Consider the following 287,196-nt stretch of genomic DNA (forward strand, 5'->3'; position numbering starts at 1 on the left):
CCTTGTGTTGGTTCAGTGAGCTGCTGGACTGTGCAGCTGGGGTGTGAATGCAAGAGAAGGCTGCGGGGAGGAGAGATCTGGGGATGCCCCGGGAGATCCAGGGGTCTCTGCCGTGTGGTGGTGATAGGGAGTCTGATACCTTTGGTGTGGTGAGAGAACCACTGGCATCCCGGGGGTGGGGGGAGGAGGAGCTGTGCAATGTGATGCCCAGGAGTGGGGGCAGGAATAAGGGGGCACCATGGGGGGCATCTGTGCAGTGTGATGCCACAAGGAGCCTGTGCGAGCTGAGGACGAGGTTGGGCAGGGGGACCAGGGGGTCAGAGCAGTACATGAGGCTCTGCCCTGTTGGAGGGGGCAAGACCATGAGCAGAGTCCCGTGTGCCCCTGCCATGTCCCCAGGGCTGGCCAAGGGTCGTCTAGGCCTCAGTGACCCTGACCCGACAGCAGTTTCTCATCCAGGGCTGACTCTGCTCCGGAAACGCCCAGCCCTGAGCTGCACTTCGTGGCTGGGGAGCGGCTGGTGCCAGAGCCTGCAAGGACGAGGTGTGGCTCTGCTCTGGGTCATGGGCACCAAGGGCGGCTTTACCAGCCAAGAGCAGGGAGTGAGTCCACCGTGCTGGAAGGTGAAACCCTCACCGCTCCAGCGTCTGGTCCGTCGAGGCCATCCGAGCCAGGGCACCACGGTGGAGCTCTCAGCATAAGGGATGCACGCGGCGGGGTGGTCGGGCATGCACTGGGTGGTGGAGTTGGCAGGAATTCTCTGCTGCCAGTTCCAGGGAAACCACAGCAGAGCTGAGCTCTGTGGTCCTTACATGCTGTGCAGCAAGCCCGGCCCTTGGAGCCCTGTCACGCTTCCTTGCCCAGAGTCCCATAAGGAGTCTGGGAGCGTCAGCAGCTGTTTCTTGGCAGGAGGCTGCAGGCCAGGTCTTGGCATCTCCATAGAGGAGGATCTGCTTTGCCGCCAAGGCTGCGCGTGCTGGCCCAGGGGGTCTGAGGGCTCCCCTCTTCCGGCCCTGTTGGAAGGAGGGACTGATTTGGATGTGTGTGTGTCTGTGGGGTCTCTGTGCTGTGGTTTGGCAGTGATTTGGCAGGGCGAGTGTACAGACACAGCCAGGCAGCAGGGACTAGTTAACTTGCCCCAAGCTTTCAGCAAGCGATCAGGGAGAGATTGGGGGATGGGGGAGTGGGGAGAGAGGGGAAAATGGAGGGCAGAGAAAAGAGACTGGGGAAGGGAAGACAGGGAGGTGAGGAGATGAATAGAGGTGGGTGAGAAATGGGTATGGGAGAGGGAGTGAAAAAGGGGGGTGGGGAAGATTGCACAAAGAGAAAGAACGAGAGAGAGAGAGGAAAGAAGAGAGATCAGGAAATCATGAGGAAGAAGAGAGGAGAGGAAAACAGAGCAGCTGAGCGAGGGGGGAGAAGGCCCTGAGGGTTATCTTATGCCTTCCGCTCCCAAGGATTGCGAGGCCCTTTGCAGACTGAGCTCCAAATGCATCCACTGCTTGGGTGAAGCATATAATAGTCTACTGCAACATGACCCAAAAGGTTTGGCCAGGAAGTGATCTTTTCCCATTGAAACTACTGGGAGAATTCTTTGAAGTGGGCCCAATGTTGCTTGAGTTGGAACTGGGGCTAGGACCTGGGGGGAGGCGGTGGGGCCGGGGGGTTGACTGGATAAATGCCAAGGAATCTTCGATGATCACAAGTGCTCTGGCCTTTGGGCTCATATCTCTGAAGAGAGGTGGTGAGAGGGGAGAGGAATGGGATGGGGTCAGAAAAGTAGAGCAGGGGGAAGAGACAGGGACAAAAATGCAGGCTCTGTCCCTTGCCAGCTGTCTGTTCAGCTCTGGTGAAGAAATGAGAAATGGTGGGAGGGGAGTTGAAACAGAGAAATGAGAGGCCGTTGTGCCAGCAGTGTCAACCCATTGCATGAGCTTTTACCTCTGACTGTAGCTTAGGGGGGTCTCTCCCTCTGAAGGGTGTTAGGCACCGAAACAGAGGGGTGGCCATCAGCTCCCCCAGAATCATCATTCCCTGGAGAGAGGGTAGGTGGCAGCATAGCAGATCCCCGTGGCCATCCCCCCAGCCTCTGCAGGGCTCTCTTTCCTTTGGCTGACTGCGTGTGCTACGAAGCAGCCTGCGGCCTTGGCCCTGCCGCACTGTCGGTCGTGCCGGGGGAAGCTGCCCATTGCACTGTGGGTAAATTGTACTGCTGTGGAGGAAATCCAGGCGGTGGGACGTAAAAGCAGCAGCCTTGGGGTGTGCTCTCTCTGCTGCAGTCCCAGCTGGCAGGCCGGGCGCGGAGCATGTGCCCAGTCCCCTGGGAGAGAGGCTGTTAGGGGAAGCGTCCTTTGTCACCACGGTGCTGCAAGGAACGAAGCTACTCCTAGCCCCAAAGGAGACTGATTTCCCCTCCTTGGCAGCTCTGTCTTGCCAGCTGCATCAGGAGATCTAGCCAGAAGGCTGTGGTGTGCAGAGTACGGAGGAGGCTGATCTGCCAGCTTCGGCCTGCTCTCTCCCTCCAGGACTGGTGGGGATGTGTCGAACTTGGCTGCATAATGGGCTGTGGAGAACACTTCGGCACTGGCCAAAGGGGATGGACTTGGATGCCCTAATAGGTCTCATCCACCTGTAACTTCCCCACTGCTCTGCCCAGCCTGAAGGCAAGGCCTGTGCCTTTCTCATCTTCCCAGACTCCGCCCCTAGGCTTCTGGGGCAAGCCCTGAACTAATTGGATTCAATTAGCACCACCCCCCCACATACACTCTCCCCTGCGGTAATTGATTGCATGCAGGCCCTCCCTGCGGTAATTGATGGCATGCAGGCCCTCCCGTGCTCCTTTTTCCAGCTCTGACAGCTGGTGAAAGTGCTTCCCTGCTCCTCCAGTCCTGAAAGGATGCAGATGAGAGCTGGGATCCCAGCAGCCCTGGCACCCCATGATGGGGAATGAATCCTGGATGAGTGGGCAGGTAGCTGGACTGCCAAAGGGGCTCTGGGCAGGTTTCAGAGGGCTTGGCTCTGAGGTTTGGGCTGTCTCTAATGTAAATGAAAACCATTATAATAACTCTTTGCCCTAGAGCACCTGCCATCTTAGGGCCTCTAAGCCCTTTACTGATGTTAATGAACGAGACTTGAGGCTGGTATTATTGATCCCCCTTTCATGAGTGGGGAAACTGAGGCACAGAGGTGACTGAGGCCTCACAAAGAGTCAGGAGCAGAACTGAGGATAAATCCCAGGAGTCCCAATCCCCTGTCTTTACCACATGGATCATTTTAAAACAGGGGTGAACCCAGCACTTCGGTATCTCAGAAACCCTTCCCAAGGTGAGATCTCAGAGATGGTCCAGATCTCGTCTCGTCTCCTCCATACTGCTTAGAGCATTCCCAACTCAGTGACTGGGGAATGCCTAGAACAGACGGGAGGGAAAGGGTCACCGATGTTGCTATGCCAGTATAGCACCCGGTGTAGACATTCGTTCAGTTTAGGAAAGGCCTTTTTCAGTACAGCTTCAGCCATTTTCCAAGCCACGCAAGCTATAGCAGAAAGAGGCCACTTATACCAGAATGAGACAGTTCACCCAGGTTATACAGGGATGTCCTTAGGCGTATGCAGCATATACGGCTGTGTAGGGCACCCGCAAATTTGGGGCACCACTGGGACCGTAGGTGCCCACTTCTCATCTTGCCAGGGGGTGCTCCCACACACCCAGCACGTGCTGCAGTCTCCTTACTAGGCAGAGCTGTTTTCACAGAGCCAAATGCGCTGGCATAGGGGCACCAGTTTAATAATACTGCATAGGGTCCCATAAATCCTCAGGACGGCCCTGAGGTTACACCTGTATAACTGTAAACTATCAATGCTGCAGTAGAACCTCTGTAGTTCAGACACTTACCACAGAGGGGTTCTTCCATCCCGGTAGTAAATCTACCTCTCCAAGAGGCGGCACCAAGGTCGACAAAAGAATTCTTCCTACAACCTAGTGGTGTCTATGTCTGGGCTTCGGTCAGTTTAACTGCATCACATGGTGTGAATTTTTTCCCAGCATTAAGCAAACTCTGTAGTGTAGACCAGTCTTGTAGGACCATTCCTAGGGCCACTTCCCGTCCCTCTGGCAATGTGAAGGTTCCTTAAAGTGGGCAAGAATTACAGAGACACCCATTGAAAGTGGCAGCAGTGTAAATGAGAATGAGCCCTGTAGTGTGTTACCTCCATGCTGCATTGGGATAAATAACTGCCAAGCTGCAGGTTTCAGAGTAACAGCCGTGTTAATCTGTATTCGCAAAAAGAAAAGGAGTCCTTGTGGCACCTTAGAGACTAACCAATTTATTTGAGCATAAGCTTTCGTGAGCTGTAGCTCACGAAAGCTTATGCTCAAATAAATTGGTTAGTCTCTAAGGTGCCACAAATCCTCCTTTTCTTTTTGCCAAGCTGCAGAGCACCGGGGGCTTGAACTTCTGAACAGATGGCCTAATTTTCAGAGGCTGCATGCACTCCACTGCCTCACTGAAGTCTCAGCCTCTCTAATGATTGGGCCGTGTTTATTCTGGTGCCCAGCTGGGGCTGCGGGTATCTGATGTTAAAAAGCTTATGTTTGACTCCCTCACAGAATGGGACCATGTATGCTACCTGCCCATCCTTACCATGCGATTCAAGGACATACCCCCAATTATAAATCATTATCAAAACGTTTCAGATCTGAGTTCCTAGCTAGGACATTGGAGCTGATTAAAACAGGAAGGAAATCTAAACTTTACTTTCCCTGGCAATGCTGTTTGTTTAGTATTTGCACTTCACCAGGTTGGTGGTTGAAACTAAGCTGGTTAGTTTCTTACTATGTTTTGAATCAGTTTCACTTTGGATTTCTCCTACACTAGCACAAGACTGCAGCTGTGTTCGGTTTTCTAGCCTTGTTGGGGAAGTTTTTGCTACCAGAAGAATATATTCAATGTCATGAGAGGGGGGGAACATCCTCAAATATGAGGTTTTTTTTCATATTAAGGTTTGTAAATATCTGCATACTCAATGCCTGCAAGAAACTAAATGACTCAGTCATCTACTGGTTTGTTTCATTTTCTGGTGAGTGGTTTTTGTAGAGGAAAGGCTGACTGTTTGGAAGGATGGACATATGGATGCTGGAATAGAAGCAAGGGATTATTAAATTGAGAGATGAGGTGGCCAAATGGTGGAATGTTGACAAAGAGAAAGGGATTTAAGGAGTGGGTAATTTATAATGCTTGGGGGGGGAAAGGCAATGTTGCCAGCTGTTAGGTTTTTATGCGAGTCTTGTTGTATGTGGTGTTTTTTCTTAGAGCTTCAGATCCTGGAGTCATAGGGTTACGAGAGAATCTCAGTTTTCATCTAAATTTTAAAAAAGTAAGTTTCTAGCCCTGGGCTGTGGAGTAAAGCTTGAAAATGTGATCTGTGTGCGCTTGGAAGGCAAAGAAAAAGACCCCAACTTTTTTGTAGTTCTCGTGATTTTTAACTCAATCTCGTGATGTTGCTCACGATTTTTGAACACTTGGGGTTGGCGGTGGTGGAAATGTAACAAGATGTGCCCCTATGAACAACTTGACCACAGTGTGTATGTCGTATCCGGTTCCCCAGGCCCTTCCCCTGCCTTGTTCTTTGTACTCCAAGCTGTATGCTCTTTGGGGGAGAGGGTCTCTCCACCTCTGTTTGTAAAATGCCTCCTTAGCACATTGACTTCAGCTGAAGTGGTGAGTTGTCAGCACCTGTGAAAACTACCCAGGCCCCACGTATCTCGTATTGGGCACCCCAAAATGGAGGCATCCCCGGCCAGAGGCTCCTTTTGGAAAATGGTGGCTCTAGTCACTTGCACAAGATGATGAGAGTCAATGGCAAAGCTGGGCTAGCGGAAGGATGGTCCAGTGGTTAGGGCCCTAGCCAGCCACTTGGAAGACCTACGTTCAATTCCCTGCTCTGCCACAGATGTCCTGGATGACCTCAGGCAAGTCACTTAGTGTCTCTGTGACTCAGTTTCCCAGTTGTAAAATGGAGATAACAGCCTGGCCCTGCCTCACAGGGCCCAAGGCCAGAAAGAATGTGAGGTGGCCAGAAAGAATGTGAGGTGTTCAGAGACTGCAGTGAGGGGGGCCATACTAAATAGCTTAGACAGAAGCTTTCCCCTTTCTTTGATACCCGCACGGTGCTGCTCCCTGAGCGAGCGGGATAGCCACCTGTTGCTAGGATGGGTGAGTGTCAAACCCAACCCAGACAGACAAGCTAGTGGACGGAGCAGCATTAGCTATCTTTTTGTTGCCCCTTAGTATAGCGCTTGGGGCTGAATTAGCAGCCCGGGAGTGATCCACAAGACAGGGACAGCATGGGCGCTGGCAATAAAACCTGCTTCCTGCAAGCCACTAGATCCCTGACCTGGCCGCACCCGTTCTAGGCATGAGTGGGTAGGTCAGGCCTTGGGATCCTTTCAGTCTCTTGGCAGCCATGGTCAGCACAGGATGAGCTTCCAGGGGGAAATCGGCCCACACCTCCTCCCTCTCCCTCCTCCCCCCACCCCCCAGGCTCATTGTTTTTACCCTGCTGTCTCCTTCCTTTTCGAGGAAGAAATGTGTCCTCTTGGGCCTGCGGGAGGGAAGGCAGGCTGCTGCCGGGTTGCGGGTTGGCTGATGGGCCAACACTGGAGGAGAGCAGGGAAGAAATCTGCCTTTCCTCGCACTCCTCCCCCCGCCAAGGACCGAATCCGTCTGCCGTGTAACTGTGCAGGATTCCGTGGCGCCCCCGCGGGGCCTGACTAACCCCGCTGCCTCTGCCAGCTCGGTAGGGGAGAGAGCACAGAAGCCGCAGAGAATTCAATCCCAGAGAGCGGCAGCTGCTGGGGAAGTCCTTGGGAAGGCGGGTCTCCCCCATCTCTTGCTCTGTGGCAGTCCCTCGCCTTGCAAGGAGCTGGGTGGAGCCCTGCCTGTATAAAACTTCCCAGTAGACGCCTTGGAGCCAGCCGCTGGTGGCAGGCGGGCTGGGGAAGGCTGCACGAGCGCATATTGGCCAGCTGGGCTCTTCGCAGCCGTCTCTCCCTGGACGGCGTTGCGGGGGGGGTCGGCAAGGAATCCCATTGAGTTCCAGGCCAGGGGGGCCTCGAAAGGAAGAGCCCAGCAGCACGTGAGCATGGAGCGGAGCTGCCTCTCCCAGCTCCTGGCAAGCTGGTGGCTCTTTTGGAATCTCTTCGCCAGCTGCCAAGGCACCAAGGGGAGCGTGCCCAGACTCCGCCTGTCTTATAAAGGTAATTCGCAGGGGTGGTGTCGGCATGATGGTCCCAGGATATTAGAGAGACGAGGTGGGCCAGGCACTCTCTTCCCCAGGTCCGAAGAAGAGCGCCATGTAAGCTCGACAGCTTGTCTCTCTCACCAGCAGAGGTTGGTTCAATATGGGATATTACCCCCCCCCCCCGCCTTGTCTCCCTTGCAAAGGTAATACTGCTTACGGAGCTGTATTGAGGGGAGCTGCTGCATGCTCTCTCTCTGGGGATGGTGGTGAGGATCTAAAGCTGAAAGGCGGGCTGCCGCCTGGCTCTCCTCCCACTTTTGACTTGGCACTTGCTGGCTTCATGTGCTTATGCCTGGGTCTCAACAAGTGCTGGGGCATGCGCTGACCTGATCGGAGCGATCTCCAGCGCCTTGGGGATAGGGAGGAGGTGTTGGTGGATGGGGAGGGGGGGATTTCGGGCTCCTGCAGGAAATAATGCCAGCTGGATGTGGGGATGGGTTTGTGCGGCAATGAAGGTGCAGGGAGGTGATAATGAACAACTGGGCAGGTGTGAGGTGGTGTGGGTTTGAGCAAGGGTGTACATTTCACTGTGGTGTCCCCTGGCTCTCCTAACCCCATCTCAGCCCAATTACACTGAGATCTTTTGAGGGCAGAGTGGGAGTGTTGGCAATTAACTCCTTCACTCCTCCCTCTGGGTGTACACTGTATGCCTGACAAATTAGCCCCCTCGACCCTGTGGTTGTACCGGTGTGTGCACTGCATGCGTGTATTCAAACTCTCGGCGCCCCGTGGAACTGCAGAGCATCCTGTGGGAGTCTGACACATGGCACTTACTGGGTTAGTTACAGCGGGGTGTGTGTGTATGTGTGTTGGGGAGTGTTAAGATTTATAAATGGTCTGCCCTGTTTGCCCTCACTGCCCCCGGGGGTCTGCTGCCCCTCTTGTGGTTGGAATGGGAACAAGAAGCGAGTTCCTGCAATGACTGAGGGGTGGTGAACCCTTCCCCGACATGCTGGGAAATGTCATTCTCTCATTTCGTAGCGGTGGGCAGTGGCTCAAACAGGGCGGGCAGTGGCCCCACCTGCCTCCAGGCACTGTCAGGCTTTGCTTGCCCCCAGACTGCACAGGGGTCTATCTCAATGGCTAACCTAGCAGCCATAGGCCAACTGAGATTGTAGCCATCTGTGGGGAGAGTGTCTGCTACCCTGCACGTCTGTGTTACCTGTGAGACTCCCTCTCTCTGGTGTGCCCTGCTGGGATGGAATGGTGCCCGGGTCAGGATTAATGCCTAAATGAAGGGATCCTGATTTGAAACGATCCCCCAACCTGGCTAACATGAGTGCTACCAGCCTTGGTCCCTCGTCCTTCTTCATCCCCAGGGTGAGACTATGCATGTGGTGGGTCCCTGGGGGACCCACAGTGCAGTGATCAGTTTGCAAGGCTGCATGCAGCTGCAGCTAATGGGACCGTGGGTAACTGGAGGATTTGGGGCTGTTCCTGTCCTGCATGGGTGCGGGAACACCTTGAAATTGAGAGCAGGAGCTTGGTGTAAAAGGGGAGCTGACGGCTTTCAGGGCATGTCTGTACTGCATGCAGCACTTGTAGATACTCCAGCTAGCTTTGATCCAGCTTGCTCCAGTAACAATAGCAGTGAAGCTGTGGCCACGGAGTATGTACCCAGTGTCTTGGGCTGTGCTGGCGGCTTCACTGCTATTGTTACTCAAGCTAACTTTGATCTTGATCAAAGTTAGCTGGGCTATATCTCCATGTGCTGCAGTCTTGCCTCCCATTGAAGTGTGGACACATATCCTCTGTGCCCTGTCTGCAGCCAGCACCCCCTTGTGACCAGTGTCTGGTACTGCAGCCAGAGCAACCTGGTTCTCTCAGCATTCTGCCCAGAGAAGGCTCTTTCTAAAGCACGCGCTGTGTGCCAGCCCCACTCCAGAAGGAGCAGGAGGAATGTTGCTCACTGGACTGGCAGGTGCGAGCGACCTTCCTGGAGCTTCTTGCCCCAGCGCTGGGTACGTGTGAGAATGGCATGCAAGGCTGGCACCTTGTTGTTAGCCAGCATTCCCCTGTATCGCCCGATGCTTCCCTGGGATGTGCAGCGGCTTGATTCACACCCCTTGTGCGACACTGGGAAACTGCCAAGGGTGGGCTCTCTCTGGCCATCAGAGATGCTTCTTCCTTTTGCTGCAGCTGGAAACACCTCAAGAATGGCCTTTGCCATGGAGTTCTGCAGGCTTGTGTTGATTGGATCTAGGAGCTGGACAGAGGCAAAACAGCTGGGGTTGGAGTTGCAGCTGGAGGGTTAGGCTGGCTTTTATTTTTCCCCTTTTCTGGGCCTGCTCCTAGTAAGTCAAACTCCCATTGACTCTGGTATGAGCAGACACAGGCTTGGGGTCGTGGGCACTTGGGTGCATGTGGTACCGCTGAAGAGGCACTGTCTGTGGCCAGCGCCGATGGGGGACTCTGGTTGGGGACTGCAGATCAAATTGCATTAGATGGGAGATTTCTGATATTGTGGCTAGCCAATATAGTCCCTCCCTCCTGGCCTCCCAACCCTCAAAAAGACAGGGAGGGTGGGGATTCGGGAAAGTCCAGCTGGGAGAGTGGTGGAAACAGAAGAGCTGGCTCGAGTCTCTTGCGGGTTTGCTGCACACTGCCCCAGAGGACGGATGTCAGGGTGGCTGTGACCCAAGTCGCTGTGGATCTGGTGGCTAACAGCCCACAGAGCTGGGGAAAGTGATTCTGCTGTTTACAGCAACTTGCTTCCTTGTAGATCTGGACTCGGTGGGGAGGCTGACTTGGCCTTTGGCTCAGAGCTCCTCTGTCCAGGGTGGAATGTCAAGGCTCTCTCTCCTTAGGTGGCCACTTGTATAGATGTGAGCTACAGGTGGAAGAAGGAGAGGTTCCCCTGAAAACCATGAATGGCTCAGTTTGTGGGGGGAGGGGGGGGAAGGATGTGGAACTGCTCAGGGGTGGCTGCCATGCTCTGCTCCTCTGAATCCCAGTGGCAGTAAAGCACTAAGCCAGGAACATTGCCTTACTCCATATACTGGGCCATGCATACCTGGTCTGGGGTAGGCCAGGGGAGGTGGAGACCAGAATTATCCTACTCTGAACCTAGTCCCATACCTGCTACTTGCTTAGGGAGTGGGGAGGGAAATGGAGCGCATGGAGACCCCTGTTCTGGGAAGCTGTCCTACTGGGACTCAAAGAACTGAGGGTGTTGAACTGGTTCCTGCTGTTTGAGCAGGGGACGTTGTTACCGTGCACATGGCAGCTGCCATGCTAGGCAGACCCATGTCCTGGCTGACACCAGCCAGAGTCTGGGTCTTGTGCAGTACTGTCCCATGGGAGGACAGCTCTTCCTGAGCCTGGCTGTTAAACAGCGTATGTCCTTAAGCCTGAGAAATCAGAGCAGTGTGGCCTAGTGGATGGAGCACTGAACTGGGATGCAGGAGCCCTGAGTTCTGTTTCTGGCTCTGTCACTGGCATGCTGTGTCTCTGTCACTGGCGTGCTTTGGCTAAGTCACATGACCTCCCTGTGCCTCAGTTTCCCATCTGTAAAATGGGGATAATGAGTCTGACCTCCTTTGTGAAGTGCTGAGAGATCTGCTGATGAAAAGTGCTAGATGTGAGCTAGGGATTATAATTGTATCTGAGCAACTTTATTTGCTGGGTAACATTTTCAAAAAGTGCCTGAATGCATGAGTCATCTTGAAAATGAGACCTATGCTCCTAAGTCACTTGAAAATGATACCCATTTCTTAGGCATAGGAGCATCTTCTCCTTTACTGCAGCTTAACTCAATAATTTCCTGCAGCTGTGAGTTCCACAAGTTAAATGTGTTGCATTTAAAAACAATCTTTTTCTCCCTCCCCCTTTAAATGTACTACCTTTGAAATGTATCTAGTTACTAATTAACATTACCTTTGAAATGTATCCCTAATTAACCTTCCTGTACTGGTCCCCGCCCCAGAGAATTTGCAGTCTAAAAGACAAATCATCTGGCACTGAAGGGGATCTATGATAGAAGGATGTAGGCAATTCTTAGCCATTCAGGAGCAGCAATCTCAGCTCCCCACCTGCCAAATGATTATCAGCTGGCAGCTTTCTCTGTGGATCAAGGCAGAGGGGAGTTTCCAGGGGGGCCTTGAAGGAGGATAAGTTGATGGCTTTCAGGATTTTTGCCTGGGAGCTTTTCCCACACAGAAGGGTAGGTGGGAGTAATGGGCTGGCTTTCTCTGTGCTGCCTTCGTCATTGCTTTATGAGGAGTGCTGCGTGGGGAAATCTGCCAGGGTGACCGTGAGAATCTCCTGCTTAAAAAATAAACTCCAGCGCGGAACGATTAGCTGTTTAAAAATAGACTACAAGGGAAAGGAAGCTGGGAGGGTTAGAGGTGCGAGGGAGGCCGCAGTGGCGTCCTAGGCAGACTGGAGGTGAGGCTGTTTTGGCTTCGCTGCTTTGAAGGAAGGCAAATCAAACAGCCCCTTTAGTGTGGAAAGTGACACATTGTGGTCTGTGCAGCACGTCTTGCTGTGGGATCCTGCCCAGACTTCCCTGCTGCTCGGCACTTCAGGGGTGCGCCCCATGGCTCCCGCCACCCCTATTCGCCACCCCGCTTGGGGGTGTTTCTGGTTCCACATAGAGGTGAAAGGCAGGTGGCTCCAGAGCTCAGAGGTCTGGCTACCTTCCAGGGGAAGGCTGCTGTGCGGGGTACATGCTAAAGGGTGGAGGTGAGCAGGGCTGTCAGCCAGTGGGAGACAAAGCAGGTTTATGTCAGGGATGGGGCAGGGGAGGCTCTGGGAGGGAGTGCCCGGCAGTGTGTATGGGGGGGGATGCTGGCTGGTAGCTACAAAGGGCAGGAAGCGTTTGAGCCTCTCCTTTCTAGGGGCAGTTGAACTCTCCTCTCCTACTTGGCTGTGAACATGTTGGGCCAGTCTTAACCCTGGTGTAACTGCTGAAGTCAGAGGAGTTACCCCAGGGCTGGAGCTGGCTCATGTGCAATGAGGTTGAACACGAGCCACCTTGCTTCCCCATCCCCAAGGGGCTAATCCACTCAGCTGTGAGCCAGCCAAATAGTTCCTGAACTTGAGCGTGTTGTCAGGCCATCCTACTGCAGAGAGTTCCCACCGTATCTCCTGCTTCCAGCAGGGAGCCATGCCATTGTACAGGATGGACACACGGACACTGCTGGGCATGCTGGCCCAACGCTGCATGGTTCCCAGATCTCAGCCACTCACCTGGGGCCGAACTCTTGGTTACACCCGTTGGCTTTAAGGAGCCTGCACTGGTGTGAGTGGGAGGGGAATGTGGCTCTGGGGAATGAGGAGGCTGCAAGGTAGCACCCTGCCTTTCTCTCTGGAGTGGGGTTCATGGGACTTAGGGGACTCGCGTAGGGATAAATGGGTGTGACCCTCCGAATGAGGGGCTCCGGTCCCAGAGCTGATGGGCTGTTCCTGAACACGTGGCAGATCGACTGAGCTCGGTTTCTCTCGCTGGGGCTGCCTGGACTGTCTCTCAGCCTCGCTCCAGGTGCTTTGGCTCTTTTGCATCTTGTGCCCCGGGCTGCTTCAAGGACAGAGAGCCAAGCAGCCAAAGCACAGGCCAGCGCACCCGGGGTTGGTTCTCATGGGATTTCAGGCTGGTGCTGTTGACAATCCTGCCCCAGAGCAGCTGTCGCTGATAAATGCTCCCAGGGGATGGAGCTGGCCTAAGCCAGTTAGAAGATCCACTGGGAGAGGACAAAGTGTGAGCCCAGTGAGAGGAGAACCATCAGAACTGGGCACCACTGTCCACCTGGGGTGGACTGAGTGCAGCACCTGTGTGGTGGGGACCTGAATTGGATTTCCATTTCCTACTGGAGAGGACTCTGTGTAGGGAGAAAACGAGCTGGAATCCTGTGCCCGCCTGGAGTGGACTCTGGATACATCCCGTAAGAGGAGGGGAAGAACCTGGACTGGATTCCTGTGATCGCTTGCAAAGGAATGTGGCTCCTGGCCCTTCCCACCGGCCTGTGGTTGCTAGCGCAACGATGTATCCCCTTGATTTATGTGCACAACATGCTGCAGCTCGTCAGTCAGAAACAGACCCACAAAAAACAAACTGTCCTTGATTTGATGCCCGCAGAGCCTGGGAACCTCCCGCTTGGCAAAGACCCCAGCAGGGCAGCTCCCAGAGCCCGGCACCTCCTGGATGGGGAGGGTGCTGCAGAAATGTGCAGGGGAGTTTGGAAGAGTGTTGCACTGGAAATTCCAAGGGCTGTATCCCTGTGCTTTGTAATTGCAAGCAGCATGCCACTAGGAAGAGAGCAGCGCCTACGGAGCACAAATGCTCTTTGGCCTGGGGGGGGGCGAACCTCTCGCCTGGACCCAGTGCAGCTGGCAAAAGAAGGAGACTCTTGGGCAGGGTGGCATGAACCAGCTTGCTTCAGCACCATCCTCACTTCCCCACCCACCCTGGCAGGAAATACTGGAGCGGGTTTGGAGCCCTGCAATTATTGGTGCTTTGGACGCCTTTCCTCCTGCCTGGGGATGTGCTCGGAGCTTTCCTGCAGCTCTCCGCAGGGAGCCGTTGGTTGTGAAGCAGGACGGCTGTTGCTGTCGCCAGCTGTGCGTACACATGTTGTATTGTGCCTGCTTGTCCCCTGGCTGGTTGAAGTGGGGCCCCCTGTAGTGCTATGCTCACTGGCGACCCCTGCTGGGGAGGGCAGAGCGGATCAGCTGTAGGCCTGCTCCATCGCAGCTCTCAGTGGCTAAACAGCCCCTCGACTCCCAGTCTATTATGTGGGCCATATTGCCTCCTCCCCATGGCTGCAGTGACCCCTGCTGGCAAGCGTTACCAACAGTGGGCCCTCTCCATTGCTGAACTCGGCTAATCCACCACTCTGGTCCACCTGGGTCTAAAACAGATCCGATGGGATTTATTTCCCCTTTCTTCCCTATGTTCCCCACCCCCTCTCTTTTCCCAGCTGCCCAAGCACGTTGCTCAGCCCCTGAATCTCTTTGCTTTGCAATGATGACATTAGAGAATCCAGAAGTGAACCAGAACAACTCTAGTACTGCAGTGAGGGTTGAGATTCACTGTTTAACAGTTGGTTTTTCTAGACACTCTCAAATCCCCACCCTGATGTAGATTGCTCTGCAGATTGCCTTGCCTAGTCATGGCCCTGCCAAAGGGTGCTCTTCATTGCCTCAGCTATGCAAGCCGCTCCGTTGCCAGTTGGACACGTTTGTCCATTGGAACAGCCAATTGCTGGCCCGGCCAGGATTAATCTGTACAGCTGAGCTGTGATTTTTGAGAAGCACTAATTAATGGAGCCTTCTAGTTCCCCTTGGGAAGTGGGTCAATATCATTCATGTTACCCTGGAGGAGCTGCCGTGCAGGGTGGGGAGGTGACTTGCCTGGAGTCCTGCAGCAAGTCTGGCAGACAGGAAGAGATCCCAGGAGTCCTGAGTCTCAGTGCCTGGCTGGAAACATTTTCTGTAGTTAAAAGAAACTCCCATCAGGGCTGCTCTCCTGCTATTTAGGGAAGCAGCATAACTCCAGTGGCTGGCAATAGGGGGAATATAGTCTCTTCTGTGGCTAGCTGGGAGTTTCCTGCTAGGAGGCTGTGATTGGCTGGAACAGGGAGCCAGAGTAGCCTTTTCGAAGAACAGAGCCCATTGTGCAACAATCAGAGGTGATGCCAAAGCCTGCTGGAGTGCCTGGAGCCTGAATCTGGCTGGCTAGGGGGAGGGAAGGAAGCTGTCCCAGCCCTTGGTGCTGTGGGAGCAGTTAGTTCTCCCTGGTTCATGGGCTGCATGGAACAAAGCATTCACTGCACCTTCTCACTCCTCCCTGCAGCTTCCTTCCTGGGGGGGTGTGCCCAGTGCCAGGGCACCACCAGCTGTGTGGCTGGGAAGGTCCTGCTCCTCCCCCACCTTCTCAAGGTGCCCCTACATGTTTACAGCAGGTTCATAGGGCTGGCTGGGTGCTGAGCTGCCGCTTCCTCTGGAGAGCGATAGGCTGTTGCCTCCGTGGGAAAGATGGCTGAGATTCTCAGAGCTGATGGATTCGTGCACCCCACTGAAATTTACAGGAGCTGGGCAGCGAAATCCTTCAGGCAGCATGTGCTTTCAGCATGTCAGCCTGTGCTTTCCCCCTCTGTGCCACCAGCCTTTATAGCGAGAGGCAGCATGGGCGGACCCAGGAATCCTGGGCCTCTTGCCACTCGCTTGCTGTGTAATCCTGGGTCTGAGACTGCATGGCCTACAGGAGCCAGCCCTGGCCTTGGAATCAGGAGAGCCTGAGTTCTAGTCCAGGGTTGGTTACTGACAAACTCTGCCCTGGTGCGAGCCATTTCTCCTCCCATCCTTTGCCTGTTTTTTAGGGGCCCTCCAGGTGCTACCGTAATTAGTAATGTAGTACGGTGCCTCTGTTTCCCCACCAGTGAAGTGATGAGAGCAACGCTCCCCGTGCGGATGTGAGCTTGACTTAGTTAACAACTGGAAAGCACTCAAAATGTAGAAGACCAGCTCCTCGGCTGGAGTAAATTAAGGGCTGATTGGAGATTTACGCCATCAAATGCTACACAGTGACACTGCTCTTGTTCCAACCTGTGCGTCTTGTCGTCCTGCAATAATTCAGCCAAAACCTGGGGTCCAATCCTGTGGTTCCTGCTTTGTCCTCCCCAGGCAAAGCTCCCATCAGCCCATGGGAGTTGTAGCTGAGTATGGGCTGCAGGCTTGGGCATGTAGTTATGAGGTGGTGAAGTCAGGGAATTCCAAGGGAAAGGCACTGTAGTAATGAAAACTCTGCGTGTATGCATTATTGTAGAGGGTTGAATTACATGGGGATCCCAATGATCTGCTGCTTGTATCATGCCAGCAGAGAACTGGCCAGTCAGGGCAGAGATCTGGCTAGGAGAAAGGGGTTGGCACCTAGGCACTCCCTGCTGTCAAAGTTTCTCTCTGGAGGGGGCAGACTGACGAAGTGCATGGCTTACAGGGCCCCGTGTCCCAGTACCTTAATACTGCGTCACTCCTATAGAAGGATCTCAAAGCCTAGCAGTGTCAGTACCATTATCTTCGTTTTACAGATGGGGAAACTGAAGCATGGAGGTGCCATGACCTGCCCAAGGTCACCCAGAGAGGGCATAATAGAGCCTGGACTTAAACTCACGTTTATTGACTCCCTCTTCCATGCTGTGATTGCATCCCGTATTGCCACAGACTTGGCAAGCGGGCTCTGGCTTTGTGTTCTTTTCAGGATCAAGAGGGGCCAGAGGCTGGTTCCCAGTGAGGGAGGTACTGGGAGTGCGTGTGGTGTGAATGATGTTCCCGTGGCTGGGACTGGCAAAGGGAACATCCCTCTCACCCCATGAACCTGCCATAGCTGTCCTGAGTCCTCACTGCTTCTGTCACTAGTACATGATGGGACTAAAAGGAGAGTCTTCTCACTTCCCCCAGAGTTCCATTACTGGGTTTACAATAGCCAAGTCAAACTGATAACCTGGGTATTTCTGGAGAGGAAAGAAACTCCAGGTTATTAGCAGTTCGGTGGCGTGGCCGGGGGCCTTCCCTTTGATCCCCTGCCTTCTGGAGAAAACCGGGCACGTGCTGCTCTCTGACCAGCCAGACATGAAATGAGGCTTTGTGCTCTAAAAGCAAAGAGAGGGAGCATGGGTAAGGCACAGGCCTGGGAGGCAGAGGACTGGCTACTCTTCTGGCTCAGTTGCTAACTGGTGTTATGACTCTGAGCAAGCCACGTTGCCTTCATGTTCCTTAGTTTCCCCATCTGTGTTGATATGGCCCTGTCACATGGGGTGGGGGGTGGAGCTTAATTACGAATGTTGTTAAAAGTGCTTTGAGATTCTCCAATGGAAGGCGCGAGAGACCAGCTAGGCGTTAGCATCTGCTCTGCCATTCCTCTCCTCCCCAGCAGGGCTTTGATGTTCATTTAAAGTGCAGTCCTGGGTTGTCATGCTCGGTGTCTCCTGGGGGCTCCAGAGCACATGTGTTCAGTTAAAATTTAATGATACCTTTATTTCCCCCAGCCCCTTGGCTCCACCCTTCACCCTGGGATCTGAAAGTCAAGCTGGGTTCATTTCTTCTCCTGCAACATCCCCAGTAATAAAAGATTTTTAGACTAAATGCTGCCTCAGTGACACCCATGTGACATCTGTTGGTTTGGGTACTGTGCAAAACCCACCCAAGACTCTTGCTGATGCACAAGCTGGACTAGGCTAGGGCAGGCTAACAGGTGTAAGTGTGTCATTGGGAGTCCCACTGTTGACATGCTGGTTTTCACTCAAGTCCCTTTCCAGGGTAGAGCCTGCCGGAGGACCAAGCCAGGGGAGGAAGGTTTCTCCTCCCTTGTCATGGAGGTGGGGATGCTTTGATGCCAATCCCTCTCCCTTCTACCAGTGGAAGCCAGGAACGACTCCAGGGAAGAGAGGTGCGGGGTGGTGGGGTGGAGCAAGGAATGAGGTGCTGCAGAGCCAGCTTCACGAGAAGAAGGTTGCAGTGCTCTGGGTGGGGGAGTGTGTGGGTGATCTCGAGCCGCTGTAGCCCTGCGATGCGTGGGGATCACAGAATCACTTGGCCTGTCAGTGTTCCCAAGGGCTGGGTTTTGTCTGGGGGGTGTCTTTGATGAGTGACTGTTCCCAAAAGTGAAATGGTTGAGAGAGGAGCTCCAGGGGAAGGACCAGAGAGACAGGGAGGGAGATGCTCAGGCTGCATCACACGGGCTCCGAATCTATGCCCCACTTCCCTGCAGTTTCCCATCCATCCTGCCAGCAGCAGCCTGCTCCATCCCGCTCACGGCCCTGCTGTTAGACAAAACAGAGGCTGTGTCAGGAGAGCTGGGCTCCTGTCACTTCTCCAAATACCGTGCAGACAAAATAACGGGGGGAGGGCTGGAAGAGGGGGGAGCATGTCAAAAGGCAAGGTGAATGGCTGGAGAAGCTGTTTGTGTTGGCTCGGCACTGTGGGATCTCTTCGCTAGCAGTGCTGGGCAATGCAGTTACGGGGTTGAGGGAAGGGCTCTTGACACAGAGTCCTGGCTCTTCCCCCTGGCTTGGTATGTGGGGGCGGTAAAGAGGGGAGTGTTAAGGGAGTTAACTCTGGAGGTCTTCTCTGTCCTGGGGGATCTGAACAGCCCTGCAAATCAATGGGAAGAAATTCACTGTGGAGCCAGTATGGTGCTGCTTCTCCCATCCCCCCATCCTGTGCATACCATAGGTGAATACTTTACAACCCCATCCCCCCCCCCCCCAAATTGCCACCCAATACTGTACCTCTCCCATCCCCCCAGCTGGCAGTACATTGTTCTGCTCAGACCTCTCCTAGGTGCAGCCCCAGGCCAGGGCGGTGGGAAGTGAAGTACGGCAGTGCCATGCCTCCTCTCCCCTGATGAGGTGGTCTGAGGGAGCATGCCCAAATATGAAGAGGGGGCCTGAACCAGAACTTTTGAGCTAAGTTTGGGGACAATTGGCTCCAAATCCAAATGTCGGTCTTTGTGTCTAACTCTAGATGGCATCTCCAGCAACACAGCTCCCCAGCACGCCCCTGCCGCAGCCCAGCACTGCCTCCCTCCAGAGTGGTGTCTTTGTGCGATGGATCACACTGTGTCTTGCCTCCTGCAGCACGACTCCCTCTAGACCTTGTACGATTATTATGATGGAGAGGGACTGATACCCTTTGGGTATGGCACCTTTCGAGCCGGACCTAATCCACAGAGTCCAAGATTCCAGCTAGAGTCTGGGGTGTGGAGGGTGGTAGGTCTGAGGTGTCCCTGCCGTGAGGGTGAGCACGCCTGGGTGGATCCTCCCACTGTGGGTCACGAGAGGAGCTTTGGTTGTAGCTGATCATACCGAGGGGAAATCCATGGCTCCCCTGGAAGTTGGGGAGAAGCCCAGACTCCCTGAGGAGGTCCTCGGTCTCAGGCAGGGAGCAGGTCCCTCTCCCTTCACTCCACCCCTTTGCTCATCGCAGATGCACTGGAGGATTAATGCGAATATAAAAGCTCCCAGCCTGTGGAGGAATTTGCCGGTGGAAAGTTTTCTGAAACAATACAAGAGTGAAGGGCCTTGCCAATGTTGTTCTGAGATGGGAAAATATTATTGCTGTTTTAATAACAGAAAAACACCAGGGCCCCTTCCAGGGGGCTGGAGGAACCAGAAGACCTCTGAGGCCAGGTCCATAGTGGGGAAGGGCTTGGCAGGGCAGCCAGGTATGATGGTGCAGTGGGGAAAAGCAGCAAGGTGAGTTGGGTAGCTGGGGGAACCTTGAGAACTGGCAACTAGTTAGCCAGTGACCACACATGTAAGGCCCAGTCCTGCCTCTGTTGAACTCGATGGAGTTTTGTTGCACCAGGTGCCCAGCATGGATGTGACTTTGGGGCTGGATTTTTCCCTGGGGGAATGGCTCGTATCTGAATGTGTGTAGGAGAGTGCGTGCGGCCCGTGGGTCTGCCCATTGGGCATCGGTGTTGATGCTGCGCGTCCAGCCAGTGGCTGGATAGTGGATTCCCACCCCTGTCCTAGGCGGCAGCATGGCTTGCTGTATGCGTGCATCCTGTTGATTTGCACAGCCAAGTTCCTGCCCTGGGAATCTCCTGGCCAGGAGCTGTGCCAGTCTCTGTGGCTCTTTGAAGACCTGTCAGCAACCACAGGGAGGGAAATCCTGTTGGGCTGAGGAAATTGCAGGGCTATAACTGTGCCCTTTGCAACAAATGGAAAAGCAAATCTAAGCTGGGAGTCTAGCGCTGCTTTGAGATTCAGCACGATGTTGGGCAAGCCTGCAGCTGTTCGTCCCTGCCCCTGTCAGCAGGTGGTGCTGTGCCAAAGAGGAAGCAAAGACCCCTGCTCTGGTGGGGTTAGGTTTCAGGCACCTGCAGAACTCCGCGACTGGACCAGAAGAGTGCGGCGTGTTGGCCAGGCTATCTGTAGTCGACGGAGCCAGCACCTGGCTCTGGGGATGCTAGGGTAGTTCGCTTTCGCTGCCCAGGCCGTATCCCTGGAAGAGAGCACGTCCATCCAGGGCGCATCTGAGGAGGAGGCGGTGGCGTGGGTGGTGTAGAGAAGAAGGGGCCCGTGTGTGATCAGACGGGGCAAGCAGAAGGACTCAAGTAGTCCTTGTGAGAAGGGGAAGGATGCTGGTTTGGAAGGGAGCAGAGTGTTATGTTTTCCATGCATAACACAGCAGCCGTCTGCGAGCCTTTCAGCTTGAAGCACTACTATTCTGTACCGCGGTACTATAACCAGGGCTCCATGCTGCCAAGTGCTGCACAAACCCATCCCTGGCCCAGAGAACTCACACCCTAAATAGGAAGAGGAAAGAGAAGCAACTTACCAGCAGGCCAGGGGAAAGTTGGGACTAGAAACCCAGGTTTCCTGAGTTGCTGGCTGGTGCACTACACACTAGACCAGGTTGCCTCTCCATAAAATACCATTTAGTTTAGGTTAAGGGAAAGACCAAAGAAGTCTCCTTAAGAGAGCACAGTGTGTGTGTCTCCTCCATAGAACGTGCTGCATTAGCTCAGCACCAACATATGGTAAAGAAGTGTAAAGGTATAATGCTGAGATCTTCCTGGCTCCCTCCATCCATCACTGTGGGAAACTTCCTGGCTGAGTGACAGAAACTCCACAGCTGGCATTACACGGAGAATGGGGGGAGGGTGCATCTGTGGTGGCAAGTGGATTTGGCCTCCATTGGCTGATGTCCCTGGTTGTTCGGTACTGAGGTTGGGTAGTGAAGCATATAACTCTAAGCTTGCTTTGTGTGGCTGCACTGTAGGGGTATCTGAACAGCCCTGGCTGGACCCTCGTTCTTGTGTTGCGTACTCAAGCACAGAGCGGGTGTGATCACCACAGGAGCGTTCAGCACCTACTCTGCACGGGTGTAAATGGCTGTGCGGGGGGGGGGGGGGAAGAGCAACAAGGATCAGAGCCCAGGTTGGAACTAGAAATTGTAGGGGCTCCAGCAACGGGGGAGGGGAGAGAGCCAACTGTTTTCCTTCTCCGGCTGGGTCTGGGTTGAAGTTTGGCTGCAGATCTAGGGGTGGGGTGTTGAGTGATGGGATCCCTGATTCCCCAGCACAACTGGCTCCCAAACATGGGATCCAAAGAGGCTTCAGAGGCTGGGCCTGAGCTGCAGCGTTACCGATGGCTTGGTGGGTAGGATCTGCCAACGTGCAGAGAGGGGCCAGCCATGTAGCTCTGATCCACAGCCAAAACTCCCCCTGGGCTGGTGGTCTGAGCATGACCAGGAAGGAACCTACCAGCAACTCATCCCCCACCCCTTTCATATATGCATGTCCTGACCTCCATGGGAATGAGAAGGGAGAGCAGGGGTCTGTCTGCCTTATACAGCAGCTGCACTAAGATCCCGGCTCGGCTCCCCTGCCCTCCCCGATAATCCTCAAACAGGGACTCTGTGGCAGAGGAGACAGGAGCAGGGGAGGGCGTGGGCAGGCTGGGGCCAGGTGTGGGTGCTTAAAACCAGCTGTCCGGGAAAGGACAACAGTGCGAGGGTTGTGCCCTGGAGACATCTCTGCGGGTTTCCTTTCCTGGCACTGGGCATTGCCAGAGTGACGGGCTAGGTCTCTAATAGAGGATTTGGGGCTAATGTGCTCCATCTCTCGCTTGACATGATACCCAGAGGGCAGAACCTGTGAATGGGACTTCCCCTCTCTGCTGGGAGGGAGGTGCTGGGTGTGCGTGTGAGTGCGTGTACATTGGTATCTTCCTCTTGCATCCACTTTGATTTCTTTTTAAATTAATGCTACCTTTTGTAATTACTTGTCCGACAGCATTTGTGTTAGGGTCTGCATGGTGGTGTGTTTGTGTCTGCTTATGCCTGTGCATTGGCTGTGTGTCTTTGGATTTCTGCCTGTGTGTTGGCGTTTGTGTTCTCTGTTTCTCTGGTGTGCAGACTGGTTTTGTGGTTTGGTATGTGTAGGTAAATACTGTGTGTGTGTGTGTGTGTGTGTGTGTGTTTCTCAGCAATGTGTGGTGGTAAGCAGCTAGCCAGGGGTATGTGTGGATGAGTGAGTGCATTGCTGTGTGTGTGCGTTGGTGTGCACGTTGGCTTTGTATAGTCGTAGGGGTGTGTGTGCGTGTGTACTGGAGGCTTGCCCAATTTGCAAGCCCCAACTAACCCTTCCCTGGCTCCGCTGCAGCAGAGCCGATGCCCTGGAGGGAGGCAAGTCAGTTTCCTGCTAGGGCATCAGTGTGGGGAGATGCATACATAAGGGCACAGGTTCTGCTTTGGTTTTTCCCCTGTCTGGGATGAAAGGCCCGGAGCATCTCTCCATAGGCTCAGCTGTTTTCCTATCCTCCTCATCCCTGTACCTTGGCCTCATCTGTCTGACCAGTTGTAGAATCTTCCCTGTCTTTGATTGACTGACTGGACCAAGAGAGGGAATCCATTACAGCAAAAGCAACCGTTTATACAAATGAACCTAGAGCAACATGATTCCAGCTGCCAGACCATCCTCCCAACCCTCTCCCTGAACCTCAGGGGTCAGATGCTGCAGAGGCCATTAGGAGAGGGACAGGCAGGAATGGGGGGCAAAGCTGGGGAGCAGGTCTGTGTTACAGATGCCCTTGGAGTAGAAATTCTTTCCAAGACTGCCAGGCTCTCATGGGTGAGAGACGCTTCAACCCTGGTACCTGAGGCTTCTGCTTGGTGCTAATCCAGCCATACTACATCAGCTGGAAGTAGAATAATAACCACAGGGTTAGCTTTGACATCTGTCCCCAGAGGCTGCTGGGAGCCTTCCCCAAATAGAATAAAACATGGTTACAGTACTAGCAGCAGCATGCCCCAAATCTCTCCCCAGGGCCAGCACAGGGAGAGGAAGCTGCTCTGTGCTAATGACACACACGTCTTGCACTCAAGGGATGTGCAGAGGACAGTGATGGTGAGTGCGTCCCAGCGCCTCCCTGAGATCCTCATCTTCTGCCCTGACATTAGCTGGGTCCACCCAAAGTTTGTTGAATTCTGTCTGAGTTTAGTGAACCCCTTTCTTCCTGAACGGCATGGGGAGAATCGGGCAGCTGGGGTGGGAGCATAGGGCTCAACAGAAGCAGGGGAGGTGGAGGGTGGGGCTGGAGGAGTGAGGTGGGTGCATGGAGGGATGTGGGACGCTGAGCTGGCAGAAGAGCAGGGAGTCAGCCCCTCCCATGGTGGGAGGGAGATGAGGGGCTGGGAGCTGGCAGGAGGAGCCTGTGGGGAGAGGCAGGTGAAGGAGGCTGGAGCACATGCCTGTGGGATGATGGTGTGACGGTTTTCCCCCTAGGGTGCCACCTGGAACTGGGGTACCACTGAGACTGCCTGACTGACCAGCCTGGGCTCCCTCTCACACTGTGTCACTGTGACAAGTTGTTAAGCTCTCCAAGCTTGCTCTCTCACCAGCACACACGCAGGTAGGGACACACCTAGCTGCAGCTTCACACAGATGCTGAGAACAGTTCTGCATGGAAAGGCTCAGCTAAAGTACCTCCAAGTTGCTAAGGCACCCCCCCACACACACTTCTGGAGTGTAACTCCAAAATTATACCGCCTTGTGCTGCACAGGGAACTGTACAGCGTAAACTCATGAAATTTGCCCCCTCCCTCAATGTGGAGGCAGATATGCAACAGCTTTCTGTCCCCAGTTAGGATTTCCACACACTGGTTTTAGACAAAACAAAAACAAGTTTATTAACTACAAAGGATAGATTGTAAGTGATTATAAGGGGTAGCAAACAGATCAAAGCAGATTACCGTAGTAAATAAACAAAACCGCAAACAGATCTTAACACACTGGATGGGTAGGATATGAATTAGCAGATTCTCACCCTGAGTGATAAACAGGCTGGCAGATTCTTAAGGCACAGGCTGCCTTGGCTCTGCATCTTGGTTTTCCAGGTTTTCATACACAGGCTAAAAATCCCTCTAGCCTGGGACTATCACTTCCCCCAGTTCAGTCCTTGTTCCTCAGGTGTTTCCAGGTGTGTTGTTGTAGGGAGAGTGAGGTACCATCATGATGGCATTTCCCCTTTTACAACTTCTTCCCACTTGCTGGAAAGCTCTTTTGCTGTGCCCTGGGTCAAACAGTTCCCATGGTGTAGTGCTATCTCTGAGAGGTTTCTATTGTACACAGTTCCTGGGGTAACGCTTGTGTGCATTTCCTCAATAAGCCATTAACATTAGGGGTTGAACTAGATGACCTCCTGAGGTCCCTTCCAACCCTGATATTCTATGATTGTTTGTTTGGCCTTTTTACTGTTGTACCTGAAAGGCTGCTTGTGGGTGTTTTCAACCTCCCAGCACACATACATAGCCAAACTTCATAACTTTCTTTACGACGATAGCACATACAATCCAACGAGCTATCCATGTCTAGTAGATCAAGACTTTTAGAATGATACCTTACAAGGCATACTTTGTACAAAACACATCCTAATTACATGACTGGTGAATATTGGGGTGCCAGAGTGTTACAGATGGTTTCGGAAATCTGGACACCCTTTGCTCTGGGAATTGAAAAGTCAATTTATTTTCCCATTTTTGCCTCTCTCACACCTCTTCTCTTCTCCATCTCCCCTCTTCCTTGCTGTCCTCCTCCTGCAGCTTTGTCCACACTAAAAGCTAAAAGTCCTGAGATGGGGCCTGCTGACCTTGCAACACCTTGCATCTGTACACAACAGCCAGCTTAAGTGGGTGCAATGGGGCCTGGGCTGTGGTCTTCAGTTGGGCTGCGGTGGGAAGTCACAAGCATTGCTGTGGCACTGGGTCGCCTGGTTCTCCTAACCCTGTCCTGCTACATCCGTTAGCATGCGATCCAGCAGCCTGCGGGGTCTGGAGTAAGCACTGCAGGTGTCCAAGAGAACAGCCTTGCAAGGGCCTCAGTGCATGCAGACACCACAACTGCTCTGTTAGAAGGAATGCAGCTTTGTGGGCGCCTTGGACCATCTCAAGGACAAGGTAGCCAGCTGGCCAGTTCACTCACTGCTGTGGCCTCCTGGGTTGATGTCACCACACTTTCCATTCTAACCCTTCTAAATCCTTCTGCCACTTCCCCTCTCTCCACGGGACCCGTCTCTCTTGGCCTTTCCTCTTTCTTTCCAGCAGTCTCCTTGCTGCCCTGCCTCCCATCTGCCCTTGTTGGAGGGATGTGGGTTGTGGTCCCTGTACGGGGTGTCTGGCTGGGTTATAAATGGCTCTGTGTCTCTTGCAGGATTGGGTGACTTTGCCCCCCTTGGCGGGGCCAAGACGGCTTCTCCTGAGAAATAATTACACAACCCAGTGCAAATAAGCAAAGAGTCAGCTGGAAATAAATGACACAGCTAAAGAAAACAAGCCAGGGGGAACGCTGGGCTCTGCAAATAAACCTCATCAAAGGGAGAAGGGGGAGACAAAGAGGGGGGCTGAAAGGGGCAGGGCTGAACGAGAAGAGAATGAGGGGGTGGGAGGGAAGCTGGAGAGTCTACTTATATTGGGGCCTGGGGCACCTCTGAGGCCCACACTGGAGTGCAGGGCCCATAGTGCCTGACTGTTGTCAGGCCTGTGAGGGATATATGGTGACTCTCAGCTGTTCCCTGGCTCCCTCCTCTCAGAGTGCTCCAGCATGGAGGCATACCATGGCCTCTGATGGGACATAAGGTGCAGTAACCCCCCAAACATCTGCCAGTCCTCCAGAGCCAGCACTGAGTCCTGTGCCAGTGTGCTAAGGGCTGGGGTGTCACCCCCTTGGCTCTCACCCCAGGGAGAGTCTGTGCGGGTAGGACAGGGCCGTAACCCACGTTGGACTGGCAGGCTGCGGCGATCCCATTGGTGTGTAGCATGTTTGAATGGCCATCTCCCCATTATATTCTAATCGTTGTCTGACAGGCACAGGCAGGGGGTCGCCCTGCCTTATAGGGTCTGGCAAAGAAGCGTGAAATATCAGCCCTTTTACTGGAATTAAAACGTGGAGACTATAAAACCCGTACCAGATATGCGGTGGAGAGGGGCCATTACCGGGGGGCGCTCTTAGGGAGTGGGAATGTTAATGGGAAGAGTTGGAGTGAGTGGAGGGAGACGGGGGAGGACTGCTAGTTCTCCCCCCACCCTGCTACCCAGCCTGGAGGCGCTCATTCGCCAAGGGATGCAGCCAGTGTGGAGATTTGGGCATTGGGGTGGGATTGGCAGGAGAGAGCTTCGGGGACAGGGCTCCAGTCCACCACTCTCCCCAGCTTAGACTGCACCAGCAGTGGGGATGAACCTTCGTATGGTCCCAGGGCAGCAGACTCCTCCCTTGTTTCTCTGTAGTTGGCCACCAGAGGCAGAGAAAGTAGTTATGTCTGATCAAGATGCATGCACTGTTCCGTCTCGTTGGCTTCAGGGCTATGGCAGCGGGCGTTGATTGATGTCCATGGCTCGCACCTGCCCAGTGACTCAGTGGGTTTTACAGCCCCTCTGATGGTGTGGAGGAGCACTGAATGGTTTTCCAGTCACGCCCCAGTGCTAACTACCCTTTTAAACACCTGGGGGCATTGCACATTATTTCCCCCTTTCCCTACAAACTACCCAGAGGCCCTTATGTTGCATGCTCCATTGATGGGCTGCAGAAGATTCATCTAAAAATAACACAAGGTGCGGTTGAGTTATAGGGACCCTTCAAAAGCAGCTGAAAGCCATAAAATTCCCTAACTTAAAACAGACAAAGCCAGGCTAAATCCCTCCAAATTTGGTTATAGACGAGCAGGCATTGCTCGTGGACTAATATTCATTACTCTTTCCCCCTCATGCCTCTTTAAGCACCTAACTCCCATTGGAATAGAAAACTCTCAGAAGAAGGGCCAAGGAGCCCTGACCCAGCCATGTTCTAAACCTCCTGACAATGAGGATTAGAATGGAAGTTTTGTGTCCTCAACACAAACAACCTTACTGCTTGTAATTAACACCAAGCCGGTTTCCTTGATTCCAGCCCCTAGCGTCCCTCAGAGCCGAATGACTGGCAGTATGGGTCACTCCACATCATGAATTATGTGGATATCATCACCCTGGCAGCGTGGGTATTTCTGCGCAAACAAGCCAGCAGACTGGAGTGGTACATGGCCCACGATGCTGATCTCTAGTTTTCTGGAGCCACACCATTAGAACGCCACTGATTTCGAAGGAGTTCTCCCTGGTCTGCACCAGTGTGAACTGAGATCAGAATCTGGGCCCAGGTTGCTAGTCAGAGCCCCAGTGTGCAGAGTTAGGCCATGCAAATGGTAAATAATGAGACAGAGAAATTAACCAAACACACTCAAAGCTTTGAGGTCCCATCTGGTGAAGAAGTTCAGGCCAGTTTTGATTGTATTTTACCTACTTTGCCTGTCCCGGCTAGCACCATATTCTCCCTCCTCTTTCCTTCCCCATCCTCGCTTGCTCTAATTGATGCCCTGTTTCACTCCTGATTCAGATCAGAGATCCTGCTATAGCAGGGAAAATAATCTCGCTGGGAAATCATTGAACTTGGAAGTTGGGGTGGGAAAGGGCAGCTGTTCTCAGAATTGCACAAAACCACAACTGGGGAGAGGCAGAGCCACCGGGGGACTTCAGGGTAAGAGACCATAGCACTGGATCTGGGCAGTAGTTGGGTGTAAATTTAACATTCAGTTGGTGGAATCCTAAGTTGTCAGGGCTGCTTAGAAAATAGACATTGAGTGCAGGAAACAATGGAGCTTTATCCTCCTGGGTTTCCTCGTGTCCATCTCAATGATCATTACTGTGGAAAATCCTAGTTTCTCCTCCTGATCCAATAGTTCCAGCTGCCCCAGGGGAAACAGGCGACCAGGATCCCAAGCAAAGGCAGGGGAGGGAGCTGTCTCTGGCCCAGTGTCCTTGTCAGCCAGCATCAGTGGAACAACCCCAGGACTTGATGACAAATTACCCCCATCTCCCCTCGCCATGCTGGGAGCTCAGTGTCACTGCGGTGAATTACGGCCTCCTGCGCTCAGGGCAGGGTCTCAGTACCGGGCAGACAGTCCCCCTCGGGGGCCTGCCTGGGAGTTGTCCACTCCAGACTCCTATTTTACCATCACTATGGAGTGGAACTAATGCTTTACAGGGCTGCCGTGAACCTGGCTGGTGCTCACTGCACACTGAGGCCCCGAATTACCTTATTTCTCTCGCCCCGGCCTCTGCCCACTAATGCTGTGACTGTACTAGGCTTTCATGCTGAACATTTCTCTTGGGCTGCTTTGGTTGGGGGGTGTCAGCAGTGGGGGGAGGCCCTAGTGTAGACAAAAACTAGTTTAACCACCTTGCTGTCCCACCCTCTTTGCAGTAAGCTTAGCTGATATGGTGATTACAATGCCTCCTGCACCCTGTCTACACTAGTGCTCTGCTCCCACTGCTGGGAGCAGCAGTGGGCCCTGCGTTGTCACCCTCTTCCTGAAGCCAGAAGAGGTGATGGGAGGGTCACTCTGATTTCCCCACCCAGCAAGTGGTGAAGTGTTTGATCCAGGAGAGGAGGTGCTTGGCTTTGCTAAGGGAGGACAGCTGGGTGCAGGGCCAGACATAAGTCCGTCAGTGCTTTGAGATCCCATGGCAAACGCCATGCAAGGCTTGGTACGCTGGCAAAAGAGCCTTCAGCAGTCCTGATTCAGCTGCGTTTTTCTCAGCGCTACAAGGTGCTGGTTCCACATGCACTCACCGTTATCCTGGAGGGTTTCCTCTCCTTTGAGTCACTGGGAGCCATAGGACAGACCCCGCCACTGTCACCCTGGAACCTGAGAAATGGCAGCCTCTCAGGGTATGTGTTATGGGGATGGGGCATCCAGCTGACAGCCCTGCTGGGCACATATCGTTTTTTATTATTGCTGAGAACGGCCAAGCTTGCTTCAGGGACAACCAGCACAGGTCCTGGATGCAAACGGGCCAGTTTATCAATCCACCTCCCTCTCTAAGGGCACCCTGCCCACATCTCCAAGCCATACACAAAGGAGCCATTCATGCTTCCCTTTGACATCAGAGTGGGTGAGAGGGATTAACAAACTGGAGGTGGATTTGGCAAAGGCCTGGTTTCACAGCCCTTCTCCGTTCTCCTCCTTTATCCAGGAGGATTTTCAGTGGCTGAGCGCCCTGAGAAGGGGGTGTGTGTGTGTGTATCAGTTACACAGCTGGGGATAAAGGGCTTAGTGGTCAGTTTATACAGAATTATTACTGCGGGGGACAGCACTGTTAAACAAGAAGGAACCATTTTTAAGAGCTGCTGATGCCTGGAGAATGCCGAAACTCTCCTCTTTGGAGGCACTTCTGCTGGGAAAGCTGATATTTTCACTCCTGTTCTTCCCTCTTCATTGCCCAGAACTGGGATCTTTGTCTCTTTAGGGTTAACCTGCTCCTGCTGCTTATTCCCCAGGCCAATGTCATCATCCACTGCTGGTGACAACACAGCTTGTTGCTGTGGAGACGTCACAGCTGGAGGTTGCTCCAGTTGCTCAATGAACTTCTGAGGCGTAAAGCTCACATAGGTTAGAGATGAAGAAATCCTGTCTTATGGCCTCACCTGATGGAATCATGTGATATGGGGCTCTCGCTTTTAAAATTAAGGTAAGCTCCTAGCCTCCAGGTATGGAGAAAAGCTTGCAAATGCCAACCTTAAATGCTCAAACACCAGAAGGCAAATGAAAGGTCCCACTGCTTCATTCCAGGTATAATTCACCCCTATGCTGATTGTATAAACAATGCGTATGCATCTCTTTAATTCCTAAAATACGTGAAAGTGATGCCGAGGCCTCAGAGGGAATTTCACCCTCAGTGCACTGGCTGGGTGATATGCAGAGAAGGAGGCAGGGCATGAAATGAATGAGACAGGGTCCTGTGGCTCATGGCCTTATCTTTGTACTTGCTATTGCCACAGGATAAATATGGAGCAAATCTGAAGTTACCTTAATGTGAGCATATATGGGCCCTCAGGGCTACGCTGGGTGACTCAGGGTTGTGTAGTGAATGCACCAGTCAATAGCTGCCTCATTCACTACACTGTGCAACCTGTGTAGTGAATGTGGCAGGGGCCCTGGGGAAAAAATAGTATGAGATTGTGTAGTTGAAGACTTTCTTGTAATGCATACGTACAAAGGGCAAAGCTAAGGTTGCATATAGACAACCTGAATTCTGGCATTTCTTGACTTCTTGCATGATTCACTTTAAAACTTTAATGTTCTTTTAAAACAGCTGTTGGCATGGAATTTAGATTGGACTGGATGAGATAGATAACAGCAGAGGTCAGGCTAGCTTTAGTCCTTGTCCAAAGCTAGCGCTGGCTAGGTGAAAAGAGAAAAATCAAGAAGAGACTTGGGTACAGCTGGATCTCAGGTTAACGGGGACCTTTAATTGATGCCCTTAGATGTGGTATTAAAAGAAAGAATTGGGGATTTGCTGAACACGTCTAGGTTGGCTGGAAGCCTCCAGAGAACTGATGCACTACTGCCAATGGCTGTAACTCCCCAGGAAAATCCTCTACTGATAGTGTGGTTCTCAGTCATGGATCCTCCCCAACTCCCCCGTCAGCTGGTGGTGAACTAGTGTGGATGGGACTGAACCATTGCCAGCATGGTCACAGAGAGTGTGGGGGAACCTGGATGGACTCTTCTGAACCTCTCTCTGCTCCGGTTGCTCTAAACTCCTGTGTGGGAACTCGGAGAGGCCTTTTGCTGGGCATTATGACCTCAGAGACTCTTAATGTGAAGTTCCTCCCCAGATAGAACAGCCCTGCCGGCTCCCTTCCCAAGGTGCTGGCGCAGGAAGGTGGCCTGTAGCTGCTCCTGTGTGCCTGTGTCCTGAGCTGACCAGGAATAACTGAGGATCAAGGAGAGAGTGGCTGGAAACTAGCACCTCTGTCTCCTGAGCCCGGGGCCTGGTGCCAAGATCCTGCTCTCTCAGTTTATCTAGTTGTAAATGTACACACCACACGGCGGAGACAGGCCTCCGATAAGTCTCCCTGCCCCCGCCCCGAGCTGTGATTCTGTGAAGGTCACTTGGCGTCACAATCTGCACCCCTTTCTTCACCTCCACCCCCGTTCAGAACAGGCATGCCGCCGTAACACATGTGCTCTTCAGCTGCCAGGACCTGTCCCTCCAATCCCCTTCCTGCAGTGGGGTGCACTTGGTGGCAGAAGAATGACAGGAAAACTCCAGGGAGCAGGACATGGTCTGTCCCAGGCAGTATCAGCGTGGCATAGTGGTGATGCCAACTGAGCTTTCCATTGATGTGCTACATGTCAGTCTTGCCCTGCCTTCTCTGACTCCTCTACTCAACCTCTCCCTGTTCTCTCCAGCTGCTCTTCCCCCTTCCTTCTCCCAGCTCCCCACATCTGCTTCTTACCCATCATTCCTTCCCACCCTGCCCCTTATTCCAAAGGATGGAGTGTACAGAGACCGTAAGCCATGTATTCATGGTGAGTTCACCCGGTCCTTCACCCATCATGCCGAACGCAGCCTGTTCCCCTTCCTGTGTCCTGGAGGGAATAAGGACTAGCAGAGGACTGGAAAATCGCCATCTGAGTGTGGATTCCCTCAGAGGTGCTGCCAGCTTGCTGTAAAGCCACTGGACCAAAGGAACAGAACGAGAGGAAGGGCGGGGTCAGGAGGAAGACCTTCAAGTCTCCCGGGAGCACCTCTGCTCCATTCCCATTCATTGGTTACTTCTGTGCTTCAGGTTCCCGCACAGGTTATTGTGTACAGCTGGCGTTCTGAATGCCCTCTAGCCGGCGTCCCAGTTGCTGTACTTCTTGCTACCGGAAATGCCTGGTCAACTAGGATCCTTAATGGGAAGCTGGCTGGGTCTGTCTTTGGCAAGTGGCTCGTTCGTGGCAAACCTCAAGTCTCTGTCTTTCCTTCCGCAGTCCGAATCCCCGGGTTGTTATAATACACCACAGGCTCCAGATGCCTAATCTTAGGATGCTGGTTTTTTCACTCATTATGCAAAAGGAATGCACTGGGGAGCCCATGCCAGGCAGCAAGGCAGAACAGAACACAGCAAGGCCTTCTCCCTCCCCTCCATCCCCCAGCTGCTCCAATGGGGGCACAAGAATGCCCCATCGGGACTGCTGAGCTCTAGCTGGGGACAGGAGCATTCACTTTTATTGCGTTGTAGTTTTGTGTGAGCGAGGATCTGTTCAGTGAACATGTCTGCATATACGCAGAGAGGTTCTCCATCTAATCTGTCTTTAAACGGAGCTCAGGCATGTCTCATCTGATCCCCAACTTGTATGTTAGTTACTTCCCTTGACTGGCACACGCATGGTAGTGCCATGGCAATAGAAGATGCCATGCGCGTGTCTAAGGAGGTGGCAGATCCTGGGGGGTGGTGTGGTGTTATCCTGACCTGGAGGGCGAGGGACTGAGGAGTAGTTCCTCCCAGGAGGAGTCAGGGCTGGGGGCACATTCATAGGGCATGCCAGTGCTCTGGGTCACTAGGAGGTGCTGCAAGGGGCAGGATTTATGGCCCTGGTAAGGTTAATATGTAAATGTGCACAGCACAGATGCCCTGCATGTGTAGCTGGGAGTTGTGCGTGTAGGGTTGTGAGTGAATTGTATCCTCTTGCCTGGCGTATGGGAGCAGCGTGGGGCTGGCAGCAGCGGGCAGGTGGGTTTATACTGAGTGGGCAATTCCTTTCTCCATTCCCCCCGCCCCAGGCAGCCCATTACCCCTCTCTCGATGCATTGTCATCTTCTCCCCCTCGCAATGGTCTCCTCACACTCCTGGCCTGCAGAGCCTCTTCCCAGCAGCCCCTGGGGTTGTCCTGTGCTCTGGGCTGTCTGCAGAGGGGAGTTTAATTGCTGATGCGCTGACAGACTCTTTACAGGACATTTATCTTCAGAGCTTTTATCAGCAGTAAATTTCTCTCCTGTCCTCACTCCCGGCTGACGATGGCTCCGTCCAGCTCCTCCTGCTAAGTGCGGTGAGCACTCCCAGCTGCACCGAGGGCCTGGTGCTCTGGGCTGGGTCTGAAACTAACAAAGGGTGAACCCCAAAGGGTCGGGAGAACCCTCAAGGGCAGGGTCTTATGTGAAACTCTTAGGGCTGCAAACAGGCTGGCCATGCCTTTGACATGGCTTTCTACTGATCCCAGTCCTGGCAGGAGCTGGACCCAAATGGCTCAAGTTGGAGTTTTGGGGTCGAGGCTCAGATCAGTTTTCACTTGATCCAACTCGGTTCACCTATCCCAGTCAGGGATGCCCTGGCAAGAGAAGACATCTGGGTCTCTAGCTGCAGTGCAGCAATGACCAATGGCAGCAGCATAAAGAGACCTTAAAGTGGGCAGAAACAGCCCTGGAAACGGAGTAGAGCTGGGGTGGGGGCAGTCTACACTGGCCCCCTCCCAGCCTCCAGCACAGGTGGCAAATTGGGGGCATGCCAAGGGTATGGCCTGAATGCATTACACTACGTCTGTTCTCTACTATTTAGGGCACACAGTGGGCCAGGGGAAACAGAGGGTAAGTTAGACCAGCCCTGAGGCTGTCGTACTTGGCTATAATGGAGCTTCCCGGGGGTAAGTGAGCCGGGCATGATTGATTGTGCTGGTTTTGCAGACAGGTTAGAGTTGGGGATCTGTGCTGTGTCCCACCTTCCCTGCCCCTCATGTGCTGTGACATCACAAGTAGATTCTCCTTGTTCTCTGCCTTCAGATCTTTTGGCTGCTAACCGCTCAAAGCTGTTCCTCGGCCACCGGGGCTTCCCAGACTTCCGCTCCCTGTATCTGGACGAATACCGCGACCGGCTCTTCGTCGGGGGAAAAGATACACTCTACTCTCTGTGGCTGGATCAGCCCGGCATGGATGCCAAGGAGGTAACACCCAATCTCTCTGCACCTATGCGGGTGAGCAGGGCAGCGTCGTTCCACACAGCACACATAATGCATGTGGCGCAGGGCTGGGCTGGTGTGGACGGGCCAGGCGCAGTGGCCCAAGACTGGGCCAGGGATCGGGACTGAGGTGCACTGGCAGAGCTGTGGGGAGGCTAGAACTGGAATAGGATGGGGCGGGCAGGTCAGGAGTAGTGCCAGGGATCTTCCAGGAGCACTGGACCCCAGGCAGAGCTCATTAAAGAGGGGCCGGAAACATCGCACTTAATGGAATTTGGGGGCACGTATGGGAAAGCGTGCAGCCTGCAGGGGGCTGGCCTGCAATGAACTGTAATCAGCAGCATGGAAGCACAGGCTGGCGATCAATGGAACCCTTAGGACAAATTAGCCCATTCGATGACGGGGCCAAAGGTAAAATCTGTGCAGGTGGGGACGGAAAACAAGAAAGTGGGGACATTGGGGCAGGCAGTTCTGAGATGCCATGGTGAAATCCTGGCCCCAGTGAAGCCAATGGAAGCTTTGCCCTTGACTTCAGTGGGCCCAGGATTGCACCCCGCCAGACTTTCAGTCTGTGCTGGAGGCACAGCAGGATGGTGGCTGGTTGCCCCGCTTTGTGCCTGGGTTTTGATGGCTATCCAGGGGGTCTCCTGCCCACATGAGCATCCCCTGTCTCCTGTCACTGCTCCCATTGGTTTAGGTTGGGTCCAGTAGTTGTTTAGGGCTGTGGTTTTCCAAAGCGCTCAGCCTTGGCCTAGCTTGGCTCCTGTCGGATTCCAAGGTAAAACTCTTTGACGTCAGTGTGAGCAGAGTTAAGTTACTTTGAAAAACCCACCCTCAATGCGCAGTGATGCGCCAGTTCTTCCCAAACGCTCCCTTTGCTACCGAGTGCGTGCCCTGCCTCCCACGCTGCAGATTTCCCTACGCTGAGGAGGGGCCCCCAACTCCAGTCTCTGAAATGCCCCAGACTTTACAGCGTGGGCTCATTGCTTTTAATGCACAACGGATCCCTCTCCCATATGGCTCTGTGGCACTGCTTCCCTTGATGCTCTGTCCCTACTGAGCTTTGACTGGCATGTTGGCTTAGATCCCCACATAGCCCGCTGAGTGTAAGCTGGATCAAAGGGTCTTTCATCTGTTCTCCCCAGGTTCTCCCCCAGAGGGGAGCAGGGGGCTTGTGCCCCAGCCCAGTCCCATCTCTTCCCCTGGATTAGATCCTTGGACCATAACCACACTATATGCCTCCCCCCTCTGTCCCCAAACCCCCTCTTGAAGACCTGCTGACAGGAGTGTGGTGAGGCCTATCAGCCAGCATGCTCTCCTCTGGATGGGGAGACCGGAGAAAACCTCCCCATCAGTCAGCGTACGAGTTCCCCTCCCCACTCCCGTAAGAAACAGAGCGAGAGGGAGGGTCCCCAAGGGAAGTCAGTGTAATTGGATCTCATTTCCTCCTCTTCCTGTGAGCCCGGGGCCTGACACAGATTGAATTATGAGCCATAGGCGTCTGACATTGGCAACCCAGCTACGTCCACTCTTTTCAACCACGTTATGAGAATAAATAAATAGACGCTACCTTATCGCAGTGACTCCCTCGCAGCTAAGTGGGCTGAAGGCATTTTTGGACGGAAGCAGGATTGTTTTAACAGCCCAGGGGCCGAGGTCTCTGCTAATAGACATAAAATAACGTTGTTAACTGAGACCTCTGCTCCCACCCTCTCTGTGCCCCACCGGGCTCTCACCTGATGAGTTCTGATCCGTCCCTCTCTCAGCCGATGAGCAGATGAGGTCCTTATTTACTGCCTTCTGTATATATATCTCCACCGTAGGGGGATGTATTGCTCTCTCCTTTTCATGCATATGGCTCTGCACCTCCAGATCCAGGCCAGGCATGGAGGCTAATGTGACACAATGCAGAGAGACAGGCTATTCCAGCCCTTTTAGAAGCCAGGGGTGCTGCCAGTTTCACAAGAGAGACTGTTCTCATGAGATTTCCAGCTCCTGCCTGCAGACCAAAGAGACCAAAGAGCTGGGATAGTGGGTGGATAATCAGCTGAGCCTTTGGGTTTATGATCCAAATTGAACCCTTCCCTAGGGACTGACAAGAGCCGGTGCCCAGTTGGGAAGTTTGGCTCCTGATTGGATCCGTGTATGAACTGCCCTGGAGTCCAGGGATGCTTGGTTTTGGAGGTTCTGTTACAGCCCGCTCTAGGGAGAGATCTGAACTGGGTACCGGAGGTCCAGATTTGGGGTCTGGACTTCTCCGCAGCCAACAAGGGGTCAAGCAGGCCTGGTGTTACAATCAATGCTGACCCCTGGCGTACTCCTCTGTCTACAGAGTGGTGATGCAACCAGTTGGCTTGATGACCGCTCTCGCTGTGGTCATCAGGCATAACTGAGCCAATTCTCCTCTGGCTCCTAGGGGCACAGAAGGAGGCCAGTGTGGGGGCGGAACCCCCCGAACCTGACTTTTGGGGCATGGGGATGAGTAGTGCCATCCTTCTCGGTACAGACTGAGGTCCGTCAGCAGAGCAGTATGCTGGGGCAGGGAGATCAGTGAGTAAGCATGGAGCAAATCCCTCCTTCGCCCCAGAGGAAGATGACGCACATGGGTAAGAGATGGAGCCTGTTGACGGGACAATCTGATCGGAAGCCCATGGAGACAGAGACCCATCAGTGCAGTGCTTGCTAGTGTAATCTTCAGGCTGGTGTCCATTTGTGATGCAGCCTGACCGTCAGAGGCTGGGGTTGCCAGGCCCTTGTCCAGAGGCTAAGCACATGCCTGGTCCACAGAGTGCCTGGTCATTGCTGATCCAGGTATCGGGATCCTCTAGCTCCTTCCAAAGCTGGTCTACTCCAAACTAGTGCCACGGAATGACACCACAGGCAGGCAGCAGGGAAGGAGAGGCAGTGCTTTGCATTTCAGGGGCTCAGAGGGGCAGTTTGAAGGGGAGAAGTTGGTGGCAGCAATGCAATCGCTGTGCCAGGGAGAAACCCCACCCCTGCCAGGTGCTGTGCGCGTTCCTGCAAGGAGACCCGGGAGTCTGGATGCCCTGCCAGGCAGGGCTAACTCCCCTCTACTGTGCTCGAGCTCATCTGCCACATAGAATCACATGGCAGGCCATCAGCCCAATCTGGACACCCCTCTCTGCTCCCAAGGGCTGCATCTGAATCCCTGAGCCCACAGGAAATGGCAGGGTGGGTAGGGAAGATGGCTCGGACTAGAGACCGGCAGAGAGATCGAGGCCCTTAGCCTCACATTGAAAGGTGTTGTGTCTTGGCCTGGTAACTTGGCCTGGCCATTCCCACTTCCCCTGGGGCGCGTGGGCTTCTCCTGACCCAACAGCTTTCCTTGCCTCTCCTACAGCAGGGCTGTTAGCACAGGGGATTCCTGCCTGAGGACAGTGACTGCAGCCGCTCGGAAACCCTGTCAGGCCAAGCTGAGAGCTGGAGCGGCCCCCGCAGCCCTGCCTCACTGACTGTGTGCAGCAGAGAAGGGAAATTCAGTGTCTCTGTAATGACACCGAGAAAAGGTCAAGGGCTTGTGTCCCCTGCCTGCCCTCTATCTGAGCGGTGGAGGCGCCCACGAGGGTGCCAGCAGGCCTGGCAGGAGGAGGATGTGCTCTTGTACACAGTCTGCCTCACCCATCAGGCACCCACCTTGTCACACACACATGCCCTCTCTCTGGCTCACCGGTACGTGCACATCAGTAACACGCAGACCCTGCAAGGAAAGACACGCCACCCCCTACCCACACTGACATGTTCCCACCACGCACAAAGCCTCCGTTCGGACGCATACAGCCCTTTGCCGCAGATGCAGGGTTCTGATGCAAACACACAGGCGGGGGCGCTCGGAGCACACGATTCATACAGTCACCCCTCACCTTAAGATGCTCACGCTTCATGCCCAGGCCCCGCTCACACACCCCCGCCCCCCGCAAACCTATATGTCAGAGACACACACTGACACTTTCCTGTGGCTCAGACTGGCCCTTTCTGGAATGGCAGTAAGGCACAGCGGTTAGCAATGAGACTGGGGAGCTAGGACTCCTGGGTTCTATGCCCAGATCTGTCACTGACTTGCTGTGGGGCTTTTGGCACATGTGTAAAACAGGAGCAGTGGTGCCCTACTTTGGATAACAAGCTCGGTGTAAATGGAGAGCGTTGCTGTTATTACGGCAGTGAATTGTTCTACTGAAGCGCCAAACCAGGCTAATATTCCAGGTGGTTTAATTATCTCTTAGCATTCTGTGGGCAGGACACTCAACTGGGCCTTGAAAAACCTGGCACTGTTCCACTGGGGGACCTGGGATGAGTCACAGCCCCACCTCGTGCCTCAGTTTCCCCACATGTCGACAGGGGAGTAATGAAACTGACTCATCTTTGTAAATCGGTCTTTCCATTTTTTGAGCCCAACAGATGAAACACACCATGTACGGGGCTCTCTAAGTGGCTCAGCCTTCTCGGTTCAGCTGGTGTCTTTGCCAGCTGTAACTTTGGCTTTATTTGGACAAATAGCAAAAGATAAATCATGCTGTGTGTCTCTAACTCTAGACCTGTGGCTGTGAGGGGGTGAGACCTCCCCCGGGGAGATGGGAAGATCAGCAGGGACTCTCATCTTTTTTAAGAACAAGTCTCTTATTTATCCAGATTCCTCTGCCAAGCAGCATCAGTGAGGTTACTGTAAGAGACACTTTCAAAGCCCTCAGTGGCTAGGATAACTATCTGCTAGAGTTACAGACAAAGAGTGATTCTAGTTACACCAGTGTAAATCTGGGGTCCTTCCACTGAAGCCAGGCTTACACTTGTGGAAGTGAAAGCAAATTCTGACCAAAAATTGGGGAAGAAGGGGCTGGGATCCCAAAATTAGACTAGCAGGGGGGGCTGCAGGTCGGGATTAGGGTGCACTGGGGAGGGAACCCTGCCCACCCTCTGCCTGTGTTACTTCCACCTGCAGCCCGCTCTATTAATGCTTAACGTTTACGAGCAGTGAGACACTTCCATCAGCTGTCAGGGAAGATTAAGATGTGAAGAGCTTTTGTGTCCAGATACGCTGCCCCAATCCAGAAATCAGAGCCATCTGAAGGAGGCTAAATGCCCTGACATCCGAACATCCCTGATTGTTCTAGGGCGACTGCTTAGAGGAAGTGGATTCCCAAGGGGCACTGCTCCCCAAAACTTCCCCTCATCCCAGTTCCCTCAGTCCCCCCTTGCTTGTGTCCCCAGAGTGACTTGGCCTCAGGTTCCTGTCTTCTGTTTCAGATTTCCTGGCCGCCTCTCCCTGGACAGAAGGAGGAGTGTTTTCAGAAGGGAAAGGACCCAACGGTAAGTTGCTCTGCTCCTCCTAAAATCTCCTGATGGAGTCGCTCTGGATTTCACCTTGGCTGCGCTGACTTATTTTTCCACACGCTTCTAGCTGTCAAAGAAGGCCGATAAAGGGGTTATTTATGCCTCTCCCTTGGCCCCCTTCTTCCATAACACTCCATCCCTGGAAACGGGAGGGAGTGTTATGTCCTGTTCTGGGCCCTTTTCCTGCATCCTTGGCTTCCCAGCTGACAAGGCCCATATCCTGAGTGGGCCCCAGCAGATCTCGGCTCCTGTTTGGCCCCTTCAACTCTGCCTGGTCACTAAACAATGATTGGGCCGCCCTAGCAGGATTCTCCTTGTGTGTGATAGCCCCTCTTGTCCTTCCTGAGCAGCTACTGCTTCTGGGGCGGAGTCCCTCTGTTATGTGTCTGACTGCAGACTATAACAAGCAGTTGACAACTAGGCCTCGTCCTGGGTTTGTGAAGTTGAAGAGGCAGTGGCTGTTTCTATATTTGGGGCTGTGGTTCCCCTTCCCATCGGTAGGGGACGTGTCTGGGGGATAGTGCATAGAACCTGGATGGTGTAGTCACAGCTCACCCTGTGTGACCTCGAACAAGTCACTTTTCCTTTCTGGGCTCACATCTAGGTTCTTATATGGCCCCTGTCACTGTCGCATCTGGGCTCTTCACCAACATTAATGGATTGATCCTCACAAAGCCCCTTTGAGGCAGGAAAAGATTATTATCCCCATGTTACAGATGGGGAAACGGAGGCATAGAGAGACTAAGTGACTGGCTCAGGGTCATACAAGGAGCCTGGAACTGAACTCTAATCTCCCGAATCCCAGTCCAGGGCTTTAACTACAGAACTGGCAGCAGAACAGTTTGGAATTGTGTACATGGAAAGCACTTTGCTTAGTGTGAATGCAGAGCAGAAGCCAGTCTTTGGATGTGTCTACACTGCAGTCGGGAGATCTGATTGCAGCCTGTGTAAATATACCTGAGCTAGCTTTGAGCTCACACATGCTGCAGTCACTTCCTGAATACAGTGTGGGCACACCGTTTGAACTGTTAGCTTTCTTCACCGTCCATACATGCATTACACACTGCAATATCCCATAGCATGAGCTGGGACATTCTCAGCTGTGGGTAGTTTTGGTGTCTCCCCATCAGAACAGCTGTGCATGAGATGGTGAGTGGTCTTGGCTGGGGAGATTGGGGCAGGGTGTAGTACTGAACCAGCACAGGGAGTGGACTAAATCTCCTCTCACCTGCTGAACCCTGAGGAGTGATGCGCATCGCATGCTTAAATCTTGATCCAAAGGCCATTGAGGTCAATAGGAGCCTTTCCATTGGCTTCAGTGGCCTTTGGCTCCTGGCCATAAGGAGCAGTACATGGTCCTTAGTGAGCAGCAAGAAGCTGGTGGGAAAGGCTGAATTCTTTATTGGAGGGTGTTTGGCAGATTTCAGTTCCCTGATTCCCTGACTCTTCCCCCTGCTTCTTACAAATGGTTGTTTTAAAACCACGATTTGAGACCCTAGAGGGAGTGAGGGGGCAAGAGAACCCCTTGTTGATAGTCCATCCCAAAGTTAATTGCTCCCAGGAGTGGCTGTCACTCAGTTCGGCCTTCACATGTTTATTTTGCAAGCTCTCACCAGTGGATCCAGGCCCTGGGGCGGCCCTTCTCCGTTCCCCTAGCCCTTGCTATTTGAGAGACTTTTTCTGAGGAAAAATAAACAGCAGAGAGGCTGAGAAACCAACAGTTGGACTACAAAAGGGCGGCTCAGCATCTGTGTACTCAGTAGAGTAGGGAGATCGGGGCTCCTGCCATCTTGGAGTGGAGCATGTGGGGGTGGCAGTGAGTTCTGACATTGGCTTCATGGAATTCACCAGCCACTAGCGGCTCCAGATAAGCCAGGCTCATCCGACCTGACTGCTGCTTGTATGCGTGGAGTTAAAAATATTTTCATCTTCCCAGTGATGCTCATGCTGGGAGTGGGTGAGTCAGGTTTTTTGTGTTAAAACTATCATCATTGCCTTGGATTTGTTGTTTGTGTGGGATTAACTCTTTCCACTAGCTTCACAGGCAGGCACATCAAAGGCCTGCTGCTGCTCCCCTCTTGCGTTTGCCCAGGATTTACACATGTTTATCCATTTCCCCTGTATTCCCTACTCACCAATCCACAGTTCATGTTTGCTTTTTGCTGCTGCAGTTTCCTTATGGTTTTGTTCTTCTCATCAACTTCTGGCTGCTTTTCTCCCTGTTCGGCAGAGGTTCTGGGGCTGAAACAGAACCCGGTCTCGTCTGGGATCTGCTGCTGGTAACAAGAAGAAGCGAGGCTCAGAAAGGCTGGAGGGTCGGTTCTGAGAATCTCTCCGAGTTTCAGATCCATATCCAAATGATCTGAGGTCTCCCTTCTCTTTCCTTCACCAACCCTGTCCTTCTCCCTCCAAAGGCTAATCCTTCAGCCCTTTTGCCTTTGTTTTGATTAACCAATACCCTCTCCCCAACAAGCATGGATTCCAACCCTAACGGAACCCCAGAACTAGTACATTATAAAGATACAAGCTGGTTCAGATGAGATTGAAGGATTTCAGCCAAAGTGGCAGTCCTGTATGGGTTTGGGAATGGGCTACTTACCCACATGTAATAGAAGGTTCTGATTGGTTCAGCTGGAGATTAGAACTGAGGTCTCAGTTGGTTCTTGTGTTTTAGAAACTGGCCTGCCCAGCTGATACACTGCGTGGGCTGTTTTCCGATTGAACAGTGTTCCCAAGCTATTGTCCAGTAGGTATATTGATTTCCAGGTTTCTTCATGCTCACAGACTGAATGGGTTCAGAGATGAGCACGCCTTTGTACAAGTTGTTGGATTGTGATACCTTTATTTCCCAAGTTAAAAAACAACTGTAGGCCAGATCCTCAGCTGATTTACATCAGCTATCTCTATTGAACTCATCAGAGCCGTATGACCATTCCCTTCAGCGGAAGATCTGATCAAAGCCTCTTCCGGTGGGTTAGTGCAACAGCAATTGACCAATCAGAACAGTCTAAGGAATGGCAATCAGCCATTAAGAATGAAGAGGTTGTGTCAATATATGGTAACCAAGTAGTTAGAAATGCGGCGGGGGAATCCTGGTTCCAGTGACTTTAATGGGAGTTTTGCCAATGGCTTTGATGTGGGTCAGGATTTCACCTGTAGAGTCTTATTCTCCTGGACTGCTATGCATCATTGCTCTCTTGCCATCATTTTCTTGCTGCTGGTTGATTTGTCTGTCCAGAAGTCTCTAAGCTTCCAGAGGACAGAAAAATACAAGCAGATGACTGGTGGGAGTTACTTACCAGCCATTTTAGGGTCTTTCTCTCCTGCCCATTGGGTAGCAAGGAAGAGAGGCCTCAAAAACAGGGACGGTGGGAGCAGAACAAGTGACTTTTGTTCTAAATGCTGCTGCTGTTGAGTTTCCACACCTGCCAGCAGAGCCCTCTTGCCCGAGAAGAGCGTGTAGCTCATGCCACACTGAAGCAAGACGAGCAGCCGCAGAGGGCCTCTCTCCAAACGCCGTAATTCAGCCAAAAGAAAACAGACATTCATCACAGCCGACAGGTTTAGACGGAGTCCTTAGAACGCCTTCTTCCCCCGGCAAAGCACTCGGCGTCACAGGCTGCGGGGATGAGGCGAGAGCTCCAGAGGCAGCCTGCTTTCTTTAAGTGAATATAAACAGTTGTAGGAAAGGTCCCAGCCTTTAAGTCTGAGGGCCTCTCTTTATCCACAGGGTGGTCAAACTACTCCGCAAGGCCCCTCAGCCTGAAGGGGGCCAGTCCCAGAGCTGGGAGAGGAGCCTTCATAGCCTGTTCGCCCCATGTCAATTTTAATGGGGCTCCTGTGAAGTGGACCCCTCCCTGCTAGGAACTGGACTGACCCCACCAACCCATTCCACACAGGTCAGAACAGTGATCTAAAGGTACAAAGGGTCCACATGCTATTACCCAACCTATCTCCCAGGTTGAGAGGAACATAGAGTGGTCTCCTATGATTGCTGAATAACTGAGAATCACAGGAGCTGAATGTATTGCATGGCACCACCTCCACCGAAGGGTGGAAAAGCTGAGGTTTCCAGCACGTGAATCAGGTGTCCAGCTGTGCTCACAATCACGGGAAGGCGATGCAGCTAAACAGCCAGCATTTGTGATAGCCTGGCCCTAGCACTGTATCTCAAAGCTTTACAAACCATGGGGCTGGAGACCTGAAACTCCCAGGCTTAGCCCAGGCTGGATATGGCCCTATATCAGTGTTCTGGTAGGAATCACTTGACTCACTGTTGAAGCGACTGGCATCCGTAGTGCTTTATGCAGTGAGAATTTAAGGTTTGGAACAGAGATACAGATGGAAACGGGCTGTCAGCATTCTTCCAAATTGTATTCCGTTCCTCTAGCAATAAGGAAGTTTCTGTCTATTTCCCTAGGACATGAAGGTAGATTTTCTCTCTTAATCAAGGTTACTTGAGATGACCTCTTATTTCAGGAAAATATTTTGAATTTCTTTTAAGAAGAATAACCTTTGGTACTGCGCTTCTAGGACCTAATTCAAACAGAAGCCGTTTTGTCACCAACCCAGCTCTGCTGTCTCAAGGAAATGGCTCACCATGCATAAACCTGACATCTGAAGGAAATCTAATCCCATCCTATTTCTTTTTGCTGTGCATCTGTGATGGCTGCTATCTTGGCCGACGTACTGGGGGATTGAACTGGGGACCTTGGGGGCTAAAAGCATAAGCTGCTACAGGTTGAGCTAAAGAGCCCATGCCTTGTGGTTGTGGGCTGTAACAGCTCATATCCTCTGTGGATTGGCAAAGAGGGGGACTTGTAACATGCTCACCTGTGGGCTACCTGTCCTTCATATGTAAGGATCATAAAATGTTTCAGGGCTGATCAGGCTGGGCTTGCAAACAGAGATACTGATGGGGCTGCCTCTCCTTTCACTTCCACCCAAGTGAGCCGGAGTGTCCCAGCTGCACTGGATACCAGAATTGCACTGGTGAAGATGAGTGGAGAACCAGCCTCATTATGGCCTAACTCAGAAATCCATGGGAGTGTTCGCGCTGACTCCAGTGGGCTAGGTTAACACAGAGTGCTGCTGAATATCTCTGCTCCAGGATGAGGAGTGCAGTATGTGGAGCTGGAGAAAGAGACCAGGGAGGATGACTGATCTCTGCCGTGTGAAGCAGCACAGCTGGTTCCTTCTGAGCCACGCCGGATGGATAGAATCTTGGAGCCCGACAGAGGATGCTCGGACAGTCTCTCTGGTCTCTCTGTGCTTATCAGCCAAGAGATCGCTGCTCCGGAAAAGGGAGCAATTAATCCAGGGCAGTCTCAAAAGGCCGTTTATCATCCTGCCCCACATTACTAGCCAGCCTCCCCTTTAAATGACTAATTCATCCAGAAGACAGCTGTGCGTGTCTGTCTGTCCGTCTCCTTCACTTCCTGCCATTGTTCCCCCATTCCCCTTGTCCAGAAAGCAGGAGGAAATGCTGTGCCGACAAAGTCGTGTGTCTGCAACAGGTGGATGGCACCGGCCTTCGGCAGAGGATAAATGGTGCTTTCCAGGCAGTGGCCTGAGAATTTCCTCCATGAGTTTTCAGATCATTCAGCAAGGACAGACAGGTGGATGAAGAGTGAGCTGGGAAACTTACCATGGTGCTTTTCAGACTGTAGCAAAGGGCTTGGCCTCACAGAGGTATGATCTGACCAGCCAGAGCATGATACAGAGCTTGCTGTTATGGAGTAGGGGAAAGTCTGTTCCCCTCCTTTTCATGCTCTTGGGCATTACGGCAGGCTCTGCATTGCACTTGAGAATAACAGGGTTGCCTGCTCCTTTAAGGGCCAGGGGGCCCAGGCCCCCTGGCCCTGTTGGATCATCAGGCCTAGCTGGGAAGGGGGTCAGATGATCCCCATAAAAGGGCTGAGAAAACTATAGGAAGCCAGTAGGTTCCTGTGGCAGATCCTGACACAGGGCTAAGCAGTGCAGGGAAGGGGAGAGGCCTCTGGGTCCCTGTAGCCTGCTTGGCTTGGGAGTGTTTTGTCTGAAGAATAAAGGAAGGAAGGGCTTGGGAGACTCTGGGTGCAGAGTCAGGTTTTCCTGGGCTGGGGAGACAGGCCAGTAGCCTGCACCTACCTACACAGGTCACCCCTCGCAGTAAGGCCCATGTGCTGCGATGGAAAATGGTGTCCTGAGGTCATGAACTGCAGCTGCCCCAACAGAGTGGGAAGTGTTGCAGGGTAAGCAGTGATCTCCGTATCCCCACAACTCCAGAGCACTGGGTGGAGACCCATCCATGTTCACTGCCCCTCCCCGGTAATGAAGCTAGGGAGCAATCCAGCATCACTCATGCTGGAAGGGAGGTGCTCAGGCTAAGAACCCAGGGGTGTCCTGAAATGCCGCAGGGGGTAGATATTGGATCCCTTACCAATAGAGATGATTTTTGACATGCGGGGGCCAGATCTTCAGCCTGGCCAGCTTGGCACAGCTCCTGGACTTGTGCTGAATTATACCAGCTGAGCATCAGGTCCACAATCCTGGAGCTTGTACCACCCTCCTGGGCCAGCTGCCCTGGGCATACAGGCCCAGGACCCAGGCTCTTGCTCCTGGGTACTGCTGAGCAAGAATGCTGGATTTAGGCCTGTCTCCTTGGGCCCGCCAGCAGAATGCACTGTCTGCAGCTCCGCTGGACTAATACAGGAAGCCCCCGCACAAAGCAATATGAAGACCTCACTTCCTGGCCTGAGATACTACAATGGGTTGGGGGATGACATGAACTCTCTGCGGGGGAAGGAGTCGCTTGGACTGGAGTGGTGGAGAATGGGATACGTGCCAAGCAGCCAGGAAGGGGACGAGCGCCAATACAGGAACCTGCCTCTCCAAGCAATGACAGCGCTGTGGCATGGGGATCCCGTGACTGCATGATGGGGCGCCTGGGGAAGGAATCATTTGACTTGAGGAGCTGGTGCAGGGGTTTGCCCCCTGGGAGTTATATTGTTCTGTTAGGCAGGAGCAGGGACCTTGAACGGTCTCACTCCCTGCAGTGTGGCAGTTGAACTGCCCTCCCACCTTCACAGCTGTGAGTGAGCACGTATTGCTTCCTGCTATTGTGCCCGAGGACAAGGGACTGGGTTTATGCTGCCTGCCCTGCCCCAGCCGAGGGGGAGCGGCTGGAAAATCCCAGTGTGATGGGAGCTTTCCAAGAGCTGTTAGGATGATTTTGGGGGCGGGGGGGCAAGGAGGAGCTTGGAGCTGTAATATTTCATGGACGTAATGCACTGGGACTCATTTGGTTCTTCCCCCTGCTCTGTAGAAACAAAGGGCAAGTGCACAGCTGCAGAAAGCAGCACCAATGTCTTGCGCTGTCAACTCGCCGGCCAGCTGTTTCCCAAATAGGGCTGGTTGGGACGTTTTTGCTGAGACTGATCGGCTTCCATGAAATGAGAAAGACTCTTGTTCTGTAAGTTGCGGGGTTGTGTGGGAGACCCAGCTGATTTGGGGTGATGTGGGATGAAGAACTCTGCCCTGAATCAGCAGAGCAGGGACTTGAACCCGGGTCTGCCACATCCCGGGCCAGGGGTCATGAAACTGCATTGTCGTCCCCTGGTCTGCTCGGTTCGCAAGCAACGTGTCCGCGCGTGTGCTCATCTGAGGGTCCTGTGGCAGGGCGTGTGCAGCATTGCCGCCTCCAAGTGTTCAAAACCCCAGATACCATGCAATTGCCTTAAAAAACATGAGGGGTTTTTTCATATTCTTCTGATTCTTCGGTCTGTATGGGTCACATTTTCTCTGCAACCAGGAGGGCTAGAAACTGACTCTGCTTGTTTAGTGTTAACCTCATGACTCCAGGAACTGGGGGCTTCAAGAAAAGCACCGGATAGGGCAAGATGCGCAAGTGTAGCCTTTGGGTATAGCTGTTTGCTAGGGAAGGCATAGGTACAAGTCAAGGCAGTAATGCAATGAGACTGCAAGTCTCAGAGCTTGAAAGATAATAGCTTAGCCAAACCAATCAAGGCCTGAAAAGCTGGAGTACAAGCAGCTAACCAACAGTAACCCTAGATCATACGATATCACAAGACAGAACGCTGTAGTGACTAAACAGCTGACAGGTAGCCACAGATACAACTTTAGAACCGCTTGCAGTGTCTTCAGTTAGGAACATCAACAGATGTCTGACCGCAAGAATGTCATGGCAACGAGTTGATGCTTCTGCTAAGAAGCTTAAGGTAAATGGGCTAGGAACCTATGGCAGGAGGGCACCCCAGCATTCAGAGGGTGAGGAAATGGAGATAAGGAAAAGGCATCCCTACTTGAATATGCATTAGGCATTGTAGAAGCTGTAACGCGGCCTGCGTGCCTTGGGAGATGCTAGGAGGATGACCATTGGAGGTGGTGACAGGGAAGATGCGGCCGCTGAGGAGGAAGAGAATGCCTACCATGTCAGATTGTTCTGCAAGGGCTGATGTGAGTCTCTGGATGCTCGGACGCTCATTCTGCATTCTCTCTAGCTACCTTGCTGGCTTGGAGTGTTTGTAACTTGGCTAACTGTAGTAAGAAAACTATTACACATAGAGAAGGTTTTTCCTGAGTGTGAGTGTTGCAAGCGTGCACGTCGGGGTTCCCAGCTTAATAGGGATTCTGACCTTGGGACGACAACCTCCCAAACCTCAGTGTCCACCGGATATTCTTCAGTAATCAACATAAGGAACTCGCAATCAGCCGATCAGGCAACCCAATAAAATCACACAAGTTGGCCACACCGTGTGGGGTAGGGTGTGGACTAGACAAGCTAATTAAGGTGGTGACTTACAAGGTGTTTGTTGTAGCAACTATCCATTGCTAAGGAACCCGCTGCACCATCACACACAGTCAGAGGAATATTACGCCGCTTGGCAAAGAGGAAGGCGGTGCTGAGTCCTTCCCATGCGCTGACAGATCCGCTTGGTCAAACAGCCTCACTCCCTACTGTCTCTCTTCCAGACGGAATGTGCCAACTATGTCCGAGCACTTCACCCCTTCAACCGAACTCACCTGCTGGCCTGCGGGACAGGAGCCTTCCACCCTGTATGCGCCTTCATTGACGTGGGACATCGTGGCGAGGTAAGGCAGCGCCCCGGGACAGCCGGCCTGAGTCCTGCAGAGCGAATCCTGCGGGAGCCCCTGTGATGAGAGCTGGTGCCAGACCGTGCCACTGATCACTGGCAAAGACTGTAGGGAAATCCCAGCACTTAGAGCAGCTGCCCTGGGGTTATTGGTGCCGCGTGGCCATGGCAGGATTGTGAGAAGGGCCTGGACTGGAGAATGTTCAGCTCTACATCAGGGGCCTGTCTCTTGGCCTGATCCAGCCTCTGCAATGTCCTGGGAAGGGCTGGAGTGGGGATATGTTCTGCTGGGCCATGAGGCTGATTCCAGCTGCAATGCCAGATTCCCCTCCAACCCCAAGTCCGGCCTAACTCTCTTTATGCTTCATGGAGGCACAGGCCCCACAGCACTAGGTACAATGGCAGGGGAGAGAAATGGGGAAGAAGCAGATTGAAAAGGAGCCAGGAATGGGAAGGAAGGAGGAAAAGACAATCCTGAACTGTTGGGGCGGGAGAAGGGGGAGAAGAGGCAGATGGCCAAAATGTAGCATGAGTGGGTGAACCCCGCAAGGGTGTTGGTGGGTGGCACCTGCCCTGCTTGGAGCAAACCACCTGAACGGCAGAGGGATGAGCAGATGGTATAAGGCCACTCTGCACTGCGGGGGGAATCCGTGCACAGCACTGGTCCCACACAACGCCAGCCTCCTGCCCAGCAAGGGGAGCCGCTCCATGCAAACAACCCACCATCCGCCCCAGGGAAGACCCAGGAACCTCCGCTGCCCCATGGAGAGTGATCAGCACGTCTCCCTACCCCACCTCTGAACAAGGCTGAATTGCCGCATGGATCCACCCACCTTGCTCCCACCCCCTCGCCCTGGCCAGCTCTGTACATGACATTTCTTTCCATGCCCAGGATCCCTGCTCTTAATCAGCATGGCCTCCCTATGACCCCCTTCTTCCACACAAGCTTTGAGCCTCTTGTATTGAGTGTGGAGGAGAAAGAGCCCTTTCAGCATAGCCATCTATGGTCTAGAGCCTGGGATGGTCCTGTCCCTGCGTCCCCTCCCAGAGTCACACCAGGCAGTGGAACACAATTGGGGCCCTGTTCCTGGTGCTGCAGAACCCCTGCAGACATTCGGCAGGGCCCTGCTCCGTAGCGTGGCTGTGCTTGGGTGGGGGCATGGAGCCACGGCTGCCTAGCTGAGATCCAGGCTGCGTGAAGGGCCTGCTGTGTGCCACCAAGTCAGGGGAGAGGCAGACAGGAGATGCCAAAAACTGCACAGCATGTCAGCTGTGCAAGGGCGATGGGGTGGGGACAGAACTGCAAGCCTCCCCACTTGCACCAGCCTGGTTATTCAAACTTTCTGTGACCTGGGCCGGGAATCCAAGCTTTCCATACATCAATATGCCATAGACAGGGACCCAGGGAGAGGGGTAAATAGGACTCTGGACACCTGAGGTCAGATCCTAAGCCGGTGTCAATTGGCAGAGTTCCATAGCAGAGCTGATGGATGCCAGCTAGGGATCTGGCCCTCAGCGCGTGAGCTGTTTCAGTCTCCCATGGCCCCAGTGCCAAGGGGCCAGGCTCACGGCAGGAGGATTTTGTTCTAAAGCAGCAGTTCTCAAACTGTGGGTTGGGACCCCATTTTAATGGGGTCGCCAGGGCTGGCGTTAGACTTGCTGGGGCCCGGGGCCCAAGCCCAAGCCCCACTACCCTGGGCCCAAGCCTGAGCCCCACCACCCCAGGGCCAAAGCCCAAGCCTGAGGACTTCAGCCCTTGGTGGCGGGGCTCAGGGTTACAGGCCCCTGGCCTGGGGCTGAAGCCCTTGGCTATGGCTTTGGACACCCCACCTGGAGTAGTGGGGCTTGGGCTTTGGCTTTGGTCCCCCTGCCCAGGGCAGGCTCAGGCTTCAGTCCCCCATCCTGGGATCATGTAGTAATTTTTGTTGTCAGAAAGGGGTCACGGAGCAATGAAGTTTGAGGACTCCTGTTCTAAAGGACCGTGGTTTTCTTTTGGCAGAGTTTTCTCTGCGTTTTATTCTAGACCAATTCTCCTGCTGAGATGAAGCTGTGCCTTTCCTGTGGCTCTTCCTCACATCTCATTGAAAATGACTAAACTCTAAGGAGGACGGCCAGAAAGGCTTTAGCTGCAGAGCCCCCCCGCCACTCCCCCCCCCCCCCCGAGCTGTGTTGGGAGGAGGGGCACCCCGAGATTCTGGAACGCAGCGCTGTCAGATGCCCAGCATCCTCTGATGCCATGTGGGGATGTTGGGAGATGTAGAATGCCCAGGCTACAAGGGCCAAGACCACTTCTCCAGCTGCCCAGAACTAGACCCATGGGGCCACATTCAGAGCAGAGTCATAGTAAGTCTGTGTTGGTGTCGCACACACCTTATCCCATCCCTTCCAGTGTGTATCTTATTCCTACGTAGATGAGCTGCAGGCTCCAAGCCACTGACCACCGTGTTACAAGCACCCCCCTAGGCATCGCTTCTGGACTCCAGCCTAGATCTCTGACCCAGCTTGTGTTCTAGTCAGCCTGGTGGCATCTCTGTGTTGCCTCACCCTGTATTGTGTATCCTTCCTCTTCCCAGCATGTGTTCAGCTTGGATCCCACGAGTGTGCAGAATGGGCGGGGCAAGTGTCCACATGAGCCCAACAGGGCCTTTGCAAGCACCTTCACTGGTAAGTGTCCTGCTGGGTCAGCAAAAGACTTGGCCCTCCACAACTGACCATTGCTTAGGGTTGAGCTGCCCTGATAGAAACCCTCATAACCCCAAGATCTCAGGTCAGTTGGGTCCCCGCTGCTAAAGCATAGACTGAAGAGAAATTATTATGGAAGATCATCAACTGCAGCCATATTAGGGACAGTGGAATTCGACAGCTGCCAGCCTCGACGAGACATGGCACTCTTGGACAGCACAGTTGGGCCTAGAGTAATTTATAACCAGTTAGAAATCTACTTCGGGATTCTTCCCTGGCTAGAGCCAACATCTGAAGTCCACATTTCCAGTGGCTCCATTCCAGGTGAGCACAGAAATCCAGATCAGGGTCTTTCCCCTCTCGGGGACTCTAACCTGAGTCAGGCCATAGACTTCCCACAGCATATATATAGCTCAATCCCTTTGCAAGGGTGCTGCCCTCTTTTTCCAGGATGGGTTTGCAGTCCACAGGGCCATGCTGTAGGGTTTTATTTTCTCTGTGGGGCTGTTTTCCCAGGAGGGGAGCTGTACACAGGCCTCACTGCAGACTTCCTGGGCCGGGACTCGGTGATCTTCCGCAGCATGGGGGCCCGCTCATCTCTACGCACTGAGATGGATCAGCGCCTGCTGAATGGTAAAAGCACATTCTCTGACTTTGCCTAGGGGGGAAGCACTTCGGCAAAACCCCTAGAGCTTGAAGTCCCAGCTAATTGGTATTAAATGAAGCAAATTGCAGCCACCTTCCTCTTTAATACAACTCCTGGATACCACCCACCCCACCATGCAGTGCTCACTGTAGGTCCATGCAGAAGGCCACAGTATGCATGACCAGGCTGGAGGGGCATTGGTCTGGGAGATGGCAAATGGGAAGGGAGGGTGTGGCTTGGGTAGTGGCAAATGGGAGGGGAGGCATGGCAGGAAGCTGCCCAATGGTGAATTTAGGAGGGCAGAACTGGCCCACGGTACAGTGGCCTGCTAAGATGTGGCCCATATTATGGCAAGTTTGAGAACTCCTGACTGAAGGGGATGCTCCGTCTGACAGGACTGGCTGTTGGCTTCCTGTTTGCTTCGGCAGCCAGGACCTGGGGGTCTACAGGCAGCTATGCTCGCAGTGGAGATTCTACCAGGGACTGCACCATTTGGAGCAGTGCTGGGCTGGATGCTGTCCTTCATGTTTCTTCCACGTATATTCTAGCTCTGCTCTGGGCTTTCTCTCACGCAGATCCAAAGTTTGTGGCCGCCTACTTGATCCCAGACAATGACGACCGGGACAATGACAAGGTCTATTTCTTCTTCACAGAGAAAGCAGTGGAGTCAGATGGCAAAGGCCGTGCCATCTTCAGCCGTGTTGGGCGAATCTGTGTGGTGAGGTCATGGGAGGGAATGTGTGGTAACATTGGAGTGACTGTTCTGATGAGTTTTGGGTGGTGGGACCCCCCGGTAGCATTACTGTATCTTTGGGGGTTAATGGGGGGAGCTATGGGGGAATTTCCTCACTCCTATTTGCCCCCATCCTCCTGTAAATAGCTTTGTTCTGAAAACAAATATTGGGTAAAGTTTTCAAAGGTGCCCAGTGGGGCAGTCAGAAATTTTTTGGTAAAACTGTTTTTCAGTGGAAAATGAGGATTTTGACCTGATGCGATTTTTCAGTCACTTTCCATGGAAAACCATTTTTCATCAAACTCAACCCCCCAAAACCAAAATATTTCACTTCAGAAATGCTGCCACGATCCCCCATGGGAGCTGTAATTCAAGTCCCTCATGCCCCCATTCTCCTCTATGGACCAGGTGTCTCAGCCAGACTTCATTTCCCATGATGCCCTGCTTCCCCCCCAACAAGCAAGACCATGATGCATCTTGGGAGATGTTGCCTTATTAGGGAACGTGGCCTCTAGAAGAGAATAGAAGCATAAGGCATCTGAACTACAACTCCCATGAGACACCACAGTGACATTTCAGAATCAAAATGCTTTCATTTATAGCCAAAATATTTCAGGGGTTTGGTTGGTTGTTTTTTTGCTGAAAATTTGAAATTTTCCACAAAAAAGGGTCCCCATTTGCTAACTAGGTCAGCCACAAAGCAGCAGTGCCTGGAACACTGGGGTCTGGTTCTGGGCTACACCTTCAGCAGGCTTCAGCTTCTGGGGAAGTTTTATGACCCCTTTGCACGTTCTGGGTTTTAGACTGCTCCAGGGGCCGAAACAGCCCACAGCATAAGTGTGAGCAGCTCCTGGCCATTCTAATTTATGGCTGCCCATCCTTGACTGCCCATGGGCTATATGCAATCCTGAACGTCTATAGCACTCCATGTTCTGGAAGGGGACAACGTAGGCAGCCCTACACTGGGCCTGGGCTGGGGGAACACTCCTCTGGTATTAGCAAAATGCTTGGTGCAAACATTTCTGGGTAGATTTTTCAAGAGAGCTCAACTCCCATAACTGTCAGGGCTTTGCTTGGTCCAGCCTCCAATGTCCAAAGAGCTGGAGTTCACACCACTTCCTGCAGGAGCTGGCGAGATCTCACCACTGGGAAATTTCTTCCAGAGAGCCAACCAGAATCCTCTCTCCATGGCCCTCATTAGTCTTGAACCTTAACAGCCCTGTGAGGCATGGCTATTATCCCCATTTTACAGATGAGCAACTGAGGCCTAGAGATGAAGTGACTTGCCTAAGGTTGCACAGGAAGTCTGTAGCAGAGCTGGGAATTGAACCCAGGTCTCCTAAATTCCTAACCACCAAAGTGGCAGGTCTTGAGCAGCTGATCCAAAGCCCACAGCACCTCCTCCTTGATTTCAATGGGCTTTGGCTCTGGCTCTTCCAGACTTAACTGTGAAATCAAAGCTGCTTTGTCCTTCCGTTTGGGTTTCAGGAGTGAGATGAACAAAGTCACCTGTAGTGTTTTCTAAACACTTCAGTCAAGGCCTCACACTCCAGATTGCCTGGTGCTTGAGTGTCACGGAAATCTCTCAAGGCTGCGAATGACTCTTTTCCAGCCAAGGCTAGGAAAATTCTGCTTCATGACTCTCTTTAATATGGTTGGCACAAAAATCCCACTTAAGCCTTTGATGAGAAAGATGGGGATTGAAGTTGACATTTCAAGTGGAAACTCTCCAGTTTCCTGGCCATTTTTTCTACATCCCCTTTTCTTTTGTTCTTTATAAATCAGAGACCCTGAGCCTCTTCCTGGCCCCTGTCTTGCTTCACTGTGATCCCATCCTTCGCACCAATCATGATTTTGTCTCCCAGATTTCAATTAATTCATCATATCTCAAATTTAAACTACAGTGACTTTAATTGGGTCGGAACAGCAACAGCAAGCATGATGAAGGGCCAGATTCTGACATTCCTACTGCGTGAAGTCTTACTTGGTCTGTTCAATGGGACTGTGTGACTAGGTACGTCCTGGGTGGCACCATATGGCCCGAGTTGGTGCAGTGAGAGGGTCCTTGTTGACTGCAACTAGCCAGAGCCATCCCGGACGTCATTCTCCATCTACTGCAGCTTGTTTTGCCTGGTGGCTCAGCTGTGCCGGTTCTGAATCCCACTCCATCTCAGGTAGCCTGCGTGTCAGGGCTGTGGGCCACTTCAGCACTCTTTTGGACTCTACCTGGAGTGGGCGCTCCAGACCTGGAGGCCACAGTGAGCCCATACGCCATCATGACAATTTGGAAAGTTCCACTCACAGCTCTGTGGTGTGAAGTCCTGCTCTTCTTTTGATGTACTGTGGTGACTGGCGCAAAGGATTTGGGTCATCTCTGAGGAGGTCTGGTCATGAGTGGATGAGAATTAGAGTTGGTTGGGAACTTTCAGACAAACGTGTTTGTTGTTTTTGGAAAATGTTGATTCCTTGAAACTGAAGCTGTTTACGAGAGTCTGCTTTCAGGAGAAACGCCTGATTCAAAATTTTTATTTTATTTTTTTTTTAATTGTTGAAATGTCCCATTTTTGACCATTTCTAAATGAGAAATTTTATCTTCTGATTTTGAAACAACTTTGCATATTGAAATTTGTGTTAATTTATACTAAAAAAAGTTTAAAGCATTTTAAGAAGGTTGAATTTGAAATGAAATGGTCCAAATGAAGCATTTTGATTGACCCGCTCTCCTGATCTGAAATTTTTTTTTGGATTATCGGTTCATGAAAATTTATGAGATTGTGACCTTTTGTCCTCTTTCAGGACAGGAAACAATTTTGAGTTTATTCATATTGTGATCCTATGCTCAGTAGAGCTGGTTAGGAATGGTTTTCCCATCCTGTGAGAGTTTGAGATTTTGAGTCTCTTCTTTATACTCGTCTCTTGTTTTTTGCCCAGTGGCTCAGCTGTGCTGGTTCTGAGTCCCACTCCGTCTCAGGTAGCCTGCGTGTCAGAGCTGTGGGCCACTTCCATGTGAGGATCTGCAGATTCCATCCTGGGTCACAGTTTGCTTAGTCCCTAGGGAATGCAGCTTGTGTTCTGAAAGTGGCAACATTTCAGCTCGTGACCTCTATCTGCCCTCCAGATATTGTGACTGTTCACAAATTTAACCCTGGTGAAAATCTTCTATTTTCATGGTAACACTTTTCCCAGCACTTTTTGGTGTGGGGGGAGGGGGAGATGGGACAGATTTCTTCCTTGATGTGGGATTAAGATATTTTGGGAGCTGTGTGAAAACTTCCAGGTGGACATTATGGTTTCCTTCTTCCATTGCTGGTGGAGAGAATTGTGGACAGTCCTGCTCTGGATGTGGCAGAAGGAAATAAAAGCTAGAAGATCAGGCACTTCCAGCCAGGGGCTTCCTACTTGCATATGCAGAGATGAATGCACGTTCCATCTCAGTGGAGGCCCCGTCACTGAATGCATATTAGCTGTGCGATCCGCTGAGCTGTAACACACACGGAGCGTGACCGCGGTCTCCCTCCCTGCCCTCCACATGGAACATTGAAGTTCAACTGTCCCTCTCCCTTCCCTCGCCCCCCACCTCTGGAATCACAGCGTGCTGTTTGGATAGGCTTGCTCGAGTGGTTCAGGGTAAGGAAGATGTCAAGCCATACAGCTCTCTACCCCATGGGGCTGCCCACCTGTAGCATTCACAGCTGCAGTGACATAGCAAAATTAACATATAGATGGATGCATTTCACTGCTGCATGTCACCAGGCCTCCTGGCCACTAGCCTCCATGCAACATCTGGGATGAAGACGGGCCAAACCTCGAACCACTTATCCACACTCTCATGGATCCAAGCCACCAAGACTTGACCAACGGAGTTTCACAATACTAAACTCATCCTTGGCTTTGCCAGTCCCTGCTGGTAAGTGATTCTCAGTCCCAGGGGCCATCCCCCTGTGCTATCCACATACTTGCTTTGGGGTCAGCTCTGTGGGCTGTGATTAGTCTTGTATCCTGCCGTGATCAGTGTTGGAAGCACCTTGTTGAAGAGGAGCTGGAATTTCTGAGCTCTCTGCGCTCACCGGCCCCGGAGGGATGAAATCTGCCCTCCCCTTCCTTTCCAACCTTTGGAAGTCTGTTAATAATCAGAACAGGAGTACTTGTGGCACCTTAGAGACTAACAAATTTATTTGAGCATAAGCTTTCACTGAATGCATCCGATGAAGTGAGCTGTAGCTCACGAAAGCTTATGCTCAAATAAATTTATTAGTCTCTAAGGTGCCACAAGTACTCCTTTTCTTTTTGCGAATACAGACTAACATGGCTGCTACTCTGAAACCTGTTAGTAATCAGGGGCTGGAGCAGATTGTGGGCTCTGAGGAAGGCATCGTGATGGAATTGCTACAGCACCTGGAAGGCGGTGGCTCAATTCCCGGCCCTGTCATTCACAAGCACAAGTTAGCAGGCCCCAGAGATCCTGGGGAGGCGAAGAGAAACATCTGTCGGCCAGCAGCATCAGCAGTCGCTCAGTGTGGAAGCAGCTGCTTTGGAACAGGCTGTGGGCAGCATGAACCGGAGGAGAGGATGGCAGCTCTCCATCCAAACAGAGCAACGCTGTTGGCTGCAAATTCTCTGCTCCTGCTCTAACCCCAGAAATAAACACTGAGGCACGGGAACAAAGAGGTTATTTATTGGACTGATCAATCCCTGCTTGGAGTGGGATTCTTTGTTTGGGCAAGAGGCTGGAGTGGGGACAAGAACTGACTGACCATATATTTCCTACGATGCCTCAGACACACGGAAAATACGCATGCACGTGTGCCAAAGGTCATCCACATTGGTTAACAAATTGGCCTAGTGGGTTAGTGCACTGACCTTGCCCTGCAGACCTGGGGCTCAGTGCTGGGCTAACATTCAATGCAGCTGAGTGTGGGGTGAAGTAAATGTGTCTCTGAGCTACGTCTCAGCCTCCTCAAATGCTAGGGCAGAACTGGCTCCTGGCACAAGTTAGAGGTGCCCCACAGCTGCTCTAACTTACCTGGCTAGCCAGATGATGGATTGTTCCTATTTTAGGTTCTTACAGAACTCCTATTTCCATGATATCTACAACTGGCTACCCCATCTTGGGCCGTGAGGGATTCCTGTACAGGGGAATCCCCAGCTACCCTCTGAGTGCAGCTTCGAGTCCCCTTTGCATAGCTGGAGCGTCACAAAGAGGATTTAGCCTGGGCCGAGGGTTTGACCTTTCTATGTAAACCCAGTTGAGGTCACTGGTGAAATTACTTGGTTGGCCAATTCTCAGTTTGTCTGGTCATTAGATTGGCTGTGCACAGGACAGGCCTGGGGTCAGATTTCCAGGAGGTGAGGTTTGCAGGTCAGGCTGGAGAGGCTTTGGCAGAGCTGTGTGGGGGAGCCAGGGCTGGAATAGCAGGGGGGCTGCAGGTCAGGCTGGAGGGGCATCAGCAGAGCGACGTGAGAGTCCAGCACTCGAATAGCAGGGGGGATGCAGGTCGGGCTGGAGAGGCATCATCAGAGCTGTGTGGGGGAGCCAGGGCTGGAATAGCAGGGGGCTGCAGGTCAGGCTGGAGGGGCATCAGCAGAGCGGCAGGAATAGCAGGGGGGCTGCAGGTCAGGCTGGAGAGGCATTGGCAGAGCTGTGTGAGAGCCCAGCACTGGAATAGCAGGGGGGATGCAGGCCGGGCTGGAGAGGCATCATCAGAGCTGTGTGGGGGAGCCAGGGCTGGAATAGCAGGGGGGATGCAGGTCGGGCTGGAGGGGCATTGGCAGAGCTGTGTGCGGGAGCCAGGGTTAGAATAGCAGGGGGGCTGCAGGGCAGGTTTGAAGTACACTGGCAGAATGGTATAGGGTCTTAGGTCAGAATAGGCAGGGCCTGCATGTAAGGATAGGGGTATGGGTTCAGTTTGCCCAGTGCTGTGTGCATCACCCAGAGTCAGGATTACTAGCCCTGCATTTACATAAACCCCACATGCCCCAGAGGTACAAAGCTCACGCCTCTGCTTGTGCCCAGTGGCAACATGCTGTCTTGGACAGGGAGCTGGCCCGAGGGGTGGCCTGACAGGGGATCCCAGCAACAATCTCGGGGTGCTGCATCAGGGGCCGCATGCTGCGCTTGGTGAGGGGAATGTCCATTGGGCACAGGCCAACGGATAAACTCAGGCCAGGCTGGGATTCGTGAAGGGCAAGAAGTCGGAGCAGGGCCTAGAACCTGTATCTTCTGCTTCCATACATCAGCCCTTTCCTTAGGCAACAGGCACTTCCCTTCTAACTCGGTCAAGCAGGCTAGGCAGAGGTGGTTTAAGGAATGCCTAGTTCCCTAACAGGGAAAGATCAGAACTCCGGCTGAATGCAAGGTCTGCGCATTGCCCCATTGATGTTCATTTCTCTTTGCATTGGGTATGTTTATAACCATTAATGGAAAGACTCCAGGGAGGGCCAGATTCTGATCTCAGCTCTACTTGTGTCAATCCAGAGCTGCTCCATTAAGTGATTCTGGTTTTACAGCTGTTACCAATAACTGCTTCTGTTCCTTTCCAAGGAATAGGAAGCTTCTTCCATTGGTGCTGTATTCCTGTGTGTCTCAGCCAAGGCAAGGGGTTGTGGAAGGCTTTGGCCTGGAAAAGGAGAAAGGATGGTGTGGGGGTTAAAACGCCAGACTGGGAATTGGCCTGTATGGAATCAGTTCCTAGATCTGCCACTGACCCATTGTGTGATCTTGGGCAAGTCACTTAGGATCACATTTTTGCCTCAAACTATCTGAGGCTTCATTTCTGGGGCCCTGACTTTAGAAATATGCAGCCAAAGTGGTCACTGATTTTGAGTGCTCCATGGATCTCAGATTGGTCCTCCTTTCCCCCAGGCAATAGTGGTCTTCTTGGGCCCTGATTATAGTCACTTGACTGATCTGGGAAGGGATCATAGCTGGGGGTGGAGCAGTGTTTCCCTGGCCTGAAGTGCAATAATCCCATCTGAGCTGAAGGTCAAGCAGTATGCTCCATCTGCCACTGTCTCCTGTCAAGGTACCATGATCTTGTCCCCTCTGGAGAAACTAGCTCTGTGGCTGCTCATGTGGCTCAAACCTCCTAAGCTCATGGTCTCTAAGCTAACCTTTTATCAGGCTGCTTCCAAATGTGTGCAGTGATGTCCCTTCTCCTTCCAGAATGATGCAGGGGGCCAGCGGGTGCTGGTCAACAAATGGAGCACCTTCAACAAAGCCCGGCTGGTGTGCTCTGTTCCAGGGCCTGATGGGATAGACACCTACTTCGATGAACTGGGTAAGAGGAGCAACTGCCCATACGCTCTCTGGCTGTGAGGCTCTGGGATCGGGGCTGTCTGTCTGGGGGAGGGATAGCTCAGTGGTTTGAGCATTGGCCTACTAAACCCAGGGTTGTGAGTTCAATCCTTGAGGGGGCCATTTAGGGATCTGGGGCAAATATTGGGGATTGGTCCTGCTTTGGAGCAGGGGGTTCGACTAGATGACCTCCTGAAGACCCTTCCAACCCTGATATTCTATGATACGTGTGTGGCTAGGGGACTGGCCACTTGGCAGCGGTGGGTGGAAGGAGAAAGCCTTGAATGTTCAGTCTGTGCTAGAAGTTGGGCTTAAGTGCTCTGCTGAATCAGGATGGGCTGCTGACCTGGGGCCTCTGGGGACAAGAACAAGATCCAGCTGTTTGCCTCTGGGATGCCATGGAGTCCAGAGATGCTCTCCAGCTTGGCCTTCGTCTCTTTGGGAGAATCTTGGCGGGGGGCTTGCCTCACTCTATCCAACCCCCAGCAGGTGGAGATGGAGCGGAGGGGAAATTATTGATTGGAACTGGCTGAGGGATAGTTGTATCCCTTGGGATGTGACTCTTGACAAGCCAGCAGAATGCTGAGAGCATCAAGGAGTAGATGGATGTGAGGTGGGGTGCTGTGGAAGGGGGTAGTTTGATATACAGGGTGACCAGCCTTCTCTTCCATAGAGGACATCTTCTTACTGAGGACCAAAGATGGGAAGAGCCCTGAGATCTATGCCCTCTTCAGCACCATCAGGTAACAACTCACAGCTCCTCTCACTTTCTATAATGAACAAAAGGCCTTCTCCCGTCACTCGAAAATTAACATCAGCCATTCCAACACCATCCTTAACTTTGACCCCACCCCTTTTCCCCATACTGCTCAGTATTATTATTGTTTATTATTTACATTGTGGTAGGGCCAAGAGGATCCCAGCCCAGTGGGCTAGGCGCTGAACAGAGTGGCAAAAGAAAGTCCCTGCTCCAAAATGCATATAATCTAAGTGAGAAGAGATAGTTTGTCTAGTAACTATATAATGGTAGAAGAGGTCAGCTGCATAAGGATGATGAATAATGCAAATGCACTGGGTTGGTTTTGGTGTAAATATGTATAAATAGCCGTATACATAGCTGTAGCTGGTATAAATAGCCGTAGCTCCTGGAGGTCCTACAGATAGATATGTTGTAGTTATGGATCAATATTAGATACCAAATACGGTCCTTGGTGCAGTGTCTGCATAATCTGAGACTCAAAATGAACAGTGCTGGGCCGATCCATGTACAACAGACCTTCAAGGTGGTGATTTATATAATTCGGAGCAAGACAGAGACAGTTAAAATATTAATACCTGACGTCTCAAAGCAAATCTTTCAGTCTTTTAAAGCAGTCTTTGTGTAATCTGAAAATGACAATACTATGTCTCTTGGTTGCTAGGCCTTGGGGTCAGAGATAAGGTTGTTATTGGGCTGTCTAATGTGAACATTCCCATTCCTAGATTTGGGTTTGTGTAAAGGCACTTGATTTCTTTAGCTCGTTACTTTAATTAACCTTTTTCAGCCTTTTTAATAGCTAGGATTCATTTATTTTAACCTGTAACTTTCATGATATTTATTGTTTTGAATGTTTATACTTTTTACGGTGGCCGCCTTAGTTTGAATTCAGCACGTTGTCTTCTGGGGATTTGTACTGTGATCTGATCATTCTGACTCTCTGAGCAGTCAGATACAAATTCCGAGCTGATCAGGAGTGGAAGGCCGAGTCCCATCTCGTTGGGCGGGTTGTTGCCCGTGGATTTGCAGTTAGCTTTTGGATTTGGTGTCTGGTTTGGTAATTTTATCCCTCCTCAATACACCCATTACATGGGTCCCCAGCACTGTTAATAGGAAGGGTTTGCTAGCCCTGTGTGTGTGAGTAGCTAACAATGGATCCTCACCCTGGACCAATTCCTCTCATTTCAGCAACGTCTTCCAAGGCTTTGCCATCTGTGTGTACCGCATGGCAGACATCTGGGAAGTTTTCAATGGGCCCTTTGCCCATAAGGATGGCCCGGATCACCAGTGGGCAGCATATGAGGGCAAGGTGCCCTACCCCAGGCCAGGAGTTGTAAGTGGGTCACACCCTTGTTTTTGAAGGTGTCTGGAGAAGACTCCTAAAATGATCTTTTCAGAATGCTAATGATACACATGGTCACTCCAAGGCCCGGTATTTCCATTATTAATCCCATCTCGCTTCACCCTCTGGGCCAAGGCTGGTTAGTTTTCCCATCTGGTGGTGGTGGGCTGCCATTTGGCATCAGGAAGGGGTGGTGGCTGTGCCTTGGCACGAACTTCCCAGCAGTTATTTCTCCTGGGTCTTTCAGGGACCATCGTTAGAGTCCGTTTCGGGAGGTGGGACCCACTTTGGGATTTAATTGAGGCAAATGAACTATACCCAGGCAGATCAGTGTCTATGGCATGTTTTCCCATTCAGTATAACAACCCTTCCTGAGGTTTCGCCCCCCACACCAAGCAGGCCTGTGTCTGAGGTTGGACAGGGGAGGAGGAGATAACACAGGGGAGCTAATGGGAATGAGCCTTCCACCTTGGCTGTCAACAGGACAGATCTGAGCTTGAGAAGGACGTAGAAACCCAGACTGCATCAGGGAGTAGAGATTCCCAAGGCACCTTGTTAAGGCCGAGCAGGTGTCTCACAACCACTGGGATGGAGAGGCTGTAGGTGGGATCTCCTAGTGTCATGGCACAGGGGAGCAGAGCAGGAATGCCAGGCTGAAATGCTGTCTCTTCTGCCTCTTGCAGTGTCCCAGCAAAACCACTAACCAGCCCAGCCGGCAGTACAGCTCCACCAAGGACTACCCCGACGAGGTCCTGCACTTCGCCCGTGCTCACCCACTTATGTATAGGCCCGTGTACCCGCTGCACCGTCGTCCTGTGCTGGTGAAGACCAACCTGCAGCACCGGCTGCGGCAGATTGTGGTGGACCGGGTGGACGCTGAGGACGGGCAGTATGATGTCATGTTTCTCGGGACAGGTGAGCTGGTGCCAACAGGAGAACCCCCCACGGTCTCAGCAAGGCCTGCTAGATCTCCCTTCGCTCCCTCCCCTGGCTCTCCACTTCTGGGCTGTCCTCCCTGGTCAGTTCAGCTGCAGCTCACAGCAGAGTCTTTCAAAATACCATGTTGATTATGGTGCTGTCAGTCTGTCTAGACCAGGCCTGCCAACATTGCTAACCGCAGTGCAGCTGAACATGCACTAGCTGTTAGGTATCTGAGTAGAATAGACCAGCTGTCCCAGTTACAGGGTTAGCTGCATCTTTAACCCCTCCTCAGTCTCTCCCAAGTGCTCCCTTTCCAGTGACAAGCCCTATGTCTCCACTTCTCTCAGGCTGGAATCCCATGATCCCCCCCACTCTCAGACTGTGGCCCCCAACAGCAGCACCCTTGCTGACCAACCTTGGTGTCCCTGCAGGTCCAGCTGTCTTTGACACTCATAAGAGCCTTCCCTAAGGGAACTCTCACCAATCCGTGGATGCAGTGACTCTAAGCACCTTCTTCCAAATGTTTATTGCATAGGAACATAGGATTCCCAAAGAAAAGGGTTACAACAACAAAAGGCTTACATGCATATGTCTGACTTAACCTTAGCATTTCTCTCAATGCTTGGCCAGGCTAGCGTTGCCAATTTTGGTTGGATGGATTCCTGAAGGTTTCATCACATGATGTAATCTTTAATTAAAGATCAATCTTTTAATTCTTGGAGACTCCAGGACAATCCTGGAGGGTTGGCAACCCTAGACCCAGACCCAGCTGCTTCCAGGCACTCACTGCCTCTGGGGGGCTGGTTTTCAGTCTGCTTCCCTGTAAATACTGCCTCTGTGTTCCCTGCCTCCCCTGAGCTTCAGGGAGGGTGTCTCTTTAAAACTGGGCAGGCCCCTGTTGTATTGATATTGATCTGAAAGGCCTAAAGAATTAATTAAAAGTGTTTATAAATTCTGTCACTATCCGACATTAAAGTGGTCATAGGCGGGTTCGGGATTGTTTTTAAACAGAGCCCTTGGTTTTACTTGGTTACTAGGCAAACACCCAAAACCATTTATTCAAATGAAAAGTTTATTGATTAAACACAAGAAAGAGCACAAAGTTAAAACAAGCCCTGATCTTGAAACTACGGCTGAGTGATTATGCAAAACAAACTTAATCAGACCGTCTCAAAGTAGCTCTCCTTTTGAAGTCAAAATATCAGACTCTGATTTTCAGAACAACCTTTCTCTGATGAAAAGGAAAAGGTTCATTTTACTCTGAAGCCTGATGTGGCCATTCCCTTATTCTATTCTTCACAGACAGACGGACACAAGGTAGAGGAAAGACAGGATAGAAAATATGGGTGAAGTATGGCTTTGGTTGAAGATTCAGAACACTGGACCACTGGTTAGTTATGAGTGGGTTGTTTGGCTGGCAAGTTGATTGTGACACCTGCTGCTTGGATCCTCGTTAGTTATGATCTGGTTCAGGGCCATCATCTGGTTGGATCCTTTTTCCTTAGACAGGGCAGGCTTGGGTGGATACTGTTTAGTTGGTTTCAGGATTCAATGAAAAGCCAAGAGAGGAGGAAAGATATAGTTAGGCACGATGTAACACAACAAGGCAGGGAGGCAGAACAGGATCTTACATGTCTCTGGGATGCTGGCAGTTAGATAGCCACACTGACAGGCTGAGGACTGGATGTCATGAGAATGTGATGACTTTCAGCACTCACCGGTGAAAACAAAGTTCCTTAAACAAGAGCAAGGCCAGCCAGCCTTCCATCCAGGAAGTTGCAGTGCTGGCAGGTTTGGGGATGAACTGAGGGAAGAAGATGAGATGAGGCGAGCCGGTCAATGGTTTCCCCAGGAATTGAAATTAGTGGGGGTGTTCGAATTTACAGGGGGGTGTCAGGGCCGATGAGGAGTGAGACTGTGTGGGTGAAGGTGAACTGTATGGAACCATAGCAAAAACTGAAAAATGTTTCATGACCATTTTATTACATTTAACTCATGTTTTAAAATCATCACACAAATTAAAGTTGGCTACATCCTTCTTGGTTTCTTGTTATAATTTTGCACAACTCTGTTAATGAACTTCTTGAATGCAATACGTTCATCTTTGGTGGCTTCTTGTGTGTCTGGTATTTCCATTCCTTCACTTGATATGCTCATTAGTTCATTCACATGATCAGGAAGAAGGCGACTTCTTTCAGAACACAAAATTCTATTCAATGAAGAAAAAGAACGCTTAGCTGTAGCTGTCGTGACTGGGAGTAGCAAGAGATGAATTCCTACTTCTTTCATCCCAGGAAACAAAGCAAAAAGATCGGGTTGAGCCCCCCCCCCCTCCCCGCATTCAAGTGATTCGTAGCCCAACCCCAGCCCAAATCACTTGGGCAACACAGCTCTGTTTGCTGGATACCTGGGTAGATTAAGTGTGAATGTAAATGCAACCTGGTCCTGAAGACTTTCCCCCCAGCCCCCAGCTCATCACTAGCTGCCAGGGAGAGCTCATTTAGATTTTGCTTACAAATCATCATTTGAAATTATTAGGTTGGCCAACATCACTGAAATGAATGCACTGACATTGGCATAAAAAACAACAGCTGTATAAGGAAGCTAGTCTATGTTCATACTTTTCAAATCTATTATACTTTTTCAGATACACATATTTTATCATACACTGTATATGCTTTTAAAGTGTGTATTAATGTTTCAATTTCAATTCAAATTTCCAAACAGTCACTAAATTGGCAATACTGCATGTAACTAGTTCACAAAACTGGGGTGGGGAGGGTTAGGGAAATTCAGGGGGCATGTAGGGAAATCACTGGCTAGGATGCAAGGTGGGAAGGGGAGGAGAAGAGAACTGAAAATGTTTTTATCAAAGTCACTCCTGAAGAAACCCAAAAAGGACAAAAATGGGAGACTTAGTACATCCCCCCCCCTTGTTATTTTGTCCACTAATTAGGCCTAAGGTCTGTCACACTGGTTTTGGTCCATTAACTTCTTGCTGCACATCTTCTGTTTTACCAAACATGAGTTCAACAGTCCTTGAATCATATCAGCAAGTCCTTTTTGTTTGCACTAATCCAACTTCTGTGTCTGGTTGGCTAGCACTTGTTTATAATATTCATTTATTGAAAACAGCCTAATTTTCAGGGTTAATTTCCAAGTAAGCAAAAATGATAGGTGGTGATCACTTCTGAACTTTCACTCATGTTTTGTGGTTGACTTTACAGTAGGGGCACATTTTGTAGGCCCAATAGTCACAACACTCCTTTGTTCTCTGTCTCCCCTCACGGGGCCCCGTCCCCTTGTCATACGCATCCTGTGAGCTCACCGGGGCAAGGGGGCCATCAAAGAGAACACCCCCATCATTGTCTTGTAAGTCTCAGCTGGCTAGCTGAATGCATTGTGCTCTTTTCCTGGGACACGTGAGCGACTGCTTGTTGATGCCCCCTCCATGAGAAATAAACAGATCTTCATGCTAGTCATACAAATGATACCGATCTCTCCCATGCTTTTCACAGCCGGCCCTGAGAAATGGAACAGCCACTGGCTCTCTCTACCAGCTGCAGCGTGGAGCACTGTATGCTGGAGCCAGGACCTGCTGTGATGGGCACTTGCTGTGTTCGGAGCGCCACTCATGTGGGTGGAAATTATCTCTGTTATCAGGCAAATTTTGGAGCCAAGCCCAATTTGTTGTTAATAATATTTCTGCGAGGCAAGATAGCAGCCATTGTGGATAGCCCAGCTGACCCTCCGTGCTTCTAAGAGCAGCCCCTGAAGATGCAGCCCGTTGAATCACACAGTGGTACTGCTAGGAATGAGCGCAGCATGGTCTAGCGTTTACAGAAAGAGATTGGGAGCTGGATTCTATTCTTGGCTCTGCCTCTCGCCTGCTGGGGAGTCGCTTGGCCTCCCTGTTCCTCAGCTCACCACATCTGCAAAGCTCTTTGAGATTTGTAGGAGAAAGGGCCTGTAGCAGTGCCTGATATGATTGTTTGTGAGAGTCATTGTCCAGCTGGCTGGGAGGGACCCCTTCCAACATCCTACCAGGGAAAACCAGTGATCGCCTCCTGATGAGTCCAGGCCCTGACATTCATGGTGATCTTGGCCCTGGATGCAAACTGATGGTGAAGAGCTTAGCCTTGTATGCAGGTTGTGCACAAAACAGGCGTGTCACAGCAGGAATTGTCTCCATCTGCCCCCCCCCCCCGAGCGATGGCTGGGATGCCGAGGTGAAGGTCTTTTTTGTCAATGCTCTTGCTCTATTCCCATCCAGATGCTGGCTCAGTACTGAAGGTCATAGCCCTTCAGAAAGGAAACTTGGCCACAGCCGAAGAAGTCATTCTGGAGGAGCTGCAGGTTTTTAAGGTGCGATAAATGGCCGCATGTGTGTGAATGATAGCGGTGTGTGTGCATACAGGCATCTTTGCATGTTTGCGCATGTCTGAGTGTGGCACGTATAGGAGTGTGTCTGTGCAATCAGTGACATGCACATAGTATGCATGGACAATCCGTGTAAACTACGTTACCACCTGTGCTGACACGTGGGTGGGACCGTTTCATACGTGGCACCTGGTGCATGAGTGAGCCTGTGTGTACGACTGTTGTATGTGCAGTGTGTGGCATATTGCCTTCTGTTTGGGGAAGTGTGTGTGCATGTGAGCTGTGTGTGCGACCGTCTCCAGTGCATGCCATGGGCTGGGATCTCCTCTCATGCTGGCGTAGATAAAGGATTCAGCGAACTCAGTGCTGGGCTAGTGGTGAAAGTGAGAGGAGAATCCGGTCTGATCTGGGTGGGCTGCTGGGGGAAGGGGCTGGCTCCATTCTTCTGGGAAGTTTTAGTGAAGATGTGTTAGCCCTTGGGAAGCAATAAATGCCATAGATGATGATGGGGTGGTGGGGGGTGGGCAGGGAGCTGAATAAACCTATAAGGATGAAGATGCTACAGACCAAATGTGAAGTTTTTGGAGATGGGGGGCAGGTCGTTTCTGTGCCGTGTCCTAGCTGAGGGCTGTCTCTTCCTCCCCCAGGCTCCCACACCCATTACCGAGATGGAAATCTCTGTCAAACGAGTGAGTAGTGGCTTCTCGGTGGGACAAATGTCGGGCAGAACCCAGCCTGGTTAGCAGGTGTGCTCGACATAGATGGACACACAGGGGTTGTGCAGAGAGCGGAGAGATGCTGGGGGCAGATGAGGGGGTGTGTGTGTGCCCATATAAACTCCAGGAAACCATAACAGCGTCCGGCTTGGACTAGACCAAGCAGGAAGCATCAGTGCATGACGATCGGCAGATGCTTCATGGCTGTGGCAGCAACAGCTCTGGGGACCACAGTGTGAGGAGCATGGTGTTAAGCTATCCTGTCTATCGCAGCAGCCAGTGCAGGATGTCTCCAGGCAATCACTCAATGGGGCTTCCTCCAGATGCCTTGGAAGACCGTTCCCCAGCTTAATGGAAACTCTCCTGATATTCATCCCAAACTTTTGGTTGCCCCTCTTGCCGCTTCCCTCCTAGTCCCACCCTCTTTGCCCACCCAGTGGAAATTCCTCTCCTTCAGGAGTGTTTATTTCTATCTGGACACGAACTCTGGAGTTGATGAGCAGGGAGCATCATCCTTCCATCCATGTGTTCTTTGATGGATCTGCCTGGCTGGTTACTACCCTCCATACGCAGCCCTGTTGATACAATTCCGTCCTGCCCTGCCCCCCCTGCTGCTCCAGTCCTGGGCCCCCATCCCAAAGCTACACCAATGCACCTCCCTCCTTCTCTACAGCTTCCAGCCTCGGGCTCCCCACGCAGCTCTGCCAATGCCCTTGCAGCACTAGGCTAGTCTAGGCCTCGCTTTCCCGTGGCACCTCAGTCTTTGTAATAACAAACCTTTCCGATCCAGTCTTGAAGCCAAAGCAGGCAGAATGGTGCCAGCCCGCACGGCGGGTGTTGATGTGGGTACCCAGTCTCAGAGACTAGGCTTATATGGCCCCAAGCAGGCTTTGAACCCTGGCTCCTGCTGGGGAGGGGAGAGTGCCCCAACCCCACTGCTCTGCCCAGCCCCCGTTTGCCATGGGATCATCCTGGAGATCTGGGCTCTAGGTGGAGAACAGCCTGTTACTGGTTACCAGCCTGTTCCCATTTACTCCCACAGCAAATGCTCTACGTGGGCTCCCGAGTGGGGGTGGCCCAGGTGAAGCTGCACCAGTGCGAGACCTACGGCACGGCCTGTGCCGAGTGCTGCCTGGCCCGGGACCCCTACTGCGCCTGGGACGGCCTCTCCTGCGCCAGGTACCAAGCGCCGAGCAAGCGCCGGTTCCGCCGCCAGGACATCCGGACCGGGAACCCCGTGCACCGGTGCCTGGATCAGAACCTGACTGGTAAGGCGGCCCACGTGCTCCGCTCGTGTTCCAGCCCACGCGTGACTGAGAGGGGCCAGCTTCTCACTCAGCAGCCCAGTGGCTGGGTGCAAATAGGCCTAGAGGGGCCAGCCGGCGGCTAGGCATCCAGGACTCTCCTGCCCACACGGATGGTCCACTGGTGTCATGGCAATGCCTGGGCCGAGTGGGGTTGTCCTCCCATGTAGCTGGGCTCCTGAGCTGAACAGCACCTTCCTCCAGGCGGTGTTTTTGCCCCAGCAAGCTTTCCATGTGTGCTGCGCAGGGAGGTCACTCATGCAGCACCCGGGCCCAGCTCAGACATCCTGCACACACATGCCAGTCCGAGGCACTGAGCGTGGGCCCTGTGGTCACAAATGAAGATTCTCTTAACCAGCTGTCCCTGTGATGTCATGCCACATGGTGATGGGGGCCAGAGGCGCCAATCAGGGGGACAAGCCACCCCTGCCCCACAGAGCAAATCCAGCCAAACACGCCCTGCCAGCACTGCATGGGGTCATCGGGGACTTTCCAGATGCTCTGGGCCCAAGGCCAGAAGACCTCACCTGAGCGGAGTCAGGGCTGTCCCCCAGGGGGTGGGCTGGCGGCTGGCACTGGCTGCCCGCTCCATGGGGTGCACTGAGCAAACGTCTGTGTTCCAACAGTGGATGATTTCGACAGCGCTGAGGAGAAGGTGGTGTATGGGACGGAGCACAACGGCACCTTCCTGGAGTGCATCCCCAAGTCGCCCCAGGCCACCGTGCAGTGGTTCCTTTGGAGACCCCATGACAAGCGAAGGGATGAGGTGAGGCGTGCTTCCCCCGCATGATTCCCCCCCCCACCCCAGTCTGCCTCCTGTGCCGGAGCACCCCGCCCACATACCCAGCATGGTGCCCCTTACCCATTGCCAAAAGCTTCCCGTCCAAGGAGCAGAGTCCTCCCCACCCCTCCTCTTGGCCTCCCAGTCGATGAGCTGCCCCTTGCCCAGGGCGCAATGCCCCTGCAGCTGTCGTCTGCCCTCCGCGTTCTCTTACGGTCCATGCTCGGGGCTGGGAGGCGCTGGAGCGTTGGCTGAGTGGGTTTCTACCACTCTCTACACGCTGAGCAGCTACTCGCTGTCTGATGAGGCAGCCTGCAGCGGCCTCCTCAGTGAACGTTCGATTAGCTCTGGGCCTGGGGCAGGACTCGCCTGATGCCATGAGAGCAGGTAGAAGATGGCCCCGTCAGCAGTGGATTGCAGGGGGCAGGAAGGAGCAGCTGTGCCCAAGGAAAGCAGATGCAGGCAGAGATGCAGGAGAGCCGGTTCCCTCGGCAGGGTAGCCCCATGGAGCTGGCGCGGGGGAGCCAGCATGGGCGGCGGGTATAATAGACTGCCACGGGATGCTGGGTTGGGGCTGCTCCGGCCGGGGCTCGCATCGGTCAGCCAGCTGGGGCCAGCCTGGGGCTCCTCTGGCAGAGGGGGTGGGGGGGGAGCCTCAGGGTTCTAGCTGGCCAGGGGCTTCTCCGACCACAGGATGGGGCTCGGGGCTCAGGGCTCCCGCTGCACGGGGCAGGGCCTCGTGTGGAAGGGACAGGGCCGCAGGGCTAGCCTTCCCGAAGGTGGGGTACACCCACCACCCATGGGAGCCAGTTGTTCTCTGGGGACCTCTCTCCACAGGCCACCCCAAGGAGGGTTTTCTGGCTCTGATTGCTCCACTGGTGACAGTGGCAGGGATATTTTTCAGGCATCCCTTGCTCCATGTGGGGAGGTGCACACAGCCCCCCCAGGGCCAGATCATCCTGGGGCTGCCCCTCTGACACGGTTGGCCCCTGCTGTCTGATGATCAGCCCCGTCTGGCTCGCTCCAGGCCAGCCAAGGCTCTCGCACTGCTTCCCCACTGACCGGCATCCCCGAGTGCTTCCCACATGTGCCCCCTCTTTGCTCCCTCCGCCTGCTCAGCCCTCCTCCTGGACGTTCCTGAGACCCTCACCATGGAGGCGGGATCCCAGTGCTCCACTGAGGCTGTGTGTGGGCTGAGCCCCACTCTGCCCCAGCTCCCGCTGCAGCTGGCCAACCAGTGGAAACCTGCCAGCGCTGCTGTAATGGAGGTGGGGAGGGTGGGAGACTGATTAGAGTGCAAGCTTGGGGGGAACGTCTGGAAGTCACAGAAGCCATCAGGTTCCCTTTGACTGGGGGCAGGGCTTCAGGGGACCTGTGGTTGGAGCCGGCCTGGCGGGAGATGGGATATGGGATCACGTGGCTCGGTGGTCGGAGCCGGCAAGGCGGGAGGTAGGATGTGGGATTACGGGGCTCAACGGTCGGAGCTGGCGAGGCGAGAGGTGGGATGACGTGGGTTGGAGCCAGCGAGGCGAGAGGTGGGATGACGTGGCTTGGCGGTCGGAGCCAGCGGGGTGGGATGTGGGATGACATGGCTCGGCGGTTGGAGCCGGCGAGGTGGGAGGTGGGATTACGCGGCTCGGTGGTCGGAGCCAGCCCAGCAGTCCCTATGTTCCTACGTTTAACTGCCGTGTGGTCGCTTGCAGGTGAAGACGGACGAGCGGATCCTGAAGACGGAGCAGGGGCTGCTGTTCCGGAGGCTGTACCGCCCGGATGCCGGCACCTATTACTGCAAGAGCCTGGAGCATGGCTTCACCCAGACTGTCACCAAGGTCACGCTGGAGGTGATTGAGAGCCAGCAGCTGGAGCACATCTTCCAGCGGGATCACGAGGACGAGTCCCCTCGCCCACCCTGCCTGGTGCCGGAGCCACGCCTGCCGCCGGGGCACAGGGCCTGGTTCAAGGACATCATGCACCTGATCGGCTACGCCAATCTGCACCAGGTGGAGGAGTACTGTGAGCGCGTGTGGTGTGGTGACCGGCAGCGCCGCAAGGCCAAGTCTCCCAAGAGCAAAAATGCGCTTAGCGGTATGGATGCTGGCAAGAAAGGGAGGGCCAAGCTGCACGAGAGGAACCGGATGCCCAGGCAGGCCGTGGCCACATAGAGACCAAAGGGAGGGGGGCGAACATGAGGGGGGAAATGGGAGAGAGGAGGGACCATCCTGGAACAATCCCCTCTCTGAAAGGGAGAATCCACCCAGCTAGGAACAGCGTCCAGGCTGCCCTAACAATAGGATCTGCCAAGCCAGGAGCTGTCTCGCCACATGGCTGAGTCTAGAGACATTCACCGTTGGAGGCACGGGGCATCTCTTGATTCCAGCACTGGAGACGGCTTGGGGAGCTCCGTTTCCCACCCCACCCCAGCATCTCTCCCAATTGGGAAAGTCTTGTTTCCGGCCAGGCTGCAGGTACATTGAATGATCACGGTGGGGCTCTCCACAACCCTCAGCGCAGCCCCGGAAGGATGTGATGTTCTGTAGGAGTCTGCCAGTTCGAGGGGGCGATACAGAGCAGAAGGGCCAATGGAGAGGCTGGTAAGCAGGAGCAGGCTGCATCCCGGATGGGAGAGAAGGAAAAGCCCACCACATCCACAGCATTGGGATGGCTCGGTGGGTTCGGTGTGGAGCTGGGGTAGCCAGGTTGAGTACCCCGGAGAATGAGAGAAGAGCCAATTCCTGTACACGCAGCTGGGGCCATGACCAGTTGTTCAGTAGGATACTGTCTGCCTCCTCTGGCCATCTCCCATGGCACTGTGGGAGTTGGGGTAGGAGGAGTGAGTCCCATCAGAGCTTCGCCCAGTTATGGACAGAACTGTCACCAGGGTGGAGTTGAACGTTATTTGCCTCCCACAGGAACCCTGCTGTCTCCCCCCACCCTGGCACTGGCCATAGTCAGAAAGGGGGCCAGTTAGTCGCTTTGCATGTGGCCTCAGGCTCTGTCAGGAATGCCATTGGTTACAGAACGAACCTCAATGTTCACCCGGCCGCGGACTCCCCCGCTCGCTCGGCATCATGGCAACATTCACCTCTCCATGGACTCCCCAGCCCGCCCAGCGTCGTGGCAACGTTCACCCGCTCGGCGTCCTGGCAGGGTTCACACATTCGAGGAATGCTGCAGCATTCACCCACCTACAGCACATTCAGGAATGAGGGCGTCTTCACTGATGCCGTGATCTAGAGCTTAAAGGCTCCGTCTCTCCCTGCAGATCCCCAAGCTAGGCGATCCCCTCTGCAGACCCGTTATCCACTGACTGCTGGTGAAATCCATCAGTTTTCTGAACAAATAAACCAACCCATTGCTGTGGAAGTGCAGACAGGGAGTCACTTGCCTCTTTGTGTCCACTGAGTGGGGTTGGCTGCGGTGATGAACGTTGTCTCGGTGAGCAATGCCTGAAATTGTTTGCTTCCAAAACACAGTTCGAGCTGTGGAACTGAAGCTGGTGGAGTTTTTCCAACTCCTGCTAGAGCAATGCATATTTCCAGTGACTAGGCAGTAAAAGTCAAAGTGTCAGGATTTGATCCCTCTTATGTATTTATTGATTTATTGGGGGCTTCCCCTGCAGGATTAATCCTTTAGAGCTCTCTGTAGTCTCCTCCCAAATCAGACTGCTTGACCTCAAACCCATCACAGATACAGCCTCAAAGAGAAAGGCCAGCGTAATGGCTGATAGGTATTGTAATGATCTGGCTAGTACAGACTGCTGGCTGCCTTTTGCTAGTTGGGAATCATAGGATCAGATCTCTGCTGCAGCTGAGGATCCACTCAACCTGACCTGGCCACTTCAAGAGACCACCAGGGAGCCAGTTGTAGTAACCTGATTTTCCGCTTGGCCCTGGTGCCAGTTACAGCAGTCTAGGGGCTGCTCTGAGTTACACCCTCTGACAACCCTTTCAGAGGGACTGTCGGCCAGTCAAGAATAGCCAGAGCGCAGTAGCACTTCAACCACATGTCTACGCTGGGGAGGGGTGGCATAAGAACTGGCTATGCTGGCTTTACACCACTTGTGAACTCCCTTTTGCCAGGCCAGACACAATAGGTATGAGAACAGAAGAGACTCTGTCTTGAATTGTGTGTCATAGGCCCTATATAGCTGGGTGCTAATGGAGATTCTCCGGGAGTGCAATGGCAGGGGAGCCTGAAGTATGAAAACTCTGTTCCCAAAGCCAAGCTGTGCTGCAGCGGGATAGCAGTGCAGCCCTGCTGTGACATGAGTTTGTGGCTGAGCTGAGAACTGACTCACCCAGAAGAAATGCGCTCTTGCCCTGTTTTCTAAGGCCAGGTTGTGCATCCTGCCTGCCAGCACCTAGGACCTTCCTCCATGGGTGCTGGTAGGGGAGTCACTGGTGTATGCACTGCCCAGGGTGCCTGAGCAAGGAAGGGCGTCCTGATCTGGCCTGGGGCATCCACCGGCCTGCCCCATTGCCCAGAACAGCTGTGTCGTGGAGCGTTGTTCGTTCTCTGCTGAGCCATGCACCAACCACCTCCCCCATACTCTTGGCTTCCAGGTTCTTGTGCCCTCTCTCGGGTCCATCCAGGAGGTGGGGCTCTGTGTTAGCTTGCCCTGGCTGGGCAGCTGTGGGGAAGGGAAGCCTTTATGCTATTTAGCTGAATGGTGTTGTCTGTGCCTGTCCTGTCCCAAGGTTAGTGCTCTCCAACCGTGCAGAGAGGCCGTGCTCTAGCCCCACTCTGAGGGCTTCCATCAGTGTAAAATATTTGCTTCACCCAAGGTGCCCCGGGAGAGTGGGAGTGGGGAAAAAGCAAAGTGCTGGTGCTGGTCAAACTGGTTCCTGGTTAAACACAGCGAGCCAGCTGCCAGGTGGGTCTGATCTGCATGTTCCAAAGCACCAATGCCACAGAGGAAAATGTGAGCAGCTGGGGAGGAGGATGGGCAATGCAAGTTCCACAGAATGAGGGCTGGATTCTCCTCTCTGTTACACCAGGCTAGCCCTACTGTGCTGTAGGGGTTGGACTCTAGCACTGAGAGTCCTAGTGCCCACTCTGCCCCTGACTCATTGTGTGACCTCAGGGGAGTCACTCCTGGAGTTGCTCTGGGCCGCAGGGTCCCCATCTGTAAAATGAAACTGACCTACCCCCCAGATGATTGCTGGGCTAAATTCCTTTAGGTGCTTAGACCTACTGGGATGGAAGGGTCGGAAAACCCTGAGCTAGGGGCTGCTTTGCAGAGCACTGTAATAAATACCATAGTATATTTATCTGACACGCCCTGTGATGAGGAACTCCCTTCTGCCAGATCAGTGATCTTTGCCACTTCCTCTGAGTAACTGGCTAGCCTTCATCTAGGGCTTTGAGGACAGGCCCTGCAGCCTGAGTCGGGGGGAGGAGAGAGAGTCCAACAATCAGCGCTTTCCTGCAGCTGGCTTGGGTGCAGCTACGGGGCATTTATTTTTGGAAAGTGGCTATAATGTGCAAAGTGAGCAGGAAAGGGAGTAAAACAACAAACAATCCAATACCGGGCGGGCATGGGGCTGGAAGCCAGCAGCCAATGGTAGCGAGCAGCCTGCAGTGCTAAGGGGCCTGAGTCCTTGACAGAGTTGTTGTTATCTGTATTGTGGTAGGACCCCAGAGTCCCAGTCATGGACCAGGACCCCATGGTGCTAGGTGCTGTACAAACACAACCAAAAGGAGAACCCTGCTCCAGAAAGCTTCTAATCAAAGTCAAGTGCATGTAAAACCAACCAATCAGAACACACTCCTCAGTCCCACAGCTGTGCAAATTCACAGCTATATACAGTGTAGGCTGTCTAACGCCACCCCCCCTCATTACCATAAGCCCACCCAGGGGAGGTGATTAGTTTATAAATAGCCTCTCCTCCATTATGGCTGGAAGGACAGGCCGGTTGTGATACGGAAGGCAGCCTTGGCCCAGGTAAGCTCACCCAAAGGAAGGGAGTTGGGAGCGGATGAGAAGGGCGCTGACCAGTTGGGGAGCGGGCATACTTCTACCATTGACCTTGCCCCCCCCAGCCTTGAAAGCAAGGGGAAGGAAAAAGGGGATAAGGAAACCAGGTAAAACCTTTATCTGGGGAAATGCAAGCCTCCCCGTCCCCAGGTGTAAAGTGCATTAGTAGTATAATGAATCTAGGCACATAACAGCTATCACTGTGGCCTTTTGGACTTAGATGGTAACAGACCCCTGCCATGGAGCTAAGGGAGAATCTCTGTTAGCTGTGTGGGGCCTATGACACACAGCTGAGCAGTTCTTATTCTGTCCCTCAGAGGCCACCTGGTGGCTGAACTGGTTTTCAGCCATGCTCAGAAATCTGCAGGGACACAGGCATTCCCTACAGCAGTGGTCCCTGAACTGTGAAGCATGTCCCCCAGGGGGCATGAAGGAACATCCAGGGGGGTGCAGCAGGGCCCAAACCAGCCCCCATGGGGAGGGAGCATCCCCCCCCCCAGCCCCATTCTGCCCCCAGCTCTGCTCCCGGCCGCTGGCCTCACTCCTGACTGCATCGCGGCTGCTGGCCTTCCCTCTCTCAGCCCCCAGCTATGGTTCCGCTCCTGGCCCCAGCCCTCCTTTCCCCTCCCCCTCCCCGGCCGTGACGCTGTTCCTGGCCCAGGTGGGGGGAAGGGGGGTACAGACACATTTCATTACTGTCCCTACAGCGAGGGCTGGAGAATAGATCTTACCCATTGTCTTCCGCTCATCCCGTTTCCCGAGAGCTGTGATGTCCATAGCTGCCCTTGGGTACAGCTCAGGATGGGAAGTGGCTGGGGAGCGTGTGGGCACCAGTCCCATAGCTTCCCCTTCCCTGTTTGTTAGCTCCTTCCCTCCTCTGCACCTGAACACAAGGAGAGAAACTGACCCTGCTCCCGCTCCTCAGGAGTGAAATCCTGACTGTAACTGCTGCCACTTCCTGTCTCATATGCCAACCTCCTGGAGTGCCTCCCAAGGGTTCCATATGCCATGTATTGCTGATCTTTGGAACTCACTGCCACAGGAGGACATCAGGGTCAAGGGGTGGCATTTCCAAAGGGCCTGGACGATTCATACTTGGAGGTGTGCAATTTAAGCTGAGAAGTGGAGGCTTAATCTCCTGCAGGGCTAGGAAAGGGTGCCACCCACACGTGCCATTACACACATGGCAGGGTCCATCGTGAAGAGAGTGCTCTCATGTGCCTTCCCCTGATGCATTGGCTGTGGCTCTTGGAAGAGCCAGAGTGCCGGACTGCAGGGCAATTCTTGGTGTCCCCATCAAGCTTTCAGGTGACTTTCAGCAGCGTGAGGCCACTTTCCGCTCATGGGGCCCAGCTCCCCCATGTTCCATATCTGAGCTGATGCTGCAGCTTCCTCCAGCTCAAATAGGCAGAAAATCCCATTGCGGGTTTCATTAGCAGGGAGAGGCTGCAGGGCTGGGAGCCAGAACCAGTGGAAATCTGACTCCCACTGTCCCATCTCTCCTGACTTGTCCCATGTGATTCTCCCCCCCTCCCCCGCCGGCCACCTCCTTTGCTCTCCTTTCTCATTCTTTCTTCCAACTCACCCTCCTCCTTCTTCCTCACCCATTCCCCAGGTGCTGCTTGTATGTATCCACACTGCACAATATTGTGTTGCGTGTGATGAGCTCCCAGTTGGTGGCCTCCCGATTCCCATTACAGCAGCAGCTGAAACTCCTCCGTGATGCTGAAGTTGTGTCAAAATCTCCTCCTCCTCCTGGCACGGTCTTGTCTCTGCGGCTGGGACCCTACAAGAACGCGCGCTCTGGCTTCACGTTAGCCCTTGGGCTCCCGTTTGGAAATGGCTCCCGCCCCTCTGGCCGGAGTTGTTGAGACTGGGCCATGCCTCGCTGTGGGTCCCACCTCCTGCCTGGCCCTTGTGCCCTGAGTCAGATGGGCTGGCAGGGAGAGGTGGTCCCTGCTTGCAGATCACTGCACATCAGAATGCCCCCAGGGCATCCCGAAGGTGCCAGGTGTGCTCATGTGCACCTGCTCAACCGTGACGCGGCTGCTGCCCCAAACTGGTGGCTGCTGAGCTGGTAGGATAGTGAGGGAACCCTGAGCTCCGGGTCGGGGTGAGGATCCAGTACTCCCTCTGCTCAGGGGACAGCTCCGAGCACCTCTGGGCAGGGGAGAGGCCCAGGGCCCACCGCCATTCGTGCTCCAGCTGGCCACGGTGCACTGGAGTGAGGCAGGGTGACTGTGGGCTGTGCAGCGTTGGATTCTTGGACACCAGGCCTGACACCCCGAAGGGAGGCTGATCCGGGTCTGTGTCTGTATTTTACAGCCAGGAGTGGCTCAGAGCCCACTGTCTCCCAGATGTTCCCCCCACCCCTTGCATACAGATACGCGACCCCACTTGGGCTCAGCTCCACAGTCCATATTCCAGACCTACAGGGTGTGCGGGGAGGGGGCTTGGCTGCAGAATGTGCCCATGCTGTTTCCCCTGGAAGCAAAGGCACCCTCTAGTGCCATCCCTGGCAGCTCGGGGTGGGGGTGTAAAGAGGCTGGGCAATGGTTAAACCTTTCCCAAGTTCGTGGCTGTAGAGGGGGAACCAGGGGCGGGGGCAGGGCTGAGCAGAGAGAAGCCAAAGGGGGAGATGGGAGGGAAATTCAACACATTTCCTCTGCTCGCCTGCATGCCACCCTCTGCTCCAGACGAGCACTGGGCTGTCCAAGGGAACCTCTGGAATAGAAGTGCCCATGGCAATTCAGTGGGCAGTGGGGGCTCAGCAGCCTGCGGTGCCCCATCCCAGCCCTAGGCCAGGGTAGTACTTCCCAGCCAGGAAGCAGTGACCCCCATGAAAGCCCCGGTTAGCTGGCGTCACCAATCTGCTCCTTCTCGCCTCCCTCTGGTCGTCTGCTGCAGCTTCGCTCAGGCCTCGTCGGTGGAGTGCTCCGGCCCGGGACCCGCTGCAAAGAATTCCGGGGGATTGGTCACCCCCGTGTCTGAATGCAGCAAGGGGAGGGAGGCCGGCCCCCGTTCCCTTGCTCAGGGACTTGTTGGCGAATCCGGCATGGAAAGCTTTGCAGCTCACCGGCAGCTGGGCCCCCAGCCCCACCCCAGGAAGCCAGGTGAGATGCAGCTGCCTGGAGCCGTTTCTCCAGCGCCCAGGCAGAGGGGAAATTGGTTCGTGGAGCCAGCAGCAGCTCCTTTTCCGCGGGGCCAGCATGATCTCACTGGCTGAGTAAACTCCCCAAGGCGGATAAGGATCTCACTCCTTCCTGCAGCCCCTGACCCCACACAATAGTGTGAACCACAGGCCCTGCTGGGAAGGACTTTGTTAAAAGAGAGAGAGCGGAAAGGAATCACATGCCAAAGTCACGGCTGGGCTGAGCCTAAACCAACCAGGGGCTGGCGATAAACCCCAGCCAGCTGGGGTGGGTGTCTGCAAACCACTGCCACGCAGGGCAGCACAATGGGGAATTGTTCCCTGTTTGCTGGAGTTTCCTCGCCCCAGGATGCAGGAGGATCCTTCTAGGCTGGAACAAAACTGCACGTGCAGTGCCGGGAGGGGCGGTTCTTGTTTGGCAGCCGTCCTTTCATGTTTGTCGGGGAGAGAGGAAGTGATCATTGGCTTGGGGTGGCCTGGCGCACAGACCAAAGCTTCATTCTCCCCTGGGCAATGCTAAATAGCCGATCTTTGCCATATCGCCTCCCTCGAAATATACAAAGCCTCTGCTGTGTGCTGCTCTGGGGGTGGAGAGCTAGCTCAACTAGCTAAGCAGGGATTCCCTTTGTTCCAGGGGGTCCCTGGCTGGCAGGGAGCCAACATAGCAGTCCATCTGAGGATGCCTTGGTCTAGGTGGCAGGGCTGGGTTACCTCTGTGCTCCGGCTATGCTCAGCTGCTGGAATGGAGCCGTGGGGGCTGGGGCTGTAGTGTTCGTGTTTATAATGGGGACCGGATCAGACAAGATCTCAGCTGGTGCTAGCCTCTCAGTCCAGCCAGCCCTGCCTCCCCACCCCAAGCTGTGCTCTATGGACCGACCAGCTCAGTGCTCGGTCCATAAAGCAGCACCCTCCACGCTGATCTGGGGGGCAGCTGTCTATCTTGGAGATTAGCAACAGGCCCGAGAAGTGACACTCGGGACTGGGTTCAATGAGGAATCCCAACACCTCTGAGGTTCACGTCTTTTCAGACGTTGGACTCTGCTTCTGAGCCATCTTACAAAGAGGACCCTCAACTGGGCAGTTTGAGCTGGCCTTCCCGAAAGGTCCAGCCCACTCGTACTACAGCGTTCGCTCTTTGGGGTCTGCAGAGGTTCTGGGCCAATGTCTCTCCCCAGTTTCAGCTGCGGACACTGGTGGAGTTGCAGAGGATAACAGAAGGCAGGACTTGTTCTGTGATGGCTAGAGATCGCAGGGCAAAGTCCATGCCCACTGCATCACCTAGCAGTCACGTTGTTTTCAGCTCATCCTTTCCAAGTGTGCATGTCCCACTCCAAGCCGAAGGCCAGTCTGGGTACCTCCTTGCCAGAGAAATGCTGACACAAGGAGAAGGCTCCGTGAAGAACAAAAAAAAAAAAAAGATCGGGGATATTGAACGGGCTGATTTGCAAGGAGAGGTGAGAGTGAAATACGTGTCGCTTGGCTGAGAGTTGACTAGAGGGAGGGGGGGAAAAGATGCCTGACTACAAATGTTTGATGGGTGTAAACAACAAGGAGGGGAACAAGTTATTTAGGGTGGGGCCAGGGTGTAACTGTGACCAATGGAGAAAAACAAAACCCAGTCTGAACCCCTCAGGCACTACAGGGTTAATATCACATTGATATCTGGTGGCATCTGAGCAAGGGAGCAATTTCTTCACCAAGCAAGAACGTTATTGCAGAGCCTACCTGCTACATGGGAATGGAATTGCTGACAACGCTCCCTGTTGTCAGGTCACAAAAGATTTCTCCTGAAAGAGGGAGAATAAGGGGGAATGCTTCAGCCCCTTCTCAAAGGCCTTCAGAGGCAGTGGGATGACACCCAGTGGCATCACGGGGAGTTGGATCAGGCCCTATGTCTTCTCTTGGAGCTTCAGTGGGTTTTTCTGGCCTTGCAATCTACGACTCTATGAATCTTTCTGTTTTGTGACATTAGGAGGAAATTGCGGTAGACGCTCAGACCATGGTACCCCCACTGGGATGTACTGGGATGGTGTGCAGCTTCTCTAGGGAAGGGGCGACCACCCCCTTGCTTGGAACATTTCAAATCAGGCTCAAAGAAGTACTCACGTCACAGAGTTTAAAGCCAGAAGGGACCACTAGATCATCTGGTCCAAACTCTCAACCCAAATGAAATGTTAATTTCATGTCAACCAAAATATTTCAACTGACCCAAAACTAAACTTTTTCATTTTGCTAAAAAAATCCAATTTGTTTTTTGCTTGTTTGAGGTCGGCCCAAAATTATGATTTTTTTTCTCAGTTCAGCCACCAAACTGAAAACCTGAGCCCATGAATACCATGACCTAAAAGGGTATTAGCAGGTTTTATTTCCATGGGGCAAAGCAAACACAGCCAAGGAGCTCCTGGCAATCTCCCTGCTCATTAAAAGCAAGCACCAGGCAAACACGGGGAAAATGCCACCCAGGAGCTTGTTTGCTTGAGCTTTAATTAAGCTGACAGGCTAATTCAGCCTAGGGGGGAAGTAAGAGGAAAGAATTGTTGGTGACTGCCTAGCCCTTCCTGCAAGGGGATCTGCCCAGGCAAGCTACATACCTCCCTCCCTCCCTCCCAGTTTTGTGTGGTGTTGGGGAAGCACTAGGGGGTGCTGTGCAGGGAGGAATGAGGGGTTTCTGGGTGCCAGAGGCAGAGCCAAACTGGGTCCTGCCTTCCCACTCTACCCCCTCTTCCCTCTGCTGCTAAGACCTGAGCTCAATGAACTGGGGATCAGGCCCCAACTCCCAGCACCTCCTGCAGTGGGAACCCAGCAGAGTGGGGAGGATCTGCAGTGCTGCTCCAGGCACTGGGCAGCGCTGGCAGCTGAGTGGGGCCCCTCCAGCCTAGCAGGGAGTCTCCTTTCGCCCAAGCAGGAGCAGCAGCCTATGGCTTTAGAACGGATGGGTCTGAGCCCCCGTGTCCTTGGAACTCTGGCAGAGAGAGAGAAGGGGGTGAGTGAGAGAGGCCCCTGCTAAAGCAGCAGCCAGGGCAGCAACAGCCTGTCAGGATTAGCTTGGTGCCCATTCCCAGCAAAGCTGGCAAATGGCCATCTCCAGCCAAGGCCTGGTTGTGTTGAGTAGCCCAGCCTGCTCCACACAGCCATGGGGTGGTTTCAGTCCAGCAGGTGTGACTCACCAGGCAGCCAGCAGCTTAAGGGATACTTTCCCCCAGCTTATTCATTTGCCAGTGCCAAACCTCCAGCTCAGGACAACACCGAGGAATGCAGCACATTAGCCCCCTGTCACGGCCGCAATCCTGCAGTCAGAGCTGTACAGGTGGACTCATGCACCCATAATAACAAGAGTGGTCTTGGACGCAGCCCCCACACTTTCTGCATTCCTGCTTCCCAGGCCCCATGGCCGGGACTGAAGGCCTCTGGAAAGTGCACTGGGCATGGGCAGAGAGCATTCCTAGCTTGGTTAGTAGGAGGGAGGTGTGAGGGGGTGGCGGTAGCCAGGAGTGCTGAGCACAGCCCATGCAATGAAAACACCTCTGGACACACTGGTTTGATGGGCCATTCCTGGAGAGGAAGGGGAGGGCTTTCTCTTCCAGCTGCTACCAGTGACCTTACCAAGTGGGATTCCTCCAGATGGCCCAGATCTCCCCTCGCTGACCCTGGCTTATGAGCAAGGGGCTGAAGGGGAGGGCAGTGGAACACTCCCCCACACATGCTGATGTAATAAACAGACAATTTATCATTGTGGCAGCTCCTGTCCCAACAGAGCCCTCAGGTGGCTAGCACACAGGAAAGGCTTGTGGGCGGGTTTCCCACAGCACAAGAAGCAAGTTGGAAAGAACATAGGCTGTGCTATACTAGTGTGTTGTATGAGCGGCCAATGCCAGCTGCTACAGGAGGTGCAAAGCCCTCGTTATGCCTCTGATTGTGCAGGACTAGGCTCTGGGAAGTGCATTTGCTTCCTGACCTCAGCTGACCATCAGCATGTGCCCCGAAGCATGAGGATGGCTAGCAAAGCGTAGAACTCCTGTGTTTACTGCTGGGGTTTCCAATGTGTTGCCTTCCTGAGAAAGGGTTCAAATCAGAGATCCCCTGCCCCCTTTGGTGATGGTGATCCATGAGAATTTAGCAGCATGTAAAGAAAGGGGTGTGTGAGGGAGATTGGCATGGGGAACAAGGGAAAAGCCATGCAGAAATCCGAATGATTTCTCCCTTCTCTGGCAGACTGGGGAGGACATTCTTGCAACAAGCTGACCAGACCTATCCGTGGGAGGTAGGAGGGTGGAATGGTGGTAAGCGAGGGCCACTGTACATGGCAGTGCTGTGATGTATTCATCAATGCACTAGCCTTTCTCTCCCTAGACCTGGGTAAGGCCGTTAGTGACATGACTTCAATGGGCTGGGCTAAGTCCACCGCAGCGGTTTTCCATGTTACAGAACCACAGGCTGTTTCTGCTTAAGAGAAGCCTGGGATAGGTGGGGGACTACAGGTTGGGATGGAGGGGCATTGGCAGAGCTGAGTGTAGAGCCCAGGACGGGAATAGCAGGGGGCTACAGGCTGGCACTGAGGGCACTGGCAGAGTTGGCACGCAGGCAATCTTCCCTAGCACCTGCTTACACTCCCCTGATCTGCCAGCACTTTCAGTCTTGCGAGAAACTGATTGAAATTGACTTATCATAGAGCCACAGGGAAAACGCAGCCTGAAGAAACCAGGAGCCACAGGGTTTGCCAGCAACATTAGCCCTGTAACCAGAGCCTTTGGCCATAGAGGGAGGCAGCTCTCAGAGCTAGTCTGGTCACAGAATGGGTCTCTCCAGGCACTGCCTGCCTGCCGCATTGGCTCCTGGGCCGAGCTGTCACTCACCTTTGAGCACAACTCTTGTAAAGCTCCCCCTAGCTTTTTAATCCCTCCAAAGTCTCCTCTGGGTTTGTCTCGAGCAACTGCTCCAGTGCAAGGCTTGCTGTCCTCCCAGCACCTGCTATTCTCACAGCAGGCTTCTTCCAGTTTACTTTGAAAGAGAAATCCTTTTAAACTTCTAGCTCCAAGGTCTGTGCTGGTGATGGGCTACTTCTGCAACGACAGAGTGAAAAGGCCATTTCCCCAAGATGTGCAATAAACGTGTGGGCCTGACCTTTTTCCTAGTTGTATAACGGGTGTGTTCAGAGTCCCCTAGTGTTGTACAACGGGTGTGCTCAGGGTCTCCGGGTGTCGTAGGGCGGGTGTGCTCAGGGTCCGGTGGTGTCCTAGGGCGGGTGTGCTCAGGGCTGTAGGGGGTTGACAGCAAGCCTTTAAATTGTCCCTGGGGTGATGGTGCCATCGTGTGGTCGTTTGAAAGATGGGTGCTTTCTTGGAACACCCTCCGTCTCTATTCTTTCCTCGGCTCCCTCGCCAATACTCCCGAGGTCAGATGCTCCTCTCGTGGCCTGGGCAGCGATGAGCGTCCCCCGGCTTTAACCGCCTGCCAGCGCCCAGGTTCCAGTTCTCAGCCCCCGTCTGCCCGGCGGAGATCGGGGCCCGATTTTCAGAAGGGCCGGGCTCCCATTCAGGTACGCGGCGGGGGTTGGGATGGCAAACTGGCAAGCGCCGTGCCCAGCCCTGGCCGTCAGCGCCGCGGTGGGAGCTGCTGGGCACCGCGCTCCGAAGCCTGCGCGTTCCCAGGGCCCGATTTTCAGAAGCTAGGTGCGGGCGCAGGGCAAGGGGCGAGCGCGCCGCGCAGCGGGACATCGGGCTCCTGGGGGGATGGACCGGGGCAGGCTGGCCCCGGGAACCCACACCATGGGCTGGCGGGGTGACCCCCGCCTTCTCCGCGCCTCCCGGTGGGGGACCCGCCGCCAGCGCCATGCGCCCGGAGATGGGGGCCTGGCGAAGCCCCTGCACCCCGGGGACTTATCTCACGCTGCCGTCGGCCTGACAGCCGCGGCCGGGACTTATCTCCCCCCACTTCCTCTCTCCGGACGCCTGCGCCGTGGGTCGCGCCGCGATGACGCACAGGGCTGGGGGGCGTGGCCGGAGGCGGATGGGCGTGTGGGGCCCGAACGTCCGGGCAGCGGAGGGGGGGAGGGGCTGGACATGGCGCTGGCTGCGGCCCGGCCCGGGGGACGATGAATAAGGGCTGGTTGGAGCTGGAGAGCGACCCCGGTGAGGCGCGGGAGGGCCGGGCAGGACTATGGGGGGAGCACAGGGGTCGTGGGGATCCATGGGGGCGGGGGCTTGAGGGGCTCGCCAAGGGGAGGGCCGGTGGCGAAGGGCAGGGGGTGGGGGATGAGCAGCTTTCCCCCAGGCGGGGCAGGAGCCCGGCAGACAGGTAAAGAAAAGGGCCGAGGCCCCCCGAGTGCCTGGGCCCCTCTCTGGTTAGCCCCTAGGTCCTGGCCTCCCACCCGCAGGTTGCAGGCTGGTGCACGTCCCTGGGCGTCGCTGGTAGACTCCAGCTCTCTCCAGCTGGTAGGACCAGCTCTCTGGGGGGTCCAGAAAATAGCTCCGAGCCAAGGCTGCGAGATGGGCTCCCAGAAATGGAGGGTTGGCGTGGGACCAGGATTCAAAACCCCAGGAGTGTACTGAAACGGTCACTTTAACTTTTAGTTGATCCAGGCATCTTTAGGTGGCTCAGGACGGTAGGTGGATGAGCGAGCCGTCAGGCTGCGAACACTGAGGGCATTCCCCACTGTTCTGTGTTGTGATAAAATTATACCAGCGCTTAGGTCAGTGTAATTTATGTCACTCAGGGGGTGGTTTATTCACACCCCCGAGCGACAAAAGTTATGCCAGCATAATTGTCCATGTAGACATGGTCTAAGGGATGGTATCCTTTCAATTTATCATCATCACGTATTGCATCAGCTGCATGATTACTTTGCTGTGACTCAACACTATTCTTCCTCCCCACTGAGGATTCTTGGGAAGATGGAGAGGGAACTTGGGGTCTTCAGGCCATTTGCTTTGAGTTATGTGCCCTGTACTGGTAGCTTCCCCTTCAGAACTTCTAATCTAAAAAGCTCCTGCCCCTGGATGCTGAAGTAACTGCTGAATGCATGAAGTGAAATGAAAGTGATTTTAGAGGGTGCAGATAAATCAGAAGCAAAATGTATGAAGTCAAGACTAGCCTCATCTGCCTACATTGAGCCCTCGCATTGGACTACATGTTCTTGAAGAACAGCCTGGGAGACGTAACGTATCCAGTGTTGTGGCACAAAAGATGGTCAGACTAGCTGATTTGGTGGTCTGCTATGGCTGTAAATTCTATGCGTACGTCTACACTGCAGCTGGGAGGTGTAATTCAGACTGCTGCGTGACTGCGGCAGCACCAGTGGCGGCTTGGGCTAGCTGCCTAAATACAATCCCTTCGAGGTTTTAGGTACGTACTCGACTGGCTAGCCCGTGTGGGTATGTCTAGCTGAGCTGGGAATTACCCTGCCCAGCTGCAGTGTAGACATACTCTTAGGGCTTGTCTACACTGGCAGTTACCAGCACTGTAACTTACTCACTCAGGGGTGTGAAAAAACACCCCCCTGAGCTCAGCAAATTGAAGCGCTGTAAAGTGCCAGTGTAAACAGTGCCCCAGCGCTGGGAGCTACGCCCCTCGTGGAGGTGTTTTTTTTTAGAGCTCTGGGAGAGCTCTCTCTCAGCACTGCGCTGCGACTGCAAAAGACCCATTAAAGCTCTGCCAATGTAGACTAGCCCTTAGAGTCTATGAGGAGAAAGGCCTCCCCGTGTGCTCCAGGGCTTGCGTTCCTCAGGGCTGAGTTACAGAAACTGGGGAATTCTTAGCTCAGTTTTGTTCTTATAGTTGTGTCTGCAGCCCTGAGCGCTGTTTATATATAGACCAAAGACCCCCTAAGTCCTGGCTCCTGTCCTGTCCTGTTGTTGGACAGAGACATGCAAATATTGCCCTGCAAATAAACCTGAGGCTGTGGTGTGGAGTTCATCTTTTATATTGTGTGCTCAGATGAGCTTTGTTATAGTTGATATGCCATAACTTTTATCTCTTGTGGTTTCAAGGAGAGAATCCTTTTATTAGGCTAGGACATCGTATTAATGTATGTACTACAGTTCTATTACTTTTTGGTCCTTGAATCGTTCTTGTAGTTCTTCTCTGAATTCTTTCCAGTTTTTCAACATCCTTTTAAAGTATGGACACCAGAACAGAACATAGTAGTCCATGAATGGTCTCTTTGATGTCATATAGAGATGCAGTAACACCTCCCTACATCTACTTCATATTCCCCCTGCTTAAACACCTGAGGTTCACGTTAGCCTCCTTAGCTACAGCATCACACTGGCAACTCATGTTTGATTGGCTGTTTACCATACCCCATAGTCTTGGTGTCATGGAATTCCAGGATATAGTCTCTCATCTTGTACACGTGGGAAACAAGTTTTCTAGCAGCTGGACCTAGCCTATGGTACTCATTCCCACAAGATATAAGAATGAAGACACGTCTCATAGCTCTCGGATTTAACTGGCAAACTCATTTCTTTGACCTAGCTTTCCCGTAATAAGTTATTCTTCTATTTTCATACAAATATAAATAAATAAAATATCCTATAAATGAATTAAACTCCTAGAGAGAGAGATGATTTCTCTTTTTAAATGCTTGGGAGGCTCCTACCATGATGGAATCATATTACTTCCTAGATAGTTTGGTGGCAGTAGTGGGTCAATACCTTGACATGTAGGTGCCCTCTCCACCACCAGGGCTGAGCAGGAAGATCAGGTGGGGAAGAAGGTCTCCTAAAAATGCTAAACCCCAGATATTTTAAAAATCTCTATTCAGGCAGCATGAGCCAGGAAGCCACTCAGGTAAGAACTAAGGGGCAGTGTCTAGGTCAGGAGGAAAGTTGTAGTGAAAACAATTAAGGCTTGTTATGGTGCATTTTATTACAGTTCCAAACTTATAGTTTCCTTCAAAATTTGCCATGGGAGCCCTACAGCACTAGTCAGAGGTAAGGGGCAGAAGATTTTCTGTCTGCCTTCTATGTAGCCGCATGAACTTCTCAGCCAGAAGTAATCTCTCTGTTTTGTTCCTCTTCAGGTCTCTTCACCCTGTTAGTAGAGGATTTTGGTGAGTACAAGAGCTTTTCTGCAAGATTGGTTTCATCTCTGACATGGGCTCTGGCTCCCTTCTGCTGGTCTCGTCACACTGATTCCTGCTCTCATTTTTTGTAGGAGTTAAAGGGGTGCAGGTTGAGGAGATCTATGATCTACAAAGCAAATGCCAGGGGTAAGTTACTGATTCAGCAGCATGACTTGCTGAAGTAGATTTAATCAAGCAAAAACTTCTCAGGGCACGTCTACACAGAGTAGTAACACAGACCATGGGGGTGTGATTTCTAAAGGCACTGATATGTTGGCATTAATTGGTTTTGTAGACCCTACTGCGCACTAAAAGTTACCTGTTTCACATTAATGCAGTGCTGTTCAGTATGAAGTTAATATGTACTAGGGAGCTTTTAGTTCGCACCAGATGTTAGTGTGTTTTAGGAATCACATCCCCGTAGTCCACCTGTAGACATGCCCTGAGAGTCTGGGAGTTCCCCTCGAGCAGTTCTGAAGGGCCTGCTTGTCACTATCGGATTTCTACAGCGGTTCATGTCCTAGACACTTAACAGAGAAGTTCTCAAAAGTATTTGGTCAGACTTGGGAGGTAGGATGTGTGATCAGTCTTCCTGCTTGGTCAGGAGGACGTGGAAGGAGGAGGAGTGAGTTAACCCATGGCAGTGCTGTGGAATGGGGACTCCAGGCTGGTACCAGAATAACAGTATGTATAGAGAAAGATCCTGCAGTGTCACAGGGGATGGATTTCAGGACTTTAGTATTCTTTGTCTTCTCTACTGGCAGAGGCAATTTCAAATCTGCAAACGGTGGCTTGATGGTTAGAAATAAAGTCACCTAAAGTCAGTAAAGCATCTAAGAGTGAGCCACCAGGGCGCTCCCATGAAGCTAATGCCACACCCTGCACAAAAACATTACAATGCAAACCTAGTGTAGAACAGTGTGAAATACTGGGTCATCTGATGACGACCCGACTACACTGCGGGACACTGCGAGGCATCCCTCTCCTGCTTTGAGCAGGGGGTTGGACTAGATGACCTCCTGAGGTCTCTTCCAACCCTGATATTCTATGATTCTCTGATTCCCCGGAGAGTGTGTAACTTCCCCACTCCATAGGGTCTCCTTATTACTGTACTGTGGGTTTCCATTAAATCACAAAGATTACAGACTTGGGTGCTTTCTGAGATGCCTGGCTTGAGTATCAGACTAGGATGATTTAATTGGGGATTGGTCCTGCTTTTGAGCAGGGGGTTGGACTAGATGACCTCCTGAGGTCCCTTCCAACCCTGATATTCTATGAGTCTATGATAATCAGCTGGAGTGTGGGGAACAAGGACAGCGGTGGCACTTCCCAGTAGGATGGAGGTTGGCTTTAATGCCTCTCCTTTTTTCCCCCCACAAATTGTGGTTTAGCCTGAAAACGCCTCTGGTGCTTGACTGACTGGAGCGGCACAGTTCATGTTGCTGGAAACCCTTCTAAACTGGCTCAGCTGCTAACTCCACCCCCATTGCATTTCTTTCCCTGCCAGCCCAGTGTATGGGTTCATCTTCCTCTTCAAATGGATCGAAGAGCGCCGGTCCCGCCGGAAGGTCTCCACCCTGGTGGATGAGACATCGGTGATTGACGATGACATTGTCAATAATATGTTCTTTGCTCATCAGGTAGGTTGGCTGGGAGTGGAGGGCGAGGTGTCTCTCAGGACCCCGCTGGGGGTGAGTGGGCAGTGAGGAAGCTTTCATAAAGTGGTATAATCTGTAGCTACCCAAAATGTGGAAGACTTTGGAAGGAATGGTCAATAGGTATATAGTAGTTACCCCAGTTGGTAGAAAGCATGGTTCTGTGGGGACGGTACACTTAGCCTATCGCTGATCACTAGTCCTTGTCCCAACTTGTGTTTGGTTTTTATGTTAGTCACCCAGGTGTATTTTGGGACATAATGAAGGCATCAGCTATCTGAGGGGCAGTTGGGAATGGGGACCGAACAACAGAGATTGGGAGATTTGGGAGTCCTGGACAGTGGGGATATGTGAAACTAACACTTTCCCTGGATCACTCCTTAACACATGGCTGTTAGGAAAGGCTGAAGGACTTACTAAGGGCTATGGCGTCTCTTCGGAGCCCAGAATGCTGTGCACAAGGCATGCAGCCTGCCCTGGAGAAAGGGATCAGGAGTTTAGCCAGCACTGTGGTCTTGCAGAGCATTGACTGATGTGTTTGGAGGTGAATCGGGGGGGGTGTCACAGCATTTTGGAAGAAGGAAGCTTGAACAAGTGCAACTCCAGCCCCCAAATGTTCTGGAACTGCATTCTCCCATGGTGTCATGTTTTCTGTAGACTTTAATAAATGGCTGTATGTCTAGCTTCTTCCCTTGTCTGCTCCAGGACCTTGCAGCAGGCTGGAGGGGTTGAGAGAATCCAAGTCAGCTGTTACAGCAGAGGTCCAGTCAATCTGCACCAGGTCTGGCCTTTGCTGTGAACAGCTGCTCAGAGGGGTATGGTGTGACTGACCTGGAGACACTGACCGGGACAGGGGTTGTGTTGGTCAGTAGTGCTCCAGGCAGCTGTTGTGCTATTTTTTGGCACCGGCTACTGCAGGGTGCTGGGTAACTCCCAGGTGGTGATGCTGAAGTATCATCCTGTTTCTGTTGTTTAACTTGGTCTATTTGCCCTGTAGCTGATTCCCAATTCCTGTGCCACCCATGCCCTGTTGAGTGTCCTCCTGAACTGCAGCAATGTAGACCTGGGGCTGACGCTGAGTCGCATGAAGGATTTCACCAAGGGGTTCAGCCCAGAGGTATGGGGTGGCCTGGGGCGGTGGGGCTTTGGGGGAGCATCTGAGGGCTGCGCCTTGCTATGGGGATCCTGCTCCTTTCCTGTGAGGTTTTTGTAAAGGGATGGCTCCTTAGATAGTCATGCCCTCACCCAAGCTTCTTGTCTCATTCCTCCCCACTTGTTGTTACGTTCTTCCTAATCCTTTCTCCTTACTTCACCCTTTAGTCTATCTCCTTTGCTCTTGCCTAGCTCTGTGCTGTCCCCTAGGTCTGCAATATTCTCCATACCCTCTTTAGCCAGCACCCACCTCTTCAAATACTTCCTCCTTCCTTCCCCACAGTAATGCCCTTGGCCGCCTACTCTGGAACTGGTACTGTGTCTTTACCTTGGGTTTGTCTCTCCAGGGTATGATCCATTCTTGTAAAGCCCTGTGTAAATCTGTTAATGAGATGCCCATAGATGAGGGAGGCGTTTCCAGAGACATGGACTAGAGGTGCTGAGTTGAGGGATTCCAGCTATCGCGTCCCTCCACCTCAGTGATTTTTATAGTCTCCCTTTGCTTTTTGCAGAGTAAAGGCTATGCCATTGGGAATGCTCCGGAGCTGGCCAAGGCCCATAACAGCCATGCCAGGTGAGTGTGGATGTCCCCAGCAGCTCTGCTCCCTGAGGGAAGGGTGGTTGCTGCTGCACTGACCTCTCGGATGTGTTGCCTTTGCAGGCCAGAACCCCGGCACCTGCCGGAAAAGCAGAATGGAATCAGCGCTGTGCGGACCATGGAGGCTTTTCACTTCGTCAGTTATGTTCCCATCAAAGGGCGGCTCTTTGAGCTGGACGGGCTGAAGGTCTATCCCATCGACCATGGTAAGAAGCCGCAGCACCCACAGCCACAGGGATGTCTAGAAAAGACCTTGCCTGTGTGTGACGTTAGGACGTGACACTTGCTGTTTATGTTTCTTTGGTTTACTGGAGCACATGCAGTGACCACTTGCATCACACCTGACATCTCGTTAGGCTCATTGAATTGACCTTCCCGATGGGCATCTCTGTCTGGCCCCGGGACCAGTCCTATTCAATGTATTCCTCAATGATCTGGAAAAGGGTAATCAGTGAAATAGCAAAATTTGCAGATGATACAAAACTACTCAAGATAATTAAGTCCAAAGCAGACTGTGAAAAGTTACGAAGGGATCCCACAAAACTGGGTGACTGGGCAACAAAATGGCAGATGAAATTCAGTGTTGATAAATGCAAAGTAATGCACATTGAAAAACATAATGACAACTATACATATAAAATGGTGGGCTCTAAATTAGCTGTTACCACTCGAGAGAGATCTTGGAGTCATTGTGGATAGTTCTTGGAAAACATCCACTCAATGTGCCCCAGCAGTCAAAAAAGCTAACAGAATGTTGGGAATCATTAAGAAAGTGTTAGATAAGAAGACAGAAAATATCATATTGCCTCCATATCAACCCCTGGTATGCCCCCATCTTGAATACTGCTTGCAGATGTGGTTGCCCCATCTCAAAAAAGAGATGATATTGCAATTGGAAAAAAGTTCAGAAAAGGGCAACAAAAATGATTAGGGGTATGGAACAACTTCCATGTGAGGAGAGATTAATAAGACAGAGACTTTTCAGCTTGAAAAAGAGACGACTAGGGGGGGGAGGGATACAATAGAGGTCTATAAAATCATGACTGGTGTGGAGAAAGTAAATAAGGAAGTGTTATTACTCCTTCTCGTAACACAAGAACTAGGGGTTACCAAATGAAATTAATAGGCAGCAGGTTTAAAACAAACAAAAGGAAGGTATTTCTTCGAACAACGCAGAATTGTGAAGATGATGTTGTGAAGGCCAAGACTGTAACAGGGTTCAAAAAAGAACTAGATACGTTCATGGAGGATAAGTTCATCAAAGGCTATTAGCCAGGACGGGCAAGGATGGTGTCCCTAGCCTTTGTTTGGAGAAGCTGGGAATGGGCAACAGGGGATGGATCACTTGATGATTACCTGTTCTGTTCATTCCCTCTGGGGAACCTGGCCACTGTCGGAAGACAGGATACTGGGCTAGATGGACCTTTGATCTGACTCAGTATGTCTGTTCTTATGTTGTGAGGATCTAAATCTATTTCCTTTCAATGGGTCAAGCTTTGGGCTTTTTGACTCCAGACTTGTTCCCATTCAGGAAATCATAACTACCTCTGCACTCTTCAGCTAGACCAAGGTTTCAAGGGAGGGAATCTCCTGGCGGAAGGACCAGTGTGCAATCTATCCTGTGAATGGCAAGCATATTCTGTGTGTGTCTTGTTTGCGTCTCTGGTTCACCCATACAAATCCCAGACCCAACTGTTGTGGGAGGGCAGAGCAGGAGATGATGCGTTGTATATAGCCGTATGCAGCAGAATCGAGCCCTGTTGCATAGACTGGGTAAAGTGAGCCCAAGACAGGATTGATATAGTCTTAGAGACGGGAGTGGGTCCCTGTTCCTGGCATGACTTGCTGATGGAATGGACTATTCAGAAGATGCTACTCATCTGTGTGAATTGCTGGACCCAGGCAGCGTAGTTGCTGTGCCGGCCCAGTCTGAGTTGGGGATCTTGGCCTGCTTTACTGACGTGCTTTCTCTTGTTTTCCCAGGACCTTGGGCTGAGGATGAAGAGTGGACAGACAAAGCCAGGAGAGTGATCATGGAGCGAATTGGCCTGGCCACAGCAGGGTAAATGCCCAGATGAGCTCGGGGGGTGGGCTTTCCCTCGACACACCTTGGTGTTTGTTTTACAGTGTGACAGCTCAGGGGTGCATTTTAGCAAATAGCAAACTTTTCAGACCTGGATTACTGGGCCCCACGTAGAGGAGAGAGGGTTACTCAGATAGCGCCGTAGGAGCATGAGATGCTTCTCATGTGTAACCCGTTTTGTCTCTTCTGCAATCTGACTAGTTGTCTGAAGAGGCAGGGAAATTGTTCTCTCATTGCAACATCACATTTCTCCGAATAGCGCTGCAGCCAATCAGAATGCAGGAGAAGGGATGGTAACAGTGGATCTTCACTTGCACAGATCCCTAGTCATAGCAACAATGGAGACCAGTTAGGTGCCTTTTGCTTGACCCTGTTGTTATTGAATTGGGCCTCTTAGGAAGCTTGCAGAGGGGCCCAGCTGTGATCTCAGAGCACCCACAAATGCTGCAGCGTGAGGGCCCAGCACGAGGGTCTGTGTAACTTATGCTCTCGATTACTCAGAAAGTTGTTTAGCAGCCACTGGGTTTCCATGTGTGGGAATGTCCTGGCGGGCTCATTGTCCCTGACTGCTGTAGGACAGACAATGATTGTCTGTGATGTGATGTCAGAGCGCCTCCTTGTGAATGAGGGACCCCTGAAGTGAATGTTCTGATGCCCATCCTGGGAACAAGAAACCACTCTTCTCCCAGAAGTGTCTGTGGCAAGAATGAATGGAGGCTGGCCTTCCCTCCATTGCCATCTGCCTTAGGAGAGACCTCTGGGCTAACGAAGGAGTGCCCTGGCTGCTGTGTGGCTCAGGAGGTGGGACCAAGTAACCCAAACCTCACGGATTCCGCAGTAGCCCATGCGTGCGCTGTGCCACCATGCAGCATGAGTGCTTTACACTCTTCCCAATGTGCTGCTGCTTGGATGAATTGTTATGGCTTTGTAACTACCTACCTTGGGCCTTACATGATTCCGCTCAGGGTAGTGTCTGACACTCCCCAGCACCTTGGGGTGGAGGGAAGGGGGGTCTCCGCTTTCAGGAGGGGAACCGCAGTAGTGCAGAGAGGTGAAGTGATTTGGCTAAAAGTCATACTAGAAATCAATAGGAGAGGCAGGCAATGAACCTTACTCCCAAGTGTAAGAATGTCCCTTCCTCCTAGTCACAACTTTTGTGACCCAAACTGTGGTGGTCAAAATTTGGTAGGGTTTTGTCCTCCGTACAAGCTGAGTTTTGATTGCCCCGCAGCTGGCCCTCTGAAAGTAACAGCCCCAGGCTCCCACCCCTGCAGTGCAGTGAGGATGTACCTGCTGGGGCAGGTTAGCAGGGGCCATGTTGTGAAGCACAGATGAGGTAACCTGTGACTTATCTGACTTGAAATCATCAATTTGTTCCCAAACACTCACTGACAACCAATTGGCAGGGCTGTATGTTAAGGAATCTCCTACCCAGCTAGCAACACAGTTGGAGCCCTGCTCGTCCAGTTGGGTTCCTTGTGCCTCATTTATAGGGGAGCACAAATGGAGGAAGGTCTGAGGCATGTGGCATAAAAGTCACGTAATGTGCATGGCTGTGTCTCTTCTCACACTGTGATAAAGTTAACCGCCCGCTGTTCTTCTGGATGCTGTGAAGCTGTTCTAGTTGCCTCATGGAATGCTGTGTGGACTATGAGTATATTGGTTTAACCTGCATTGCTGTCTGGGATCTGCTGTTGCATGCTGGTGGCATCCAAATGCCCATCAGCAGTTTGTTGGGGCAGCTCCTTCCTCTGGCTGAGCCAAGACTAACGTGCTGGGTGTGGTTTGCCTCAGGGAGCCGTACCATGACATCCGTTTCAACCTGATGGCGGTGGTGCCCGACCGGAGGATGAAATACGAATCTAAGCTGCACATCCTGAAGATGAACAGGCAGACTGTACTGGAGGCCCTGCAGCAGGTAGGAATGGGTGAGCCAGCTGAACAAATGAGCTGGGTTTGCCATCAGCCTGTAATTTCTGGCTTCTTGAGGCACTGCCCGGTCCTGCTTTCTCTCTCACTCCAGCCTGTGGGCAGCTTGGCTCCTAGGACATGTGGGAGGAGCACCTTCAGTCACCCCTTGCCCGTGGTAGGTACCATGCTCTATGCCTCCATCCTGTAGCTGAGCTCAGTGTAGTCCCATGTGGCTGCTTTCCCTGCATAGGCTTTCAGTGCCTTGCCCTGCACTTCCCAGGGTTTGCTCTATTGACCATTTAGCCCCATGGTCATCACTTCTAACCTGGTGGTGTTCCAGCAGGGCAAGCGGCCAGCTGATTCTACTTCCTTTCCTGGCTGCACATGGGTGCTGGGAATTTGGCTCAGCAGTGCGGGTTCATCTGCTTCCCTCCCTTAGCCCTGTGACTTGCGTGACTGGTCCTGAGAAGCATCTGGTTCAACAGTCAGGTGCGGATTGTCTTTTGCTTTCAAGCTTATCCGGGTAACTCAGCCGGAGCTGATTCAGACCCAAAAGTCCCAGGAGTCTCAGCCGGCTGAGGAGTCCAAGCCAGCCAGCAGCAAGGCCTGTCTGGCACTGGAGACGAGCAGAGCGCAGCTGGCCCCGGAGAGCTCGCACCCAGGTATGGGACTCGCTCTGCCGGGATGATAGTCCTGGCACAAAGGCACCCAGCTGTGGCTAGATAACTTGACTCTGGAGTACTGGGTCCCTCCGTGGAATAGGGAGGAGCAGTGCTGGCTTGGCCTTCATTGTTCTGCTCCTAAATACAGCTGCGCATGCTGTCCCAGGGCCTCGGGGCATGGATTTACTCTGGTCTATACCCCCCAGGCCTGGATTCAGCATTTGCTGGCCGATGCCCTGCTGCTGGTAGGGATGCAACTACAGAATTTGAGAAAGGCAGAACTTACACCATGCTTCTTATTGCTTTTGGCAGAATATTGGGCTGGAGAGGGGCACAAAAGCTCAACTGTTGTTGTGGGGCAGGAAAGAGGTGAAGCAGAGCATCTAGAATCAAAGGAGCTCAAGTCCGTCGGGAAAAGCTTTTCTTTGATATAGGGTGTATGTGTTACAGAGAGCACTGAGGACTCTACCAGCCAGGGCCACCCTGCCTCCGCACAGAGCCTGCCCAACAAATCCAAACTGGTAGCAAAGCCATCTGGGAGCTGCATCAACGGGGCTCCCGCAAACCCCAATCCCATTGTGCAGAGACTCCCAGCCTTCTTGGATAACCACAACTATGCCAAGTCGCCCATGCAGGTACGTGAGGCCTGGCCTTTCTTCCAATTGGGGGCTGCAGGCCAGAGTAAGCCAGTTTTCTAGGCTGTGCCTCTTAAGCTTCATGAATGAAGTCTTGGGGAAACTTTCTACCCCTCTGGATCCAGCAGCTGACTCCACCAGAGTCCAGGGTGAGGTTCCACAGAGCCCCAGGTCTGTCTGGAGGTCTATAACACTTCCACAGTTCCTTACGAATGAATACAGGCAAAGCAGGTTGTATACACCAGAGAGAACAAGACACAAATGGAGTTGGGCGCTCTGTTTCCACTGATCTGTTAAAAGGTATCTCTTACGCTGTCCCCTCTGGGGATGCATTTCTGGGTTTTTAGCCTGTTCTGGATTTACATGACCAGATAAACTATGCTCTAGGCACGTTTGTTACACCTTGTTTCTGTGGGGAAATGGAGGCCAAAGCACTGAGCCCTGGGATCTTTGGTCCTGAGCTTTGATGGGTTCAGTTCTATGTTGAGATCATGTTCGGCTGGACCTTGAAGAGCCCCAGGGCGATTCTGGTCAGCATAGGGGGAGGGGGTGAGAGCCCAGGAGCGAATCTCTGAATTCCTTCCCCGAGAAAGGGGCTACCCCTGGGCTGCGGTTAGGGATGTGGCGCAGCCAGCCTCAGGCCTGCGTTGAAATGTCTTTGCCCCATTTCCAAGGAGGGCTGACTGCATGTGATCCCCTGCCCAGGATGGGCCCTTCAGGCAGCGAACGGGTGTGTTTTGCAGGAAGAGGAGGACCTTGCAGCGGGCGTGGGCCGTAGCCGGGTTCCGGTCCGCCAGCACTACTCCGATGATGAGGATGACTATGATGAGGAGGAGGAGGAGGAAGTTTGTAACACTGCCCCTGCCATCAGGTAATGGATGGAGCTGAGATCTCAGGCTGCTGGGAGCGTAAGACCTTGCTTTTGCTTAAGCAGAGCGTGCCACCAGCAGGGGGCGAACTCCCCCCCCCGGCCCCCCCAACCTTGAGTTCTCTAGTGCAGACAAGTGAGGCGGAGGATGCCCTAGGGAAGTGTTTCACCAGGTAGATGACCAGTCGCTCCAGCCAACCAAGATCTCCTGTGTTGGCTGGGTGCGAAGGCAGCCCTGGCAGATGGAGTGCTTGCAGCGGGGCTGTCCTGAGCACAGACTGGCTTGCGAAAGAGGCCCTGCGGGATATTCATCCAGCCCCGGTCAGTTGATCTCTTCATCTAGTCTGTGCTTAAACCACACCTTGCTGGGGGTTATCTCCAAGTGTGCCTCACTGAGTCAGCTCATACCAGCCTCCTGCAGCGTGCTGTGCTCCTGGGGCACTGTGGCGGGGGATCGTGGCAGGGTGGGGACTAGCGCTCTTACTTGGCTGTAAAGGAGGCCAGTGCTGTGCTTGAACGATGATCAGTTTCAGGAATGTATAGGGGAAGGATGATCTTGCCTGGGGCTTACATACAAATTTTCAAGGCTCAACTAATTTTGGGTGCACAACTGGAGGCACCTGAGCCCTGGCTCCCCGTTGCCCTTCATCTTGTAGAGTCACTTACCCACTGGGCATTGGGGTATGAAACGCTCCCATTCTGAATCCGGATCCCGGAGCCGGAGCTGTCAGGCTGTCCGGAGCCTGTCTCCCTCAGGCCCCCAGAGCTCCCATTGATGTCAGCGACAAGTGCAGGTGTCCAGCCACTCTGAGAATTGGGCCCTTTGGGGTGACAAGGTGAGCACTCCGAATTCGTCGATGGCTTTGAAAGCTTTGCGTTGGGCCCCATCCATGAAATCCGGATGATGGCTTTGAAAGGTGTTGGGAGGCTAAATCCATGATTTGTGGAGGCATTTGAGATCCTCAGAGGGAAGGGAGCAGAGAAGTGCGAAGTGTTATTTGCATGGTGGAAATGGCTTATGGTGAGTTCCAAACCGGTGACGCTGTAAATGAGACGGAATGACATTGTGACCGGCCCATTGCATTGCAGAATCAGTGATGCCTCCCTGGAGCGGGAAAGTGAAAAAACAGATTCTGGCCTTGTCTACGCTTAAAATAGAGCTTCAGTGTAGACACTACCTACATTGATGGGAGAGGTTCTCCCGTCAACCTAACTCTGGCTACGCTGGGGGTTAGTTGGTTTAACTGCGTCGCCCGGGGTGTGGATTTTCACATAGTTAGACCAACCTACTTTCCTAGTGTAGACTAGGCCTTCTGTGTGTGAGTCCACACTGCCGCTGTCGTTGTTTGTAGAGCGCTGAGTGCTGAGTAGGTCCCTACCCTGAGCTGCTAACACTCCTGTTCCCATGTCGGACGCTTTAGAGTCTGAAAGCTGAGCTGATCAGTCTGTCTTTAGGAAGCCCTCAGCTGTGCGGGGCAAAGCACTTAATGACCTTTCCAGTCATGTGAGCGGTGATGTTTCCTCCATTTCCCCAGCTTGCCATGTTCCACTGGACGGGGCTCGGAGTGATGTGAACTCCTGGAGGTGCTTCAAGCATTGCTTCTGTATTCTGTGTCCTAGCTAATTGCCTGTGAGTGCTGGGGCTGTAACATGTCGGCTGTTCCCAGCTGTTGGGATGCCGGACCTGGTGCCGCCTGTCGCTTCTCCTTGCTATGTGTGCTTGATCTCCTATTCTGTGTCCTTGGGCAGGTATAAGAGGAAGGGGCAGGGGAAGCAGGAGCTTGTGGCCGGGGCAGCAGACAGCCAGCTCTCAGTCCTCCAGCCTAACACCATCAACGTTCTGGCGGAGAAACTCAAGGAGTCCCAGAAGGACCTTTCCATCCCCCTCTCCATCAAGACTGGGAGTGGGGGTGCCACCGTAGCTGTGGTTGCCCATTCACAGCCCTCCCCCACACCCAGCAACGAGAGCACGGACACTGCCTCAGAGATCGGCAGCGCCTTCAACTCCCCGCTGCGCTCCCCCATCCGTTCGGCTAACCCTACCCGGCCCTCCAGCCCCGTCACCTCCCACATCTCCAAGGTGCTCTTTGGGGAGGAGGACAGCCTGCTGCGCGTGGACTGCATGCGGTACAACCGGGCTGTGAGGGACCTGGGGCCCATCATCAGCACCGGCCTGCTGTGCCTCACCGAGGAAGGGGTGTTTTGCCCTCTTGCCATCACAGGTAGGTGGTGGGGAGGACCACAGTCATTCTGAGTGGGAGATGAGGGACCCAGGGCTCTCCCATGGCTGTAGGCTGAAGTGAAAGACCTCGGTTCTGCCGTAGGTGAGAGGGCAGGATGCTGGGCCCTCAGATGACCAGGAAGGGATGGAATGTTGCTTCTATCTGGATGCCGAGGTGGGGGGCAGCATGTCCCTTGGCGCAGGGAGCAGGTGTTAGCACATGGCCATGGTACCTAACTCTTTCTTTCCTGGTGTGCCCAGACGATGGGAAAAGCTCCCCTCTCTCCAGCAAGCAAAGAGAAGAGGCCCAATCTGCTGTCAGAGTGGACGAGAAGGAGGCAAGCGAGCCAAGTGACAGCAAAGAGAAGATTGCTCTCTGCAGGCCCAGCGATCACCCTTGCGGGGAGAAGTATTCTCCCAAAGTGAGTGTCCTGCCAATTCTGCTCTGAGCGAGGCAGCAGATCCATGGAGCCTGCTTTACCGGCTGGGGGCACAGCCTCTCTGCCAGAGGCCTCAGGAGCTGGTTTCTGCGGGCAGGTAGCAAGTGCAGTCATTGGAGTAACCATTGTGTGCCAGGAGTCAGGTTTCTTTGCAGCCTGCTCCTTGCAGTTTGGTCTCTGTGGAAGCTCCTGCCTGTGCTTTAACCCCAGTCTTTCAGTCCACCAGCCTTGCCACCTTTATCCCTTAAATTGGTACTGGTGAAAGGTGCTGGCCTGCGAGCCGTGGACGCTGAGCCTGTTTATCTCCCAAGCTAGCAGCACCGGTGCAGCTACCGCACCCTGACCTCCTGAGGTGTCGCTGTCCGTCTCTGGGAATGGGAGGGCAGGCCAGGCTTTGCCACTCGCTTCATCACAGGGACACGTGTCCGCTAGGAACTGGGCCAAGTCCACCAGCTGATTTCATACAGTGCCCAAGTGTCTGTTGGCTGCTTACTGCCCCTCCTAGAGGTGAAGAGCTGTCTGTGCTGTTGCCAGTGCCTTGCGCCATCCTGGCACCTGTGCTGTGCTCTTGCTCCTCAGACCCTGACGTGCTGGGACTTCCCATGCGAGATCCGCCACGCTGACTGCCTGGGCTCTTGGCAGTCCCAAACTCTATTGCAGTTAAAGAGAACTGCATCGATCCCTTAGGACTGCTTCTAATGCTGCAGTCCAGCAAAGCCCTGTGGCTTGTGAGAGGAGCCCTTTCCGTTAGTTGGAAGACAGGGCTTGGTATTTGCACGCCTTGCTGTGTCAACAGCTCCCAAGCCTGCACTTCCCCCTGCTTGGGGCAACGTGGCTTGGAGCTGCGTGCCTGGTTCACTGGTTGTACTGATCTAGGGAGGCTGCTTGGCTGTGGTGGCAGCAGGCGTTACGGGAGGTCTTCCCTGCACATTCTCCCTGGCACTGAGCTGCAGCAGGGACAGGGTGAGTCATGTTCTCTCTGCTTGGCTCTGCCAGGAGCTGCTGGCACTGCTGAAGTGCGTGGAAGCTGAGATTGTGAACTATGAGGCCTGCCTGAAGGAGGAGGTGGAGAAGAGGAAAAAATTCAAGGTGCGCTGGCTGATTGCTTATTTGGGTCCCTTAGGAGGCTAAACCAAGCTACAGCCCCAGGTGAAATGCTCTTTGCACTGGCATATAGAGAGAGGACTTCTTTAGGTAAGGCCTGGGGAGAGGAAGGAATGGTCTCTGCCACCCTTCTCCTTCCAGCTAGGAAGGCTTCCTGACCAAGATGACAAAGTCTGGTCAGGACAAACAAACTGCCTGAGCGGCATAAAAAACTTTGGGGATGCTGAGTGAGCAGCGCAACTGAACTGAGGCTGAAACCTGCCTGGCTGCGTAGCAGAATTCCTCCACCCTCCCCGTTCAGTTAGTTTTGATCTCTACTGCACTTCCCTGAGGGCACATGGCTTACCGTGTAGGTCTGCAAAATAGAACTGGAGCAAATCTCTCCTTGCCTGACAATCCCCTTTAGATACTCCTTGGATACAGCCACCTTGACTGTGTTTTTCCCTGATCCCTCCTGTCTCAGCCCATCAATACAGGCAGGAGTCACGAGCTGGGTTTGGGGTGTTAGCTTAGAACCCAAACCAGCCAAGAGCTGACCCCAGGCTCCTGTCTCTAGGGATGGGTTCAGGTTCTGGGCTCTGTTGGCTGACTGCTCCGGGAAAGTAGCTGTTCACCTTGAGTTTTCTCTTCCTTCACCTCTTTGCAGATAGATGACCAGAGAAGAACCCACAACTATGATGAGTTCATCTGCACCTTTATCTCCATGCTGGCTCAGGAAGGTGAGGCTGGCTGCTTCCTTGCAATGCGGGTGTGGGGAGGTTTGGAGCTGCTTGGTTTCACAACCCCTTGGAAGTGGCATGCCCACTTGCCTGTCTGAAGACAGGGAGTTGCTGAGGGGTTGCCCTGTTGTCGCACTTCACTGGAGCACATCAGCTGCTTCTGCTGGGGATCCTATCACACTGCTGCCACATTGAAAGGTCCACTCGAGACTAACTCATGGTCTCTTGGCAGGAGAAAGGCCCTGAGCAAGGGAGCAAGCATGGAGGCTGACATTCCTACACCTCCCTGGAAAGCATGGGCCTTTTGCTCTGGTACCTGAGGACTTTCTGTCCTAGAATGAACTGGGAAGCCAGTGTCCAGGGTCTCCAGCTTAGAAAGGGTCAAGATTAAGCTGCTGGTATAGGAATCCTAAAACTGGGCTGGGGCTGTTATGTAAGGGGTTAGATGAACTCACTAGGGACAATGTGGTGTCAGGTGTCTACGTTCCACCGTGGAAGGTGGCTGAGAGACTTCTGAGCCAGTTCTCCAGTGTGTCTGCTCTCCCTTGCAGGAATGCTGGCCAGCCTTGTGGAGCAGAACATCTCTGTCCGCAGACGCCAAGGAGTCAGCATTGGGCGTCTCCACAAGCAGAGGAAGCCGGATCGCCGGAAACGCTCCCGTCCGTATAAAGCCAAGCGCCAGTAGTGGCATCCTTGTGGTCAAGAGGGGGAGCGGAACTCTGCACCCACATGGCTCGTGCTAGCATCTACAAGCACTCGGCTGGACCAGTCGCCCTGTGCCCAGGGGAGATGGACCCAACAAGAACCCTGGGACTGGGTCCTTTCTGCTCATGTCCTCAGTGGTGTTGGGAATAGAGGTGGAGGTTTCAAACAGAATTTGGATTTTATCAGCCCCAGCCTGGGCACCCTGGGAATGGGCACTCCGTGCAGCAGTGAAGGGCAGGTTCCAGTGTCAGAGTGCTACAGAGGCACTTGGATCTACTAGGCAAGTGTTCCAGGCTGCTCTGCATACTCCATGGCATTCTAGCCCAGGACTGATGGAAAGGCAGCTGCAGTTGGTATGATGATGCTGATGGGTATCTGTGCTGGCCACCTCGCATCATCCAGCATCCAGGCCTTCAGCGCTACACTGCTCTGGGACATTGATATCAATTTTCTATTTCACAAATGTTTATTTTGTGGTTCTGACCAATGTTGCCAGCATCCTCCCTGAGTATAGCTGGCTCCCTGATGGCCTATTGTGGGCCATCTCTGGTCTCTAGTGACATGCCTGAGCTGCTGCTGTCCTTGTGTTAGTCATGCTAGGCTGCTCACCTCTGAGTGTGCCTTCTGGGGGTGAGTGCTGTGTGTCTCTCTGTCTGTAGCCCATCACCTGCTGGGTGTGGTAGGATTTCCCCTGAAGCTGTCCCATGTTTACCCACTGTTCCTGCTCTTGCTGGGCTGGCTTGGCCCAGCCACACTCCTTTGGTCATGGGTTCCAGCTGTGATGGAGATCACTGCAGTCGCATGCTTGTGCTGCCAGTGCTAGGCAGTCGGTGCAGCACTCACCCTAAGTGACTTCATGGCAAGGCAGCCACTGGAGGAAGCTCTAGTTCCTGAGCTGGTGTCATTCCATGCTGAGATTAGGTCCTCGCTGCACTATGCTTCAGCCCCAGAGGGAAGGGCTGCAGGGGTAGCCTTTGTTTAATGGCCTTCCACTAACTTCAGTGCCTAACAAACCATGAAGCAGCTGGGCAGGAACCCTTAGTGAAACACACCAAACCCTTCCACAGCGTTTCTTCTCAGGCAGGGATGTCTGGCCTTCGAAGGGCTTATCCCTGGAAACAGTTTTAAAAAGAGGGCTGCGGTGGAGAGCTAGCTCTGCCCCAGTCACCGGCATGAAGAATTGCTGCTATGCCTATTTAAACAGAAGCCAGGGTGCTGCAGCTGAGGTGAGGTGGAAGCACCAGAAGGAGCTAGTGCCCATAGCTGCTCTCCCCTCTGCCCAAGGCTGGACTCTGGCTCATGCCTGCCTGAGTGAGAGTTTTCTCACACAGGGGCTAGGTTACCTTTTTATACTGTCACAGACTGATAGGCAGGTACACCTATCCCCCCAGTGACCACTGCTGAAAGAGGGTTTCTCCTCTCCAGCCCCAGCAGCAGCGTTCAGGCTTGTCTCTTGAAGGGAACACAGGGGCTTGAGTACCTCCCCTTGAATGGCTGGCCTGGCAGCTAGCCACTGCCTCCTGCAAGGGAAGGGCAGAGGAGGGGGGTGATGCAGGTGAAAGCAGACCTCCCTCAGGGAAGAACTGGATTGACCAAGTATCCCAGTTTGTACAGAGCTTGACTGTCAAATGAAACCATTGCTGGTCCTTGTTGAGGGTAAGATCCCTCGGTCTCTGGCTGTATCTAATATCATATGCTGTAAATAGCAGCCCTGTTGGAAAGAATAAAGCTGTCCCATAGCACATGGCTGTTTTGGGAAGGGATGGTTAACAGAGGCTATGGGGTGCAGGCTGGGTACGTAGAAAACTGTGAAGGGGAGTGTTTGGATAGAAATATAAAGCAGTCAGTGCAGCAGGTAGAATATCAGCAGCCACAACGATTGCACCCGGCCTAATCTCTAGTCAGTTACCAGCCCCTGCTGTGGGAACCATGCTAGTCTCTGCATTTCCGGCCCCTTGACTTGAGCTGCTGCATAGTTTAAACACTAGTGGGAAGAGAAGGGGGCACCTGATTAGAAGAAACAAGCACAATATTGGTAAAACAGAACTGCTGTTTATTTAGGATGACTAAACAAGAGCTCTGAGAGGCAGGGGCAGCCAGAGCAGGGTTTAATTACAAGCTTGTTCTAGCCCTAGTTGACTGCAGCAGTGCATACAAATACACAATACAACTGTACCTTCATGCACAGACCCCTTGCTGCTGTGGCTTCCTAGAAGTCTAGCGCACAGATCAGGGCTACGCCCCGTTTGATCCAGTGCCTCTGGGACTTACTGCTGGGGATCTCCACTGCAATCACATAATTGGTAGAATGACCTGTTGTTGACAATGTCCCTGTAATGGAAACAGGTAAAGCTGAACCCAGGACTGGTATGTTTCTATACATGAAAAAAAAATCTCATCCCTCTCACAGCACCCCCTGCTGTGACTCATGGACAAGTGGTAGCTGCTCTAGCATCAAAGTTACTGCAGAAGCATCCTGTCCTTGTACTACTCTGCCTACAGTGTGTCTCGGGCCAGTCATTTAGTAACATTTTGCAGCTGAGATGGGACCGTGCTGTCCTGTATCAGTTTTTATACAGCACTCGTCACGGTGCTAGTTAAGCATCCTCTAAGAGTGCATCTAGCATATCCTGGTTCTCTTATCCTGTCCTGAGGGCTGAGCGGGAGAAGTGTGGGCAGTGGCATGTCTTGCCTTTGAAGGCTTTTTAAAACGTATTAAATATAAACCACAGAGCACCAGGTGTATTTATTAGAGAAGACACGGGCAAAGAAATGCATCTTGAGGGCTGGGATGGTCCATGACTACTGGGGAAGTTAATGGATAAGGCTCTGCTTGATATGAAAATACTCCTGCTTGTTCTGTTAGCATCACGCTAATAGGTTCTGCCCGCATAGTCTTGAACATGGATAATAAAGCCACCCAAGCAGGGCTGTTATTACACATCTAAGAAACCTGGTCGCTCTGTCATCCTGCCATTCATGTCAATGGGGCCAGTAGGAACCAGGTCTATTGTTCACATGAGAGTTGTAATGTAGTGTCATCTTGCCAGGGTCTTTGAGCATGAGCACTAGCCCTGCAGTGAAGGAGAGAGCCCAGCTGCTGCTTTATCTCCCTAGGTACTAGTGCTGTTCCCTCACAGCTTATGCTTTGGGAGCCCTCCCTGGTTTCCTTACCTGCTCGAGTGAGCGTCTTGTAGATTGGGCACAGGTAGAAGCCTGTGGTTGGAGGCTTGCGGTTGGGAACAGGGACGAGCCAGATCACTGCCATCTCTGTGTAAAGCTCCTTGGGGCGTGACTCTGCTACCTGAAAGGAGAGGGGATCCCAGCGAGCACCTTCCAGAAACAGGCCTTGAATATAACAGCCCTCGGCGGGACGCTGGGTCAGCTCGCTCACTGACTCTCTCATCACCTAACGGCCCGAGGAAGAGCAGAATGTCACAAGAAGCTCACCACTAAACATCAGGACAGCGATCAATTCCTAACTGAGCACACCTCCCCTCCACCCTGCCCTGCCGCCAGTTAGCACCAGGAACTAGTGTAAACCTCCTGCTTCTAACAGCTGTGCTGCTTCCCAGGAGGGGCTGTGTTGCAGCCAGTCAGTCCCATTCGTAAAAGGCTCTGAAATTGGTGGCCAGAAACAGCCCCAAGGGGACTCCGCTGCTTGAGATTTTCAGGACTACGGAGCGTGCACAACTCTCACTGCAGTGAATGGAAGTGGTGAGTAGTCGGTAGCTCTGAAACCAGGCCCTGTGGTGGAGGGGTGTGACCATGTGGGGGCACATACATATAACTGCCACGTGGGGGTACTCCTTGCTCTCAGCAGGTGGTGGCTAAAATGTCTAAGTCAGGCTTTTGGGCCCACGTGCTGAGTGAGGCCTTTTGGAGGCGCGTGTTTGGGATTTGTCCCCGGGCTCTTCCAACAAGGCTAGTTGGGACGGATGGGCGGTCTTTCCCCCACGCTGGAGCCCTAACTTCCAAAAGTCAGTTAAATGTAGTGTAGCCTGAGTGGTATGCAAAGGGCAGTCTACAGCCAGCGCTCCAGGCTATGTGATACGCCCAGCTGTAGTGCTCCGTGGCTGACCTGTTAGGCGGTGGCGTCGAAGGGGTGTGAGTCTCTACTCTCCTTGAGTTTGGTTTCTACTGCTGGAGAGCCAGCCAGTACCAATTCAACGTAATGGCCCCTGGGTCACTGACCTGAAAGTCAAACGCAATGGTGTCGATGGAGATGACTGATTTCCTGGCAAAGTTCTGCAGCGTCCCTGTGAGAAAGGCTTGGGGGAAGAAGAAGCCACTGATCCAGAACACAGGTGGGATCCCCTTAGTGATCCATCGCTGCAGGAAGTCAATCCGCTGCAGCAGGTCATTAACCCAGGAGGCCAAGGGCTTCAGGGATGGATATGCCTGCAGGAGGAGACCGACAAGGGAGTGCTTTGTGCGGTCCTGAATCTTCATGCTAGTTTAGGCACCTGTCCAGCTGTAACAGGCTGCACCTGCTGCTTGTATTCTGCAGCCAACCAACCCACAAGAGGCTAGTGGGGAAGGGGTGTCTTACAACAACTGAAAAAGGCCCTGTTTCCCATCCAGACCAGCTGCTGTAGGGGTAGGGAAGGGATTGCTTCAAAAAAGCTAGGAGGTGGACCTTTGTGCCAGGGTCTAGGATGTGCACACCACTAACCCCACCACAACAATTTGGACGCTTTCTGTGTCTCATGTGGTGCAGGGTTTCGGTTTCGGTTTCCATTTAGAGTAAACAGATTTGCATATTCACTGTATAGTTCTTAGGAAACAACTACACCGTGATTATGCAAATCCCTGCCCTCCAGCTAGTGCGAGTCAATCGGAGTGCAGGGACTCACATAGTGTCGGGCTGAGAAATAACTGCACAGTGATTTTATGCAAATAAGACTCCCACAACCTGTCCCAGCAGGAAATTGCATATCTGAGTAACAATGCCATTGTGCACAGATATTTAGGGAGCATCCCTGCCCTCTGATGGGTTGAGACAATTCCAGGCAAGTATAATAAGTAATGCCAAGGTGCTGAAGGTTCTAGGTGGTTTGGGTTCTTTCCATGGGGAACCACAAGATAAAAGAGTCCTGATGCTTTTCAAAACATGGCAGAAAATTTACCTTTGACAAGGTCCCTCAGCAAAGGCTCTTAAGCAAAGTAAGTGGTCATGGTATAAGAGGGAAGGTCCTCTCATGGATCAGTTACTGGTTAAGCAATAGGAAACTAAGGGTAGGAATAAATGGTAAATTTTCAGAATGGAGAGAGGGGTGTAGAGGAGAGAGGAGTAAATAGTGGTGTCCCCAGGGGTCTGCACTGGGCCCAGTCCTATTCAACATATTCATAAATGATCTGTAAAAAGGGGTAAACAGTGAGGTGGCAAAATTTGCAGCTGATACAAAACTACTCAAGATAGTTAAGACCCAAGCAGATTGTGAAGAGCTACAAAGGGATCCCACAAAACTGTGTGACTGGGCAACAAAATGGCAGATGAAATTCAATGTTGATAAATGCAAAGTAATGCACACTGAACAACATAATCCCAACTATACATATAAAATGATGGGGTCTAAATGAGCTGTTACCACTCAAGAAAGAGATCTCGGAGTCATTGCGGATAGTTCTCCGAAAACATCCACTCAATGTGCAGCAGCAGCCAAAAAAGTGAACCAAATGTTGGGAATCATTAATAAATGGATAGATAATAAGACAGAAAATATCATGTTGCCTCTATATAAATCCATGGTATGCCCACATCTTGAATACTGCTGTAGATGTGGTTGCCCCATCTCAAAAACATATATCGGAATTGGAAAAGGTTCAGAAAAGGGCAACAAAAATTATTAGGGGTATGGAACAGCTTCTGTGAGGAGAGAGAAGATTGGAACTTTTCAGCTTGGAAAAGAGACAACTAAGGGCAGATATGATTGAGGTCTATAAAATCATGGCTGGTGTGGAGAAAGTAAATAAGGAAGTGTATTTACTCCTCATAACACAAGAACTAGGGGTCACTAAATGATATTAATAGGCAGCAGGTTTAAAACAAACAAAAGGCAGTATTTCTTCACACAATGCACAGTCAACTTGTGGAACTCTTTGCCAAAGGATGTTGTGAAGGCCAAGACTATAACAGGGTTCAAAAGAGAACTAGTTAAATTAATGGAGCATAGGTCCATCAACGGCTATTAGCCAGGATAGGCAGGGATGGTGTCCCTAACCTCTGTTAGTCAGAAGCTGGGAATGGGCGATGGGATGGATCACTTGTTCTGATCTGTTCATTCCCTCTGGGGCACCTGGCCTTGGCCACTGTCGGAAGACAGGATACTGGGCTAGATGGACCTTTGGTCTGACCCACTAGGGCTGTTCTTATGATCTTAAGAGGTAAATGTGGGACTTAGTAGAGAAATAGCTGCAATTGCCTAAGATGGACTAAGAGGGCAGTCAGACTTGCAAACCTATTTGTAAAGCTCTGCTCGTGCACCTCAATCTTGACCTGCAACCCCATGCCTGCATTTTCAGCCCAAGGTATGCATGTCATACTGTGGGGTGTTTTTTGGGTGTGGTTCAGAGCCCACTGGGGACTAGCATAAGACCCACTAATTCATTTCAGTATGTGTCTGAATCAGAATCCTTCTAATGGGGAAGTTCTAGTTTCATTGACCCCTGTGCCAGCTCTTAAGTCTCCTTTGTTCAAGCCCTGAGCTGCTTCACCATGAAGAAAGGACCATGCATGTGATGTTCAAAAGCTGATGAGCCAATGCTCCTGAACAGACAGGTGGATGCATACCTTGGCGTTCCAGAGCTCTGGAACGATATTGTTGAACAAGCTGTTGGCCATGAGCTCCAACTGGGAGGACATCACCACCAGGCCCTTGAGAGCTTTCAGCAAATCCTGCAGAGTCAGTGCAATTACTTCCAGCAGCCGATTGTACCTGAGCAACAATGAATAAGACAGAAGTTCTGGGGAAGGAGCAGAGCAATCCAAGACTGTGATTTATGAACACTAGCTGAGATCTTCCAATTCTGAGGAATGAGGCCCTCAATGCATAAAAACAATGCCCTTCTGATGTGCTGCATGACTTTAGTCCTACTGGAGTGTGGCCTTCTGGCCTGCAGCCCCAACCCAGAGAGACTTTTGAAGAGCATGGAAAATGTCTCTAAACTCTGACCCTACTAGAATGCTTAGCTAACAATGGGAACTTGTAGTAAGTTCTTTCCGATAAATGACACCTCTTGTCTATGGGGTTCTTTTATGTCTTGGAATCTTCAAACTTCAACTGCAGGATGAATTCCACTGAATAACCTGGAGTTCCTGTATTGAAAAGATGCTCGATCTCTGCAGGACAGGTGGGATTTTAAGGCTGTAGGCCCGATCTGTTGTTACTAAGGCAACATTTGAATCTAATCAAAGCCAGAACTCCAGTCCCACCACATGTGGTGCAAGAGGCACTTGGTACCTTCCACGAGGACCAGCTGAAAAGCGGCTAAGTTACTACTTTTCCCCTCTCCAGCAATGGCTGCTCTGAGAGCCTGCATAGCCATTTCCTTTCCCACTGGGGGCAGAAGCTCACGTGCCAGTTCCCCTAGTGGTTCTGAATAGGAGGTGTGTACCTGCAGACTGGAAGGCTGGGTGTGAGTAAGAGCTTTACCTGATCACCTCCTGTACCAGCACTGTGTTCATGGACTCCTCGTACAGCACCGGGTATTTCAGCATCACCTCCTGCAGGTTAATGGGATCAGGGACCTTCTTCAAGATGTCCTTTGACACCTCCTCTACAAGCTATAAAGCAGATGGAACAAGGCATGAGAAGCTGCTCTGGAAATGGCTTCTGGGTAGAGAACTTCAGAGGCAGCTGCCTTCTTAACTGGGCAGCAGAAGGAACGAGCCTGACCAAGGTCAAAGGGGAAATGAATCACTTCTGTTCCCTTCTGTTACACATAGGGTTAACAGTAACTTTGCTGCTGGTTATTTCCTCCAAAAAATGCTCCCTGAGGGGGGAATTCTTGAGTTGCTAAGTAAAGGCCTCTCCCTGACAAGCTCTAGAGGTCATCCTTGAGGGGACTCCTTAGGGAGCTCAATGGACAGGCTTAATTTCCCCAATAAGGCAAAGTATTGGTGATGGTAAACCACGTGCAAAGGAAATGATTGCTGCCAAGAGCGACTTGAGACACTGAGCCACTTAAGGTGGGGGAGGGAATATCTTTTATTGGACCTGCTTCTGTTGGTCAGAGAGACAAGTTTTCAAGCTTCACAGAGCTCTTCTTCATGTCTAGAGCTAGGTACCTACATACCTTTGAGGATCTGGGCCTACGTATTTAGCTCCTTTTATTATGTTGTTCTCTCATCCACCAGGAGGTGGCACAGACTCACCTGGCTGAATTGATACCACAGCTTTGTGTAGGAAAGGACGTTTTCTTGTCAAAATACAGTGCACTAACCCCACAGGAAGTGCTAACTCCAAATCAGTTGTTACACGACTGCCCAGCTTCCTGCCAGATCTTTTAGGGAATCTCATTCCCAGTAAGGGTGTAATGGGAAGGGAACTACATTCCATCCCTATAATCAACACTGCTCACCATCCCAGAGCTGCTTTCGCTCCCCATACACAATGCCTACATGATCCCAGAACAGGAAATGCCTCCCCCATGTCTTTGGGAATGGGAGGCAACAATGCTTTAGCAGTGCTCAGCAATGCTGTGCAACTATTCCAGTCAGGACATGAAGAACAGTACCAAGGGAGTTACATGTCCCCAGACCAGGACACAAAGGCTAATGCCCCTGCGCAAAATGCTGTGTGATCTTTAATGAGCAGAAGGGGTCAGGCCACTATTTTATTGTCTTTGAATGCTACCTCCAGCTGCAGAGCACCCTACCTTCAGTCCTGAGTCCGGGAAAAGAGTGCCAGATACTGACTCACTAATAGCACATCTTGTAGCTTCAGGGTTATCCTTGGGGAGCAGGAGCGAAGGACCTTCTCTCCAAGGACAGACTAGACCCGATCCTGCTTGCCTTGTAAAATCTAGCTAGAGGGAATATGGCTGTAGTAGGCAGCAGTAATCAATGGAGGGCAGGCTTTACCTTTCTCTGTCCCACGTAGCAATTCAAACCACTGAGCAGTGTATGTTACACTGAGCACGTGGCACGCTCAGCCACTGTGGCTACACACCTCCTCCCTGCCGCGGCCTCCTGAGGTGGATGTCTTTGGCTGCAGCTGAATGATGGCCCCGAGCAGGGCAAAGGTCTCGTTCTGAGCAAAGGTTATGTTGGCGTTGTCATGTAAGCCAAATATCTCCGGGATGTCATTGAGTGGCAGACTCTTGATGTATTGGATGTATCCCTAGGGTGAAATCAGCCAAATAGGGAGATTTGAGGTGGGGAGTGTGCATTGGGAGGGAGGAGGGAGAAACAGCATGGTTATATTCTGATGGTTATTGGCCAAGCAGAGTTTGAAAGAGGAGAGGAATATGACACATGCCTGTTTGAGAACCTTTGGACTTCCTGGCTTTTATACAGCCTCATATCTTACACGATGATGCACCAACAGAATGTTGTCAGACGTGGCTAGTTTGGGATGCCCCAGCACCAGAAAGGGGACGGGAAAGGAGTCAGAGAATGATAACAAGAGTGATGAAGGGTTGACCTGGGCGGGAAGCTGAGGAGAATGCCGTATGTGGGGTGGAGCTCAGCTACGCGCTAAAGGAGAAGGGATGTGAGGGCAGCAATCTGGAGAAGCAGCACATACACTCATTAAAGAGACAAGGTGGGTGAGGTATCTTTTATTGGACCAACTTCTGTTGGGGAGAGAGACCAGCTGTCGAGCCATGAAGAGCTCTGTCTCTCTCCCCAGCAGAAGTGGGTCCAATAAAGATATTACTTAACTCAGTCTCTTTAATATCCTGGGACTGACACGGCTACACCACCACTGCTTACACTCATAAAGATAGAGAAGCAAGTGTCAAAATCAGTAGGCTAATGCTGGTAAGGGTTCCACCTCTGTGTCCACTTCTGGTGGTATTAGTCTAGATAATAATCTATACTCAAACTACATATTATAAGGGTAGAGTCTTACTTTGGGGATTCTGACAACAGCTACAAGCTACTGCAGAATCACTCATGTCGCTTCTATTGCCACCAGAAGTCATCAATAAAAAGTCTTCTATTGTGCAGCTGGACATACTTTTACATCATTATTATTTGTATGATGGTAGTGCCTAGGAGCCCAATGTGCTAGGTGCTGTACAAACACAGACAAAGACAGCCCTGCCTCATGGAGCTTACAATCTACATTGATTCTCTTGCTGTGAGATGCAGGTACAGAGTCAGATAAAAGCGGAAGATTTGCAGGCTTTTATTACCTTGTACTTTCTGATAATTCACTGTGACAATATCACATTCTTCCAGAAGATGATCTCACATTTGGAGTCTCCAGGTTCTATTTAGCATTCTGCTCTGTGCCTGTGTGGCTAGGAGAACATGTGGGTTTACGAGCTGAGTACTTACATTAAGATCATAGGTGGTGCTGATCTGTCTGTAGATCCCTGACTCGGAATAAGCAAAATCCTCAGTTAGAACTTCCGGCTTGTAGAAATCTTCTAATATATTCATGATGCAACGCCTGTCCCAATCATCTGTCACTCGGCCTCCATAATTGATCTCACCAGCTGTATACTTCAGAACCTGCAAAGGACAGTGTTACTTTAGAAGCAACATCCTACCCCAAAGAACTAGTTGCAAATGTCAAGCTGGGACATGAACTTGAATCTCAGCAACAAAGGAAATGAAGGATGACTTGGTAAATCTTTGGGAAAGTTTGTCTCGCTGCATGGTCTGTTATAAATTCTATTCCATAGCATGAGGGAAATTACTGCTGGGAACAAGCCTGCAATGGTAGGAATGTAGTCTACTGCATGCAATATCTTTAAATGTATATGGTTTTTTGAATTGTGGGTGGTAGGGCAATCATTTCAGGGGCACTCCAGTCCTCTGGTCTCCATGGCGAACATAGGGGCTCACCAGAAGCCTAGGGATGGCCAAAGTATGGGCAGAGGCCCATGGAATGGGAGTTATGATATTCCACGCAGATTCTGCAGGACAGATCAGTGCTTGTATATTTTGCTGCTGCTGGATTTGTGTGAGACTGCAAACAATTCCATGCAAGTTTCCACAACAGTCAAAGGGGATGTGCCTGAACACACAGACAGATCGAGCTTCTGAAATCCTAGTTTTCTAACCAATGTCTCCTAGGTTGTCTCCAGACACCTTCAATGCTGCCCTCCACCCCTCTGTTATCACACCCTCTACTGCTTCCATGGACTTTCCCAGCTGTGTAGAGTTCCCGCACTCACAACAGAGTACATGCAGCCTCCTTATGCACCAGCAACCTCTCCAGCGCCCATTCAGAGGTAAGGCAGACCAGCTCTCCATTCCCACCTTGTACGGGATGTCTGCATATTCGTCCAAGAACATCTTTAGCTGGCTGATGCAGATGCGGAGGTCTCCATCCGTGAACTCATATGGGATATTGAACCCCAGTGGTCCAAACTTCCTCCGCTCCAGGGCATTTCCATGGAACAGGCAAAGTGACAGCAGCAAGGCCTTAAACTCTGAGATCTACAGGACATGGGGACAATAAGAGGAGCAAACAGTATTTGACCAGTGGTTGGCTTCCACTTTTTGGATGAGATATGTATGCTCTTAGGCCCATCAGCAGGTGGAAAGCTGAAGTGCCCAACCTGCTGATTTCAGAAGGCTAACAAGGAGCCCAGCCCAAAGGAATGGAATATTGGCTCCGGCTATGCCATTTTGGAAAGTCATGGGCCAACATTTTCAAACTTGAGTATCTAAAGTTATGATTCTACATAAGGATATGAGGGTGAATTTTAGACATCCAAGTTCGAAAAGGTAGGCCACAATATTTCCAATAGGCAGCCAGGGCAATTCCAGTTCCTGCTTTTTGAAATATGTGACGGAACCCATATTCCCGAGGTTCCACGCCAGGAGAGGGATACTCAGCCTGTAAGGCCCTACAAAACCAGTGTGCTCCTCCGTGATCCAATGGTAGCAGGAAGAATGAGTCTAGCCAGGTGGTCAAGGCAGAGAGCTGGGGGAAAGTTTGTGGTTCTTACCTTGGAGCATGAATTCAGGAAGTCATCACTCAGGCTAATGTAGGACTTCAGCAGATTGGCCTTGACCCCTCGTGGGGGCTCAATGGTCATCTTGGAGCCATTCTGGAGGATGGACACTGGGAACTGGTTACTGGGTAAACTGGTGAGCCAAAGGCGAAAGTCACGGTGCACCTAGACAATTAAAGGGACCGTAAGTGCACTGAGGTTAAGTTTAAGATACCTGTTTACTAAGGAAGTTAAGTGGAAGCCTTCTTAACTGGAGGTCCTCCTCGCTCACTACCAGGCAATGCTCTTCCCAACTCAGATGGAACACACCTTTCCAAAGGGATCCCTTTCTCCTCAGATCCCCTGTGCTCAGAACCACTGGAAACTCTTTCAGCAGAGATGCCTGCTCAACTACCCAGCCCCATGAAAGGCTTTTCTGTTGGCGAGCAGACCTATCCCAGTTAGATACCAAGATGTGTGGCACATTGTTATCTCCCAAAGTTCTAATACAATGCAATAATCTGCCTGCCAGGTTTTCAAATGGGTTTTATGAATGAGGTAGGGTAATCCATCAGCTAGAACAATTCTATTGCTGTCACATGGCGGGCACATCTCTGGTGGTCATCACCAGGGTGGCTGTAGCTGCTGGAAGTGGTGCAGTTTTTCTGTATCAAGTGTGAGCCGTTTGAGGCCAAAGAGCAGAAACACTCAGACTGAGTCAGACATCGAAGATGATACAACAGTCTAGGAGGTAGCTATATCTCCGCCTGTTGATGGCTTCACAAATTAGGACTACTACTTTGAATTCATGACATGGACAGACCTGACCTAACTAGAGAGCGTTAATGAAGAACCAAGCAGTGGGTGAATCAAGTAGTCTCTGCTCAGTATCACGAGCAAGATTTGAAGGTAGGTAACTGCAGTCCAACCCAACTATGGTTCACTGTATCTGTACTATACTGTGGTAAGAAGCAAGCGTCTCCGGATAAGGTGGGTACGAGCTGTTTGCTCAGAAAAACAAAACAAGTGAGAAACTGCCACCAACAATGGCCTCTGTCAGGCAGCTCTTGGAACATGCAATTTATCAGTCATACATACAGTTATGTATATTCAAGTGTCCCCAGGCCACAATGGATGGGGGACAGATAGTACAGGACATCTTGTTCCTAAAATGACGGTGCTGCCACCTGCTCCAGAAGTCATCCTTGTCTTTGTGCAAAATGACTTTGAGAGTACCTGTGCAACAAGGAGATGCAAATGCCGCAGGAAGACTTGGTGTGCTCCGATGTATGCAACTGTGAGTGACGAGAGTAACAACAGAGTATTGAATGCACTGGGCACAGATTCTGTGGGGGAGTAGAAATGTTTCAACTATCTGCCAATTAGTGTGGCTACTTTTGTGTGTTGCACTAGAGATTCAGTAGCTCATAGTTAGATGTAGGGTTATATAAGAATGTATGGTTATATTTTGTTATTCAGATGCTATATTTATACAAGACATTCTACAGTTCTTCTACTAAGAGTCATTTCTGTTATATAAGTAGTTTACATGGTATGCTGCATTCAGTGATAGTAAGCAGATAATTACAGTTATACCATGTGTGCTTTAGATTTGTCTCTAGCTGAGCAAAAATATGTTTTATATTAGGGGGTAGGTGTCTTCTTACCTGCACAGCTTCCTAAAAATCGCAGACAGAATTTTTTTCTCAAATCAGTCCACTCTACAAACAATGGCAAATATTTTGATGTGTTACATGGTAGAAACAAGCTCATATTGCCATAACCAATGACACAAAAGTACAGGAAAATGCATAAAATGTATCACCGGGGCTAAATATTTCCCAAACTTTCCAAAACTGTACTATTTTGAGTATATAGCTGCATTATCAATTAAGCTTCCTGCTCATTTTGCTCAAAATTAAGCTATGTTTCTATGAGTGATGGTCCTTTCTGTGATTTTATTATTCTTTTCAGATTGGATGCCCGATAACGTTTAAACATTACGTGACATAGAAAAACTGCTTCCAGCACCTACTGCCCCCTTGGTGATGACCACCGGATATGTGCCTAACATGTGGTAACAATGACATTTTTCTAGATGCTGTGTTTCCCCTTAGTGCCCAAAATGGGTCCAGGCTTGTAGACTAACAGATCCACTGGAGGCTCTTCCACTGGACATGGGCCTCCTGCTATTGTGCTCCTTCTAGTGTCATAAGCTACTATCCACTCTCTAGCCAGCCCAGGCAGCTCTTTGTCATTGGGGAGGCTCTCTGAAGAGAGCTCTAGAGTGACAAGTACTGACCATCATTCCTCCCACATCTGTAACTGCCTTAAGAGGTGTAACATAGAAGCCTCAATCTCACCCCAGGCTGGAAATGTCAGTGAGTGATTATGGCAGTAAAGGGGTGATGGCTCCTAACGCAAGGCAAATGGAGTGACCAGGACCCCAGTGCAATATTCCATCAGAGGGATGGAAACAGCGGGTGGAACTGGGAAGATGATAACGGAGGGAGGGTACTTAACTGGACTGGTAGAGGAGAAGCAATTATAGTGCCATCGAAGTGATGTCATTGAGTTGATATATGAAAAGGTAAGTGTTAAGAATTGTTAACATTGGGCTGGAGGAGGAGGTGTGCACAGGGCAGCAGTGCATCATGGGGCTCGTGAGCCACATCCTACCAAATAGGCAACTAATCCTGCCCACACTGAATGGTTATGGGAAAAGAGATTACAGGAAAAGAGACTCTCCTTCCTGGTCCAGAGCAGAGGAAGCTGGGTAAAGCTGTGGAATAAAACACGAGGCTGAGATTCAAGGAGAAATCCATGTGTGTGTTTGTGTAACCTTGTCAGGATTGATGCTCTCAATGAGTCTCTCCAGCGAAGGCATCCAGCTTGGGGCTAAGTGGCAGTTCTGGAAGAAGACCCACTTCCCACGTTCCATAGCACTTCGCATCATAGCCTCGGCTCGGGGACCCTAAGGAAGAAAACCAAAATCCCCCAACTTTACCATACCTACTATATGCCATATTGTTTGTTAGAATGACTGCATGTGACATCAGTGCTCAAAGACATTCAAACCATTTAAGCTACTTTTCCACTCAACAGTTGGTTTGATGCCCGCACAAACCAAATGGCAAAATTCCAACCAAACCAGTGTCTCAGAAAAGCATCTCAACAGTATAAGAGGGACATAGCCCACAGTTAAGTCTATGCCTGAAGTTAGTTTTGCTTTCCACTTGTTTTTATAATGAAGGTTTAAACAAAAAAATTCTGCTCCAAAAGAGAAATTGGAGAGAGAAACTACAAACGTCCAACTTTCTAAGCCACTGAAGAAATGCGAGTGGATGTCGCTGCTGAATGAAATCCTCAAGCCACTAGGAACCTCTGTGCCCGGCTGGGACCCAAAAGGGGCATTTTCAAAATCGTGGGCTAGGATTTGGATTTCCTGGAGCTACGTGAGTAAACCTTTGTGTACTGAGATGCTTGTATTGCTCTGAATGAGTGAAGTGGAACCAGTGAATTACCTGACCCTGGCCCAGGGAAATAGCCGACAGCTTCTTGGAGAACTTCATTTCTTCAGCAAATTTGTAGAGATCAGCAGCTGGGTCTGTCCCAGGTGAGAGCACGAATATCAAAGGCGTAGTAGAGGTCGACTCTTTGAACACTGCAGTGAGGTCTGAAGTCTGAAAGACAGAAAGACTTCTCGCTCAGAGTAATATCGGATGACCTGCACTGGGGAGGGCAAGCAAAGGGAGAAGGCATTCTCTCAGGTCCAGTGACTGCCTCTACCCCTATGTTCACCGTCATGTCTGTCCTCAGGAATCACAGTCAGCCTGATGAGTGGAAATAATCTGTTCTAGAGACAGGTCTTCGGCCCAGATAATGCTTCAGGAGTCCCAGTGCAGAGGCCTTCACTCCCTCCTTTTTTAACCTGTTTGCTACTGTATCCCTGGGGGCCTGATTCAAAGCTTAAGGAAGCCAAAGGAAGTCTCTCCATTGATTGCGGTGGGTTTTGGATCAGAGCATTGGTCCCCTTCCCTTCCTTAGTTATCCATTCTAACTCCTTCCTTCTTTCCCTGCACCAGTCACTCTCACTCACCCTGTGGGCAATGTCTTCCACCACCATGGGCTCCAGGAGCCATTGATCTCCTCCTTCTGTTGCCTCCAACGAATCACTGCTTGGTACCACCACTGAAGCCCCTCTGAAAATCCAGCCCCTTGTATATGGATTTAGGTGCCTAACTCTGGGCAGCCATATTTGAAGAGTGTGGCCCTATGTGTAACTGGTTTAAAATGGAGCATTTGGCAGGCAGACAGCTAGCCACACACTCCTGCCCAGACACGTCTCTTTTACCCTAATCAAATGGAAGCCATTAGCTGACAGATGTGAATTCCTGCATTTTCTTTACAGAATGCTCTCAAAAGGGTGGTTTGAACTGCTCCATGGTAAAACTGGCAAGCAGATGATATGTAAAGACGGCTTCTTAGTCTGCTACCCCGGCTCTGCCAGGGCTTTGACACTGGGGGCCCAATTTGTAAATATGGGGATACGTCTCATAAGATGTTAAAATCCCACCTTTGGTTGCTGACTGGCATTCAGGTGCATAAACTGGTTACCGAGACCTGCTCTACATCAGAAAGTTGTCCTGGTGTAACTAGGGCAGCTAGGGGTACGATTGTTTACAGATATGGGCTATGTCCACACTTCTGGCAACCTACAGCGTACAGGTACGACACGTGTAGCTGCACACTGCAATGAAAGCCTCCAGCAGTGGGGAGGCAGAGGAGAAAGGCTCTGGCAGTGGGACACTACACTGCTAACAATGGCAGTGTAGATGGGGAAGGTGCTGCTGGGTGCGCAGAAAGCTGTATCGAGTACGTACTCTCCTCTACTCGCCTAAGCTGGGCCTCACTGCCTACACTGCTATCTGTACCTGTGTTAGCTGGGCATGCAGTGTCTCTACTCTATGCACAGCCATAACTGTAGATGTACCTTAAGTTACCTCAGCACGACCCATAGTATGGATGCAGCTATATTGGTATGAAGAAGCCTTGTAGCTGTATAGGTTATTTCCTTTCCCATATGAGAACAGGTATAGTATAAAATAACTTCATAATGGTATAAATGCAACCACACTAGGGGGCGTTGTACCACTTTCATTATCCTGGTATAGTTAAAGCAGTACAGCTTTCTAGTGTAGACAAGACTGTACATGCCTAAATGCTGCTTTGCACTTCCAAGTGGTCTATTATGGATGCTACATTGGAAAACTCTGCTCTGCACAATGTTGATGACGATGCTTGCTTTACATTCCTATGACATCTTTCACCCACCTCTCTCAAATGGCTTTCAAAAGGCGGGCAAGTACTTACCTTTTCCAGATGGCACATATCGTTCCAGTGGTGTGATCAAGTTCTCAGAGCAAAGTAGAGAACAGAATCTAGGCCTTCTGCCTCCCTAACCTCCGCTGTAACCTCCAGCCATGCCTCCTCTCTGCCTTTGATCCTACTGGGTAGTTTTCAGTGTATGATTTTCAGTTCCAGATTAAGAGTAATTCTGAGGTTAAAGAGCAGTGAGTGGATCCATCACTACCCAGTACTCACTCAGTGAGTACAGACAATGCGGCTGGTGGATAGAGCATTGGACTGGGACTCAGGAGGCCTGGATTCTTTGCCTGGCTCTGCCACTGGCCTGTCGACCTTGGCCAAGTCACTTCACTGCTCAATGCCTCAGTTTACCCATCTGCAAAATGGAGATAATGAGACTGACCTGCTTTACAAAGGGTTTTGAGATCTACTGATGAAAAGTGCTGTATAAGAGCTAGGTATTATCTAAATGAGAGATGTTGTAAAGCATCCATTTAAAGCTAAATCAGCACCTGCCCCTAGCCTGGCTGGGGCGGTCAAGGGCAACGTGCAGCCCATTGGCATCATTCCCATCAATTCTCAATGGAAATGCCTTCTGCCATGGCATTATCTTGGCCAGTTACCTGTGGTTCGATAAAGCGCTGATCCAGATTCATGGCCACAAAGTCCTGCATGGCGTTGGTGACCTTATCCCCTCGCAGGCAGCGTAGGGGCAGCAGCTTCTGGAAGGAGTCCAACTCGCTGTCCCACTTCCCAGGCAGGGGCTCTCTGCAAGAGAATCACATGATGACTTTGGGTTACTCTCTGGGGATGGAAACAGATGCCAAATACATCAGCCCAAGGAAAACAACTCTCCTAAAGCCACCTGAATATGCACCAGGATTTTCTGAGATCACGTTTGGTCAGTGCCTGGATTTTAGTGATTCTTTTTCCAAGCTATATGGCTGTATTATTGTGGGAAAAGGGTCTGTACTGCCCACCACGCAGAGATCAGAATTCAGATCCACAGTTAAGGGGTGAAGGACTCACCTGTGTGGCTCAGCACTGTCAAAAATTGCACGGAACTCCTGGATATTGTCCACAAAATCATCCATAAAGCTGGAGAAATTCTTCAGGTTGCTTAAGGCCAAGATGTCACCCCACGCTCTCTCATATAGCCACTCGGGAGCTGGGTTCTCTCTCATTGTTTTAATGGCACCTCCAGACAGGAGGTAACGCCATTCGTCCTGTGGACCACACAGCACATATTTACAGCCAGCCTGTTTGGCCTTGAAGATCTCAGCATCATACTGTGGGACACAGTCACTACTGTGTGTGGCCTTGCTGGGGCATGAAGAACAGTATGAACCAAAGGAGGTGAACCAAAGTAGGCCTGCCCTTGGCAGAATAGCAACACACCACATATTAGCTAACCAAGTAAGCACATTCCTGACCTGAGGGGAAGTTTTGTTCAAATGAGCAGGTACAAGATACAGGATTGTAATGACACATGGAAAGTAATATGTAACTTGTTCACACCAATGTATAAAAGGAGAAGTCACAGGAGAGGCATCTTTGTATCAGTATAGGGGACAGCATCCTGTTATGCCAACTGAGCCTTTACCTTGTCACGGGCATACATGTGTTAGTGTCCCTATGACCTGCAGCCCAGGGTGCAAGTACCGTGCTTTGCTGACAATAAACCTGGCTGATCGCCTCTGCCACCAAACCAAGCCTGTGATTTTTCTTTATGAATAACATTGAGGTCTGCTGAATCAGCAAGCTGCAGTCTTCGCTGCTGCCGAGTATACAGGAGCCCCCAAAACCAGCAGCAATAGCAACACCCCGCAGCACTAACTCTATGTTAAAGAAACAAAAGTCCTACAGTAACTTCATGCTGTGTTTCCCTGCCTTACTGTTCCCATCTAACAGATGCATGTGGTGACAGATCTGACAATACAGTCACAGGATCAGATCATTAGATTTCCTCCACAGTACTCTGCCAATGCACCTCAATCCTTATCTCTCTAGGATTTGAAAAAGACTATTACATTCCCTAGAGACCCTACAACAGGATGGGCAAATGGGTGGTTAATTGCCTACTACAGAGTCCTGTTTTATGAGTAGATGAGAAGGTTTGGGATCTGACTGTGGCACAGGGGGGGTTCAGTGTTAAGTTTACTCAGCAACAGTGCCTAAAGCAGAAAGCTAATTAACAAGGCAAGAAAAGGAGAACACTGAAATCTAAGTCTTATTTTGAGGAGTCTGGTGGCACCTTAAAGACTAACAGATTTATTTGGGCATAAGCTTTTGTGGGTAAAAACCCCACTTCTTCAGCTGCATGGCTTTTTACCTACGAAAGCTTATGCCCAAATACATCTGTTAGTCTTTAAGGTGCCACCGGACTCCTTGTTGTTTTTGTGGATAAAGACTAACATGACTACCCCTCTGATACTTAATCTTATTTTGGTTAGCCCATTTTCTGTAAAATCCCTTCTCTTTAGCCAGATTCATCTTGATCTTTCTGGAAGCAAAGCTCTGTATGAAAGCCCAACCCTTGCAAACCCTTGGTTATTTAAGCATGATAAGACACTCTACCATCTGCCAATCCTCCTGTGTGGCAATGAAAAGCCATTTTAATGGGACAGATAGCAGATCATCCATGAATGAGCCAGACTCGACCACCCTGAATTCCCTTTGTTTTTGTCACAGCCAAACACTGGAGAAAGGTGTGTGTTGTATACTAAATTACCTAGAAGAGACCCCTGGTACAAAACAAGGGTAAGCTCTGTGTTTTGATGTATGAACATTTGGAAGATTCAGAACATCAAACTAATAGATGACCAGGATGAGTAACTCTTCCCTTATGAATAGGAATTTAGGCAGATAATCCAAATCATCAGATACCGGTGGAGAATCATCTGTACAGACAAAGTACGCTGGCTCCCAGTTTCAGGAGTAAGAGCAGTCTGGACTTTGGCTGTCCCAAGATATCCTCTCATTTAAACAGATGAGGGAGTCTGTTTACTCACCATATTGATTTTCCCTTCATTCATCATGATCCGGACACACAGCAGAAAGGCAAACATGAGCTTGTGTTTCTCAAAGAGACTGCGGCACACATTGCTGTAGAGACTGAATGTGAGGTAATTGTTTATGTTCACTATCCGCTTCTTCAGGGTGTCTGAAAAGAGCAAAACAGCAATGCTGAGAGTGGAGGAGAAAGGACCCACATTTGCTACTGACATGATCCTTTGCCCGCCAGGCTCTGGGTAAGTTTCAGTGGATGAGTTTACACATGTAAACTATGCAGGGAGCTCACATCCCTCTTAGCTCCTTCCTGCTGTCAATCTCAACTTCCTTCAGATCTGGCCCATGAAAATTTGCTCCTTCACAAGAAACAGTGGGGTATCCAAACCAGAGGGCACTGCCTCAGACAAACACTGATAATTACCTCCAGATGTGGCCCATTATAAATACACTTATGCTATTACTGTTAAGCGCAGGTGCATAGAATATTGCTGTGATATGTTAATGAACTGCGCCCCCTGTTTACATCTTGGCACATGCATCTGGCCATGATATCTGTGCTGTTCCTGGGATGATAGCAAAGTGGGAGTGGCTGAGGAAGATGAATTTACCCTTGCATCAATTTCAAGGTTACTCTGTGCTGCCAGTATTTTAAATGCCCTGATCCATGAAATTCAGTATTTCTAATTAACAGCAGCAGTCTGACCAGAAATTAAACATCTTTGCATGGGACTGGCCTGGTGGCCCAGAGGCAGGGAAAAATGCTGTCAGAGAGTGGATCAGAGCTCCTCTGAGGTTTGTCTCGCTCCTCAGAAAGTCATGCTGATGGACATTGGAGTGAGAGAACTGGTAGATGCTTAGGCTCGGAGAGGCGCTTGAAGGGCTTAATAAAGTTTACTGCAAGGAAAAAGCAATCGCCAAATGAAGAGCGGAGACACTCACTGGTAAGGACAAGCTGCTTACCCCTGTTTTGTATCAGGTAATAATTTGGCCCTTTAGAAGAGAACCATTGGAGGAGAAAGATGCTCCCAGCAAGAGAGAATTCTCTCATGCTGGCAATGCCAAGCTGGCTGATGTAGGATGCCTTCATGTCTCATCTTGAATTACAGCTTTATGTGTCTCAAAAAAGAAGGAACTTTCAAGCTTGACGGCAATGAGACCACGTTCAAGCAGCTCTGGCAGTAAACAACTAGGGCCAGGCTTAGATCCGGCATAAGCAGCACCTCCACTAAACGTGACTATGCCAGATCTAAGTCTCACATTTGCACTAGGGCTGAGTTTGCCCCCAGGTGTTGAGCAAAGGAGTGCAATGATCACATTTTCACAGCAGCAAGCACCCTAACCCTTCAGAGGTACCTGCTCTCTCGGAGTTTGTGATTCCGGACAAAAAGATGTTGAGGAACCAGTCGAGCGAATACTGATACATGGGGTCAACGTTGGCCAGGTCAGAAACGCAGAAGTAAAGGATCTGAGTGCGGACAGCTACAGGCACGTACTCCAGACGAGTGATGTCAATGTCTTTTTCTGTCTGCTCAGCTATCTTCACTTTGGCCTGTGGGAACATTCAGAGGCATCACAGCTGCACATTTTCATGTTTCCTGTAAAGGATTAAACTGACCAGGGCTGGGTGTCTGTGCATGTGAATCAGTCACTTACCTGGATTTCCCCTGCTTTTAGCTTGGATGCCTCCAGCACTTTGATGAGCTCCAAGTCGTCAACAGGATTTCCCTCAGAGGAGCTTAGCCGGTAGAGGATCTGATCCTCTATCTCCTTCAGCTCTTGTCGCATCTTGGCGTTGCTAACGATCAGCTGGTTCTTCGCCTCTTCTAAGTCCGGTCGCTCCTCAGCTACCACTTGTCCCAGCAACTGGTCTTCCAAGCCACTGTAACAAAACCGTTGGATGTTATCGCTGGGATGTCAGAGCGTACCCCCAAGTTTCACTTCACTTAAAAACTACTTGCTTACACAATCAGACAAAAATACAAGTGTCACAGCACACTATTACTGAAAAATTGCTACTTTCTCCTTTTTACCATATAATTATAAAATTATTTCAGTGTATAATATATAGAGCAGTACAAACAAGTCATTGTATGAAATTTTAGTTTGTACTGACTTTGCTATTGCCTTTTATGTAGCTTGTTGTAAAACTAGGCCAATATCTAGATGAGTTGATGTACTCCCTGGAAGACCTCTGCGTACACCTGTTTGAGAACCACTGCCCTAAATGTCCCATCTGCTCTGGAGCCACATGGTACAACTATCTATGGTACGTACATGGCCCCCATTGCTATAATCCCTGAGCACCTGACAAAAGCACAGTGTGACAGAGAAAGGCTATTATCTTCATGAGGCACAGAGGAACTAAGGGCTTGTCTCCACTCTGTGCAGCGATCAATCCACTGGGGGTCGATTTAGTGGGTCTAGTGAAGACCCGCTAAATCGACCACCCATCGCTCTCCGATCAACTCCAGTACTCCACTGGAACAAGAAGCATAAGGTAAATCGATGAGAGAGTTTATCCCGCCAACCCAGTGCCCTAAGTCACTTGTCCAAGGTCAGGAAGTCTGTGTCAGGGCACGAAATTGAACCCAGATCTCCAGAGTTCCAGGCTAGTACCCTCAGCACAGGACCATCCTTACTCACTCCATGTTGAGTTTGATTTCAATAGCTCAGGAACAGGAGAGTGGCCAATGTTTGCAACAGTTCAGTGGCTACTGGTACAAAGGGGTGACTGGTTACCTCGGTGAGAGGGTGAAGTTAATCAGCGTGAGCTTGGTGGAGATCTCTGGCGTATAGTGGGGATTGGGCAGATTGGTAGTGATGTATATCTTGAAGTCCTCGTGGTATGGAATAACCGTATCTCCCAGCTTCAGCACCGTGCTGCCTTGCTGTTTATAAATCTGTAAAGAGAGGGACACGGACAACACAAGTCGGAACCTCTACATTTAAAAAACATAGATGTGTTGAGAGCCTGCGAAAGAGGGAGTCCCACCATTAATCTGGCTCCATTGCAGGCTGGCTAGATAAAGATTTTCAAAGCCATTTAGGAGATTTAGATGCACAATTTCCATTAATTTGTACTGAGCATCTAAATTCCTTGCCTCCAAAATCTCAACCTTACAAAACACATCTTCACTAAGGAAGGACAAAGCCATTCTCATGCCAGTGCTGGAGAGCCCACTCCACCCCAGCTCCAGGCTGGCCAGGCTTCCTGCTCATCTCGTCAGACAAATAGCAGGGAAGAACCTGTTTCAGCAAGACGGGCTCGAGAGCCGGATCCAGTTCCTCCCCTACATTCTCCAGCAGGAACGGCTTCCCGAAGCGAATGGAGTTCTCTAAGCTGCGCAGAAAGTCCCGGTCGCTCAGCTTAGCCACCTCCAAACCGTTCTCCTTCTCCTGAAGGACAAGATGGTGAGAGAGGAGTCTAGGTGTGGGCAAAGCAGGGAAGCCAAACTGCTTGTGCATTAAACAAATAAGCGCGCTACTGCATTAAGATTGCAAATACAAAAAAAAACAAAAAAACGACGTTCAAAGGCTTCGTCTGTGTTACCTATCAGGGCCTTATATCAGACTTAGCAAATGCCTACTAAGTGCAATGTGGCCAAGGTAACATGGGTATGTTTTGCATTTCCTGACTTCCTACATTCATAGCTGCAACTTTAGTGGAATCCCGCCCCTTCAGTGCTTCAGGGCTCAAAGATCTGCCTCTGATTAGCCTGCAAGGCAGGAGCAGCAAGGTGGGACTACAGAAGCCTCCAGGGAGTAGAGGAGTAGCAGCAGCAGCAAGGAAAGTTGCTAAATCCCCACACACACACACTAGAGAGCTGCTGCTGCTTTAAAGCACCAGTGACTCTCTCTGGAAACACTCCACTTGTACAGCAGTCTGGAGGCAGACCATATAGAACAAACTGCCTCCTGGCAGGCGAACACAAGGCATGGTGAGTGCTTTGGTTCTAATAATAATACCTAGCTCTTATACACATTTCATCAGTAGATATTAAAGCACTTTACACTAGAGGCAGTATCATTATCTCCACTTTACAGATGGGGGAAACTGAGGCACAGAGTGATTAAAGTGAGTTGCCCAAAGACACCCAACAGGCCAGGTCTCCTGCGTCCCAGTCCAGTACATTAGTCACTAGGCCACACTGCCTCTCAAAGCCTGGAAGGGAGACTTCCTCTCTCCTCCCTGAGCTATCCTGCTACATTTATGGGTCAGGAAACGGTCTCAGGCTGGACCCCCCTTCGTATAAAACAACAGGAGTGCTCAGTGAGGGCCCTGGACTCTTCTCCCACTTAGTGAAAGTAGCCTGAATCTATGGACCTTTAAGGCAAACTGCAAAGCCCATCTATTCTGCCTGACTCTGGGGTGGGTTGGATTTTTTTCCTTGTCCTTTTCCTGTAAAAATCCCACCCCCAAGGGATTTAAGGCCTCTCTATACACAGCTCCAAACAGAGTCTGTTGTAAAAGGAAGGAAGGAAAGGAAGAGAGAGGGAGGAAACAAAATAGAAAGAACCATTGGGAATCTTCTGACCCTGAGGCTAGAACAATGGAAGGATCCCAGCAAACTTAGCTACCCCTTTGTCAAGAGTGGTAGAAACCCTTACCAAGTTCTTGATCCATTTGTTGGCTTGTCCCTGGGGGTCTATGAAGTGAGTCCAGCGCTGTGAAAACTGTGTTATTACTCCATTCTCCACAGACAGGGTGTCATTAGGCAAGCCGGCAATCTGATCACAGCCGAAAAGGCACATCAGATGTCTAACAACAACTGTGTCTTACAACATGGGCATTCTTTCCTGCCACAGTTCAGTGTTTGATAAACTGCAGAGCTATCCATCTCGCAGCACATTAACATCTGATACACACATCTGGGTAACTCACAAGTGTCCTATACACACTGGACTCAGAACCTGGCCAACTACAACCACACTTAAACATGGTTGCAGCTAGCAAGGTTCTAACAATGCTTCTCTGACCAGGAAGGACAGTGATTCTTTTCTTGAGAAAATGTACTAGCCAAACCATTTTCTAGGCTAGATCCCCAAGCATGGTTCTAACACATCACTCTCACCAGAAAGCCCTCTCCTCACTATCAGGGAAGCTGCGTTAGAGCCTTGCTAGCACCAGCAGTGTTTAAACAGGATCCAGTCTTGCTTTTGTGGAAGGAACCATGCGATGACGCAGAGCTGTGCTACAGAAGTGGAGAGACCGGGGCCAGGTCCTCCACCACATTAAAGTTCCTTTACACTGCTCAAAAGAGCTCTAAAGTCACCATAACCAGCCACTGCAGGATTCCCATTGTGAAGGGGGCTCTTTGGGTGATGTAGAGCATCAGTTTGCTTTAATGCTTTTGTCCACCACATACCTGCCATGATCTGATTTTCACTGGGTCTCCCAGAGTGCTTATCAAGCTTGGCTCACTGGTGTGCGGGACATTGTGTTCCTCCAGTTTCTTTAGCCAGTCCTCACATAGTGCTGTGCGGTACTGGCCCTGCCAAGGGAAGCAAAGCTCCATCAGCTAGACACTAGTGTGAATTATGCATTGGAGTGATTTGCTTTTAAAATCAACACTCCTACTGCTGTTCATGTTCAAATCCAGCTCCATGGCTCAGCCTAACCTCTTCAACAGACCAAGGGGAAACTTGAGGCCCATTTGCCTGGTTGCTGCATGCATGCTCCATGGCACAGCCTCAACAGGGTTTAGACTTGCTGGTCACATCCTTCAAATTGCATCAGAAATTTCCCTCTTTAAGGGTCAGACATAGAGAATATGCTTTTGGGAACCCCACAGGCAGTCAGATTACTGAACTGGATAACTGTAGTGAGCCTGAGAAGTTCTTGGGCACCTGAGTTCTGTGGTATAACACTAGCACAGTCCCTTCAACTTCAATGCAACTGCCTTGGCATCATTGAGAGCTGAATTTGCCCCAGTGATCTGCTTTTCCCTTCAGCTTTTGGAAGCTGATCTACCAACAAAGAAGAGAGGCTGAATTCTAGACCCTGGGTTTAAGAGAGGTGGAAAGCTGTACTCAGATCCTTCAAAGAAAGAGTTCCTGTTATCTGCTTACTGTGAAAGGGCCCAAGTATGCCACGAAGCCAGCTGAAATCAGCACATCTCCTGCGATATTGTTGATCATATAATCCAGGTTCTGGACTGTGTCCTGCCAGCGCACCTTCTCATCTGCCAGTCCATTAATTAACTGTGGAATCACCACACACATCAGATCACCAGCCAGCTTTCTCATAGCACAGCCCCATTCCTATGGCCCACATCCCTACGAGGAGTGCCCTAGCTGTGCCACAGCTCCAACAACTCTTTTAAACTATGATCAGCCACAATGGCCCCCCAGACGCTGCATATCACCAGGGCTTAGTGATGCTTTCATCCTGCCCCTGGCCTATCTCAGGCACACTCTCCACACTGGGGCTGGGACGGAAGGTGGTGGAAGACAGCTTTGTCACCCAGGGATTCTCCCATGCCAGAGCAATCAGCAGCTGGGTGTTTAAACCGGCTTCCTAACCCCTTTGTGTTGTCACAGTTGGGGCCAGGATCTGGCCCGGTGGGTCTATCCTGTTACTGGCATGAGCTGTGTGGCAGAAAATGCCATTAGAAGCAACATGTAGAGATGAGACCTTTATTGTTAGCCCCATGAGCCCCCCGCAAATGTCTCATTACTAGTAAGGAATATGCCAAAAGCATGTTTGCCATGGAATTGGCGTCGGAACTCGGCTCTGTCCCTCACCTTGTCAGCCCGGCCCAGCCTCTGCTCACACAGCTCACACTTCATCTCCAGTTCTTCCTTCTTGGCGATGCAGTTCCTGTACTTGGCCTGCAGCGTGGCAATGCCATCCTCCACTTCTCTCAGGCGGTCCTTGGCTTCATCAAGGATCTTCTGAGTGACCTGCAGGTCCTCTTCTGCCTCCCGCAGGGCTTGCTGTGAAAAGAGAAGATGCACTGGAACTCCAGGTCAGACTTCCATCCACCAAGGGAGAGTGCTTAGAGCTGGACTATATTCATGAGAAACTACCTAGGCTATTTATGCTATGCAGTCAGAATTCAGCAACCCCACCCCAGAATGCTACAGCTTTCCCACTATCCTATCTCTAAGGTACCATGGGCTTTAGCTTATCCAACGCATAGGTTAATTCATCACTGCCTTGGCCAAGCCACTTGGGCTAATAGGGTGTTTAATGTTAAGAACATACTTTAGTGTTTAGGCACCCAAATAAACAGCCTGAGGTTCAAAGATGCTGAGCATTCCCAGGTCCCTCTGAAACCACTGGGGGAAAGAGCTGGGGGCCCAATATCTTTCAGGGGCAGGTCTACCAATATTAACCCCTGGCTGGTAGAGCCTGATTTGCTGTTAGTAGTAGCAGCCACAGACATGAGTTAAGCACTGTTACTTATGTTACTCCTCCCCTCCCCCGAAATCCTGACTCTACAGAGAAAACAGACTGTACATAATGGTGACAAATGAATGTTTGGGGAGCTCTAACCAGGAAATGCAGCACCAAGACCTCTCCAATAAGGTGCTTGAAAAGATAATATTCCATAGGAACTAAAATAATAATAATACAATGGTAGCACTTTCCATGTTCAAAACACTACACAAATATCAACTAATTACTCCTCAAACTCCCCTAAAGACAGGTGAGTATTATCATCCATTGATATATAGGGAAACGGAAGCAGATACATGGTGATTTACCCAAGCTCACGAAAGAGCTGCTGTCTGAGCCAGGATTAGAATGAAAGAATAATCCCCAATCCCAGTGTAGCCCCCTAGACCACAATTGTCTCTAAACCACAAACTACATTTTACCTTCTGAACCAAAAATCCAATGACAAATATGGCATCTAAACTTTCCCCCGGATCACACCAGGGCCCTGTGACCTTACCCCTTCCAGAGTGCATGTGCTGAGGAGGGGAAGGTAAGCCCTCTGTGGGCACAGAGCGGTGTCTGCCTCGCCACCAAACGCAATAGTCTAAACCCACATCAACTCTTTACCCCTGAAAAAAGCCACCAGCTGGTTCTTACAGCTAGAGGGAGACGTGGGCCAGCTCCTCAGCTGCTGTAAATCAGAGTTACACCAGCTGAGGATCCAGCTCAGATGCTCTTGGATCACTGCTTGACAACCTCCAAAGGGGTGGAACTTGTTGTAATGGGATGGGGGGTGGGGGGAATTTCTGGAGTAACTTCTCAAACTCTCCAGTTGGCCTGGGCATGTAATGATTTTGACAAGCAAATGAAAGATCGCTGGTGTTCTTCGCTTCCATCACTGTAAAGGATGGAGGAATAGATTTTATGCTGGGATGTGATGATTTTATAACTTTTTTTCAATTCCCATCCAACTGCCTGCTCAGTCTCCAGATGGCTACTGCAGTCCACAAGCCAAGTAGTAAAGCAGGATTCAGGGACTAGCTCCTCCATGGGTGTAAATCAGCATTGCTCTGATTTCAGTGGAGCTATGTTGATTGATACCCCTGTCCCTGGGTTGCATTCCCCTTCCTCCCTGCCCCCCCCCAGTACAGAGCATTAAGTTAAAATTCATAGATTCATAGATATTAAGGTCAGAAGGGACCATTATGATCATCTAGTCCGACCTCCTGTACAACGCAGGCCACAGAATCTCACCCACCCACTTCTGCGAAAAACCTCTCACCAATGTCTGAGCTATTGAAGTCCTCAAATCGTGGTTTAAAGACTTCAAGGAGCAGAGACTCCTCCAGCAAGTGACCCGTGCCCCATGCTATAGAGGAAGACGAAAAACCTCCAGGGCCTCTTCCAATCTGCCCTGGAAGAAAATTCCTTCCCGACCCCAAATATGGCAATCAGCTAAACCCTGAGCATATGGGCAAGATTCACCAGCCAGATACCCAGGAAAGAATTTTCTATAGTAACTCAGAACCCACCCCATCTAACATCCCATCACAGGCCATTGGGCCTATTTACCATGAATATTTAAAGATCAATTAATTGCCAAAATCATGTTATCCCATCGCCCCATCTCCTCCATAAACTTATCGAGTCTAATCTTAAAGCCAGATCAGTCTTTTGGCCGCACTGCTTCCCTTGGAAGGCTATTCCAAAACTTCACTCCTCTGATGGTTAGAAACCTTTGTCTAATTTCAAGTCTAAACTTCCCGATGACCAGTTTATATCCATTTGTTCTTGTGTCCACATTGGTACTGAGCTCAAATAATCCCTCTGATATATTTAGAGAGAGCAATCATATCTCCCCTCAACCCTCTTTTGGTTAAGCTAAACAAGCCAAGTTCCTTGAGTCTCCTTTCATAAGACAGGTTTTCCATTCCTCGGATCATCCTAGTAGCCGTTCTCTGTACCTGTTCCAGTTTGAATTTATCCTTCTTAAACATGGGAGACCATGCACATAGTATTCCAGGTGAGGTCTCACCAGGGCCTTGTATAACGGTACTAACACCTCCTTATCTCTACTGGAAATACCTCGCCTGATGCATCCCAAGACCATATTAGCTTTTTTCACGGCCATATCACATTGCCGGCTCATAGTCATCCTATACAAGTGGGACGTGGGGGAGCTCCTTTACATACGGTTTATACTGGTCAAAGTATTAGTTTTGGGAATGTTTGGGATAAAGGATTTTGCTGGGATTGCTGTATTCCTCCAGAGGGACTGTTCTGGGCTGACATTTCATACCTGGTTCCCCGCGCTTGGGCTCAGACTCTTTGGTAAAGCCATGCTGTGCCAGGAAGTTTGTTCTGTTCATTTTTAAATACTCTTTGGTCTCTCCCATGTGGCTGGCAGTTTTCACTACCTCCCACTAGAAAGGGCTGTAAGTCTCATTCACTTTAATGGAAAAGCTACACCCCTGAACAATGCAGACTTACTGACCTAAACGCTGATGTAGACAGTGCTATGTTGATGAGAGGGCTTCTCCCGTCAACACAGCTACCACCTCTTAGGGAGGTGGAGTACCTTCCCACATCAGCATAAGTAGCATCTTCACTACACTCTACAGCAGCACAGCTGCATAGGTGCAGCACTGTAAATGTAGGCAAGCCCTTGTTCCAGGCTCACCAGGTGCCATGTACCCTGTATGTCACACACAAGCAATGCTCTTACCCGCTTTGGTTCCACTCCTTTGGCCACAAAGTGGTATTTGTGCATGGCCCGCACCCACTGGCAGATGGAGGTGCAGGCTTTGGACACTTTGGCTATAGCTGCTGGTTGAAACTCCTCATTGTCAATATACGGCTGGATGTTTTTAATCACTGTATCTGCAATGTTGTCCTGGAAGGAATGATGGGGAGAGGGGTGAAAGATGGTGAGCAAAGGGCTGAGAGTAGTAGGGGTCAAGTGGGAGATCCCGCAGTGATACAGTGAAGGGCTTAGAGTGCTATGGGAATGACAGTGTGAAATCCCATGCTGCTGTTGTGTGGAACAGTGTGTGTGCTGCCCCTCTTTCCATGCTGGTGCCCTTCCCTCGCTGGTTTTTGGGACAAAGGTGAATCAGTCTCTGTTTATTTATTCCCTCTGATTGTCTTTGTGGCTGTAGAAAAACACTCTTGTGGTTAAGCAGGTTTTTGTAGAACAGGAAAATCTGGCTAAAATAACTGTGTTTCTCTTTATTTTTGTGTTATCCTAGTCCCCGTCACAAGCCCTGTAAGTGAACGTCTTTCCTTGCTATGTCGGGTACTAAATGCAGGCCAGTTCAAACAGGGCTGCAAGCATCTCCCATATCCTCAGACACAGTCCTCACTGACCTTTTTTCAGCCTCTAACTCCCCCATTCCTGCCAGACCACAGTGAGGGCTACAGTTATCCTCCCACCAGGAGGGGGAACACTTGGACTCCTATTTTGTCACTGCTGCTGACTGAACCAGCTAACCAGAGACCTGGGGGTAGTGAGCAGATAATCATCCTCCTGCTAGATCCCAAGAAAGCTATGGAATCTCAGTTCCACTTGCAATGTAGTGAGAGATCCAAGACTGCTTGTGAGCCTGGATTTCCCAAGCACTGCACCCACTGGGCTCTGGGCTGGACAGTTATGTTTCTGTGTTGCTGACACTTAAGAGCTTTACAAAATAAATTGTTGCAGCACAGAGGCATGATGGCTCCTTGTTCATCTCCTGGTGCAAGACTAGGAAACCACCTTTCTAGAACTGCAGTTCTGTGTGCTCCAACGCTGCTCCTGAGCAAGGCAAGGAGAGAATCAGAAGGGGAAATTTATTATGTATTTAATAATTTCTTGTTGCTCAAGGTGGTCAGACAACAAAACCACGCAAGAACCACTGACGATCTAGCAAAAGTGAATCCCCACCCTAGGCCATGTACCCTAGCATTCCCTTCACACTCCTTAAAATTTACTTCCCTTAGTGGCTTCTGAGTTGAAAGTTGGCTCCAATGATCTGTTTCTGACATAATACCATCACCCATAACATCAGCTCATTACCTGTAGGCCTAACACATCACCTCTCACTTTTGGGGCACTCAAGGGTGGTCAGATCCCTGACTTCCAATAGCACGACTATCCCCCCTTCTTCTGCCATTACTTACCTTATCATATTTAAACAGGCTTTCCAGGAACTTCCCTGGGTCCTGAAGAAGACCCTTGCCCGGCTCCCAGTAGTCATCCACCTTAGAGCCTGGCTTGTCTCCAGCCACTTTCTTGGGCTTGATTCCTTTCATAATACAGACAGCTTCAATCACCATCTTCACCCCAACGGGAGGCCTCTGCATAGCTCGCACCTAGAAAAAATAAGTGTCCCTGTAAGATGGGGAGTGGGTCAGCACAGCCCTTAACCTGATTTTCGGCACTGCATATTGGCAACTATTGCATGCCAAAAATAGATTGTGCTGACACCACACAAGGGCTGAGCAATTGAGCACTAGGAGCTTTAACTCTGTCTCCTTGTTTGTAGGCCTCAAAAGGTGGTCTCTGTTTATATGGTCCCTGTGTTTGCAGAAGGGTCTTCTTCGCAGGGGTGGTGATGGGCAGCAGGGGCTGTCTCTTCATGGCACCAATGTGGAGATGTAACTCCTTCCCTTAGCACTAGGAACAGCAGTTTGCCCAGTCCAGCTATTGACGCAGGGAGGGGACTGAATCCTGTATTATTATCAAATACTATCCAAAGTGGAATTTCTTACCACGACCTTCCATACAGTGCACGTAGAGGGGTGGAGCAACTTGCCCAAGGCCACAGAGTCAGTCAGTGGCACAGCCAGGAACCATATCCAGGGAAACACCAAGTCCTCTGTTCAGATTGCCAGACACCACTTCCCCCATGATGGTGAACTCTACAATGTCCCTTTTAATCTGCGTTTGCTGAGCCCAACAGTGTAAGAGCTGATTGTCTCTATTTGGCAGGATTCTCTGTTTCATTGCTATAGCCATTCCCCCAGCTTAAGATCTCTCACTCACATGCTAACTTGTGTTTAACATACAAGCAGATTTTATGCATACTGCTTATTCATTCACTCTGTAAAATAGCAATGTGAGGCACATTATATCACTAGCTAGTGATCTCAGTGGTGTGTGATATAACCTAACTACTGCCTATACCTAATCAGAACCTTAGCATGCATGTTATGATTTCCTACCCCTATGTAATTATCCCTCCTTTTTGTTAAGGCTACACAGTCTGTCTTACAGGGTTTGGGGTTTCTGCTTTGTCATTCTTTCAGTGCTAAGGCCACGGGCAAAATTATTACTGAATACAGTGATTGGTGAAGCATCTCACCTGAGCCAGCAGGCGTGGCTTCTGATCCAGGAGGGGGTGGGAGTGGGGTCCTCATGGCTACAGGTGAAATCAGCATGATTGATGAGGAAAAACTCATTTAAGTGAGGCCCTCAAGTGCTGTGCTGATTTTAGGGGGCTGGTAGATTTGAGTGGGAAGGATAGTGCTGGTGAGTACCAGGAGCCTGCCCTTGATCCTTTGGGATGGATGTCTCTCCAGTTTCCTTAGGGCTGTAAATGCTACTGCATGGTAGCTATATGATCTGCCTTCATTAGAAACCACGCAGACCTAGTGTGTTCAGATAGGTTCAGCCAATAGGCCTGAGACAATGGGCAGTGAGGGTGGCTTCACTGCTTGACTCCCTGAGAGATGTGGGTTTTCCTATTGATCTCTTGCTGCCCTGGGGGTTGGGTTTGCTGGAAGGTGTGTCCTGAACTCAGTGCTTTGTCTTCCAAACTGAAGAAGAGACTGATTGGAGTCCTTCCTGGAGCTGGAGCCAGAGAGTTTAGCACAGATGATGGCTGCTGAACAGAGCTGTGGGAGTGTTGTGCCTTTGTTGGGGGGGAAATAACAGAAATATGCCATGTCTTTTGTTTTCTTCAGCATTAACCACTCTTGCCATGTTTACCCGGAGACGCTCCAGAGGCTTCTTACTGGACACGGTCAATAGAGGGGCAGAGTTTGTGGAGACCCTGAAGACTGTCTACCCCAAGGCTGATGCCCTTCATGAGAAGGACTTTGACTGGCTCTTTGACTGTCCCAAGACGGAGCAGTTCCTCGAGTGGTTCTGTAACACAGTGGGGGAGGAGAATGTACTGAGTCCTGGGGAAGTGGAAGCCTATCAGGCCCTGCTCAGTTCAGGGAAGCCTATTCTGGAAGGTGAAGCCCTAGAGCAGGTGCTGCAAACCTGCTGCCAATGCCCGCAGTTGAAGGGTGCCATGTCAGAGGATGAGGCTCTGCCCCTGGAGGCACTGGAGCGAGAGGCACAGGCATTGCATAGCCATAGTGCCTGCCAGCTGCGACGGCGCAACAAGCTCCAGATCCACGTGGCTAGCCTGAAGCAGCAGCTGTGCCACTTGGCAGACAAGGAAAGGAAGGTGGGCAGGGTGCTGAGAAAGGCCCAGCTGGACTTGGAGATGGAGAACTCTCAAACCAACAGTGTTCTGAGCCAGGTCTGCAAGGCAGCAAATCAGCTTGCAGAGTGGTACAGGGAAGCTGGGAATGGGAGGCTTCTGGTGCTGATGTCTGAGGCAGATCTGGGCCACTACATGGAGCTGGAGGAGCTGGCTACAAGGGCTTTAGTGGCGTTCATCCAGAAGGCACTGCCAGGCACCACCCAGGCTCCAGATGCTGAGGGGGCAGGCTTACAGGGAGTGAAGAGACAGAGCAGCCCCCAAGCAAAGCTGGACACTCAGGCCCCGGCAGGTTTAGCTCAGACTGTGCTGCCAGGGAACACTGGGAGTCTCAATGAGTGTGTGGCAGATCCCAAAGTGGGTGTAGAGACCCAGGAGGAGCTGGTCAGGGAGACAGTGGCAGGGCTCCCCCAGAAATCCTTGCCAGAAGAGGACAATGGCCCCAAAGCAGAGGCTGTGGTTGTGGAAGCCCTATATGGTCAGGACAGCTGCCAGGAAATGGTGAAGGGACTAGCAGAAGCTGCCCACGTAATGTTATCGGCGAGCATGGAGGGTCCTAAAGCCAAGCTCCTAGAGAGCCTAGGCAGCTACCAGGAGGAGCTGGAGCGCATGGCACTGGCTTACATCTGCAGCCAGAAAGAGCTAATCATCACCTCAGCAGAAGTTGACGGTATCTGGGCTGGACTGCAGTGGGGAGAGAGGGCCCTGAAGAGCAGCAAAGAGAACAAGGTAGGGGTCTGCTCCCCTCTCTCTGCTCCCGTCCTCTACCCTTCCAGTAGCACTGGCACATGGGCCATGGGAAAGCTTCTGATTTAGGTGTGGGTAGGAGCCAGTATATATTACAAGGGAAGATAAAACTCTGTCCAGGGCTGCTTTTGCAGAGTGCAGGAAGACCTTTCATATCTGTGAGTGCATGTCTCTTGGTTGTGCTCTGCTTTGCAGGTGGTGGAGGATGAGCTCAGCCTTCGCATAGCCACCTTCCAGGAGCAGCTGTGCGCCCTCCAAAGTGACATAGACCAGACCCAAACCCAACACCTTATGCCCCTCCTTCAGGCCACTGCTCGCCTCCTTCACTTGCCTGTCCTGCAAGCAGAGCTCGATGGGGAAGCAGTTCACCTTGGGTACACCACCCTGAAGCAGGAAGAGATTGCAGGGCAGCTGATGGCCCAGCACAGCCGCCTGGAGCTGCTGGGACTACAGCTGAAGCTGGAGAAGCAGCAGCAGCAGCAGGTGGGGACCTGTCTGGAAGAGATGGTAGCTGTCCTGCAGGAAGCCAGTGCCAATCTTCAAAGGCGGCTCGCCTGCTTTGAGGATTCCAGCCTGTACATCAAGATCTGTCCACGCATTCTGATAGATCCCAGTGATGTCACCACCATACGGTAAAGATGGCTCTGCCTTGGAGCTGGGGAGGAGGTGTGATGCCCATCAGTGGGGGAGTAAGTCATAAATTATTAGAGACCTGGAGATGCTGCCATATGAAGAGATCTTTAGAAAAGAGAGGAGAAGAGGAGGTCTGATGGATCCAAAATAATGAATAGTCTATAAAAGGCAAATCTATTGCTTCCTTCTACCCCCTCATAATACAAGGGGAAGGGCCAGAAACTGGGTGGTGATAAGCTCCCTGTTTGACTTATCAGTCTTACAAAATGAAACTGTTCCTCTGCAGGTTTGCACCAAAAATTGTCTAGCGCCAACGATGCAGACATTTCTGCCAGATGGATGCAGAGCTGGGGGCATGGGGAGGAGCATGGACCTTCCACACCCATCTCCCTCCTTATGCATCAATAAAGGCATGCGTTCAGCCAAAGAGAGGGCATGCCCCAGCCAGAAGGTAGTACAGCTATTTGGAACACCTTTGCCAACACAGAAACTTCCTCTGTGGGCAGAACCTGGTAATGGACAGTTGAAGTTTCTATGAAGCACCGGGTTTGGACTACTGTTGGCAAGGAGACAATGGAATGGACTGATCATGGTTCCAATCCAGTCTGGCAATCCCTAGATGTGTGCCTGATTTGCTTTCGTGGGCATTGAGAGATTGCACGTCCCCATTGAGATGAATGGGTGTAGTTCACTCGGAGCCACTATCTTCTCTGCCTAGAGGTTCAGGCAGACCCTACTGCATCTGGGCACTTTCCTATTCACAACTGTTAGAGCTAGTCACACTCTCTTTAAATGAAGGCTTAAATTCTGCAAAATCTGATGGGCTTCCAGAGATGTGGGGGTGCTAGCTCCATCCAGTCCCCAAGGGAATCATTGCTCCTTAGCTCTGGCTGGTGCCCTCACTCTTGTGTTGTCTTTTCCCCTCTCTCAGGCTCTGGGAGATGCTGGAGAAGCAGGGCCAGGAGAAGGAACTCTTCCGCACCTATGAGACGCTGGCAAGCCGTGGCTCGCGCCTGCGCCAGGAGCAGAAGATGCTGGAAGTGCAGCTTGCAGTGTCCCCAGCCCAGCTCCCCATGCTGGAGTCTGATAATGAGATGCTCTATAAGATAATGTATAGTGACTCCAACCAACTACTGCTGAATGCCCAGGTGTGCAAGGATCCCCAACCCCTGGGGTGGTGTCATCTTCACATGGCCTCTCTGGTGGCCTTCTAAAATCATGTGACCTTGCCAGCCAATCAGCAGCCATGGGTCATGTTGCAGAGGCATCTGTATTTTGCTTGTAGCATCCCCTTTAGATTAGAGTATCCTGATAGGCTGGTGTGGAGCTGCTTTCTCCTGCCGCTCCATGATTCATTACTGTAGCAGGAGGAAGATTTTCCTTTCCTACACTTCCACAACACAGTTGGGTTTTTCCTCTTTCCCTGCAGGAGCTGGCTGAGCCTATTGAGCAACTCTATGCCACACAGGCCAAACTCTATCAGATGCTGATGGACCTCCTGAGTGACCTGAAGGCCAAACGGAAATCCCTGCAGACCCACTTCCAGCAGATGGAGCGCAATCTCTACGTTCACTTCTTCCATGATGCCAACCGGCTGAGGGAGGTGGTGCAGCAGCTGGAGAAACAGGCCTTGGCCTTCTCCTAGGGCTCAGCAATGGAACAACCCCACCCAGCACCCAAGAGAGCAGGTTGAGGAGATTTTTGCTGCCTGTTCTGGAAGCGTTTGCCCCAAAGGGTGGAGAATCACAGAGATCCTTGCTATGCTGATAAGTTACATATTACTTTGTCCTGTTCTCCTCCTCACAGCAAAAAGATCAAATTTCACATGGGGCTAGTACTTGGGGTTTACACTAGGGTGGAAACCTGCCCCAACCATGTATAAAATCTGTCACACTGAGGTTGGGTGGGTTTCTCATGGTGCACAGGCCACTGGAGAGAAGTTAACATTCTTCCATGATTCACAGTGGGGAAACCTCACAGAAGAACTCTGCATTATGCCCATGAAGGCTGAGGGGTCAGGAGGGGAGTGCACTGAGCGGGCAGACCAGGAGAAGGGTGGGTGCCTGGAATTCTCTGCTCCTCTCGCAGTGCAATGGGCTACAGCTGGCTGGAAGGATTGTGTGAGTGGGGCAGCAGTGGACAGGTAAAAAATAAAAGCATGTTTCATGGTATTTTCCTAAGGAGATATTGATTCATAATCATGGGGAAGGGGTGTGTATCTGTCTGTCCTTCCTGGTTTTGTCTGTCTCCTCTCCCCTGCTGCTCTAAACCTGTGAAGGAAATGGGGAGCAGGGGTTTCAAGGTGCGCTTGTTTCCCTTTGTTTCCCAAGGCCATCTGCTAAAGACCTTTTTCCTGTACTGCTCCAGAGCTGAAATGTGTGGCTTAGTTCGGAGCTTTGACGGTGGGCTTGCTTGGCACACTCACCTACTGAAATCAGGAATGGGCCTCCTTTCTCCATGGTTAACTCTAAAGTAAAGACACTTATTGAATTACGTTAAACCATGTTAATTCTGGTCACTTCCTCCTTTTTAAAAAGGATATTTAGTGTCCAGCTTCTCAAGCCTGCATCTACTTTGAAGTCCTCTCTGGCCAGAAAAGAGAGCTCCTGTAGCAGCAGTGCAAGCTACATTATGCTGCCCTGCTATTAAACCTCCAAACCTGATCTGACTGGCCTATTATACCATGACGCTGTGGACAGTTGGCAGCTGGTCACAATAACACATCATCCCTGGTGTCCTATAGACAGCCTAAAAATACTGAAGGCAGACCAGCTAGCTGCATGTACCAGCTAGGAGTGAGAGGCCTGTGACCAAAGCTGCTGTTTAATAGTCTGCATCTAGACTGTGAAGTGATTGGACTGTTTAGGAGCCAGCTGTCCCTGCTGAGATAAGACCACTTAGGTGTGTACAGATAGCCAAACCTATATGACTGTTCATCCCTTGCCTTAGGGGGTTAGGGGCTGCTGCTTTTGATGATGGTTAGAGATATCAGGGGTGGTCAAGATAATACTTAGTCCTGCCATGAGTGCAGGGGACTGGACTAGATGACCTCTCAAGGTCCCTTCCAGTCCTATAATTCTATGTGGATGCTGGTCCAGTTCCTAATGTCATTAGCTCACTTAGATCCATTTTGCAAAGCCACTAAAATGCTTTCACCTGGTAGCCAACTCTTTGATCACTGTTTGCCTGGGCTGGTTTTGAAACGGTGACTTCAGTGTGACTGCTCCAAATCCCATTAAGGCCCTACCAAATTCACGGCCCTGAAAAACACGTCACAGACTATGAAATCTGGTCTCCCCCTGCAAAATCTGGTCTTTTGTGTGCTTTTACCCTATGCTATACAGATTTAACAGAAGAGACCAGCATTTTTCAAATTGGGGGTCCTGACCCAAAAGGGAGTTGTGGGGGCGGGGGGGGTGGGTCACAAGGTTACTTTAGGTTGGGTTGTGGTATTGCCACCCTCACTTCTGCAGAGTTGGGTGGCTGGAGAGCAGAGTAGCAGTGCAGAAGTAAGGGTCGAAATATTTTCCATACCACTCTTACTTCTGCGCTCCTGCCTTCAGAGTTGGGTGGCCAGGGAGTAGCAGTTGCTGACTGAAGGCCCAGCTCTGCATGCAGTAGTGCAGAAGGGTGGTCAATACCATACCAGGCCATCCTTACTTCTGTGCTGCTGCTGGTGGTGGCTCTGCCTTCAGAGCTGAGCTCCTGGCCAGCAGCCTCCACTCTCTGGCCAGCAGCAGCGCAGAAATAAGGATAGCAGTACCACAACTCCCCCTACAATAACCTTGCGACCCGCCCACAACTCCTTTTTGGGTCAGGACCCCTGCAATTACAACACTGTGAAATTTCAGATTTAAATAGCTGAAGTCATTTAATTTATGATTTTTAAAGTCCTACCACAGTGAAATTAACCAAAATGGACCATGAATTTGGTAGGGCCCTACCCACTGTTATTCCTCTGGCTCATCTTGTCTAAAGATGTGGATTCACATTAGTAAACATTACTGTGAAGCAGCTTGGTGTCTCAGCAAGGTAAGGCTCTAAAAAATGTAATTTACGTTTTTTAAAGGACCGGGAATCCTGAATGCTAGAACCCAGTCATGGCTTCAGAAAGGAGATTGGCTGGGGAAACTGCAGATTTGTGCATATGTATAGATTCTCCTGCTGGTATCCTTTACAGCTACGATGCAGCCTTGCTCCATAGCACAGTGCCTAGGGGCACTCATTGACACAGCGATTCAGAGAGGGCTGCACAAGAAAGACATACTCACGAAAAGCATTAATCCCTCCACCTTCTATTACCTCCGTGACATCATTTTTGTTAAGATTTCTTAGGCTGGCTAGAGCAGCATCCAGTGCAGGGAGAGCTTCGGCCAGGTCCTTCTGGGCATCGTCTGCAATGGCCTGGGCTGTCTGAGCTTTCACTTTGGCTTTCATCTCTTCAGCCCGCACAGCATTTCGCGTCTCCTCTGCCACGGCCGTGTCCACCTGCAGTGCCAGACACAGACTCAGAACAAGAGCACCATTTTCCAAAGGCCTGAGCCGATGCACCTGTGCTGCTCAGCTCAGGGCCTTGGTTTCATTGACAACATCCAGCGTTTCCCACTACTGTGTGTGTGTGTGTGTGTGTGTGTGAGAGAGAGAGAGTTATTGATGCCTGATGAAATCTGCACAGGGTACAAGATGCGTTCTCCTACTCGAGCATCACAGACTCATACTGGAATCCGAAGGCAAGCATGGGAGTCTATTCTAGTTTGTGCATTGCTGGTAGCAGTACAGATTTTTCAGCTGACATTTATGTCACTGCTCTGTTGATGGATGAGCCGGAAGAGACTCCAGCTCCGTCTCCCATAGCTGTGTTTGCTCTGCAGGCGTAAACTGCAGTAAATGCTTATTTTTGGCAGCACAGTGAGCAGACATGAATTGCGACACACCTAAGTGACAGCTCTGAGTAACAAGGCACTTCTTTTTTAAGTCCCTTTTCTGATTGTACCTAGGCTTTTTAATAGCTTCAGTCTTGCGTGGTTTAAAAAAACACTTGGGAAATGCAATGGAAGCAGGGGCTTTCTTATGAGTGGATCAATTAAAGGAAGAGGTGTGGGGAAAATAAATAGATTGAAAATGACTGTCACACAGGGCCACGATAGATCTAGGCTTGTTTGCAAACTTGAGCAGCTTATTATGTGTGATCAGGCTGATTTACCATATCTTGCTGGGTATAGCCTTAGGGTATGTCTACACTACGAAATTAGGTCGAATTTATAGAAGTCGGTTTTTTAGAAATCGGTTTTATATATTCAAGTGTGTGTCCCCTCACAGAAAATGCTTTAAGTGCATTAACTTGGCGGAGTGCTTCCACAGTACTGAGGCTAGAGTCGACTTCCGGAGCATTGCACTGTGGGTAGCTATCCCACAGTTCCTGCAGTCTCCGCTGCCCACTGGAATTCTGGGTTGAGATACCAATGCCTGATGGGGCTAAAACATTGTCACTGGTGGTTCTGGGTACATATCGTCAGGCCCCCGTTCCCTCCCTCCCTCTGTGAAAGCAAGGGCAGACCATCGTTTCGCGCCTTTTTTCCTGAGTTACCTGTGCAGACGCCATATCACGGCAAGCATGGAGCCCGCTCAGTTCAGTCACCGTATGTCTCCTGGGTGCTGGACGCGGTACTGTATTGCTACACAGTAGCAGCAACCCATTGCCTTGTGGCAGCAGATGGTGCAATAGGACTGGTAGCCATCATCGTCATGTCCGAGGTGCTCCTGGCCACGTTGGCCAGGAGCGCCTGGGCAGACATGGGCGCAGGGACTAAATTTGGAGTGACTTGACCAGGTCATTCTCTTTAGTCCTGCAGTCAGTCCTATTGAACCATCTTATGGTGAGCAGGCAGGCGATAAGCATTGCTAGCAGTCGTACTGTACCATCTTCTGCCAGGCAGGCAAGAGATGAGGATGGCTAGCAGTCTTACTGCACTGTCTTCTGCCGAGCAGTCATGAGATGTGGATGGCTTGCAGTCCTTCTGCACTGTCTGCTGCTAGCCAAAGATGTAAAAGATAGATGGAGTGGACCAAAACAAGAAATAGACCAGATTTGTTTTGTACTCATTTGCTTCCTCCCCTCCCCCATCTAGGGGACTCATTCCTCTAGGTCACACTGAAGTCACTCACAGAGAAGGTGCAGCGAGGTAAATCTAGCCATGTATCAGAGACCAGACTAATCTCTTTGTTCCAATAAGAACAATAACTTAGGTGCACCATTTCTTATTGGAACCCTCCGTGAAGTCCTGCCTGAAATACTCCTTGATGTAAAGCCACCCTCCTTTGTTGATTTTAGCTCCCTGAAGCCAAACCTGTAAGTCATGTCATCAGTCGCCCCTCCCTCCGTCAGAACAACGGCAGACAATCGTTCTGCGCCTTTTTTCTGTGCGGACGCCATACCAAGGCAAGCATGGAGGCCACTCAGCTCACTTTGGCAATTAAGAGCACATTAAACACCACACGCATTATCCAGCAGTATATGCAGCACCAGAATCTGGCAGAGAGATACCGGGCGAGGAGGCGATGTCAGCGCGGTCACGTGAGTGATCAGGACATGGACACAGATTTCTCTGAAAGCATGGGCCCTGCCAATGCATGCATCATGGTGCTAATGGGGCAGGTTCATGCTGCGGAAGGCCGATTCTGGGCTCAGGAAACAAGCACAGACTGGTGGGACCGCATAGTGTTGCAGGTCTGGGACGATTCCCAGTGGCTGCGAAACTTTCGCATGCGTAAGGGCACTTTCATGGAACTTTGTGACTTGCTTTCCCCTGCCCTGAAGCGCATGAATACCAAGATGAGAGCAGCCCTCACAGTTCAGAAGCGAGTGGCGATAGCCCTGTGGAAGCTTGCAATGCCAGACAGCTACCGGTCAGTTGGAAATCAATTTGGAGTGGGCAAATCTACTGTGGGGGCTGCTGTGTTGCAAGTAGCCCACACCATCAAAGATCTGCTGATATCAAGGGCAGTGACCCTGGGAAATGTGCAGGTCATAGTGGATGGCTTTGCTGCAATAGGATTCCCTAAATGTGGTGGGGCCATAGACAGAACCCATATCCCTATCTTGGCACCGGAGCACCAAGCCGGCGAGTACATAAACTGCAAGGGGTACTTTTCAATAGTGCTGCAAACTCTGGTGGATCATAAGGGACGTTTCACCAACATCAACTGGGATGGCCGGGAAAGGTACATGATGCTCGCATCTTCAGGAACTCTGGTCTGTTTCAAAAGCTGCAGGAAGGGACTTTATTCCCAGACCAGAAAATAACTGTTGGGGATGTTGAAATGCCTATAGTTATCCTTGGGGACCCAGCCTACCCCTTAATGCCATGGCTCATGAAGCCATACACAGGCAGCCTGGACAGTAGTCAGGAGCTGTTCAACTACAGGCTGAGCAAGTGCAGAATGGTGGTAGAATGTGCATTTGGATGTTTAAAGGCGCACTGGCGCAGTTTACTGACTCGCTTAGACCTCAGCAAAACCAATATTCCCACTGTTATTACTGCTTGCTGTGCGCTCCACAATATCTGTGAGAGTAAGGGGGAGACGTTTATGGCGGGGTGGGAGGTTGAGGCAAATCGCCTGGCTGCTGGTTACGCGCAGCCAGACACCAGGGCAGTTAGAAGAGTACAGGAGGGGGTACGCATCAGGGAAGCTTTGAAAACCAGTTTCATGACTGGCCAGGCTACGGTGTGAAAGTTCTGTTTGTTTCTCCTTGATGAAACCCCCGCCCCTTGTTTCACTCTACTTCCCTGTAAGCTAACCACCCTCCCCTCCTCCCTTCGATCACCGCTTGCAGAGGCAATAAAGTCATTGTTGCTTCACATTCATGCATTCTTTATTCATTCATCACACAAATAGGGGGATGACTACCAAGGTAGCCCAGGAGGGGTGGTAGAGGAGGGAAGAAAAATGCCACACAGCACTTCAAAAGTTTACAACTTTAAAATTTATGGAATGCCAGCCTTCTGTTTTTTGGGCAATCCTCTGTGGTGGAGTGGCTGGTTGGCCGGAGGCCCCCACACTGCGTTCTTGGGTGTCTTGGGGAGGAGGGCGGTTGATTACACAGGGGCTGTAGTGGCAGTCTGTGCTCCAGTTGCCTTTGCTGCAGCTCAGCCATACACTGGAGCATACTGGTTTGGTCCTCCAGCAGCCTCAGCATTGAATCCTGCCTCCTCTCATCACGCTGCCACCACATTTGAGCTTCAGCCCTGTCTTCAGCCCGCCACTTACTCTCTTCAGCCCGCCACCTCTTCTCCCGGTCATTTTGTGCTTTCCTGCACTCTGACATTATTTGCCTCCACGCATTCGTCTGTGCCCTGTCAGTGTGGGAGGACAGCATGAGCTCAGAGAATATTTCATCACGAGTGCGTTTTTTTTCTTTCTAATCTTCACTAGCCTCTGGGAAGGAGAAGATCCTGTGATCATTGAAACACATGCAGCTGGTGGAGGAAAAAAAAAGGGACAGCGGTATTTAAAAAGACACATTTTATAAAACAGTGGCTACACTCTTTCAGGGTAAACCTTGCTGTTAACATTACATACATAGCACATGTGCTTTCGTTACAAGGTCACATTTTGCCTCCCCCCACCGCGTGGCTACCCCCTCAACCCTCCGCCCTCCCTGTGGCTAACAGTGGGGAACTTTTCTGTTCAGCCATAGGCAAACAGCCCAGCAGGAACGGGCTCCTCTGAGTGTCCCCTGAAGAAAAGCACCCTATTTCAACCAGGTGACCATGAATGATATCTCACTCTCCTGAGGATAACACAGAGAGATAAAGAACGGATGTTGTTTGAACGCCAGCAAACATACACTGCAATGCTTTGTTGTACAATGATTCCCGAGTACGTGTTACTGGCCTGGAGTGGTAAAGTGTCCTACCATGGAGGATGCAATAAGGCTGCCCTCCCCAGAAACCTTTTGCAAAGGCTTTGGGAGTACATCCAGGAGAGCTGCAAATTCCAGGGCAAATTAATCCTTTCACATGCTTGCTTTTAAACCATGTATAGTATTTTAAAAGGTACACTCACCAGAGGTCCCTTCTCCGCCTGTCAGGTCCAGGAGGCAGCCTTGGGTGGGTTCGAGGGGTACTGGCTCCAGGTCCAGGGTGAGAAACAGTCCCTGGCTGTCGGGAAAACTGGTTTCTCCGCTTGCTTGCTGTGAGCTATCTACAACCTCATCATCATCATCATCATCTTCTTCGTCCCCAAAACCTGCTTCCATGTTGCCTCCATCTCCATTGAAGGAGTCAAACAACATGGCTAGGGTAGTGGTGGCTGAACCCCCTAAAATGGCATGCAGCTCATCATAGAAGTGGCATGTTTGGGGCTCTGACCCAGAGCGGCCATTCGCCTCTCTGGTTTTCTGGTAGGCTTGCCTCAGCTCCTTAAGTTTCACGCGGCACTGCTTCGGATCCCTGTTATGGCCTCTGTCCTTCATGCCCTGGGAGATTTTGACAAAGGTTTTGGCATTTCGAAAACTGGAACGGAGTTCTGATAGCACGGATTCCTCTCCCCATACAGCGATCAGATCCCGTACCTCCCTTTCAGTCCATGCTGGAGCTCTTTTGCGATTCTGGGACTCCATCATGGTCACCTCTGCTGATGAGCTCTGCATGGTCACCTGCAGCTTGCCACGCTGGCCAAACAGGAAATGAGATTCAAAAGTTCGCGGTTCTTTTCCTGTCTACCTGGTCAGTGCATCTGAGTTGAGAGTGCTGTCCAGAGCAGTCACAATGGAGCACTCTGGGATAGCTCCCGGAGGCCAATACCGTCGAATTGTGTCCACAGTACCCCAAATTCGACCCGGCAAGGCCGATTTAAGCGCTAATCCACTTGTCAGGGGTGGAGTAAGGAAATCGATTTTAAGAGCCCTTTAAGTCGAAATAAAGGGCTTCATCGTGTGGACGGGTGCAGGTTTACATCGATTTAACACTGCTAAATTCGACCTAAAGTCCTAGTGTAGACCAGGGCTTAGACAAAATGGGACACAGCCACTTGAGGAGCACCTGTCTCTCTCAAAGAAAAGTAGAGCCACAATTACAGAGCTCAGCATCAATACCAGGTCTCCAGCAGAGGGCAATCGTGAGTTTCAAGGCTCCTAACTGTAAAGTGCCTGGCTCAGCATGGTATTGGTTACACATGGTCCTGATAAAAAACACTTTATATGCTCTATACCAAGTACTTGGGGATGCATTGATAGAATGCTCATATGGCTGACTGTGCCTGACAATACATATTCAAATAATAAAGGATGTTTTTAAAAGGAACAAAAAGAATCCTGCTACTGGTATTGGATCATTGCTAGATAGAAATGGGTGAATTATCAATAATGCAGAAAAGGCAGAAATATTCAATTAATATTTCTATCTATATTTTGGGGAAAACGGATGGTGCAGTCTCATCATATGATGATAACACTCTTTCCATTCACTAGTAGCTCTGGAGGCTATTAAACAGAACCTACTAAAGATCAACATTTTTAAATCAGCAGGTCCAGATAACTTGTATCTAAAAAAGAGCTGATTGAGGAGCTCCCTGGACCATTAATGTTGATTTTTAGTAAATCCTGGAGCACTGGGGGATTTCCAGAAGACTGGAAGAAAGCAAATATTGTACCAATTTTTAAAAAGGATAAACAGGACGACCCAGGTAATTATACGCCTGTAAGCCTGACATTGATCCCAGGCAAAATAATGAAGTGGCTGATACAAGACTCAATTAACAATGAACTAAAGGAGAGTAATATAATTAATGCAAATTAACAGGAGTTTATGGAAAATAGATCCTGTCAAATTAACTTTATCTTTTTTTGATGAGATTAGAAGTTTGGTTGAGAAAAGTAACAGTATTGATGTAATATACTTAGTCTTCTGTATGGTGTTTGACTTGGTACTGCATGACATTTTGATTAAAAAACTAGAATGATACAAAATTAATACGGCACACATTAAATGGATTAAAAACTGGCGAACTGATAGGTCTCAAAATGTAACTGTAAATGGGAAACAGGCATCGACAGGTCTGTTTCTAATGGGGTCCCACAGGGATCAGTTCTTGGCCCTATGATGTTTAACTTTTTTATCAATGACCTGGAAGAAAACATAATATCATACTGATAAAGTTTGCAGATGATAAAAATAGGGAAAGTATGAAATAGTGAAGAGGACAGGTCACTGATCCAGAGAGCTCTAGCTTGCCAGGGTACAAACAAACAATATGCATTTTAATACAGCTAAATGTAAATGTATACATCTAGGAACAAAGACTGTAGGCCATATTTACAGGATGGCAGATTCTATCATGGGAAGCAGTGACTCTGAAAAAGATTTGGGGGTTACAGTGGATAATCAGCTGAACATGAGCTCCCTCTATGATGCTGTGGTCAAAAGAGTTAATGTGATTCTGGGATGCATAAACAGGGGACTCTCAAGTAGGAGTAGAGAGGTCATTTTACCTCTGTATTTGGCACTGGTGTGACTGCTGCTGAAATATTGTATCAGTTCTGGTGCCCACAATTCAAGAAGGCTGTTGATAAATTGGAGAGGGATCAGAGAAGAGCCACAAGAAAGCTTAAAGCAGGAGTGGCCAACCTGAGCCTGAGGAGGAGCCAGAATTTACCAATGTGCGTTGCCAAAGGGCCACAGTAATACGTCTGCAGCCCCTCATCAACTCCCCCCAACCCCGCTCCCAGTGCCTCCTGCCCACCAGCAGCCCTGCCGATCAGCGCCTCCCCCTCCCTCCCTGCACCTCCTGATCAGCTGTTGTGTGGCGTGCAGGAGGCTGGGGGGGGAGGGGGAGGGAAGGGGAGGAGCGAGGGCATGACAGGCTCAGGGGACGAGGTGGGAAGGGGTGGAGGGGGGCAGGGCCTGTGGCAGAGCCAGGGGTTGAGGAGTGAACACCCCCCAGCATATTGGAAAGTTGGCGCCTGTAGCCCCAGCCCCGGAGTCGGTGCCTATTCAAGGAGCCGCGTATTAACGTCAATTATACCATGTTATAGGGAGTGGAGAGGGAGAAAGGAGAATAATCTGTTTCTAAAGTGTAAAATACCCCACCTAACTTTTCCTGTGTCCTCTGCACCATTTGCTGGGGGAAAGGCTGTGTCTCTGTACCTTTATTTGTTCCATGGTTGCCAGTGTGTCTTTGGCTGCTTCTGCCAGAAGGGGACGTGCTGATTCTAGCTCTTCCTGCATCTTTGCTACATCTTCTGCTGTTCGCAGTAGCTAGAGGAAGCGAGAGCGATTCAGTCCCTCAGGTACCGTGTTCAGTGAACGCCAAGGTAATATGATGCCATAGCATTTGAGAAGGTGAAGTGAAGGTCAGGAATATTGCCCCCAGGGATGGAATTGGCTGCATGGTGTCTGACAATGAGTGGGTGCTTGCAGAGGGCTCGCGAATGCCCTTTTAAATTAATATAATTGTGAAATAACTTCACAGTATCTGATGGATGGGTCACGTTTTCAGCTCTAGGCACCTAGTGCTGCCTGCAAAATGGGTGCGCTCCTGTTGCACATATTCACATCTGTGTGAAGCTGGGAACATTTGTGTGAGCAACTGTCTGTTGCACAGGTACACAACTTATGTGAAAGAGCCCTTATGAAAATTTGGCAAAACACACCTTGCAAGCAGTATTGCTCTCGGGAGCAGAAGCAATGAACTGAAGCTGTGGTCGGGGGTGTTTCTAGTCCTAATGCTGATCCTATTTTCAAGCCTACAGGACAAGCGTGTGCTCGTGAAAGCTCAGAATCTGCTCCAGGATTGTATAAAGTTTATACACACAGTGGTAGGGTGGGAGGACACAGTGTTAGATACTAGCTACCCCAAACAGCTGCACAGGGAGTGAATGGGAAAGGAAAGCCCCTTTTATGTTCTTTTGCCCTTTCCACACAAAGTGAGCACAGCCAGAATGGATGTGCTTGCACTCCGCACGAGCAAGATAAGGGCACCCACGGTGCTAAACACCCCCAAAGGGGTTACATGGCCAGGGGAGAACACACCAGATGTTAGCAAAGGTTTAGTAGTTGCCACATCTACATACAGTCCTCCCAGCAACAGTGGAGGCTGCTTTCCTCTCTAGGCAGAATGCCTCTGGCAGCTACTGCCCATGTGCTGCACAGCCATGACCCCAGTAATATGGCTCTGGGTTCTCAAAAGGCACATTTGTGGCTCACGGTCATTCAAGTTCTGTTTTCAGTCCAGGTAATTCGGAACAACTCTAAGCCTTAACACATGCGCTTGTATGCATCCTAGATGGGTCACTGGCAGATGGGATTGAACCCAGGGGCCTCTGGATCTAAAAACATGAACCCCTACTACCCGAGCTGAAGGACAAGCTTAGTGGCTGTAGCAGGCTCATATAACCTCGATGGGGACTAGCCACTTGAGGAGGGGGGAAAAGCCCCACACTATATTAGCATGAGCTAGATGTAGATGTTTTCTCTCATTGCATAACTATGAGTAAATGGAAGTGCAGCAGCTTGCAGAGTAGGGGATATCGCTGCAGGATCTTTAGCTGTAAACAGTACACCAATTAAATAGATGACAGGAGCCCAAAGCTCCCCTGATTCTGAGGAACCAACCTTGTCCAAGCCACTCTTCATCCTCTTCTTCGCTGTGTTCAGCTCCTGTTTCTTTTTCCCGATCAGGGCTGTGAAGATGCTAAGGAGCTCCAGGTAACTCTTGGGAGTGACATAATTGTGTCTGGCCAACTCCGCCAGGTACACTTTGCACTTCACTGCTACGCTCTGGTGGATCGCTACACACACTTGAATCTACAAGGAGCAGGAAAAGACAACCAATCTATTGGGAGCGTCCTATATAGGGTATATGCACCAGCAAAATTGAAGTAAGTGGCACGAGACTTGGAGAGGAGCACAGAAGTAGCCAAACTACTATTCCCTTACATACAATTGGGCTACAATGAGAGAGAAAGGCTAAGCAGTCCCATCTGAATGCCAAGATAGCATATAAGTATAAGAAAAGGAAAGGAGACGACCATCTCAAACTGTAACAAAGTTAGTTCCTAATTTCACTCAGACCACCAGAAAATATTTCTCCATGACAAGGTAAATAAGGACTTTTTACATGCGTCCTGCATCACTTGCGTCTAACAATCATCCAGCACAAATACGTGTTGAATACACAGGACCCCTGCCTTATATTTTAAGGATGTCACTTACCATTCCGTCTATAACTTCAGAGGTGGCTTCAAGGTCTGGGATCTCTTGCAAAAAGGAAGATGCAACGCACTGCAGGGCTTCTGCAGGCCACTCATTAAACCAGTCAATAGTACAGCAGTTCACTAGAGAGGGGAACTGTCTCAGCCGTGCACGGAAGACCTCTCCAATAGGGCTAGGCAGCAAGGATTGGGTTGAGGGTAAGAGAATGGAGAACGGCACATTATAATAGCTTCCAAAGAGTCGTGAAATACCGACTCTCACTTAACGCATACTATACACCAACAGCATAAGGAGGAGGTGAGGCAGTTAGTAAGGAGTATATTACAGGATGAATCGTGAGGGGAGAAAGGAAGGAGGAGTGAGATCACTCTATACAGTGCTCTACGGTTACTACTGACCCCTTGGCAGGAATCGCAATAGTGATAGGTATCTCTTTGGAAGGTTTAAGGTATGTATTCAGGGATATCCACCTCCTTTGATTGTCAGAGAGTACAGGAATATTCAGTTTATAAGATGGTATCTGAGAAGTAAAACTGACGTTAAGTCTATCTGGAGCAAGTTATTGTAGCGTTTGTTTCACCAGGCCCCAATCCTGCAATCCTTACCATGGGCGCAGTACCTTACTCCTCAAGTAGCCCCACTGAAATCAATGGATAAAGTACTACTTATGTGAGTAGGTGTGGCGGAACTGAGCCCCAAATGCATTAGTGTGTTATTTAGAGACATTATTACCATGAACAAATGGGTTAATTGTGCACTAGTTGAGAGGACGCCTTGTGCTTAGTCTAGGCAGCTCTATGGTCCAACATCATTTCATGATTTGACCCACAGGCTAGGAGGGCTCATACCTCATGCAAAGGACCATATGGATATTACTGCGAACTAGTCCTGTGTATGCTGCCATCAGGTTAGCCTTGGTGGGCTGCTGCCCTAGGTCCTGAACGATTGGCTTCATAGTAGTCATGATCTGATCTTGCTCATCTGGGGCATACAGATTGGGGATGTCTCCGGAGTTCAACACATTGTTGATATCCTCCAGGAAAGACTCACTTTTAATCTAGGTGGAAAAATAAAAATAGTGGTAATAACAGAGCTGGTTCTCCAGATGTCATATAAACCACAACCCCAAATATCTCAGCTTCCATGATAGGAGATCCCTTGTAAAGCTGACTGGCTTCCAGTGGAGTGTGCTATGATGCTTGGCACGTATCAACATTTACAAAACAATGTTCAACCATTTCCTGAGGACACAGAACCATTTCGCAGAGCTCACAATCCATGGTGAAATTCTGAAATATGACCTTGTTATTATTAAACTATAGTTTAAAGAAATGGGCCAATGTTTTCAAATTTGGATCCCCAAAGTTAGGCACCTAAATCCACATTTAGCTACCTAAACAGAAGTAATCTCATGTTGCTCAGCACCTTTGAACATCAATTCCCAGTGAAGTGTCTAAATATGGCTAGAAACCTAACTTCAAGCACCCAGGTATGAAAACAGACCCAGCTTTTTAGTTACCCCACAAGTGGAACCCACTGACATCAAAGAGAATTCCACAGCTGCAGAATCAGCCCTGGCATGTATTGAACCCGAGAGTCTCTCTGGAAACAACTATTCCAATTTTCATTTCCTGTGATGACATCAAAGAAGACTGGTGGGATGCTGAAGAAAAGAAGGATATGATTGGCTCAAAGTGAAGTCATGTATTTAAAATTCGAGGAGAATTTCCCAGGAACTAGTGCTGAGAGGCATGCCTGTTTTTTCAGCCATTCCACTCTGATAACACTCTGGTACCTGTGAGTCTGTGAATAGAAAGGTAATGGGCAGTCTCTGCAGGCCAGCCTTCAGCATGATCTTCTTGACATCTTCTCGCCACTCTGCCATCCCATAGTTTTTGGAAAGTTCAATCTGGAAACATTCATAATCGGCCCTAGAGGGGAGAGAGACTCAAAGTAAAAATCATGCTCTAAACAGGACTCCGCTTCTTTTATAAGAGACTCCAGACACTCCAGGATTTTTTGTATGTGAAATGAACATATTGCATATGTTTTCTTACACCTCCTCATGATGAGCATGTTGCTATCCTTATGCACATTTCACTAGGAGCATGGTACTGTAGTGCAATCAGAGATAAACGAAAGGGAGGGTTGGAATAAAATCTGCATTTACCCCGCAAAAGGATTAGTCCATTTTCCTTAGAAACACTGTGTGTATTTTTGTAGAGCTGTTCTCTATATTCATCAGTCCCCAGGACCCTTTCCCCCCGAAGTTTACACCTCTCTGCTATCAAGATACATACCTCCCAGCCCCTGGCTCTGGACGATGGCTTGGCATTGTTTTCACACCCTGCCAATACCACGCCTTACTAAGGGGTTACTACTTTGTAACTCATGCTATTGCTTTCCTGCTGTCCAGAGCTCCTGCTGGCATGGGAGAGAGACCAGTGTGTGTATCTCATACTGTTGTGTAGAGCACACCACTAGGCCGCTGGTCTGGGCTGGATTAGTCTTGGGTGTTTTCTCATGGGACAGAATGGGAGGTGTTGAGAGCTAGCACTACCATAGCGGCTATGGTATTAATTAACAGACTGTAAAAAGAAAAGGAGGACTTGTGGCACCTTAGAGACTAACAAATTTATTTGAGCATAAGCTTTTGTGAGCTACAGCTCACTTCATCGGATGCATTCATATGAGATTCATAGAAAGGCAGCCCTGGCACATCTGCTCGGTGCTGGCCATACAGAAGTCTTTTTTCTTACATGTGAGATGCCAGCCTGGTGAGAGACTCCCTTCCACTTCCTCCAACACCCAAGAGGAGAGCATTCCCCAGTGCCTGGCGCAGGATCCGGCTGATCCGGCAGATGTGCTGCATAGCATCCATAAAGAGCACCAGCTTCATCTTGGTGGTGTTGATCTGATTGTACTCGTCCATGTACTCCTCTATCACACGCATAAGCTGCAGGCAAACAGAGACAGATAAGAACAGGAACATGGCAAGCGCAGCAGCTTCCCAGAGGCAATCCAAGGGAAAGACCAGCCTCTCATGGCAGAAATCATCCTTGAGAACCACATGTAGGTAGAAATAACGTACACCTGATGTGGTGCTCACTCCAAGAAGGGGCCACCAGCACTACATCTGATCATCTCCTGCTGACTAGGCCACGGAGTGGTCTATTAGGGGCCACGTGGGTCTCATTCTCTGGACTCAAGATGGAAAGAGAGAAATGAACCAGAAAAAGACTCACCCGAATCCACCCCTTCAGAAAAGAGGAAATACTACATTGAGTTTAACCTCCCTAGCCAAAATGTCTCAGCCACATGATTATTTAAACAGTATCTTGTGCCAATTCCATCAGGGTCTTCTTCAACAGTGTTGCCCAGAGGTTAATGCAATGGACCAGGGGTTAATATTTTATGGGTTCTACTCTCAGTTCTGCCATCGATTCACAGTGGGAACTTGGGCAAGTAACTTAATCTCTTGGGCCCGGATTGAAATCAATGGAAATTAGAAGTCTAAATGCTTTTGTGGAAATTAGAAGTCTAAATGCTTAATCTCACTGTGTGTTTTGTCCATCCATAAAATGGGCATGGGTACATTTACCTACCAGAGAGGATGTTGTGAGGCTGAATTAATGAATGAATGTACTTCATTTAGCAATCATGAGATGAGAGGTGATGATATTATTATTTGTTTCTGGTAGCAAGTGCAAACTATATTGCTCATCATTAAAATCTTTATAATTTTACCTTTTGCTTATTAACATTACCACAGTAGTACTACTCTCCCCCAAGTAGGGAATCCTGCAGTAATGATAGTTACTTGTAAAGGTCAATTGTAAAGATCTTACTGGCTAGCATTGTCCTATTGAACATAAAGCTGGTATTCCTCCTAGTCTAGTTCTGAGTGTTGCACTCAGGTTAGGAGGGTTGGCACAGAAGGTTGCCTACTGCTCTTTGCAGGATCATTATTACCTGCCCAAACACCAGAAGAAGTAGGGGAATTCGGAAAGACATCACTTCCTAGTTCAATTCCATTCAGGTCCTCATATTGTGTTCATCATACATTTAGAGCCTAGCCTGACCTGGTAGAGCCTTACATAGTTGGCACTGGGTATGGGATCATATCCTAATCCCCTCAGCACAGCCTGGCAATGTTAACACTGGGTAGGTGACACATTCCAAACACTCAGCTAGAGAAGATCCATAGTTTGTATCAGCTATGCCTTCTTAGTGTTGAATAGGACTGAATACAAGTAAAAGAAAATCATAAAAATAGGGAGAAATCAAAAGCATCCTACCTTTTCCTGGTCATCAATTAGTTCATATATTTTGACATCAGCACCAGGCATCATGAAATCCCCAAAGAGAACTGGCTGGTAGGGGATAACCTCCTCAAAGGTGGTGTCCCACTCTGCCATCATGCTTTTCATCAGATCATCAAACCAGATGCGGTCCTCATCATTAACCAGGCGGTCACGGAACACGCGGCAACTCTCATGATACCAGAGCCTGAGCAGGTGCAGTTTGTCCTGGCAGAGAATCTCAGTGAGATATGTCCATTAGGCTACGAGTCCCTCCTGCAGGATTGCTAGGTTACCTCCAGAACATGTGGTCATTTTCTAACTCTCAGTTAGAAAAGGAAGAATTTGGAAGGACGCCACTAAGCCCCTTTCTTAGCAGCATTCCATGCTAAAGCAGGTGCTCTACAGAGGGGTTAATTAACACTGCAATAAATATCTGTGCTATTCTTTCCCATGCCAGGGTAACTTTAAAATCCACATTGTTAGAGTTCAATCCATCATCTCGTATTAGATTTTAATTGTTCCTTCATTACTATTTTCACAAGGTCTGAGATTAAGACCAGAAAGACCCTTTATGATAATCTAACCTGCCTTGCAGAATACAGGCCAAAGAACTTCTGCCAGCAATTCCTGTAATAAATCCATATCTTGCTACAGCATATTCTTTAGAAGGACATCCACTCTTGATTTAAAGACTCCAAGTGGTGGACAACCCACCACATCCCTAGGTAAACTGTCTTCCCCCCGCCCCCAGGGAAACTGACCCAAGACAGCATCCTGGGTGTTGGAACTCCTCCAGCAGCATTCAGTCCAGGTTACAGGTGATTTCATATTTATAATTGTGCAAAAAGACACAACAAATCGGGTATTTCTGTGCATTTATTACACGCTGGGTAGTGTCAAAATGCACAAGTCTGAATAACCTGGGAAGTGCAACAAGCCCCTGCTAATAATGCAAGGCCTCGGGCAGCTTCTTGCCTTTTCTATGTCTATTTTGAACCTTGACCTGTGTACAGTGAGATCTGAAATTCCCCAGGCAGTACAGAATGATGGGAGATAAAATGGTGGGAGGACTCACCTCGATTTTGCAGGCTTCAGCCATGAGCATCCCCTGGAAAACTTTGGAGAGGTCCCTCAGATTAAAGGTATAGTGCGACTTTGCTGGGGTAGGCAACAGTTGGGACGTGATGGTTGAATACACACGAATGGTGGCATCGACAAGGGGCTCATTCAAGTGCTCGACTCCGGGGGCTCCCGCTGCAGGAACAGAAGGCAGCGGCATTTTTGGGGTGTGAAGGACTGACAGAATTCAAGCACAATAGACAGGCAGACTGACACTGATGCCACCATTGCTATTGTTCAGTAACACTCATTGTGGACCTTGCCTGAGGACCTGGCCATCTCCTCAGCTTGCCATTCTTGTTGAATCTGCAGCCAACGGGCACAGTGTTGATCAATGCTCAAGGGGAGACTCTCCACCAGTCATAGCCAGACTTTGTCCAACTAGTCCACACACGTGAGCTCAGTAATGAAGTATCAATCCTGTCCTACCAAGGCGGCAACCTTGAGCTGCTAAGCAGCAGCTGCAGTACAAGGGTCAAGCTCAGAAGCATCAGTAGAGACTGAACATGTACAAAAAAGTATCTTATGTGTGGGGACAGATTAAAGAAAAGAGAGTAGGAAGCAGTGGAGGATGTCACTAATAAGGGAATGGGGGGGGAGCACTATGTCATCTTGGGTTTCTGGGATACATTTGTCATACATCAAACTCAATTAGCTTGGGGTCCTCAAGGAAAGATTTTCCTTGATGGTGGTGAATGGCAGGATTAAAAGCATGCCAGTTACCAAAAAATTTTTTATCCTAATCCAATTTCTTATTAAAAAAATACCTTTGTAACACCCCTGTCACACCCTATAATCATGCCCACTTTTTACGATGCCCACTGAGATCCCACCCACATGGCCAAATTCACTGCTTGTACCTTTGACCCAAACCCACAGACCTTGCTACAGTCCCAAGTTCATACCTAGGAGCCAACATATCCTGTCGTTGCTTAGAATCTCTGCATGGGTGCCCGGAAATCTCTGCTTTGACCCTTGGTTACAGCTTGATGTTCTATTCCTTTCCAGTGTTTACACTCAGATGCTCAGCTCTGTGGATGTGACCTCAAATTCACACCTTGGTCCCAAACCACCCAGCTCAGGCCCATGCATGGGAATAAAAATCAACCAGAAACTGACAAATGATGATGAGTCTATGACACAAAATGAAATCAATTCTAAGAGACCTGTTTTATTCTGAAAATCATTTCTCTGGGTGGCTACAGCACCTTTGCAGACTCCAATACTCACTGCTCAGCTGTTCATAGACTACAGCTGCTGGAGAATAAAAGAAACCCTTGCTTCTTCCACAAAGTCTGAAGCCAGCAGAGATCATGCAACACATCTTGCCCAGTCATCTGGGCAAACGTCACAGTCTACTGCAGGATACAGATCACTCACAGTTTTAGAATCCTTCTGAGCACTCTATGAGCCCTGTCCTGTTCACAATGTATGGTTTGTGTTCTGCCACTCTTACTTACGGACTGGATCTCTGAAACTTCTTTCTCCAAGGAGTCCAGCTAGAAAATCAAGGAAGAAAAACAAAGATTGTTTTCTATTGGCAGAGATAAATAATATCCACAGCACTCTGTCCACCACAGAGAAAATCCTTTTTAAGAGGACTAGGCTATGTCAGATTTTACGTACAATTTTCAGGGCCAGATTCGCTATGGTTGTAAATTGGCACATCTCCACCGAACATGACGAAAATGTGCCAATTTACCCCAGCAGGGAATTTGGCCCTGTGACTGAAGTGCTCCCCCATTGCTCAGAGTCAAATGATAGTTTCTCAGAAACACTTTCCATTCCAGATTCCAGCATTTCTTTATCCCCTCATTAGCTTAATTCTTAACCAAGTGGGGATGTAGATGGGCAGAGACTTGTGAAGTGAAGAGGAAAAGCCTTGTGTCCTCAGAACTTACCCATCCAACTGCCAAGAATGGTGGAGAAGATTGTCTTCTTGCTGCTGTCCTCCATCTCCGTGAAGGAAAGATAGTTGAAATGGCGAGTGAGGCGTGGCGTGATGGCATTCCTTCCTCCACCTGGGGGCCCCATGGCACCGATGAAATTAATATCCACCAGGCTCTTAAAGGTACCTGGGAAATAGTCCAGAGGAGAGTAATGGCATAGCTACATGCCAAGCCTAAACCAGAAATGTTTTCTATGAATCCTAGTCTCACTCGCTAGCTATGTATAAACACTGGAGGCTGGGTACCTCTGCATTAGCCTAGTTAGCCAGCATGCCAACCCTAGAGAATGTAAATAGTGTTAGGCAAAGAACCTGGATCATACCAATCTGTTTCCTGTCGTACCAGCCCCGGTGGTCCATCCACTGCCGAAGCAGCTCAATTGGGGGCTGAGCGCCATAGGTCTCCAGTGCTGGCATATTTAGGTCATCAATGAAAAATATGAAGTACTTGCCAAGAGGAGGACCGAACACCCCCTTTCTCCTGCAAGGATGGAGAAAGTATGTGAGAATGGAGATGGCTGAAGGGAGCACAGCCCAACGCTTCCATCACCAAAGCACTCCTGACATAACCCAGTCCAAAGGACCCACTGAATAAGCTGTCTGTGGAGTCACCCCCCTTCTCTGGATCTGCATTCCACCCCCTCTCCATCTCCCGAAAAGGCACAACACAGTGTTCAGATGAAGTCCTCTGGTTACTTCAGAAGTCTGTCTCAAGTTATACCTGTGCAACCCCAATGAAGCCCGTACAGTTGCAGTGGTGTAAGATCGACCAGAATTTGGTCCCATCAGTCTATTTGCCCCCCTTGATGGAATGCATGCGTGACCCATTAATGATGATGAGAGTCACCTGCATGTCTCAAGTAGCAAAATATACCCCTAAATGTTATATTTTCCGTCAGAAGAACTTGAAGTGAATCAGAGAGAATATCTTATATGGGCTTCACACAATCGATCACTGGATGCATCAAACCAGATTGTGAATGGTGAAGGGTAAAGCAAGCCTCTTTGGGGTTAAGAATTAATGCTGCTAGCCCATGCTGGATGATTCTTGGCATGCAATGGCTAACGTTTCCTCCCCTCACCAGTTTCCTTGAAGATCCAGTATCCGGATTTCAGGAATGATCGCTGCAAGTTAGGCCAAATTGTGTAGCATTTAAGGGATAACAAGGAACGATGCAACATCAACAGACTCACACCACTGACGGCCTTTTATTGGCCATTGCATCCAATGTTTCTAGCCCTCCCTGATCCAGAGTTAGGATTGGAGTGCCTTTTATTTCCCTCCGCCACAGTTACATTTGGACTGTGTCCTTTCAGTGCTCAGGATGAAACTGAAGGGCAAAGGTATTAACAGAGAGGTATATCAACGACAGGAGTGCTGCCTTTGCTAGCGTAAGAGTTTTGCCTTTTATCCAGTTTGCTGTCAATGAGGTCCTGGGTTTGGTTGGCTGAGGTGCGAGCAGAAAATGTTAGGAAGTGAGTGATGTATTCTAGAGGCAAGTTCTTCAAAAGCTTGTCTGAAATAGTGAGAGTCTTCCCAGTGCCAGTCGGACCAACACAGAGAACCTGCAGTGAGAAAAAGGAAATGCAATCATCATTGCAGTGTAAACCCGGGCAGATGGAATAATCATTTGCCAACTGGTTTGCTTTCACTGTCTCAGCTGGGACGACACAGACTCCTACCAAAACCAGTCAAGGACCAAAAAGTTTACTCTCTTAGTTAGGGAGGCAGATCAGGATAACAAATCTCTCTCACAATGAAAAGAACCAAACTGGAAAAGTAGGGGAGGGAGCCCTGGAGAGCAGGGAAATCTTGGTGGTGATTGGTCGACCTGTTAGAGCAAGTGAGGCTGAACCCAGCATCTGCACTGCCTCGGTCTATCTATGTAAAGTTGGCACCCGCTCAGTTGCTGAGGGAAAGGAATAATGAAGCTTGTAAGCCAGGTACCACGTCCAACTACAGGAATGAATGTCTGCAGCAGGGGGAGAATCTAACTATATTAGGTATTTCTAAGGCACCTATCACCATATAGAAAATGGGACCACAGCCAAAGAGACAAAGGTTAAATCCAAAAGCAGAGGCAAGGTCAAGACACGTACTGGTTTTCGATTGGTGAGCAGCATTTCCAGCAGATGGGCCATCTGGACAGTATTCATTGTGGGGATTATAATGTCACAGAAGCTTGTGTCAGGGACTATGGTGAACTGTGCAGCGGAATCTATCCAATTCACCCAGCCCACCTGAAAGACAGAGTTGTTACTGGAAGAAGCAACTGCCTATAAAATGGTGATAATAAGAGTCAGCACTTATACTGTGCTTTTCCTCTTCAAAGCTCTTTGCATAGATTAGGAATGGATTTTTTAGGTGTCCTGATTCCCAGTCCCTTGCTCTCCTCTCTACAAAACCTCCCTATATATTATTGTCCCCCAAAGCAGCTGACACTTTTACTATGGACTAAGGGCAGCCTGAGGGTTAGCGATTGTTGCCCCCAAAGTAACTCGCTCTTTAATTCTTTCCGAACACTTGGTTCAAATGTTGACAGAACATTTGAGATAGCTGCAAGAACAGACAGTACCATTAGACAGAGAACTAAACCATAAGGGGGAAATAGATCTGACTGAAAAGGAGGAAGACTGTTTCTTTGGAAACCTTTCTTTATGTTTGTTGCAGTCTCCATTCCTGTGTTCACCTGAAATGTATGGGGCAGGGAGGCTGTATGTGTGCATGAAATGAATTACCATCCCACTTAAAAAAAGTCAGAGGCCAAAACCTACTAGCTCAAGGCCAGTCCAAAGATTAGGGAATGGGTCCACCAGTGAGGCTCAGAGAATCCTCTTCCAGATTCCATTTCTGAGGTGCAAATAGCTCCAATGCTGCCTCTGCCACTGCTCAGAGAACCAGAGAAATGCAGGGCTGGAAGGGACCTCAAGAAGTCATCAAGTCCAGCCCCCTGCACTGTGGCAGAACTAAGTCAACCTTGACCATCCCAGACAGGTGTTTGTCCAACTTGTTTTTAAAAGCTTCCAATCATGGAGACTCCATGACCTCCCTTTGGAAGCCTATTCCAGAGCCTACCTACTGTTATAGTTTGAAAGTTTTTCCAAATAGCTAACCTAACTCCCCTTGCTGCGAATTAAGTCCATTACTTCTTGTCCTACCTTCAGTGGACATGGAGGAAAAATTGATCACCATCCTCAACATAATGGAAGACTAATATCAGGTCTCAGTCTTCTTTTTCAAGACTAAACATGCCCAGTTTTTTTAACCTTTCCTCATAGGTTCGGTTTTCTAAACCTTTTGTTGCTCTCCTCTGGACTCTCTCCAATTTGTCCACATCCTTTCTAGATTGCAGTGCCCAGAATTGGACATAGTACTCCAGCTGGGGCCTCAGCAGTGCCGATTAGAGCAGGACAGTTACCTCCTGTGTCTTACATACAACACTCCTGTTAACAAATCCCAAAATAATATTAGCCTTTTTTACAGCTGCATCACACTGAGGACTTATACTCAGTTTGCTCATGGCTATCCCAAGCACCAGCACCATGAAATTGACATGAATTTTCTCATTTTTACTTCTCTTTCCCTCTTTCCCTTCCAGCCTTCTGAATAACAGCAGTGAAATTGACCAGACTTTGGACATTTCCCAACCAGGGAAAGCCCTGAGCAATGGCAGAGGTACTGGAACTGTCTGCAGACTTGCATTTGGAAGATCTGCTTCACAATCACAAGAGTAAGAAACCTTTTTTAAAGCACAATGTTCAGTTTCTCCTTAGGCCTGGTTTACACTGCGGGGGCGGGGAGGGGGGAATCGATCTAAGTTATGCAACTTCAGCTATGTGAATAATGTAGCTGAAGTTGCTCCCCTGTCAACTCTGCCTGCGCCTCTCACGGTGGTGGAGTACAGGAGTCGACAGAAGAGCACTCGGGGTTTGATTTATCGCATCTAGACTACACATAATAAATCAACCCCGCTGGATCGATTGCTGCCCGCCGATTCGGCGGGTAGTATAGACATACCCTTAGACATCTCCACCCAGTATGGCAAGGCTCCTGCTCGATCTTGGTGAATAGATTTTACTGAGTGTGCAGTACCTTAGCCTTAGCTGCTGGTTCCTCCCTTCTATTCTTTAGTTTGATGAATTGCTCGGCTTTTAATACACAAGTTCGAGATGGGTAGAGTCTTTACCTCCTTGACAACATCTTCATCTACATCTTCCTCAGGATTGCTGAGCCCAGCATCATCCAGTTTATAATCATAAACCAGCCCCTCCTCTGGGAAAAGTAACTGGATCTGTGGGAAATAAAGCAGAGCATGAATGTCACACCTGGCTCTGCTCCAGATCAATTGACCAACAGGAACCAGGCTAATGTGGAGAACATTGCTTTTCAGCAATGAAATTCTGTCCAGTCCATATGGCTTATCTCTGTCCTCTTTCCTAGAGGTTTTGATGCAGATGTTCTGATGAAGCTTGAAGTTTCCCCCCTGTAGATAATACCCCAGGAGGAACCCTTGCACAAATCTTCTGGAGATTCAGGGAGCTCTGTTACCCGTGTTACCAGGTGCTACCATCATGAGCTAATATTACCTAATAACATCCACTTACCTGTTCACTTGCCATCTTCTCTCTCAACCACAAGCTGAAGGCCACACGGCTTTGGGCATCTCCGGTTGCACCCACACTCCAGATCAAGGAGAACATAAACCAGGGTTCAATCAGTTCCCCAAGTCGGTCAGTCTTCTCACGGGGAAGCTTCCTAATTCCCTGATCATCCAATAAGCAGAGTAAATTTAATGCTCACACACGCAGTTCAGTTGGACTGGGGGTTAAATATGGACACCTCACTGAAAATCTTGACACCTCCATTTAGTTTATTTACTGCTTTTCTGAATGATTCTTAGATGAGTCCATTAATTACAGACTGTGAGCCAAATTCTGCTCTCAGTTACATTCGTGTAAATCTGTCACTGAGAGCAGAATTTGGCCTGTGGATTTTAATGCTAGAATTTTCTGTCTCCTTCAATATCAATACAAAGAAACTACCATCCCAGGTGTATTCCTAAATATAAATGTGCAACCTATTTCATCCAGCACTATAATTGTGGAGCTACTGTTGTAGTTAGCAGATTATCCTCTTGCTTTATAGTATAATCCTCTATTGTGTACAGAGCTAGAGTCATCCTTCCCTGGTGTATTGCACATAATCCTCAATATAACCATGCATTCAGCATGAGTCAGGGCAATGCTATATGTAGATGAGCTTCAGAGTAACTGACCAAGCTCCCTCCAGCACTATGCACAGAACACATTGTTTCCCTGTAACTTCCATCCTGTAATGTGCACCAGTTGGTAGCTCTGGTGTTCCTCCTGCACTCTGCAGTTTAACCTCTAGTGCTATGAGCAGCAAGAGCAACAAACAGATTATACAAAAATTCCTACCTCAATGGGAATGAAAGGTTCAAAGAAGCACTCCAGTAGTTTGAGAAGGCTCATCGTCAGGTTACTGTTTGTTGAGGCAATTATCTCTTTCACTGATCCCCGGACAAAGCTGATGGACTCCTGCAAGTATCAGGCAGACACAGCTCAGCTCCTGGGCAATCTTCCTTTCAAGAGTTTATTTACCTCCTAGGGCTCAGTTTCCCCTTTTCTCACTGCATGTTCCATTTATCAGGGAGGTCACAGCTGAAAATTCTGCTATTTCAAGCTGTGCCCCAAATACCGATCGCTTCAGCCAGAGCATGGAGGCCGAGAAAAGAGTCTGAGTAAACCCTTTCCGTTTAATACTGAATAGATTATAATACAGTAACAGTCCTGCTCTTTTTGCCGTCATTGCTGATAAATAGCTTTTAAGATATTTCTGACATTACTCTGTTGTTCTCCATCAAAATGATGGAAATAGCAAGGCTCAGTTTTACAATTCAGAGCTACGTCCCTCCATGGAATAACTCCATAGAAGGAAACAGAGTTACCGCAGGAAAGAAGTTGGTGTGCTGATTATCAAAAAACCACACAATCCTTCGGACCAGTATGAAGAAGTCACATCTATATGGATTAGTGAGTACATAAGCTATTAAGACCAGCAGATTCATTCTGGGTACTGGTAGCATTTAATCATTTAGGCATTTAATTTCAGATGCGGCTAAAATCTTAGCTCTTTAGAAGGACTGACTACTCTCAAACTAACCCAACAGGTTCTGAGTCACTGGCATCCTAAAGCCAGGTCTGTCAGATAGGCTGGAAGAGATCTGGAACATGACAAGAGCTCACCTCTAGAAATCTGCTGAAGAGGGATGTTAACTGCTCTGAGAAAGGCTTCATGATGTCTGGAATTTTCCTCAGCCAGCACTCAGTGAAGGGCTTGAGCCCCAAGAGGCTGGGCTCCAGGTAAACCATGCCACACCGGGAAACTGTGGCGGGGGAGGCAACAGCCAGGTCCTGTACTTCAAACATCATGGTCATCATCTGAAAACCGTGGATGGACAACAAGGATCTGTCAGCATAGCTCAGCCTTAGGAAAGACAGGATCCTAGGATCTGTCAGCATAGCTCAGCCTTAGGAAAGACAGGATCCTAGGATCTGTCAGCATGGCTCAGCCTTAGGAAAGACAGGATCCTAGGATCTGTCAGCATGGCTCAGCCTTAGGAAAGACAGGATCCTAGGATCTGTCAGCATGGCTCAGCCTTAGGAAAGACAGGATCCTAGGATCTGTCAGCATGGCTCAGCCTTAGGAAAGACAGGATCCTAGGATCTGTCAGCATGGCTCAGCGATAAGGTCACCTATTTGGCTCAAAGGAGTTAGTTCTAATAATGCAGTTCTCTACCACTGGTGTTGGGAGGGAAGCAGGTAATGCCACAGGGGAGAAAAGCGAATGCTGGGGCTTCCTGGGATTTCCACCTCAGTGGACTCAGACTCAAGCTGGGATGGTCAAAGAAGCAAAAGAAGTTAGAGTTCCCAATGCCCCTTGAATGTCAGTAGCATTTGGCCTAACTCTCCTTTGAAAATCTGAGGCTCAGTGCCTGCCTGCACAGGCATGGCATATACACTGCAGTCAAACAGAAAGAACCAAATGTAGCTTGTCAGCTCTTTAGAGCAGAGACCGCCTTGTTGTTCTCTGTCTGTACTGCACCTAGCAGACTGGGGTCTCTTAGCTATACAGATGGTAATCTCTGCAGGAATCCGTCCTGCACATAACGTTAACTGGAAATGCAAAGGCCATTCTGTTCCATGTTAGAGCGAGTGAACAGAGGAGAAAACAGTTAGAGAGGACAGAGAAACAGGACAGCAAGAGAAGAGAGGTTAGTCACCTCTGTTAGCTTAATGATTTCTCCAGAGCTAAGACACAGCTTCTTATTATCATCTAGCACGGTGTTCATATTCTCGATCCAGACTGCATCGACTGGCCCATCAAACACATACCATTTCTTATTCGTATCACTGGCGATCGCTCCCACCCGAATGAGTGATGAAAGAATCCCATCCGTCCTGTAACATGGGAGGAAAGAGGCAAGAGAAGCTGTAACAGTTGCTTTCTCTATATCTATCTCCAAGTGAAATTCTGACCCCGTTGAAATCAATGGCAAAATTTCCACAAATTTCCCTGGAGCCGGGATTTCACTCTGGGTTCATATACTGTGTATCTGAGTGCCTCACGAGTTTATTAAAGTGAGCAGATAAAGATGTCTCTCTCTCGCTCTCTCTCCTTCCCCAGTAAATCTCTAGAATCTGCACAGCCTTTTAGCATAACCTCTTTAGGAATGATGTGGCTGAATCCACCCCACTTTGTGAGTGAAGACCCTGATTCCTGTTGCTTCTATGTACATAGCACAACATTGACACTAACAATGCAGCCATACAGTGCCAGTGGTGCTGCTGGTGATGAGTGGGATAGTGGAGGAGAGAGTGATGGATGTTGATGTCTGGGATTTAATCTGTATGTGAATGTCTACAGTGAAATTGCTGCTCAGACCCTCAATTGCACTCCCATTATTAAATAATTATTGTTATTTATATAGCACCACAGATGTTCATGGCCCTTGTTACCGAGTGCAAAAGAAAACAGACTCGTCTGAAGCCCAGCTGATTAAAAGAGATGGATTTATGTCTCTAAATGTGTTTTATATGGAGACTGTATTTTTTGTCACACTGATATGTCTATGTGCTGCCCTTGGGCAGGAACCACATAGTAAATAAGCTGTCAAGCTTAACTCGAATTTACTATAGAAATATCCTTCAATAAAGATTCATTGGAGCCCAGAGCTAGTGAGCTTCAGGGTACAGTATGAGAAATTTATTTTGCTTTCGCTTTTCTCAGAGGTTTTTTTTTGGTTTTCATAGTTTTCTGGAATATATGTTCTTTAACTTTGTTCCAAAGCATCTGGCTGGTATGACAGGAAGCATTAGAATAATGCAAGTGGATCTTACATTATAGCATGTGGATCTCCATCAATCCACCAAGCCTTTCTGAGCCAGCTTCAGAGAGGAACATTTAGAAACCTCACCATTGGTAAATGGGCTGTCCAGAAGGGTAGATGACCCATCAGATAGTCTCTCAATAAGGGGTCTACATAATGGGGATGGAGAACTACTGAAATAATAAGTATGGGGGAGATATTCAAGCACAAAGATAGGCTCCTAATTCCCAATGGCAGGCAATGAGAGTTGGGAACCCAACTCCTCTTTGACTATCTTCCCTTAGTTACAGAAGGCCATCAGCACAAGCCAGATTTACATGGCACAGAAGGCATTCTTCACTTGTGCCTCTAAAGCAAGTAAAGCTCTTTAATGTACTGTATTCTAGAGAGTTCATAGACCTAGACGGACGACAAGAAGCCCTAGCTCAGATGAGAAGGAGGATGGTGGATTTTGTCCTTTACCATTCATGCGTTAGCAAGTCAAACTCTCCATAAAGCTGGCCCATAGTGATGGATTTCGGATTCAGTACAAAGTAATTGACTGCTTCATAGTTCCCACCACTGACCGAAGGCTGACCTTTCAGAGAGGTCATTGCAGCTGCCAGAACTTTGTAACACTGCAGAGACAGAAGGGAAGGGAATTAAACATGGCTTCTATGACAGCAATCAGAGGGGAAGTAAACTCACAGGGACATGATTCAGAAGATAGTGAGGAAGGAGGAAATGTAATGAAGGACTTTGCGCAAGTGTCTGGAAGTAGCCTGGGAAATGGATCTGTAAGAAAGAGGCTGATCACAGAAAAGAAGGGAAAGAACTTAAATCACCAATACTAGTGGTTGGTGAAATATCTGAAGATCCAACATCATAGTAGTTGAAGCTGGCCAGCCTCAAAGCCATCCTCAAACTTCTGCATGGCACTCTGAAGTTTAGGACACAGCGAGTAAGCCTCAGAGACTGATCGCAAAGCCCAGAAGAGCAGGTTGCTAATATACTTCACCACAGCTACAAATCCAAATTTTCATCTATATTTCAAGTCAGAACAAAAACCTCTCACTCCTATAGCTCCTATGCACAGAGAGGCTGAAAATGCTACAGCATTAGTGTTTTGTGCAAGATTTAACACTCTTCTATGATTCCCCATTCCACTCCCATCTAGCTATTCATATACATGCAATGGCTGACTGTACCCAATGCAGCATCTCAATCACCTTTACCTTTGTTTTCCCCGAGCCTGCTGGCCCAACCAGCATGAGGCCGTGGCGCACCACAGTGGTTTCATACAGCTGGATGCACTTTGTCACAAAACCTGAGAAGGAACAAGATTCTGAATGTGGATCTTGTAATCTGTTTCCCTTGGCAGAAAATCCGAGGCCTGCATGCTCCAACTGGCAGACCATATCTCATAAGCCAGTGTGGTTTTATTGGCCTGTAATGACTCTGGCTCCAATCCAGCAAAGCACTTGCTACGTGCTGAACTTTAAGCAAAAAGCAGTCCCACTGAAGACAATGAGACTAGTCCTATCCTTAAAGTTAAGCCGGTGCCACAAAGTTAAGTAGGATCGGAGCCCCATAGGTAGCGATGGCATATCACTGGTTCTTTTGGCCAAACAGTCATTGGCCATAATCATTAGAGCAGTGATACTCAGACCTCAGTGGTTCAGGAGCCAAATTAGCAATGAACATTGCCCAAAAGAGCCACCAAAGTGTGAATTCAGTGTTTCATTTACTATTTTATCTATTTATCTATCTATACATATACACACATAATGTGTACGCACATATATATTATTCTGACAGCAAAATGACTGACCAAGTATCAGAGAAGCAGCCGTGTTAGTCTGTATTCGCAAAAAGAAAAGGAGTACTTGTGGCACCTTAGAGACTAACCAATTTATTTGAGCATAAGCTTTCGTGAGCTACAGCTCACTTCATCGGATGCATAAAGTGGAAAATACAGTGAGGAGATTTATATACACACAGACCATGCAAAAATGGATGTTTACCATACACACTGTAAGGAGAGTGATCACTTAAGATGAGCTATTACCAGCAGGAGAGTGGGGTTGGGGGGAGAGAAAACCTTTTGAAGTGATAGCCTCCCAACCTGAACCAAATACTCACCAGCAACCACACATCACACAACAGAACCACTAACCCAGGAACCTATCCTTGCAACAAAGCCCGTTGCCAACTGTGCCCACATATCTATTCAGGGGACACCATCATAGGGCCTAATCAAATCAGCCACACTATCAGAGGCTTGTTCACCTGCACATCTACCAATGTGATATATTCCATCATGTGCCAGCAATGCCCTTCTGCCATGTACATTGGTCAAACTGGACAGTCTCTACGTAAAAGAATAAATGGACACAAATCAGATGTCAAGAATTATAACATTCATAAACCAGTGGGAGAACACTTCAAGCTCTCTGGTCACTCGATTTCTGATCTAAAAGTGACTATTCTTCAACAAAAAAACTTCGAAAACAGACTCCAACGCTGAATTGGAATTAATTTGCAAATTGGATACAATTAACTTAGGCCTGAATAGAGACTGGGAGTGGTTGAGTCATTATACAAAGTAAAACTATTTCCCCTTGTTTATTCCTCCCCCCCACACTGTTCCTCAGACGTTCTTGTTAACTCCTGGAAATGTGCTGGAAATGGCCCACCTTGATTATCACTTCAAAAGGTTTTCTCTCCCCCCACCCCACTCTCCTGCTGGTAATAGCTCATCTTAAGTGATCGCTCTCCTTACAATGTGTATGGTAAACATCCATTTTTGCATGATCTGTGTGTATATAAATCTCCTCACTGTATTTTCCACTTTATGCATCCGATGAAGTGAGCTGTAGCTCACGAAAGCTTATGCTCAAATAAATTGGCTAGTCTCTAAGGTGCCACAAGTACTCCTTTTCTTTTGACCACGTATTATTATTTTATCAACTACAATTGGTTCATAACATAGCAAAAGCCTCCTGATTGCTTTAGATTGGTTAATAATTAAATCACACAGTGTTTTAATACCATGTGCTGCAAAGAGCAGCAGGACACACATAAAAGAGCCACTTGGTTCTCGGGAGCCTCAGTCTGAGTATCACTGCATTAGAGTAATTCAGCCCTTATCAATCACCCACTGCCTTAATATCTATATCGTATTTCAATGGCTCATTAAAGAATGATGCATCCAATAACAACAACCGATGACACCACATTCTGTATTGGATCCCTGCATTTCACTGTTTAGCACTGTCCCTGAGTAGCATGGCACTGAATAAAAGGAGCACCTGGTATCATCTGCAGTATTAAGGGGAAACAGCAAAACAATGTAAAAAACAATTGTTTTTAGCCCTTTACTGATCCTTTATAATGTATAAAGATCATCTCAAATATGTGTTTTGGTTGTATTAATTTCTGACTTTTATTTTGCACTGGAAATATCAGGTCTTGACTTATTCCATTTTTCTGCAAAAAGAAATGGAGTACTTGTGGCACCTTAGAGACTAACCAATTTATTTGAGCATGAGCTTTCGTGAGCTACAGCTCACTTCATCAGATGCATACTGTGGAAACTGCAGCAGACTTTATATATACACAGAGAATATGAAACAATACCTCCTCCCACCCCACTGTCCTGCTGGTAATAGCTTATCTAAAGTAATCGTCAGGTTAGGCCATTTCCAGCACAAATCCAGGTTTTCTCACCCTCCACCCCCCCACACAAATTCACTCTCCTGCTGGTGATAGCCCATCCAAAGTGACAACTCTTTACACAATGTGCATGATAATGAAGTTAGGCCATTTCCTGCACAAATCCAGGTTCTCTCACTCCCTCACCCCCCTCCAAAAACCCACCCCCATACACACACACAGACTCACTCTCCTGCTGGTAATAGCTCGTCCAAACTGACCACTCTCCAAGTTTAAATCCAAGTTAACCCAGAACATCTGGGGGGGGAGGGGGGTAGGAAAAAACAAGAGGAAATAGGCTACCTTGCATAATGACTTAGCCACTCCCAGTCTCTATTTAAGCCTAAATTAATAGTATCCAATTTGCAAATGAATTCCAATTCAGCAGTTTCTCGCTGGAGTCTGGATTTGAAGTTTTTTTGTTTTAAGATAGCAACCTTCATGTCTGTGATTGTGTGACCAGAGAGATTGAAGTGTTCTCCGACTGGTTTATGAATGTTATAATTCTTGACATCTGATTTGTGTCCATTTATTCTTTTACGTAGAGACTGTCCAGTTTGACCAATGTACATGGCAGAGGGGCATTGCTGGCACATGATGGCATAAATCACATTGGTGGATGTGCAGGTGAACGAGCCTCTGATAGTGTGGCTGATGTTATTAGGCCCTGTGATGGTGTACCCTGAATAGATATGTGGGCACAATTGGCAACGGGCTTTGTTGCAAGGATAAGTTCCTGGGTTAGTGGTTCTGTTGTGTGGTATGTGGTTGTTGGTGAGTATTTGCTTCAGGTTGCGGGGCTGTCTGTAGGCAAGGACTGGCCTGTCTCCCAAGATTTGTGAGAGTGTTGGGTCATCCTTTAGGATAGGTTGTAGATCCTTAATAATGCGTTGGAGGGGTTTTAGTTGGGGGCTGAAGGTGACGGCTAGTGGCGTTCTGTTATTTTCTTTGTTAGGCCTGTCCTGTAGTAGGTAACTTCTGGGAACTCTTCTGGCTCTATCAATCTGTTTCTTTACTTCCGCAGGTGGGTACTGTAGTTGTAAGAAAGCTTGACAGAGATCTTGTAGGCGTTTGTCTCTGTCTGAGGGGTTGGAGCAAATGCGGTTGTATCGCAGAGCTTGGCTGTAGACGATGGATCGTGTGGTGTGGTCAGGGTGAAAGCTGGAGGCATGCAGGTAGGAATAGCGGTCAGTAGGTTTCCGGTATAGGGTGGTGTTTATGTGACCATTGTTTATTAGCACTGTAGTGTCCAGGAAGTGGATCTCTTGTGTGGACTGGACCAGGCTGAGGTTGATGGTGGGATGGAAATTGTTGAAATCATGGTGGAATTCCTCAAGGGCTTCTTTTCCATGGGTCCAGATGATGAAGATGTCATCAATATAATGCAAGTAGAGTAGGGGCTTTAGGGGACGAGAGCTGAGGAAGCGTTGTTCTAAATCAGCCATAAAAATGTTGGCATACTGTGGGGCCATGCGGGTACCCATAGCAGTGCCGCTGATCTGAAGGTATACATTGTCCCCAAATGTGAAATAGTTATGGGTAAGGACAAAGTCACAAAGTTCAGCCACCAGGTTAGCCGTGACATTATCGGGGATAGTGTTCCTGACGGCTTGTAGTCCATCTTTGTGTGGAATGTTGGTGTAGAGGGCTTCTACATCCATAGTGGCCAGGATGGTGTTATCAGGAAGATCACCGATGGATTGAAGTTTCCTCAGGAAGTCAGTGGTGTCTCGAAGGTAGCTGGGAGTGCTGGTAGCGTAGGGCCTGAGGAGGGAGTCTACATAGCCAGACAATCCTGCTGTCAGGGTGCCAATGCCTGAAATGATGGGGCGCCCAGGAGTTCCAGGTTTATGGATCTTGGGTAGTAGATAGAATATCCCAGGTCGGGGTTCCAGGGGTGTGTCTGTGCGGATTTGATCTTGTGCTTTTTCAGGAAGTTTCTTGAGCATATGCTGTAGTTGCTTTTGGTAACTCTCAGTGGGATCATAGGGTAATGGCTTGTAGAAACTCGTGTTGGAGAGCTGCCGAGCCGCCTCTTGTTCATATTCCGACCTATTCATGATGACAACAGCACCTCCTTTGTCAGCCTTTTTGATTATGATGTCAGAGTTGTTTCTGAGGCTGTGGATGGCATTGCGTTCCGCATGGCTGAGGTTATGGGGCAAGTGATGCTGCTTTTCCACAATTTCAGCCCGTGCACGTCGGCGGAAGCACTCTATGTAGAAGTCCAGTCTGCTGTTTCGACCTTCAGGAGGAGTCCACCTAGAATCCTTCTTTCTGTAGTGTTGGTAGGGAGACCTCTGTGGATTAGTATGTTGTTCAGAGGTATTTTGGAAATATTCCTTGAGTCGGAGACGTCGAAAATAGGATTCTAGGTCACCACAGAACTGTATCATGTTCATGGGGGTGGAGGGGCAGAAGGAGAGGCCCTGAGATAGAACAGCTGCTTCTGCTGGGCTGAGAGTATAGTTGGATAGGTTAACAATATTGCTAGGTGGGTTGAGGGAACCATTGCTGTGGTAGCATGTAGTAGTTTAGCATGTAGCATGTAGTAGTTTAGAAAGTTTAGTGTCCTTTTTCTTTTGTAGAGAAGCAAAGTGTGCGTTGTAAATGGCTTGTCTAGTTTTAGTAAAATCCAGCCACGAGGAAGTTTGTGTGGAAGGTTGGTTTTTTATGAGAGTATCCATTTTTGAGAGCTCATTCTTAATCTTTCCCTGTTTGCTGTAGAGGATGTTGATCAGGTGATTCCGCAGTTTCTTTGAGAGCGTGTGGCACAAGCTGTCAGCATAGTCTGTGTGGTATGTAGATTGTAATGGATTTTTTACCTTCAGTCCTTTTGGTACGATGTCCATCTGTTTGCATTTGGAAAGGAAGATGATGTCTGTCTGTATCTGTGCAAGTTTTTTCATGCAGTTGATAGATTTCCACTCCATACGGCTAAATGCAGTGCCTTGCAAATCCAGACTCCAGCGAGAAACTGCTGAATTGGAATTCATTTGCAAATTGGATACTATTAATTTAGGCTTAAATAGAGACTGGGAGTGGCTAAGTCATTATGCAAGGTAGCCTATTTCCTCTTGTTTTTTCCTACCCCCCCCCGATGTTCTGGGTTAACTTGGATTTAAACTTGGAGAGTGGTCAGTTTGGACGAGCTATTACCAGCAGGAGAGTGAGTCTGTGTGTGTGTATGGGGGTGGGTTTTTGGAGGGGGGTGAGGGAGTGAGAGAACCTGGATTTGTGCAGGAAATGGCCTAACTTCATTATCATGCACATTGTGTAAAGAGTTGTCACTTTGGATGGGCTATCACCAGCAGGAGAGTGAATTTGTGTGGGGGGGTGGAGGGTGAGAAAACCTGGATTTGTGCTGGAAATGGCCTAACCTGACGATTACTTTAGATAAGCTATTACTTTAGATAAGCTATAAGCAGGACAGTGGGGTGGGAGGAGGTATTGTTTCATATTCTCTGTGTATATATAAAGTCTGCTGCAGTTTCCACAGTATGCATCTGATGAAGTGAGCTGTAGCTCACGAAAGCTCATGCTCAAATAAATTGGTTAGTCTCTAAGGTGCCACAAGTACTCCATTTCTTTTTGCGAATACAGACTAACATGGCTGTTACTCTGAAACCGTCCATTTTTCTGGAGGTCTCTGACAAGTTTTGGAGACATTGAAAATGACACCACAGCTGGAGATTGAAATCCAAGGTGCAGGTCTCCCAGTGCAAGTCAACTTCCTTCACAAAAGTCATCTAGGGGATGGGAGGGCTGCCACTTGGGCTTTAACCTCCAACGGTGACGTCACTCTCCAAGTCCTCCAAACATTGCTTCAGATCTCTGTGAAAGAGAGGGAAGTCAGGGCCTGATATTTCTGCTGTACCAAGCAGTAAACCATTAGGAAAAAAGTTGATGCAGCTATTTTCACATGCCATAGAGGAGGCAGCACATGCATGTACGCGCACGCACACACACACACACACACGCGTGCGCACTTTAGTTCACTTTGTCATTCACCTTAAAGAGCTTTTCCACTTACCCTCAACATCCTTCAGTTTGTCTTTGATGCAGGATTTTCGGATTGCATCTTCAAGGATGCCATATTCAATAGGCTCCTCTTTGATCTTGGGAAACAAGTCAGAGACAATACCATTGAACAGCTTGAGGTCATCCTGGAGGAACTTCGGTACATTGACATCCCGGATGGCCCTAAGGCAGATCAGCTCCTGCAAAGAATTAAGGACCAATGGTTAAACAAACTCAGCTCCCCTTCCTGCTTCCTTCTGCAAGATGTCCGTCACATCCATCATCCTCAGCCTGGTTTGCCAGGGTCTTCACTACAGAAGTCATGTCTATTTTGTTCTTTGCTTTTTCTCAGGTTGCACCTCTGTAAGCCTTTTAGAATTCTATCTCCCTGGAATTCTTACTGACTGCAGTGACCCCTGCAGTGAATATAGAACAATGTGTGTGGAACCATTATGGATGAAACTAGAGTGTACTTGCTTCATTCATGGTAGGATTCTCTCTCTTTAGGTTGCCAGCAGCTGAGATCACAGTCTTCACAGCTCTCATTCCAAAGTCATAGTGGTCCTGTAGCAGGCATGGAGGAAATGACTAAATTAGACACTAGTGTATCATCCTGGAAAAATGAACCTGCAATCTCAATCTATTAGGTAGGGGGAAGGGAGTATTTCCTTGGAACAGCAGCTCTCCCGCCCACATCAGTTTGCTAGAAAAGCTAGAAAAGTCATCTCCTTTAACAGCTAGTCTTATGCCCCAGGAGCATTATACTGGGTGAGGAGGCAGAGGGTAACTGGATGAAGAAAGATATTAAAAGGAACTGCTGTTGGGACCAAGGGTCATGCAAGAGCAGCTCTGCACATTCGTGTAAAGTATATGAAACAGCATGAGGGATAGCTGGGCCACAATTGGATGCAAATCAGCATTAAAGAAGAATGAAATGGATGAAGGAGAGCCACGGATGTGGTTGTGAAAGTGGGAAAGAATCGAGGGCCTGTGAAACATTAAGCTACTGTGGAGTCTTGAATTAAGAGAGACACTCCAATACTCCAGGCCCTTCCCATTTTAGAAAAGGCTATATATCAAGAAGTCACGGACCTGGCTGCTGAGCTGTTCCGATGACAGTTTGAATGTAGTGGTGATCTTCTTTGCTAGGACCTTGGCTTCATTGAACCCAAAGGAATAGAGAGAAATCTCTGCAATCATGGAGTAATCTGGAACCATCATAGCCACAGGACGGAAGAGAGCCTGGAATATACAAATCCATTAGGACAGGATGAAGACACCAGTGCTCCCTCCTCCAGCAGGTCTAGACCTGTGTGAATTCTATTCCTGGGCTGCAGCAGGAGCTTTAGAACATAAGAACACAAAAGTAGCCATACTGGATCAGATCAAAGGTCCATCTAGCCCAGTATCCTGTGCTCCAGAGGGAATGAACAGAACAGGTAATCATCAAGTGATCCATCCCCTGTCACCCATTCCCAGCTTCTGTCAAACAGAGGCTAGGGACACCCTCCCTGTCCATCCTGGCTAATAGCCACTGATGGACCTATCCTCCATGAATTTATCGAGTTCTTTTTTTAACACTTTTCTGTGGGATCTGAAGGATTCATGCAGGGTTCATGCACTTGGCAACATTCAGGGCACACCCTGAGTGTTGTGTAGGAGCAGTGCACACACGGCTCCTCTCAAGGGCATGAACCTTGGAAACTCGCCCAGATGACATGAACTGTGGGAAGCCTCCCAGGACTGGGCTCAAGGCCCGAGAGCAAGGAATGCGGTAGATAGATATTGGTAAATAAGAATATTAAACAAAGCCAGTGTATTCCTTTTATCTGTTGGAGTATGTAATGCGCAGGAGGAGGGAGAGAAATAAAAGAGAGGGTGGAAAGCTCACAAGGCAGACCAGCCTGCTTGCTTGCTTAAAGCCTTGTTCTGTCTTGTATTTGGACCGCAACAGGGATCTGTCCCAGTCTCAGTGTTTACTTACAGATGTGGTTTTTGATATCAAAATGATCCTAGAATCCTACCAAAAGCATCTTCTCTTATCTCTTGTGGAATGGACATGCCCAGATCACCAACCACCCTGCTACACTGACTGGCAGAAGCACAGCGTTGTCCATTTCTTACAATACTGGATTCATTGTTCTCTAAGGAGGACACCATGGTTCGGAATCACACCTCAGTCCATGCTGGCTAAGCTGGGGTGGGTAAGCTGCACAAAAAGCCACACAAGCTCCCCTTTTCTGGGAGGTCTGGTGGAGATCAGTGCTATTCACATAGAACACAATGGTGGTGGAGGAGAAGGCATAGCCTGGACAGCCGGAGAACAGACTGATTCAGTCCATCTCCCCAGCAGCCTCCACAGGTGGACTCCTATGGATGCCCAACCACAATGGATAGCTGCCCTGTTCCAGTTAAAATCCTGGAGGAGGGCAGCAGCTGCAACACCTTCTGCCCTCTCTTTGGGTAAATCTCTGGCGGGTCACCAGGTGGGGCAGGGAGGAGCAATTTACAGTTTCAGTGACTCTGGCCTCAGACTTTGCACAATCCTCAGTTTCACTATTAACAGTGTAAATACCAAGGTGGAGTTCTATTCTGAAAAGGTACAGCATAAAAATGGCATTATGGAGATGCAGGTTTAGTGTTTCTCAATAACACATTGTTATAACTGATTAATTTTTAACTATCTGTGCCACAGGCTCACCTGGACCCACAAGCCAGGTCAGGCCACACTCAGCTCAGGTGCAAGCAACAAGAAAACCTGTTTGCTTCTTTCACAGTCATTATGAAGTTTGTAAAGTTAAGGGCCTGTGTTTTCTAAAGAAGGTAGTGATTTTAGGTGCCTCCGTTTCTGGAAGCCCAACTTGACACGCCTGATTGGATTTTCAGAGGGCGGGCACTCAGCACACTTAGGAAATCAGGCCCTTTAAGGTGTCTCCAGCTGAGCCCCCAAAATTGCTCGGCTCTTTGGAGAGGGAGATCTGGATGTTTCTAACTACGTTTTATTTTTCTTATTGCATCCACTGTGCGCTGAGTATTTTTCCAGCCATTTCCCCAGCAGGGAAGAGAACAGCCTCAGTAAGCATCTCAGCTTTCATGCTTGCTAAAGGGTGTATGGCATTGTGAGATGGAGCTGTGGGACTGGCTATGCCAGGGCTACTGCAGTGCACATGGCCTCCTGTACACCCTGGCAGGGCACTGCTCCACCAGGAAATAATGCAAACACTCGTGCTCAGGTGGTGCAATTTCACTGGAGGTAGCAAGGAGTCTCCACAACACCTGGGCAATTTGTGTGCCTGGACAAAAGGTATTGTAGCCACAAGACATTGTAATCATGAGCTGTGTCATTCTTTTAAATCCCCTCTAGAGACAGTAAACCAAGAAGTCAGTAAACTGTTCCTGAAACTGAGTTTTCCATGCCGGGTTGCTGCTAAATCCCCAGGTCAGCCCACTCTAAGATGCCTCTTTACTGTATGGAACAGCAGCCACAGGCTTCCCTTATTAAATGTTAGGTATCTCAATCCCTTATATCTTAGTCTGTTCAACTCCTGCAACTTGCCATAATCCCAAGTGGGTAGTTATATCCAACTCTCATCCCTGAGGGTGAGCTACAGAATATATTCATTTTCAGTAATTATCTGGGTAGTTTAAGTCCTTATTTTGCCCCCATCTCCATAGTATCATAGTAATCTTTAATGTATTTATCCTCTCAACATCCCTGAGAGACAGGGCAGAGCTATTATCCCCATTTTACAGGTGGGGAACTGAGGCACTGAGATACTAAATGACTTGCCCAGGGTCACACAGGAAGACTGTGGCAGAACAGGGAATTGGACCCTAGTCTCCCAAATCAGACTAGCAGACCACAGAACCATCCTCCCTCTCTGTGCTAGTGCAGTGATGATGTTTACTGACCTTTAAGTTATCTGGTAATTCAGTGCGTCCAGCATATCCAGGGTTCATGGTGATGAAGACTGCACAGGATGGGACCAGAGGGATCTCAGCTCCTTCAAACATGAAGCGGTCCACCTAGAAAACCAAAACATGGCCATGCCCAATAAACAAGGGCAGGGACTCTGGAATTAAATAAGAAAATGACAGGATCTTCCTCTGTACCAGAAAAACAACCACTTTCCTCTCTGTATTGAAATTAGCTACTGGGGACAGGTATGGGTCACCCCACTGGTATGAAGCACTAGCTCCAGCACCCATACAGAAACTCAGTCTTAGGAGCAGTATTTCTCCTCCTTTTATGAAGAGCCCAGCTCTTACACAGAAGATTTACTGATCACTTACAATATTTCTTTTGCTCATGAAGAGCTTCCAACCCCCAGCTATAAACAGACAGCTGCCTTCACATTTATTCTGTCTGTGAATTGGGGGCAGAATTAATTTGTAGCATGAGACAAGAAAAAGCCTGAAATCCCTTTTAAGAGAGAGGGGACAGTTTCAGGTGGTGGATAAAGCAGCAGAATTTATTGCAAGCAAGTTTCTAATACTAACCCAATGTCAAGCACTTTGGATCTTAACCTTTATCAGTCTTCCCAGGAGCAGCACAGAGGTAGGCTATTAGAATTACTGATTGCTGACTCTCCATATGGGACCGAGAATTCAGAGGTGTGTGTTTGTGTGTGTGGGTTGCTTTGGAAGTATCTGAAGTCCGGATAACACACCGTGAATTCCTGCAATCACTTATGAGCAACCATGCTGGCTTGTACCTAGTCACAATAGTACATCTTCCTTCTTGCATTGCAGTGGAGGCCATCAGGAATGGTAGCACAGTCTCATCTGTTCCACTAAGTGTTCACATTGGCTCTAAGATTAGAACCTAATATAGGACAGAGAAGTAAAGGACAACGTCTAGATTGCCCTTCTCTACTTTTGAAGACTCACCCTTTGCTGCTGGGCCTTCTGAATGGTTGTGATCTGTTGAGCCACTACAGAAAGCACCTCAACATCAATGCGGTTAAACTCATCAAAGCAAGCCCACGCTCCGGAGCTGAGCAGGGAAGGGAAAACCAGAGAAGTGTCAGGAACACAGAGATAGGGAGAAATTCTAGCAGTTCAACCAGTCCAAAGTATCAGTTCTGTGTGTGGGTGGCCACGTGAGAGAGAGGCAGGAAATGAATCCAACAGTTCTCAGCATTGCTTCTAGGATACTACACCATGGTTACCTGGAGAGGTAACCACATGGGCAGCCTGATACAAACACAGCATATGACAGGCCTGCTATTGAAAGGGACATCAACTAAACCTCTCATTTTGTACCCATAATGTGGGCGCAGCTGACATAATTTAGACATCTAAGATGCCTGTATTGCATTCCAAGAAGAGAAGTCTGTGCATGAGAGAGATGCTCTCATCATTAGGGATGTTCAAAAAAAGACATAAAACTGCTTGCAAAAAAAGGTCTGGGAAGGATATTGGAATGCATTGGCTACATGTGTGCAATGCACAATTGGACCAGCTCTGTTTGCAGAGAACAGGGGGCCAATTCTATAAGGATTCCTTGGGACCCACAACAGGCTCTCCTGGCTACTCAGCCATGGCTAGGGTCAGCAGGTTCTCTTCTGCTGAGGACTGACCCTAGCTGGACATGTAAGATAGTATGCATAGGGTCAAAGACCTACATTTGAGCTGGTAGCATTTGTAGACAGCTTCAAATGAAAATGGTGCAAAGCATTTTATTTTTGCTTGACAAGAATCCAACTGTTCCTTTATACTGGCACAACAATGCCTCTATCTTTCGTTCCAACAGGCATAAGGCTAGCATCCTGCAGCCGTCCCATCACTCATTAGCTTTGGAACTGCAAAGCTCCTAGATTAAAACAATGCAGAAAGGCCCCCTTCATTCTGCCTTAACGCTATGCCACAGCTCCCCTCTCTCCCTTGTGGCTATCGTTCCAAGGCCCCCGTCCAGGGTGCCAGCACCTCCCCCCTCCCGCCCCCTTGTAGGGCACAGGTGGCAATTTATTTTTCCCAAACCACTTTTTGCACCTGGCTAGTCCCTTCAGGAATTTTCCCATAGCCATGAAGTCAAGCTGGTCGGAGCAGTTGAACACAACTGTCTGTATAGCTAGAGCTTTCCCCAGATCTTTAGTTGTTTCTGTTTTGCCTGTTCCAGCAGGTCCTGCAGGTGCTCCTCCAAATTTTAGATGCAGGGCTCCAGTAAGTGTCAAGTAGCACCTACAGCAATGAAGAAACCAGAGAGCATTAGAAGTGTTCCTACTTGGGCTTAAGAACTGTAGATCCCATTTAATTATTTAAGGTGATCTGTTCTATCTCTCTGCCTGACATGATCACTGGAAATCCATCCCATATTATTCAGAGAGCTTTACTTACATATTTAGCAAAGTGTATAGGGATTTAGCTAAGCGGCTTCTGTTAACATTAATGGGAGTTGCAGTACAGTCTTTGTACTTTTGTACAGTCTGATAGAAATTCACTGTCTGTTGGGCTGTCTGTAAGGAGTATGATTACTATAAGAAAGCTAAGTATTATTATTATCGTTACTAGGAAACACACATACTCCATGGTACTGGTTTATCTGTCCAAGGGTGTGTAATCACCAAGAATAGAATGAGCCCTTTGTAATTCAGATGGATTTTTTTATATGTCTCAGAGCAGTTCACTAAGAATCATGCCACAGCATAAATCTTTAACTGGTTGGTGGGAGCACGGATCATTAGGAATCCTGTAGATCCAACGTCAGTAAGGGCCCAATCTACCTCATCTCAAGTAACACCTGGGTATACAAAGAGTCCCAAGGCTACTTGTGTAATTAAGTGCTGCTCAGCATGAGTAAACCTGGCAGAGGAAGATCCTGGGTTTAACTCAGAATAAAATCTGTTCACCCAGAACTACTTAGACGCTTAGGTATTATTCTCTGAATAATCTGTACCTGTCAGTGAGGGGTGTGATGACCAGGCGTCCACTGTTTCCCAAATATTCATAGCCATAGATGAATTCAGCATTCACTGCTCGGATGTACAGATCATTCCTTGTCCAGTAGTATCTAATGGTGAGTGAAAATGGAATCTCAAAGACAAACAAGTACTGGCAGGGGTACAATAATAGCAAGAGCTAAAAGGGACACTGTTTGTGGCTAATAAAATTCACTGCACTCCAGGCCCTAGGAGACATGTGTCACCTCAGCACTGGGGCAGAGGTAATAAGTAATTGCTTTAGGAAGGCAGTGGCATTGGCTGGAAGGACAATCCTGACTTCTCTGGGTGCCAGGAAACAATTGTAAGCAGGAGGTGCTGTGCAACGGGAATGTCTACGATCCTCACGGGTCAGGACATCTGATGACATTGTCAAGAATCATGCCTCCCCACTGGGCATGGGCAGACCTTTAGACTGTCGTGGCACAGTCTAATCCATGTATCACATGCAAGGAGAAAATGCCCCAGAGCCTGGGTCTGTCTTAACGTATCCTGACAGAGGCAGGCATGAGCTGGGTTACAGATGACCAGTCGTGATGGTGTAACTGACTATGATATACTCCTAAGACATTCAATCCACTTGGTGCTAAGATTAGTCTTAAATAGACACACTATGCAAACACACTTGATTTCCCTCCATGTTACTGATGCTGCCGATAGGTAATGATAATGGATGGTGGCCAGGGAATCCAGACCAGGTCTGATGGCTGTTTCCCTTACCTGAGCTGAGAGATCCACTCAAAATCATTCTCACTCATCACATTCTCCTCAACCAGCTTAGCAGCCACATCCTTGGCATGGACTTCAATCACAATGAGAGCTGACAACACTGTTCGCTGCATCCTCGACAGCTTTCCTCGAACAAGGGCTACCAGATCACTTAGCTGTGCAAGGAAAGGGACGCTAGTCAGAACTGGCCCTGAACTGCATTCTGACTTCTATTCTCTAACCAACAAGGTACTAAACCAACAGTTCTCAAACTGTGGGACCTCAAAGTGGGTAGGAACCCCACTGTAATGGGGTCGCCAGGGCTGGCTTAGACTTGCTGGGGCATGGGACTGAAGCCCGAGCCCCACCACCGGGGCTGAAGCCCGAGGGCTTCAGTCCTGGGCACTGGGGCTCAGATTACAGACCCCCCTGCTTGGGACTTAAGCCCTTGGGCTTCAGCTTTGTGCCTCCCACCCCCATACCTGGGGGGTGGGGCTCAGGCAGGCTCAGGCTTTGGTCCCACCTCCTGGGGTCATGTAGTCATTTTTGTTGTCAGAAGGGGGTCGTGGTGCAATGAAGTTTGAGAACCCCTGTACTAAACGAGGACGGAAGGAGGAAAGGAAGGATGGCCCAGTAGATAGGGCGCTAATTTGGACCATGGGAGACCCAGGTTCAATTCCCTCCTCTGCCAAAGACTTCCTTTGTGACACTAGGCAAGCCACTCAGTCTCTCTCTGCCTCAGTTCCCATCTGTACTATGGGATAATAGCACTGCCCTGCCTCTGAGGGGTATTGTGAGAATAAATACATTCAAGATTGCAAGGCATTCAGATGCTGGGAGGTATCACTGTTCATATAAGATATTGAACTGTGACTTAGGGCAGGGTGTGGGTGCACTGATGAAATACCCCATGGTTACATAGGACATAGGACCTCCAGAAGGACAGTATCCCATAGTGCCATGCTAGAGCATGATTAAGTTATGGGAACATAGCTCTGATAAGGTCATATGCTTGATGAGTTATGTGCAGGTTAAGAAAACAATGGCAGAACTCTTAGAGATCTCATTTTACTGCATTCAGTATTTTTCCCACTACCTTTGGAGTTCAGTTATTTCACATACTAATGTAACATGCTGTTGAAAACAATTGACCTAACTTTGAAAAATTTCTCTAGATACTGATGCATCAGTATCTCAGGTTATGGCTGTTGACTGATTTGAAGTCAGAACTGTTTTACACGTAGAAAGTGATAAAAGACCAGGTCTCTGTGTGGAAAAATCTAAACCTGGTCTGCACTTATTCATCTTTCCTACCTGAGCACTCAGCTGTGGAAACAGTCTGGTGGACAAATCCCCAACCTCCAGGGCCTCAGATACTTCCTTTGTCCAGAAAGTTTGACAGCCAGCAATGGTCACCTGCCCAGGCCACTGCAAGACCCATGAACAACGTGGTGTCTTTAAAAAAAACACACATACATTGTATTGGTAATAAGCACTATGAATATGTTTTCTTTCATGATCCCTTGTCTCATGCCCTATTCCTGGAACCTATCCAATTCCATGTCACATATAACAATTTCTACTTAGTTGTCTACCCTATTTTCTCCAGTTGCAATGAAAAAGCTTCCCTAAGATGCTGGGCATCCAGACAATGGATGCTTAGGTGCCTTCTCTGCAACAGATCATTGGGCTATGCAAGATGTGGAGAACTGCCAAAGGCAGGTGAAGACTGGGAATCTATGGGAACCAGCAGAACAAGCTTCCAATCCTACAGCGAATTCCAGTTTATTGGAGCATCAGATTCCTAGAGTATAATAATGCCTGAGATTTCTGATGCCCCATCTCTTTTTACCTTCCTTTCTCCCAACCACCAACTGAAGTATGATCTTGATTGTCTACCTGCGTCCATAGAAACATATGGCTGAGATTCATCCCTGGTGTACATCCATTGGCCTCAGGAATTAATCTGGCCCTATGTTACCACTACCATCTCTTTGCACTGCGTGATGGACCCAAGCACTGGAGGAGAAGATAAAAAGAGGGAGCCCTATCCCAAGGAGGGAGCAGAACAGAGCAAGGAGTAGAAATGGAATCATATAGCAGGGTCAAAGGCTACACTATAAAAACTGTAGGGAGTAAGAAAACCAATTCTGCTGGCTGTCATCAATGACCACTTCCTCTTGAGACAGGACATGCCAAATGCCACCTGTTGAACTCCACCTGTATTTGCAGGTGAAGAGCCGAAGAACAGCATGGGGTGTAAGACTCTCACATGTGGATAAACCCTGATCGATCTTTCAATATTGTCCCGCACGCTGGCCTTCATAGATTTCTCGACTTCCAGCAGCCAGTCCTCCACATTGCCAGTGGGATAAATGGGGAAAAACAGCTTCACTTCCTCCCCTTCTGCAGAGTACATGTGTGTGATCTGTAGGTCCTCCTGGAAGAGCAGCTAATGGGGGAATCACAGCATGATATTAGTGGAGAGTTTCCCTTCTATCCCTGCCTTCCTATCAACATAGGTCAAGACACAAGGAATTGAGACATTGTTTCAATATGAATATGTATAATATTTTTGTCCTACTGACAGTAAAACGGCTGTGCCTCCAGGTCTACAGCAAAAATAACCACACAGGACCAGACTGCTGTGTAGCTCCATTCAGGTCAATAGAGCTACATTGATTTAGGCTACTTATAGATCTGCCCACAATTTGGTTGTGGTTACTGATAATAAATATACTACACATGTGCAAAATCAACATGTCTCTCCATGAAGTGAAAGAGGATTTTATGACAAAATGGGGCCCAACTTCATCTCTGGTATAACTTGAATGAAGTGAAACAAATTACATATGGGATGAATTCATCTCATTGCATGGCTAGGAATCAGTAAATCCTTTTTACTCTCAATTCTGTTCTTCCACTGTCCCCAGAGTTAAGAATAAAAGTGTAAGGACCCGATGCAAAGCTCAAAGAAGTCAATGGAAGTCTCTCTAATGATTCCAAGGGGCTTTGCATCAGACCCCCAACTAAGCTTCCTTTCCACTTATTCCCAGGCTAGTGACTATCAGATGTATTTTTAGCGCTGGTGTGAGATGTGGGATTGATAGTCCTGGAGTTGAAGTCTTCTACTACAGTGGTTCCCAACCAGGGCCACATGTACCCCGGGGGTACTCAAAGGTCTTCCGGGGTAGATCAAGCCATCTAGATATTTGCCTAATTTTACAACACGCTACATAAAAAAGCACTAATGAAGTCAGTACAAACTAAAATTTCATACACAATGATTTGTCTATACTGCTCTGTATACTATACACTGAAATGTGCATACAATATTTATATTCCAACTGATTTATTTTATAATTATGTGTTAAAAATGAGAAAGTCAGCAATTTTTTAGTAATAGTATGCTGTGTATTTTTATGTCTGATTTTGTAAGTTTTTAAGTGAGGTGAAACTTGGGGTACACAAGACAAATCAGACATTTGAAAGGGGTACAGTATTCTGGAAAGGTCGAGAGCTATTGTTCTAGAAATAATAAAACAGGCAAATCAGCTGTGTAAGCTTCCCCCATATGACTGGGCTAGTGAGCTTCAACCCTGATTTAGGTGGGACACCCAGGACCAAGAGGGTAATTCAACTTCTGTGGCCCGTTCAGTTCTTGGCATCTCCTGAGACTACCAACAAGGCAACCAGCTGTGGTGGTGGTGGTGTGGATATGTCTCCACTGAGAATGTTGGAGATGCATTTTAATGATAATCACAACTGAGGAAAAGTGTAGAATTTAAAACTATCTGCAACCTTACTGCAGTTTAGAAGAGAACAAAGCCAGTTCAACTCTTCTCTTTCACATGGAGATGTAGAGGCTATTTGAAAGAATCCAGGTGCTGTCTTCACAAGGCAGCGAGCCTGTGTCCTACCCTACTCCTCCCCTTACTACAATGCTTGAGAATTGCTCTATATTTCCATAATACGTGACTCCCAACATCAAGACATGCCTGCTAGCCCCAGAGGAAATAGCTTGCTTTACCTACCCGTGCAATATTCTCAAAGCACTTGCGGAGGTGAGGCTGTACAGCAGTGGGGTCCTTTGTCTGAGACAGTATCTCCAGCAATTCATCATCCGAAAGGAAGTAGAACCTGAAAACAGAGACAGAGCTAGCAGTTCATTTTGGTCTATGCTCTGTGGTTTGGTGCTCAGTCCTGGCCGTACTGGGCAACAGTCCTGAGATTTTGGTGAGAGCAACTGAGGTGGTCTTCAAGATATCCTGCTGGTCAGCATCAATTATTTGCATTGGTGCAGAAGAGCAGTGACCATAGTCCAGTTAAATGAGAGTCTCTCTGCCACAAAACGGCCTGACTCTCTGATGTGCTTCCCCTGGAGCAGTCATTTATACCAGTGTAGAGTGGGTGTAAAACAACAGTCAATCAGAATGGCAGTATTTTACTCCCATTTTGTACTGCGATCAACACTACTCTAGATGTAGATCTAAAAAGAATAAGGCCCAGAGTATTTAATTTCCCCTCATTTCCCTTCATCCCCCTCTTCCTCATGCTGATGTTTAAAGGTGCAGGCGTGTGATGATGCTATCAGACTACCCCCACCTCAACCCTGGTCCATGACACGTTGTCACGTCCACACAGTCTGCCCTATTTTTCCCTCCATCGAAAGGAAGCAGCCTCCTTGAGACCTGCAAACTCATGTGAGTTCCATGAGATTGTGCTTTGGATGACAAAGAATGATGCACCTGTTCCCGGGAGCCGTAATCAGAGTGATTCTCTGACTTCACGCCTAAGAATGGCCTTCAGTCTTCGGATTACCTGGGGAAAGATCCTCTCTTGGTTTCTAGGTATTCACTCAGCCCCTTCTGCACAAGGTCAAGTAGCTGATTACATTTCCGAAGGCTCTCCAACAGCCTGGGATCAGGACACAGGGAAATCACCTGGAAAGAACATGAACATCAAAAAAAGCATCAGTATACTAAGTCCTAGTTCAATAACCACATTGGAGGCAAGTTGGCTACAGAGAGATATTATTGCTGGGCTCAAAGAGACTCATTCACAGGAGTTTCTTCACATGGCTCTATAGAGACACGAGCTTTGTGGGGGAGGAGAGGCAGTTACATTCAGAGATAAGACAAATCGACATTTTTGGATTTGTCCAGATACCAAACAGTGGTGATCAATATTCAAACACTGAATACAGACAATGACAGTCTGTGTGGAGGAAAGGGCCGGGCAGCAGGAGAGTGCAGAATGGTGGTACCAGCATCAGAGGAATGGGGCTGAGGAGGCAGACTGTGGGGTGAGGGGAGGAAGCCAGGTGGTGGGTGGAAGTGAAAGTGGGAATCAGGCACCAGGAGGTGGGTGGTGGGATAGAGCCAGGTCATGCTGCGAAAGCACCTGACAGAATTAGCCCGCGGAACAAGTCACGAGATGCCCTATTTGTAAGGACCCAAAGCAAATTAAAGGCTGTGGCTCTGCTGTATAGGAAGGTAGGGGAAAACAACAGACTTGGCACCCCACTGCATACCGTGGGGCAGATCTCAGGTGCAGGTCTCTGCAGCTCACCCTTGATGGGGAGGTGGAAATGTGGGCAAGTTACTGAAGTGCCAGAGCCGTGGCTAGTGGCTCAACACACAGTTTAGAAACACCCCTGGCCTCTGTAAACAGCATTTTAAAAGAAGAATCTTAGCAAGCTTCCCTGACCAAGGGTATTATTCATGCAGTGCCATACCTGTGCATGGTGCTTTTACAGACAAGTATAGAAAAAGGGGACAAATGTAGCTTTGGAATAAGTGTGCACAACTGCAGGTAAGTCACTATCGCTGAATCTGTTTCTAACAGGACTGAATTTGGCCCATGGTCTCTACCTTGAGGAGTCTGCAATCTAAGCAGGTGAACAAAGAATGCAAGAGGGAAAAAAAGGATTCAATTGTAATTTATACTCAAGATGCTAAGATAGTAATACCCAGGCAAAGATGTGTGCATGCAGTATACAAGTGTGCACATGCAAACATACACACACACGCCATATGAGCACACACAGCCTCACCTCTCTGTTCTCATTAGCATTCTTCATGATCTTCCTCCAGGTTCTATCCATGGTTTGGTAGCGTTTGCTTTCTACTGGCAGCTGTCTATTGATGTCCTCTGAGCTAAAGATGGGCTCCAGGTATAGCCAAGAGCGCTGGCATGTCAGCCACTCCTCTAGGACATCCTGGTGGGAAGTCATGTAATCAGGTCAAGAGGCCTACAGCAATAAGTATAGTTCCTAAAACAGTTCCTCTCTACATACACTGGGATCAGATTGGAAATAAGAGAGGTGATCTTCTCCAAAAACATCACCCACAATACTAAAATCCACCCAGAGCAGCTGGTTGTTTCTACTAAAATAATTACCTATTATTTCATTGCTAACAACATTGACATTTAAATTCTTATTAACAGGCACCACTGGGATGAATGTGGGTGGTTCACATCTGTACATAGGCCCTATCCTTCTCCCATTGAAGTAAACATTAAAACAGCCACAGACTTAACGGTGCAGCATTAAGCTGCTAGAGCTATTCCTTCTGTCTGCCTGTAGATCACAGGACAACAGCAGGTCACATTAAGGGCTTGTCTAAATTGTGGGGTAATGCACCTTATGGGATGTGATTTCTAGAGCACACTAATGTCTTGTGTATTAATTGGTCTGTGCAGACCTTGCTGGTGTGCACTAAAGATTCCCTAGTCAGCTTTAACAAAGTGCTGTTTCAAACAGTACTATGTTAAGGCACGCCAGGGAACCTTTACTGCATACCAGCAGGGGCTACACGGACCAATTAATGTGCAACACAGTGCGCTTTATAAATCAAATCCCCATGGGGTGCATTGCTGCTCCAGAGAGACTAATTTGTTAGTCTCTAAGGTGCCACAAGTCCTCCTTTTCTTTTTGCGGATACAGACTAACACGGCTGCTACTCTGAAACTAATCCTAAGGTGGTTATCTTTGCAACAGGAAGTGCAAAGTTTTTACTATGTTTTAAGATGAAAGCTTAAATGCTGCAGAATCTGATGTGGCTGCCAGAGAAGTGCTGGCACACAGTTCCTGCCAATAATAGCTCAGTCTGACCTTGTCCGCACAATGCTCAATGAAAACTTCAATTAAGAACATTTCAAATCAAATATTTGGGTAAATTCCAAGTATTTAAGATAAGAAAACACACAGGAAATACTGCCTGAAAGGGATTCAGAACACGGTGTTCAAGAACCAGCTAAGACATGGAAATAACATCTCATTGTTCAGTGTTCATTTACTTGATGTTCCAAGCTCCATAGAATCCTGCAAAGCTTTGTAGAGTGTCCCTAGGATGTGACATGCTTTCAGCTGCTGGCAATATATACTGAAGGTTGCGTCCACATGAAGATTTTCTTAAATTCTCCTTGTGCTTCTCTGGCATCAAGACAGCCCCTCCAACTCTAGCAATGGTGCACCTGCTACTGTGGACCGGATACTGCTGGTTTTATTACTTACTGTGTCAGCCAGCCCTGATCGGAGCAGCTGTCAACGACACACTGATAAGAATGCCTGAATCTGACCCACAGCAGTGCTCCTGCCATCGCTAGCACTGGAGGAGCTGCACCGGGGTTGGGGAGAGAACATGCTCAAAGCAGCCTCAGGGGCAAACAGAGGGACAAAAATTATAAAGAACTGATTAAACACAGATGCAGTCAAATTCTGTTTTTTCCTCAGCTGTGTGGCAGGAAAAAAATGCCATCTTATATTGAGGTTAAAGAACCACATATTAACCCGGGCAGATTCTTAAATTAAAACATGGTCCTGTCCATACAGGCAACAATAAGTCATGTTATAACATGATTTAGTCACAACCATGTTTGTCGGCCACATTTAAACATGGGTTATTTTTAGTTTAGACAGGGCCTGTTTACTGCCTCTTCACTGGACCATCTCCTACTGCTGATCTCTCAAACAAAGCCATTCTTCAGGAAGATGGCAGCCTTCAGGAAGAAGCTCCTAAGTGTTATGTGACTTGGGTTTTAACACTAAGAAACTTCACCCTGGGGTCTTCCAGAGCACCAAACTGAACACAATGCAACGTATAGTAAACAATGTATTCACTCTGGAAAAATCAGTTGTGTTTGTAATAACCATTTGTTCATCCTAACTAAATCCTCCATGTATATAAGAGGAGGAGCAAGTGAATGCAACCTGATGACTTGCTGAGAGTGTGAATACATCAAGAGCAGCAGTGCCAGCCACACCCTGACAGAAGCTTCCACAGGTATAAAGAGCAAGAGTCATTTCCTTACAACCCCTTCGGAGGGGATCTGCAGAAGAGCCAGCACTGGCTGAACTCTGCTCCCATTAGAAGAGTTAAACCAAGACTGAGCACTTTTGAAAATACCATGCCTCGTGGTAATTTAGGAAGAAGGAAAATATTGAGTTAAGGGAACTACGGAAAAAACAATGGGCCAGCCTGTGCCAGACTTGCTCACAGTGATTAGCACCGTATGCCATATATAACCCTATGGAAATCAATGAGACTTCATGGCGCAAGGCACTGCTCAGTGTGAGTAAGAGTGGCACAGTTTGGGCCTGTAGGCCTGATCCAGCTCCCACGGAAATCAGTGGCCAAACTCCCATTAACTTCAGTGATGCAGGATAAAGCATTATATGAGCAGCTGGACAAAGTAGCTACTTAGAGACAGGAGGGCCCCAATCTTTAATTTAAAAAAAAAATTAGCAAAGTGTTTTAGCCAGCTTAAAAACAGAAAAGCACAGCACAGGGGTCTGATCTTCAGAAGTGCTGAGCACTCAACTTCACCGGCAGCTGATCTCTCAGGTTCACTTTACTCACTGTTCTTCATATTGCATGGGCAGACAGGTGTATAATTAAGTGTCTTTTCTGTAAAGACAGGCCAAAGAGAGGCTTCTGTGAGCACTCACAAAGTTATACATAAAATAAATGTGTAGCTGAAGTTGAAACCCACTAAATATGAGATTTTAAAGTCATTTAAGGGATTTGGATACCCAATTCCAATTAAAATTACTAGGAATTCAGTGGCCAAATCTCCTAGGCTGAGATTTTCAAAGCTGCCTAAGTGTTAAAGGAGGATTTCCCCTTTTGGCTTTGGTTGTGATCCCATCAATAAGGAAATCTGTTATTATTCCCATGGATAGAATCCCACAGTAATTCTCATGGAATTTACCATGTATTTTTAATGTGTAGATGGTCTTTAAATAGTCTAAAGCAACCCCAATTAAGTATAGTCCATACTGTGATACTGGCAGACAAAATGCCAGCTCTTGCCAAGGCTGTAGGCCTCAGCTGAGCACTGAAAAATTCATCCCTGGAAACCAGTGCAGTGTATGTTAGTATGGTTAAGATGGGTATTGGATATATAACAGTGGCTTTAGACTTTACAAAATGTTTGGAAGTTGCTACATGTATTAATCCTACTTATAATGAGCTGTCGCTCACGAAAGCTTATGCTCAAATAAATTTGTTCGTCTCTAAGGTGCCACAAGTACTCCTTTTCTTTTTGCGAATACGGACTAACACGGCTGCTACTCTGAAACTTATCATGTCTGTTTCCCATGCTATAAGGTAATACTTAAGTGTTTGCTATAGAGCTGTGAAATGTTTGTTCTGAACTATGGAACTCACCAAATAAGAAACTTTACCTAGTGCTAAATCCCTATGAAAGGTATTACCTCTTGCCCATCAGGAAGGGCTATCAAATCTAAATGGGCCATTGTGGAATGTCACAATACAAAGACTTTGCTAAATCATCCTTGCACGGGCTACATGCAAAAGAACTCATCCCATCAGCTTGAATTCTGGAAGAAGGAAATAAAGATATCTGATGTGAAAATTTTTCATCTCTTTGCTGTTTGGACTCTCACAGGGCTGGAGCTAGGAAACCGAAGCAGAGATCCCCAGAGTCAACCTGGGTTAGCCCCAACAGACATTCAGTGTGACAGATTGCTACATCTCTGTCACCTTTTAAAACCCTAGACAGTAACTCATTTCTGTATGTGTTTGCCTGCTTTAACCTGTAAATAATTCCCTCATTTCTTTTTTCTAGTTAAGAATTCCTTGATTAGTTTACTATAGGATTGGCTACAGACATTGTCTTTGATGTGAGATCTGAGGTACAAACTGACCTGGGGGTAAGTGACTGGTCTTTTGGGACTGGAAGCAACCTGAATTTTATGTGATCTTTGGTGTATTGGCAACCAACTATCACTAAGTCCGATCTTGACACCCAGGCAAGCTGCCTGGAATGCCCAAGAGGACTGTCAGTGACTCTATGGTAAGACTTTATAGTGTGTCAGGAGTTCACATTTGTTACTGGGTTGATGAACTCTAATGATAAGACATACAATCTGTTTGGGGTGTCTGCCCTGCTTTTTGACAGTCTGCCCTGAGGTTGACACTCAGTTTTAAAACACTCCAGCCAATGTGACAAGTACATCTGGTAATAACTAAGTTGATCAACCCTCAGATCCACTCAATTCTAAAAGGCCATCTCCCTCACTCTCAGGACTTCAGAGACTGTTTTTGCTACATCAGAGAAAGGAGAAATACATGGAGAAGTTTTGCTATCCTGACAGAAATATCAGTGCAATCATTCTGTGGAGCCCTGTACCTTTAGTGACAGGAATAAATGGCATAAAGGAAGAACAGCAGCCAGGGACAAACATACACACAGTGTCACAGCCACAACACACACTAACACACAATATATATATATAGCCAGATTCCCACATCACCTGCTTCCATAGGGTCAATGGTGCCTTTGTGTGTCCTTCTTAGCCAAGTACAGCAGGTTTGACAACCCCTTGCCCAGTCACACATGGGCAGGTAAGCTCCCATAAGTAAAATGAAATAATTATAAACAAACAACAATGCTGCTACTTCTAGAATTTACAAAGCACTCTACAAACATTAGCTAATTAGGATTTTTTTCCTGCTCCCATCTACAACTAACATCAAGTAGAGTGTGATCCCTGTTAGGTGCTCAGCATTCTCTTCTACCCTGGAACCAGCAAAGTACTTAAGAATGTGCCTAACTTTAAGCATGTATGTAGACCATTAAAGTCCAATGGAACTATTCATATGCTAATAAAAGTTAAGCATGTGCTTTAAGTGCTTTGCAGGATCAGGACAAGAATGCATAGCACCTTGCAGAATCAAGCCCTTAACATGAAATTTGACTATGGTAGGGCCTGAATATCACTAGGCAAAGTGCTAACTACTATGCAAGTCAATAGAACTATTCACTGTGAGAGGAACTACACTAAGGGTAGAATCTTTGTCCCATTGAAGGGCAGAAGAATTATGAGAGCCCCCCTGATGCCCTGAGCACATATGTGCCGTGAATAACTACACAGCACCAAGCTCCTTAGTTGCAACTGCATATTCTTTCTATTCAAACAGAGTTGAAAAGCCCCAATCCCTCCCTTGACCACATGGCAGCAGGTGGGAAATTGGTACCTGTGTCATCTTCAGCTTGGTTTCCCAGGTGTTCATCCTGTCTTCAAAGGGTTTCTTGAATGGTGAGAAGGACATGCTTTGAGTCATGACAATATGATCATCTAGGAGCTGCGAAGCTTCGTCAGGGCTCTTCAGAATGAAGGTTTCTGTCTCTTTATAGGGCAGTACATTGAACAGGATGGAGACCCATTCGCTCTCCATCTTATCAAGTGCCTGGGAAATGAGGAGAAGCAATTTAACCTTAGGTCTCAGTACAGGGATATTGCATAATGCTTTCCTCCATTCACATGTCTCTCAAACACCATCATTTAAAAAACTAGGTGAATGTTCGTTCCTGTGAAAGGTGCTGGTTTCCACACTGGAAACTACAGCCATCTATTTAATCCACAGAACATTCAGCAGCAGCACAAATTTCCTCTGCCCCATCCAAAGAGCCTCAACCCTTTCCTCAAGGACCACCTTCAAGGAAGAGAAAGTAACTTCATTTCCATGCCCACTGATGCCATGGCACCTCCACTGAGTCTGGCAGTACAGCGCCATTAGAGACCGTGGTAATGATGGCTTTTGCGGTATGGATATCTGCCCACTGGGAAGTGGGCTGAGCTCACAAACCCATTTCACAGAAGAAAAAGTGACTTTCAGTCCTGACCATCTTAGGCCCTATTTGAACTGGGGACGTGAAGATGAAAGACGATATCTGTATGACCAATGACTCCACTGAGCCATCCAGTCCCCTCCCCTGTTTTCATACACACACTGTATGGTAGCTGATTCACCATACCAATGTCTAATCTCCCTGACACAGATACAGAGGATTTGTCCAGTCATGCGAGGATGCTAAGATTCTCAGCTGCATTCTGCTTTTCTCTGGGATTTCTGTAACACTCAGAGAGAATTTTAATGCTCATGTAACATGGAGTTGTCATAAGGAAAGCTTCCATCTAGAGACAACTTTGGGGCATGAACTATGACACTGAAAGGAAACCCTCATTAGATGCTCTCCTCACATTCTCAATGGAGAACTCCTTGCCCGCTATCTCAGCTATTTTGGCAATGCTGTCAATGTGATCCAGCAGCTTCATCTCCAGACAGCGAGAAAATGTCAGATTGGCCTTAGGCTTAACGTTGATGTTGATCTCCTTGGAAAGCATCTCCCAGTGCCGGTTCCGCATGCCAGGATTGCGCAGGCCCTGAATCAGGGGGATATATGGTCTGAATTCTTCAATCCCGCCCCGGATTTCCACAGCTACATCCTGGCATGCTTAAAGGAGTAGGGAAAAAAACCCAAAAAAGATAACATCAGCAACAATAATATGATGGGTGGAGGATGCTGCTTCATATAGAGCTGGATTCTGCACAGTGCAGGTGAGCGGTGCTGTGCTTTCCGACAATGCAAAAAGCGAACAGCAGGACAGGGAGCATTGGTGAACCCAAGCTTGCATTAATGAAGATGCTGCCTCGTAGCAGGAATAAGGCCAAAAAGGGAGGAGCATAGTCAAGTGCCATATTTGCATATTGGAAACCACACGTCTCCTCAGACACATCTATTCACTGCCCACACCCTGCACTTTTCTAGCACCTTTAGAGTAAGGCAGCAAGCATGCAAAGGCCATGAAATTTAGTAGTACTTCCATCTAGTATGTCAATTACATCTAGGGCTTAACTTTAATTGCAGCCAAGTGTGGCCTCTGGTTGCACTTGCATCGGAAGTGCAACAACCTTGCACTCCCTGCTATGTGTCACACAAGGACTGGCAGACTGATGGCCTTAGTGGATATTGTACTATATCCTGGAGGAGCAGCGGAATGAAAAGATCAAAAGCAGGTATTCTTATTGCTTCCACTTATCATGAGTCATATTCACTCACACATCCACTCACCACCTCCTCCACTGGGGATGATTCACTGGATTGTTCAGGAGAGAGATCAAGTTTAAAAGGATGAATCAAAATCTCCCACTGCAGGATATACTTCACTCTAACCCAACTGGAAGATGGTTTTAGAACTACTACAGAAGACTGGTGGATGCATCTTTGGGAATCCTGGACTGGGACATGGGGAAGTTTACCTACAAATTTAAATCTTTTTTAATTTTTTTGGGTGGTGGGGGCATTTACTTGAAGCAGTTTTACACAAATCTGCAGAGCTGCATATGACCACCCAAGCTCACTTCACACAGAACACATATGGGATAAACTGCTGAATCACAGGAATGAGGTTTTGACGACACTCCTCATAGCCTTGTGTGCTGGGGTGCACAAACCAAACTCTCCCAGTTACCTGGTACATCCTTGAACTGCTTCACACACTTGTGCATGGTCTTAAAGGATTCATTGACATTCTTCTCTAGCTGTTCAGCATCAATTGCAGAGAGGGGGTCATTCATCCAGCTCTCAGACCAGCGTATCCAGTCTGATGCTGTGGTCCAAAGATCCCAGTATGGCTGGAATTCCTTAACCATCCTGGACAGTTTATCATACTTTGTGAAAAAAAAAAGAGTTTTAATGAACAATGGGCATATTTTCCTCTAACAGTGGCTCATATTTTTCAGAACCATGTGGCCCTGGCAAAAAGGCACAATCCCACCTAGAGCTCCTGAGTAAGCAAGGGGAACGAACATGGTCCAATATCCTTTAAGATGATTTATTTGGCTCCCCTCTACACTGCTAGCCAGAGCAGACAGGCACAGGGCCACTTCCAGCTTGCTCCCTCTCAGGGGACTTACAACCCTGGGGATGCTTGGAGGGCGCAGACCCTGTGGTCTCCCAAGGCACAACCTAGCCCTTATTAATCAGTCATGAAACAAAACAGAATTGTGGATAGAGACAGGACAAACACAGAAAAACAAAGGCCCTCTGGGCCAAATTCAACCTCACATACATGGGCACAATTCCATTTAACTGCAATCCAAGTTAAAACCATGACTTAATTTATTACTATGACATTTAGTGCCAACTTCTCAAAGGAGGGAGCATCAGGCATGCCGTCCAAAATGCATACATTCGAGTTGCACCTGCAGAAGCCCATATCCATGCATGCAAACACTTAGTCTGATGAGCAGTTAGCTGATTTTCATTTGCAAATGCTCAGTCGCATCAGTAATATGAGATTTTTTGTGGATGCAATGGACCCATACACATCTTGAGGATGTACCTGTTAAGGACCCAAGTTGCAACTATAGATGTAACAGTAAAGAAAAAATTCACACTAAGCTATTGAAAGTTAAGATACAGAAAATTATTAGAGAAAATAATTCTACTCAATAGCCATAAATGAAAGAGAGAGAGAAAATGTGCATGAGCATTTATGAGTAGCTAGAGCTACTAGTGTTTGTGACTAAAATTATTTTCTTAAGACAACACGCTGCCTTCCAAATTCACTTTCCTGTACATGTGACTATAAACCACTAGTGACATAAGTAATTACAGCCAGTCATGCCCATGTTCTGTGTGGTTTCAGAGTAGCAGCCGTGTTAGTCTGTATCCGCAAAAAGAAAAGGAGTACTTGTGGCACCTTAGAGACTAACCAATTTATTGAGCATAAGCTTTCGCGAGCTACAGCTCACTTCATCGGATGCATTCAGTGGATATTCTGTGCAGTAACTCTCCAACAGTAATGAATGTAACTAATTGCTACTTCATGAGCATTACCATCTTTATGATCCAGGAGCCAAGCCTCCCATACAGCTGGCTACCACTGCCCTATGAACTCTTGATCCAGGAGCATGGATAGATAGAGCTCTGCTACAGAAGTGGCTATTAAATGTCCTATGAACTTGCTCACCCTTCCATGTCTTCTTGGGCCACCTCTTCCACAGCATAGAAGAGATAAGCAGAGAGCATTGGAATGGAGTGACCATCAGAATGGATCGCTGGTCCTCTCTAATTAACATAAGAACTGATGCATAAGCCAGAATGGTAGATTAAATCATTTCTTTCCTTCTCTCACAATTGGGATGTTATTACCTAGGGGATTTATTTTATTGCATTGCAGTAGCACCCAAAGGCCCCAGTCAGGACCAAGGGCCTGTTGTTTGCACAGAGCCTAACACAACAGAACCTATGATCTGACACTTACATTAGTAACTGGCAATCCAAATATCCGCTCCCTGTTGTTATAAAGAAGTGCCATCTGCTGAGACTCCTTCAACTGCTTCTTGACCCTTCTTGCTTCATTTGCTATCTCATGTGCTCGGGTAATGTCCATATGGACAGAAAATCCAGCCACGACCAGCTGGAAAAGAAAAGGCAGGTGCAGTATGTGGAACTCAGGCTCAAAACACTGAATGCTGCTTTCTAGAATCTCAGCTTCACTGTCTACTCTTCGTTGCTCTCCAGCATGCAAAGAATCGGACAGCTCTCACTAAAGCCCATTTTAAATTTCATATTCTCTCTCCCCTACTCTAATTCCAGCTCTCTTCAGGCCACAGAGAAGCTGGTGAGGAGGCAATGATAAGCTTGGATCAAGATCAGCTGATAGAAAGAACAAATGTGGGCGCTGGCTGCCTCTTCCTCTTGCAATTGATTGCCACCCACTCATCAGTCCATGCCCAAATTTGTCTATACTGAGCTATACAGCCAGCAACTTGAAACCACAGAAATTAAAATGAAAGATCTGCTATGTCATTTTTTCCATCCTCAAAAATTGTTCCCAATATTATATTTTCCAGGGCCCTGTCCAATCTTTTTTAATAAACTAAAGTGTCGGGGCTTCTATCACTTCCTTTGGTAGACTATTCCACAGCCAACCAGTCTTCACTGTTAGGAAATTCTTTGCTTAATTTCAACCCATTACCCCAGTGATATCCATTTGGAGAGAGTCTTTGAAATCAGTTCAGACATTGATTAGAGCTGGTCCAAAAATGGGGAGTTTTTCCTATGGATAATTTCAAGTTTTTGGTGAAAAATCAAATCTTAAATATTTGATTTTGAAACACGGCCATTGCATCTCACGGAAATCGTTGTTCAGGTGCCTCATAGTCTCATTCTCCTATCTAGTCTGGACATGGAACCCAGCCTAGAGCTCCGATGGTACACCATGGTCTTCCCTGTTGTTGAGGAGAGGTGGTGCATCATGGGAGATGAAGTCAGCCCATAGCGGCTCCTTGAGGCACCGCAACAGCATTTCAGAATAAAAATATTTCTGTTTTCGAGCATTCAGTTTCTCCATGAAAAATGAAAGTTTTCCATGGAATTCAAACAATTTCTCATCCAAAAGCAGTTTTTAGAAAAAAAATTTAACTGGCCCTACCATTGATCTTAGAATTGCAAATGCTCCTGAAGATACCCCAGCTAACCGACAGCAATGAATTCAAGTCTTTGTGATTAGGGCTGGCTCAGAACAGCCTCCCCTAGTGTTGGATTATTAGTACCTGCAGACCATCCAGCCGTTCCAGAAAGTTGTTCTGATCCATGAGCTGAATTTTGCGGAACCTCTCCTCATCTTCCAGGTGCTGCTGCTGAATCATCTCCGTTTGTGTGGCGATTTTCAGAGGCCAGTTGCTCGCAGCCCACCTGAGCTCAGATGGAATGAGAATACAAAAAAGATGAGAAGCAGCAACCTGAGGCCTATTATTTGAATGATAATGAGCATAGTAATTAGATAACCCGATCAAACTGATGAAGGAGGCTGACCAGCTACAGAAATTTGCATGGTTTCAAAGGATATTTTTGGTGCTCTGTTATTTGATATGCAGTGTCTGCGTCTAAACTGTTCAGTAACAAGAGGCTAAGGAAAGGGAGAGGAATTTTAAAAAAAGCGAGAAATCCAGTATATTAGTAAAAGATGAATGGATTGCTAAACAATTCCAAAAAGTCCAGTGGGACTGTGCCTCTTACAATTTGTCTTCACAGTACCTAACAAGATGGGGCCCTAATCTTGGTTGAGGTCTCTTGGTGCTTTTGTAATAGAAATAATAAAATAAAGCAAAAAATAAAAATAAGCTGACAGATAAGGTCTTTTATTTGTTAAGGAGGTTGATCACTACAAGTTTGCCTCATGCCCAGGCCAGGAGGCAGTGTGAATCTGCACACCTCTACAGACTCAATTTCTGAATCAGGTGTTCAATGAACATCTAGCTTGAACTGCCACATGAAAAGATCTGAAGCACCTGGTATACAAATCAAATCCTGAGGCATTAAGAATGGTAATAGCTGCAAAATAAGCTGCTTTGACAGTAAGAGAAATGCTCACTTGTCATTGAAATCATCTTGGGTAAGGTTGTAAAGGAATTCCTCCATAACGTCATAATCTTCCATGACCTTACTTATGAGTTCCTACACAGGGAGACAGAGAGAAAAGTAGACATCCTCCAAATCACATGTATTGAACATGTTGCTTATTGGGATTGTCTGGCAGGATACACACTGCATTTGCATGACACATGCCATCGTCACACAACCTTACCCCAACACAGAGTACTTCTATACCACAAAAGCAGTGGGTCTGATTCTCCAACCTCTTGTGGTGTGAGTGATCCTCAGACTACATATATGAAAGGGAGTGTGACCCAGTGGGGAGGACACTGAACTAGGAATTGGGAAACCCAGCTCCATTCCAGGCTTTGCCACTGGTCTCCTGAGTGACCCTGGGCAAGTCACTTCACTGCTCAGTGCCTCAGTTTCTCTGTTTATAAAATTGGGATGATACATCCCTCCTTTGTAAAGTGCTTTGAGATCTACAGATAAAAAGCTCTATCTAATAACTTAGTGGTATTACTGCCAAATTAATTATAATATTAATATACTATACCAGTACAATGTAGGAGTAACTTCATTGAAGTCCCCGGCACTACACCTGTTTATAACTGGTATGAGAGGAAAATTATCACAATATTTTTATGGTTTGAAAGTTTGTAATTAATTTTCAGAAGACAGAAAAAGTCAAGATCCAATATCTGTGCAGAAGTACTGAATGGCTAACCAAGAAATAGAAGGGATATACAACATACATTAAGGACAACATTTTCAATTGCCTTTGCAAGTTTCCCCTGCAAAGACATTTGCATGCACATAAGCTGCCTTAGCACATACCAGCACGGTAGCTAGGCATCTGACTGCCCAATTTGCATAGACACATTAGTTTTATACACACATGCCCAACTGCATAAATGACATTGGGGTTAAATTTCATATGCCAGCTGAAAAACTGGATCTAAGAGGCTCGGTAGCTACAAAGCTTGTGAACACAAACTCTCAAAGCTTCATAGCAGCCTGGATCAGAGGCAAGGTTTCCCAAGCAACGAAACAGGTAATTGGACTGACTGGCCAGATCTCATTTCTTCAAACATGGATTATTTAAGAAGCTGAACCAGGGGGGAGAGATAGCTCAGTGGTTTGAGCATTGGCCTGCTAAACCCAGGGTTGTGAGCTCAATCCTTGAGGGGGCCATTTAGGGATCTGGGGCAAAAATTGGAGATTGGTCCTGCTTTGAGCAAGGGGTTGGACTAGATGACCTCCTGAGGTCTCTTCCAACCCTGATATTCTATGATTCTATGAGCTATTGTTCCAGGACAGATTCAGAGCTGGATAATAAAATGTCAAAACCGTGGGAGATCTCCATCCACTCTATTCCCAAGTTTTTATCCCCTGGCTTTACTGGGCACCCCCTTTTGATCAGAAAAGCATGCCTTACTTCCTGCACTTTCAGCTGCTCAGGGACTCCCTTCATCCACTCCCGCAGCTCAGCCAGCTCCTCAATGCTGTTTGGTTTCTCATACATTTTCCGGCTGATGACTTTGAATGCTTCACAGATCTGCAGGAGGACACAGAGAATGTGTAAATACACACACTGAATAGAGGAGCATCTGCAGCCTTCCCTAATGGGCTACAGAGTTTCATTCCTATGGGGTCACTACCTTTAATCAGTGGACTACAACAGAGGCTTAAGACCTGGTTTTCAGAGGAGCACTCACAACTCCCATTAGAGTTAATGGCAATTGTGCGTGCACAGGACATCTGAAAATCAGGCCACCAATCTCTCATATGCCAGACTCCAGTGTAAGTCAAAAAGCTGGCTGTAACCCACTGTAAGAGTGGTCTAAAGCTATAAATATACAATACTATTCTAGTTCTTCCTGTTAGTAGCTCTTCATCACCTGCCTCACACATGTAACTGTCTATATATTCTAGTTAACCTCATCAGCTCCCTGCAGGAACTTCCAGCTGGCAGCAAGGCAGATAATTTTAAATCCATGAACGTAACTATTTAGGAGATGATAGAGAGCCACAGATATTTCCATGCCACTAGGTATAGCTTTCTTGCACAGAATTTGTTACGAATGCAGGCACAGTTTGATTTAACTGGCTCTTCACATCTCCCTTCTAGTCTTTTTCAATTGGCTTCCACCACTAGTCCCATCTAACCATTCCAATGTGAGTTGCAAAACTTCCACATTAGAGAGGCCTCAACCGCTATCATTTGGCCACTGTGCAATCCCAAATTCTCTGCCGTGGTGCCTCCTGAAATAGGGGGACAGATGCAAGACAAAACAGAGAAGTGTGAAACTTACATTTTCCACCTGTAGGTGTAGGTTCTTAGCCAGTAGGTCCAACATGGAGGTAGCAAGGGCTTTGCGTTTTTTGGACAGATTTTGCTTGACACCTTCAATGCTGATGTAGAAGGGACCAATGATGATGGAGCTTGGCAGAGTATTGTCCAGCATCTCCTTTTCAGACAAGTGCAGGTTTACTATTTTTCTCACATCCTGGGCAGAGGGGCATTGGGCTTGGTACTCTCTACAACCAGAAATATAATCAAAGACAAGCCAACCCATACCATACAGCGCACAAGAACACTCATCCCTACATGTCATAAATACACATTCACATAGATGTCATTAGACCTTTGTCCAAAAGTCCAGGACATTAAATTAATGACAGGTGCATTTATTATTAAAAACCCACAGATTTCTCTGAATTTACATATTTTAGAACCATAGCGTGAGATGCATTGCCTGCCTCTGAGAGCTCACAATCTAAGATAGAGATGACAACGCACAACCCAATTGACAACTGGTCAAGGAAGAGAGAATGAGGAGAGAAGTAGGAAGGAGAGATTCCTGGGAGAATTGGGTTTTAAAGCTCAATTTAAAGACTGGCGAGGATAGGAGGCCTGAAAAAAGACGGCGAAAGTAAATGAGGCAGAAGGATGATTGAGGTGTGGATGGGGGTTTTAGCCATGGGAACAGGCAGGTTGAAACAAAGGGAAATACTACTTCCTACACCATGTGATCAGCCTGAAAAGGCAGAGTTGCAGGAGGTCAAACACGCTAACCAGACTTTCAAAAGGGATGAGTAATTTTCTGACCAATAAGATCAGAAGGGAATTTGACTGTTGTTAGAGGCAGACAGTAATTCCCACTGCTACCAACAATATACAGCATTGCACCAGTAGCTATTTTGCCTTCCTCTGAAAGCATCAGTTATTGGCCACTGCTGGAGGCTGGATTTGATACACCAGTGTTCTGGTTTGGTATGGCTAATCCCTTGTACCTGTTCACTGAAGTGCATGCCACACACTTTTGCAAGCACAGAACAGCGAATACACACACTTACTTAAGCAAGGATACATGAGATGGGGATGTACTGTAGTAATAAGTTTCTAAGGACATGTAAGTCAGGTCTGTGGTGTCCGCTCTTGATGTTACTTACTTTAGAAAGGAATGGATGTCATTATTATTCAGCTCTAACTGGTTCTCATACTGCTTGGCGTAGGCTTGGAGGGGGATCACTGCCTTGCGGATGGCAGATTGGATAGTTTTGCGCAGTTCTTCCACAAGGGGCTCGTGCAGGCCCACCGACTCCAGCAGTGGTGTGCCTCTAATAAACATGTTCTCCAGCACAAACTGGAAGAGTGCAAAAGGAGAGGTCATTCAAAACAAGCAGCTATCACCTGCTGCTTCTCGGTCTCCAGCAGGGGAACAGGTTTTACAGCGTGAAGAACTCACATTCTCCACAATGTATTGCTCTGTAAGATGAGTCATACAATCATCAGCAGGAGGGAAGGTACCTCTAGAAGGTTATGTGGTCCATCCCTCTCCATTGCATCAGGAATTACTTCATTCATCTGACCCCAGCCCCAATAAAAAGATAAATATAGAGGATAGATGTGAGGATCTTGGAAGACAAATATCCCGCTCAACAGAGAGAAGAGTATATACTGCAAAGGGACTTTCCCTAACAGGTTTGAGGCCATTAGTCTACATGCTATTGCCATTCATGATTCCACCCTCATCAGCTACCATACATTCTGGGTCTCTAGGCCACTTAGTCTCTGTCATATTAACATTTCCCCAGAGTAACGCACCGTCTCCAGTTGTGGTATGGTGTGGGTTGCCAGGATTCCCTTGTCGAACAGAGAAATGAGGGAGGTCTCGAAGTTCTCCACAGGTGTGCTGAAGTGAACCCCACTGTTATCCAGAATCAGATCCACTACAAAGAGAGGATTCTTTCGTGGCCTGCAAAGGGAGGAGATGGGGTTTTACGTGGCTGTCTGCAGAAAGAATGGCACCCGCAACACTGCTATTGTGCTATGTCTTTAAATCCCAACAATGAAACTGACCAGCCTTGTGGCCTTATTCACTTTCCCAGGCTCTAAAATGGAATTAGTAACAGTCGCCTTCCTCCCTGGGATGTGAGAGAATTCATTAGCTAACATTAGTAAAGCACATTGAAAAAATTGAACCAGATCCTGGCCTCCAATAAGGCCTGCACTAACAGGACAGCTGGGGATTCGCCCAGCTCTGTGCCTCCCTCCCTGGCTCCAGGGTGCGTGCTGGAGACATGTCAAGAGAGACGGACGGATGGAACTGCACGAGCCCCTTGTGGAAAAACTGTGCAACACTATCCAATCTGCCATCCGCAAGGCAGTGATCCCCCTCCAAGCCTACACCAAGCAGTATGAGATGGATGGAACTGAGTTGCTCTTCATCATAAGCACCACCATGAAACCCCAACCCAAATGCAAAGTGTCACTGTAAAAATCTATGGTAATTACAAATATAAAGAGATAGCTATTCTTCCCTCCTCCACTGTTCTCCTCCAAGCCTGACCTTCCCATCTCTCCCCTCCTTACTTGTATGGGCTGTTGATGAGGTCCCCTCCCCATTCCATATCCTCTGAGCAATCCTGGACACTGCCACAAGCATCCAGCAAAAGCTGAGTGAAGCTGACCAGTGAGTTCTGGACCAGGAAGCGCACAGAGTCTTGCAAGTTGAACTTGATGAGCTCCATCAGTTTATGTAGCTTGGACATCTGGTATACACCCCAGTTGGACTGATACAGATTGTACCACCCTTTACCAATCTCCCTCAGACTGCTCTTTACTGCTATCTTGAGAGTATTGATCCAGGTGTCCTTGAGAAACAGCTGAATCTAGAACAAAGAAACATACAGTGAAGAATTTATCCTCAGAGGACTGATGGGAAAACAGTAGGGCAACTACTGACCACTGGCAGGGACCACTAGTGCCCAGTCCAATACCAATCTGCTGTGAAACAAGTCATCTCCGATCCATTTTGGTTGACCAATAACCCTCATATTTATGCATACATACCCAACATATTATATATCTAGTTCCTTAACAAAGGGTCATGAAAAGGCCTGCTGTTGAGAAAACATCAGAACTGTGTTTCTCCATTTCACTTAAGCTTCTGTTTTCTATCCCCGTTGTCACAAATTAGACTAGAGGGGACTATTATGATAATATTTTAGTCTGACATCTTCCATAACACAGGTCACAGAACTTTTCTGAAATACTTCCTCTTTGATCTAGAGTCTGTCTTTTAGAGAAACATCCAGAGATGGAGAATCTACTACAACCTACCAAGGACAGAGTCCCTGCAGCTTGTAAGTATTGCTTACATTCTGTTTTCTGATATGTATGACTTTATATTTGGCCACCTTAAAATACATTGTTTGCTTGTGCCCAGTCTACCAAGCGATCCAGATTGCTCTGGATCAGCCCTTTTCATTACTTACCACTCTCCTAATTTCCAATTTACTATTCCCCATGGTTTTCTACAGAACAGTATCAGAAGCTGTATTTCATAGGGTCCCCCATAAAACTCTCTGTAAAATATGACTGAGAAATGAGGGGTGGACATTTGTCTTCTTTTGGAACTGATTAAAGTGATGGGAAGGTGCTAACTGAAGGGCAGCAGAGTCCTGCAATGCTTTGATTCATTAAAATGCTACTAAGAGTCAAACTTGTTACATGGACTTCTGCTATTTGTGTGTAGAAATCAAATTTCAACAGTGCAAGGGGAGACAGTATTTTCTCACTGATAGAGTACAGGACTGAGGGTCAGGAGAGTTGGGGTCCTTATATACACTCTGCCTATTAAAATGAAAACACTCTTTTCCTGGCTGGTTCATATCCCAGATTGGGTGGCCTTGGGCAAGTCTCTCAACTTCTCTCTGCCTCAGTTTCCCATGAGGATAAAGCAGCCTTGTACAGTGTATGAAAGTCCTCTGGTGAAAGATATAAAAGATTTATAAGGTTTTATTGTTTTACTCTGTGGTTGTTAGTATCTAAAGCTTTTTCACTAAATTGTGTGGAAAAAATCTAACAAAACTAATAAGAACTCAAAAAAATTCTGTTTTTTCATTATCCCTGTGGTTAAAGAAGAGAGAGGATCTTAAGAAAAATCAGTATTTTTAGTGGAATCAAAGCTCTTGTTCCTTGTAACAATAAGGGGAGAAGGAATAAGAACAATTTGGAAATCTACAATGCAGATTTTGCACCATGTTTTCTAGAAAAGCTTTGTCCAAGTGCAATAAATCAATTATACAATTGCTAAGATCTGTCTGGCAAGGTCTGGTTGGTATCTGCCAAGAGCCCTGTTGATTGTTCTGTATCTCCCCTCCCCTTAAGTGAATGTTCCCTCCCTGCCCTTCCTTACCTGGGTGAAGGTCTGCGTCTGGATCTGTTCAAACTCCTCTAGCCGGCCATACTTAGACAAGGTTGAATGAAACAGAGACATGGCTGCAGCTTTGTTGCACTCATCCCGCACCTGTGATAAGGCAAGGATGACTTCTGGCCTGGTCAGGAGCGAGACAAAAATAAAAGATGCCCGTTGCTCATCAAATGGATAGTCTGGGATCTGGACCAGCCCTGCCAGCAAAAGAGAGTGTGTCACTTTAATAGGAAGAGCATTTTCAGTCCCTTTTTAGGTTGGCTTGATTCCACAACACTTTACTCATGTCATTACATATAAGTAATCCCAACAGACACCAAGTGTTCTGCCTATTTGAAGCTGGATTAAAGGGCTGGTGTTGGCACCAAAGGTTTAGGGGACTTCATATCTCACAAACATCTGCCCTGTCCCTGCACAGAAATGGAGCCCTGACCCCAGGACAGATCTGATGTTCTGGCTCATAGGTCCTCCATCATGAGGTTCTTTTTGGTATGGCAGGAATGGCCCAGGGATAGGGACCATGTCCCACAATGGGACTGTGCAGAGGCTGCCAGAAAGAAGAAATCAAGATTCTGAACATGAATGAAAATGAGAGGCGTCCTCGCTCCCAAACATGGCCTTGAAACCTCCACTGTTTGCCTCCAGCTTTCCACCCACTGTTAATAAAGCTGGACTGTCCATGGAATGCCTCTGCTTGTGCAATCTCACTCAAAGTGCCAAAGCCAAATTCTGTTCCCAGATACACATGTACAGTTTCCAAGGATCATTCATAACCTAACCCCCTAATGTAAATGAGTTCTCCATGCATTTGGCTGTCTACTGGTCCCCCAGAATAACTGGAAAACATACCACCTTGTACATCCTCTTGCATTATAAACTGGTGTGTCTGAAAGTCTCCCACAATAATGAAGAAATCATTTCACAGAAGGACCCTTGCAATCCAACTAGAGCTCAACTTTCTCCACCAGATCCCATACCTCTCTCTGGCACCTTCTCCTCCTCTTTCTCTGGCAGGGTGACATATGAAAACATCTGGGGCTTGGATGTGATGACTCCATCAAATATAATCTTGTTCATGGTGCGTTCATAGTCTAGGCTCACCTCCTTTTCCAGGCATTGCAGACAGTTCAACACACTGATGAGGATTATAAAATGAATGAACAGTGATCACTCAGATCTGCATATCTGCACCAATCCTCAAAGATCTTACCCCCAATTTATTTCTCCTGGGTTCACTTATACTTAGCTTGCTCACTAAAAAAGATCTGAATTACATTAGCAGAGCTATGGAGGTCCAGGAACAGAACAGCAAATGATGCTGCAGGTTTGAGGTTCATTGGCAGAGAGTTGTGTGGGGCCACAGGACAAAATAGTGACATTGCAAAGGTGCCCCACCCAGCTGGGTGGGATGTGAGTGTAAGAGAGGACCAGATTTGAAGCCAGAACTAGCACTCCTTTCTCTCTCTCTCCTCCTTGCCCTCCAGTTGCTAAATTGTCTCCGTACTAGTCTGTTCTGCTGGCACTGGTTGCAGCAAAGTGAAACTGACTAGCAGCGGATTAGGATCATCATATCTGAATCATTGCTACAGAACAAAGTGGAAGGGAAACAAGGTATGGACTGGAGGGATGTGAGAAGAAAAGTGTTACAAAGGGGGAAGAGAGACAACCTAAGGGTTGGAGAAAGCTGTGTGTGAATGCTTGGGGTATATGTGCCGTCTTCCCAAATGCCCCTCTGAATATTTACGGAAAGTATAAAATTCCTGATTTTCCTGATCCTGAACTCCAGCTGTCATTATCCTATCGTGTTATTGTCTTTCACTTAAAGCACAGAGTACTTCTCTCTGGTTACATCTCTGTTCATAAACAGAGACCTTACTCTCCAGTCTAGATTGCTAAACCACACAGCTCTTCACACCTCCACGTTTCTGAGGGGGGTCAAAGCAGTTGTTCATTCCAAGGGACTGAAGGCAATACCACCACTGGTAGATGATGATTCAGCAAGCCCAGGGACTCTAAAACTTTTCCCTAGCCTAGGCTGTATCTCAGCAGAGAAACTGTCTCATTTGTAACCAGGTTACTCCTTTCCTTTTCTATTTGATTACACAAGATCCCTGAGCATACTTTCTTTTAATTTGACAATCAGCCACAAAGGCAGTTGGCACCAGACAACTCCACAGCTCTCTGCCGACCACCAGGAAGCACTCTGCAGAGAGCTGGTGGTCCACAGCCTAATATAGGAACCATTGACAATCTGTGCTCTGGAAGCTGTTTCCAGTGTCTGTAACTGAAAATGTGCAGCTCCTATGAAAGTTTCCATCTCTCAGCATTAGCCTACTGTGGCACGCTGTACCCCAAAGCAACACCCTGGCACCCCCATATTCACCAGTGTTATATAATTGCAACAAATCTTGTACAAAATATGTCACGTGAGGTGTCAATGGAAAAGTTATGGTTTGCTGAATATGATTATCCTATTTGTATGCGTGTATCATTTTTGTATCTGAAGTTAGAAATATTGACTTTGTACCAGTATTTCAAATGTGTTTGCTCCTGGTTAACACCCACAAGGTAGTTTACATCCAGTCTAGCCAGCACATTGTGGATAAACCATTCAAGGTGATGGCCCTTTTAAGAAATACAATAGGCCATAAAAGAAGCTTACTCCCACCTGATGAATTTTTCTGCGAATGTTCTAGCCAGAATATAGGTAATGGCCCCTGCCATGACTCATCGAAGCATGCAAGAGCATGTGACCAGCTCATGTGACACTGGACTCCATCTTGTGCCTATACTTTTCCACTAACTGTGCTGGGGGCTTTGTTTGGGACAATGAAGTTCCCCCCACAAGGCAAAAACTATAAAAGGGGGAAGTGACATCATCACTTGGCCTCACTCCCCCCACAACTCAACACCCAGAACCTTAGGAACAAGGACTGAACTGAGGATGCAGTCCCAGGCTGAAGGGATTTCTAGCCTGTGTATGGAAGATTGGTGGACTGTTTGTACCATCAGGGTGAGACACTTCTTGATTCAAATCCTGTCTAGTATACAGAACTTGGATTGAGATTTCATTTTATTTCTTAGGTAACCAACTTTGATCTGTATGCTATTTCTTACAATCACTTAAAAATGTATCTTTCTGTAGTTAATAAATTTGTTTTATATTTTTTTACCTAAAACAATGTGTTGTTTGAAGTCCAAAGGGAAATCTGCTCAAGAACAGGAGATGGTGCGATGTCCTGTCCACATTGAGGGAGGGGCGGACTGGGTGATAAACGTATACTGGTCAGGTTTCTGACCAGGGCAAGACCGTACAGCTCTGGGGTTCTAGGCTGGGGAGCTGTGGGGAACTGGCTGGAGCCTCTCTATTGTTGGTTCATGGGTGGCTGGTAAAAGCACACCTGTAACACAGCTGGGTGTGTCCCTGCCTATGAATGTTTGTGTGAGGGCAGGATCTGAAGGGATCTGCAGCTTGTGTGAGAGCAGCACAGTGTGAGAGAGAGCCCAGGTTGGAAAGACAAAGGGCTCAGCGGTACTCCAGTTCCAGGTTGCACCCCAGGGAAGACAGTCACACCTACCCTATACTGTACCACTATGCAGACATCCAGTAAGGTACATTGAAAGCACAGGAATGATCTGAGTCTTTCGATGAGCCTGTTCTAGCCCCCAGGGAAGAATCAATGGGATATTCACCGTATCTCCTTTCTCAGGTGTGAAGTGCTCATTGCCAGCTGCTTCATTCTACCTAGGCTCTTCTCATTAATGCTCCTCAGCCCATCCACAGGCATGCAGTCCACATACAGATTGTACAGCAACAACGCCTGCGTTTTCTTACGTAGGGTATTGGCGGAAACCACTCGCTGGGCAAACACATGGGGGTCTTCCGCAAGAAACAGCAGACGGACTCGTGGCACCCAGTACTGACATGGCATAAGAGGGGCTCTCCCTGGGGGGAAAGAAGGGAAGACATAAATAACACACGCTGGGGTCCACAGTGAATGCAGAAATCAGATTCCCTATTTATTGTAGCCAATAGATTGAATATGCAATCAGGGTCAGGATGGGGTGGTGGCAGTACAAGAGACTGCCAAATGAGGGATCAGAGTTCAGGTCTGGGTTGGCAGGGGATTGCAGTGCTGAAAAGGCATCATTCTTAACCCCTGCAAATGGTGGGTACTTCGAATATCCCCAAATTACCCACATTACCCCCAAATGGCATTGGTTCCAGGAAAAATTATGTCCAGTCCTCCAATGGTGGGGAAGAAGAGGGAAAAGTATTATCACAATGCAGGGCCCTGGTGGTGGAAATGGAAGCAAACAGAGGTAAATGAACGTCTCCCATCTCCTAATGAACCCTAGTCAGAACACACCTTCTGGAGTTACTCCTCCATTTAGAATAGGCCTCCCTTCTTCATCCCGTACCATTCCCCTCTCGTTTGTCTTATGTACTAAGTACAGTTTTGTCTCCTTGTCATAATCCAGGACACCAACGCTGACCCACTTATAGATCAACTCGTGGCTTTTGGGATCCTCTGATGGAAGATATAATCATTACAATTCACAAAAGTAAAATGCTACATGAAAACTTTTTAAAAACACCATTATAGACGCTCAAACGATACGTAAACCACAAATTAAAAAAAACAGTAAGATAACAACAAACAGAGTAAAAGAGGCTAAACAGAGTAAAAGAGGCAGTTAGAGACAAAAAGACATCTTTTAAAAATTGGAAGTCAAATCCTACTGAGGAAAATTGAAAGGAACGTAAACTGGCACGTCAAGGATAAATAGATAATTAGGCAGGCTAAAAAAGAATTTGAAGAGCAAAAGGCACAAAAACTAACAGCAATTTTTTTTAAATACATCAAAAGCAGGAAGCCTGCCAAGCAATCAGTGCTAAAGGAGCACTCAAGGAAGACAAGACCACTGAGGAGAAGCCAAGTAAATTCTCTGTATCTGTCTTCAATGCAGAAGAAGTGAGGGAAATTCCCATACCTGAGCCATTCTTTTTAGGCGACAAATCCGAGGAACTGTCCCAGACTGAGGTGAAAGTAGAGGAGGTGTTGGAACAAACTGATAAATTAAACAGTAATAAGGCACCAGCAGCAGATGAGATTCACCCAAGAATTCTGAAGGAACTTAAAAGATGAAATTGCAGAACTACTAACTGTGATACATCACTACCACTTAAATGAGCCACTGTACCAGCCTGTGATTGGAGGATAGCTAATATAATGCTGATTTTTAAAAAAAAAGTTCCAGAGGTGATCCTGGCAATTACAAGCCTGTAAGCCTAACTTCAGTATCAGGCAAATTGGTTGAAACTCTAGTAAAGAACAAAATTATCAGAGGCGCAGATGAACACGATGTGTTGGGGAAGAGTCAACATGATTTTTGTAAAGGGAAATCATGCCACACCAATCTATTAGAATTCTTTGAGGGAGTCAATACACATGGTGTTTAGTAGGATCAGTGGATACTGTGTACTTGGACTTTCAGAAAGCATTTGACAAGGTCCCTCACCAAAGACTCTTAAGGAACGTAAGCTGTCATGGGATAAGAGAGAAGGTTCTCTCATGGATCAGTTACTGGTTAAAAGACAGGAAACAAAGGGTAGGAATAAACGGTCTGTTTTCACAGTGGAGAGAGGTAAATACCAGGGCCCACAATGATATGTACTGGGACCAGAGCTCTTCAATGTATTCATAAATGATCTGGAAGAGGGGTTAACTGAGGTTGCAAAGTTTGCAGATAATACAAAAATCACTCAACTGCTAAGTCCGAAGTTGACAGAGAGGAGGTACAAAGGGATCTCACAAAACTGGGTGACTGGGCAACAAATGGTGGATGAAATTCAGCATTGATAAATACAAAGTAATGCACATTGGAAAACATAATCTCAACTATACATGCAAAATGATGAAGTCTAAATGAGATGTAGCCAGCAGAAAGAGAGCTTTGAGCCATTGTGGATTGTGTAGTTCTCTGAAAACACCTGCTCAATGTGCAATGGCAATTAAAAAACTAACAGAATGTTAGGAACTATTAGGAAAGGGATAGATAACAAGACAGAAAATATCACAATGCCACATGCCATATAAAGCCATGGTACACACACATCTTGAATACTGCGTGCATTTCTGCTTGCTACATCTCAAAAAGGATATATTGGAATTGGAAACAGCATAGTGAATGGAAACAGCTTTCATGTGAGGAGAGATTAAGAAGACTGGGATTCTTCAGCTTAGAAAAGAGATGACTAAGGGGGGATATGATAGAGGCCTATCAAATCATGAACGGTGAGGTGAAAGTGAAAAGGACGTGTTATTTATCCGTTCACATAACACAAGATAACCATGTGAACCATCCATTCACATAACACAAGATAAACACATAACCATGGGTCACCCAAGGAAGTACTTTTTCATACAACGCACAGTCAACCTGTGGAGCTCATTGTCAGGGAATGTTGTGAAGGCCAAAAGTATAACTGGGTTCAAAAAAGAATTAGATGAGTCTATGGTGGATAGGTTCATCAATGGCTATTAACCAATATAGTCAGGGATACAGCCCCCTGCTCTGGGTGTCTAAACCTCTGAGTGCTAGGAGCTGGGACTGGATGACGGAGGATGGATCACTCTATAAATTACCCTGTTCATTCTTTTCATTCCTTCTCAAGCATTTGCCATCGGCCAATGGAACACAAGATACTGGGCTAGATGGACCATTGATCTGACCCAGTATGGCTGTTCTTAGGCTCTTACGTTCTAAAAGGGTTTAGTTGATTCTCACAAGGTATTGTGGCAGGTAAGATTTCCCAATCAAAATAACTGGGCTGAAGTTGCTCCTCTTCACTGTCATATGTCCCGTAAAGTCAACCTCAGTTGCTTTGAGTTGAAGATTTTCTTTAAAAAATAAATAAATAAAATAAAGTACCCCAGCACAACAATGCAGAATAGTCATGCATGCAATTGCTTCCTGACATTCACTCCATGTATTCTTCCCGTTGTTTAAGTTCTGGAACAACAGGACTGAATAACACACACGGCGGCTCCAATTTTCAGAAGAGCCTCAACTTGGCATCCAGTTTTGCACCCACAAGTAAACACGGACATGTTTCGTAGTATTTAGACTTCTAACTTATTGATTTGCAGGTCTGATCAGAGAATTAAACATTTAAGTACTATAAAATTAGCCTGCAATTATTTCTTGGCACAGAAATGTGGTTGCAAAATCAGAAGCTATTTCTAAAAACAAGATCCAATGAATGTGTGGCAGATCTGAGAGCAGAACTCAGTTCTCCTGACTCCTAGTCCCCTGCTCTAACCACTAGAGCCTGTTACCCAAGTACTCACTCTCATTTAATCATCTCTCTGTTCCATTCATCAACATTATATTCATCTAAGTTGGAAAGTTCCATTCCAAATGCTAACCATTGTATTGCAACGATACTGTAAGTGTCATTAGCCCAATGTCACTGTGTAAAGCACCCAAACTATAGCTCATTCATGCTTTACCGTGTCCCAGTTGATCATCTGTAGGTAAAAGCGCTTTTCCGGGGACTGGTTTTCTGTCTTGAGATCCTGGCTCCAACCCCAGCAAGAGCCACTCTTCTGGAGTCCGGCAGTCATACTCTTCATCATCAAATATCTACATAGGCAAGACAATGTAAGCAATGGAAATGAATCCCTGCTTGGGGACGAAGATAACAACATGGCATAGAAATTTATGAGAGGAAAAGAAACACGTACAGGGGGAAACAGCAAAGGTGCAGAAACCACATAATGTGTTGCCTTATGAAGGACTTATTTCCAAGAGTGGCGTCTAGACTAGTCCTTCTCTTCTAGATAGTAGAGAATGGGGAGGAGATTCTCAACTGGAGAAATTCCAAGCAACCAATGCTGCTGACAGTTGCATTCAGAAGGAAATCTGTATTTGTGTAATATTGGTATTAAAGAAGCCTAAACAACTGTCTTTGGAACAGTCCTGTGAGATGCTGAGCTCCTTCAAGTCCCATTGACTGTAATGAAAGTTGTGGGCACGCATTAACTTACAGGGGGCGCTCAGCACCGTGCAGGATTGAATACTATGGATCCCTAGCCCCCATGGCTTCTATTCTAAAATATTCATCTGTCCATCTCTGTTTCTTACTAAATCAAAAGTAGTCATCATGTACCCTGCTCTTTTCAGTGAGTCCCGAGAGTGTCAGTAGTAATGCAGATGACACTTCTGAAGCTGCTCGCTTACCTGTAGTGGGAGGTAGATGGGAAAGAGAGGATCTCTCTTTTGCTCAATGGTTGGCATATTGTCAGGGTCTTGGTGCCTGGGCATCAGCTGATTGGAATCTATCCCCTCATTGGCTAATAGCTGAGCAATATCTAGTTTGAGATATAGCCGTCTTCTCCTAGTTAGGCGTCAATGAGATTGAATGGTTATGCTTAATGACGTTATATGAATTGTCATTATTCAATTGTCTTTCAGTCTGCTACAGGGAAGGACGTCTGTGCTAATAACTACAGGTTCAATATGGCACCAAGGCAGTAACAATTGGACACTACCCAGAACAGATTGATGGAACTTTTAATACTATACTGAACAACACATTGTGGGTGGAATTTTCTGAAGTGCTCAGGGTTGGCCTAACTCTGCACCCACTGACTTCAATGGGAGTTTTACCATTGACCCCAGTGGGAGCAGAGTTAGGCCAAGGCTGAGCACTTTGAAAATTCCATCCTAAGGCATTTATTCTAGGGGATCACTCCTGCATTGTCAGAGATGGGCTGGGTGATCTCAGAGGTCTTTCCCATCTCCAACATCTACAAAGCACAATAACCTTAAGTCATTCTGTCAAAATGTGATCCTCTCTCTATGCAACCTAGGTCTACAGCATTGTGCAGGTGTCAAGGGGTAAGGCTAAACCCTACAATAAAACACTGTCCCTCTTGAAACATTATCTACATAGCACTTCCACATCTTCAGAACGAAATTCAATACCCGGTACTTGTGTGGCTATTCGATATATACAACAGCTATCACATTGTCCCCCTTCTTGAGGTTACCTCTCTATCTCAATCTTCCGAGGGCACTGTCCTGGCAGCCCCTGAAAGGGAAGCTGCACCTTTGGCTTAAATGCTTGCAGTGGGTAGTCTGACTTGGCTAGGATCTCAGTGGTTGGTCCAATCACTTGTTTGTCCAGGTAAGACTCAATGTTCTCAGGAGTCTCAAATGTTGTCACTGACATCAAACAAAAAAACAAGCAAAGACCTAAGTTCATAAAACAATGTATCTACGTTCATATGCACATACACACAGACAGACAAACTATGCCACCCCTCAGGGTGCACATGTGGGCAATCTACAAGAGTCAGAGCGACTGTACTACACAAGTGAGTGGAGGAGTTAAGCAGACCCTGAGTCAGGCTGTACTGATGAGTGGAAGCCAACCTTGTTTTCTCCCTAGCTTTCTTTGTTTGTGTGCTTATACATGTTATTGTGTATATATAATACCAAAACAACACTATGGGCTCAGTGCCAGCAATAATGTGCATTAAGAATTACTATAAAGCATGTGGATAGGGCTTTGGACTGAGACACAGGAGACCTGGGCAAAACCATTAATCTACCCGGTACCTCAGCTCCCCATTGGTAGAATGGAGAAGATACTTTCCTACAGGGTTATTCTGAAGGTAAGATTAATTAATAACTGAGGTACTCAGATACTATGGTGATAAGAGGCAAATAAATCTAGACTGAGAGCAAGTCAGATAACCAGTAAATTCTGAAGTGCTTACTCATGTTTTAATCAGGCAAACCTCAAAAGGAGTCAGTCATTCAGTTCTCACTCAAGCAAAATTTCCATTCACTTCAACTGGAGTTTGTCTGATTAAGGACTGAATACAAACTGACTAACAATGTCAGGACTTTGGTCTATTGTCTTCAGTGGGAAGTGTGCTCTAACAACAAGTAAAGATCTCCAAGGCTTTGGCCCAAAGAAAATCATCATCTTAGATAACCTATAAATAAAACATAAATGTTTAGATGACTAAGTATACCATCATTAGCTGCAAATAAAAGAACTGCAAGAAGCTGGGAATTTGATGTTTTACCTGAAATAAATAATTAGCTGCAAGATGTAAAGAGCATCATCTCCTTGGAGAGAGCCTAACACAGACCTAAAAATAAGATAAAGGACTTTGAACGAGCGTGGGCTCTTTTAATCTCTTACTTGAGAAACTTTCATACTGGTCAAGGAGAAACTTAGGATTTGGGGCCTTAAATTGGACACCTGGATGTGATTAGTTGAAACAATAGTAAAAAATAAAATTGTCAGTCACATAGGAGAACATAAATTGTTGTGCAAAAGTCCGCATGGTTTCTGTAAAGGGAGATCATGTCTTACTAATCTATTAGAGTTCTTTGAGGGGGTCAGCAAACATGTGGACAAGGGGGATCCAGTGGACAGAAAGCCTTTGACAAGGTCCCCCACCAAAGGCTCTTACGTAAATTAAGTTGTCATTGGATAAGAGGGAGATCCTTTCATGGATTGAGAACTGGTTAAAAGACAGGGAACAAAGGGTAGGAATAAATGGTAAATTTTCAGAATGGAGAGGGGTAACTAGTGGTGTTCCCCAAGGGTCAGTCCTAGGACCAATCCTATTCAACCTATTCATAAATGATCTGGAGAAAGGGGTAAACAGCGAGGTGGCAAAGTTTGCAGATGATACTAAACTGCTCAAGATAGTTAAGACCAAAGCAGACTGTGAAGAACTTCAAAAAGATCTCACAAAACTAAGTGATTGGGCAACAAAATGGCAAATGAAATTTAATGTGGATAAATGTAAAGTAATGCACATTGGAAAAAATAACCCCAACTATACATACAATATGACAGGGGCTAATTTAGCTATAACTAATCAGGAGAAAGATCTTGGAGTCATCGTGGATAAGTTCTCTGAAGACGTCCACGCAGTGTGCAGTGGCAGTCAAAAAAGCAAACAGGATGTTAGGAATCATTGAAAAAGGGATAGAGAATAAGACAGAGAATATCTTATTGCCCTCATATAAATCCATGGTATGCTCACATCTTGAATACTGCATACAGATGTGGTCCCCTCATCTCAAAAAAGATATACTAGGATTAGAAAAGGTTCAGAAAAGGGCAACTAAAATGATTAGGGGTTTGGAACGGGTCTTATATGAGGAGAGATTAAAGAGGCTAGGACTTTTCAGCTTGAAAAAGAGGAGACTAAGCGGGGATATGATAGAGGTATATAAAATCATGAGTGGTGTGGAGAAAATGAATAAGGAAAAGTTATTTACTTGTTCCCATAATATAAGAACTAGGGGCCACCAAATGAAATTAATGGGCAGCAGGTTTAAAACAAATAAAAGGAAGTTCTTCTTCACACAGCGCACAGTCAACCTGTGGAACTCCTTGCCAGAGGAGGTTGTGAAGGCTAGGACTATAACAGGGTTTAAAAGAGAACTGGATAAATTCATGGAGGTTAAGTCCATTAATGGCTATTCACCAGGATGGGTAAAGAATGGTGTCCCTAGCCTCTGTTTGTTTGTCAGAGGGTGGAGATGGAGACAGGAGAGAGATCACTAGATCATTACCTGTTAGGTTCACTCCCTCTGGGGCACCTGGCATTGGCCACTGTTGGTAGACAGGATACTGGACTGGATGGACCTTTGGTCTGACCCAGTATGGCTGTTCTTATGTACTTATGTATTAAGGTTGTTAATGACGTTGGACCCCATCCTGCAACTTGCTCTGTGTACTTGGCTCTTGGTGCCCATATAAATCCCTACAGACATTAAAGCAATTGTGGAGAGCAGTTTGCAGGATCGGGGCCTTTGAAACCAATTCTGTGAGGCACTGAGCATCTGCAGCTTTCACTGAAGGCAAAAATGCTGATGTCAATAATATTTCAGGATCAGAGTCCTTGTAACACAAAAATACCAATCTAACATTTGCTTTTTATAAAAATAATATTTAAACTAATGTAGATCAATCCTAAACAGGCCGCTCTATATATTTAATCTCCGTTTTATTCATATCATTAATCAAATATTGTACAGAATCATGAATTGTCCATATCAACGTACAGGTTTATGATTTTTTGAAGATTTGCCTTTACTGAAGAGTGAATAAAGCATAGAGGTTTTAACAAAATATCTTTAACCTTGCACAAATGTTGGTTTGGTTTCTTCAGAGAACTGCCCTGGTTTATATCTATTGTCAGTAAATGCTACTATTCCCACTGTGGCCTTCCACTTCATTGAAATCTATGAAGCTATTCATTGCAGCACTTTGTGCATTATCAGTTATTTATGTCAATACTTAGTGTGTCATCAGCATTTATACTTACAGCCTGATTTTTCCCCATTATATAAGTAGCATATCATAAATAAAGACCTGTCTCCACTGGTTAGGGATGAGTCGGTCTTGTCAAGATTCACTTGTGGATGAAGTCATTTTCCCTTACTCAGGACAATCAAGAGCACATCTAAAGCACAGTAAGGTGATATATGGCTTCCATCTCTCCCCAGCCTACAATCCAAATAACCAGACTATGCCCTGCGGGTCTGCCAGGCTCTGGGGAAGGGAAAGATCCTTTCCTCTCATAGCCTCTCTATGGCCATACTCCAGCCTCCAGGACATGTGTACCATTTGCAAGTGGGAAAGAAGTGGCAGATCCCTTTTTCCAATACACAAAGCTCCACTGCAGAGTGAGTGTGGAGCTGGAGTCCAGAGCATGCAAAAGGCTGGGACGGGGGGGGGGGGGCGAGGAGGAGGGGAAGGTGTACATTTCCTGCCTGGCCAACTCCGGCACCCCCCACAGCAGTAATGGACACATTCCACTGCTGTTGGTAACCTCTGTGCCTACGGAGTGCGGGTTGAGCCTCATATTCAGGCATAATGGACCCGTGAAGGACAGAGTACTCCAAGTGACATTAATCTTGTTATTCTTCCCAGGGTACCCCACAGGTCTAGCTACAAGAGTCGCCTCCTAAGATTAGGTATGGACCCAAATGCTCTGTGGACATCACAGGGGCCAGATATACCCTGACAGTTGGTAAATCGCTTTTTACTCATGAAGGGGATCATTCTACTGACCTGGGGGTTCACTTCACTCCACCATTCCCAAGTGATTCCATCACCTTGGGATCATCCTTGGCTTTGAGAACAGAATCATGGGAATATTTCCAGTGCTTTTCTAGCCTAAAGTAATCAGCTGAAGCACTAATTTCCCAGCATGCCTAGTGCTACCAACATGAACCCTTTAAGGCCCCATTTCCCAGCATGCCTACAGGCAGTGGCATTATTCTTTTCAGTGCATTTACCTTTTGGCGTGTGCTGCTCAAGATCAGCCTGTCTCAGTAAATCCTTGTACACACTGGGACCAGCGCAAACATCCTGCAAATCCAGCACATAAAAGAATATCACCAGGGCAAGTCAGAGATAAGAGAGAGGGGCCACAGAGAGTAACAGAGAAAGAGAGGGTAGTAAGGGGATCCATAGAGAGTGTCATACAGGGAGAGGAAGAAAGAACCTTCAGTGAGGGCTTGAAGTACTAGAGTTAGAGAGGACATGCTGAAACATAGAGTGCCATGGATAAAGGCTCTAAGTGGCAAAGGGAGTATCTCCGGAAAGGGATAGGGCACATAGCATCACAAACACAGAGGCAGGGAATTTTTAATAGAATGCAGCCTGAAACCAACCAGAGATATCTAGAGAGAGGGCTAAAGAACAAGGAAACCAGTTGGGCTATGCTTATTTACACCAACTTAAGATCCGGCCTCATACATTTACTAGCCCACGGAGTTCCGTGCCCTGCCCACAATAACATGATCATACACGGCATACTGTGACTGCCTTGAGAGTCAGCCCCCCAGCCAGTAATTCAAGGACATCATGAATTGTGATAGACAAAGCATTGCTGCTTTACCCCCGAAAAGTCAAATCCTATGAGGGCTCTGACCTAGGGGAACAGCTGCAGAATGTGAGACAAGATGCATGGGCCTGGCATTGTTGCCTGCTCCCTGCCTTGCTCTGAGCAGATTGGGTGAAGAGATAGACCAAAGGAGGAGCCGAGGGGGAAAAATTATGGGCAAGAGAAAAGACAACAAGAAAGCCAAGGAGTTCTGTGATTGGTGGGTGTCATTCTAAGCTGTAGTCCTATTTTCTGCATGAGTAAGCCTTGCAGATTATCTGCTTTTCACATGGATCCTTACATCTAGGATGATCTGTGAATCTCCAATAGAAAAAATGAAGAAAGAGGAGGCTCTTTGCACTTACCCCCAAGAAAGTTGTGGCTCCTGGATAGAGCACATCAGAGTAAAATCCTTTTTGTTTAATCATTGGGTATTTCCTGTTGGTCCCCCTGTAGATGCTTTCTGCTGGGCTTGAGCTGGCTCCTGGGCTGGGGTCCAAGACCTGAGCCTGGCTGTTGGAATGAGGAGAATAGGGGCTCCTCCCCAGCGAGTTTGTCAATTCTTTCTTTGTCTTATCCATCCTCTCCACCAGTCAGAGGAAAGGTGCTATGAAGCGATCCTGGGCCTTATGGAAAGGAAACCGACAGATACAGTTAACACGGTGTCTCCACCACTTGTAAAATACCTCTCAGCATTTTTTTACATTGCTGGTTCGCTAAGCAGATGAGCGGGTAACGAGGTGCGCTTGACCCCCTGCCATGATCCCACACTTTACTTTTATGGCCTGGTGGCCATCTGTCTCACACACCTGATTGGATGGCTCACTAACCCAGGGCAAAAGGGGAACTTCATTATTCCACACAGGTTTCGGAGGAGAAACCAACAGCGGATGTGTTAAAAGCTGCTTTCCTGAAACTGCAGGGACTTCCCAGCATCCAAGAGGCGGCCAGCAGAACTGGAGCAACCCAGGCCTGCACTGAAACTACCAAATAAGCCCCTATGAGCTATAAGCCCCTATTAGGTATGTAGGGGCTTTACCAAATCCCTTAAGGGTAACAGTCCCTTCCAAACTTAACTTAATTCTAGTAAACTTAAAACCAGATACCCCACCCAGCTAGGCCCAGATGTAAATTCTGACTCCGTCTCAGACAATTAAAGCAGAGGTGTCTATGTGAGGACTGCTGAATATTAAAATATAGCCAGAAGCTCCCCGCTCCTTTTTACTGCAGGGGATTTCTTTTCTTTTCTTTTTTTGCTGGTGATCTCAACTCAAAATTTCTGTTCCTCCATCAGGGAAGAGACCAGTACAGGCAAATATTATCGATGTGTGCATTTATTTTTCATACAAAAAAACTTTACATAACTGCAGATGCTAAAGAAGTGCAGCTTTCAGACACGTGGCAAGATGCTAATGCAAAACCAAGGGCTGCAATATTCAGTCCTGAAGTAAGGGCTTGTCTAAATACAAAAACGTTACTGCTCCAACTAAACTGGACTAGTTAAAGTAGTACAGTTCCCTTAGTGTTGATGCAGTTATACAGATATAAAGATGTTTATCCTGCTATAGCTTATTACCATACATGTATGGGAATTCTACATCATAATGCCTCTGAAGGCTATTTCTGGGGTGGTGCAGCTTATTGCACCAGTCCGTGCTCACAGCTGGGCCTGAAGTCTAGCCCAGGGGTGGGCAAACTTTTTGGCCTGAGAGCCACATCTGGGAAATAGAAATTGGATGGCGGGCCATGAATCCTCACAAAATTGGAGTTTGGGTGCGAGAGGGGGTGAGGGCTCTAGTTGGGGGTGTGGGCTCCTGGTTGGGGCCAGAAATGAGAAGTTCAGGGGCTAGGAGAGGGCTCTGAACTGAGGCAGGGGGTCAGGGTGCGGGAAGGGGTTCAGGCACCAGCTGGAGGTGTGGGCTCTGGGGTGGGGCTGGGGATGAGAGGTTTGGTGTCCAGAAAGATGCTCCAGGCTGGGATCAAGGGGTTTGGAGGGCAGGAAGGGGGATCAGGGCTGGGCAGGGGGTTGGGGCATGAGGAGAGGTTCAGGGGTGCAGGCTCTGAGCGGCACTTACCTCAAGCGGCTCCCGGAAGCAGCAGCATGTCCCTTCTCCGGCTCTTACACAGAGGTGCATCCAGGCAGCTCTGCACTCTGCCCGGTCCGTAGGCACAGCCCCTGCAACTCCTGTTGGAGCACCAGAGGGGGCCATTGGGGTGCCTAGGAGCTGGAGCAGGACAATGCCACGGCTTCTGGGAGCCACATGGTGCGACCCCCGACCCTGTACCCCAGCTGGAGCACCAGAGGGGGCAAGTCCCAGACCCCGCTCCCCAGTGGGAGCTCGCGGGCCCACTTAAAACGGCTCATGGGCCGGATCCAGCCCATGGGCCATAGTTTACCCACCCCTGGGGTCTAGTTGTAAGTAAAGAATAGCCCATATTCTTCCCATGGTTTGTTTAGTCTGGAGAAGAGAAGACTGAGGGGGACATGATAACAGTTTTCAAGTACATTAAAAGTTGTTACAAGGAGGAGGGAGAAAAATTATTCTCTTTAACTTCTGAGGATAGGACGAGAAGCAATGAGCTTAAATTGCAGCAAGAACAGTTTCGTTTGGATATTAGGAAAAACTTCCTAACTGTCAAGGTGGTTAAGCACTGGAATAAATTGCCCAGGAAGGTTGTGGAATCCCCATTACTGGAGATTTTTAAGAGCAGGTTAGACAAACACCTGTCAGGAATGGTCTAGGTAATACTTAGTCTTGCGAGTGCAGGGGACTGGACTAGATGACCTCTCAAGATCCATTCCACTCCTATGATTCTGTGATTCTATGATTTACAGAGATGCCTGTTCTGCATGCCAGGAAAGACCTGTAGTTCTGTCTGGTTTAATCCTGGGGGATAAAATATTTGCTCAACAATCTGCTGGTTGAGAGTTTACCAACTTGCCATAGTAGATCTTCATTAAAAAGGTCTTGTCAAGGCTTATAGTCTAAAACTAGTGCTGTCGCTGTTTTGGGTTTCACTGTCACTCAGAGGCACATACCTTTGCCTACTGAGACACTCTGCTCTGTTCTTGAATGCAGATAGTGAAGTGAAATTTACAAAACATCCTATCTGCTCTGTTCAGAGAGTATGAATTTTGTAAATTTCAACTAGCTGCCTGGCAACAAGAATGGATCAGGCACACACAGAAAGGAAAGCATTACATAACACACCTAAGATAGTAAGGAACAACTGCACACAGGTTTGTTATTGTAGTGTTCAAATCAGTGAACAATTTTGAGTGATTTTTTTTAAAATCAACGGATAAATTAAGATTACCATGATGTAAGTAAATGAGTGAAGTGAAACATGTTAGCATGATTGACAGTTTCTGCCCAGGACTGAAACAGCATATGCTGCTACAGGTCAGGGCTGAGTTCCATTGACAGCTGTGTGGAGGAAGCATGTACCACAGTGGGCCTGATTCTCCACTGCTTTACACCTTGTGTAGTCATTTACACCTCCAGAATGTCCTTTATGATCACTAAATTTATTCACTAATTTAAATAAACTCCTATTCAGCATCCTGTTCAAAAAGATCCATCTGCCAGGCCCTCACAGATGCACAAGAGAAGACGATAATGTATATGCCTGCCTAATGTAACATTGACACACTGTCCAAAATCAGATCTTGAAAAATTTTCTAGCCACCTACCGGACAAAGAATTAAAACGATTAGCCAGAGTTTGATACAGGTAATAGAGAATGGGTGCACTAGCAAATCCAGAGAAAATCCCAGTCCCCTGCAACCCAAGCTTCTGGAGGATGCTTGGGATTTCTACCGGAGTGCTCTTCCTGGATCCTGCTTGGTGGTTCCATATTTCATATCAGACTCTAGCTAGTAGACATTTAATAAATCAGATGCTCACTCCACAGCCTGCCTCTTCTTCCACATCCACAGCCTCTGGGCTGGTTTAAATGGAAGAGGTTCTCAGATACTCTACCTCTCAGCCTCCTAATTGAGGCAAATGAGGGGCAGGGGGTCCAAAGGTATACTCTACCTCCCTCAACCTCTGCTTTTTGGATCCTCTTCCTCAAGAGTTGCCTCTGCTGCTGCTCACAGCTATCGCAGGCAGCTGCAATGTGAAACTGACATTATTCTGGACAACTTCCTTGCTTCCAAAAGAGTTCTGAATGCTATCAGTGAAACTGCCCCTAGTCTTGTTAATTTCATTCTACTGCTGCTGCAGCGTTCACAGTGAAGCCATCTCTATGCAGACTCAGCAGGTTATACACACTTCATATTTAGAAGATGGTTTTATTTGGAACCACAAGGGCTGGAAAACTTTTCTTTGAGGAGAAGATTTTCAAAGGCACAAATGGGAGTTAAACACAAAATTCTCATTGAAAGTCAAAATCTTCTGAAAGCATCAGTTATGCAGAAGTTGATGATACAGCCTCCACACACATGTGCACACTCACACTTCCCAGATATTTGCCAAAGAAAGTTTCCCCACACACCACTAGCAAATGGATAGCTGGCTTTGTCAAGTCCTAAACCATTTTACTACAATAAGCATTTTAACACATCTTTCCAGCAGTTCACTACTCATTATCTAGTCAAAGGAAACAAAGTTTCCAGGTGTGAAATGATATGTGGCTTTGTTTTTATATATATATATACACACACAGAGAGATAGATATAGATGCACACACATACACATATGTACAGATATAGATACACACACTGCCATAAATATAAAGGGAAGGCTAACCACCTTTAAATCCCTCCTGGCCAGAGGAAAAACCCTTTCACCTGTAAAGGGTTAAGAAGCTGAAGATAACCTCTCTGGCACCTGACCAAAATGACCAATGAGGAGACAAGATACTTTCAAAGCTGGAGCAGGCGGGAAACAAAGGGTTCTCTCTGTCTGTGTGTTTTTCTTTTGCTGGGACCAGAGCAGGATTGCAGGTCATTACTCCTGTAAAGGGTTAATAAGCAATCTAGTTAGATATGCGTTAGATTCTGTTTTCTTTAAATGGCTGGTAAAATAAGTTGTGCTGAATGGAATGTATATTCCGGTTTTTGTGTCTTTTTGTAACTTAAGGTTTTGCCTAGAGGGATTCTCTATGTTTTAATCCGATTACCCTGTAAGGTATTTACCATCCTGATTTTACAGAGGTGATTCTTTTACTTCAATTAAAATTCTTCTTTTAAGAACCTGATTGCTTTTTTCCTTGTTCTTAAGATCCAAGGGTTTGGGTCTGTGTTCACCTATGCAAATTGGTGAGGATTTTTATCAAGCCTTCCCCAGGAAAGGGGGTGTAGGGCTTGGGGGGATTTTGGGGGGAAAGACATTTCCAAGGGGGCTCTTTCCCAGTTATATTTGTTAGATGCTTGGTGGTGGCAGCAATAAAGTCCAGGGACAAAAGGAAAAATAGTTTGTACCTTGGGGAAGTTTTAACCTAAGCTGGTAAAAATAAGCTTAAGGGGTTTTTTATGCAGGTCCCCACACCTGTACCCTAGAGTTCAGAGTGGGGAAGGAACCTTGACACACATTGGTATAGATATATCTGTGTGTGTATATATCTTTATCTGTATATATGTGTGTGTGTGTGTATCTACATCTATCTATATCTATAACTGTGTTTGTGTATATGTGTATCTATTTCTATATGTGTGTATGTATGTGCGTGTGTATGTGTATATCTGTGTGTGTATAGATCTATATCTACATTTGTTTGTGTATATCTACATATCTATATGTATATCTCTGTGTGTGTGTATAGATATATATCTATATCTGTGTGGGGTGTGTGTGTGTGTGTGTATATGTATGTGTGGGTGTGTAATATATATATATATATATAATCATAGAATATTAGGGTTGGAAGAGACCTCAGGAGGTCATCTAGTCCAGTGCTACTCAAAGTGGTGGTCCGCAGATCGGTGCCAGTCCGCGAGCCAACAGCTGCCAGTCTGTGCGCACATTGGAAAACAAAATTGCCGGTCCCCTACATCAGATAGCTTGAGAAGCACTGATCTACTCCAATCCCCTGCTAAAAGCAAGACCAACACCAACTAAATCATCCCATTCAGGGCTTTCTCAAGCCGGGCCTTAAATCCCTTTAAGGATGGAGATTCCACCACATCCCTAGGTAACCCATTCCAGTGCTCCACCACCCTCCCAGTGAAATAGTGTTTCCTAATATCCAACCTAGACCTCCCCCACTGCAACTTGAGAGCATTGCTCCTTGTCCTGTCATCTGCCACCACTGAGAACAGCTGAGTTTCATCCTCTTTGGAACCCCCCTTAAGGTAGTTGAAGGCTGCTATCAAATCCCCCCTCGCTCTTCTCTTCTGCAGACTAAACAAATCCAGTTCCCTCAGCCTCTCCCCTAAGTCCCATGTCCCAGCCCCTGATCATTCTCGTTTCCCTCCGCTGGACTCTCTCAATTTGTCCACATCCCATCTGTACTGGGGGCCCCCAAACTGGATGCAATACTCCAGATGTGGCCTCACCAGTGCCGAATAGAGGGGAATAATCACTTTCCTCGATCTGCTGGCAATGCTCCTACTAATGTAGCTCAATATGCCATTAGCCTTCTTGGCAACAAGGGCACACTGCTGACTCATATCCAGCTTCTCGTCCACTGTAATCCCCAGTCCTTTCCTGCAGAACAGCTGCTTAGCAGGTCTCTGCACATGTCCTTGTTGAACCTTATCAGATTTCTTTTGGCCCAATCCTCCAATTTGTCTAGGTCACTCTGGACACTATGCCTACCCTCCAGCGTATCTACCTCTCCCCACAACATAGTGCCATCCGTGAACTTGCTGAGGGTGCAATCTATCCCATCGTCCAGATCATTAATAAAGACGTTGAATAAAACCAGCCCCAGGACCAACCTCTGAGGCGCTCCACTTGATACCGACTGCCAACTAGACATCGAGCCATTGAAAGCTACCCGTTAAGCCTGATAATTTAGCCAGCTTTCTATCCACCTTATACTACATTCATCCAATCCATACTTTTTTAACTTGCTGGCAAAAATACTGTGGGAGACCATATCAAAAGCTTTGCTAAAGTCAAGATATAGCACGTCCACCGCCTTCCCCATATCCACAGAGCCAGTTATCTCCTCATAGAATGCAATCAGGTTGGTCAGGCATGACTTGCCCTTGGTGAATCCATGTTGACTATTCCTGACGACCTTCCTCTCCTTGAAGTGCTTCAATATGGTTTCCTTGAGGACCTGCTCCATGATTTTTCCAGGGACTGAGATGAGACTGACCGGTCTGTAGTTCCCCGGGTTCTCCTTCTTCCCTTTTTTAAAGATGGGCACTATATTTGTCTTTTTGCAATCATCCAGGACTTCCCCCGATCGCCACAAGTTTTCAAAGATAATGGTCAATGGCTCTGCAATCACATCAGCCAATTCCCTCTGCACCCTTGGATGCATTAGATCTGGACCCATGGACTTGCGCATGTCCAGCTTTTCTAAATAGTTGTTAACCTGTTCTTTCACCACTGATGGCTGCTCACCTCCTCCCCATAGTGTGTTGCCCACGACAGCAGTGTGGGAGCTGACCTTGTCTGTGAAGACTGAGGCAAAACAAGCATGGAGTTCTTCAGCTTTTTCCACATCATCTGTCACTAGGTTGCCTCTCCCATTCATTAAGGGTCCCACACTTTCCCTGATCTTTTTCTTGTTGCTAACGTACCCGTAGAAACCCTTCTTGTTACCCTTCACATCCCTTGCTAGCTGCAACTCCAGTTGTATTTTACTCCTCCCTAGTCATCTGACCAAGTTTCCACTCCTTGTAAGCTTCCTTTTTATGTTTAAACTCACTGAAGACTTCACTGTTAAGCCATGCTGGTCGCCTGCCATATATGCTATTCTCTCTGCACATCAGGATGGTTTGTTCCTGCACTCTCAATAAGGCTTCTTTAAAATACACCCAGCTTTCCTGGACTCCTTTTCCCCACATATTAGCCTCCCAGGGGAACCTGCCCATAAGTTCCCTAAGGGAGTCAAAGTCTGCTTTACTGAAATTCAGGGTCTGTATTTTGCTACTCTTCTTTCTTCCTTTTGTGGGGATCCTGAACTCAATCATCTCATGGTCACTGCTACGCAGGTGGCCCCCCAGTTCTACTTCCCCTATCAATTCTTCCCTGTTTGTAAGCAGCAGGTCAAGAGGAGAACGGCCCCAGGTTGGTTCCTCCAATAGTTGGACCAGGAAGTTGTCCCCAACACTCTCCAAAAACTATCTATCTATATCTGTGTCTGTGTGTGTATCTATTGTGACAGACCCAGACCAGTGGGATACAGGAGTCTGGTCGAAGGCAAATATATTGGCCACCGGATGAACAGTTTTCTGTTCCCTGAGTGATCAGAGCAGGGGCTGCCCTCCAGCAATAAGGAACCTGCCAGAACCAATTAAGACAGGCAAGCTAATCAAGACAACTGGAGTCAATTAAGAACTTTCTAGATTCAATTATGGCAGGCAGGCTAATCAGGACACCTGGTTTAAAAAGGACCTCCCATCAGTTAGTAGGGGGGTGTGTCAGGAGCAGGGAGTGAGAAGGTGTGAAGAGTGCAAGCGTGATCAGGCTTCGGGAGGAAGATCCTGCAGTGAGGATAAAGAAGGTGCTGGGGGGAAGGCAATGGGGAAGTAGCCCAGGGAGTTGTAGTTGTCACACAGCTGATACAGGAAACATTGTGGACAGCTGCTATCCACAGGGCCCTGCGCTGGAACCCGGTGTAGAGGGTGGGCTTGGGTTCCCCTCCATCCCCCCAACTCTTGATTGGACACAGGAGGAGTTGACCTGGTCTGTGAGAAACACCAGAAGGGAAGGCCTAAATTGGAAAGGGATCTGCCCTGTCCCTGACCCACTAGGTGGGACACAGAGTCTGCGGGGATTGTTCTCCTTTTCCCCCATGCTGGCCAGTGATGAGGCTAACTGAGTGAACGGCAGATCTGAGCCACGAAAGTGGACAAACGGAGGGCTGCTGTGAACCTCTGAGGTGAGAAAATCTGCCAATATGCACACGACCCTCTGTGTAATCTCTCTCGCTCTCTGTATATATGTGCGTGCGTGTATCTATCTGTATCTCTCTGTGTGTCTACATAAGATGGAGAATATCTTATTGCCCTTATATAAATCCATGGTACACCCACATCTTGAATACTGTGTACAGATGTGGTCTCCTCATATCAAAAGAGATATACTAGCATTAGAAAAGGTTCAGAAAAGGGCAACTAAAATGATTAGGGGTTTGGAACGGGTCCCATGTGAGGGGAGATTAAAGAGGCTAGGACTTTTCACCTTGGAAAAGAGGAGATTAAGCGGGGATATGATAGAGGTATATAAAATCATGAGTGGTGTGAAGAAGTAAAAGTTATTTACTTGTTCCCATAATATAAGAACTAGAGGCCACCAAATGAAATTAATGGGCAGCAGGTTTAAAACAAATGAAGTTCTTCTTCACACAGTCAACCTGTGGAACTCCTTGCCTGAGGAGGTTGTGAAGGCTAGGACTATAACAGGGTTTAAAAGAGAACTGGATAAATTCATGGAGGTTAAGTCCATTAATGGCTATTAGCCAGGATGGGTAAGGAATGGTGTCCCTAGCCTCTGTTTGTCAGAAGGTAGAGATGGACGACAGGAGAGAGAGACAACTTGATCATTACCTGTTAGGTTCACTCCCTCTGGGGCACCTGGCATTGGCCACTGTCAGTAGACAGGATACTGGACTGGATGGACCATTCTTATGTTCTATCTATCATATATATATGTGTGTGTATAAATTTTTATTAGGGCTGTCAAGTGATTAAAAAATTAATCATGCTATTAAACAATAGAATACAATATAAACATATAGCTATATCTGTATATCTATCTCTATATATACAGATATCTATATCTAACCGTATTAAGCAGAAGTGGTTAAATGGGACTATGCAAAATGAGATCACATTATAATGGAACTGCTGACACAACATTAGCTACAGTGTGTATGGCAGGATAGCAAAACTATAATTACAGTTTCTCAGTAAATCCAGTTTTTACATATCCAAGAAGTCACACTCCCACACACTTTTTTCTCAGAGTGGTATGAGCTTTTGATCTCTTTCCTCTTCTTTGATTCTTTGATCCATGGTTTCAATCAAACCAACTAAGAAAACCATCATTTTATTAAAAAAATGAGGTTCAAAAATGCTTCAGTAGTTGTAACAGACAAAAGTACTTTTAAAAAAAAATCCCAACAACAAAAAGTTAAAAGGGCAAAATCAGAATGAAAGATAGGTAGAAAACTAACACGGTATTCATCTTTCTCAAAACAATCTATGTATGCATTCCTAATGCCCCAGTCACCACAGTTTCTAGACAATAAATACATGGGACTTGTTTCTTGCCTTAATATAAGCTATAAAACAGGAGTTCAATATAGTGATAAGCAACCTACATATGTCTTTATACTTAAATCTACTTGAATCTTGTCCCTTCCAAAAACAGAGTTAAAAATAGTTTCAAGTACTACACCATCCTCTGTCCCCCTGACAATGGTGGTGGTTTTACAATCGCATTTTCCTGATTTGTTTTTGTTTTAAATGTATTTTCCCTCTGGGTTGTTAAAGGAAAGACCCACACAAACAACAAAGGACATGACTACCCAGGGGAAACAGTGAAACTGACTATAAACAGTGTTGCCAAAATTCACAAAGAAATCAAACAAAGAATAGAGAAAATAGTTGGTTAATTTGCTTTAGTTATATCAGCCTTGGGTGTTCCTTGTAACAAAAGTGCAATCCCTTCACTCCATCGCCTAGTTGTTTACAAATACTGCAAAACCACTTAAAATATAATACTAAGGATTAAGGACCTGATCCAGTGCCTTTAACTTCAACAAGCATTCGATTGGGCCCTAACACATCATAACACATACGACATCAAGAATACCAAAAAAAAAAGGGTCAAATGGCCATCATTACCCAAAGGGGAAGGGGGCCTTATGACTGGGCAGAGACTGGGAAAAACACCCTTCTCTGGAAACTGAATGTTTCTAGTGGCTGTTTGAATGTGGAGAGGGATGGACAGCTGGGGGGGTGGGCAGATAGGAGTCCTCTAGAAGTATCCAGGAATGATAGGGTGGGGGATTCGACTCCCATATCTAGTGGCATCCGGGGTGATGTGGCTCTGATTGCTACAGCTAGCAGCATCTGGAGGTGGGCTGCCTCTGAGTCCCACGCTTGGCCAAAAGGCAACAAGAAGAAGTTGTGAACGAATTTTAACCCTTTTCAGGAATGACATAATTCATCGACCTTTTCAAACTCTGACCCGCTTCCTCCAACACTAGGGCCACCTTAGCAACACCTAGGTCCACGGCGTGGGCATGCAACCCCTATTGTGGGATGCCCCAACTCCTCTTGGGGGCCACGGTGACAACTTGCCAGGAGGCCATGGGCAGCAAAACAGGGCAGACCATGGCTCCTGCCACCTGTACAGCAGAGCATGGCCCCGAACAGTGACCTGCCTAATCTACCTGGGCCAAGACGGTGCTGTGGGTAGAGTTGCCAACCCTCCAGGACTGTCCTGGAGTTTCCAGGAATTAAAAGATTGTCATGTGATGAACCCTCCGGGAATACGGCCAATCAAAGTTGGCAACCCTAACTGTGGGGCGCGCAAGCCAGCCTGCCCCTTTTGAGGGGCATGAGCAGTGCCCATAGCAATTCTCAGGAAGGGTCTTGTGCCCAGAGCTGGTGCAACCACTAGGTGAACTAGGCAGGGGGGCTGTGCACCCTCCAGGGGAGTTCAGGGGACGGGGAGGGGGGAACCTGGTCTGGGGAGCAGCCCCTGGGCGCAGCTGGCCCTGGGGTCTATAAAGGCTCGTTGGGATTTGCCCCTCAATGAACCAATGTGCGGGGGGAGGGGCGGGCGCAAGGTGGAAGTTTCACCTCGGGCGCAAAATAGCCTGGCACTGGCCCTGCTTGTGCCTAGGCCTGGGGTGCCCCTTATGGGGGGCAGGAACATTGCATGCTGGGACCTCTGCCAGGCCGTGTTAAGGCGGTGCCCCCACCCCCGGGCCGAACCATGGGCTGTCCTCCGGGCCTCCCCACCCCCCGACCCTTAGGCCAGCCAGGGGTCAGAGAGTACGCACCAGCCTGCCCAGCTTCCCCCTCCCGTGCTGTGGAATGGCCTCGTCGTCAAGCATCAGACGCCTGAGCCTGTTGCTAGGGGACAAAACCATTCCAGCAGGGAGGGGGGTTCAACCCCTCCGCCTGTGAAATATTAACAGCCCTAAATTCAGTGGTTAGTTCCTACAAGGGCTACTTCTGCCCCCACAGCTCAGACGTCCCCGAGTCTGTATGGCGTTTGAATGTGCATTGCGCCCTCCCCGCCTGTAGTGAATTTGGTTGCGTCCAAGCAGAGCCCTGAAGGGGAGGAGAAGAGTGGAAGACGAAGAGAGTGGAACGTAGCTACAGGCTAGAACGTCCCATGCCAACCCGGAAGTTGGCCTCTCTTGCCGCTAGGGAGGCTACTCGGTGGTCAGGGCAGCAGCCTACTGGTCCGTGAGGCAGGGAAGGGTACTTAGTGCACCCAGCAGCTGTAGTGTCTAGGGGTTGGGTTAGGAGATTCCCACAGCTTTCATAGTGTCCCCTCGAGGCTACCTGTGGGCCATCTCCTTGGGGCTGGTACTGAACTGGCACTCTGGAGGTCTGGGTTCCAGTCCTTGTGCTGGTGCAAGGTGACTCTGGGAATGGGGTTAATGCATACCCCACTGTCTGGTTTCTTTGTATAGACTGTAAGCTAGGTGGGGCAGGGGCTGTCTCTCAGTAGCAGTTTGGGCACTGCCTAGCACAATGGGGGCTTGCTCATACAGGAGCCTCTAGGAACTACTGGTTTCAGAGTAGCAGCCATGTTAGTCTGTATTCACAAAAAGAAAAGGAGTACTTGTGGCACCTTAGAGACTAACAAATTTATTTGAGCATAAGCTTTCGTAGCTGTAGCTCACGAAAGTTTATGCTCAAATAAATTTGTTAGTCTCTAAGGTGCCACAAGTACTCCTTTTCTTTCTAGGAACTACTGTAACACAAGTAATGAAGAAAAGCTGTTATTGATTCAGGTCACATTGTTGCCCATCCAGCCAGCTATTTTGAGGGTGGGGGAGAATCTAAGCTAGGTGGCAGAGCAGGGAGGGGAAGAAATCTTTAAATAAGCAAACACTAGATGCCCTTCTGAAAGCTACGCTCTTGCTCAGCCACAAGTTATGGGTTTGATGCTGGAATTGCTGGGTGAAATTTTCTAACCTGTGTTACGATTGCACTAGATAATCATAATGGCTTCTTCTAGGCTTAAAAATCTAGGAAGGAAGAAACACCGTGGAGGCAGGTTGATTTTTTTTTTTTTTTTAAGTGGGGCTGCTTGAACTTGATCAGGGGATTGGAAATTTAGCATATAACTCACTGAAATGGAGTCATGGGCAAAGAGCAGTTGAAGCAGCAAAAGTGTGTGATTAATTAATTTATCTCTGGGTTGTGCCCTTTATTGCCTAGAATCCATCTCCTCCAATTTATATTACCTCTGTAATAGGTTCACCTCTGCAATACAATTGTGTAGGCTTTAAACAGGTATAAGTTTTATAACTGTAATGCATGGAACATGCCAGCCATTATGATTTATGCTATAATAGTGTCGAAAGGCTCCAAGGAGGATCAGAGCCCCAGTGTGCTAGGAGCTGTACCCACTCATAGAAAGATATGGCCACTTCCCCAAAGAACTTGCACTCTAAAAAGGGCAGAAAGTGATATAACATGTAAACAAGTTGTTAGGATGAAAATTGCTACCTCTTTTGTTCATTCCATGGATTTTGGGGATGGGGAATATGGGGGAGGACAGAAGGGAAATGGGGTAAAAAAATGGGAGAGGAGAGAAGGGAAGGGAATGATGGAAGAGTAGACAGGAACATGCAGAAAGAAAGATATGAGGTTGGATCAAAGTCCATCATGTAGAGGAGATGATGTGTAGATGGCTGGAGGCAGAAGATCTGAACGTTGCTCCTGGTGCTAGAGCCTTTCACTATACTGTAGTAGAAATGCTTTCACCCCCACCCACCCCTGTTAGTTTTGGCCATGAGGGCAGTTGATGCTGATGGCATGTGCAACTTGCTACCATGCAATTCAGCTACTTAGAGACTTGTACCTGGAATTTAAGTGACAGGTGCCATAATATACAGCTGCAGCAATGGCTAGGAGTGCTATATGCAGACTGTCTGCACTAGTGTGGACACAAATTCTGGTGGAAACATCTAATCTTGCAACGGTTCAGATGTTTTTGGCTCCTGGGGATGGGCTTATATTAGAGCACTGGGGCAGAGAATCTGGCCTCACGGGGGCAGCAGAGCTCACACAATGAACACAGAATTCCATAGCTGTCACAAGCATTAAGACGGTGCCGGTGGAGCCAGGCTTTCTACAAAGCCAGCAGATACTGGGCGGTTAAGTCAGCAAGGGAAGCGTTAGTGCATTCCAAAAATTTGCAAGCAAGAAAACTTCATGGTTAGGCAGAGACAAGGTGGGGGAAGGTAATATCTTTTACTGGACCAACCTTTGTCCTTTTTGAGCTACACAAGAGTTCTAACAGAAGCTGGTCCAATAAAAGATATTATCTTCCCCACCTTATCTCTGGAATATCCTGGGGGGCCAACGTTGCTACAACTGCACTACAAACAGGGTTAGGCTGAGTGAAATGGGAGCTGCGGAGGGTGGTCCCAGAGGCAAGAGGCATAGCAGCCTTTCCTGCACACAGGCTCCCTTCCAGCAACACACACCTCTCACCCAGCAGCTTGACAATCAACTCCCCAGAAGCAGAAGGGTCACAGAAGCTGATGCACCCAGAGCTCAGCTGCTCCATACCCCAGCCAAAGCAGCAGCTATTTAGGAAAGTCCCAGCTGTGTGTGCCCGATGGTTACCCCAGGCCTTGTGCCTTATTAAAAAGGGGGCACAGTGTCTAGTGTTGATTGTATTTGGTATCATTATATATCCCTTCTACATTGCCCAGTAGTTGGAGCTCAGATCTTACTGAAAGGTGGAGAGGCCAGGGAGGTAAACCCTGGTTGAGCATTCCCAGTGGAGAGCCCAGGTGATCTAGCTTTGGCCCAGTCTCCTCAGCAAAAGGAGAAAATGAATGCACAGCAGGTTGGCACTGCCCCTGTGGTTCAGCTCATCTCCCTTTACCATGCATTTCAAAGGTTGATACAAAATGCTTCAGTGAGTCAGAAGATGAAAGCCCAGCTGGTTAAACTTTTAGGCTTTCAGGAAGCTATCGAGCCATAACAGAGACCAGATGGGTGCGTGACACACCATGCTCAAAGTCTGTGTGTATTGACTGCTCCTATTCTCCACTCTCCTTTGAAAGAGGCAAAGCCTGATGCCTCAAGGGGAGATACACCCCCGGTACGATTGCTTGCCATAGTCTTTAGCAGCTGTCCAGTTTCCCTAGGATGCTGTTTTGGTGCAGGATGGCTGAACCAGAGGAAGGTTAGATCTAGATGGGTGCATAAGAGTCACACAAAGCTTGGGTGGTTGGCAGCAGACACAGTAGCCATCACAGTAGCTAGTCTATTGATGTGTCTATGCACTATCGTTCTCACATCATCCCACTGTGGCTGGGATCTCTGATGCAAGCATGAAACAGGTTTCAGAGTAGCAGCCGTGTTATTCTGTATCCGCAAAAAGAAAAGGAGTACTAACAAACTTATTTGAGCATAAGCTTTTGGGAGCTACAGCTCACTTCATCAGATGCATACAGTGGAAAATACAGTGGGGAGATTTTATATACACAGAGAACATGAAACAATGGGTGTTACCATACATGCTGTAACGAGAGTGATCAGGTAAGGTGAGCTATTACCAGTAGGGAAGGGGAGGGGGAGAAACTTTTGTAGTGATAATCAAGGTGGGCCATTTCCAGCAGTTGACAAGAACGTGTGAGGAACGGTGGTGGGGGGGGGGGGGGGGAACAAACATGGGGAAATAGTTTTACTTTGTGTAATGACACATCCACTCCCAGTCTTGATTCAAGTCTAATGTAATGGTGTCCACTTTGCAAATTAATTCCAGTTCAGCAGTCTCTCATTGGAGTCTGTTTTTGAAGTTTTTTTTGTTGAAGAATTGCAACTTTTAGGTCTGTAGTCGAGTGACCAGAGAGACTGAAGTGTTCTCCGACTGGTTTTTGAATGTTATAATTCCTGACATCTGATTTGTGTCCATCTATTCTTTTACATAGAGACTGTCCAATTTGGTCAATGTACATGGTAGAGGGGCATTGCTGGCACATGATGGCATACATCACACTGGTAGATATGCAGGTGAACAAGCCTCTGATAGTGTGGCTGATGTGATTAGGCCCTATGATGGTGTCCCCTGAATAGATGGGAGCAATGCCAGTGCACTTAGTGCAAATACAGTCTTGACTCCATCCTAATACAGCCCATGCAGAGGAAGCAGGGAAGCAATCTGTGCCAGTAAAAGGACTGGAGCAGATTATCACCTGCTCCGGGGGGGAAACAGGAAGACCGACTCGGTCACAACTACACACTGTCCCTGACTCAGGCTGATTGCACAGCTAGAGCCCTGTGAGTGACCTCATTGGCTCCAATGAGATGATTTTCAGGCTAAGGGTGTAAGCACAAGATAGGGTATCAGAATCCAGCCCCACAGCCTGTAACACAGCTAAGATTCCTGCATTAGCCTGGAACCTTGGAGTCCTGTTTGAGAACCATCAAGCCAGTTTTAATAGGATGTCAGCATTTGAACCCAAGTCTTGGAGGAGAAATGCACAAAACAAGTATATAAATCTCAACCATGAGTGGATACTGTACAAATCACTGCTCACCTCCAGCATATAAAGGTCTTGATTCTCATCCATTATGTGTAAAATCTAGGGGCCCCAATTCCCCACTGACTTCTATTCTCTGGCAGAAGTGCATCAGGCCCTTATGTGCCACTCACAGTAGAAGGACACTGAAATAATGGATATATCTGAAAGCCATCAACACCCAAAGTGATTCCTGAAACTGCCAGAGAATTTTAACAATGCCCTTCCTAGAAATGTAAAATAAAGTTACAATATAAAAACGTCCAATTCCCATGAACTTTAAAGATGAGGTGGGATATAAAGAGCTGGATTTTCTGCTGCTTTGTGTCATCCTAGGGAAAGTGGGCATAGAACACTCTGCTACAGTAGTGTTTTTACACACACATACCCAACATTCCTTCTGCAGATGGTGAAAACAACTACATGAGGTAGGTGCAAAGCCACTGGAGAATCAGGCCTAGATTGCCATCTCTAGATACCTAGATGTGTTCCCACACACAAGCCATAGCATTAATCTAGAGTAAACACCACTTGTTCATCTAAAACCCTAACAATACACCATATCTTAAATCATGTCTGAAAATACAATATCACCAGGAAGAGTCATCTAGAAATGGTGAGTCAAGACTGTCAATTTTGACTTTGTATGAGTCTCTCTCTCTCACACACTCTCTCTCTCTCTCTTTCCACAATGAGGACCCCTTTAGGTACTTGTTTGAATTTGTGAAGGAACTACTAGTCCAGATTCCCTTTTATGTTCCAGTTGCTTTCAACTGCTCTGAGGAGACAAAGCAGCCATAAACCAGCCAGTTAAAATGAGTTGATGGGTATTTTGTTTTGCTGAAGCGGTATCGAGCAGCCAGAATGCAGTGGTGAGCCTACCCATTTTGTTTTGTTCCTTGTAAAATAAAATAAGGAAAAACAAATCCTCCTCTTTAACTACATGCTGAAACTGCAATCATAATGAAATTGTAAAGATGGGCTTGTTAACTAAACAGAGCAGAGACTTTACCCCAATCTCTACCACAATGCCACAGACAGTGAACAGGACAGGTTGTCACACCTAGATCAGTTCTTTCGGATAACAGACCATACAAACTAGATGAGTCAGGTTTTCAGACCTCCCCAAGGTGGCTGCAGCTGGGAACAGATATCTGCTGATGTCCACATTGCAAACCAAATTGAGAAGGGTTAGAGGCAAGGAGAAATTCAGTGGTAATTGGGCTCCTAGCTCCCTCGAAAGTCCCAGCGTAAAAGGCAAATGGACAGATTTTTATGCAGCCCCAAATGATCCACAGAGAAGTCACTGCACCTAAAAAAAGAAAGGGGAATTAGAATTTGAGAGTCCCATAGAAACTGTCCTTCAGACAGTTCTCCACCTTCTTGAAACTATTTGTGCTTCTAGTCACCAGTGATCATTAAACAAAAGGCCAACTGCAATACCCTTACTCACTGTCATGGAGTCACCGGGCAATGCTCTGGAACTACTCCATACGAAGCCAGCCAGGACTCTGGGGGGAGCCTCCTCTCTGTGAGCAGACTGTCTCCAGCGCAAGAAGCTTCCCTAGCTTCCACCTTCCTGGGTCTGACCTCAGAGCATTCAGCATCTGCTTCCACGCCATGTGCTTCCCCCCACGAGTCTGCCCCGGCGGGGCTCCTGGGGAAGCCAGACGGCCCTGCACCCCAATTTTGCAGTCAGACGTGACTCTCAGCTAGCCAGTAAAACAGAAGGTTTATTAGATGACAGGAACACGGTCTAAAACAGAGCTTTTAGGTACAGGAAACAGGGCCCCTCAGTCAGGTCCATCTTGCGGGGAAGAGAGGCCAGAGCCCCATCTGGGCCTCCCTCCATTTCCCCAGCCAGCTCCAAACTGAAACTCTTCCGCCCCTCCTCTGGCCTTTGTCTCTTTCCTGGGCCAGGAAGCCACCTGATCTCTTTGTTCTCCAACACCTTCAGTTGGCACCTTTGTAGTGGAGGGGCCCAGGCCATCAGTTGCCAGGAGACAGGGTGCTGGCCATTCTCTGTGCAATCACCACCACACTGGCCCTCTAGGGCTCTGCAACAATCACACACCCTTATCCCACACCTAGATACTTAAGAAATGCCTAGGGGAAACTGAGGCGCACACACACAGTATTCAGAGAAAACATTAAGAACATTCCCACTTTGTCACACTCACACCGAGTAGTGCTCACCATCTGTGGCATTATTCATGAGGTTAGGTACAATTCATTGTAGATCAGAGTCACACAATCTGGCTTACAGTGGAATCAAATGTTCCCAGTCTCTGCTGGAAAGGATATGGCCAACAAGGCTGCATTTTCTGGTACTGCCCACAATTCCAAAAAGATCCATGCTTATTCCCACGTCAGCCTGCAGAATACGACGCACAAGAAGATACAAGTAGAAGATTTTTATCTTCTAGGAAATGCCATCCATGCCCTTTAAAATACCAAATGACATCTTAACGGTAGCTGCTAGGGAAATGTATTGCCTTATTGGGACTCAAGCAGTCCTATAATTCAAATGTGGCTACCTAAATGCAAGGGACCAGATCCTCCCTTGGTTTAAGTCAGCACATTTTCTTTGAGTTGGGTGGAACTACACCCATCTACATCAGCTGAAGATCTGGCCCAAGATACAGAACAGACCAGCATTCAAATCAGACACACCCAGGACCAGTTCAGAGCGGAGCCTTAACAGAGCTACTATTCGCCGCTACCGAGACACAGCTTTGGCCTTGAACTGCAGAAACATCCCAACATTCCAGAGGAATATGACACAGCCGTGCCAATATCTGAATTGTTGACTCATGTAGCATGATGCCACTCTAGGTTCTATATATAGATTGGACCCTGTCACCCCAAGTGTGTCTTCCTGCTACTTGTTCATCACTTGATTTATTGCACCAACTACCAGCTTGGCTTTCTATTATAAGCCATGCTGGATCGTCAATATTCCTATTTTCCCCATCATTTATCTGCATATTTGGAATTCCTTCCTGCTTACTCAGTAGTGAATCTGGTGAGCTTCCCTTTGAAACACTCACATAAATGATAAGAGAATAGTCGAGGGAAGCATGCAATAAATGGAATTTTGTACAACATTCTGTTGGCTGTTGTACAAACGAGGCTTATTGTAACAGTGTTTACAATATGGAATTGAAAGGAATAAACATGAATTTGGAGCAGGGACTGTCAGGTGTGTGTGTGTGTGTGCGCATGTGCATCCACAGCACCTGACAGTGCAGCCTCTGGGTGCAACCATATTAGAAAAAAACAAACTAATCCTTTTTGTCCCTCCTTCCCCATTATACAGCTGCATGCAGCAGCTGTCATTGGTTCACAAGAACGTGGGGAATGCCTGTCAATGGCCATCCTTTGTGGAGCCCCGGAGAGAATACATCAGGGAAATAGATGCAGGGTTCAGTGGACACCAGACTTTGGCTGCTGTTGTGTTAAAGTTGTAACAAGTTTATGTAATGCACACCCATTCTGCGTAGTGCTCTGTCCCCCTCTAATGGTGGCTGCAACACAGAATTATGGACTCAACTCAGGCCATAGAGATTCATTCTTTAAGATGACAGGTTTCAGAGTAACAGCCGTGTTAGTCTGTATTCGCAAAAAGAAAAGGAGTACTTGTGGCACCTTAGAGACTAAATTGGTTAGTCTCTAAGGTGCCACAAGTACTCCTATTCTTTAAGATGCAGAAGTCACGGGTTCGCTCCCCACTGTCTGTGACCATCACTGAAGTGCAGCATTACATGTAGCAACCCATATGGGGATTTGAAGCTGCGGGATTTTGGAAGCTCAAGATGAGCTTTCCTAGCCGGGGGGCGGGGGGGGATGGGGTGGGGAGCGTGTAATACACACCCAGTGGATGCAAGCTTGTTTGTTTCAAAGTGAGGGATAGCACAGGACCCAAGATTTGAAGTAAACCCTAGCCATGGGCTTGCAGGAAGTGCACCTTATAGGAAAGGAATGGGAAGTCAAGTCAGATAATTACAAATTCCTACCATATATCATCATCATGCTGATTTCTGGCTCACCCCTTCCCCCTCCATGTGTTGATGTCCCCACTTCAGCAGCTGCCAGGTCCTCTTAGAGAGCTGACATTTCCATTCCTGACATTTTCCGCAGTTCCATCTCGGAATTAATGGCCGGATATTAACAGCAATGGGGCTGTTTATCATAATTAGTCTCATGAAGCTACTAAGCATTCAGCTATTTTTCATCAGCGCCGAGGAAATAAACGGCAGAATCCCAGGGATGAGACGGACAATTTATTTACTGATTGATTGATTTTGGTCTGTCACATTTTGTCTTTAAAGTTTGCCAAGCCAAGCAGTGCTCCTTGGAGAGGACAACAAGGCAATCTGAACTGAGGCAAACATGCTGCCACCAAGAAGCCCTGGTGCCAGCTGATATATTGAGGAGACATTTGTTATGCTGACATCTTCTGCAACACATATCCCCCCACCTCACTCAAGCTAAAGTAAGTGACAAGTCACAATTAGCTGTCGGAGCATTTCAGGCCAGCCTCAGCAGCCACCAGACGGTGCAAGGAAAGGAAACTCAATCCCGTTTCCCAACTCTGCTGAGTTTGGGCACCATTTCCCACAAAGGGAGCGTCATAAATATAAAGGGAAGAGTAACCACCTTTCTGTATACAGTGCTATAAAATCCTTCCTGGCCAGAGGCAAAACCCTTTCACCTGTAAAGAGTTAAGAAGCGAAAGTAACCTCGCTGGCACCTGACCCAAAATGACCAATGAGGGGACAAGATACTTTCAAATCTGGAGTGTGTGTGTGTGGGGGGGAACAAAGAGTTTGTCTGTCTGTGTGATGCTTTTACCGGGAACAGATCAGGAATGCAGACTTACAACTCCTGTTAAGTTAGTAAGTAGTCTAGCTAGAGATGCGTTAGATTTCCTTTTGTTTAATGGCTGGTAAAATAAGCTGTGCTGGATGGAATGTATAATCCTGTTTGTGTCTTTTTGTAATTTAAGGTTTTACCTAGAGGGATTCTCTATGTTTTGAATCTGATTACCCTGTAAGGTATTTACCATCCTGATTTTACAGAGGTGATTCTTTTACCTTTTATTTAATTAAAATTCTTCTTTTAAGAACCTGATTGATTTTGCATTGTTCTTAAGATCCAGCAGGTTGGATCTGTGTTCACCTGTACAAATTGGTGAGGATTCTTATCAAGCCTTCCCCAGGAAAGGGGGTGTACGGCTTGGGGGAAGATGTCTCCAAGTGGGCTCTTTCCCCGTTCTTTGTTTAAAACACTTGGTGGTGGCAGCATACTGTTCAAGGACAAGGCAAAGTTTGCACCTTGGGGAAGTTTTTAACCTAAACTGGTAAGAATAAGCTTAGGGGGTCTTTCATGCAGGTCCCCACATCTGTACCCGAGAGTTCAGACTGGGGAAGGAACCTTGAAAGGGAGATAGCCCAGGAGCTGTACTTTCCACAGTTTGTCATTTGGCCATTTGTTCTGGTGATGTTCAATAGCTTGTGCAATGCTAAAGAGTGATGCCACAGCTAACTTGGGATATATGCTTAGGAGCAAGCAGAAGTCCTGTGAAGTATCATGCCACTGTCTGCTTCTCTCTCACCCAAAGTTTCAGAGTCCCATATTATCCACAGGTAGTGGCAGGGGGAAATGGCTAAGTCTGCTAAATTAGCAAGACCAGACTCTTGCCCCTCAGGGATAGTAAGCTCTCCCCACTGGCTTTTGGGTCCATTATCAGCACTTTGCCTCACAAGAGCAAGATGACTGTCATTCTAAAGAAGCAGTGGTTAGACCCTTCATGTCTAATGAAGTCAGAGACTTTCATTGGAGTCAGTGGGAATGGAATTGGAGCATCCTTGAGAAAACATCCTTTAACACCCTCCATTTCCTGTCCCGTTTCCTTTCTAGGGAGAACGTTACCAAGACCATGCTGGCAAGTTAGGTCCAAGGACAACCCGATTCCTCTAGCTTCCTGGGTGTGCATTAATGGCTTTAGACTTGGGGCATGACGACTGCACTTTATTCTATGGAGATGATCAAGCCAAGCTATGGACAGAGGTCAGGTCTCCATGCTATTTTAGTAGCTCTTTTATCAGCCTCTGGCATGAACAACCATGTAGCCTGTGGGATCAGACAGGCTTGCTTTGAATGGAGCCCTCTTCTTTATTCCTTTCTCCTTATCTCATCCCCGCCTGTCCTCACATCTCCCAGCTTGCAGCTTTCCAATAATGGCACGAGTAGAGTTACACATTCAGACAGTCCATATGTTTTGTTCCAAGTGAGCCACCCAGACCATGCCCCAGTAGAATGGCTCATTCATTATAAGAAGTTAAGCATCCCTTCTGTCCGCCCAGAGTGCATTTCAGAACTCCAGTACTTACTGCACCATGCAACTTTCCTCCACCCAGCATCTGAGTCCAGACCTGCATCATCCCCTTCTATTTCTGACCTGTTCTCCCCTGCCACAGGCAATACGTCTCCTAATGTCCCTTAATTCCTCACATGTACACCCTTTGGTACTCCAGGCCTGAGTTTCCACCCAGCTCCACAAATGCACCTCAGTCCTGATGTTCGGCATCACTTACAGTTCCAGTCCTGTGCTCCCCTTCAGAAAGGATGGTGTAGTGGCTAGGGGACTAGCCAGGGATTCCCTGCTCTGCCACAGACTTGCTGTGTGACCGTGGGCAAGTCACAGTCCATGCCTCATTTTCCCTCAGCTGTACAATGGAGCTAATAGCACTGCCCTGGCCCACAGGAGTGCTGTGAGGATAAATACATTAAGGACCAAGGCACTCAGACCCTATGTTGAGGAGGGCCATATAAGTATAAGTAGATACAGCTCTGACAGTGCACCTCAGTCCTACCCTGCAACCTAGTCAAGGAGATCATCAAGAGCTTTCCATCCCAACGTTTGCCAAACGTTTGTTTGAATAGCATGTTCTTCTGCCAATGTGACACTAGTAATTAAAGCCAGATGGGGACTTGCTTACAGTCTGACACTGGACCCACATGCTGCTGGGTGATATTTTTTAAACAAGAGGCCAACCACCAGCAGGAAGACCAGAAAAGCCAAATTCAATTAAAAAACAAAAGCAAACTTAATTTCCAGATACACCGCCCAGCATATCCCAGGTGAAAACCAATTGCTTCCAACTGCAGTGTTTGGCAGAATGAGCACAGTGCATAGTTTGTGCTCCAAGCCAGTGTGGCCGAACCCCAGATTTCCCTTAATACAGCATCACAACGCACAAGGATTTGGTGTCATCACCAGCAAGGATCATAAGGAAAACCACAGAACGCAATCCTCACTCACCTGAGAAAACCCATTGACACAGATGGAGTATTGGCATAAGCAAGGAGTACTTCTGAGAGTATGTTTCACTTCATTGTGTACAAAGATACAATGACCTAATGCTCGTCGAAAGAGTTAAGGATGGAATACAGGATAATATATAAATGGCTGAAATATTTTTTAAAGCAAAAATATTGAGAAGACATTTCTATAAGACCTATTGATAACAGCAGTTAAGGGAACACATGAAAATTAGAAAACATGTTACTCAGTCTAATTCTGGATGATGCTATTTAGAAGAGCTGGACATGCACAAGTCCATGGGTCTAGATCTAATACATCCAAGGGTGCTGAGGGAGTTGGCTGATGTGATTGCAGAGCCATTGGCCATTATCTTTGAAAACTCATGGCGATTGTGGGAGGTCCCGGACGATTGGAAAAAGGCAAATATAGTGCCCATATTTAAAAAAGGGAAGAAAGAGAACCTGGGAAAGTACAGACTGGTCAGCCTAACTTCAGTCCCCGGCAAAATCATGGAGCAGCTCCTCAAGGAATCCATTTTGAAGCACTTGAATGAGCGGAAGGTGATCAGGAACAGTCAACATGGATTCACCAAGCGCAAGTCATGCCTTACCGACCTGATTGCCTTCTAGGAGGAGATAACTGGCTCTGTGGATATGGGGAAAGCAGTGGATGTGATATATCTTGCTTTAGCAAAGCTTTTGATATGGTGTCCCACAGTATTCTTGTCAGGAAGTTAAAAAAGTATGGATTAGATGAATGGACTATAAGGTGGATAGAAAGCTGGCTAGATTGTCACGTTCAATGGGTAGTGATCAATAGCTCGACATCTAGTTGGCAGCTGGTATCAAGCAGAGTGCCCCAGGGGTTGGTCCTGGGGTCGGTTTTGTTCGGCATCTTTATTAATGATATGGATGATGGAACGAATTGCACCCTCAGCAAGTTCACAGATGACACTAAGCTGTGGGGAGAGGTAGATATGCTGGAGGGTAGGAATAAGGTCCAGAGTGACCTAGACAAATTGGAGGATCGGGCCAAAAGGAATCTGAAGAGGTTCAACAAGGACAAGTGCAGAGTCTTGTACTTAGGAAAGAAGAATCCCATGCACTGCTACAGGCTGGGGACTGACTGGCTAAGCAGCAATTCTGCAGAAAAGGACCTGGGGATTACAGTGGACAAGAAGCTGGACATGAGTCAGCAGTGTGCCCTTGTTGCCAAGAAGGCCAACGGCAATTTGGGCTGTATTAGTAGGAGCATTGCCAGCAAATAGAGGGAAGTGATTATTCCCCTCTATTCGGCACTGGTGAGGCCACACCTGTAGTATTGCGTCCAGTTTTGGTCCCCCCCACAGAAGGGATATGGACAAATTGGAAAGCGTCCAGCGGAAGGCAACAAAAATGATTAGGGGGCTGGGGCACATGACTTATGAGAAGAGGCTGAGGGAACTGGGATTGTTTAGTCTGCAGAAGAGAAGAATGAGGGGGGATTTGATAGCTGCTTTCAACTACCTGAAAGGGGATTCCAAAGAGGATGGATCTAGACTGTTCTCAGTGGTAACAGCTGACAGAACAAGGATCAATGGTCTCAAGTTGCAGTGGGGGAGGTTTAGGTTGGATATTAGGAAAAACTTTTTCACTAGGAGGGTGGTGAAGCACTGGAATGCATTACCTAGGGAGGTGATGGAATCTCCATCCTTAGAGCTTTTTAAGGCCTGGCTTGACAAAGCCCTGGCTGGGATGATTTAGTTGGTGTTGGTCCTGCTTTTGAGCAGGGGATTGGCTAGATGACTTCCTGAGGTCTCTTCCAACCCTAATATTCTATGACGTAGTATGTTAGGAATTAGATACATATAGGGCCAGATTCTGATTTCCTTATTCACATTGGGTAGTACTTTACCCTACCAGTAGACATCCACTGCAAAAGGACTAACATGTGACATAAGATGTTGTTTACAAGGAACATTATTGTGTGGCAGGCTAGCGCCCTGTAGATTCAGACCCTAGCTTGCTGCGCATCCTGTCCTGAGTAGATAAATCCTAGAAGGCCACTTTGCATGGAGAAGCAGATCAGTATTTGGCCCTCAGTGTACCACTGGCAATGGTATTTGAAGAGTTATAGAGCCTGGGAAGGCCCAAGAAGGTTAGAGAAGTATGACTGCAGTATCCATAAACAGACTAGGCAAAAAGGGGCTCCATCCTGGCAGTGACTGTTTGGCAAATCTGACTCCTGCCCCTAGCATTTGGTCTGGTTTCTTCCTAAGAGGGAAATCTATAACCTTCCAGAAGGTAACCCAGAACCATATGTAATAAGCAAGAGTTTATAAAGCATGATTCTTGCAAGACATGCGATTGCCTTTTATTGGCTAGAATGACAAAAGGAAGCAGTGAAGTGAAAACAGAAGTCACCATATACTTGGATTAGCATAACACATGCTAATGTCTCACCAAGTCTTACTCACAGGACTGGTCCTACATGGCATGGAGCAACCTGAGCTCCTGCTGAAGGCTGCAGCAGCCAAGGGTGCTCAGCACCTCACAGGCGCAGGCCCAGAGGGAATGCAAGTCAACATGGATGCAAACATTGGCACTTTAATTGGAAAGCAGCTGAAGGAACAGAAATAATTGGCAATGCCAGTCCAACTGGGGAGGGGCAGTAGAGGTGCATAGCTTAGTACCACTGGGTTTGGGGCTCAGTCCCATTTTATTTAGCATCTTCACTATAGGTCTGGAAGAAAAACTGCAAGTTAATGAAATTCACTCAGCTTGAGACGTGGTGTAATGGGGGGAAAGCAGAGTCTCCCTGTGGGCCTTCTCCGAAGCCCATCAAACTGGGCGCTACTTATTACACTAAACAAGATCATCTCGCTGTCACCTTGTGCTCTCCTGTCACAGGTTCACTCACCACTGCAGCGCCTCCTGCTGGCCATCACGGGAATTAGCTCTGTTAGACAGTGTGCCCTCTTCCTGCTTCGCTCATCATTGTCACCGTCTGCAGACCTGCCTCAGTGCAAATACTGCAGTGTCCTCTGCCTGACTCGACTCTCTGGTCATGTCACTGTCTGTGTTTTCCCCCTTGTGGAGGGCTCTCAGTTCTAGAATCTAGCCATTTCCCCAGCCTAGGGACCCTGTAGCTAGCAGCCTCCCACTCCCTCTCCTTAACTACTCCACCAGTGCTGCTTCAAATTCCCTGTGCCACTTCCCCATGGCCCCAGCACCTTCTTCACCCTCTTCCCAGGGCCTCAAGCCTGGAAGTCCCATCAGCCAGTCAGGAGCTCTCTAGCTCCCCTGGTCCCTGCAAGCAGCTCCCTGTCTGAGGCACTACCCTCCTGCAGCCCTCTAGGAACCCAGTCCGCTCCCTGCAGCAACTGACCTAGTCTGCCCTGCAGCTTCCATTTATATGGACCTGCTGGATCCTGATGGGCTGTTCCTTACAGCCCCTCTCCTATTGGCTGCTTCCCACACAGCCGCCTCAGGGATCTATTAACACCTTCTCTGCCAGTGTGGGGTGGATGCCCCATCACATCTCCCCCATCTCTTTGGTGGATCTACTTGTTCTCTTTCATCTTAGACTGAGATTGTGGACTCTTTGGGGCAGGGACTGTCTTCTCAGGGGTTGTATTTTATATTTTAGAGATGACCAGAGGACTACAATTCAATTTCGCAGCAACTTTCTACATGGGAAGAAAACCATTGCAACATTTTCACAAAGTGGAATTGTGCTGAAATGTCCAGTTATAGGACTGAAAATCTGACCGTTCTGATTTGGGTCTCTCTCCTCTGGAAATCCCCTCCCATTGATACATTTTGTGGAGTCATATTGTTTTCAACAAAATGAGCCATTTTACACACACACACACACACACACACACACACAGCCACTGAAATTGTAATACAGACAAACAGTGACAATCTGCAAACAGAAGTAAGAGCTAAGCACATCTAATGAATGAGGCACAATTTAGGCAACACTAATAAAGAGACCATTACAGGTAACACAGTGAGGAAAGCAAGATCCACAAAATCTACAGCTCTCTCCAATTCAGTCTCTCTGTAAGCCCCCACTTCATAGAATCAGAGAATATCGGGGTTGGAAGGGACCTCAGGAGGTCATCTAGTCCAACCCCCTTCTCAAAGAAGGACCAATCCCCAACTAAATCATCCCAGCCAGGGCTTTGTCAAGCCCAACTTGAAACTTAAAAACCTCTAAGGAAGGAGATTCCACCACCTCCCTAAGTAACCCATTCCAGTACTTCACCACCCTCCTAGTGAAAAAGTCCTTATTCTCCCAGCCATCTGCCTCCCCATCCCTTAGAAAGAATGCCACATTATGCTGTGGGAATAGCCCCTAACAGTATATAGCCAAATCAGCATTCACAGTCATAACCCCAAGTGCCCAGAAACCTCCGATTCCCCAGGAGAGCTGCTATGCAGTTGCCTCCACGTTCTACCACTTGGCATTATGCAGCCACGTGCAAAGTGTGGTAATGACCACTGCTCACCCATCTACCGCCACAAAACCCACTGAAATCAGCCTGCTAAGCAGGAGCCAGTGTCTTTAGAGTAAAGGAAAGAGACAAAGCAGCAAAGAGGAGAAAGAACCCTTCTGCCTGGAAGACAGAATAACAATCATCCATGAAAAGGCAGCTAGAAAGAGTCATAGCCGAGCCATAGTTACAAGCTCACATTGGAGCCATCCTGCATTTCTATCTTTCGGAGGGTTGCAAATGGTCTTCATACTGTGGAGTTCAGGAACTTAAAATCACAATCACCCCTTTGGGGGGCGGAAATCTGATTGACACAGAGGAAGGAGGAGACAAGCTGTAAAACCCCAAGGATCCCATGTAGCAACATAGAAACGCATGGGTCCTCTATTCTGGTGGAAGGGCAGCCCCTCCAGGTGGCTTTCTGGGCTCTCACTAGCTTCCTTTGGACCTGTGCTGCCCTGGCACTCATGCCTACATCCCACCACCCCCTTCTCCAAGAGCAGGCAGCTGAGAAATCCATGCTCTGCCAAGGGCAGTAAACCATATCCAGCACCTGCCCCGCCCTATCCTGTAATGCCCCTCCCAGCCCCATGGACCTCGAGTTGTGGAATGTAAAGGAGTTAAGGGGGGGGGGGCATGCCCTGGAAGCACAGTTACACCCTTCCAAATACTGGGCGTGGGGTGGTGGTGTTTCTGCCCTATTTTGCTCTTCTCCACTGAGAGGTGGAGGTGCAAGGCTTATGACTTTCTTGATTGCTCTGTGTTATGCGGCTGTCTCTTAACGGGACACAGAGTTGGCCACCCCTAGCCAGCGTCACTATAGTAACATTATGCTGAACTGTTTGGGGCCATTCAAGATGACTGTTGTAGTACTATCTCTTTCATGAATAATGGATCTCCCCCGCCCCCTTTCTTTTAGATCCAGTTTCATGCTGTGTGTATTTGGAATGTTTGTTTGCATCTCTTGGGGTAGGACCAAAATATCAGATTCCCTGCTCGGTTTCCTGCCCATTACAGAAATAAGCTGTGAGAAAAAGGGCACTGGGAAAATCCCAGGGGGTAATTAGCAGGCATGCGTGCTGGCATTAGTAGTTTTTGTGCCTTTGTTTTCACAGGCTATTGCTTCCAGGAGTCACCAACAGACTTAAGCTCTGCTCTTGTTTGCTGGATGGCAAAGGGCAGCCACACAATGAGACTGCACATGATTCTGGGCCCAGCATTGGGTGCTCTGCAGCAAAACGAAACCCACAAAAAACGAACACACAGCTTCATAGATTTTAACGCCCAAAGGGACCATGAGGGCCGTCTCCTCGGACCTCCTGTACACCACAGACCAGAGAATTTCACTCAATAAGTCCCTTGAAATATTCAGCTTTATTCAACTTTACCCACACACCACTGTTTTCAGCTTTTTTCCAGTTCCCAAAACACTAAGCCTTAACACTTGGATACTTCACCAGGTTGACCCTGCTTTTCCTGGGGTTATGCTGTGTCCTTTGAACAGGGCTTGTGGGACATTGTCAGCTCATGTTATTGCACCACGGTACAAGATAGAACCCAGTTACTGCTCTCTAAAGGTATGTCTGATTTACAGCTCAGGTAGATGTACATGTCCAAGCAGTGTGGACACAGTTTGGGCTAGCCACCTGAGAACATACGTAGGACCTCAGAGGGAGTAGCTCTTGGGCAGCTAGCCAAAGCCACTGTCTGTGCTGTCACGGTCACATGGCTATTTTTGGCACACTAGCTCGGCCGGAGCTAGTGCATGTCTGCCTACCTGAGCTGGGAATTGCACCTCCCAGCTGCAATGTAGATGTACCCAAAGTTGAACAGGCTGCGGAGGGCTTATGGGTGTGAAGCCTTGCCTGAGCCAGTAGAATAAGAAGATGGTGTTGGCCGATGGGTCAACAGGGATGGGGAAGAATTCAGCCGCTGTTTTAGCCCAAAGGTCGAAGCAGGTAGCATGAAAGAGAGGGTTAAAAGCCTGCCTTCCTGTGAATGAGAGAGACTAGCAGCCACCGGAGGGCAGGACTGAGATGCAGAGAAGAATGCGTTGAGTGGGATCAGCCAGAGCAATAGTTCTAACAGACAAAGGGGGGGAAATAGAGTCCTCAATAAAGACCCCAATGCAAGAGGCCCTTGAAAAGCCACAGATACAAAGCCAGTTGCCCAGGAAACTAATGATGCCCTCTTATTATTGTTGGCAACAGGAAATGGCAACAAGTACCATAATCCAGGCCCTGCTGCTCCCACTGTCTTTTCCTCTTGATTCAAGGCACAGAGGAGAAAGATGAGGCTTTTATTGTTCTGCTGCCTTACGGTGCCGTGCCCTTGGGATCTGCAGAGATTCCAGACCGGTGTTGGTTAATCTGAATGATCAGGCTGCCATGGCAACAAAACAGGCCCAGACTCCTGAAGGTTAGAGGCAAACCCATCTTCTCCCAATAAGAAGCAACGTGAGGCCAAGACACATACATTTCACTTGTATATGCTCATGCCCATTACACGTGCCTATGTGCTTCCATGCACACAATTACCCACAGAGATTCATTGTAAGGGACTGCGGCATAGGGAGTCTTGTCTAGTGGTCATAGCGGGGCTGAGGTCTGCCCACCAGGGATGGGAGTCACCGGGCAGGTGTTGGAGGAATCGCAAGGCCAGGTCCTATAAACAAGAGTCAGGGTCAGGCCAGGGGCAGAGACCAGAGATCAGAGGCAGTACCAGGCTAGAATCAAGAGGCAGGAATCTGGGTCAGAGTCAGGCTGGAGTCAGAGTCTGGAAATCAGGCGACAAGGCAAAGTCTGGCACTGCAGCAGGTTGAGGTCTGCGTGGTTGCCTAGACAACTTCCTGGGGCAACTCCTGGAGTTAACTAGGGATACTTGGCCAATCAGAGGGCCGTAGTGTACTGTCACTCTAGGTCTCATGGGCGGTATGTCCTACGGCACCTATTCTCCACAGTGCTTTCAGGTTGTGCCTCCATAGGGCCTTCCAGTGGCATTGTGGGAATATTAACTGCCACAGGCTCTGCAGACCTGGGTTCTCATCCCTGGGTCCTTAAACTCACACACGTGCATGTCCACAAACACACACATCCATGCAGATGCTGACATGTGTATCCACTCATGGGTGTACATACACACACATGTAGGCAACCTCTGAGGATAGCACAAGAAGCAATGGGCTTCAATTGAGGTAAGGGAGGTTTAGGTTGGACATTAGGAAACATTTCCTAACTGTCAAGGTTGTTAAGCACTGGAATAAATTGCCCAGGGAGGTTATGGAATCTCCCTAATTGGAGATTTTTCAGAGCAGATTAGACAAACACCTGTCAGGGATGGTCTAGATCAGGGGTGGCCAACCTGTGGCTACGGAGCCACATGCAGCTCTTCAGAAGTTGGTGCCTATACAAGGAGCCGCACACTAACTCCAGGGATGGAGCTACAGGTGCCAACTTTCCAATGTGCCGGGGCGTGCTCACTGCTCAACCCCTGGCTCTGCCACTGGCCCTGCCCCCACTCCACCCCTTCCTGCCCCCTCCCCTGAGCCTGCCAGGCCCTCGCTCCTCCCCGCCCCGGACCTCCTGCAGGCCACAAAACGGCTGATCATGGGGTGCAGGGAGAGAGTGGGAGGTGCTGATCAGCAGGGCTGCTGGTGGGTACGAGGCACTGGGAGTAGGGTCGGGGAGCTGATGGGGGACTGCTGACGTATTACGGTGGCTCTTTGGCAGTGTACATTGGTAAATTCTGGCTCCTTCTCAGGCTCAGATTGGCCACCCATGGTCTAGATAATACTTAGTCCTGCCATGAGTGCAGGGGACTGGACTAGACTAGATGACCTCTTGAGGTCCCTTCCAGTCCTATGATTAAGATGTTAGAGCACGGGACCCAGGCTGGGACATGAGAAAGTACACAGCATAACATGCACAAGTTGCAATACCATGTTGTGTCTCATAGCAGGGTATCATTGTCTAGATAAAGTATAAAACAGATTGGATTTGATAATACAACCCATTACATAGCTAGGAAATGATAATGCATGTTAACATGCCTTGGCCATACTGTGATAAATATATAGGGATAATAGAAGATAGCAAGAGGACATAGCAATGCAGAAGAGCTATGACAAATTGGCAAAAATAATTTAGTGAAAGCTCTTGTTATTTTGTATTCTGGCCGTTTGAAATACTGCTTTCTGCAAAATTTGGTAAATTGGCCATTTTCACAATTAACAGGTATATTCACAATATTAAGCACCACACCCTTTGCTGCTTACAGGATCAAATCGAATGTATATTGCCGACTTAAAAGTGACCTAGCATTTTGAAATCAAATCTAACAGCCAGTTCCCCCTTCATGTACCTAGAAAGACCCAACCAAGATCATAGTCTTGCACTTCCTTTGTTACAGCTGATAGCATCTCTGACACCTAAAGTAGTATAAGGAATGCAGATCCTTTCTGTTTTAATTATTAATAATACCATATTATAGACAGGGCTGCGAGCACCACCTATTATTAAGGTTGCCGTACACCTCCCATTATAAGCTCCTCTTTTCAGTTGCTTATAACTATGCCAAGCATTAATTGTCTGGGCTGACATTTCCCATGGAGGGTGTCTCCCTCAAGCTACTTTTTTTCTATGTGTAAAAAAACATCCAAACCTGTTCAGCCATTTCGGAGAACAAGGCTAGAGGAAAATATAGGGTTAAATTCTGGCAGCCTTTGCTTTGAAAAGTTCTAGCATCCCCCAAACTTTGGAACAATGACTTGATATTTAACAGGGGGTTGGGTTTTGGGATGTGCCTTTTGCCATCCCAGTGTAAATCAGCCCACATTTGGCTATGTTGTAAGCCTTTGAAAAATTACAGGTTGTACATGCACAGTAGAGACTTCTTGGATTTGGACAGCTAGTTTCCCCAGAGTTTCAGCCCACACTGAGCATGCTCCAGCCCAGGGCTAAGCAGGCCTTTCTCTGGAAATGTCTATCTGGGCTGCTGTGCTCCAGGACCATGTGCCAGAAAGGACAGCAGGGAGCCCATCTCTCCTGTACATTCCATGACACCTCTTCTAGGCCCAGGCAGAGTGAAGGATGAAGTCATTTGATTCAGATGCAGAGGAGACATGAGCCAGACATGCAGGCAGACATAGGGACAAAAAAAGGGAAGTGAGAGACTGGGACTGGAAGCTGGTGGGGGATTGGGGCAGAGACTGGGACCAAGTCCATCCTTTCTCTTCCTGCAATCCACTGCCTCATTCACTACATACCTTCCTGCTTCTGCAACAAATGAGGCAAGGCCTCCTACATACAACAGCCTGCTTCACTATGTAACTTCGATTCATTTCCAGAGCAGGTCCATTCTATGCATGGAATACAGCTGAGGTCCTGTGGCAAAAAGAAATAGTATGTGATAATTAGAGACAGTCTCATAATGCACCCTCCTCCTGCAACGGGGGGCTGAAATAAGGTTTTGCAAGGAACCTTAATTTTGGCATTTCCTAACTTTCACTGCCTGGCTTTGCAACTTTAGTGTTCTTTTAACAGTGTGTTGGAGAGATATTCTTCGTCCAGCAGGTTCCAAATAGACTTTAAAGACTTGGCCAAATTTTACCTTCATTTACACCTGCACATAGGGTGACCAGATAGCAAATGTGAACAATTGGGACACATTTTTGCAGCGGGGGGGAGGGAGGGGGGAATATAGTTGTGTATATAAGACAAAGCCCCTAATATTGGGATATCTGGTCACCCTGCCTGCACAGTACCACTGAAATCAGTCAGGTAGCACAGGTGTAATTGAGCACAGTTTGGCATTGTGTGGATGGATCACTCACCCACCAATGAAATGCACCCCCTCTGGGGATGAGGGTGGGAAATGCAGCTGCCATTCAGCTTCAACATCATCAAACAGCTGTTTGGACATTTTTAGGACAGGGAGTGAAGGGAACTGTATCTGCTTGGAATTGCAGGGGAATTTAGAGAGGCCAAATGTAGTTACCCAGACTGGAGTTTGGCCTGGTCACCAGGGCTAAAACCTCCACTTAAAATCAACAGTGTGCTAAGCCCCTTGCAGAGAAATGATGTCTACCCTGAAGAAGTTACAATTCAGCAACACAACTTGCCAGCAAGGGAGGGAGTTGCAAATGGTGATCAATCACATTGCGTTCATCTAACAGGGAAGTTAGGCCGGTGCCTTGCTAGTTCCACGAGCATGCATGGGTGCACGTTTGTATGCAGAGTATTCAGCAGGGGCCTGCTCCACACAGCCCACTGAAAGCTACAGGAGTCACTCCATTGATATCAGTTGGGCCTGAAGTTGTAATTGGGGGAGGAGTCTATGGCAAATCCGATCCAATCTACAATTGCAAATAGAAGCCAGATCAAACTCAACAGATTCAGATTGTCTGAGCCCAGAACCAGCTGAGCCTTTGTGGTATAGACTCGGTCACGCTGAGTGCTGGGGATCAGTCAAGATCAAAACACCAGAGTAAAGCTCAGTTGGATGGATAGCAGCAGTGAACAGAAGGGGCATAAATAGCTCATCCCCCTCATTTTCTCAGTCCCATAGCCATGTGCCTGGCATTACCCAGATTTAAACTGATCCCCTCACACTTCAATCCACAGCTGGTTCCCCACCCAAAAGGTTATTAACCTCCTCAGCTCAGCCCAGCCCCTTACTCCAAGGAGTAATTGTCACTAGCTCAGTGACCACTAACAAGGAGTCACTGGGCGGCAGATTTGGCTTTTTGTTTGGGCAAGTGCTTTTCTGATTCATCAAGGGGTCTGTGCTCTGTGTGTGTGTTAAAATCAAAGGGACTGAAAAGGTCTCAGCTCCCAAAGTGCTGATGCAAGATGTCAGGCAGAAAAAACCTCCAGGGTGGACAGACAACCACTTGAGAAAGCCAGACATAAGGGTCAAGTCTGTACTCCACCAGCCAGTATTGGGAGAGTGCCCCAGCTCCACCCAGCACCTGCCCGCTTCCTCCAACTTCTCCTCAGCTTTTCCCCTTCACTGAGCACAACTTCCAAGTCCCAGCTGGGGAGGTCACAGCCCCTAAATCTGCTTTTCTGCAGATAAGACCCAGGCTGGTGTCAGGAAGGCACAGGGGAGGGTGGGAATAGATTAGAGGGACTCTGGAATGCCCAACAGAGGGGGGGAAAAGAGGGTGCAGGGGCTGGATCAGTGAGGAAGTAAAGGGCAGGAGCAGAGCTGATGCCACATGCAGGGGGTGTGGGGGAGGCTAGGAAGAAGCATGTGTTGTATGAGGCGGTTGGCAGGGAGGGATCAGGTGCTGTATAATGCGGGGGGGGGGGGGGGAAGGTTGACATGACCTGTTAAAGCTTCACTCCCATGCTCTAACCCTGGGCCAGCCATTTTTTCCTCACCACGAGGGGCGACTACTCAAAATATTTTTTGCTGTGTGTGTGTGTGTGTGTGTGTGTGTAACTGGAACATCCTATGCTGGGATCCCCACACTGGCTGAGTCAGCCTCTCACTCCTTACCTGCCCTGATGGAAATACCCCATGCCAGTGTGGAGCCAGAGCCTCCTCCAGCCCTGCCCACCCTCCCTCTGCTCTCCTCCACCCCCTCTGTCTCCGATGGAAATAAATTGCCTTGGATTCCTGTAACTCAGGCAGAAAACCCAGGCCCCTTGCTGATAAAAACAGCCGGCCTGGCCAGCATTGCCATGGCAACCAGCACTTTCTCTCCCCCCACTCCCCAGATCCCTTTGTTCGGCTGTGGACCCAGACTTTTGTGCCCAGTCATAATGGGGCCAGACTCTCCGGATGCTTAAGGGGTGAGGTGAGAGGAATTTCATTCAGCGGCAGCTTGAGTGGCCAGTCTCCTTCCGTGAGGTCAGAGTGGGGAATGTTATTGACCAAGGCCCCATGCAGGGAAGGCAGCACTGAAGAAAGCACTTTAGGGGGAAGAAAAGAAATTCCACACTCTCCCCCCCACCCCAAATGCAAACGCATCAGAAAAAAAAAGCCTTTTGTTTCCATCTCTTTTTTTCTGCAACTCCCACCACAGCTGCTCTTACCGGACACAACAAAACCCACCAGACCCGCCTCATGCTTCCCAGCACCGAGCTGCATTCCCTCCGCATAGGGCTTTGTCTTTCTGTGCCACCTTCACCAGACAAAGCTCAGTGCGTCACAAACATTAGACTCCTGACAGCTGCCAAGCCCCAGCGGCACCAATGAGAGCTGTGGGTAACTCAACCCCTGCAACCCTCCCCTGCCCAGGTGACCCATTTTGGCTCCCTAAAACTGCAGCTTCCCGCCCCCCCCGGCCCCAAATGATCAGACGTTTGAAGCCTTTTGCTTAAGTGACTTGCCCAACAAGTCAGTGGCAGAACCAGGAATCTCAAGGCCAGGGTCATCAAAGGAGCCTCAGAAAGAGGCACCCAACTCCTTAATGGGAATTTGCCTCTAAATCCCTTAGGCTCCCTAACTGACAGGCAGGATTTTACAGACATCACTAAGGAGCCTGAAACATTTAAACAGCCTCATTTTTAATAACTATTGAGACCCCCCCCCCCGAGAGACACGCACAAACCAGTCTGACTTGGGTAAGCAAGCACTCAGAACCTGGGTCCTAGGACCCTGATAGGGGATTGTTAAGGAATAAGAGGAAGGCAACTCCAATGGAGAATATATACTGCGGGCTTTAAAGGCACAAGAAAAATTGTCCACTGGTTTAACCCAACACCTAGACCCTGCCACTCTGCCTGTACCAATACCATGGTATCGGTCAGGATTGTAGTGCTAGGACTACCCTCTACTTTCTAGCTGTCTCAAACTTTCCCCAGGCTACACTCTCCCCCAAGCTGCAGAAGTGTATCCTAATGAGATGCACGCTAGCCACTTGCAAGTAAATATCTATATTGCCTTTGTACATGCACTTTCCATATTGCAGCTGGTGCATGAGGTTGTAAACAAAGACTGTGCATTCTGCACATCACGGTCCTTTAATAGCAGTACAATCAGTTCACTCCTTCATAAACCCCCGCCCCTCACCACAAGAGCATAAAACCATTGAGAGTACAACCCCCACCACCTGAAAAGCTCGATCCCACAGCCATTCACTCCTCTATAAACTTCCTGGCTATAAAATAAAGAGAGCTGGATGATTAATAAAGGATGCTGTGGCTGCAAGCTAGGCCCCTGGTCAGGTACCCAAGACAAAAGCTTTTTATTCAGCTGTCACCCTCTTCAGGCAGGGCACCATCTGCAGCAGTCTTTCCTGTTACAGTCACAGCATAAACACAGATGTTAGATAAAAATATCAAATATTCTTGCTGGAAGGTCAGCATAACACTTTTAGTCTTAGCCCTGGTGTACACTAGGAGTTGAGGTCGAATTTAGCAGCATTAAATCGATTTAACCCTGCACCCATCTACACGACGAAGCCCTTTTTTTTGACTTAAAGGGCTCTTAAGATCGATTTCCTTACTCCACCCCCAGCAAGGGGATTAGCGCTGAAATCAGCCATGCCAGGTCGAATTTGGGGTACTGTGGATGCAATTAGACGGTATTGGCCTCCGGGAGCTATCCCAGAGTGCTCCACTGTGACCGCTCTGGACAGCACTCTCAACTGCAGGTGACTGCTGCAGATGCACTGGCCAGGTAGACAGGAAAAGGCGCATGAACTTTTGAACTTCAATTTCCTGTTTGGCCAGCGTGGCAAGCTGCAGGTGACCATGCAGAGCTCATCAGCAGAGGTGACCATGATGGAGTCCCAGAATTGCAAAAGAGCTCCAGCATGGACCGAACGGGAGGTACGGGATCTGATCACTGTATGGGGAGAGGAATCCGTGCTATCAGAACTACGTTCCAGTTTTGGAAATGCCAAAACATTTGTCAAAATCTCCCAGGGCATGAAGGACAGAGGCCATAACAGGGACCCGAAGCAGTGCCGCATGAAACTTAAGGAGCTGAGGCAACCCTACCAGAAAACCAGAGAGGCAAACGGCCACTCTGGATCAGAGCCCCAGACATGCCGCTTCTATGATGAGCTGCATGCCATTTTAGGGGGTTCAGCCACCACTACCCCAGCCGTGTTGTTTGACTCCTTCAATGGAGATGGAGGCAACACAGAAGCAGGTTTTGGGGATGAGGAAGATGATGATGATGAGGTTGTAGATAGCTCACAGCAAGCAAGCAGAGAAACCAGTTTTCCCGACATCCAGGAACTGTTTCTCACCCTGGACCTGGAGCCAGTGCCCCCCGAACCCACCCAAGGCTGCCTCCTGGACCCACCAGGCAGAGAAGGGACCTCTGGTGAGTGTACCTTTTAAAATAATATACATGGTTTAAAAGCAAGCATGTGAAAGGATTAATTTGCCCTGGCATTCGCGGCTCTCCTGGATGTACTCCCAAAGCCTTTGCAAAAAGTTTCTGGGGAAGGCAGACTTATTCCGTCCACCATGGTAGGACACTTTACCACTCCAGGCCAGTAGCACGTACTCAGGAATCATTGTAGAACAAAGCACTGCAGTGTAGGTTTGTTGGCATTCAAACAACATCCGTTCTTTATCTCTCTGTGTTATCCTCAGGAGAGTGATATCATTCATGGTCACCTGGTTGAAATAGGGTGCTTTTCTTAAGGGGACATTCAGAGGTGCCCGTTCCTGCTGGGCTGTTTGCCTGTGGCTGAACAGAAATGTTCCCCGCTGTTAGCCACGGGGAGGGGGAGGGGTGAGAGGCTAGCCACGCGGTGGGGGGAGGCAAAATGTGACCTTGAAACGAAAGCACATGTGCCATGTATGTAATGTTAACAGCAAGGTTTACCATGAAAGAGTGTACCCATTGTTCTATAAAATGTGTCTTTTTAAATACCACTGTTCCTTTCTTTTTCTCCCCCAGCTGCATGTGTTTCAAGGATCACAGGATCTTCTCCTTCCCAGAGGCTAGTGAAGATTAGAAAGCGAAAAAAACGCACTTGCGATGAAATGTTCTCTGAGCTCATGCTGTGCTCCCACACTGACAGAGCACAGACAAATGTGTGGAGGCAGACAATGTCAGAGTGCAGGAAAAAACAAAATGACCAGGAGGAGAGGTGGTGGGCTGAAGAGACTAAGTGGCAGGCTGAAGAGAGGGCTGAAGCTGAAAGGTGGCAGCAGCGGGATGAGAGGAGGCAGGATTCAATACTGAGGCTGCTGGAGGATCAAACTAATATGCTCCAGGGTATGGTTGAGCTGCAGGAAAGGCAGCAGGAGCAGAGACCACCGCTACAGCCCCTGTATAACCAACCGCCATCCTCCCCAAGTTCCATAGCCTCCTCACCCAGACGCCCAAGAACGCAGTGGGGGGCCCTCCGGCCACCCAGCCACTCCACCCCAGAGGATTGCCCAAGCAACAGAAGGCTGGCATTCAATAAGTTTTAAACTTTTAAAGTGCTGTGTGGTCTTGTCCTTCCCTCCTCCACCACCCCTTCTGGGCTACCTTGGCAGTTATCCCCCTATTTGTGTGAAGAATACATGAATGTGAAGCAACAGTGACTTTATTGCCTCTGCAAGCTGTGATCAAAGGGAGGAGGGGAGGGTGGTTAGCTTACAGGGAAGTAGAGTGAAACAAGGGGCGGGGGGGTTTCATCAAACAGAACTTATGAAACTGATTTCCAGTCATGAAACTGGTTTTCAAAGCTTCTCTGATGTGCACCGCGCCCTCCTGTGCTCTTCTAACCGCCCTGGTGTCTGGCTGCATGTAACCAATGGCCAGGCGATTTGCCTCAACCTCCCACCCCGCCATAAATGTCTCCCCCTTACTCTCACAGATATTGTGGAGCGCACAGCGAGCAGTAATAACAGTGGGAATATCGGTTTCGCTGAGGTCTAACCAAGTCAGTAAACTGCGCCAGCGTGCTTTTAAATGTCCAAATGCACATTCTACCACCATTCTGCACTTGCTCAGCCTGTAGTTGAACAGCTCCTGACTACTGTCCAGGCTGCCTATGTATGGCTTCATGAGCCATGGCATTAAGGGGTAGGCTGGGTCCCCAAGGTTAACTATAGGCATTTCAACATCCCCAACAGTTATTTTCTGGTCTGGGAATAAAGTCCCTTCCTGCAGCTTTTGAAACAGACCAGAGTTCCTGAAGATGCAAGCATCATGTACCTTTCCCGGCCATCACACGTTGATGTTGGTGAAACATCCCTTGTGATCCACCAGAGCTTGCAGCACTATTGAAAAGTACCTCTTGCGGTTTATGTACTCGCCGGCTTGGTGCTCCGGTGCCAAGATAGGGATATGGGTTCCGTCTGTGGTCCCACCACATTTAGGGAATCCCATTGCAGCAAAGCCATCCACTATGACCTGCATATTTCCCAGGGTCACTACCCTTGATATCAGCAGATCTTTGATTGTGTTGGCTACTTGCATCACAGCAGCCCCCACAGTAGATTTGCCCACTCCAAATTGATTCCCGACTGACCGGTAGCTGTCTGGAGTTGCAAGCTTCCACAAGGCTATCGCCACTTGCTTCTCAACTGTGAGGGCTGCTCTCATCTTGGTATTCATGCACTCACCATAAGATGGTACAATAGGACTGCCTGCAGGACTAAAGAGAATGACCTGGTCGAGTCACTCCTAATTTAGTCCCTGCACCCATGTCTGCCCAGGCGCTCCTGACTGACCTTACCGAGGCAGCCAGGAGCACCTTGGACATAATGACAATGGTTTTCAGGCCTATTACACTGTCTGATGCCACAAGGCAATGGGTTGCTGCTGCTGTGTAGCAATGCAGTACCATGTCTGCCAGCACCCAGGAGATATAGGGTGGCGGTTAGCTAAGTGGGCTCCATGCTTGCCGTGGTATGGCGTCTGCACAGGTAACTCAGGAAAAAAGGCGCGAAATGATTGTCTGCCATTGCTTTCATGGAGGGAGGGAGGGAGGGCCTGACGACATGTACCCAGAACCACCCACGACAATGTTTTTTGCCCCATCAGGCATTGAGATCTCAACCCAGAATTCCAATGGGCGGCGGAGACTGCGGGAACTGTGGGATAGCTACCCACAGTGCAACACTCCGGAAGTCGACGCTAGCCTCAGTACTGTGGAAGCATGCCCCCGAGTTAATGCACTTAATGCACTTAGAGCATTTTTGTGTGGGGACACACACAATCGACTATATAAAAACAATTTCTAAAAAACCGACTTCTATAAATTTGACCCAATTTTGTAGTGTAGACATACCCTTAGAATCTAGAACATACATTAACCCAGAGCAGAAAGAGACAAAGCAGGCTGCTCCCTAAGGAAGGGAGGCATAATTCACCCCACCTTGTTTAGGCTGGTGCTTCCCAGCCTGGCTCTGACCTCACACTTCCCTAAAGAGCCCCCTAACCTGCAAGCAGGACCAGGAAATCCCCACACATGCACTTAATGTGATAATTTGCAATTCCAACAGTCCTCAGTACACCGCACCATCATCATTGCTTTCAATATATAATGAAGTAAGTGGTGGGTTACTTTTCTGGGTCACACCCAAGCATGCAAGGGCACCCATGTCTAGTTTGTGTAGCATATTTCATAGCCGGGACCACTTGTCTGAGTGTGTTTTGGTTGATGCTGGACCAGGTGCCTCAGCACTCCGCTGTTCATTGAAATCTTCCCTTCACCTTCAAGTATGTTGTGCAAAATGCAGCAGGCGGATTTGATAATCATTAACTGCTGAGTGGACATTGAAGGTAAGATGAAGTATCTGCAGTTCTGCTGTTTCCCAAATGCACACTCCACCACCACCCTGCCTCTGTCACTTTCCAGGTTTGGTTGGTCAGGAAAAGATTGCTAGCCATGGCAGGAGCGCATATGCAGGGTCTCCCAGAACCAGAATGGGGACATAAAATCCCTCAATGTCCATGCCATTCAGAAGGTGCAGAGGTCCCATTTGCCTGCTCACAAGAAGTCCAGCGTGTTATGCTGGTAACATCACACACTTTGCCTGCTTCTCCCACACACACATTCACAAACTTTCCATGGTGAGACACTCAGGCCTGCATCACAGTTGGCTAGTACCCTTTTCTGTTAATGCATTCTAGGGCTTGCTGGTGAGAGTGTGGGGGCAGAACACAGAATGGGCACATGGGTCCCCTTAGCACTTCCTCACAGTTTGGTTAGGGATTGACTCATCGGGGGTAGCCAATCTGGGACACTGGCTGCCTTGAACATCTGTCCCTGAAAGCTACAGTGCATGGCCCTATGCAAACCTCTACTACAGAAGCACCTCTCATTTCCTTACTCAGTTCCTTACTCACTGATATCTACCCAGGATAGCCTGCTTCCACAAGATCTGAGGTATTTATATGGCCCTCATCACTCTACTGTCTGGGTGCCTCAATCTTTAACACCCATATTCCAGATGGGAAACTGAGGCACTAAGTGACTTGACCAAGGTCACACAGGCAGTCAGTGGCAGAAGAGAACTCAGTTCTCCTTCTAAGCCCCAGGCTAGTCCCCTAACCCATAGGCCATCCTTCCTCTTTACCATAGGAAAGAATGCCAAGGGGAGGTCTTATCCTCAGGATCTGGTGTTGCTGTGTCAGGGCAAGATTATCACAGCAATACAGAGGAGTCTCCTTCTTCACTCTGAAGTTCTGCACCTACTGCTGCTCACCCAAGGCATCAGAAGCAAGTTGTCCCATCTGTTTGGTCAGAGAATGTCCCGTAAGTGGCGCTTCACCCACTCAAAGTTATCTACCAATACAGCACCCACGCAGCCATCCATCCAGGCAGGCAGCAGTGGACATGATGACCATTGCTTCCTGACCTCTCAACCACTCAGCTCAGCCGTTGGCTCTCTGAAGGCATAATAGTGCTGGGATACTGTCCACTGCTGCCTCACAGCCATTTTGATGCCTCAGAACTGCTTTCCAAAAGCTCCGGCAGGAAAAATGAGCAAGAACATTGGCCTCATTTGTGAGAGGAGAACTAGGAAATGGTGCCATCAGCAAGGGACTTATGGAAGTTCCACCACCTCCCCCACAGACTCACAGGTCTCCTGGAAAGCCTAGTGGATTCCAGAAGCCTTTCCTTGAAGGAGCCATACCAGGAACTGTGGGTTAAATACTCTAGTGCCAGCACTGTGGCACCCTCAGTGTAGATGTAGTGTAGTGTAGTAGGAAGAGAGCCTGAGATATAAGCCCTTGTATTAGAGACCTGGTATGAGGCCTGAGTTAAAGTAGTGGGCAGGCTTTGCTGATATAAAGGAAAGTTAGCAAAAGTCAAGCTCTGCCTGCTTGCAAAGTCACAGAATCTGGCAAAAACAGGGCTGATATTGCAGAAACACACCTTCCTAAGAAGGGCTCGGCACATGCCAGAAGAGGGGTACCATAACATGCCAATATTAAGGACGGTACAAAAACATTTCCCAAAGGATAACAGGAACAGACTGACCTTATCTTTTAGGAGGGGGTCAGGATAACAGTGTAATGAACAGAAATGTTTTAATTGAACCAATATGTACAAGGAGATGGGTAATGACTAGCCACATCACGGGGCAGTAACTAACTATGTCAGGGGGCAGTACTTGTAATTTGTTTGTATTAGGGTATGAAGAAGTATCTCTGAGAGAGTGTCTTGGTCCAGCCGAGGGGGGAATGGAAAGTCCCGCCACTGACTGAGCTGCGTCCATTGTCGCAGGCATACATGTCTTAGTATCCTCGTAGAGTCTGCCAGGTGCTATTACTGTGCTTTGGCGACAAGGCCTGGTGCCTTCGTACCTTAACGGATCTTGTGGTTATTGGGCGGTTCACTCGAGGTCTGCTGTGCCGGCTTTCTGCGCAAAGTTGGGGCAGCACACAGGGACAACACACAAATGCAGCCGAACATCTAACCACAGGTAGAACTGCAACTAACTTGCACCCACAACATCCTAGCCAGCGTGGACCCACTGTACCACTGTTTAGACAAAGCCTCTAGAAGTCCATCTTCCAGTTCCCAATCCACCTCTACATGGCCTTTAAACCAGTCCATACCAGTACAGCACTCCAGCTCAGCCCTGATCACCAGTCTGCATGGAGCTTGTGTCATTCCTACATCTCTTAATTCTAAACCTCCCCTTTCGCAACATAACTGCACCGAGTTACATCTACATCACACGTCCCTTCTTCGTGAGAATGCTTGCCTGTGACATTTGCTCTTCACTGGCTACCGAGTGCATCCTGTTCCTGAAATTTAGTACCAGGTGGGCAGGCAGTGTTAGAAGAACTGCTGTTAACATCTTGTCAAGCTGCTTCAGATTTGACTTGTCTGATGAAGTCACGGGAACACAGAAAGCACAAGTTTATATTCTTTCCTAGAACCTCCAGTGCAGCAGGAAATCCAGAGCGATTTCTCTCCCGTCTTCCCTGGAACTAACACAGCCTAGGTAGCTCCAGCTTGGTGTTGCTTCTGTTTGCACCAAGTCCCTCTGAGACTCTTGAAGAAAAAAAAAAGAAAGATGCGACATGTTATAGGTCTCTCTTTATAGCCACCTCCTCCTCACAAGTGAGCTGCTCAGAATGCTACAGAGGAGGAAGACCGTAGTCAAGGAGACCAATAGATAGAATGTTGCATTGATATCATAGCCAATCCATGGCTACCTAGGACATTAGAGTGTCACCAGGATACATACCACGGCTACTGGAAATTTCATGACCCATTGCGACAGGGCCTCAGTCCCCTGTCCCTGAGATACAGCTCCTTTTCGCTTGAACGAACGGAAGCGTCTCCTTAGCTCTTAGTCATATAGGGTTAATAATACTCTGTTGAGTAGTTCTGATCCCACCCAGCAGAGGGCAGAAAAAATACTAGCCAGTTTGTTACAATATTAATAAAACTGAACAATGATAGATCAGCAGCAATAAAAAAATATATCCCTTTGTGCAGCTAAAACCCCCACTGAATTCAGTGAGAGTTTTGGTGGGTGAAAGGAGTGCAGGACCGGATTCTATGTAGCCTACATAACAGCTTAAGAGGGATGTAAGGGTATAAACACAGCCAATGACAATTTGTTTTTAAAACCTGAGGAAAATTTGTGGGAAGTCTTTTGCAGTATCCATCATGCTTTAATGCTAACCATGCTGCATAGCCAACCAGCCAGCACTTTGTATGTACATCGGTCAAAGGCTCCTGCACGGGAATATTTGACTGGGATCATTTTTCTGGAAGAGAGAGAGAGAGACACACACACACACACACACAGGAGATCCTTTAAATAAAATCCAGTATCTTAAACTTTCAGATCAATATAAAAAAAATTCATCAGATGATCCTCAATTTTCAACTGCTTTGTTATTTTAAGATTGTTCTTCAACTCTCCTTCTCATCCTCCCACCAGAAAAGTGGAAGAGCACTATGTATAAGAACGGCTATACTCAGTCAGACCAATGGTCCATCTAGCTCAGTATCCTGTCTTCTGACAGTGGCCAATACCAGGTGCTTCAGAGGGAATGAACAGAACAGGCAACCATCAAGTGACCCATCCCATCGTCTACTCCCAGCTCCTGGAAAACAGAGGCTAGAGACACTTAGAGCACGGGGTTCCAACAGTAGCCATTGATGGACCTATATATTTCCAACCCAACAGACAATTAAGCTGTTTCAATTGGATTCTATAAACTTCTTCATTTCCTGCCCAAACCTGTAGTGTAGGGCTGTTTGCTGTTAGCACAGCAGCTGTATTACACCCCCAAAGGTGCCAGCATTTCAGTAGTGGATGGAACAATTTATAAATGCTTCGGGTCTATGAACATAAGATCATTATCGTTATTAATGATGTTGAGTTGCCTCACCACAGCTAAGCAGCCTTGGCAGTTCCTGGATTTGCTTTTCTGACTGAAGAACAAAGATAAAAATTTAGAGAAGATCAAACAAATGAAAAATATATTGAGACAAACCGTCAACGATTTCAACTTTCCAGCAAATTAAACACTTTGCGTTTGGAGCCTACAATGTTATTTATTGCTGTTTGAGCCCATAGGATTTTATAATGCATCCTCTGAATTGTACGTCTTATTAGGCTGCAATTTTACCTTGGAGGTTTATATTGACTCCAGGTTTGCTATTATGGTTTATAATGTCAGCAAATTCCTTTAATTTTTTTAAAAGAAAGGCCACATACTATAGACTGCATATTGTTTAGCCTCTCTCTAACCACCCCTCGGGAACTGTTCAATGGCTTCAGACAAATCTCATTATTTTGACTGCATATTTCCATAGTGTCACAATCAACAGCTGACGATACAGAGCGTTGCCATAAACATTTATGGCAACACTCTGTGCCTCCTCATTCTTTAATTTCAGTGGTTTTACGTTGATCAGAATTGAGCGGCAGCTAATTTGGATCATTACTGTTGTATACAGACAGCACATGCAAGAGAGCAGCTGAGCTCTAGCTAGGCCAGGGCACCAGTCTTTGCTTGTTAAAGGTGTTTTACGACATGATCTTCTAGCTTGGGAAGATGAATGGCTTTTCCAAGCCTGAGCTAGCACTGCACTCCACACAAAGAGTATACAGCGTGTATATATTTGTGTATTTATACCATGCTGGATGAGTACATGTTTATTTCAGTGGTTTTGATTTATAAAGACATATATCCCTCCCAGCACCTCTGGGCAAATTCACAGCTTAAAAACACCATCAATTTAGCAGCCATGTGCTGGCTGCAAGAGCCAGCAATTAAACATTACCCTAAGCCAACAAAACTAATGCTTCAACAACAGGCATTCTCCTAACCAAGAGTCCTCAGTCTAAGGGCCAAGAAAACCGATGGGCCTTGCACAAAGGCTGAAAGTCAGCACACTCAGGTGCTGTTGGACCAACAGCGGAAGCGAATGATTAGAGATGGTCGGAAAGTCTGACAGAACAGTTTTCTGGTTAAAAAAAAAAAAGTGGTTTAATCCAAGTTGAGACGTTTCATGGGAACGTGCCAGTTTCAATGACATTTTTGGTGGGAAAATACTGAAATCGTTCATTTGGACTCTCTCGTTTCACTAGGTTACAAACATTTTGTTTCAGTCCTAGGGTTTGGACTCATCTCATCATTCCTAAAATATATTATTGTAATTAAAAAAAAATTAAGCAAAACGATAGACTGAAACCATTCAATGGTCCCAAATTCACGTCAGCACTTTCATTTAATGGGAAATCTCAAAATGTTGGCGCGTTGTTCCAATTTGGAATGTAAAAAGAATTTGAAGTGTTGGAATTTCCCATGGAATGGAAACTCTGGTTTCCAACAGCTCTAATTATTTTTTTTGTATTGCAGTGGCGCCTGATGGCTCCAACAAAGCAGAGAGCCTCCTCGTGCCAAGTGCTGCACAAACCTGTAGTTTCTATCCCCATAGGGGTTTATAACCTAAGTAGACAAATATTATCATGAAGCACAGAGGGATCAAGTGATTTGCTCAAGGTCACACAGGAAGTCTGTGGCAGAGCAGGGAATTGACCACACATCTCCGGAGTCCCAACCAATCCAGTTTCTTTCCCAAAGGCCAACCGTCTTCCCTGAATTCAAGGGCTCACTGTCAACCCTGCACTGATAACATCTCCAATCCTGCCAAATTCAAGTCTAATTAGCAATGAAGAGGCAGTGGCATGAACTCCAGGACAGACTAGCCACATGAACACATACCCAGGCTGCCCAGCAGCCTTGTACTGGGGCAGCTAGCCCATGCCTCCACACCTACACTACTACTGTTACTCACACTAGCTAAATTAAAGTGAACCTCAGCTTTGACAAACCTTCACAATGGAGAGACTGGAAGCAGTATTTTGCAAGACTTCTAATTACTACAAAGCTCTGCCAGGAAACTGGAGATATTCAGGTATCTTCTTTAATTTTTACTATAGGGAAGCAGGCAGAACATATCTTTAAATCCTTTGACTTTACTCAAGACAGTCAAAAAGGACTATGAAAGGGTTCTGGCTGTGTTTGATGCATTCTTTATACCTCAGAGGAATGTGGTTTATGACAGAGTATGTTTTCACCAGAGAATTCAGGAACCAGGAGAAAACTGAATGTTTTATAAGAGTTCTACCTGCATTGGCTGAAAGCTGTGATTTTGGAACTGCAAGACATGAAAATATCAGACAGGCTGGTTATCAGTTTAACAGATGAAAATCTTTCACAGCAGCTCCAATTAAAGACAGATTTAACCCTACACACAGCTATACAGATAGCAGAGCAGTCTGAACTAGTCAAAACAGAACAAAGGGCAGGTGTACCTTGAAAAATCTGAAACTAGCTCAGGAGTGGTAAACAGCATGAAGGCTAAAAGTAATCATCATAAGATCCCTGAAATAAAAAGTGACAAATTCCAGGCAAAAACCAAAGCCTTTCAGCCTACATGCACAAGGTGTGAAAAATGTCATAGACCAACAGATATACGTTTCACCAAAGGCACAAAGTGTAGTAAATTCACAAAATATAGGTAATTTGCAGCTGTTTATCTGCAATATGAGTCAACCCCCAACTGCTGTAGTGTGGCAATCAAGAGTCATTGTTTCTGGCACCTATCACATGTGACTGACAGAGCCTGCCTGGAGAGTGAAATTGAACATTCATGGCAAGACTATTGACTGTGATGTCAGCTCCTGAGTCAACTTTACAGTCATCTCAGAAAGGACTTAATCACCTTCAACCCCTCTGTAATGGGGCAGGACTCGCCACCGCAGCACCTCCTACTGGCCATCCTGGGAATTAACTCTCGTTTTGCCGGAGCACCCTCGTCTAGTGGTGTCTTGCCCATCGTCACTCTTTCCTCCACCTCTAGGACCCACGTCACTCCCCATCCTCTACTGGATACAACCCTCTGGCTGTGCCCCACTCCTTTCTCTCCCTGCTTCCGGCGAACCCAACAGTCCTCAGTCCAGCCACTTGCGTTAGTGGCAAACTGCAGTCTCTGGTCTAGTCACTCGCCTTAGTGGCAAAATACAATTCATGCACTCGCCACTCCCCTCAGTGGCAACTGGGTGGGGGGGGGGGTAAAAGGAGGAGGCTTTATTTTAATATATGACTCTTTGATGGAAAAACATAACAAAGCCCTCAAAGAAGTCTTAAGCCTAATCAGTCAGTCTGGACTGAAGCTAAACAAGCAAAAGTGTGTTTTCCACCTACCCGAAAGCAAGTTTTTGGGACAGACAATAAACAAAGATGGTATCAGTTCTAGCCCTGAGGAAGTAAAAGCAATTCAAGAATTGAGGGCACCTTTCTACAATGACAAGAACGCTAAATGAACTGTTAAAATGCAACATATCTTGGGTGTGGGAGCCAAATCAAGACATTGCCTTCAAAAAGCCACTACAAGAAATTATCTCAACAGTTCCAGTTCTCAAGTATTATAATGTGAACAAACCCACAATGGTCAGTGTGGATGACAGCAGCTATGGCCTAGGTGGTGTTTTGTTGCAACTACATGGATCTGAGTGGAAGCCTTTTGCTCCTGCGCACTCACAGCAGCTGGAAAATGATATGCACTGATTGCAAAGGAGTGCCTGGCAATCAGATGGGCACGTGAGAACTCATACAGATATCAGTGTAAATTAATCCAATCCAGCCAGATAAAAAGACCAAAAACCTCTTGCAACTTTCATCAGTGGAAAAGACCTGGATCAAGCACTGCTGAGATGCCAGAGTCTCTTGATAACGTTAATGCAATTTAACCAAATTGCTAAATATGTTTCTGGGCAAATTCTTTTAGTAGTGGATGCTCTGTCACAGCATGCAGCACTGCACTCAACCTGACTAAGCCTGAACATGATATAAAGGTGTACATGGATATATACAGACCAGTGTGAGAAAAGAGACTCCAACAGCTACAGAAAGCAAAAACCTTAACAGACGTACAACGTCAGGAAGCTCTAAGCTCCATTAGGGGTGGCCGGCTTCTGATTAAAGGCAACTGAATTGTTTTTCCAAATGAAATGAGAGGAGGAATCCTAGAACCTCATCTGTGAAGGACATCAAGGATTAACTAAATGCCACGAATGGGCCAACCAGTCAGTGTGGTGAACACTGGGGAACTAACAGACCAACACAACACAAAGAACATTTAAAAACCAACACCTCTGCCAGACAGACCTTGGAAGAGATTAGCTGCAGATTTATGCAATGTCAGAGGACATCATTAGGTGGTCATCATGGATTATTTCTATATACTCGGAAAAAGAGCTTAGTTGAAAGACATAACATGTCACAATGTTATTGAGAAACTGAAGTGCACTTTTGCTCACTTCTGTATTTTAGAACAACTAGTGATGGACAGCGGGCCACAATTCACTGCAGCAGAATTTAAGTCATTCTGAACAAAATATGATTTTGATCATATTACTAGAAGCCCACATTACCCACAAGTGAATGGAGAGACAGAGGGCTGTACAGACAGCCAAGAAAATCCTACAACAGGAAGAGCCATTCCTTGCTTTTCTGAGCTACAGATCAACCCTAATAGCAGCTACTGTATCTAGCCCAGCACAACTCCTGATGGGAAGACAACTCAGAACTACTGTCCCAAAGTGACAGGTTTCAGAGTAACAGCCGTGTTAGTCTGTATTCGCAAAAAGAAAAGGAGTACTTGTGGCACCTTAGAGACTAACCAATTTATTTGAGCATAAGCTCCGATGAAGTGAGCTGTAGCTCACAAAAGCTTATGCTCAAATAAATTGGTTAGTCTCTAAGGTGCCACAAGTACTCCTTTTCTTTTTGTCCCAAAGTGGGGATTGATTCTTTTCCAAAAGTGGCCAGACATAAAGAGAGTAGCTAAATTGGATAAAAAGGGTAGAACAACTTAGGAACACTTTTACAGCAGACGTCACTCAGTGCTTCTCAATCTTTCCAGACTACTGTACCCCTTTCAGAAGTCAGATTTGTCTGGTGTACCCCTGAGTTTCACCTCATTTAAAAACTACTTGCTTACAAAATCACCCATAAAAATACAGAAATATCACAGCACATTACTGAAAAATGGCTTACTTTCTTCATTTTTACCATATAATTATAAAATAAAATGATTGGAATTAGGTTTGTCAATTAATCACAGTTAACTCACATAATTAACTCAAAAAAATTAACTGCGATTAAAAAAATTAATCGCATTGTTAAACAATAGAATACCAATTGAAATTTATTAAATATTTGTGGATGTTTTTCTACATTTTCAAATAAATTGATTTCTATTACAACATAGAATACAAAGTGTGCAGTGCTCGCTTTATATTATTTTTATTACAAATATTTGCACTGTAAAAATGAAAAACAAAGGAAATAGTATTTTTCAATTCACCTCATACAAGTATTGTAGTGAAATCTATTGTGAAAGTGTAACTTACAAATGTAGATTTTTTTTGTTACATAACTGCACTCAAAAACAAAACAGTGTAAAACTTCAGAGCCTACAAGTCCACTCAGTCCTACTTCTTGTTCAGCCAATTGCTAAGACAAACAAGTTTGTTTACATTTATGGGAGATAATATGCTGCCGGCTTCTTATTTACAATGGCACTTGAAAGTGAGAACAGGCATTCACGTGGCACTTTTGTAGCCAGCATTGCAAGGTATTTACATGTCAGATATGCTAAACGTATGTATGCCCCTTCATGCTTGGGCCTCCATTCCAGAGGACATGCTTCCATGCTGATGATGCTCGTTAAAAAAATAGTGCATTAATTAAATTTGTGACTGAACTACTTGGGGGAGAATTGTACGTCTCCTGTTCTGTTTTACCCGCATTCTGCCATATATTTCATGTTATAGCAGTCTCGGATGATGACCCAGCACATGTTCGTTTTAAGAACACTTTCACAGCAGATTTGACAAAACGCAAAGAAGGTCCCAATGTGAGATTTCTAAAGATAGCTACAGCACTCAACCCAAGGTTTAAGAATCTGAAGTGCCAACCAAAATCTGAGAGGGACGAGGTGTGGAGCATGCTTTCAGAAGTCTTAAAAGAGCAACACTCCGATATGGAAACTACAGAATATGAACCACCAAAAAAGAAAATCAACCTTCCGTTGGTGGCATCTGACTCAGATGATGAAAATGAACGTGCGTGGGTCTGTTCTGCTTTGGATCATTATCGAGCAGAACCCGTCATCAGCAGGAACGCATGTCCTCTGGAATGATGGTTGAAGCATGAAGGGACATATGAATCTTTAGCGCACCTGGCACGGAACTATCTTGCGATGCTGGCTACAACAGTGCCATGCGAACGGCTGTTCTCACTTTCAGGTGACATTGTAAACAAGACGTGGGCAGCATTATCTCCTGCAAATTGTAACCAAACTTGTTTGTCTTAGCGATTGGCTGAACAAGAAGTAGGAGTGAGCGGAGTTGTAGGTTCTAAAGCTTTACATTGCTTTATTTTTGAATGCAGTTATTTTTTGTACATAATTCTACATTTGTAAATTCAACTTTCATTATAAAGAACTTGCACTACAGTACTTATATTAGGTGAACTGAAATATACTATTTCTTTTGTTTTCTACAGTGCAAATATTTATAATCAAAAATAAATGTAAAGTGAGCACTGTACACTTTGTGTTCTGTGTTGTAATTGAAATCAATATATTTGAAAATGTAGAAAAGATCCAAAAATATTTAAATAATGGTATTCTATTATTGTTTAATTGTGCGATTAATCATGATTAATTTTTTAAATTGTGGGATTAATCACAATTAGTTTTTTTAATTGCTTGACAGTCCTAATTGGAATATAAATATTGCACTTACATTTCAATGTATAGTATATAGAGCAGTACAAACAAGTCATTGTCTGTACGAAATGTTAGTTTGTACTGACTTCACTAGTGCTTTTTATGTAGCCTGTTGTAAAACTAGACAAGTATCTAGATGAGTTGATGTACTCCCTGGAAGACTTCTGCGCTGGGTTGAGAACCACTGAGTTGGAGAGCTGCTAGGTCTAGAACCTGGTGACTATGTTCATGTCAAACCAGATGGAGAAAAAAAAGGACAAATGTCATAAAGAAAAAGAATTCAGGGCCCACATCATGACATCTACAGTTCATTCCTCAGAAAGAATAATCAACAGAGAAAACTCACAGATAGCAGATGCAAAACAAGAAGACGACTCCTCAAGGTGTCACAACTGGGATGTAGGCGCTCTCACCTAGTAGTCAGGTCACGTCCGGTCAAATACCAGGAGGTCAGAGTCCAAGGCAGGCCAGAGGACACACTGAGAGCCAGGCATCAGGAGGCAGGCAGGACAGATTACCAAGAAATCAGGGTCAGGCATAGGTTGACCAGACAGCAAATGTGAAAAATCAGGACGGGGTGGGGGATAATAGGAGCCTATATAAGAAAAAGACCCCAAAATTGGGACTGTCCCTATAAAATCAGGACATCTGGTCAACCTAGTCAGGCACCAGGTTACAGATAGCAATTGAATAGCAAAGTGAAGGATGAACCAGGGTCAGAAGCTGGAGTCTGGGGTCTATCACAAGCAAGGTCTGGAGTAAAAGCAGTCAGACAGTCTACATTCTTGCTTAAACAGTTCTCCTTCCTGGCTTATATACTGGTATCAGCCAATCAGTGGGCTGACAGGAGCCGCCACTCAGGCTCTGCTGGGTGGTACTTTCTGCCAAGTTTAGCTTCACAGAGTTCTCCCATCAACACACAGTCAAAGCCTCCAGTACAACAACCAAGAGCCCCATAGTCCCAGGTTCTAGACCAGCAGGTTCTTACGCAAGAATGCCAAACTGACTATAGCTAGTCACTTTAACTAATGGAAAGCTAGATACCCAGATTGCGTAATTAAAAAAACCAGCACAATTTAGAGACACTGAACTTCAACTATAACAGGCTAGTGTATATTTTGCAAATGGTAGGAATGTAGTACTCAAAAGGGGGAGATGTAATGGAATGCTAAACCATATTATAATGTTCAGCCACTAGGTGGCCTTGTATATAACATACTTTCCTTAAGCTAAGATTAGCCATAGGGCAGGGCAATTAAAGGGTTTTTTACTGAATAGATCTGGTATGTATTTTGCTCAGAAGCAAGCTCTGTAGCCAGTCCATAACTGGCACGGGTGCATGACACCCAGAGCCCGCGGTCAGCATTGGGGCCTCACCGTGCTAGGTGTGGGTCGAACTTGTGGTTCCTGCACTAGAGACTCACCAGCTAAACACAGCAAAGAAAAGATACCCCAGGCAGAGGACAGGGATAAACTGGAGAGGGTGAGATGGGGGAGCCAGTGAACTGTGGAGCTTATCAGAGCTGGGAGCTGGCCGGTGAGAGCTCAGCAGACAAGAGTAAGAACGCTGATGGGTGGGGGTGCGGAGCGGTTCTGGCTCCCATGAGTCTCTGCTGGTCCTGCCACAATGAATCAACTCCCATTAGTTGAGGCGTAAAACAACCTGCTATGAAGCAATCAGCTCCTAGAGACCGAAGCAGAGCCTGACCCCTAGGAGGGCCGGGGAGATGGGGAGAGAGTCGCTCACGGTAGTTGGGGAAAGCACATGGCTGGGGAGCAGAGACAGCAGGCCAAGACGGGCCATCCACCAGCAGAACCCCCAGAATCTGATCTTGCCTGGGGAAGTCAGAGTTGCTGGAATGGCACCAGGACAAAGTCTCAAGCCCACTCTAACTGCTGGCATAGGCCTGGGAAGGAGAGTGGGGAGAAGGCTGGGGGAAGTTGGGGGCTTTGCTTGCATAAAATTAAATTCACAGCTCAGTCGTCGACACAAAAGGTGGGGGCTCCCTGGGGGAGGCATGGAGCTGGGGAGCATGGGTCTTTAGCCTTCTGCTCACATCGGCAGGGGAAGGCAGTTTCATTTGCTGGCCTGATTGGACTGATGAGATTTCCATATTCTTCATTAAGGGGCTGCCAGCCAGCGTGGCTGGCCTGCCATTTCCCATTACTCACAGCCTATCCATTATGCAAAAGGAGAAGGGGAGAGGGGAGAGACAACAGCCCAGATAGCAGCTGTAATGATCCTGTCAGCATCTGCGCTGCACTCCGTGGAGATGGGAGTGCGAACCGCTAATGCACAGGGAGGTTGTGGCGTTAGATCTTAGCATGAGCCACCTGTCTGCTCCTCACCTCGCCACAGCCTCATATGCCAAGAGAATTACAATGCCCAGCCTCGCTTTGCCTTGATGCACTGAGTGGTGTTTGCAGCAGTTGGTCATTCAAAAAAAACGCAGCCAGCTCTGGGGTGGGAGTCAGTGACCACCAGACACAACAGGGGAAATTACAGCCCCGAAGACTATGGTCGTTCCCCATATGAGATGTGTCATAGGGTTTTTAGTGCCCACAGAGCACGGAGAGCACCCCAGTTTTTAAATACCTCCTCTGAAAGATCCCCAGAAAGTAAACCCAGATCTCAACTTCCCTATCTCGGCAGGAGGAAGGACTGAATGGACTATGCTGGGATGCACCTACTTTTTCTCCAAGCACCCCCTTAGGAATTGTTCTTTGCGACACCCGCCTCCCACCGCTGCGTTTCCGAGTGCAGCCACCTCACAAAGCACAACCTGAATGCTCAGCCTCAGGTTTCGCTCATCTCTAGCTCCTTTCCTTCTCAGAGGAACTCTGCAGACCAACTGCTGCTAATTATACTTGCCCCCCCCCCCCGAGCAGTGCAGGAGCATCGTTACCCTCATTTTATAGGTGGGGAAACTGAGGCACAGCAGGATGGTGTGGCTTTCCCAAGGTTATCCAGAAAATCAGTGGCAGTGCTAGGAAATGGAACGCCCGGCCCTGCTCTAACTACTAGACACATCAGCTCACCTCAGGATCTTTGAGATGTTGCCATCATCCCAAAAGCAGGTGGCCCCCATGCCATCCTTCTGCATTTTACCCAAAATACCCACAGTTCTCCCCTATCAGCGGGAGCTCAAAATGAGGACCTTCCATTCCACCGCTTGACTTTACAATAGAAAATGTTACCAGTGCTATATTAAACAAATGGAGTCCACTGCTACTCCATTGTTTTCCCTGCCATGTTTGGCTAAATTGAGAATTCACTACTGCCCTGTATTAGCCTCCAATGTGCTCCATCAACTACACTCCCGCGGCTCACAGCTTTCCTTTCCTTCTCGGCTTTGTCCTGGCTCCTCCACTCTGACCCTCTGAGTCAGCACTGAGCCAATGCCCCAGCATGGATTTAAGGAACAGTATAATATAGACAAGATGCAAAACCGAATTCTGGACCATTTGTGGTTGGTCAGGCTCCCAGGAAACTTGTCCAAGGTTACTGCTTTTGTCAAATCCCATCGTGGGTAATTTATTCTACTGTCCTTAAACTTCCCCTGCAGTTCCTCATGTCCTGTCCTGAACTATAGTGCATCAGCATTGTGCATGTGAAATTTAAATGGCTGCTGCCCTCCACCCCAGAGATGGCCACATTTCAGGGGTGAATGAAGTGAACCCAGTTAATTAACTACTTCTGCACTGTTTCGAATGAAGTCTAAGAGATGATCAGCCAAGGCCAGATTCTGACACCCTTGCTCGCGTTGGGTGGTAGCTTACCTCGCTGACTTCAATGTATTCGTTATCATTTGTATTATCATAGTGCTGAGGAGAACCAGTCATGGACCCGGACCCCAATGCACTAGTCGCGGCACAGACCCAGAACAAAAAGACAGCCCCTGCTTCAGAGAGCTTACAACAGGACTAGCTGCTGAGTAGGATCCTATTCAACATGAGCAAGGGCATCAGAATTTGGTCCTGTTTTATCAGAGCTTCTGCAGTACCACCCCCTCCCTTCAACTTTCCTGCACCCTGGGCCTGTCTCCCTATGGCTCCTCTATCCCTAAAGAGACCCCAGGCTGCAGGTGCTTGCAGCCAGTCAGGCGTAGTGAAAAAATACACTAGCTCTGCACCTGTGTCAAACTTGCACAGCCTTGGGGACTGAGCTGCAAGGAATCGAACGTCACCCACAGCGCAGTAACAGTCCTTGCTGCCTCTGCCCACCCCCTGCCACCCAGATGCCTGCTTAAGGGACCTGCCTCCCAGCACTCCCTGTTCTGCATTTGATGCTTGGTACTGGGACGGAGATGTAAATCCAGAGGCAACGTAGTACAGGGAATTTGCACAGCCAGGTGTTTCTCTGGTCCCAGGACAGGCAGGCTCCACTCCCTGGGTGGTTTCTCCATAGCAGAAAGCCAAGGAATGTAGCCCGGGTCCTTCCCTGCATCTTAATCTCATTAGGTGGGTCAAGGGAGAGAATAAAAGGGAAAAAAACAGCCCTCCTCTGATCACTAAGGAATGAGACAAAAGCAGGTTAGCATGATCTCTCCCACTGCCGGGGTAATCCATCAGCACTGACGGAGGTGGGGGCGGGGGTTCATTCCAAGAGGCTCACAGCTGCTTCTGTTGTCACTAGAGAGAGGGGACATTACAATACCCCCTAGATCTCAATGGGCAGCGCAGGGGCGTGGGTGAGGCCACCACGAAACAAGGGTGCTGCCAATATCTGAACCAAGAGGCTTCCCCCTCCACCTGTGATTAAAGCCCCAGAGCAGGGAGAAGAGAGGAACTGGGACCAGTCTGTCTGTGTAACCCATGTTAACCCCCTGCGGAGCATTGGCCCACTCTGGTGTGTGCACCATGTAAAGAACTTTATGAGTTGTTTGCAACCTGGCCCTTTAGTCCACGCACAAAGGGCTTGGGCTTTCAGGTCCATAAGTACCGGGTTCAGTCCCGCAAGTTATCCTAGGAGGGGTGTTGTTACATAACTGAGATTGCCTTTTCCCAACGCAGCACCATGTGACAAACACATTTAGATTAAGTGTAGTTGCTGGAAGGGTTGGGACTTCGCTCCAGAAAAATCTCCTGAGTGTATTGATAGCACAGCAGAGCACATAGCTGGGGTCATTCAAAATGGGTGTGTGAACAGCATGGCTCTGATTCTCTTTTCACACTGATGTAAATCTCGGGTGACTCTATTGAAGTCAATGGCGTTACACAGCTGTAAACCCAATGTGCACGAGAGCTGGATCAGGCCTCGTCCATTCATGACAAGCATGGTGCTGGGGACTGTGCCTTTAAGGGCTGGACTTCCCAGAAGGAGAGCCTGGGCGGGACACTACAGACACACCTGTTGCTATGCCCAGCCAGCTGGAACGAACAGATCACAGTCAGAGAATAGAGCAGAACTCTTTCAAGCCCATAAGTACTGAGTGATAACTGAACACCACCACCAGTACCTCAGTTATAGGAACCTTGTCCTTCCAGCCGGTTTGTAACTCTTCCTTTCTGTGCTTTGTTAAGCTTTCCTACTGCCAGCGCCATAAGGCAGGGATCAAATCATTCATCTGCATGGAGAAGGGTCCAGAGCATTTTGGAACGCTGCAAAAATAATCATAATGAAAAAGGTGTTTAAATGCCTGCCTTGTGGCTCAGCCTGATCCAACCCAGAGGCAGACGCTTGCTCCTCAGAGATGTTTCTCCAGGTCCCAAAGGTAACTGATCTCTGGCAGGGATGTGTGAGAGACGGTGAATTCCATCAGAGACACAACCCTCCATTCACTTTAACCTCACTGCATCTCCCCTCCCGGCATATGAAGAAATGCACGGCAGTGGAATAGCACCATTGCCACGGTGAAAAATGTCACCAAATTACCTAAAGTTCTCCTCACCTACCCTCTCATGGGTCCATTTAAGGAGCTCTCCCTCTTGGAAGAGCTGCATATAGGACTGACTAGTCATCTCCCTGTGCCAGAGATGGTTGGGAAGCAGTTCAGCCAAAATAACCACTGACAAAAGCTTGAACTGGATAAAACTGGGGTAAGCTGGTGGAAAGGCTTAGCAGGGAAGAACACGACTGTAGGCAGCAAGGTCTTTTCTTCAAGGCATAGAGTGTCCGTAACAAGAAAACAAAATGGGTTGGGAGGAGGAGAGAACTCTGCCCTATGAGCCTTCCCAAAGGCATTCTCATGACTCCCTCTCAAACAGCAGCCACTCCTAGAGCCCCTACTCCTGAGCACTTGTGCCAGGGAAGGGGCAGCTGAGATGAACTTTGCCCCTTGTTCATTGGTGACCAGGTAGATAAAAACATATATGCTCTTGCTGGAAGGTTGCAACAAAACACTATTTTTATTCTTAGAATCCAGAGTAACAACACACAGTAACCAAAAAGAGAGAGAGACAGGCTGCTCCCTAAGGCACAATTCACCCCACCTTCTTTTCGGTGGGCTTTTTCCAGTCTGACTGCTGTTCCCCTACAGAGCCCGCTAGCCTGCAAGCAGAACCAGGACACACACACACACACACCCATCTCCGGCACTCTTAAAGTGATAGCTTGAAATTCCAACACAGTCCTTCTACACCACAACATTCCATTGACCCAGGCAAGACCAAGCTGTGTTTTTATAACACAGCTCTCCAGTGCAGTCAATTTGCCAGTGCTCACAGGCCCTATATGTGCACCAGAGGCGGAACCTTTCTGCTCTCCCAGAGGCTTTTGACTCTGCCTCTTCCACCCCCAATAACTGTCCGAGAGGTTCTCTACACTCCCAAGCAGCACTGGTTTAACTAAAGGTATGATGTTGCACTGATTTGGGACAACTTTGTGTGTCAACCAGGCCTCTGGACATGTCTAAAACACAAAATCAACCACAACCTGGCTACAACACAACTAAATCACTGCTCTGCCTTAGAGTGTAGCTGGCATGTGACTGTGCCTCCAACAACTATTGCATGCTTCAGGGACACAATCTGGTTCCATCTACACTACAAGATGGAACTGTTCCAGGAGAAGGGGGAACCATGCCATGCCAGATCTCCTCCACACAGTTGATTGCTGCAGTGGAAACAGGACCTAAAATGCCAACCTGAACCATAGAACTTCAGCCACGAGAATGCATCTATTCCCAATGCCAGAGAGGAAGCTTTCTGTAGCCAGACCCCGGGGAAAGGTTGAGCTCTCAGCAAAAAGGTGCATCATTCTGTCGACATGGCAGGAAGGAGGGAGGTGAAAGATCAGCTTTCAAGGATGGATGAGCACCTGAGATCAGCTGTTGTAGTGGAAACCACAGGATGCTCAGCTTCTGCAGAGGTTGGCTTGCAAAGGCGCATCATTTTCCAGTGGAATCCTTTTTGGGAACGCAATGGGGCTGGGAAGTGAGGAGAGGCATTGGACAAGAAGCTGTTATGACGAATGTCAAGGGAATCAGGCTCAGATGCAGATGGAGCTGTTCAGCGGTTGAATTCATAGGGGTTGGGACTCAGCAGCACCAATGTGACTTATTGTGTTTGTTCAGCCAAGGTGAAATTCACCACTCTTGCACAACGCTTGAGTACTGAGGCTTTGCTCAGGACTCTGAGGGGGGCACAGCCTCTGTTGCTGCCACCCCAGATCCCCTATGTGAGAGGCTTGGGCCACTGACCCCATGTAGCAGAGCATCCTGGATCCGTTCCCCATCCCTACCTCTCTGCTCCAGGTGAGTTTAGACCTGCCCTTTGTTTGGGACGAGCATCCACCCTGGCCTCCTTGGTGCAGCCAGTCAGTGCACCACTCCCTTGCACAGCCCTGCTGGATCCCCAGCTGCCTCTGCAGACTTCTGTACCCAGGTGAATTTCACCCCTAGTGCCGCACCCTACCCCAGCTCAGCTGTTCTTTGCAAGGAGAAGGGGAGGTACACAGGGGGGAGGGGGATTGTAGCTAGAACCGCTTTCTCAGAGAGGAGTCTTTTTCCTAAGGTAAAAGCCCAGGCAGGTGGCTTATGGAGCCAAAGGGCAGCCAGGCAGGAGCCAGGCCTTTGGAAATAGGTAGCCAGGATTCAGACGTCCCAACAGGAGGCCTCCCCGAGATCACAAACCGGGGAGCATAGATGTCAGCTGAGCTAGAAGCTGGCCCCAGGAGGGCAGGGGCAGCAGCAGGGCAGGTATTGATTGGCCTCTAATCAGAACAGAAGTGGTCCTGAGGTCAGGGGATTATTGACTGAAGCTGAGCTTCTGCCTCCACTGCCACAGATCATGATTCACAGGCCAGTCCAGTATGAGCGAGGGGGTGTCTAGTTTAGCCCTGCAGTGGAGCTGAGCTCAGCACAGGGATGGAGCAATGGGGGGCCCTGGCATCCACTTGATTACCAGCTCCTAGTGGCACCTCCAGCAATCAGGGATAAGCCAAGGCATAGGAATGCCCCGGCACTGCCTCCTGCACAAGGCGAGCCTGCAGGGGGTGATCTAGAGTGAGCTGCCCTGACTTATGACTACTGGGATTCCCCCAACAACTGGGTTTCCCCAGGGGCTGGAGTGGGGGGATGGCTTATGACAGCTGCACGGCTCCACAGGGCACAGATGGATCAAGCGCCATAACTCTGAATTTCAGGGCTTTGTTTGTGTTTCTATCCCCAGCTCTACCAGGACACTAAGCCAAGGGTTTGGAGTTGGTTCTTTTTTTGCCTTGACTTGTTGTAGCCTTAAAGTGTGGCAGTGACAGGCAGGGGTCCCGGAGCAGGGAGACGCTCCCAGAGATGCCAGTCACGCCTGACCTCGGCTGTCACTGGAAGGCAATTATCTGGCTGCTGAGAGATAGCGGCCTGCCAACGTAACAATCCAATGCCCCCCCTCCCCTTTTCCCTTCGCCCTTGCAGGACTGTCATCTGCGCAAGGAGCAGTAACTTTCCATCGGTCTGAGCCTGCAGACAAGTCACCCCCCGGGGAGGCTGATGTGTGCACCGGCCCTAGAGCACAGATTATGGATGGAGCTTTGCGAGGCTCTTGCCTCATCTCACTCTGATTCATCGCCAGGGTAATGGGGAGAGAGCTGCAGAATGCTGATGAATAAATGGCAGTCGCGCCTGGCTTATTCATCTCCTCGCTGGCTCAGAGCGATATTTCAAGGGATAATTTCTGAGCCTCTCTCTTTAGAGGGAGCGTTAGCAATGCGGGGCTAGGCTGCTACCAGCAAGGGCTGTGCTCTGTGCCGCATTGGGGATGAGCACTAGAATGGCATTAGTGGTGGAAGGGGCACGTACACATGGCGATGGGGCTCAGTGAAAGTTGCACGTATTAAAAATATCGGCCAAATCCTGCTGTCAGTTACAGTGTAATATATGCAGGGACTCCGTTGACAGCTGTAGAGTCGCTCCAAGTACACACAGGTGTGGACAGCAGAATCTAGCACATGCTCTGCGTTTCTCTCAGGCTTACTCTCCAGCTTTCTTCCATCGTCTCTCTCTCTCTCCAGCCCTCTCTCTTTGCTGCTTTCTGTTCACCACCACCAGAACAAATTCACTGAGCCTCTATCCTAGGCAGGCTCTGTACGCTCCTTCCAGACACTTTGTAACTTGGCCTGGACCCTGTAAAGCTTCCACTTTCAATCAGGGCTGCTTTTCCCTCCAGACCCTTCCCCACGCAGACCCTTTCTATAGGGCTGATGCTGCATGCCGCCCTGTCCTCTCCAGGGACGGCCGGTGCATGTGAAGTGGGCACACATGACAATCTGAAAGGGACACACAGAGTGGAGCTACTGGAGTCTGCCATTTATGTCATTCAATAGCTCTGGGAGGCAGGTAGAAACCCTGATCCCATTTTACAGATGGGGTGGCTGACACAGAGCGATTAAAGCCCAGATCCTCAAATCAAGGGATGTTAAAGGCCTGAATACTTTCAAGGCTCTGCCTAAGTAAGTTTCCCCACTTTATTATTGCTGTAGTGCTTAGAGGCCGCAGCTGAGATCAAGGGCCGGATACATGCACATAGAGACATCTGTTCCCTTTTCCAAATTGCTTGCACACCCAGTAACAAAACAGAATAAGGGTGAGGGGGAAACTGAGGTAGAGAGAAGGGAAGTGACTTGCCCAATAGCACCTAGTGAGTCAGTGGCGGGGCTGGGGCTGGAATCCAGGTCTTCTGAGTCCCAGTCAAGTGCTCCATCCCCTGGACCACACACGGAGCCCTTTCATTGTGCTTAAAGACCCAGCCTGGCCCTAAATGAAGGCTTCGTGTCACATGCAGACTTCGTCCTGTTGTGCTCGGTCCCCCGCCCATTCAGCATATTCCCCACCCCCGCCCCCGTTAGCTGTGCCTCCATTCTGGGAGGGGAGAGACCTGAGTCCTTTGCAGCAGGATGTGCCCTGTGGCTGCACCAAAGTTGCTCCTGCCTCTCCCGGCTGCTGCAGCAGGGCTGACACCAGATGAGCAGAGGCATTGACGATGCCCATTACCATGGGGCATCAACAGCGAGGGAGCCGGGGCCTGAGAGCACTGCCACCCCCAGGTCCTGCACACAGCAGTGTGATGCACTGTGACTCCATCGTCCTCCACCCCTGTAAGGTCAACTGAGCCCCACCTCTGCTTCCCAAGTCCAGCAGGGTGAGGTGACCCACAAGACCTGCTATCATAGGCAATAAATTGTGGGGGGCCCAAACCTGCCTGAATTGCAGCTCCCCTTGATTTGAATGAGGGCAGGAGCAGAGTTTCTGTATTAGGTGCTCCTTTCTTTCCAGTTTGTCCCTCCCCCACCCCATGCGCCCTCCCCATTATTGGATGAACACAAAGGCTCACTGTGGTCAGGCTGTGACATTTGCTGGATGTTTCCTGGTAGATAAGGGAGGAGCATGTGATATTCCCCTGATCTGACATTTCCAGCAGTGCGCAGTGACAGGCTCCTGGATGGAAAATACGTGTCTCTGTCATGAAGTGAGCCAAGCAGATTCCAGCAGTCCAGGCTCAGAGACGGAACTGGCAGCTTTCACTCTGAAGCCACAAGTTAAACTAGGGCTGCAGAACCTATGCCAGGTGGGCCCACAAACCCCATACAGATTCTTCTCCTTTTCCTAGGAGCCTTTAACTGGAGTCCAGTCCAGCTGGGCCCGGAAAGCCAATTCATAGAATCATAGAATCTCAGGGTTGGAAGGGACCTCAGGAGGTCACGTAGTCCAACCCCCTGCTCAAAGCAGGACTAGTCCCCAACTAAATCATCCCAGCCAGAGCTTTGTCAAGCCTGACATTAAAAACCTCTAAGGAAGGAGATTCCACCACCGCCCTAAGTAACCCATTCCAGTGCTTCGCTGCCCTGCTAGTGAAAAAGTTTTTCCTAATATCCAACCTAAACCTGCCCCACCTTGGTGTGGACCAAGCCAGCATGATCTGTTGGCATGTGCCTGTCTGGCTTCTGTCCATGCTGTGAG

At 48.6% G+C, this 287,196-nt stretch overlaps 4 protein-coding genes across 4 annotated transcripts; 3 read left to right on the forward strand and 1 right to left on the reverse strand.

The window, feature by feature from the left end:
* Nucleotides 1–7,141: 7,141 nt before the first annotated feature.
* Nucleotides 7,142–72,215, forward strand: SEMA3G (semaphorin 3G). Its single transcript, XM_077821289.1, has 16 exons — nucleotides 7,142–7,256; nucleotides 33,881–34,041; nucleotides 39,316–39,378; nucleotides 48,376–48,495; nucleotides 51,071–51,161; nucleotides 51,696–51,812; nucleotides 52,401–52,543; nucleotides 59,721–59,835; nucleotides 60,526–60,595; nucleotides 61,798–61,942; nucleotides 62,635–62,866; nucleotides 67,146–67,237; nucleotides 67,900–67,941; nucleotides 69,011–69,236; nucleotides 69,899–70,038; nucleotides 71,757–72,215. Exons 1-16 carry the CDS (start codon nucleotides 7,142–7,144, stop codon nucleotides 72,213–72,215), a joined length of 2,331 nt encoding a protein of 776 aa, XP_077677415.1.
* A 12,981-nt stretch (nucleotides 72,216–85,196) lies between these two features.
* Nucleotides 85,197–104,933, forward strand: BAP1 (BRCA1 associated deubiquitinase 1). The gene is made up of 17 exons (XM_077823431.1): nucleotides 85,197–85,309; nucleotides 88,201–88,230; nucleotides 88,335–88,389; nucleotides 89,750–89,882; nucleotides 90,895–91,014; nucleotides 91,562–91,623; nucleotides 91,711–91,853; nucleotides 93,631–93,709; nucleotides 95,525–95,648; nucleotides 96,156–96,303; nucleotides 96,754–96,938; nucleotides 97,682–97,809; nucleotides 99,556–100,028; nucleotides 100,289–100,449; nucleotides 101,464–101,556; nucleotides 102,218–102,290; nucleotides 102,842–104,933. Exons 1-17 carry the CDS (start codon nucleotides 85,273–85,275, stop codon nucleotides 102,973–102,975), a joined length of 2,178 nt encoding a protein of 725 aa, XP_077679557.1. The 5' UTR covers nucleotides 85,197–85,272; the 3' UTR covers nucleotides 102,976–104,933.
* Nucleotides 104,934–105,204: 271 nt separating this feature from the next.
* On the reverse strand, nucleotides 105,205–223,026 carry DNAH1 (dynein axonemal heavy chain 1). Its single transcript, XM_077823430.1, has 78 exons — nucleotides 222,811–223,026; nucleotides 221,856–221,928; nucleotides 217,568–217,742; nucleotides 216,756–216,912; nucleotides 216,026–216,158; nucleotides 212,879–213,040; nucleotides 212,202–212,454; nucleotides 209,486–209,643; nucleotides 208,494–208,705; nucleotides 206,666–206,964; nucleotides 205,898–206,048; nucleotides 205,243–205,436; nucleotides 204,102–204,327; nucleotides 203,225–203,344; nucleotides 201,785–201,867; nucleotides 200,964–201,105; nucleotides 199,670–199,825; nucleotides 197,873–198,071; nucleotides 196,601–196,854; nucleotides 195,594–195,806; nucleotides 190,142–190,306; nucleotides 188,908–189,029; nucleotides 188,121–188,226; nucleotides 186,359–186,538; nucleotides 185,401–185,541; nucleotides 184,099–184,262; nucleotides 183,336–183,449; nucleotides 182,432–182,620; nucleotides 181,328–181,433; nucleotides 180,350–180,463; nucleotides 177,530–177,679; nucleotides 176,915–177,001; nucleotides 176,451–176,637; nucleotides 169,939–170,030; nucleotides 169,187–169,341; nucleotides 167,618–167,795; nucleotides 166,580–166,774; nucleotides 165,752–165,871; nucleotides 164,918–165,076; nucleotides 164,500–164,604; nucleotides 162,413–162,553; nucleotides 161,718–161,878; nucleotides 160,636–160,793; nucleotides 160,266–160,439; nucleotides 159,825–159,863; nucleotides 158,321–158,499; nucleotides 157,240–157,470; nucleotides 155,701–155,897; nucleotides 154,737–154,872; nucleotides 153,790–153,998; nucleotides 152,942–153,113; nucleotides 152,342–152,533; nucleotides 150,875–150,985; nucleotides 143,031–143,216; nucleotides 135,034–135,225; nucleotides 133,601–133,768; nucleotides 130,236–130,427; nucleotides 129,561–129,692; nucleotides 128,858–128,983; nucleotides 128,100–128,219; nucleotides 126,738–126,887; nucleotides 126,231–126,391; nucleotides 125,145–125,370; nucleotides 124,845–125,040; nucleotides 123,491–123,642; nucleotides 121,509–121,705; nucleotides 121,103–121,247; nucleotides 118,637–118,795; nucleotides 117,955–118,086; nucleotides 115,128–115,298; nucleotides 114,433–114,612; nucleotides 113,503–113,679; nucleotides 112,169–112,339; nucleotides 110,651–110,781; nucleotides 109,789–109,933; nucleotides 107,190–107,396; nucleotides 106,170–106,404; nucleotides 105,205–105,326 (listed from the first exon to the last, which is right to left on the reverse strand). The coding sequence occupies exons 1-78, from the start codon at nucleotides 223,024–223,026 to the stop codon at nucleotides 105,205–105,207; spliced, it is 12,678 nt and encodes a 4,225-aa protein (XP_077679556.1).
* Nucleotides 136,794–140,373, forward strand: LOC144267408 (HAUS augmin-like complex subunit 3). The gene is made up of 4 exons (XM_077821363.1): nucleotides 136,794–138,077; nucleotides 138,291–138,727; nucleotides 139,660–139,876; nucleotides 140,158–140,373. Exons 1-4 carry the CDS (start codon nucleotides 136,794–136,796, stop codon nucleotides 140,371–140,373), a joined length of 2,154 nt encoding a protein of 717 aa, XP_077677489.1.
* Nucleotides 223,027–287,196: the final 64,170 nt, after the last annotated feature.

The sequence above is a fragment of the Eretmochelys imbricata genome, chromosome 7 (assembly GCF_965152235.1).
Source record: "Eretmochelys imbricata isolate rEreImb1 chromosome 7, rEreImb1.hap1, whole genome shotgun sequence".
In the NCBI taxonomy this organism is placed as follows: domain Eukaryota; kingdom Metazoa; phylum Chordata; order Testudines; family Cheloniidae; genus Eretmochelys; species Eretmochelys imbricata.

Bases quoted from the DNA above. Each gene is read 5' to 3' on its own strand.
- DNAH1 (XM_077823430.1), bottom strand. From the start codon at position 223,026: ATGGATAAGACAAAGAAAGAATTGACAAACTCGCTGGGGAGGAGCCCC. The intron at 164,605-164,917 runs GTAAGTGGATGT...TATTTCCCACAG, and splicing joins AGAAGATGGCAAGTGAACAG to ATCCAGTTACTTTTCCCAGA. The intron at 160,440-160,635 runs GTATGATCCAGG...ACTATTTCCCAG, and splicing joins GTACGACAGGAAACAGATTG to GTACCTTTAAGAGCCTGGTG.
- BAP1 (XM_077823431.1), top strand. From the start codon at position 85,273: ATGAATAAGGGCTGGTTGGAGCTGGAGAGCGACCCCG. The intron at 85,310-88,200 runs GTGAGGCGCGGG...GTTCCTCTTCAG, and splicing joins GGAGCTGGAGAGCGACCCCG to GTCTCTTCACCCTGTTAGTA. The intron at 100,450-101,463 runs GTGAGTGTCCTG...TGGCTCTGCCAG, and splicing joins GGGAGAAGTATTCTCCCAAA to GAGCTGCTGGCACTGCTGAA.
- SEMA3G (XM_077821289.1), top strand. From the start codon at position 7,142: ATGGAGCGGAGCTGCCTCTCCCAGCTCCTGGCAAGCTGGTGGCTCTTT. The intron at 59,836-60,525 runs GTAAGAGGAGCA...TCTCTTCCATAG, and splicing joins CACCTACTTCGATGAACTGG to AGGACATCTTCTTACTGAGG. The intron at 69,237-69,898 runs GTAAGGCGGCCC...GTGTTCCAACAG, and splicing joins CCTGGATCAGAACCTGACTG to TGGATGATTTCGACAGCGCT.
- LOC144267408 (XM_077821363.1), top strand. From the start codon at position 136,794: ATGCCATGTCTTTTGTTTTCTTCAGCATTAACCACTCTTGCCATGTTT. The intron at 138,728-139,659 runs GTAAAGATGGCT...CCCCTCTCTCAG, and splicing joins AGTGATGTCACCACCATACG to GCTCTGGGAGATGCTGGAGA. The intron at 139,877-140,157 runs GTGTGCAAGGAT...CTTTCCCTGCAG, and splicing joins AACTACTGCTGAATGCCCAG to GAGCTGGCTGAGCCTATTGA.